This window comes from Dasypus novemcinctus, chromosome 9 (assembly GCF_030445035.2).
Source record: "Dasypus novemcinctus isolate mDasNov1 chromosome 9, mDasNov1.1.hap2, whole genome shotgun sequence".
Taxonomy (NCBI): domain Eukaryota; kingdom Metazoa; phylum Chordata; class Mammalia; order Cingulata; family Dasypodidae; genus Dasypus; species Dasypus novemcinctus.
In genome coordinates, this window is record NC_080681.1 from 14,957,977 (window position 1) to 15,175,842 (window position 217,866).

A 217,866-nucleotide genomic window follows, 5' to 3' on the forward strand; every position below is an offset into this window, starting at 1 on the left:
TTCCACTGACGATACCCACTCAAGCATGGTCTATTGTTGTGGCTTTAAGGTAACTTTACCTATCTCTCTGTTCTAATCCACTTAAGTATTGATATCAGAGTAATTTAAAAGGGGCAATTTTCCTTCTGGATTTTTTAGGGAAGGCTCATTGTTCATTGCTCATAAGAAACTGACAACTCTGAGCATTGTGCCTGAAAATCAGGAACTCTTTCTTTTCTTTTCTTTTTTTCTTTTTTTTGAGGCATCAGGGGACAGGGATTGAACTGGGGGCCTGATAGGTGGGAAACAGACACTCAACCACTGAGCCACACGGGCTGTCCCCAGAGTTGGTCCTTTTGTTTGTTTCGCTTGTTTCAGGTTTTTTTTTAAAGAGGTGCCGGGGACCCAAACTGGGTCCTCCCATGAGGGAGGAAGGAGCTCAACCATTTGAGCCACATCTGCTCCCAGGAACTTTTAAAACTCTGTCTTCATCCTTAACATTCCGCGCTCTCAAGGCCTGGTTTTCTTAGGGTCCCAATGCTTTCCTTCTTGCTAAAAATAGAGACTGGAGGGGCGGATGATCACTGAGCAAGGTGTTAAAAGTGTTGTTGAAGGTTGCTGCTTTTCCTGCATCTTGGTAAATGATTGCATGAGCCATTCAGACCTTTGCATTATGAGATAGGATCAAGGAAAAAGCTTCACTATATCAGATGAACGTTTCTTAAGTACCTATTATATTTTGAGGCATAGCACAGATAGCATTTTGCTATATGGCATCTGGATAAATGGAATTCTAAAGTTATTGAAATAAAGGAGCAATTTTCTTATGTTACTGTATTAGTCAGCCAAAGGGGTGCTGATGCAAAATACCAGAAATCTGTTGGCCTTTATCCAGGGTATTTATTTGGGGTAGGAGCTTACAGTTACTAGGCCGTAAAGCATACATTACTTCCCTCATCAAAGTCTATTGCCACGTGTTGGGGCAAGGTGGCTGCCAATCTCTGTCAAGAGTTCAGGCTTCTTGGGTTCCTCTCAACCAGGGGCTCTGTTTCTCTCTGGGCTCAGCCGCCGTGCTCGGTCTGTTGCCGCAAAGTTAGAAGTTCTGAACCATAGAAACTCACAACCAGCACTCCAGAAAGGTGGATGGACAGTTTTATTATGCACGGGTCCAGAGGAGAGTCAATTTCCAAATTCTGAGCCGTTTTTCAGTTTTCATAGGTTTATATAGGATTTCAGGTGGGATCAGCATAAATTTTGTTCATTGGCTAATGCATTGCTAGGTGAAATTTTGCAAGCAAGAGGGTTACAGAGGCAGAACGCAGCTGCAAGGTTGTGGCTGATTTACAGAAGTGGGGTGTGGGGGGGTGAAGTCACTCATTTGATATTTTTCTACTAGGCCGTGTTTTCACAGGCTGATTTACAGAAACGGGCAGGAGTTATTTGATATTCTCCTGCAAGGCCCTCACAGGCCAATCCACAGAAGCGGGGGCAGGAGTGACTTGTTAGATATTTTGCAAGGTTTGCTTTTTATTCCTCAACAACTCCACAAGGCCAGCTGTAGACTAGCAGGTGAATGGCTCTGTCTCTCTCCCCACCAGGCTTCTGCAGTGTCTAAGGAGCCGTTCCTGTTCCTCTGTGTTCTCCTGTATGTTCACTTCCCAAGCTCCAGTCCAACCTCCCTTCCATGTGGTGAGGGTTCTCTGTGAGTCCCTGCCCACCAAAGGGGCAGGGAGGCAATGTCCTACCGAGGTGGCCCAGTCAAAGCCTTAATCATTATTTAATCAAGTAAAAGTGAACCTCTGAATACAATATGATCTAATATGCCTGGAGGGACAGACCAGTTTACAAACATAATCCAATATCTATTTTTGGAATTCATAACAATATCAAACTGCTACAGTCACCATTAGATAAATTTGAACTTTTGAACAAAATTCCATGTTATTTGTAGGAGTAAGACTTCCATGTACATGCTCACTTTTTATGCTTACACAGAAAGCCTAGTGAACTGCCTTGAAACCCTTCGCCGTATTCTTTTAGGATAGGAGGAATATTTACTAAAACAAAGATCATTTTGCTAATTGCTTTCCATGGCCACTTTAGATAAATAACTGAAAAATTATTAGGAAAGAACATATTCAGTAACTGACCAAATCCCAAAAGAAATGTTAATACTATACTTAACTTACCTGAAGTAGGATTTTCTGAAGTAGATTTTTGGGTTATGTGAACTTACAATAAGACTCATTTTGGTGAATCTCTGTGATTTTTCTTCCATCTTTACAGCAAATTCTACTAAATGATCTAGCATATTAGAAACTTACTAACCTCATCCTAAAACACTCATTTGTGATCATGATGCTTACTGTTTTAACATCTCACATCTTACTTTTGTTCTGAAGTATTTCAATGACTTAAGAAAAATATTTTATTTTGCTTTTATTTTTGTTTTCAATATAACATCCAGATATTTACTTAATATAAATAAAAGCATACAACTTTTATTTTGAAGCTGGAAGAATGTGTTTTTCTTTACTAGGTTTAACCATTGGTACTGATATATAATTTAAGCTTTTGTTTAGGGGTCTAGATAGGAACCCTATTAAACCTCAGTAATTCTACATACATAATCCTTGAACCTGTCTGAAGGAGAAGCAGTGGTGGTGATATATATATGTTTTTTCTCCCAGAGCCTGAATGCTATGTACCACTGAAGCACAAAGCTCTTTGGCATGTGGATGTGTGTACGTGTTCTAGTAATTACAGTGGAGCTTTTAAAAACTAATCCTCTTATCCCAGCTGAGAATTAAGGAAATGACCTTCTTCCTCTGAACTCCTTGAGGCAAGATTTCCTAACTTGGATTTGTACTCAGATTTCTATTATTTGGGGAAAACCAAAATCTTCTATTCCTCTTCTTAGACATGAAATTTGAGAATCATATTAAAGGACCCACCTTAGCCTATAGGCATTTAAGTCACAAAGCACCCTGAATCATTCTGTCAAGTTAGAACCTGCATTTTCAAATAATGCCTAACCTAGTTTCTGACCCAGAGCAGGCACTCAACAAATATTTCGTGAATGAGGAGGTAGTACCTTAGATCTAAGAACATTCTTCCATTCAAGAAAGAGTTGTCCTTTCTGAACAGTTCACTGCTATAGCAGAAGATCTAATCTTAAACAGAGGGGCTGAGTGTAGAAGGAAGAGTGATACTTTGGGTATTAAGATTGTAGGGTAGGGCAGCGGACTTGGCCCAGTGGTTAGGGCGTCCATCTACCACATGGGAGGTCCGCCGTTCAAACCCCGGGCCTCCTTGACCCATGTGCAGCTGGCCCATGCGCAGCTGGCCCATGTGCAGCGTGTGCGCAAGGAGTGCCCTGCCATGCAGGGGTGTCCCCCACGTAGGGGTGTCCCCCGCGTAGGGGAGCCCCACACGCAAGGAGTGCGCCCGGTAAGGAGAGCCGCCCAGCGCGAAAGAAAGTGCAGCCTGCCCAGGAATGGTGCCGCACACACGGAGAGCTGACACAACAAGATGATGCAACAAAAAGAAACACAGATTCCCGTGCCACTGAAGACAACAGAAGCAGACAAAGAAGACGACGCAGCAAATAGACACAGAGAACAGACAACCGCGGTGCGGGGGAAGGGGAGAGAAATAAATAAATAAATCTTAAAAAAAAAAAGATTGTAGGGTAAAACGATATTACATTAGGAAGCAAATATATAGTCAATGCATTTATTAGTGTACAAGTGATAAGGTGTACTAGATGTTGTGTATTTCACTGCCTGGTCCTTCCTTATCCCCATAGCCCTTTTCCAGAAATATAATAGTTTTGAATTTGCTCCTAACAACGCTGATAACTATTTCTTAAAAATTTAGATGCAAATAGCACTATGCAATAGAGTAGGGGGGATATAAGCATGAATAAAACCTCTTATCCCTCCTGCTTGGTCAGAATATGGTCCATTTTCTTCAAGTTAAAATCTCCAGTTGATACACAGTGAGGTACAGTGGGAAAAGGTTTTAAGCATCAGGATGGTTCAAGTCCTGGTTCTGCTTCTTGTCAGCTGTGTGACCTTGGGCAAATTCTTCCCATTACTCTCTAAAATGGGAATAGTCATCAGGCATTTTAAGGGAGATTTATGATGCTTTCATGAGAACATAGAGCAAAGCACTTCATTTTGTGTGCTTAATGAATGGTAAAACCTATCTAGTACCAGGTTCTTCATTTCTTCTAGCATCCTGCATATAGGAGGTACTCAAATGGGTATCAGATTGTCCCTGATTAGTAACTTCTTCTCAATCTAGTTGAAGATTTAAAATATTTAAATAGCACTGATTCTTGCAACTGCTAATATTTGATTTAGAGGTGTGTTCTTAGATGAATTTTTAAAAAAATTTAAACATTCTTTAAAGTTTTTCCGTTTCTGTTTTCAAAAGACCTGGTGTAACATTAAGTTGTGTTTATTATGTATTTGCTCATCACTTAAACACTGAGATGGTTCATAATGAAGATTTTTTTCTACTGGTCAGTCAAGAGATAGATAATTGAGGTTTCCCAGTTCAGCTTTTGTGGGTAAATTGCTTTTCCAGAATTTGTAAAAGTTTTTCTTAGATTCTTTTTCTCAGGCTATCTCTTATCTTGAACTGTACCAAATTCTCCCTTTTCAGAAATGTTTTTGATCTTTATTCTTACCAGTCTCAATTTTACCCATTTTCCACCCTTTGGGAGGCCCAACTCACTTTTAATCCTTTGTGACAACCGAGGTTCTTACACGTTTGTATCACTGCATTATTCTTCAGCTCCAAATGGTGGGTTATAAACGATGAATGCGTAATCCAGCTCGGTTACGCACTCATGTATATTTATTTGTTGACTACTACTGCACCAGTGGGGTGGAAAGTAGTGAGGTTTCTGCTGCCATGGTATTTCAAACCAAAAGGAATGGACCAAAAAATGTAACCATTTTTAAATGTTAAGAAACTGAGAAGTGACTCATGGCAGATCAGCATCATAAAATGAGAAATCAGGAAGGGGATAAATAAGATTTCGGGGAGGAAGTGGGACTTGGGAAAGCGAATTTATTTACTGAGCTTTTATTAAATGATCCGAGAGAAGTGTTAAGAGTCAATTCTAATGCACAGACAACTTCTCGATTCCGAGAGCACAACCTCCGCGCTATTTCGGGACGCGGAGTCACCCGCTGGCTATAGGTCTGCTCCCGACTGCCTGCCTCTCCCTCAGTCGCCGCGCCCACACTGCCCTCGGAGTCGCGCTGGTCCAGAACCCGACCCTCCGCGGGTCCTCCGCTCTCCCAGGGCTTGGGCCGCCCCCGCCCGACCCGGGTTTGGCCCGCCCGGCGGACTCTCCTTTCGGCTCAGGCACGGGACTGGCCGCCCCGCACGGCGGGGTCCTGCGGCGCCTCGGCAAGCGACGCGATTGGCTGCAGCTCGTGGCTGGAGCTCGGCCCCAGCCCGGCTTGACAACCGCAGTCTGCTAGAGGCTGAGCCGAGCGGAGCTGGCCGGGGTGGGGCAGTCGGGAGGAAGGACAGACTGACTGATGGATTGACGAGCGGGCGGCAGGAGGGAGCACCAGCACCAACCCCAGACCGCCGCTCTCCCGCTCCCGCCCCAGCCCGGAGCCAACCGTTTTGGGGCCTCGGTCGCCGACCTCCCAGCCGCTTTCTGTTCGGCTGCTTCTCGGGGCTCGTCCCGGAGCTTTCAGGTGAGTGACTCCGGGAGGCGGAGGCGGCGAAGGGCCGCGCTGCACCTCGAGTTGCCATGGTCACCCGTCGCCACCTGTCACCCACCTGACAGGGCTCCGACCCACGCTGCCCCGAGAGCGGCGTTCGCGGCCCCGTGGAAGGGTCTTGAGTAGGCTGGAGGCTGACTGGGTGGGGTCTGGGGTCTGGGGAGAGGCCTCGGCGCCGCCGGCTGAGGACCTGGGAACTGCCGGGCTGGGATTTGAGGCCGCCGCTCCCGGACCACACCTTCCCCTCAGGACCAGCTCGGCTCTGGGGGCAGAGAGACCCCCCTCGGTCTGATACTGCCCGTCCCGGAGCAGTCAGCGAGCTCAGGGTTCATGCCCACCTCGCTGCTGCCGAGAGGCGGCGGGGAAAGGGGCCTGACTGCGTTGATTCTTCCTTCCTCGCCCCTGGCCGAGGCGGTGCGAGAACTGAGTAGCGCGCCCCAGTCCCTTCCTGGGGGCATTCCTTGGCCGGAGAAGGGAAGGGAGGGGGGGGAGAGGGGGGGCGCAGAGCAGAGCGGGCCTCGGCAGCCCCATGGGGGCCGGGTTTGGCCTTTCGGAAGACATTGTTCAGTGGGAGCAGGCCCTTGGGGGGTCTCGGTAGGGTCCAGGATAGGCGCAGTGACCGGATTTGGAGTGGAGGTTGTGCTGCTGGTGCTTGCGTAGAGAAGATAGGCGGTTACAGAACTCATAGGGTTAAGCCGTATCCTTATCCTGGGGAGAAAGATTGGGGTTCTAGCTCTCGGGGCGAGGCCTTTGGCAGAAGGGGCGGGGGCGGCGGCAGTCAGCGGTGGCATTTGACCAGAGGCTTTTTCTTCTCAGTACCTAGACGTTCAGTTAGTGACCACGCATTGTATCGGAGGGGAGCGTTTTTCGCAACTTGGTTCCCTCTGCATAATGAAAGAAGGCTTTGTTCCTCCCCGATTCATAGGTTGTGATGGTTGTGATCCTAACACCTATTTCCCTCCCTTTGTTGTAGACTTCAAAGAATGCTTCAAGAAGTTAATGGTATGAAAATTAACATGTAGGTTTTTAATACGCTGTAAATCTTTTAAAACATAAATCTAAGTAGAATTTTTTGTTTCCAATATTGGCCTGCGTGAACAGGATTGAAATTTTACTAGAATGGAGAAATGCCCAAAAGCCCATTTTCATTTGTGTGGTATATTTTCGAGACCTCATTTAGGAGAAAGATGTAATGAATGATTTTACCTTAGGTTTTGGGGGGTAGGTTGCTTCCAACAGGGAAGAAAAAATATTACATGGTGATGAAATAGACAAGTAAGTCATAGCAGTATATTGTTAGGTAACAAAACACTTGAATTTGAATGCCTTTACAAATATGTATTTTTTTTTTGGGGGGTGTGAAGGGATTTTAGCTTGTGTTTATCTCCCACCCTCCCACTTCCAAGTGCTACCTTCCCTTCTATAAAAGCCAGTATTAGGAATGTATCATGTAAACAGGGACAGTGTCCTATGTTATTACTTACATAATTGTGTTCAGCCTCTTTTTCTGCTTGTGAAATCGAGTTTATCAGTTTCTTATTGAATGGGTATAACATGTGATATGCTTGATATATGCTGCAGCTTGAGAAACACTTCAAAATAAATTCTCAAGATGTGCAGTTTTCCTTAGTAGATTAGTAAAATGGAAATCAGATTGCCTGGATTTAAGCTTTCTTTTGTTACTGATTATAATCTTGGAAGAGTTACTTACCCTACCATTGACTCTGATATAATTTGTAAAATGGGGCTGATACCTGCTATTGTTTGAGTCTGTGAATGGGCCCTGAAGTTGAATAAAATTAATGCTTTTGAAAGCACTTTGTGGGGGTAGAGGGGAAATTAAGGCATCTGTTGATTACCTTTTAATAGATTACTTAAAAAAAAAAACTGACATGATTTATTTAACCAATCCATTATTGCAGGACATTTAGACTGTTGCTAAACTTTCACTGTTTTCAATAGCAAACATTTTTACACACGCGCACACACATTTGAACATAAATAATTGGGCACATTCTTTAAGATCAGAGATGAATTGTGGTTAAGATCTGGGATTTTAAAGTCAGAGTCTCAGGAAATGGAATTTTAGTCCTTTCAAAGGCTCCTGCACTTGTGATTCTCAACATGGAATTTCACCTCTTTTAAAGATTCTGAAGTTTACAGAGCAGATGTAGCTCAGTGGTTGAGCACTTCCATTGCATGTACAAAGTCCCAGTTTCAATCCGTGGTACCTCCAAAAAGGCTCTTACTCCTGTGAATCTCAGTGTGGATTATCAGAATCACCTGAGAGCTTGTGAAAATGTTGATTCCTGGCACATCCTAGATTTATTTAGTGAGACCTCTGTGATGAGAGCTGAGGTTTCTGCATTTTCAAACAAGCACCCCATAATTGTGATGCACACTTGGTGATCTCTAATGCCTCTTCCAACTTTTTCTTTTTCCTGAAATCTGTGGACAAATAGACACAGTAGTGCATTAGTCGTATCACCTACAATAACCTGCTGGTAGGGGCGAAAGGAATAGCAAGATGGGAAAGAGGTCTGTGAATGACATGGGGAGTCACCTTCTCTGTCATGCTCCCAAATGTTTGTTGCTTAGACGCTAATTCTTTTTAGCCTGTCACCCTAAATCAGTATGAGTACTTCCTCAAAGAATTTCTAACAAATTAAAATGGACATATTAAAGCCAGGCTTTTCTTTATATACACAGTGGTAATTCTAAGGGATGATTAGAAGAGGGTCAGGAAAGGCTGCATCAGGATTATGATGAAAATAACAGTAATGACTAAAATTTGTTTGCAATTTATTATGCATTAGGCCCTTTCTAAGTATTTTATATATATTATTTTATTAATCCTCACAGTGGTCCTAAGAAATAGCTATTCTTCCATTCTGCAAATGAGGAGACAAAGGCTTAGGTTAAGTGAACCAAGGTTTCACAATTCAGAAACACTTATGCCTGCATAGAAATACAAGATTTGAGTTCGGAAGCCATGCTTTCAATCCCTTCCTATCAGGAGGCAATATAATTTCACTTCTGTAGAAAGCTATGGTAAGTGGTAAGATCTACCGCGTATGGCATGCTCTCTTCATGCCAATTGCTACATCTATTAACATTTGATTTGTATTGTGGTTTTTGTTGTTTTGCCTGGTTTTGTTGTTTTACAGAACAATCATGCATAAAATACAAAGTTCCCATACTCCACTCTATTATTGGTAACTCCCATCCGAGTGGTACATTTATTACAATTGATGAAAGCACATTTTTTAAACTGTACTATAAGGATAATTGAAATTTTCTGCATAATCAATCTATTTAACAGTTCTAGGTCCAGGGTCTGATTTCTTACAATGACCTTAAAGGGCTCATGGGAACTATTGAGGTGCGGCTCTACTCCTTGGCAAAGGTTTTTGGTAACAAGAAAAAAAAGGGTGTTTCCTCCCTGTATATGGGTCAGTGCTGCTTTCTTGCTGTCAGCAGGATGTTCTTATATTATCAGAAAGAAGGCTATGGCAGGTAACTCTGACAAGAGTTACATTTGGTTCTAAATAATCCTCAGTGGGGATCATTGGTTCTTGAATAATCAAGAAATATCTTAATTAATTCACTTTGAACTGTAGTTTTCAAATTGGAGTATTTGAATTCTTAGAGATATGTGCCAAGAGATCAGCGTGTGGTCACATAAAATGGCATACACTTTTGGAGTACCATCAATTCGACTTGAAGACTTTGGTAGGAAATTTAAAATTTTTATATTAAAACACAAAGAGATAGTATGGAGAATGCAATAAATCGCACTAATTTCCAAGGTAAAATTCAAAGACTTCAAAGAAATTCCATGTTTAAAGGCTTCTGTTTCTTTTGTCCTAAAGGAGAAAAGTTTAAGCATTGCCTTAGACTTATTCAGCTGATGAATGGCAAATTTCTATAGCATGGGAAATAAATGGACTGATATTAGGTTAAGATTACTTGAATTCTAATTATCCTTTCTTGTTTTACCTCTGTAAAAGTCAGATTGTTATGGAAAGGTCATAGGCTGTAGGCCAGGTTGTAGTATTCTTAGCTCTTATTTGCTAAATGACCTTAGGCAAATATCTAATTTCTCTGAGCATCTGTTTAATCATCTGTAAAATGGAGAGTTGTTAGAATTAAACAAGATAATGTATGGAAGTATTTAGGGCAGGCGCTGGCAAATAGATACACAATAAAGGTTAGTGCCTTTTTCCTTACCATTTCTGCATATTAGGATAATAATAATCCTATCCACTCATCTTTAGCAGGAAACCTCATTACACCTCTGAATTCATCTTAGTGAAGAAACAAACTAAGCAGGGTCTCATGCCAGAACCTGCCTTCTTGTATTCTTATCATTGAAGTGTTGGAGGCTGATTTGGGAGTTTTGCTTGATTTGAATTCGGAGGGAAGACTTAAGTAATAAAACTTTTTTTCCCTTTCCACTAAGCTTATATGGATGCTTTAAGATTAGTACTACATGAAAAAGGATATAAAATTTTTATATTATTTATACTTGATACATTTAGTTCAAATATTGTTTTTTCTATGGCAGGCACCATGTTTTGTGACTTTTAAAAGTGTTGAAAAAGAAGGGAGGTGACTGGTGAGAGTAGCAGGTACGAGAAGTGATGGGCAGGGAAACTCTCCCTCATAGTAGCCAAGAACTGCTGACCTCCTTTCAGGACTGTCCTCATGTGCCTCAGTTTCCTTGGATGTAACATGAGGGCGCTAATGGTTTACACCTTTCAATCCAGTTAGTCTCCTTGACTTCGCAGCCACTGTTCTTAGCCTTTATCCTACCTTATGGGGTTGTCCTCTTCCCTTTCTCTCACTGTTTCTTTTTCTCCCTTAACTTTTTTTTAAAAAAAGATTTATTTATTTAATCCACCCCCTCCCCCGGTTTGTCTGTTCTCTGTGTCTATTTGCTGCGTCTTGTTTCTTTGTCCGCTTCTTTTGTCGTCAGCAGCACGGGAAGTGTGGGTGGCGCGGTTCCTGGGCAGGCTGCACTTTCTTTCACTTTCTTTCACGCTGGGCAGCTCTCCTTACGCATGGGGCTCCCTTAAGCGGGGGACATCCCTGCGTGGCAGGGCACTCCTTGCGCGCATCAGCACTGCTCATGGGCCAGCTCCACTCGGGTCAAGGAGGCCCGGGGTTTGAACTGCAGACCTCCCATGTGGTAGACGGACGCCCTAACCACTGGGCCAAGTCCATTTCCCTCCCTTAACTTTTTATTTGCATCCTCTTGATAAGGGCCTGTCTGATTTGTTTGTTTTCCCAGAGAGAGAAAAGATTTTCCCTTGAAGCAGAGAGCTAATGCCTCCGTCTTAATCCATAAATACTGAAGTTCAGGACCCAGGTTGTGCTGAGAAATGCTAAGCATTAAGATGTTAGCCCTGCAGATTCAGGCATTGTCACTTGTTTTCTGTGTGACCTTGGACAAGTTATTCTGAGCCTCAGTTTCTCCATCTGTAAAATGGGGATAAACAACTTACCTCATCTTAGCCCTCAAGCTTGGTATTTGCAGAAGGCCTGAGACTTGGAGAGCTGACCTCCTCCACCAGGCACATTCCACTTGAGAGGCAGCACCAGATGGTGGTGGGTTTCACCCAGGGAGCCACACAGCCCATGGTTCAATGCCCCTTGCAACTGAGTTGCATTCAGCAAGAGACTCCATCTCTCCGATCCCCCGTTGCTTTTCTAAAAATGGGGATAATGTGATGAAAGTCTTCATAGGGTTTTATGTGAGTATGAAGTGAGATCTTCCCACATGCCTGGTACAGAGCAAACGCTTGGTAAGTATCAGCTATTCCAGTTATTTTTTGTGAAAGGCACCTAGTCATTGCTGATTTGTTATCTACAAGAGAGTATTACAGCTGCAGGTTCTTCCAACCTTGAGATAGTGGCACCAATGCCCTTGTGTAGGTCTTGTTCTTTTTTTAAAATTTTATTGTGGTAAAACACATGTATCATAAAAATTCCCCATTTTAACCACTTTTAACTGTACACTTCAGAGATATTAATTACATTGACAATGTCATGCTACCATCACTGCCATCTATTACCAAGACTTCTTTTTCACCCCAAACAGAAACTCTGTTCCTATTAAGCAAAAACTCCCCATTCCCTCCTCCCCCTAGCCCCTGGTAACCTGTCTCTTTGAATTTGCTTATTCTGGTTATTTCGTATCAGTGAGAGCATATGGTATTTATCCTTTTTTGTCTAGCTTATTTTACTCAATATGATGTTTTCAAGGATCATCCATGTTGTAAACATATGTCAGAGCTTCATTCCTTTTTTATGGCTGAATAATAGTCTATTGTATGACTATACCACATTTTGTTTATCCATTCATCTGTTGATGGAGTTGAGTTGTTTCCATCTTTTAACTGTTGTGAATAGTGCTGCTATGAACACTGGTGTACAAATACCTAAGTCTCTGTTTTCAGTTCTTGTAGTTATGTATCTAGAAATGGGGTTGCTGAGTTATATGGTAATTCTATGTTCAGCTTTCTAAAGAATCACCAAACTGTTTTCCATAGCACTTGTGCCATTAAATAGTCCCACTAGCAATGTACAAGATTTCCTATTTCTCTGCATTCTTGTTCTTATATTGGTATTTTTTTTGGTGTGTGTGGTATTTTTGTGTGTGTGAGTGTTTTTTAATAGCTATCCTAATGAGTGTTAAGTGGTATCTCATGGTGGCTTTGATTTGCATTTCCCCACTGACTGCTGAAATTGAGCATCTGTCTTTTTGAGGTTGAGTTGTAAGAGTTCTTTATATTCCTGGATATTAAACCCTTATCAGATACATGGTTTTTGATTATTTTCTCCCATTCTCTGTGTCGGTTGTCTTTTCATTTTCTTGATAATGTCCTTTGATTTGCAAATGTTTTTAATTTTAGTGAGGTCCAGTTTATTTTTTCTTTTGTTGTGTGTGCTTTTGGTGTTAGATGTAAGAAATCATTGCAAAATCCAAGATTGTGATGGTTTTCCCCTATTTTTTCTTGTAAGAGTTTTATAGTATTAGCTTTTTTTTTTGAGTAGAACAGTGAATTATTTTTTCCCTTTATTTTTAAAGAAGCGTTAGATTACATAAATGTTACATTGAATATATAGGAGATTCTCATATACCCCATCCTACCCCCTCCCTACGGTATTAGCTCTTATGTTTAGATCTTTGATCCATTTGATGCAGGGGTCCACTTTCATTGTTTTGCATGTAGATATCCAGTTTTCCCAGTACCATTTGTTGAAGAGATTATCTTTCCCAAATGAATGATCTTTGTCCCTTGTCAAAAATCTTTCGGCCAGGGAGCGAATATAGCTCAACTGATTGAGCTGCAGCTGGGTTCAATCCCCTGTACCTCCTAAAAACAAACAAAAGAACAAATGGAAAAACCAACTCTCCTTGGGGACCAGATGTAGTTCAGTGGTTTGAGTGCCTGCTTCCCATGTACGAGGTCCCCCAGTACCTCCTAAAAAAAAAAAGAATGGAGCCTTGTATAAAATCTTTGAGAAAATGATATATAACTGAGCTGAAATGAAAGCCTAAATGGCCATTTTTGGTTTAATTTTTTTACATTATTTTGAAAAATTAAAAATAGAATTAGGCTTTTTTTCCCCCCAACTTTAAGAAAGTGAGATTCTGGGAAGTGCAAAAACAGTATTTCATAGACTAGAAGATAATGTAGGGAAACGGACTTTGGCCCAGTGGTTAGGGCGTCCGTCTACCATATGGGAGGTCCGCGGTTCAAACCCCGGGCCTCCTTGACCCGTGTGGAGCTGGCCATGCGCAGCGCTGATGCGCGCAAGGAGTGCCCTGCCACGCAAGGGTGTCCCCCGCGTGGGGGAGCCCCACGCGCAAGGAGTGTGCCCGTGAGGAAAGCCGCCCAGCGTGAAAAGAAAGAGCAGCCTGCCCAGGAATGGTGCCGCCCACACTTCCCGTGCCGCTGACGACAACAGAAGCGGACAAAGAAACAAGACGCAGCAAATAGACACCGAGAACAGACAACCAGGGGAGGGGGGGAAATTAAATAAATAAATCTTTAAAAAAAAAAAAAAAAAGAAGATAATGTAAAGCAACTTTAGGTTCATTCATGTAAAGTATCCATATCATGGGAAGTGTTGGTTTCACTGCATAGAGTTGCTGACCAGACCACACCTGGAGTATTGTATTCAATTTTTATTCTATTTTGTGTATTCTATTTAGAGGGAGATTAACACATGTTCAGAGGAGGATGACCAGAATGGTAGGGAATCTAGAAACTGTGTTTTTTGCTAGAAGATACCGGGGATTTGAGCCCTGGACCTTGTACATGCAAAGCAGGCGGTCAGCCACTGAGCTACATATTGAAAGCTGTGTTTAGGAGGAAGAGACATGATTATTGTCTGATTAAAATGAAAATTTTTCACATAACAGACTTCTATTATGCTGCCCTTGAAGGCAAACTAAGTGAAAGTCATAAGAAAATAGATTTCAATTAAATATCAGAAAAAAACTTTTTATACTTGTAAAAAAATTGAAGAGGTTCTATATTATCTATTACTGTTTAACAAATTACTCCAAATTTAGTGACTTAAAACAACATATATTATCTCATAGTTTCTGGGGGTCAGGAATTAGGGCATGGCTTAGCTGGGTGCCTCTGACTCAAGGTCTTTCACCAGGTTCCAGCCAAACTCTCATAGGGGCTGTCATCTCACCTGAAGACTCAACTGGTGAATGATCTGATTGCAAGTGTAGTGACTTGGGCCTCTGTTCTTGTGAGTTGTTGGACTGAGTTTCAGTCCCTTACTGGCTGCTGATTGGAGGCCCCCCCGCCCCCAAGTTCCTTGCCACTTGTATTTCTGCACAAGACTGCCACATGACGCAGTAGTTGGCTTCCCTTAGAGTGAGTGGACTGAGAGAGCTCACGCCATCACTCAAGATGGATGCTGTAGTCTCTTTATAACAATCTTGGACGCGATATCCCATCACTTCCACTGTATTCTATTGGGCAGAAGTGAGTCACTAAATCCAGCTCAACTCAAGGGATGGGGACTATACAAGAATGTGAACACTATAAAACTCATTGGTAACCATTTTAGAGACTGCTTTCCACAGGTGCCTGAGGGGGTGGAGGATATAGACATTTTCTGTTATTGGAGGCATTTACGTAGGTTGGCAGACTGTCCATGATAATTAGTTGGACTAAGGTGCCTTCCAACTCAGTTCTGTGTTAAATATATAAATACTAATGAAGTAGAAAAGCTAAGGATGAAAACTTGGTGGGTAATTCTATAGTATATAATCTAGTGTATTTCTTTTAATAGTAAATGTTAACATAATTTTGGTGTTTTTAATACTTTTAAAATAATTTCCTTGTTTCTGAATGTTGACCTACTGATTTAAAACCCATTTTTTAATATTTCAATTTTTAAAGCACACACAAATACCCTAAGTTGTGCACTTCTATCTGAAAACAAAAAAGTAAGTGTGGGAGTAAGAAAAGAATAGGAGCGAAATTTTAAATCTGTTTTATAATACATGTTTTTGGTATCTTGATTTTAGATGTGACATTAGGAATCTATACTAGTGGCCATATCATATAATAAAAAGTGAAATTGTGTTCTTAGATGAAATCATTTTTAACACAGAATACAGATATGACAAAGAAGGAATACCAAATGCATTTATTTATTATTTTATTTACGCCCCCTTTGCCCCTTGCTTGCTCTCCGTGTCCATTCGCTGTGCGTTCTTCTGTGTCTGCTTGTCTCCCTTTGTTGTGTCATCTTGCTGCGTCAGCTCTTTGTGGGCATGGGCTGTCAGCTTATGTGTGACAGCTTGCCTTCACTAGGAGGCCCTGGGAAATGAACCCAGGGCCTTCCATATGGTAGATGGGAGCCCAATTGGTTGTGCCACATCCACTTCCCACTATATGCATTTAAATGAATATATTTTACTTCAGCCTTAGTTGATATAGCATTAATTTGTGATTGGCGTTTTAAATTTTTATTACAAAGATTAAATTAAAAATGTCCTGCATTTCTTATTTATATGTACTTATAGGTTTGTAATAGACAGCCAAGGGGGTGCTGATGCAAAATACCAGAAATTGGTTGGTTTTTATAAAGGGTATTTTTATTTGGGGTAGGAGCTTACAGATACCAGGCCATGAAGCATAAGTTACTTTCCTCAACTAAGTCTATTTTCACGTGTTGAAGCAAGATGGCTGCCAGCATCTGAGGGTTCAGGCTTCCTGGGTTCCTCTCTTCCAGGGTCTTGCTTCTTTTTCCTCTGTGTGCCTACTTCCTGGAGCTCTAGCTTAAGGCTTCAACATCAAACATCCTCAACTCTGTCCTTTGCCATGCCTTTTATCTGTGAGTCTCCACAAGGGGTAGGGACTCAATGCCCTAATGACGTGGCCCAGTCAAAGCCCTAATCATAACTTAATCACACCCAGGTACAGACTAGATTACAAACATAATCCAATATCTGTTTTTGGAATTCATAACCATATCAAACTGCCTGCTACATGGTTGAAACTCTGCTTAATAGCATTTGAATTTTCAAAATGAGCTGCTGCGATGATTTAGGGGAATAAACTGTTTAAAGGTCCTTTAATTCTCTGTATAATTAATGCCTAAAACTTTGGGCTGGAAATCAGGAGTCCCTGAATTCTCAGCTTTGCCTAACGTCTAATAATTGTGTAAGCAAGTGGTGGCACTGTTGCTGCAAATCAGTAGGGTTCATATCTTGAATTGTTTTAAATAATGTATTTGCTTTGTTCTGTCCATACTTATCAGCTAGGCTTCTCTCAAGTTCAGTGCCAAATTTCTGAGCTTTCTGACTAGAAGAATGTTTTAGTCTGAGACCAGAGGAAACAGAAGAGGTCTAGACTATGGGTCTTATTTAGATTCACTGAACCATACTGTAAGCAAGTGAGCTAAAAACAGATATTATTTAAGAATAAAATGAAATTCTGCTCTTTACCTTTTTTTTTTATTAAGGAGGTACCAGGGACTGAACCTGGGAACTGGTTCATGGAAGTAGGTGCTCAACCACTGAGCTATACCAGCTCTGCTACATTTTTTTTTAAAGATTTATTTATTTCTCTTCCCTTCCCTCACACCGCCCCCCCCCCCACTGTTGTGTGCTCCTCTGTGTCCACCTGCATTCCCTGCGGCACCAGGAATCCGTGTCTCTCCTTGGCTGCGTCATCCTGCTGTGCCAGCTCTCAGCGCGCAGGGCACCACCCCTGGTCAGGCTGTGCTGCTTTTCTCACCCTGGGCGGCTCAATGCGAGGCGTACTCCTTGTGCGTGCACCCCCTCCCCCGTCCTCCCCTTCCCCCTCGTCCTCCCCTTCCCCCTCGTCCTCCCCTTCCCCCCCCCCGTCCTCCCCTTCCCCCCCTCCTCCCCTCCCTCCCACCAGCATGGCATAGCACTCCCTGCTAGCAGCACTACACGTGGGCCAGCCCACTACATGGGCCAGGCCCTGGATTTGAACCCCAGACCTCCCATATGGCAGGCGGATACTCCATCAGCTGAGCCATCTTGGCTTCCCCATTTGTTTTTAAGATCTAAAATTCTTAACCCTTAAAATAACACCTAAATTTTGCTTTTAGGTGTGTTCCAAAAACTAAATTACATTTATTAAAGAACTGATATACTGTTAAAATATGGATTTACAATTTATCCAGATTTCCTTGTATTTGGTTTGGTTTTTCAGAATACTGTAAAAACTAAAGTTTGCTTTAAACTTGAAAGTTAAACCTCGAGAGTTCTTAGATCTATGTTTTCTTCCCTCCTCCCTCTCTGTCTGTCTTTCTCTATGTCCGTCTGTCTCTGTACTCACTCACTTTCACAGTTAGAAATTTTAATTTTAATTTCTATAAAACTTAGGATATGAATTGATGAGGGGAATGGGAGGAGGAAAAAATTCCTTGTCTGGTTACCAAGACAAGCTAGCCCAGATGTTTTAGTAACTAATGTACAATTGATATAAAAGTGATATGTGTATATGTGTGTATGTGTGTGTATATAGCCTTTGCCCCCTGTTAAATAGATTCGTTTTGTTTTAGGAATGAATGCACAATTGATTTAAAAGTGTGTATATATATATTGCCTTTTCCTTTGCCCCATTAATAGTTTCCTTTGGTTCCTTTTAAAGATTTCCTGGTTGTATTAACATGGATACTGATAACAGGATTTTTGTTCTGACATCCCTCTGAAGGAGGCATTCATCGGCTAGTGAGATATTTGTTTAGCCTTAATGTAAATACTTCACTGGTAAACTGGGGAGAAATTGCCTATCTCGTAGGGTTATTGTAAGGATCAATTAATATATGTAAAGATCCTAGACTAGTACCCAATAGTTTTTACATTGTACAAATAGCAGTTAATCCTATCTTTGGAATTCTACTCTATTTGGTACCTTGATATTGGACTCTTTGAGATCTAATCCTATAAATTGTTTTGTTTTTGTTTTTTTCGCATTTTTATAGTTTCTTTCTCTTTAAAATTAAAAATTGTGTTCAAACAGGAAATGCATGGATATACATACAAGTAATCCATGAATGTATATTGGTTGTAAACCATTCAGAGCATATAACTTGTAAAGAGTGAAATAAAATTCTTACTTCAACCCCTTTCCCTGCTTAGATCTCTGCTCGGTCAATCCCATTCCTGTCTTCAGAGGTAACCACAGTTAATAGTGTGGTATCCTTTAGACCTTTCTTTCTTTAGTGTACTTATTTAGGCACAGAAATATGACATACCCCCCTTTTTAAAAAATAAATGGGCGTATTTATATTCATCCATTCATTCAACAAATAACTAGATTCACATCACTTTATTAGTGTTCTATAGTATGACTTCACCATAATTTAACTATTCTGTTATCGATGCACATTTTATTTCTAATTTTTCATATTACAAACATTTTTTATGTGTATCTTTAATGTCCATTTACAAGTATTTTTGCAAGCTAAGATCCTAGAAGTAAAATTGGGATGGTGAGCCAAATGGTATATATATTTACAGTTGTCATGCATAAAAATTTAATGTTGTGAAATTCCCTCTCAAAAAGTCTGTCCCAATTCTCAACAATAGTATTTAAAAAGGGCATTTAGTCACACCTCTTGCCAGCTCTAGATAATATCAGGCCTTTTTAATTGTTGCAAAACTGGTAGGTCATAAATGGCATTGTGTTTTAATACCAGTAGCAAGGTTGAACATCTCATAAATTTATTGTCTATTTGCAGTTTTTCTTCTGTAAATTGTCTGTTTGCTTTTTTTGCCTATTTTTAAACTAGATTGTGTGTTTTTTTGGGAATTGATTTGCAGATGCTCTTTATATGTTCTAGGTGGTAACTAATTCTTTGGATATATTTTAAATATTTAATTCGGATTTGTTCCTTGTCCTTTAACTTTCTTTATGGCCATTTCTATTGAATGGAAGATTTACATTTAAAAATGTTAGGGTCAAATCTAACAACTTTTTCCTTTATAGTTTTAAGTGAACTAAACAGTCTGGGTCAAAAATAGTTTTGGTTTATCTTGTAAATTTTTAGTACTTCAGCAGTTAAATATGTTTTAAAAATATTTGTGGGTTTGAATATGAAAAGTATACACATACTTTAATCTCATATAGAAAAATTGAAATATTTGAATCAATCTGAAAAAGAGGTCTTGAATTATAGAAAAAATACAAACTACTCCATTTGAAAATGTTATTACTATAATTCCATACATTGGGTTATTTATTCCTTCCAATAGCAATGGAAAGGAACATAAAGCTTCATTAACAGCAGAAATTCAGGATCATAGATTCTTAACACAAAAGGCAAGTAATTTGCATATGGAAATTAGTTACGTTTCATGTTTTTTAATAATTTCTTATTTTTTGAATAGGTAATATTTGCACATGGTACAAAATTCAAAAGATGCAAAAGGGTATATAGTGAAAAATCTTCCCATTTCTATTCAATCGTCTAGTTGTCCTCTTGGACACAACCATTATTACCATTTTCTTTTGTGTTTTTTTTTTCCCTAGAGATATTTTATGCATATATATATATAATTTATGTTAATTGATTTCTTTTCTTTTTATAGCTATATAAAGCTGCACCTGCTTTAAACATAATTTGTTTTTCTTAGGCCAAAAATCGTTCACAGCTCCAGAAGGGAAATTAGAATAATTTATGAAAAGAGAACAGCTGTCAACAATAAGAAGGGACACATGCTATATCCAAGTTACAAATGTTAGCTGACTAACAGACATGACAGAGGTTTGCAGTTAAAAGGGCTTTTCTTTTGTTTGTTTGCTTAAATAATCTAAACAAATTATTTTCTTCTCTCTTATTAAACTGACATAGACTAAGACTTCTGATTATCCCAGACTTGGTATTTTGCCTCCAAGAATAAATAGTTCCTATTAATGAAATGTGAGTTAAAGCAAATTTTAAAACTTGAGGGGAATTCATAGAAGCCAGACTAACCTTTTTATTTTATATATGAAGAAACTGAGGCCCATAGAGGTTCAGTGACTTGCATCATCACATTTATATTCCAGAAGGACAAGACATTTGCAATTAAATGACTTAGTGACAACATAAGTTTTTGGAATGCTATCTCATAAAAAGATAGTTAGAAAATTGTTCTTTTTTTTTTTTTCCCTTAAGAAAAAGGAATTGTCCTATGTCATAGTTTGGTATTTTACTGAAAACTTGATAGTACTTTATCTTCTTACCTGCATTTTTACCCATGAACTGGAATTGTAAAGCATTATTACTCTGTGTTAGCTACTTTGTAATATTTGGAAGATTAAAGAGAATGGTTCTTATTGTGTGGATGGAGTTAGGGATTAATGGAACCTTTCTTACGTACTTTTTTCATAACTATAAAATTTATAATGGCTGTGCCCTAATTTCCTTAACCTTATACTTCTGTGTCATTCTTAGACTCATTTGTTTTTCTTCCTTCCTCATCAGTAATTCTTCAGATTAATAATCTCTTTGTAAAGGAATACTTAAATCATATATTTATATTTGGATAGGAAGCCATCACTGATATTTTTTCATAACTTTTCTGTATCTATGTGTGGAAATATACATAGACGTGAATATATTTATATAACCATTATTTCTTTTTTTCTTGTCTATTGTTAACATTTTACTTTTAATTTCTTGCCATTTAATACATCTGCCTAATCTTGTATCACTAAGATAGTAATTAGTAGGAGTCCATATAGATACCCCATCTGGAATTTTGTTTCTGTATTATTAATTGTATTTAAGTACTAAATATTAACTGCCAGCTATTTTCCAGATATCCTTATTTTAAAAAGAAAACTCCTGTTTCTTTACCTCACCTAATGAAGATTTTGGATATTAATAAAAATTTTTTTTGATAAAGGAAATTCTATAGAGTTGTTTTCATGATTATGTTGTTTTTTTTTTTAACCATTAAATCTGCCATGTAATGTGGAAATTCTGAGATGCTCTGGCTTTATTTTTGTTTGTTTTTCATTTTACTTTTTTATTTTCAGTGACCTAAACCTTACTGCTGGCCCTGCATAAATTCTGCCTGGTGAATAAGTATTTATTCACATTTACCACAGTCTGGCAGGTCTATCTCAGATGCTGTCAGAGATGGTAGGATCAGAGCTCTTTCTTTTTAGATAGGTTTTAAACAGTTGGACAAAGTCTTGTATTCTGTACTGTTGTAGAGATATTTCTTCACTGATTTTCACCTCTCTAGTTAATTCAGCTAATATTTATTGAGCAGATAATATATACTGCTCTTCATATATTTTGCACCTCATTTTGAAAGATAATTTTAGTAGTTACTAAGCTGGTTTAAATCTTACTATTTAGAGCTTTTTTTTTTTTTTTTAAGGAGGTACTGGTAATTGAACCCAGGTCCTCATATGTGGGAAGCAGATGCTCAACCACTTAATCTACACATCCACTCCCCTTTAGGGCTTTTTCTCAGGAGGGTGGGGAAAGCATTTATTATTGAGTCCTACTCTGAGTTAGAGAAAGGTCAAGCTTTTCAGTGACAAATAGTTTAAGGAGATTAAAAATGTTCAAGAATTATGTGTTTTTATATGTTATCTTTAAAAATACATATATAGTGTATGCCATTTTAAAATTGTATGGCTAGGATTTGGGGAACCTCTATTAATGTTTTAGTAACATAAGGGGATTTAGAAAAGAGTAATTCTAAGATTCAGTCATCAAACAAATGCCTGTGTTTCTATTGTATCCAGCAACTGTGAGGCTTACAAGAATTAAAATTCTGAATTGGGTGATTAAAATACCATACCCTATCTTCTGGGAATTTCACAGTGCAATATTAAAACCTGTCTTTTTAAATTAATTTTTAAAAAGAAAACCTGAACCAATTCTAGGTTAATTAGGGATATAGTTCCTGGTACCTATTCAAATTTTAAACATAAATCAGTATAAAATATGTATTTGTGAGAATGCGTTTCTTCTTTTAGGATTTATTGACCAGAATGGCTGTAGCATTAAATGTGAAGTTAGAATTTAAAGTGGGACTACTATCACAGATACCTTTCTAGAGTGGTTTAATATTTTGGCTAATATTTAGACAGAATGTTGTATAACATGAGACCTATGAAATGTTTACTGTTACTGGGTTTACTGAACTTGGCATTAGAAAATTATAGTCTCAATTCTGCAACCAAGTTGTGTATGATTTGTACACAGTGGCGTAAATGAAGTGCCCTCCTATTACTTGGAGATGGAGAAGAATAAAACTATTTTTCTGAGAGTTAAATTAGAAAGCAATTCTTTTGATATTAAGGTTTAATATGAATATTAGAGGAATGCTAATCAGTGTGCTCTAGGAATAATTTCAGGGAGACAGATCTGAAATGTGATTGGAATTCACTGTGTGGAAACCTCTTTAATTTTATTGTAGCTTCTTTTGAACAAACTATGAACAGTGGGAGGTGGTCAGCTTAGAAGATAGCAAAGCACGAAGAAATGGGTGGCTGGCTTGTTGGGAGAGAAGTTTGTGATTTGTATTTCCTGAGGCAGATATATCCTTGTTGTGGAGCTAGGTATATGGGATTAGTTTAATCTGATGTCATTAAATGTCTGAGTCATATAATTATCTTCCCCTGCTCTGATTCCTTGTTTATCCTACTACCTTCTTTAAGAAAGAAAATGCTGACGTGAGCATTCTAGTCTGCTAGACAGTTGCATTTCCTGGTATAAAGAAATAAATTGACAAAGAAAGTACACAAAATTTTTAAATGGTGCATGTGCCTACCTTTATGTGTTTGTATTTCTGTGAACTTGGTTAAAGTAAATTGCTTCTGTGAAAAGATACGCTCATAGTCTGTTTCTGAACTGTGAAGGCTGAGAACTAGACCTTGAATTGTGAACATACCAAGATAAATGCCTTGCAGCTTGTCCACTAGCATGATAGACTTTTGCATTGCTCTGATCCTTAACATTTGAAAGCTATAATAATTTAGGCTTTTAACTCTTGTGGCCTCATCTGTAAAATGAGGATGTTGAATTAATGATCTTCAGAGTCCCTCCCAGGTCTAGGTCTTTATGAATTCATAGTTTATATGCTCTATTTTTTCATTGCAGACTTACAGGTTAGAGGTAGAAGGAATTTTATAGAGTGTTGAAATCATTGATGTTTAGGTACTAATATGGCTTAACTTGCACATTTTAATGAGCCTTAATTTGTTTGGCTCCAAAATACAGGGTTATCACTTAGTTACTCCTGCTGGACTATAAGCTTCTTAAGGACAGGGCCAATGTCTCCTGTATATTTGACTCCAGTGTATAGGATAGTGCCTATCACAGAGAAAAGGCGGTAAGTACTTATTGAATAAATTGGACATAGCTAGCATTTAGGACATAGCTAAACATGGTTTGGGTATCAATCACGTTGTACAAAATTTATTAGAGGAGTTGTGGGTTTACAGAACAAGCATGCATAAAATACAGCATTCCCAAATACCACCGTATTATTAACACTTTGCATTGGTGTGGAACATTTGTTATGATTGAGGATAGCACATTTTTATAATTGTCCTATTAATTATAGTCCATGGTCTAATTTAGGGTTCACTGTATAGTTTAATTCTATGGATTAAAAAAAATTTATTCTGTTACTGTATATACAACTTAACATTTCCCCTTTTAATCATATTTGTATGTATGTTTCAGTGCTATTAATTATCTTCACAATGTTATGCTACCATCATCATAATCCATCATTCCATATAGGAACCTTGCACATTTTAAGGCTTAACTTCTCCTTCTCTATCCCTACCGTGTCCTATAGTAACTTTATTCTAGATTCTGACCCTCTGAGTTTTCTTATTCTAATTATTTCAAATCAGTGATGTCACGCAATATTCGTTTGGCTTATTTTACTCAACATGTCTTCTGGGGTCATCCATGTTGTTGGATGTATCAGGACTTCATTCCTTTTTATGGCTGGATAATAGTCCATTGTATGTATATAACACATTTTATTTATCTGTGTATCGATTGTAGACTCTTGGGTTGCTTCTGTTTTTTGGCAGTTGAGCATAATGTCGCTATGAACATCAGTGTGCAAGTATGTTTGAGTCCCTGCTTTCAGTTCTTTTGGGTATATAGCTAGTAGTGGGATTACTTGGTCATATGGTAGTTCTATACTTAGCTTTCTGAGGAACCACCAAATTGTCTTCCGTAGTGCCTGCACCATTTTACATTGCCACCAGCAATGAATGTGTGTTCCTATTTCTTTGCATACTCTCCTACACTTGTTATTTCCTATTTTTTAATAGCAGCCATTCTAATGGGCATGAAATGGTATCTCAGTGCGGTTTTGATTTTCATTTTCCTAATAACTAATGATGTTGAATATCTTTTCTATGTGCTTTCTGGTTATTTGTGTATCTTCTTTGGAGAGAAGTCTATTTAAGTCTTTTGCCCATTTTTAAATTGGGTTGTTTGTCTTTTTGTTGAGTTGAAAGATTTCTTTATATAATCTGGATTTTAAATACTTATTGGATATGTGGTTTCCAAATATTTTCTCCCATTGTCATTTTGTCATTTTACTTTTGTGATAGAGTCCTTTGATGTACGAAAGTTTTTAATTTTGAAGGGGTCCCATTTATCTATTTGTGGTTGTTGTTGCTTGTACTTTGGGTGTGAAGTCTAAGAAACGATAGCCTTACACAAGGTCCTGAAGATGCTTTCCTATGTTTTCATTCTTTCTTTCTTTTTTTTTTTTTTACGAACGGAGATCCAGTTTTCCCAGCAGCATTTGTTGAGCATATTCGTTCCCAGTTTGCCCACTTGTTAAAAATCAGTCAGGGTTGACTTCTGAGCTCTTAATTCAATTCCATTGGTCTATTTGCCTTTCGTTGTGCCAGTAGCATATTGTTTTGATTAATGTGCCTTTGCAATAAGTGGTTTGTTTTTTTTTTGTAGTAAGTTTTAAGGTCCGGATACTAATGACTTTTATTTTATTTTTTATTTTTTTAAAGATTTATTTTTTATTTATTTCTCTCCCCTTCCTTCCCCCCGCCCCCCGCCCCTGTTGTCTGCTCTCTGTGTCCATTTGCTGTGTGTTCCTCTGTGACCGCTTCTATCCTTATCAGCACCGAGGATCTGTATTTCTTTTTGTTGCGTCATCTTGTTGAATCAGCTCTCTGCGTATGTGGCGCCATTCCTGGGCAGGCTGCACTTTCTTTTGTGCTGGTGGCTCCTTACGGGGCGCACTCCTTGTGCGTGGGGCTCCCCTACGCACGGGACACCCCTGCGTGGCAGGGCACTCCTTGCGCGCATCAGCACTGCGCATGGGCCAGCTCCACATGGGTCAAGGAGGCCCGGGGTTTGAACTGCGGACCTCCCTTGTGGTAGGCCAAGTCCACTTCCCATGACTTTTAAAAGTACTTTTTATTTTGGAAACTTTCAAATATATGTAAGAGTAGACAACAATATAGATAGTAAACCCCCATTGTTTTAGTTTCCCAGGTGCTAGAACAAATACCATACAGTGAGTTGGTTTAAACAACAGGAATTTATTGGCTCACTGTTTTGAGGCTAGCAGAGGTCCAATACTGAGGTGGCAGCAAGGTGATGCTTCTTCCTGGTAGACTGTGGTGTTCTGGGTCTGGCTGCTGGTAGTCCTTGGCTCTCTGGCTTTTCTGTTACATTGCTGTGCACGCGGCGGCATCTTCTCCTTTCTCTTCTGGTTCAATTGACTTCTAATTTCTTGCTCTTTCTGTGGGTTTTCTTCTCATGTCCAATTTCTTTTGCTTGTATGGACTTGAGCCATATCAGATTAAGGCCTACCCTCATTCAGTTTGGTCACATCCTAACTAATAACATCTTAAGAGGTTCTATTTACGAATGGTTTCAGACCACAGGACCAGGGGTTGGAACCTGAACATGCCTTTAGTGGGAGACACGAGTCAAGCCCCAATACCTCATTTACCTACCATCCTGCTTCAATGATCATCATCATTCAGGTTTCATCTTTACCTCTTTTTTTTCGATTATTTCATCTTTACCCTCCTATTATTTTTTAAAAATCACAGATTTTATATAATTTCATCTGTAATGAAAGAATGACTTGTGTTTGAAAGTATTAAATTCATTTTATCGCAAAACACCTGTATTAAAAATCTCCAAGAAACCTGTTATATATAGTTTCTAGGCGGTTGACTTAGAAATAAAACCATAGGACTAACTTCTTTGTGGTTGTTGTCTTTAATGTTTAGGTTGTCACCATGACTGCTGAAGAAACAGTGAATGTAAAAGAGGTTGAAATCATTAAGTTAATTTTGGACTTTCTGAATTCAAAGAAGCTTCACATTAGTATGTTGGCCCTTGAGAAGGAAAGTGGAGTCATAAATGGCCTATTTTCAGATGATATGCTTTTCTTGAGGTATGATTTCATTAATACTATCAGGTTTGTAACTCCCTCAAAGTGTTAAATATTAATAAGGTAATTATATGCAATATACTTACAACTTTGTAATTATGAAAAGGCTATATAAATATAATTTTAAAAACTTTGTTTTTATAATGGAACATCTAGCAAAAAAATATTTTAAGTAGAATATTTTTAGCAGTAAGATCGAGGCCCATGTGAAAAACAAGGCCCATGTAAAAAAAAAAAACAACTCCATTGTGGCTATGACATCCTAAAAGATATTTGCTTTTCAAATCACCAACGCCTGAAAGATAAGGAAAATATTTCTGAAATTCTGTTTTTTGGCCATAGAAATGAAAACATACTCATTATAGAATATATTCATTATAAAAAATTTGAAAATAAATTATGTAATAAATTATACAGAATAAAGAAAAAATCATCCTGACTCAGATATGCTACTGAGCACAATAGCAACAATTCTTTTGTATCTATAGTTTCCTACTTTATTCATTAATATCATAAGATTTCTCCATATAATCATAAATTTACAAACACTTAAAATTTTTTAACTTCATTTCCTATTGGTTCTCCTATTTTTAGACAATTAAATTGTTTCCACATTTTCATAAATATAATGCTGTACTGGGAAACTTTTATACATGAAAATTTTTCTGTGTTTTAGATTACTTCCTTAGGACAGATTCTTAGATGTGAAATTGCAGGGCCAAAGAGAATTACTGTGTTTGCCAAAACGGAAAGCTAAATATATCCTAACTTGAATTGGATGGAAAAAGAAAAACTCAAATTTCCAAGCAGAAATGTATCCTATGCTTGTATGATAGAAACTATTCTTGATAAGAAGAACAGATTCTTAGACATATGGCATTTTGTGTCTTGGAAGGTATTCCTAAATCATGAGAAAAAGAAAAGAACTTTTTTAAAGCTTTATTATGTTAAGGGAGTTTATTTAAACTTGTAACACTTCCCTATATTTTATGTTATGAATATTATCCAGCCACAGGAAGCTTAGTTAATGATGTAGTCAGGAACCAGTACTGAGGAACTATTCTTTTGGTCCTAACTTTTAAGCACTGCTACTTTTGGAATTTAGTAGTTGCTCTCAAATGCCCACCTCCAGAAGCCTGTTGGTTTGTAATGAAGTTTTACTGTTCAAAGGTAAATGCAAAGAATTAAGAATACTAAATTTATAATTAAACTAAATGTAATTCATTTTGAAGAGTTGGCCTTGGAAATTGTGTCCCTCCTACTTTTTAAATTAAAATGTCATTTTATAAAATGATTATGATAGTATATTGTAATTGTTTATTAATATTCCTTCTTTGCAAAATAAAGTTGGCAACCCTATGTATTAATAGATCCTTCTACCCCTCCCCCCTTTTAAACAAAAGATGTAGAATTCATGATTTAGAATAAGATCTCTCACCCTTGGCACTACTGACATTTTGGGCCAGGTAGCTTTGTTGTGGGGTTTGCCCTGTGCATTGTAGGATGTTTAACAGCATCCTTGGCTTCTACCCTGTAGGTGCCAGTAGTACTCCTCCAGTTGTAACAACCAAAAATGTCTCCAGACATTGCAAATTATTCCTTTGGGGACAAAATTATCTTTTGTTGAAAACCAGTGATTTAAAGAGAGTGGAACATAACCACAGACTGGCTCTTAATTTGTTATGTCTTTAAAACTGTAAGATGAATAGGTAAAGAAAGGAATGTTGTAACTTCAATCTAATAACAAATCTGCATATTTCTTTACATAGGCAGCTAATTCTTGATGGCCAGTGGGATGAAGTTCTTCAGTTCATTCAGCCGCTAGAATGTATGGAAAAATTTGACAAAAAAAGGTAAGAGTTCATCTGAAGTTTTTAGTGTCTTATCATTGGTAGAAGCTTAGCAAAATGAAACAATAAGTGGAAATTTTGAAACATGGCAGCTTTATCTAGAAATATGGGAGTTTCTAGGAAACTCCCATTGAGTTGGAGCACTTCTAGAGAACAAGTTGAATGTACGTCAGTTGAAGAATCTAATATTTAAACCTACTTAGTCAACAGTGTCAGTATACAAAACATCACAAAGGCCATATCTGAAACAGCTGGTTCTTCTTAATAAATAATACCAAAACTTTAAAAATGGCATTCCATTTTTTTTTATTTTTAAGTTAGGCCAGTAGAAAGAATTTATTTAGGAAAGTAAAGAACAGAGCTTGCTGAGAAATGGGAGAGAAAGACAGAAATACATAACCAAGATTTGGTGCAAGTTCTTCTAGGCAGAGAGAGCCTCCATTATCTTTTTTTTTTTTTTTTTTTTAAAGATTTATTTATTTATTTAATTCCCCCCCCCCCTCCCCTGGTTGTCTGTTCTTGGTGTCTATTTGCTGCGTCTTGTTTCTTTGTCCGCTTCTGTTGTCGTCAGCGGCGCGGGAAGTGTGGGCGGCGCCATTCCTGGGCAGGCTGCACTTTCTTTTTCACGCTGGGCGGCTTTCCTCACGGTGCACTCCTTGCGCGTGGGGCTCCCGCACACGGGGGACACCCTTGCGTGGCACGGCACTCCTTGTGCGCATCAGCGCTGCGCATGGCCAGCTCCACACGGGTCAAGGAGGCCCGGGGTTTGAACCGCGGACCTCCCATATGGTAGACGGACGCCCTAACCACTGGGCCAAAGTCCGTTTCCTCCATTATCTTTTGACCTCTATTATTTCTGATGAGGTCAGCTCTCATTTGTATCCTAATTTTCCTGTATATAATTTTTTTTCCTGTTTTCAGGATTTTCTTTTTACTGTTGGTGAAGCAGTTTGATATGGTTATGAATTCCAAAAATAGATATTGGATTATGTTTGTAATCTGATCTGTACCTGGGCATGATTAAGTTATGATTAGAGCTTTGATTGGGCCATATCATTAGGGCCTTGAGTCCCTGCCTCTTGGTGGCTGGGAACTCACAGATAAAAGGCATAGCAAAGGACAGAGTTTTTGATGTTAGAGTTTGATACTGAAGCCTTAAGCTGGAGCCCCAGGAAGTAAGCTCACAGAAGAAAGAGAAGCAAGCCCCAGAAGAGAGGAACCCTGAGCCCTGAGCCCAGGAAGAAGCAAGTCCTGGGAAGAGAGGAACCCTGAACCCAGAGAAAAGCAAGACCCTGGAAGGGAGGAAATCAGGAAGCCTGAACCCTCACAGATGTCGGCAGCCATCTTACTCCAACATATGAAAATAGACTTTGGTGAGGGAAGTAATTTATGCTTTATGGCCTGGTATCTATAAGCTTCTACCCCAAATAAATACCCTTTATAAAAACGAACCAATTTCTGGTATTTTGCATTAGTACCCCTTTGGCTGACTAAAACAGTTGGTTTTTCACAGTTTGATTATGATGTGCCTAAATGTGGTTTCTTTGTATTTTTCCTGCTTGGATTTACTGAGATTTTTGGATCTGGAAGTTCATGTTTATCATCAAATTTGTGAAGTTTTTGGCCATATTTTCTTCAATTTATTTTCTGCCCTTTTTGGATCTTTATTTATACTGTGTTAGTCTGATATTGACTCAGGACTGATGCTCTGTTCATTTATTTTATTGTTAGAAAAGTTATAGGTTTACAGAAGAATCATGTGTAAGATACATAAAGAGTTCTCATATACCACCCTATTATTAACACCTTGTATTAGTGTGGTACATTTGTTAAAATTCATGAAAGAACATTTTTATAGTTGTGTTACTAATTGTAGTCCATTGTTTTGTTTTGTTTTTTAATTTTTTATTTCTCTCCCCTTCCCCCCCCCAAGTTGTCTGCTCTCTGTGTCCTTTCACTGTGTGTTCTTCTGTGACCCCTTCTATCCTTATCAGCGGCACCAGGAATCTGTGTTTCTTTTTCTTGCTTCATCTTGCCGTGTCAGCTCTCCGTGTGTGCGGCGCCATTCCTGGGCAGGCTGCACTTTCTTTTGCTCTGGATGGCTCTCCTTACAGGGTGCACTCCTTGCGCGTGAGGCTTCCCTATGCGGGAGACACCCCTGTGTGGCATGGCACTCCTTGCGTGCATCAGCACTGTGCATGGACCAGCTCCACACAGGTCATGGAGGCCTGGGGTTTGAACTGCCGACCTCCCATGTGGTAGACGGATGCCCTATCCATTGGGCCAAGTCTGCTTCCCTATAGTCCATTGTTTACAATAGAGTTCACTGTGTTGTTCTGTTCATTTAAAAAAATAACATTTTTTTCTCTGCATTACTGAGACTGGATTATTTCTATTGATTTAATGTTCTTTGACCCTTCTGCCATTAGCAGACTGCTGATAAACAATGAATTTTTCATTTCATATGATATAGTAATTTTTAGTTCCAGAATTTTCTTTTGGTTCTCTTATAATTTCCATTTTTTCTCCTGAAGTATTCCCCATCTGTTCGTTCATTGTGATCATATATATTTTTAAGTTATTGAACACATTTATAGGAACTGCTTTATAGTTGTAATTTGCTAATTCCAATATCTAAGCATCTCAGGCTCAGTTTCTATTGACTGCCTTTTCTCTTAACTATGAGTCATGTTTTTCTGTTCCTTTACATGTCTAGTCATTTTTAAACTGCACATTGTGGGCCTATTGTAGAGACTTTGGATTCTGTTATCTTCATCTGAAAAGTGTTGATTTTTACTTTATAAGGTAGTTAAGTTGGTTGAACTCAAAATGCAAACTCTGTCTCCCTCCTAATGTATACGAGCTGAAGTCTGTTCAGTACTTAAGCCTTCATTCTGTTGTTTTCACTGGTCCCTTTGGAGTTTCCCTGGCATCTTCTCAGTTCAGAGGTCAGCCAAGGATTTAGGTAGATTTTATACAGTAGATTCTGGTATATTTCTCTCTGTGGCTTTCACACTTTTTTGCTGACTCTTCAAGCTAGTAAAACTTCAACTTTCTGGTTGACTTATGGCTTACACTGTGGGGACTGGGGAGTGCTCTCAGCTGGAAAGCCTTATACGTTGAATCTCATCTCCTGAAGTTCAACTCCCCTTTAGTTTTTGCCAGCTTTTGATGGCTCTCCAGTGCTTTCAAATAGTTGCATTTTTCATTTTACCAAGTTTTATAATGTTTATCTGCAGGAAGGTCAGCCAGGTACAAGTTACTCTACCATCACCAGAAGTGGAACCTCATGCTATGTTTTAATTCTCCATTCATACCATACTATTGAAACTTCTTTGCTTTTATACATTCTTTATTTATCTGGACTATTCTTCCTTTTGCTGTCTCTTGCCTTTACTTAGCATATTCCTGATCATCTTCAAAGAGCACGTTCTTACATAAGCGTTTCTTTTTACTTCCCACAGCTTTTGGTAGAATAGATTTTTTATTCCTTTGAGACCTTGCTGAACCTTACACAGATTTTATACCATTTATTAGACTACCTTCTTCTGTATGGCAGGGATTATTTTTTTAATAGCACACATATTTGCTGCTACAAAAATTGTTGAAAGAATGACTAAAAGTTCAGTATTCTTTTCTTCAACCCTTAGAAACATTTTTGCTTTAAAGTGCTGAAGGCATCAAAATATTTTTGGTTTGTAGGTCAGCTAGACTCTTTGTTCTCCCTTCCTCCTACCTTAAAAATTCCTGTTAAAAAGCTTTGGGTCTAGAGTTGTTTTGTGACTTCTTAAAGATGTTATCCATTTCCTTCTATCCTTTCAGCTTGGCTTTTATTAGAACTTTCTTATGTTTAAAAGAAAGGGCATGGTTTATTTTGGAAAAATAAAACATTTTGAAAATATAAAGGACTTTTCTTTCCTGTTAGTTGACATTTGACTTCTTCCACAAAACTTAATTTTTGTTTAGAATTAATATTGGAAATAGAAATCTTTCCATTGAGTGATAAATTGTAATTGCTTGTTACTGAAATTATTTGAATTATGGTTTTAAAGTAATAAGAAGCTTAGTAAAATATTTTAAAAATTTTCTGAAAGCAAAATACACTGACTTAAAAATCCATTTGACTTTTTAGACATTGGAAAATTAACTTTTAAAAAATGTTTTAAAAAAATTAATGCATGGGAGGGGCTTCACCTGGGGCATACTTCCAAGGCATATGAATGTGTTCAAGTTTCCATGGGGTGGAGAGCCACACAAAAACTGAAAGATGTCGAATTCCTATCCTGGGGAGCTCTGCTACATTCTCTAATGGGGCAGCAAGAATCCCCTGAGTACAGGGGTAGTGCCTAGCGAAGGAGGAGGGACCATTGTGCTGGGCCTTTGATATTGATGATTGTACTTATAAACCTTTTCTTTTGAAATTCAAAGTAGTCTCTATGTTGCCTAAGTGTTACCTCCCAAGGGCCTCCTTGTTGCTCAAATGTGACCTCTCTCCAAGCCAAACTCAGCATATAAATGCACTACTCTTCCCCCCCTCCAGCATGGGACATGACTCCCAGTGATGAGACTCCCTGGCACTGAGGGATTATTACCAAGTGCCAACTAGCAGTGCACCTGGAAAAGATCTTGACCAAAAAGGGAAAGGGTAAATACAAATGAGTTTTTATGTCTAAGAGACTTCACAGTGAGTTGGGAGGTCATTTCAGAGGCTACACTTATGCACATCTCAGCAGGATCTCATTGATTGCCACAGTAAATATTACCAAATTCAAATAGTGGGGCTCCTGAGGGCTCTAGAGACATTCAGACACTGTAGGCAGGGCAGACAGCTCAGGAGTTTGGCCCTCTGCCAGTGGGCCTTACTTTGAAATTTATGCTCCCCAGTGTGACAAAGTTGGACTCATTTGTGGTTTCCCTACACATAGCTCTTCTGCCTCTTCTATTTGAACTTACAGTTGCTACCATACTTGGTAGGTGTATGTCCAAGAGACTTAAATCTTTGGTCCATCCATGTGCATTTGGGCCCTGAATCTCAGCAGAATTGCAACATATGCTCTCCAGTTCATTGGACTCACCCAGGACAATTAACAAGGAGATGATGATGGACAACGCCCATTCCAAGGAACAGAGAGAATCTGCAGTTGTAAGCAAGATAGTTCCATCCATCTGCCCAATGGGATCTAAGCCTACTCTCAATTTTGGGGCAGAGTGGGTATCACCACCCCCAAATCCTCAAGATTGGGGAATGAACAGTGGACTAAAGTAGACTATTATTCTACTCTAAACGTATTGTTATTCTAGCAATGGAAGGACTTTTATCATTGATATGGAGGCAGTGGCCACCAGAGGTTCTGAGGGAAGGGAGAAGGAAAAATAGTTATAGTATGGGGGCATTTTCAGGACAGTAATTGGAATTGTCCTACATGATGTTGCAATGATGGATGCAGGCCATTATATATTTTGTCATAACGTACAGTGTTCGGTGTGACAGAGTGTAAACTATAATGTAAACTGTGGTCCATGGTTAGTGGCAGTGCTTCAATGTGTGTTCATCAGTTGTAACAAATGTACCACACCGATGATGGATGTTGTTGATGTGGGAAAGTGTGGGAGGGGTAGGAAGTGGGGCATATGGGAATACCCTATATTTTTTATGTAACATTTATGTAATCTAAAGTATCTTTAAAAAAATGTAATTGGAAAAAGAAAAAAGAATTAATTAGTCCCTTAAAAACAAATTTGGTCTCCTTTTGTTTTAGGAACTTGAGTTTCATTTCCAGTCTTTGACATTGGCATTATTCAGCTTTTTAATCATATTTAATGTTTTATATTTTGTTTTTCACAGGTTTCGCTATATTATCCTGAAACAGAAGTTTTTAGAAGCTTTGTGTGTTAACAATGCAATGTCAGCGGAAGATGAACCGCAGCATGTAAGATTTTTATTCCTGAAGGTTTGCGCCATAGTCTTGTTTTCAGTCATAAATATCTTTTCGCAACAACACAGATTAGCCTCACGAATTTTCAAGGTTTTTATAAGCTGGGATTAGGCAATATTGGTTATTTTACAGATGTGTAGTACTTTAAATCTAAAGTGCTACCAAACTTGTTCAGTAATTTAAGTCAAGATGATATATGAATGAATGACTAGCTGGTTGGATATTATGTGACCCCTTCATAGATTTAGGTAAACAGGAGATGTTTGGCTTTATGTCTCTTCATCATTGCTTTTTTTCTTATCCCAGAAGGAGATTATATTTCCTGACCACCTTTTGATCTGTTTTCAGTGTTTTCTTTGATACAGAAGGTAGTCTTTCCATAAAATGTTTGTTTTTTTGAAAAGTTATATTTAGTGATCTTAAACTTTTTTTGGTTAGATAGTTACTTTTAAACTTTTAATATTTGCATTAGGTTACATCCAAAGCCAGGGAAATTTTTATTAAATGCCTTTAAGTGTCCACTGAAGTAAACCAAAAATATATTACAATGGGAACTTTCACATATAATAGAGAAATGTTTGTGGGATAATGATGTCCAAAAATGAAAATAGAACTGGATTGTGACTCAGGTGACCTAATTTTATTCTATCTTTGTCACTAACCAATAAATTATTTTGGTTAAATCCACACCTTAAATTTTCCCATATGTAAAATGTGGAGGTATTTTATATAAAATAAGGAGGACTAAGGAGCTCTAAGGATCTTTATAGCATTAAATGCTTATAGTTCTAAAGTAATATTCTCTAAGAAATTATTATAATTAAGCTTTCTCTTGTTTCGTTTCTTTACTGTTTTTGTCGTAAGTGACCTGTAGATATTACCTTCTCTTATTTTTTATTTTTTAAGTATTTATTTTGTTTATTTCTCCCCACCTCCCTTGTTGTTTGCACTTGCTGTGTCTGTTCATCTTCCTTGTTTCTTTTTTGAGAAGGCACTGGGAGCCAAACCTGGGACTTCTGATGTGGGAGGGAGGTGCCTAATCACTTGAGCCACCTCTGCTCCCCGCTTTGCTGTGTCTCATTTGTTTCTCCTCCCCATTTCTCTTGTTACTTTATCTTGTTGTGTCACCCTTTCATGTTAGCTTGCCATGCCTGCCTGTCAGTTCAGCTTGCTGTCTTCTTTAGGAGGCACCAGGAACCTCTGCTCCCCGCTTTTTTGTGTCTCATTATGTTCCCTCTTCTTGTGTCTCTTGTTGTGTCAGCTTGCTGCATCTGCCTGTTGCACAAGTTGTCGTTAGGAGGCACCAAGGTCCGAACCAGTGACCTCCCATGTGGTAGGTGGGAGCCCAGTCACCTGAGCCATATCTGCTTCACCCCCTTCTCTTGATTTGATTTCTTTGCCCACATGAATTTGTCCTAAGGCAAGTTTTGGGCCAAGAGAATGGCTCCTTTGCCTTTGAGTAAGCCGGAGTAATAGAAAACTTTATGAACATTTGATGGCTGGCATGCTTCAGTTTCTATCTAGAAAACTCAATTATTTTTATCCTTAAATAAATATATTTTTTGGAGACTTCTGGGAAAATGGAGGATTAGACACAGGACTCATTTTTCTCCCAGAAAACATAGCTATAGGACAGGCAGAAATGATATGAAAAAATATTGTAGGGTTTGGGGCACCAGGGGAAGGCTGGACACCACCCAGAATAGAGAGAGGCAAAGAAAAAGAATCTCAACTAGAAAACTCAGTGAGTAAAAGCTGTAGCTGCAACTGCTGGCGCCCATCCCCACACACTCAGAGCAGACAGCTTTGAATCTTCTGGCCTCTGACTGGAGGCTACACACAGAGCGGGGTGCAGGGTTCTGCCTCCCCAGGAAAGGGGAGAGAAAGAGACTGAGCCTAAATTGATTCATCTTTTGGTCAACATATTTGGTCTACTCTGTTCCATTAGCCATTCCAGGCTGTATAGGGCCATGAAAATGTTTGCCCTGGGAGCTGGCAGGGACAAAAGAGATCCAATTCTCACAAACACCCTCCCCACTGACTGGGGCTGGTTGTTGAAGATTCAGAGGGAAGTCGAATTATTTCCTCCTCAGGTAAAGTGAGTGGGCTGCCGGCAAAATTTGGAGACAGCCTCTGAAAAAGTTTGATTTGGGAGGCTCTGAATAGTCCTGAGGCATGATCCTCTGTCATATTGTTGCAGTTGGTGTTGCAGGGAACTGAGAGGGCTGCTGAAAACACCATCTGCTGGCAGACCAAGGAAATTGCATCTGAGAAAATTAAAAGTAAATAAATATGAGAGGCTTTCTCCGGCCTATACAACCTTCCTTCCCAAGACCTTTGGAAGTGGGTCTGCAATCCATTACTGGGTCCATGGTCCATATCTGAGTAACTAAACAGGAACAATCCTAAAGAGCTAGAACAGGGAAGTGGATTTGGCCCAACGGATAGGGCGTCCGCCTACCACATGGTAGGTCCAAGGTTCAAACCCAGGGCCTCCTGACCCGTGTGGTGAGCTGGCCCATGCACAGTGCTGATGTGTGCAAGGAGTGCCATGCCACACAGAGGTGTCCGCTGCATAGGGGAGCTCCACGTGCAAGGAGTGCGCCCAGTAAGGAGAGCTGCCCGGTGCAAAAAAAGTGCAGCCTGCCCAGGAACGGCGCCGCACACATGGAGAGCTGATACAGCAAGATGACACTACAGAAAAATGAGACACAGATTCTGGGTGCTGCTGGCACAAGTGGACATAGAAGAACACACGGTGAATGGACACAGAGCAGACAACTGGGGGGGGGAGTGGTGGGGAAGGGGAGAGAAATAAATAAAAAATAAACCTTAAAAAAAAAAAAAAGCCTAGCTCTGTCCAGCAGATATATCTTACTAAAAAATGAAAAAGAGAGAGCTAGAATGGGTTGAACCAAGAATCAAAGATGGGCAATAACACACAGACTCCTGCCACTAAATCCCTAAGCAAGAGAGATAAATTAAGCATCAGAGTAAACTCACCATCATAATCTGATGCCTAGATATCAGCAAAGAATTATGTCTTACTAAGAAAAAGGAAGAAATGGCCCAAGCAAAGGAATATATCAAAGCCCCAGGTGAGATGTAGGATTTGGACAACTAATCAGTGAGGTTCATATAAATCCTCTAAATCAAATTAACAAATTCAAAGACAATATGACTAAAGAGATAAAGACATTAAGAGGACACTGGATGAAGAATTTGAAAATTTATAGAAAAATAACAGTTTATGGGAATGAAAGACATAATAGGTGAAATAAAAAAAAACACATTAGAGGCATATAACAGCACACTCAAAGTGATAGAGGAAAGGATAAGTGTTGCAGAAGACAGGACAGCTGAAATTGAAGACAGAGAAAAGAATGGAAAAAATGGAGCAGGGTCTCAGGGAAAATGATAACGTGAAGCACAACAACATATGTGTCGTGGGAGTTCTAGAAGGAAAAGAGAAGGGAAAAGGGGAAGATAGAATATTTAAGGAAATAATGGCTGAACATTTCCCAACTCTCAAGAAAGAAATTAATTTCCATGTCCAAGAAGCACAGCATACCTTAAACAGAATAAATCAGAATAGACCTACTCCATGACACATACTCCTCAGAATGCCAAACACCAAAGATAAAAAGAAAATTCAAAGACCATCAAGAGAGAATCAAACCGTCACATACAAGGATGCCCAGTAAGATTTAGTGCAGATTTCTCATCAGAAACCATGGAGTGAGTAGGCAGTGGTATGATACAATTAGAATACTGAAAGAGAAAAATTGCCAGCCAAGAATTCTGTATCCAGAAAAATTGTCCTTCAAATATGAAGGAGAGTTTAAAATATTTACAAATTATAAAATATTTACAAATTATAAAATACTTACAAATAAGAGAATTGTTAAATAAATAAATAATTAATTAAAAGGGAGCCTTAAAGCCTGAAAGAAAAAGGCAGATAGAAAGGCTTGAAGGAGAGTGTAAAAGTCCAGACTGGCAGAAAGGATAACCAAAAGAGTAGAAAGATGAAAATAAGATATGACATATGGGAAAACGGACTTTGGCCCAGTGGTTAGGGCGTCCGTCTACCACATGGGAGGTCCGCGGTTCAAGCCCCGGGCCTCCTTGACCCGTGTGGAGCTGGCCCATGCGCAGTGCTGATGCGCGCAAGGAGTGCCATGCCACATAGGGGTGTCCCCCGCGTAGGGGAGCCCCACGTGCAAGGAGTGCACCCATAAGGAGAGCCGCCCAGCGCAAAGGAGGAGCACCCTGCCGAGGAATGGCGACGCCCACACTTCCCGTGCTGCTGACGACAACAGTAGCGGACAAAAGAAACAAGACGCAGCAAAAAGACACAGAAAACAGACAACCGGGGGTGGGGAGGGGAATTAAATAAATAAAAATAAATCTTAAAAAAAAAAAAAGATATGACATATGAAAGTCAAAGAATAAAATGGTGGAAATAAATAAATAAATACATAATTTACTGTAATGTAATTGAATGCTAATGGATTGAACTCTCCAATGAAAAGATACAGACTGGCAGAATGGATAAAAAAATACTTGTACCATCTATATGCTGCCACAAGAGACTCATCTTAGAGCTGGGGAAACAAATTGACTGAAAATGAAAGGTTAGAAAAAGATATTGCAGACGAACAGTATCCAAAAAAGAGCAGGGATAGCTATACTAATATTGGACAAAGCAGACTTTAAATGCTAAAAATTATGAGATGCAGAAGGCTATTATATATTTATAAAAGGGACAGTTTACAGGAAGAAGTTAAAGTTGTAAATATCTAGGCATGTAACAAGGTACCCCAAAATACATGAAGCAAACTCTGGGAAAACCAAAGGGAGAAATAGACATCTCCACAATAATCACTGGAGACTTCAACGCTTTACTCACATCATTACATACAACAACTAGACAGATGATAACAAGGAAACAGAGAACCTGAAAATATGATAAATGAGCTAGACCTAAAAGACATACACAGAATGTTGCACCCAAACTCAGCAGGTTATACATTCTTCTCAAGTGTTCATTGCTCTTTCTCCAGGATAGACTACATGTTGTGTCACAAGGCAGGTCTCAATAAATTAAAAAAAGATTACAATTATACAAAGAACCTTCTTAGATGATAATGGAATGAAACTGGAAATCAATAATACATGAGAAAGAGGAGAATTTGCAAATGTGTGGAGGGTAAACAACACATTCCTGAACAATCAGTGGGCCAAAGAAGAAATTGTAAGAGAAATTAGTAAATATATTGAGACAAATGAAAATGAGAACACAACTTATCAAAACTTATGGGATACAGCGAAGGCAGTCCTGAAAGGGAAATTTATAGCCTTAAACTCCCATACTAAAACAAAGTAGGGGGAAACGGACTTTGGCCCAGTGGTTAGGGCGTCCGTCTACCACATGGGAGGTCCGCGGTTCAAGCCCCGGACCTCCTTGACCCGTGTGGAGCTGGCCCACGCGCAGTGCTGATGCGCGCAAGGAGTGCCGTGCCTGCCACGCAGGGGTGTCCCCTGCGTAGGGGAGCCCCACGCGCAAGGAGTGCGCCCCGTAAGGAGAGCCGCCCAGCGCGAAGGAGGGAGCAGCCTGCCGAGGAATGGCGCCGCCCACACTTCCCGTGCCGCTGACGACAACAGAAGCGGACAGAGAAACAAGACACAGCAAAAAGACACAGAAAACAGACAACCGGGGGAGGGGAGGGGAATTAAATAAATAAAAAATAAATCTTTAAAACAAAAACAAAAAACAAAGTAGGTGCTAAAGTCAAAGACCTGACTGAACATCTGGAAAAACTAGAAAAAAAAAAACAGTAAACCAATCCCAAAGCAAGCAGAAAGAAAGAATAATAAAAATTAAGCAGAAATAAATGAAATTGAGAACAAAAAAAGCAGTAGAGAAAATCAACAAAACTAAAACCTGGTTCCTTGAGAAGATCAATAAAATTGAGAAACCCTTACCTAAACCAACAAAGTAAAAAAGAGAGAAGATGCAATTAAATAAAATCAGAAATGAAAGGGGAGATTTTACGGCTGATCCACAGAAATAAAAAGGATTGTAAGAGGAGATTATGAGAAACTGTATGCCAACAAATTAGACAACATAGATGAAACAGAAAAATTCCTGGAAATGCATAAAAAAGTATAAGAACTCAAAAAACCAATCACATTTAAAGAGACTGAATCAGTCATCAAAAATCTCCCAACAGGGGAGTGGGTGTAGCTCAGTGGCTGAGTGCCTGCTTCCCATGTATAAAATCCTGGGTTCAATCCCCACTACCTCCTAAAAAATAAATAAAAACATCTCCCAACAAAGAAAATCTAGGACCAGATGGTTTCACAGGTGAATTCTCTAATGAACATAGATGAAAAATTCTCAACAAAATACTTGCAGTCGAATCTAACAGTATATTAAAAGAATTAGACCAAGTGGGATTTGTTCCTGGTATGCAAGGTGGTTCAACACAAAAAAATCAATTAATGTAATATACCACATTAATAAACTGAAGGGATAAAAACACATGATCATCTTGATTGATGCAGAAAAGGTATTAGACAAAATCCAGCATCTTTTTTGATAAAAATACTTTAAAAGATAGGAATACAAGAAAATGTAGGAAACACCTTCAGCATCTTCTGGTAGTTGGTGGTTTCTTGGATCTTATACCCAAAGCACACGGAACAAAAGAAAACATAGATAAATGGGACTTCCTCAAAAAGTTGGGGGGAAAAAAATTGAATATAGATTTGCTACATGACCTGGCAATACCACTACTGGGTATATACCCAGAAGAACTGAGGGCAGTGACATGCATAGACATCTGCACACCAATGGTCATAGCAGTGTTATTCACAATTGCCTAATGATGGAAACAGCCCAGGTGTCCCGTCAGCTGATGAATGGATAGACAAATTGTGGTGTATACACATGATGGAATATTATGCAGCTGTAAGAAGAAGTGAAGTTGTGAAGGATATAACAACATGGATAAACTGTAGTGCAGTGAGACTTCATTTGAAATATGAATATGGGTAATATTGCATATATAAGACATTTTCTTTGAAACTGAACAAATGTACTTTAATATAAGATGTTATATATCAGGCAAAAATATAAACAAAGCAAAATATGGACAGTAGCATATAGTAATATATTAATAACCTTCCATTAAGAGTTAAAAGAAAGAAATATACTAAGTGAAAGAAACTAGACAAAAGGTACTACATATTGTTTGACTCCATCTTTTAAAATACAAATACAAATAAATTAAGCAAACAGAATAGCAGCTATGTACAAAAGGGAAAACATAGATTGAGAGGTGATTATTATGGGTTAGAGCTTTTTTGTGTTGGTATGGTTTTTGTTTATTATAATTATTGGAATAATGCTTTAATAACAGTCTTGAAGTGATGAATGCACAATGTACAAATACCATTGATTGTACACTTTGAATAGATTATACACTTTGGATGGGTAATACACTATGAGTGGATTGTATGCTTTATAAATATATATCAATAAAATTGATTAAAAAATAATACTAAAAAAGAATTGGAGAAGTCCATGTAAAAATTTTGAGTATTGGATAATGTAATTGCCTTTGTGAGTAGGAAGCTTGAGAGTCATCAATTAAAGGTGGGATAAAAGTTTCATTGCTGCATGAACACCACTCTCAGGGCTACCTTTGGAAGATAATGTGTATATATTGAAATAAACTCAGAGGCTCCACTCACCTTCCAGGGCTCTGCCTGGGCTTCAAGCCTCTGCACTGGGACCAATACTCAGGATACCCACATGAGGGGGCCACCGGAGGCATGGGCCCTCCCTCAGGGGAATTGTGGCCCCTACATCCCTGCCTCCTAATCACTTGCAGGATGCCAGCACCTCTCCCTTATCAGAGAAAGAGGAGTTAAAACAAAGAGCAGAAATCAGCAATGTGCGTGATCCTCTTTGCTCTCATCACCATCCTCAACCTCCAAGAGGTCCAAGAGTGTCAGTGAAGTTCCCATTACCACTCTCTCTGCTAGGCCACATCCGCTGCCTGTTAACCTCAAGAAGTGGAATATCACCAATGGCTACGTGATGCTGCTCTCTAGGTGCCACCAGTGCATGATGAATGTCACCAGCTCCAGTTAACTACTGGCTACAATGCTGGCTTTGAGATTGAGCAGCCAACTGCAGCATCTGTATGAATAAAGTGCCACCACGAACTACTCAGCTGATGTGGGCAGTAAGACCACTTTCCTTATGATTCCGTGTGCTGTGAAGGCCCTAGGAGTTTGTCTTTGGGACCACAGAAATTGTGTTTGTCTTCTGCCACACCAGCCTCCCTTCCTGCCTGCCATCTCCGGCCAGCCTGGTGTGCAGTCTCAGCCTGACCTGCCTAGAGGGTCTGTTCCTCCAGCATGTATTGCTCTGAGGATGTGGTCATACCTTCTTGCCTCCCTCTGGTCAAGTTTCCTAGAAGATTTCTCTTCGTGTCCAGCTCGTAGTATGGATCTTAGCTTGAGTCATTTCCAACAAGCTCCGGTGTGACCTCTTGTCTCCAGGAGGGCTTCCTCCCAAGAGGCTTTGCCTTAAGAACATGCTTACCCTTTCATACCTGAGGGGCCTCTTCAGGAGAGCATCCTTCTACCAAATCTTTTACTCTGAAGGCAAATTTCGCTCAGAATACCATTCTCTGACTAGCCTGTTCTGGAGAGCTCTCCTCTCAGCATGCCTTGCTCTGAGGTAACAAAGGCTCCCAGTATGCAATGCCTCTAAGATTGCACAGGCATTTTATTTTGGGAGCTGTTTTAACTGGTCTTGCTTATTTTTAATTTGGTTACCAGTTGCTCCTTGCTCGTATAAATGAATTTAGTTGATTTGTGGTGTTGACCTTGCATCCTGTAACTTGATAGACTGACCTTTTGGGTCTAGGAGATGTTTTATAGATTCCTTGGGATTTTTTTTACATAGACAGTCGTGCTGTTTGCAGATAGAGGCAGTTTTATTTTTTACTTTCTGGTCTGGATGCCTTTTATTTCTTTTTCATGCCTTGTATCACTGGCTGGGATTTCCAGAATGGTGTTGAATAGAAATGGTAGGAGTGGACATCCTTGACTTGTTCCTGGTCTTAAGGAAAAGCATCCCGTATTCACCATTGAGTATGTTAGCTGTGCGTTTTCTGTAGCTCCCCTTTGTCAGGTTGAGGAAGTTCCCTTTTCTTCCTAGTTTGCTGAGAGATATTTTGTTGCGATTGGATATTGAACTTGGATAAATACTTTTTCTGCTTCAAAAATGTGTATTTTTTAAAATGTCCAATCTTTAACTCTGAACTAGAACACTATCTTTATAGATAAAAGTTTAATGTGTTAACCAAATTTTTTAAAACATTTTTTTATTAGATAAGTTGTAAGCTTACCAAACAATCATGGATAATGTGCAGAATTCCCCTATATCATTCCTCCACCAACACCTTGCATTATTGTGGAACATTTGTTATAGATTGTGAAAGAACATCATCAAATTATTACTATTAGATTAGTGCAAAAGGAATTGCAGCTTTGAGCCATGAATTTTAAATAGTTATAACTAGGCTCAAACATATCTTTTAAAATTAAAATAGGAACCATTACAATCAACATACTTTTGCCAATGAGAAATAAGTTTGTTTATTCCTGTAGTGTAAAAATCCATACTTCGGGATTTGACAAAGTCTTGGAAAGCATTTTCTCCTCCTGCTGGTTGTGGAAGCGTTTTCCCCTACAAAAAGTTCTGAGATGCTTGAACAAGTGGTAGTCAGTTGGCAAGAGGTCAGGTGAATATGGTGGATGAGGCAAAACTTCGTAGCCCAATTCGTTCAACTTTTGAAGCATTAATTGTGTGACATGCAGTTGGTGTTGTCATGAGAAGAATTGGGCCCTTTCTATTGACCAGTGCTGGCTGCAGGCATTGCAGGTTTTGGTGCATCTCATCGATTAGCTGAGCATACTTCTCAGATGTTATGGTTTCAGTGGGATTCAGAAATCTGTAGTGGATCAGCCTGGCAGTAGACCACCAAACAGTGACCAAGACCTTTTTTTGGTGCAAGATTAGCTTAGGGAAGTGCTTTGGATCTTCTTGGTCCAACCACTGAGCTGGTCATTACTGGTTGTAGTATAAAATCCACTTTTCGTTGCATATCACAATCCCATCGAGAAATGGTTTCTTTTGGTTACATAGAATAAGAGAAGATGGCACTTCAAAATGATGATTTTTTAAATTTTCGATCAGCTCATGAGGCACCCACTTATCTAATTTTTTCACCTTTCCAGTTTGCTTCAATTACTGACCAAACATAGAATGGTCAATGTTTAGTTCTTTGGCAATTTCTCATGTGGTTTTAAGAGGATCAACTTTGATGATTGCTTTCAATTTGTTGTTGTCAACTTCCGACGGCCAGCCACTACACTCCTCATCTTCAAGGTTCTCGTCTCCTTTGGAAAACTTCTTGAACCACACACTGCACTGTACATTTGTTAGCAGTTCCTGGGCCAAGTGTGTTGCTCATGTTGTGAGTTGTCTCCACTGCTTTATGACCCATTTTGAACTCAAAAAAGCAAATCACTCAAATTTTTCTTTTGTCCAATATCATTTCCATCGTCTAAAATAAATGTAAAATAAACAGCAAGTAATAAGTCATTAGCAAAAAAACATAAAGCGAGAAATGTACATTAAAATGATGTATTACAGGGAAGCAGCTGTGGCTCAATCAGATGAGCTCTCGTCTACCATATGGGAGGCCCTTGGTTCCCGTCCTGGGGCCTCCTTGTGAGGGCAGGCTCGCCCACACACTGTGTAGTGCTGTCCAGCCTGCAGGCACCACGGCGCACCGACTCAAGGTGATGCAACAAAAAGAAGGGAGACTAGCGAGAACACAGAAGAGCCCTCAGCGAATGGAGACAGAGAGTGGACAGCAAGCAAAAAGCCGCACAGGGGGGAGGGAAATAAAAGACAGAAGACTGTACAGCAAATGGACACAGAACAGACAGCATGCAAAAAGCCACAAGGGGAGGGGGGGAAATGATGTATTACATAACCACATTTATTTAAAAATGTATTACAATATCAAAGGGCAAATTTCAACAATGCAAAATCACAATTACTTTTGCACCACACTAATACTATGGTCCATATATGTTTCCATACATCCCCTAATTTAACACCATGTATTAGCATTGTAAATTTGTGTTAACCAAAGTTTTTGATCTTTTTATTATAGTACTGATAATATTTTGGTTTCTGGCTTGAAAATTATTACAAATCTTATAAAATTAGATGAGTATTTTGTGGTGCTAGAGTTTTCCTTCTGTAGTTTAATAGTTTATGAAAGTTTATCTTTGTATGTGAATAAAAGAATGTCTTATTGTTTTGATATCTCACCGCATCTGTTTTTATACTGTTCATTTATATTTTTCTTACAGCTGGAATTTACCATGCAAGAAGCTGTGCAATGTTTACATGCCCTAGAAGAGTACTGTCCTTCTAAAGATGACTATAGCAAGCTCTGTTTGCTTTTGACTTTGCCTCGTCTGACCAATCATGCCGAATTTAAGGACTGGAACCCCAGCACTGCACGAGTTCACTGTTTTGAAGAGGCTTGTGTTATGGTTGCAGAATTCATCCCTGCTGATAGGAAGCTTAGTGAGGCTGGTTTTAAAGCAAGTAACAATCGTTTATTTCAGCTTGTAATGAAGGGCCTACTTTATGAATGTTGTGTAGAATTTTGTCAGAGTAAAGCAACTGGAGAAGAAATTACAGAAAGTGAAGTACTTCTTGGCATTGACCTCTTATGTGGTAATGGTTGTGATGATTTGGATCTGAGCTTGTTATCTTGGCTTCAGAATCTTCCATCTTCTGTCTTCTCTTGTGCTTTTGAACAGAAAATGCTTAATATTCATGTTGACAAGCTTCTGAAGCCTACAAAAGCTGCATATGCTGATCTTTTGACTCCTCTTATCAGTAAACTTTCTCCCTATCCATCATCACCAATGAGAAGGCCTCAATCAGCTGATGCCTATATGACCCGCTCTCTGAATCCTGCTTTAGATGGTCTAACTTGTGGACTAACCAGTCACGATAAAAGAATCTCAGACCTTGGGAACAAAACTTCTCCAATGTCTCACTCCTTTGCTAACTTCCATTACCCAGGAGTACAAAATCTTAGTAGAAGTCTTATGCTTGAGAACACAGAATGTCACAGTATTTATGAAGAATCCCCCGAGCGGTAAGTATTTACTCATAAAAATTAGGAAATCTCCACAACCTAATTGTGGTGTATGGGTGTGTGTATTTAAGTTCAAGTCCTAATTGTATTAAGTTAGTCCTTGTTTTAGTTTGCTAAGCTGCTGAAAGCAGATACCATAAAATAAGTTAGCTTTAACAGTGGCAGTTTATTAGCTTACAAGCTTACAGTTTTAAGGCTGTGAGTATGTCCAAATCAAGACATCATCAAGGCTATGCTTTCTTCCCAAAGACTGGCTGCCAATGATCCTTGACTCCTCTGCCACATGGCAAGGTACATGGCGGTGTCTGCTGGTCTCTCCCTTCTCTTCCAGGTTTCATTGCTTTCAGCTTCTAGCTTCCATGGTGTTCTCTCTATTCATCCCTTTTATAAAGGACTCCAGTAAGAAGATTAAGACCCACCCATGCCACGCCTTAATTGAACTAACCTCGTGAAAACCTACTTGGTTTAGTTAGGTTTATGCTCATAGGAATGGATTAGCTCTATTTTTATTTTTGGATTAACTTTAACTTTAACAAGAACATTATTTTCTGGGATACTTGTTCCAAACCACCACTTCTTGAAAGTTAAAGCAATTTCCAAGTAACTTTGGAAAGTGCTTTTAAAATTTTGGTAATTTAAATTATAAGGGAAGACCTTTATTTTTATATCTTATGTTATTCTTTTGCTGGTTATAAAGGCAACACATGCATTGAAGAAAATTTGGAAAATATAGAGGAGAATTAGAATGAAAATTGAAATTTCATACTTTTCTATGAATACATTTTTTTCAGTTGGGATATGCTGTATATATTTTCATGTAAATGCTTTTTTCAGTTGATAAATCATGAATATTTCCCCATATTCTTATTTCTTGAGATGAGTGTTTAATAATGAGTTGCAGTATGTCATTTTATGACTGTACCATAATTTTAGCCAATTTCTTATTGTAGGGCATCAGGTTGTTTCCAGCTTTTTCTCCTGCAAGTAGTACTGTAGTGAACAGCTGTACACACAAACATCTCTGATGATTTCCACTTATCTTTCTTTAGTAATTCTTTATATACATGGAGGAAATAAGTGTTGAAGCTGCCACTCAGTTTTTTCTTAACCCAGGCATGAAATAATGACTTCCCGATTAGCAGTTCTTAATTTCAGGGGTTAGGAAAGTTTCTGCCTTGCTTTACCAGAAGACCCATTAGACATATGACTGGTTTCCTATAATCCAGAGTTTGTACTATGAAATATTACTACTGACTACAATAAATTTATTTCATGAAAGAGCACAAAAACCAAACCTTTTCATATCCACATAGGATAATGGGATGTACTCTGTGCTGGGAAGGAGCACTGGACTTGGAATTAGTATTTCTAATTAAAGCAAGAGGAGCTCTGTAGTAAAGGTATAAGAAATACAGTATAAATATATAGAGAAGCATTTTCTAAGTTGCTACTAGTTTGTAAAGGAGGTAGTTTGTGCTTCTTTAATGTTCTTTAAAGAGAGGAGTAGTTGTCTAGGGTGAATTAAGTAAGAGACTTTCAGAAGGCTAGGTAGGGAATAGTAGGTGACTTCTTAAGGTACCTTACTGCTGCTTATTTAATTTTTGAAAGCTAGAGATGATAGTAGTGATGAAAAGATATGAATATAATTTTATACAGCAGCATCCTGTAATTTAAATTAGAAGGGAATAGGGAGTCTTTAACACTGGTAGATATTATCTTAAACCTTTCTCAGACTTGCCAGTCTCTGGAGAAAACCCCATTTTATGGGTTACTAGACTTCAATTTAGAGGAACTGCTGGTGTTTCTCTGTTTCCATAAGATGACAAGAACTTTTTTGTTAGTATTTGAAAAGCCATGTTTGATTTGGCCTTGTGCAGTAGTAGGATTGTCTGTACGGAGAAAAAAGACTCACAAAAATCTGGCCAAATCTGACTGTACATGTAATGTTGCCTAGATAAAGAAAGTAGTAGAAGTTGAGGAATGACTGGGTACAGATGGCAAGAAGTAGAGTAAAAGTTATTAGACCATTATAGAATAAGCAGAGAGGTAAAATGTAACATGTCAAAAAGTAACAAATACTTATGTTACCAGTTGAGCAGTAGCAATAATCCAGAAAACATCTGAAATTGGACAATTTGTGAGTCAAGGCAGTGTGGAATAATGAAAAAAACATGGTCTTTGGAGTCAGACTTTGGTTTGAACGATAGTTTTGTCATTTACTAGCTGTGACCTTGGGAAAGTTACTTAATCTCTCTGATCTCAGTTGCCTATAAAATAGGATAATGGTGTTGACTTGCAAAATAAGATACAGCTCCTGGCAAGTATGTGATTGGTGCTGAATAAATGTAAATTTCTCACTTTCAGAGCTCATACTGTTTGTTGGTAAGGACAGTGTGTCAAAGAGCTGCTAATAAGAAAAGTGCTATGGGAGAACTGTGTTGTGAATGTATAAAAATTTACTTTGCTTGTATTATAAATACTATAGGTGTAATTTAGAAATGATTGGGAAGCTCACCTAGATCTATTATGTTAAAGATATCACATGAGGAGTTGCCTACTTTTTTGACAACAGTGTTCTTTTAAAAAATAGTTGACTGTCTACTGTGTACTTACACCATACTATATACTTGGGATACAGTGGTTAAGTTAAATAGTGAACAAAAAGATAAAACACAAAGCGTTTATAAAGGTGTGTGCATTGTTTTGTAAGGATATCTTTTCACTTAAACAGAAATAAAACAAAAAAGAAAAATCAATTAAATATGAAAGTTTTGGCTGTAATATTCTCAAATTATCACAGATGGGCTAGCATTGAATTTGGAGTCTGGAGATCAGGGTTCAAGTCCTATCTATTTATCAGCTATGCAGTTGTGGGAAAATCACTTGTCATTTGATTCTATTTCCTCATCTGTGAAATGGGGATAATAACTTATTTCACAGGTTACTGTACAAGTTAAATGAGATAATGCATATGGAAATACTATATAAATTCAAAGGTCAATCAAAAATTACTTTATGATGATGGTCACTTTTTTCTATCTCTATGCAGTTAATTCTTACAAATTCTATTTTTATGGACATACAAGGGGGCTTCTTATGTCAACAGTAGTATATAGCATAATCTGGTAGCTGAAAAATCTTTCTTTATGTAGGTCTTCCTACTTTGTCCTCTGGATGTGGGTGTATGTATGTATGTTTAGGAACTCAGGAGTTGTATATTGTGAATCTCATTTCTAACTAATATTCCTAGTCATCTCATTCATTCAACAAGCATGTGAGTGTCTGTTTTATGCTAGGCCCTGGAGATACAATGGTGAGTATGATCTGTTTCCTACCCTTTAAAGTTTCTATTTTACTGGAGGCTATAGCCAAATAAACAAACAGTGGTTGTAGTACACTGTGTTAAATGCTGTAATAGGCATGATAGATGAAATGTGCTGAGGTAGCATGTAGGAGGTGTGCCTTACTTAGATTTGGGGGAGGGGGATCAAGGAAGGCTTGCCAGAAGTGAAGGATGACTAAAAGAGTTGGCTTAGAAAATGGGAAAAAGGGGGCTAGGAGAGATGTGTTTCAGACAGAATGATATGTTCGGAGGTGCTGAAGTGTGAGAGAGAACTAGGACACCAGTTCCTTCCTTAACATTCCTTAAATGTTGCAGTGTGTAAAGACAGATACAAATTCATTCCTAGGCCATAGTTCATTAAGATTAAAATTTTTTTTGATATTTAGTAAAAATACAATTGTCTATATACTTAATCTCTGAATTCACTGTTGCTTTCTTATATGGGAAATGAGGGTTTTAGCAAAGCAAAAGTTTATTTATTTTAAAAGTTAAGTTGCCAAATCTCAAAAATCAGTTCAGCTATCAAATCACATTTACATTAAATGTATAATTGAAATAAGAGAATTATTTATAAAGAGCTCACTTTCATTCATTTTGTGTATTTATGTTATCTGCCAGGGTATTTTGCTAAATAATTTTTTGGGCCCTGTTTGTTTTATTCAAATCTTATAAAGATCTCAATGAAATCTAGCAGTAATCATGGATAGATTATTTATTTGGGATTATGATTTGAATAAAACAGTCTGTTCTCCTTTCTCCCATAACTTTTTCTGCTTTAGGGTATATTTCATGTCCTTTTTTTTTTTCTTTAAAGATTTATTATGCTTATTTTTTTCTCCCCACCCCCTTGTTGTTTGCATTTGCTGTGTTCGTTTGTTGTGTGCTGGTTTTCTTTTTAGGAGGCACTGGGAACTGAACCCAGGACCTCCGATGTGGGAGGAAGGTACGTAATCACCTGTACCACCTCCGCTCCCTGATTTGTTGTGTCTCTCATTACATTTTCTTCATGTCTCTTGTTGCATCATCTTGTTGCGTCAGCTTGCTGTGCCTGCCTGTGGCATTAGCTTGCTGTCTTGCTCGTCTTTTTGCGCTGGAAAATGAACCCAGGACCTCCCATGTGGTAGGTGGGAGCTCAATCACTTGAGCCACATCCGCTTCCCATGCTCTTTTTTTTTTGGTGGATAATTTAGTAAATACAGGAAAGTATAAAAGAGAAAAAGTCAAACTCTAGAATGTGACACTATACTCATTGCCTTTACTTCAGTAATTTATTAAAAATTTTGAGTACCTACTATGTGCAAGGATTAGGCTAGGCATTGGGGAGTGAGTGGTGAATAGTATGGATACAGTCTTTGTCCTTGTGTTTATGTAATGAAAGAGAAAGACATTAAACAACAAATCATACAGTTATCTAATGACAATTGTGTGCTTTACTCTCGAGATCAGAGAACTTGCCTCAGTTTAGAGATCTGAGAAGATTTGCCCAAGAAAGTGATGCGTAAACTAAATAATGAGAAAGAGTTAGTGAGGCAAAGGAGAATGAGGGGAATAGAAAAACATTCCAAGAAGAATAAACAGGCTTTGTAAGTCCCACAGGCAGGAAGGAGAGAGCCCTGAGACCAAGGAAAGGAAATTAACTCTGTGTGGCTGGAGTTTGGGGAGTGAGGGAGAGAAAATAGCGCCAGAGGAACCTGGAAGGGAGAGCAGGGGTACATCATGCAGTGCCTTTTCCCAGGCCTCTTAGAATCAAGTCCAACTTTGAAAAGTTTTTTTTTAATGATTCACTTAAAACCAGCGAGTGTAGCAAGAGAAGAAAAGAGACTTTAGAAGTGAACTGTGAGTAACTAAGGTTGGGCAAGGACTGATGAACCAGCAAGTAGACTAAGAAGAATTCTTTTTTGTTTCTATTGAACCTCCTTTTTTGGAAGTTATGTCTAATTTCCAATTCCACTTGTCTCTTCTAAATACTAATTCTACTTAGCCTCTGTATAACATAGAATGTACTATTTTTAAAGGAATTTAGAGATCGAATTCCTCATTTTATTCTCAACTCATATGGTTCATCCTAGTACAGACTTTGGCTTGCCTAAGCCATTGCAAGACACTGGTCTTGATTTTTAGTTCACTGTTATACCAGTGTACCTCTCTGCAGCATTTGACATTGATGACCTAATCCTTGAGATTCTTTTCTCTATTGTCTTTGTGACTTTCTCTTCTCTGGATTCTTATAGGTTCTCTTGACAGTACTCCTTTTAATTCCTCTTCACTGGCTCATATTTTCCCATTTATCCTTAAATAAAGACATTTTCCAGGGTTTTGTCCTTGACTTCCTTCTTTTCTTGTACAGTTTTATCCATTCACAAGGCTCCTAATTAGCGCTCTGCTCTGTGAATCATAACTATATTTTGATATGGATTACATGCAGAAACCACCTCCTTAAAGGCAGAGATCATTTTACTTGTTCCCATGATGCTTTGTATCAATAGGTAATATGTATATCTGTTTGGCATTCATCATCTTTGCATGATGCTAAGTGTTAAAAATTTTGATCAAAGTACTATGAAAAATAGAAATTGCCAATGTTTTTGAAGAATATTAAGAACAACCTAACATAAGATCTCAAGCTTACGAGTGAGGATACATGAAAAATATTGGTGAGCGTATACGGCTCAACCAGTTGAGCACCTGCTTCCCACATGGGAGGTCCTAGGTTCGGTTCCCAATGCCTCCTTAAAACAAAGACAAACAACAAGCAAACAAACAAAAAAACCAACTCAGGGGAGCTGATGTGGCTCCATGTTTGAGCACCAGCTTCCCACTTATGAGGTCCCAGTTTCAATCTCCAGCCCCGTACCTAAAAAAAAAGATATTTGGGAAAATGTTTAGGTTAATGTTTAGGTTTGTGCAGATAGACAAAAAAAGCCTTTTAATAAAATCCCAAAGTTCGTAAAAAGAATTTAGACATCAGGTCATCCAACCTATCATTCAGTATATAGATGAATCTGAGACACAGAAAATGTGAGTTTCCCAAGTTCACACAACTGATTTTTGATTGAAGCCCCTACCCTCCTTGTATTATAATTCAGTGCTCCTCTATTATAAGCACATTCTATTTTTTAAAACTCTATGTGATGCACTTAAGAAAGAAAAATGAAAAATCTATTTTTGTGCATTTGACAAAAACTTAGGCTTTTCTTCATTTATAAAAATCAAGATTCTTCTAATAAAAATATATTCTCCTTGAAGAGAGGACAGCAGCCCTGGTTCTAGAAATTGGAATGCTGATTTAAATCCAGCCCAGCAGTAACTGGAAGTTATAATAATGAACTCTGTGAACAGAGAGGTGCTAGCTTTGAACAGTCTTCTCATATAGAAAACACAGTATATTTGGGAGATACGGACATATCTCTAGGTCTGCTTCTGAATCAGTTCTAGATGGCCTTTGCTGGACAACATTGAGATGTTATTGGGGCTCTGTATGAGGAAGTTTGTTATCACAGTCCCTCTTAGCACCTTATCTTGAAGGATAAATGAAACCTTTTTTTCCAGTTGCCTTTTTTTGGGCATCATTCAGTTACTTTTTTTTCAAGATTTATTTTTATTTACTTCTCCCCACCCACTCATTGTTTTGCACTTGCTGTTTCTGTTCATCTTCCTTGTTTCCTTAGGAGGAGTCGGGAACTGAACCTGGGACCTCTGATGTGGGAGATACTTAATTGCTTGAGCCACCTTCACGCCCTCCTTTGTTGTGTCTCTCATTGTTTTCCTCGTGTCTCTTGTGTCATCTTGTTGTGTCAGCTTGCCACACCCACCCATCGCACCAGCTCGCTGTCTTCTTTAGGAGGCACCAGGAGCCAAACCATGAGCCTCCCATATGGTAGGTGGGAACCCAGTTGCTTGAGTCACATCTGCTTCCCCATTTGGTAACTTTTTTTTTTTTTTTAGGGTACTGGGGGCTAGGGATTGGACCTGGGACCTTGTATGTGGGAAGCCAGTGCTCAACCTGCACCACATCAGCTTCTCTGAGTTGGTTTTTTTGTTTGTTTTGCATGTTGTTCTGTTTTTGTTTTTCAGGAGGCACCAGGAACTGAACCTGGCACCTCATGTGTGGGAGGTGGGCGTTTAACTGCTTGAGCCAAATCCACTCCCTTATTTGTTACTTTTGATGCTTCAGTGTTATAAATTTAAAGACTGACAACCGAAATTCATGGTAGAAGTATGCTTTTTTTTTGTATTGTTCCATGAAAATAAGAGGGTACAACCTAAGTTTTTGCATAGTTTAACTAGTCAAAAAGACTATTCCACTTCAGGGTCTGGAAGTAGACTTTATAAAGTATTCTCTTAGACTTTCACCTTAAAACAACAAAAACAGTCACTTGGGATGAATAAAACTAGTTAGACAAGTTTGTAGATCTTTTTGGTGCTGAGCTATGACACAAGTCTTATAGATTGTGAAATAGAGATAGTTGGAACTAATGTACAGAACTATTTAAACTTGCAGTTAAATTCTGTGAAGTTTCAGTTATCTAAAATATACTTAGACAAATATGAAAAAAAAAAATTTTTCCCTCATCTCCTCCTCTGCCTTTTGGTTTCTTTTTTTTTTTTTTTTGTACCTTTGAAGTGATACACCTGTTGAGGCACAGCGGCCTATCAGCAGTGAAATCCTGGGCCAGAGTTCAGTTTCAGAAAAAGAGCCTGCAAATGGAGCACAAAATCCAGGACCAGTTAAGCAAGAAAAAAATGAGGTAATGTTTACTGGAGTAGTCTTTCATTCTCTGTATAAGAAATAATAGCATTTGCTTATATGGAATTTTAAAATAATTTTTCTGATATTTGGGAGTAGGAGAGATAATACCTGTAATTTCTTATCCCAGGCTCATTTTCTCCTTCTCCCTAATGGGTATATAGTATTTTTAGTCACTGTGTATTTTGGGACATTTTTTACAGGTGAATTTATTAACAGTCTCAAATACCACAGTTGACATTTCAGTACTCAAATAATTGAATGTGGCTAGTTTACATTTTAAAAGATGTATGCTATATATTTTACTAATAAGGTTTAATAAATAAGAAATTAAGACATTTAAAATATAGAATAATACTTTTAACTAGACCTTCAGTGTTCCAGATTTTTATTTTTATTTTTTGGTGTTTTTGAAAGGAAATTGTACTGTGAAGCAGGGTGTAAATTTTATTTTATATATACGCTACTTAGAAAGGGTATTTAGGTTGTTTTAATAAGTTGACTATATTTTTGTTGTTAATTAAATATTGAGAATGAAGTAGAAAAGTTACTATAAAAAGTACATAAGAAGGAGCAGAAGTGGCTCAAGCAATAGGGTGCCCACCTCCCACATGGGAGGTCCTGGGTTTGGTTCTCAGTGCCTCCTAAAGAAGATGAGCCTCCTCCCAGTGCCTCCTAAAGAAGACAAGTGCTGCCAGCCACCGCGAGCCAAAGTGGCTCAAGCAGTTGGGCTCTAGCCTCCCATATTGGGGGGTCCTAGATTCAGTTCCCAGTGCCTCCTGAGGAAGATGAGCAGACAGAGGAGGGATAAAAATATTGGTAAATAAATAAAATTGTAAAATGTATATGTTTAAAAACAATAAAGCTATTAAAAAATAAGTACATATGGAGGCGTAACTCACTCTGTAGTACACCTGTGGTCCATGCCTTGGACCATGTACTTCTCTTGTTTTCTTGTTTCTTAATAAATTCTTTATTCCCTTGCCTAAAAGCAAAACAAAACAAAAAAAATGGGTAATTTTATCTTCAGTTATTATAATTAGTTATGAAGTGGAGGAGGATTGCTACTTGTAATTGAAAAAGGAAGACAGTTTTAGCTTTTGATAGCTCTTCAAGTCTCTTGGTTCAGCTTATTGTCGATTTTAGAGATTATTGATTTGTTTCAGGGTAACCCCAGTACACATGATCCATGCAACGTAACTAGACCCCAGCTTGAAAGGGAAGCTTTTCTTTGCCAATACTGGAATTCACTAAATGTCTTAGTCCTGTATGTTTTGGTGCTATACAGTTCTTTTAGAAGGGTGTAGTAGGAAATGTTGAGAGTGCTGACTTTAACTTCCATTTGTTCTGCTTTCCTGTGAAAGGACATATGAAATCTGAATTAAAGTATTGTTTTTAAGAGAAATTTTATTTTTCTCTCTAGAGTAACCTATTAAACTTTTTATGTGCTAAAATTAAACGTGTTAGAAAAGATTAATGTTGTGTTTATTTAATATTAATGCAGTCTTGCAGTAAGTTTTTTTTTAAAGAAATGTAGCAAATTTGTATTGGTCTTTATCTACATTCATATTTTCTGACCAGGTCCCCATTATGGTCACTATAATTTGTATTATTATTGTGGGCTAGTCAAGGAACTAGGATGGCCATTCAGTTTGGTCCGTCTATTGCTCTGGAATAAAGCAAATTAACTGATCTATTTGAGTATTAAGACTCTATGTTATTTTTCATAGAGCAATATATTAAATATTTTATAATGTTATATTTAGCCTTTACATATTTTATTTATATGTATAGAAGTTATTGTTGAATGAGGACATGTATTCTATTATTGTCTGCTAAAATAGATTATTTTATTCTCATATTTTAAAGCTTCGAGATTCCACAGAACAATTTCAAGAATATTATAGGCAAAGATTACGCTACCAACAGCATTTAGAACAGAAGGAGCAACAGCGACAGATATACCAACAGATGTTGCTTGAAGGAGGTGTGAACCAGGAGGACGGTCCTGATCAGCAGCAGAATCTTACTGAGCAATTCCTTAATAGGTTGGTCTTTTAGTCCCTTTTTAAAATAAAAATTATTTAAAGGCTTTTAAATCTTGTAATTATTGGTATTTTCTATGTTCAGTTTACAATTTTAAGGCTTTTTTATTTCTAAGTGTTTCAAGTAATGTGGAGTTACAGAATCTCTTCCAAACACAGCATTCTGAGTGCTCATCTAGTTTTGTCTTTGTCTCTTTAAATGTCCTTTTTGCATCTCAGCAATTAGAGCAGAAGAGGTTGGTTGTTCAGCACACAGGTCGGAAGCAGACGTGCCGAGTAGGTTCAACTCTGTCCCAGAGTAACTGAAGAGTCTTGGGGAAGTTACTTAGCCTCTTTTTGCCTGTTTCCTCATCTACCTCACAAGGTTCCCATGAATATTAAAATGATTTAATCTATGTAAAGTGTTTAGAACAGGACCTGGCACCTAGTGAGCACTATGCTAAGTGTTAACTGTTAAACCTACAGATTCTTTTGGATTCAATATATTAAAATGACTCTTTCTTATAATTTGTGCCAAAACAATATGAGCTTATATTGTTTTCAGTTATATGAGGAATGGCTATAAGGTAATGTAGTTTTTTAAAAAACCAATAAACCAAATATGTGTATTTAAATAATCAAGGGTTGTTGGGCAATTAAGTGAGTTAATATATATGTAAAAGCACTTAGTTCCTGGTATGTCAGGAGTGTATAATATTGGCTATCATCATGATTATTATTAGGCATCTGCAGTGGTGCCTGTTACTTCTTCAGTTGGTTCAGTAATTTTACAAGTGATCTGCTTAACACTCTGAGGGTTGTATGAGTCAGTAAACCTGAGTTTAATTAATGAGTCATTAATCCCATCTTCGAACTTTCACATAAGAAGCCTTTGTAGTGGTCTGAAGAGTCTAAGTAGACTTCTGACAACCCTTTCAATTTGAGGATTGTTGATGGTTTTCTTATCATCTCTAACCAAGTCAGCAGCTTGTCAAAATAATCCTAATTTGATGAATTGCCATTTCTAGTTGTTTGCATGTCTTCTTTATATCCATAAAAGTCATGCTTGTGATTTGACTTCCTGACCAACTTATTTTTCTGTTAAAGCAGATCCTATAGTCAGTCAGGAAATGAAGTGGCACCATCACCACCACCACCCTCCACTAGTGGTAGTGGCTGTGCGTCCTCAGAACAAAAAGGTTAAACTACTCAAGATGGTTTTCCTTCCTTTAACGATAATCATAAATACAGTTTAAATTCTTATAATTTAGAATCGGTTTAGAGCTTATTTATTGTTAAACAGCTATTCTCAATTTCTTTAGAAATCTGAGCTTAAAATGACTGTAAAAGTTTAGTATATTATAAAAATCCTTAAGATAACCAGGTCTATAAAGATGAATAGATTTTTACCCTAAGCTTTTGTATATTAGTTTCATATAAATTCTCAGTGGTTCTCTTAGCATTTTCTTATCTCTTCTAGTTTTCTAACCCTTTAATACTTTTATTTGGTTCTTTTTTCAGAACCTTAGTTTTACATATCTGAACCAGTACCAGCACTTTATTTTATTTTATTTTTTTTAAAGATTATTTATTTAATTTCCCCCCCTCCCCTGGTTGTCTGTTCTTGGTGTCTATTTGCTGCGTCTTGTTTCTTTGTCCGCTTCTGTTGTCGTCAGCGGCACGGGAAGTGTGGGCGGTGCCATTCCTGGGCAGGCTGCTCTTTCTTTTCACGCTGGGCGGCTTTCCTCACGGGCGCACTCCTTGCGCGTGGGGCTCCCCCACGCGGGGGACACCCTTGCGTGGCACGGCACTCCTTGCGCGCATCAGCGCTGCGCATGGCCAGCTCCACACGGGTCAAGGAGGCCTGGGGTTTGAACCGAGGACCTCCCATATGGTAGACGGACGCCCTAACCACTAGGCCAAAGTCCGTTTCCCAGTACCAGCACTTTAAAGCACCTGACTAATACCAAGAATAAACTGAGTTATGCTATATAATGATCTTAGAGAAAAGTCAACTACAGCATGATAAGATATTTATTATTAACAGTACTTATCACTACTTATACATGTTGATCTTTTGTTTTTACTGATACTATTAATTACCAGCACTGATACAGTACTTATGTGTCTATTCTGTCCCATCCCCTTACGAACCTTTTAGTAAAAAAAAAATTATATTAGCTTTTTTTGTTTTTAGGAGGTACCAGGGATTGAATTCAGGACTTTGTACATGGGAAGCAGGTGCTCATTCACTGAGCTACATCTGCCCCACAGTGAGAGTTGTTTTTTTTTGGTTGTTTGGTTTTTAGGAGGTTACAGAGATCGAACCCTGGACCTTGTACATGGGAAGCAGGCACTCAATCACTTGAGCTACTCACCTGTATTAGCATTTTAAAGACTCTTTATATTTAACTCAGCATTTCCCAAACTTATTGGACTTTAGATCGTTTTCTTATGGGGACCTTTTCACAGAGTTAATGTATCACAGAACATAATTTGGAAAATGGTGCCTAATTAAAATTTTAACTGATAAATATTAATGATAAATATTATGTAATTCCTTTAAAAATATATCACTTCTTTTTAAAAGACTTTTTCCAAACCCTAAAAACACATGTATACACATGCACAATAATATTCAAATGTATGAAAATTAGAAAATACATAGAACAGAAACTACTTAGATCCTACCACCCAGATAATCAGTATTCACATTTTGGTTTTTAGAAGGCTGTATTTTATTGTGCTTAAAAGGCCAGGCTCTCAAATCAGACACACTTGGCTATGTCCCTTTTTAGTCATATGACCTTGGACAAAATATATAACCTCAGTGAACCTTGGTTTCTTCACTGCTCATACATGTAAATACCTGGATAACCCTCCTCACTGTTTTTAGGTATTTAGGTCTATGTTCTATTTTGAGATCATTTTTGTATGGGATATGAATTATAGATTGAAGTTAATTTTTTCGTCTGTGGATATTTATTGTTCCACGACCATTTATTGAAAAAATTATTCTTTCTCCACTGAAATTGACTTTGACCTTTGTCAAAACCAATTGACCACATATGTGGGAATCTGTTTCTGAACTCTGTATCATAGAGTCTGTTTCTAGACTCTCTATTCTATTCCATTGATCAAATTGTCTATCTTGATGCTAGTACCACACTGTCTTGATAACTGAAGATTTATAATAAGTTTTGATGTCAGGTAATATAAGTCCTCCATCTTTGTTCTTTTTCAGAGTTGTTTTGGTTATTCTAGATTATTTGTCTTTCCATATGTATTTTATAATCGGCTTGTCAGTTTCTACCAAAAAGTCCGCTGGGATTTTGATTGCAATTGCTTTGAATCTATAGATCAATTTGGAAGGAATTGACATCTTTATTAAGTTTTTTGCTCTATGAGCAAGGCATAGCTCTCCATTTGTTAAGGTCTTTTTAAATTTCTCTCAGTACTGTTTTATAGACTTTTTAGGTTCTTGCACATCTTTTGTCAGATTTATCCAAATTTCATATTTTATGCTATTGCAATTGGTATAGTTTTTTCATTTCAATTTCAAAATTTTTTGGCTATTAAATAGAAATGTAATGAATTTTGTATATTGATCTTGTATTCTGCAACCTTGCTGAAGCTATTATTAGTTCTAATAACTTTTTGTAGATTCTATTTGATTTTTTACATAGACAAATAAGTGTCTACAAATGAAGACAGTTTTACTTCTTCCTTTCCAATGTAATTTCTTTTTCTTGTCTTTTGGCACTAGCTAGTACTTCCAGAACTGACCTTTTTAAAGTTCAGGAAGTTCCCTTCTGTTCCTAGTTTGCCGAGAGTTTTTATCAGGAATGGATATTGGATTTTGTCAACTGCTTTTGAGATGATTACATGGCTTTTCTTTTTTTCTTTTTTTTAGTCTATTAGTATGGTGAATTATATTTTTCAAATGTTAAACTTATCTTGTATTTCTGGGATATACCCCTCCCCATGTCATAATGATATTATTTGTTTTACATATTATTGCATTCAATTTGCTACCATTTTATTGGGAATTTTTGCATCTATGTTCATGAGGAATATTGGTTTCTAGTTTTTTTGTAACGTCTTACTATGGCTTAATGTCAGAATATTGCTGGCCTTATAGAATGTGCTGGGAAGTATTATCTCCTATTCTGTTTTCTGGAAGACTTTGTGTAGAATTGCTATTATTTCATCTTTAAATGTTCAGTACAATTCACCAGTGAAGTCAACAGCATCTGGTGTTTGCTTTGTGGGAAAGTTTAACTTACATATTCAATTTCTTTTAGTAGCTATATGTAAGCAAAAAAAGTCAAAACAGATAAAATGTGTTAGTATATTTTAACCAGTATATTCAATACATTATCATTCAAAATGTAATAAAAAATTATTGAGATAGTTTACATTCTTTTTTTGTTCTAAGTCTTTGAAATCCAGTGTGCACTTTACATTTACAGCACATCTGAATTTGGAGTAGCCACATTACGAGTGCTCAGTAGCTCTATGTGGTTAGTGGCTATTGGGCAGCACAAAACTAGATCCATTTTCACCTCTGGGCTCTTGTATATACTCCCCCCTCCCCCCACTTAGACTTTTTTTTTTTTAATTTTAAAGAAGTTTAGATTACATAAATATTACATAAAAATTATAGGGGATCCCCATACTTCCCTCCATTAACAATGTCTTTCATTAGTGTGGTCCATTTGTTAAAACTGATGAACACAATATTGAAGCACTGCTCCTAACCATGGTCTGTAGTTTACATTATAGTTTATTCTTTTTTGACAAAATGTGTAATGGCTTGTATCTGTCATTGCAATATCATAGAAAACAATTCTAATGTCCCAAAAATGCCCCATGTTACACCTATTCCTCCCTCTTCTTACCCTCAGAACGTCTGGTGACCTCTGTGTTATATCAGTGTTACAAGTTTTTCCTTTATTAGAATAATGATAAGTCTACTTTAGTCCATAGTTGCATTCCCCCCTTATGTTTGTTCATTCCTCGATCTTGAGGATTTGGGGATGGTAAAGCGTACTCTGCTTCCAATTAAGAAGGGGCTTCGAACCCATGAGGCTGATGGATGGAATCGTCTTGCTTACAGTTGTAGACACTCTATGTTTTTTGGGATGGATTTTGTCCATCATCATCCTTTTTTTGGTTGTCCTTGGTGAGTCCAATGAACTGGACAGTAGGTGTTGGCTGCAACTCTGCTGAGATACAGGGCTCAACCAGCATATGAATAGCCATAAGATTCTGGGGCATATATTTAACAAGTATAGTGCTAATTATAGGTTCAACTAACAGGGACAGGGGAGCAGATAAGGCTCAAGAGGTTGAGTGCCTGCTTCCCACATGTGAGGTCTCGGGTTCAGTCACTCGTGCCTCCTAAAAACAAAAAAGCAGCAAGCAAACAAATGAAAAAAACCAGCTCAGGGGAGCTGATGTGGCTCAATGGTTGAGCACTGGCTTGCCACATACAAGGTCTGGGGTTCAGTCCCCAGCTCCAGTACATTAAAAAAGGGGGTGTAGAAAAACCACACATAGGAAAATAATGAGGCTAACTCTGATACATTGGAAATAAGTTATCATATCTTCCAAGGTAAGGCCCACTGACAGAGTGCCGATTTCCTGGGGTTGTCTGCCCTGCTTCTAGCGTCTAGATGTTTCTAGAGCCGTAAGGACTCCCTCCCCACCCCCACCCCCCTTCCTGCTTGAGGCACTGTTTACTGTGACAGTCAGTGAGATCCTTCTGAGATGTGCATAAGCATACATAAGCATAACCTCTGGAATGACCTCCCCATTCACTTTTAAGTCTTTTAGTTGTAAAAACTTATTTCTATAGATTACTCTTAAAGTGTCCCAGTGAACTCTATGTCTTACCTTTCCTTCTTTAGATCTCTCCATAAAAGTCACCTTTTTAGTGAGACCCTTCCTGATCTCTTTTTAAAAATTACTTCCCACTATTCCTTTTTGCAGCTTCATTTTTCTCCACAGCACTTTCACCATCTGAAATTCTGTATATTTTGCTTATTTGTTTATTGTTTGTTTCCCATTAGAATGTAATTTCCATGGCAAAGATTTTGTATGTTTTGCTCTGCTTGATCACTCTAGAGCCTAGATCAGAGACTGGCAAGTAGTATTTATAGAATGGATGAATGAATGATAATAGGAATACTACTTGACTTTTATTTCATCATGTCCTGCTATAGTCATCCATTTCCTAGTTGACCTGATGTTACTAGAGGCAGATGGAATGAAAATGGCTTGTTTTGTTGGTGAGAAGTTTTGGTAGTTGTGAGGTTGTTTTTGACAATTTGGGAAATTAGGTTTAAATTTAAAATTTGGCCAAAGTTGTACTGGGATAGAAACAGATTTTTTTTTATTTTTTTATGAAAAAAGGTGCTTTTAAAAAGTTGGTGATACCCATTGATTTAGTTTCCTAGGCTGCTTAAAAGCAAGTACCATCAAATGGGTTGGGTTAAACAATATGAATTTATTTGTTCATGATTTTGAGGCCAGGAAAATGTCCAAGTCAAGGCATTGTAAAAGTGATGCTTTCTTCTCGAAAACTGGCTACCAGTGATCCTTGGGTCATTTCGTTACATGGCAAGGCACATCGCGGTGTCTGCTGATCTCTTCCTTCTTTTCTAGGTTTCGCTGATTTCTGCTTCTTGCTTCCATGGCACTTTCTCTCTGTCGGAATTCCTTTCTCTTAGAAGGGACTTTAGTAACAGTAGTAAGAGCCATCCTGACTGAGGTGGGGCACACCTTAACTGAATGAAGTAACTGCACCAAAAGTTCTTACTTAAAATGGGTTCACACCCACAGGAATGGATTAGATTTAAGAACATGTTTTTCTGGGTTACATAAAATTCCAAACCACCACACCCATTATGCTTATTTCCTTTACACAGTGTTGTATTATAGGAAAATTTGGAACTTCTTTCAGTATTTTGGTTATGTCTTAAGCTGACAATGTTATTTTTTTTATTCTTATGTCTAAACTATTTATTAGTCTGGTTTTACAATGCCAGCATTTTAGCTGTTAAAACCCTTCAACTAAAACAGTTAAAATCTTAATGTTATATGGTATTTGAAACATCAAAATGAGTTGCTTTTAAAATGGGCAAGATAATATGAAGTACTCTTATTTGCAGAGGATTCACTAAAATTTTCAATTATATTTTTATGCTTGCTTAACATCTAGGAACCAATTACGTTTATTCATTAACTGGTAGGATCTCTTCTGTCTGCCCCCTTCAAATCTATTCTCTTTGCCTTTTGGTTGATGTTTGGGTTCAACCAATAGGAACACCAGCAAGAGATCAAAGGACAGAAAAGAATGAGTTTATTCCCCCAGCGTCTTAATTTACAAAATGTATGGAGGAAGCTTACATATTGATTATATCTTTTTTTTTTTGCTTTTATTTATTTTTTTAAAAAGATTTTTTTAAAATTTATGTTAATAGATCACAAGGAATGTTACATAAACTGATTATATCTTGTCACATGAGTTCTATTTTAATATATTTACTACTAAAAAAATATTCATATGAAGTTGTCTTAATCAAAATTTCACTCACTTTCTACCCCTTCTTTTGGACCATAGGTCTTGTGATAAAATTGTCTAGCCACTGCCAGATAATTTGTGATAAAATAGCCAAGCACTATAGGATAGCTTCAGTGACTTATGAACAGTAAACAACATGTCAACTGTGGAATAAATAAGTATTGAATTAACTTGAGGATATGAGCAAGATGCTTTTAAAAATATATTTTCCAAGTTTATAGTAACTTCTTTGAAATACACACGCATATATGGAAATACAGTACTCTTGCTATCTCTCAAATTAAGTAACTCTCACAGGGCCCACACCCTATTTTTAGGTAACATTCCTTGTAGAAATTTTTCTTATTTTCATTAAAAACAAAACCAAAAAAGCCAACAATGCATAATTAAGCAAAAAATGTAGATTTAGTTTCCCCACATCCTCAAAGTTCGCTAGTAAATTTGACAGAAACTGTATTCACTGAAGAGATATTTTTCTTGAAGCTTTAACCAATTAAAACAATTAAAAAATTTCTTATTAGTGATGGGAAATCTATTTTTGTGTAAAATAAAGGTCTTTTTCATTTTGTTCTTAAAGGACTCCTTGTAAAAGTTCTTGATAAAGCCACTAACAGATACATTCCAAATTAACAGGAGGTTTTAACACTGCTCACAACTGATATTATTTGCAGTTTCAACTCAGGAGAACTTGAAACTATTTTATTGAGAACCTATTATAAAACAAACCAAAAATATTAACACTGACAACAAAAATCACTGACTCCTGGTTTAGAAGATGACTGTCACTTTTGCCAGGTACCCAAGTCCCCAGAGAGTAAAACTTAAGGAAGGAGAATCAACTTTAGACCTTATTCCACAGGATTTCAATTTCTAAAGTACCAAAATAGAACTTATTTCACCTATAGATAGGTTCCAAAGAATGGAAAGTAATAAAATGCATCTTCATTGCATGTGAAATGAGTATATTCTATATAGACTAATTATAATATAAAATTTTAGTTTAAAAAAATTAAAGCATGATCACCTAAGAATGGAATTTTTCTGGGACTGCCTAATAGTTATGCTTAGCTCATACTGTGTTAATATCATGCATATATGCATATATATGTGAAACTACTAAAACTTTAGTTTGATAGCCAGTAGACAACATGGTCCCACATTTATGTATATTAAAAACAGACATAAACAAAACCTGTACTAAAAAAAAATAGCCCAGATTACTTATCACTCTGAAACACTAATCTTAAAAGACATTACCGCCTAGGACCCCCCCTTCCTTTACCAAGGCCACAAGCTCTTCCTCTACTTCTGCCTGCAACAGCTTCCCTTTTCCTGGATTTCACCTCAGGTTCTACATCCACAGGTAGTATACCCAGAGGCAAACTGTCTGGCAGAATATTGAATTATTTCCTTGAATGCTCAGTGTTTCCAGCTGTACAGGTTCTCTCTTCTTCAGCTTCATTTTCATAGCTTTAAGATGTGTGTTCATGCTGACATCCAGACCTGTGATGGTTCCATGGGCCTGTGTTCCATTCTTCAGTTCAGTGGTTACAGTTTCATGACTTAATTTCATCAAAAATCTCATGAGCTTCATCCTAATGGTGCTGTCACCCTTTTGGTCCGATAGCACACAAAATCAAACAATCAAGGACCAATGGACTGGGAGTATGAATGGCCAGAAACGCTTACTCCTGGCATCCACTGATGATGGTAATTTTTGCATACTCAAATTTGCCATGGAGAATATATTATGTGTGTATGTATTTACCTTCTCAAACTTTTAATCCTCTATAAACTAAGGATGTAGTTAAGTTTTTCTTTAAAATAATTGCATTATTTTCTCTAACAGGTCCATTCAAAAGCTTGGTGAATTAAATATTGGAATGGATAGTCTTGGTAATGAGGTGTCATCGCTCAGTCAGCAATGTAACGGGAGTAAAAGCAACGGATCTAATAGTTCTTCTGTGACTAGTTTTGCTACACCACCCCAAGACTCTAGCCAGAGATTAACACATGATGTTCCAAATATTCACACAAGCACTCCTCGTAATTCTGGATCAACAAATCACATACCTTTTCTTGAGGAATCACCTTGTGGAAACCAAATGTAAGTGCTTGAATTTGTAAAACCTGGAAATATTAACTTCATACTTATGAATAGAAATATAGAAAATTGAACTTTTCTTGGGAGCCTTACAAATAAAAGTTTTTAGACCTTACTACCTACCAAATTTTTTTTCTAATCTGCCTTCATTTATATTCTCTTCTATCAACTTCTGACTTTCATAATATTCTTCATTTTTCTTCTCTCTTTTGTTCTGCTTCCTCATCACCACCAAGGCAATTCTATTTTGTATAAGCCATCTTGCTCAGAGATCGGCTTTAGGCTTTATCTTCTCCCTGATTTTATTTGTCCTTGCCATGTGCACCTTTCAACAAACATCTTTAAACTCATAGACTTTCAGGGCCCAAGAAGATGTTTATAGTAGAATGATTAGAGCAGGAATCATAGTAGAATGATTAGAGCAGGACAGCGTTGGCAGCTCTGGCAGTTACAGTAGTTGAAGGCTTTTTGCATATTTATATTTTTACTAATGAGGGAAAATTTTTATCTTGCTGTCATTAATAAACAAGAGGTAATTTATGCAATAGGAGTAGTTAAGGAGCTTTTTCCTTCCTCTATTTTTAACATAAAACACCTTTTAGGGAAAAAAGCACCACCTTTGAGGGTGGTTAATTTAACAATGTATAATTGCTTTTGACACTTGGATACTTACAGGGATTAGTCTTATAATTAGTATTTTTAAAACTCTAGTTTTACTTCAGAGCATAAGTTTATCTAATTTCTGCTTCTTTATTGTAGTTCTGATAACACTGGTTTTGTGTACCCTCAAAAATAGAACTTAAATTTATAAATTCAGTTTTTATTTTAATCAGAGTAATATAAATATATAGTTTAAAAAGTCAAGTAGCACTTTGAGGCCTAAATTAAAACAGCATCTCCTGCCTTACCCCATCTTTGTCCATGATTTCTATTTCCCAGAGGCCTGCATTTTCAACCCATTTTGGCTGTCTTTTGCTATATATACCTCTACGTTTCTGAATAACATGCTTCTATTACTATTTTTAGTATCCATTGATTTCCCTACCTAATTAGGTTGAGCTACCCTACTTCCCACCCAAAGTACTCATTTTGTCTACTCCTTCTTTCCAATGTAGTTATATATAAATTTTTTTTTTTTTGAGGGACTGGGGATTGAACTTGGGACCTCATATATGGGAAGCCAGCTCTCAACCACTGAGTCACATTGGCTTCCCTGAGTTTTTTTTTTTTTTTTTTTTCATTTATTTTTGTTTTTATAGGAGACTGCAGGAACCGTACCTGGACCTCCCATGTGGGATGTGGGCACTTAGCCACTTGAGCCACATCTGCTCTCTGTAAATTTTTGTTTAGATTGGAATTCAGTGTTAACGTTACTATGGCTGTGTAAATGTTATTTACAATTGAGTCATGTAGTATAATATGATTACATATCCTTTTTGTAAAACTTTTGTTTTTCCTGGAGACAATGGCTTTTTTTTTTAATAGCTTCATTTTGATGTGCATGGGTGTGCATGCATGCTTAGTTTTCTTTGTATCTATCACTAAACTTAATCTGAAAATGCTTTGACACTCATTATAGTCAAATATATCAGGTGATTTCTCTTTTCCATTTTTTTTCCCCTGGGAGAAATCCCTCATGGATCATTCTTGCTTCACTTTGGATTCTTTGTTTCTAAGCTATTTTATACAGGTCTAGAGAGTCCTGGGACTTCCCTTCACCATCCTCCTAAGAATTTCTTTTGCCTCTTTCCTGTATTGGATCTCCTATTTTCAAGATCCCATGTAGTTTCCTGAAAAGGGGTACATCAGAGGTGAAGTTTCTGAGACCTTGCATGTCTAAAAATGAGTATTTATATTTCACACTTGATTCATCAGTGTAGCTTGGTTTAGAAGTCTAGGATGAAAATCATTCCTCAGTTACAAAGGCATTGCTACAAGATCTTCTAGCTTCAGTGTTTCATATTAAGAGGTTTAATGCTATTTTGAATCCTGATGCTTTGTATCAGTCTGCTGTTTTTTATTCTACGGAATTTTGTAGGATCTTTTCTTCTGTAATATTCTAAAATTTCATGATGATATACCTCAAAGTGGGCCTTTATGCTGTTGTTTTGCTGGGTGCTTTGGGGACCCTAACATGCTAGAAACTTAAATTCTGGGACATATAAAAAATATGATTTATTTAGTAATTTCTCAACTATTTTCTATTGACTTACATTTTTTTCTGCTATTGTCTTTTTATTTTTGGAGAGGTCTTTTCTAAATTTTTTTTTCCTCTTTTTAAAATAGATTTTGTTCTTGTTTCCTAAATTCATTATGTCCTCTTATATTGCTAAAGATTTTAACTGCATCTTTTGCTTTTTTTTTAACCAATTTTATTGATCCATTTTAATAAAGCATACAATCCATCCAAAACATACAACCCATCCAGAATTTACAGTGGTCTTTGGTATAATCACACAGTTGTGCATTCATCACTTCAATCAGTATTAGGATATTTTCATTATTCCAATAATAATAATAACAAAAAACAGACAAAAAAAGGTCTACCTATTAATAATCACCTTTTAATGATATATTGCTTTTTGTTCCTGAATGCATTTCTTCTTCCAACTTTTTTTTCTGTTTGTTTCAGTCCTGGGCTTTTATATAGGGATCTTGTCTTCAAGTAACTGAAAATCTTTGGCTCTGTAAAGAGTGAGGCATTAATAAAAAGGTGATTGGAAGGAAGGTCTCTGTTTGTGGGTAGATCTACCTACCTGTTGACCTCATAAGAGAGTGCTCAGGTGGAAATATTGTTTTATTGAGGGCTCTCAACTGCCAGTATCTGTTAGTCTCATAACTGTAATAAAAATAGTAATAGAAACATGTCTCCCGTCTTCTGCCTGGGACAGGATTTAAGCATAGCAGCCAGAGTTCTCGAACTAAACAGTGAAGAGTGCTTGACGTCTCAATATAAAGTATGTGACTTTGACTCAGTCTTCTTTCTAGATGGCTTCTCACCTCCTCAGAGTCACTGAGTTCAGACCCTCTTAATAAACCTCTCTAGAGAGTAAACTTTGAGGGCAGTGAGGGTCATTTTATTCGCAAAATAAAAATAAAAATTAAAAAAGATGTAAATGATAGTTTATTTTGTTTTGATAATCAGAGTAAATTTATTTGATTTCTACTCACACAGCTCATCAGGACATTCGGTCATTAAGCCACCTTTTGGAGATTCTTCAGGGAATCTATCAAGGTCAAGAGGGGAAGAGGTAATACTTTGGGAGAGGAGATTTCATTGTTTTTATATAGTTGTAAATTTTGCTAAGGAATTCTTGATTCAAGGAAAGAACCATTTTTAAAAATCATTATTTTTAATGCTGGTATTCATCTCAAAGTAGTTGAACTCTCACTGAGCGAAGGGAAAGTGTTGCCTCAGAAAGCATGTTTGGGAGTGTTCGATGTCAGAGTGAGATAATTGGGACGCGGAGACCAGCGATTGCAGGCAAGGATTTATTGCGAAAATCCAACAGGAAGGGGACTGAAGATAGAAACTTCAGCCTGTCCCTGGCAGAGGCAGTTATGAATTTATGTAGTACATCTAAAGGCGAGACCATGCTTAGTTAATGGGAGTGATTTTGGGCTTGGGCAAGACCCGAGGGCCTATAGGGATGGCTAGGGGGCGGTGGGCTAGGGTCACTGAATACTAGGGGTGCGGGAGGGGTTGGTGGGGTCATGTAGCTTGTCTATTCTTGAGAGGAAATGACATATAGGCTCAGGATGGGGGGCTATTCTGTCACAGGATGTGTCTCCTTCTGAGCAAAAGGCTGGTTGGCCTTCCACAGTGGGGTAGGTTAATAATAAACTTGCAGCTTCTGCAAGTGGTGGCTGTTATGGGGGCTAGGGACTGGGCCTACTCCTGTCAGGGAGTATTTGTATCACTGGCCCAGTAGTGACCTTGGCTCATGAATTGGGGCTAGGCACTGCTCTCTGAATCCTATGTTAACTTTTTTTTCAGTTATTATTGGTGTTCTCTGTGGGTTTCTTATCACTACTTTGTTTTTTGTTTGTTTGTTTTTTGCTTTGGAACCAGATATTCTTTCCTAATTAGTATATAGGTTCATTCTGTCTTATTTTTTTCTACTTCAGATTTTAACCCCATAAACAGAGGCATTATCTCAAGTGTTTATAGGGCCAAACAGGTTAACATAATGAATAAGGTCCACCATTTTCATGATAATATATAGAAATATTTGTCCCTTGCACAAAGAGATTTGCAGGCCCAATGTTTCTAGTTCTTTTAATTTTAAAGAAAAGCTGGAAATATAGATTTTTATATGATACCTCCCATTTTATAAATGGCAACAGATTAAAAACTTTTTTTTTATGTATTAGAGAAGACTAAATAAAATCGATATATTTGGCCACTTCTGCTATAAACCAACTCTTGGTAATTATTAATTATTAACATGCTATAGGCTACTTAATCAATTGGTTCTTTCCATCCCTTTTTCCTCGTATCTATACTTGTTCTATTTGTTTGACAAACAGGTTGCATTTCTTGTTTATGGATTAATAGAAAATGAAGCATTTCTAGCCAAATTCATATAAATAACCTTTCCATTCCGTTATATTACATAAGACAAACATAGTGGGATACATCATGTTTGCCCTCCACCCCTCAATGAGAATGTACTGCAGTAATACATAAGAGCTTGGGTAGGGAGAGGCAATAGTCTCTTCATTGGTATAGTCAGTATGGATCCTAGAACTCTCCTGATACAACCAGAGCTAAAGTGATTTGCCTTTGTTGTATGTACTTGACATTCATTCTTCCCAAAGATAGGATTTGGTTGGGTCTGTTTACCATACCCAAGCTGGAAGTCCAGGTTCCCTGTCTACTCAGTCTATCAAAAGACACAGCCCCTCTAAAAAACAACAACAATATACCAATATTAGAAGTCATCAAAGCTTTTATACATAACTGCTTAACTTGCCTTCTTAGAATAGGGCTGTGGACAGACAGGGTTCACCGTTTAAAATAAAAATGAAGTTCAAAATAAAGATTAAAATAATTTTTGTGGTTTTAACAGGGTATTTACAATTTGAAATAATGGTTACTGGTGATAATGGTAAACTTAAAAAAAATCTAAGTGGATTAAATAATAGTCCTCTATACTTCCTGCTTTTAGAAACATAAACAATGCTCTGTTGTTTTGCTAAAACTTCTGTATACATGGGCTATTTTTTTTTTGACAGTTAAAGAGAATGTAATATGGTAATGCACATTTTTCTTATATTTTGTCATAGTAAGCAAATAAAAACTTGAATGTCTATGAGCTGAGTTTGGTTTAGCAATGAGTAGTACAAAGTAGAAATAATAATTGGGATTACTTTGGATTTGCCACTTAAAAAGAATATATGATACAGGTAGTGAACATAAAGTGTTCAAACAGGAATAATACAGTTCAAATGAATTTTAAATGGGATAAAAATGAATTCTTTCAAATTAATTCTTTTCATAGGATGACTTTCTTATTCATTCTTTCTATAGGATGACAAATCACCAAAAAAGCAGTTTGTTTGTATTAATACTCTAGAAGATACACAAGCTGTTAGAGCAGTAGCTTTTCATCCAGGTGGTGGTTTATATGCTGTTGGTTCAAATTCAAAAACTCTGAGAGTATGTGCCTATCCAGAAGTAATTGATCCAAGGTAAGCATAGATGGTTTGTAATGCCATTTTTGCCTTAGTTTTTAATTTAGCCATTATTGGTCCCTTTTTAAGAATTGCATTCAGTAGTGTTTCAATTCATATTTCCTTCCCCTTTATTAAGCCTTTTACTTCTATTTTCAATTCTTATGAAATATTCTTAAAAGTCTTTGATTATCTTTATAATTTTTTTCATAAAATGTTTGTGATTAGACAAGTGTTCATTCAATACTCCCTTATTTCCTTGGCTCTTGAATTTGTTTTTTTCTCTGAAAGTTCCCTTATATTCTAGTTAAATAAAATTTTTAAAAATGCTAGCTATAGACTTTGAGAAAATAAAAAGTTTTTATTATAGGTTTGGACAACCATTAGGTTGAATGATATGAAATTGCTATTTGACCATTTTTGACCTATGAAAATTAAAATTTCATTTCATCAACTAAGATGATTTTTTAAAAAAGATTTTTATTTATTTCTCCCCTTCCCCACCCCCCCCACAGTTGCCTGCTCTCTGTGTCCATACACTGTGTGTTCTTCTATGTCTGCTTGTGTCAGCGGCACCTGGAATCAGTGTCTTCTTTGTTGCATCATCTTGATGCACCAGCTCTCCATGTGGGCAGTGCCATTCCTGGGCAGGCTGCTCTTTTTCTGCGCTGGGTGGCTCTCCTTACGGGACATACTGTTTGCACGTGGGGTAAAAAAAATTTCAATCATACAAAAAAGTGGAGAGACTAACATTGAAATTCAATAGATTTTGTCACATTAGCTTTATTCATTCTTTTTTTTTTAGTTAGCTAAAGTATTTTAAAATTGGGGAGCAGATGTAGCTCAGTGGTTGAGTGCCTGCCTCCCATGTATGAACTCCTGGGTTCAATCCCCAGCACCTCCTAAAAAAACAGTATTTTAAAATAAATCCTAGGTGTCATGTCATTTAACCATTTTATCCTTCAAGATGCATCACCGAAAATATATGTACCTCTCTTACATACACTTGATGTTATCATTACACCTAATAAAAAGACCTCCTTGACCCGTGTGGAGCTGGCCTGCGTGCCATGCTGATGGGTGCAGGAGTGCCATGCCATGCAGGAGTGTCCCCTGTGTAGGGGAGCTCCATGCACAAGGAGTACGCCCTGTAAGGAGACCCACCCAGTGCGAAAGAAAGTGCAGCCTGCCCAGGAATGGCGCCGCACACATGAGAGCTGATGCAGCAAGGTGATGTAACAAAAAGAGACACAGATTCCCAGTGCTGCTAAGAATAGAAGTGGACACAGAAGAACACACAGCAAATGGACACAGAGAGTAGACAATGGGGGGTGGGGGAAAGGGGAGAGAAATTTAAAAAAAAAGCTATTATACCACAAAACCAGTGTTTGACTCCCCCATCATAGGCCAGACTCTTGAGGAGCATGGCATTTAGGACCTTCAAGCCAAGCCTCTAGTTCCTCACCAGCCATGTGTGCCTCACTCAGTCTCCTGAACATACCTCCTGCTTTATCCCCGCTAGACTACAAACTCTTTCTTGTGCCACACACTAAGCCGATGCTTTCTCTACTATGTCTTCACTGAAGCTCTTCTCTTGCCTTCATCTTTTTCTGTAAAAATTCTCCCTCACCTTTAATGCCCACTTGCTTTCTTTTATACAGGTAGTCATGACAACATCTACCCTGCCAGACTTTAAATTCTGGATATAAATTTTGTCTCCTTTATTTTTTAATCCATCCTTCATATCTCCCCTGCCTCAAGAACATTGCTTTTATGTTTAATAAATGTTTATTGAACTTTCTGAATTTCAAAGCACTCTTAGCTCTTTTTAATTATTATTTTCATTTTGTTCTGAGTTAAAATCCATGAAAAATATATGAAATGGGAATTTTTTTAAGTCACATAGCCTGTCCCTAGGTGGTTTGAAATGAGATTTAGCATGATAATGGTTTAAAATCCTACATTTTGGATGTTAAAAATGCTTTAAATTTATTTCTTCTACGATTTTAAAAACTTATTAACCTTTTTGATAATCTGTTCTCTTCCTCCCTCAACAACAATCATAATATAGAACTTGATATTAATTAATTTTAGCAAGCAAGAAATTGAAGTATCTTTCTATAATTTTTCTTTTTAGTGCACATGACAGTCCTAAGCAGCCTGTGGTACGTTTTAAAAGGAATAAACATCATAAGGGCTCCATTTACTGTGTGGCCTGGAGTCCCTGTGGACAGTTGCTAGCAACAGGATCAAATGACAAATACGTCAAAGTACTGCCCTTCAATGCAGAGACTTGTAATGCAACAGGTAGGGGCCAAATATGGAGGCAGTAGCTTCCCATGCTGTATCTCTGATATTATATCGCTGTACTGTTTTTAATGAAATACAAGTATATAGCTTTACGAAATTTTTTTTTTTTTACATTCTAACTGCTTAGTTACATTCATGAAACATTATTCTTTTTAGTCAGTTTCCTACAGGTGGCCCTGTGGTATCTAAGCCTTAGAAAATTATTGTTGTCAGAAAAGTAACTACCAGAATTGTATTAATGGAGATTTTCTAGAGAGTATCTCCCCTTTCTTTTTCATTGGATAAAAGACATAAGGTAACTAAATATAGCTCTATTTTAGGGATGATGATAACTGAATCAGTATTTTGCTTTCTTGAAGTTCTTTGCTTAGCAAAAGTGAAATTGATCATAATATCCATCCCTGAAAAATAATATAAAACATATCACTACCCTATTATTCTTGCTCAGTTTTGAGACAGTTTAGGAATCTCAAATTATCACAGTAAGTTGAGCAGCATCTTTTTTTAAAATTCTTATTGCTGTTTCAGGACCGGATCTGGAATTTAGTATGCATGATGGGACAATTAGAGACTTGGCATTTATGGAAGGTCCAGAAAGCGGTGGAGCTATTTTGATAAGTGCCGGAGCAGGGGATTGTAATATTTATACAACTGATTGTCAAAGAGGACAGGGCCTCCATGCTCTGAGTGGACACACTGGTATGTAATTTCAGTCCCATATGCTGCTTTTCATTTCATTTAAACCTGTGCTTTTTTCCCCTCCATGTTTTCATATTAATGGGTATATTTGCTCAAATGGGATTTCTTCAAGGCAGGACTTTTCTTTTTATTTAGTAAATACCAGGGATTGAACCCAGGACCTTGTACATGGGAAGCAGGCACTCAACCACTGAGCTATACCTGCTCCCCATGGAACATTTTTATTTCAAAAATTTAAGGGAAGTGGGTGTGGTTCAAGTAATAGGGTCTCCACCTACCATATGGAAGGACCCAGGTTCAATCCCTGAGGCCTCCTCGTGAAAAAAAAAGAAGAGAAAGTGTGTCTGCATGGCCAGCCAGTGCCCACACAGTGAGCCAAATGCCTGTGCTGCAAGCCAAGTGCCCATATGGTGAGCCAAGTGCCTGTGTGGTGAGCTGAGTGCCCATGTGAGTGCCTGCACGGCGAGCCACGTGCCTGTGTGGTGAGCCGAGTGCCCATTTGAGTGCCTGCACGGCGAGCCACGTGCCTGTGTGGTGAGCCAAGTGCCTGTGCTGCAAGCCAAATGCCCATGTGGTGAGCCAAGTGCCTGTGCTGCAAGCCAAATGCCCATGTGGTGAGCCAAGTGCCCATGTGGTGAGCTGAGTGCACATGTGAGTGCCCGCACGGTGAGCCACGTGCCTGTGTGGTGAGCTGAGTGCCCATGTGGTGAGCCAAGTGCCTGTGTGGTGAGCCAAGTGCCTGTGCTGCAAGCCAAGTGCCCATGTGGTGAGCCAAGTGCCCATGTGGTGAGCTGAGTGCACATGTGAGTACCTGCACGGTGAGCCACGTGCCTGTGTGGTGAGCCAAGTGCCTGTGTGGTGAGCCAAGTGCCTGTGCTGCAAGCCAAGTGCCCATGTGGTGAGCCAAGTGCCCATGTGGTGAGCTGAGTGCACATGTGAGTGCCCGCACGGTGAGCCACGTGCCTGTGTGGTGAGCTGAGTGCCCATGTGGTGAGCCAAGTGCCTGTGTGGTGAGCCAAGTGCTTGCATGAGTGCCCGTGTGGCTAGCCGAGTGCCTATGCGACAAGCGGAGTGCCTGCACAGTGAGCCAGTGCCCACACAAGTGAGTCACACAGCAAGATGATGACACAGCAAAAGAGAGGAAGGTGAAGCACAGAGACTAGGAACTGAAGTAGTGCAGCTGACAGGGAGCCTCTCTCCACATCAGAGGTTCCCAGGATCAAATCCTTGTGAATCCTAGAGGAAAAAGACGAGCAGAGAAGACAGAAAGAAAAACAGATACAGAAGATCACACAACAAATGGACACAGGCAGCAAAACCAGCAGGGTCAGGGAGAGGGAGGGGAAGAAAAAAATTAGATTGCAAACTTTGAATAACACAGAAATGATAGCTAATATTGCTATTTTCTTATATGCTAAATCCTTTACTTATGTACATAATATCTCATTTTAATCCTAGAACAACCCTGTGAAATAGGGAGTTTTTTTGTTTTTTTAAAGATTTATTTATTTATTTAATTTCTCTCCCCGTCCCCACCCCACCCCCAGTGTCTGCTCTCTGTGTCCATTTGCTGTATATGTTCATCTGTGTCCGCTTGTATTCTTGTCAGCAGCATCGGGAATTTTCTCTTTTTGTTGCGTCATCTTGCTACATTAGCTCTCTGTGTGTGCGGCACCACTCCTAGGCAGGCTGCACATTTTTTCGCGTGGGTCAGCTCTCCTTACCAGGCACAGTCCTTGCATGTGGGACTCCCCTACGCAGGGGACATCCCTGCGTGACACGACACTCCTTGCATGCATCAGCACTGCGCATGGACCAGCTCACCACATGGGTCAGGAGGCCCTGGGTTTGAACCCTTAACCTCCCATGTGGTAGGTGGATGCTCTATCAGTTGAGCCAAATCCGCTTCCCTGAAATAGGGAGTTTTAGCCCTATTTTAAACATGAAGAAAATGAGGCTGAAAGAGTATAATGACTTACCCAATAACATATGGCTAGTAAGTTGCAGAACTAAGATTTGACCCCAGGTTTCTTTATCCCAAAGCTAGTTCCCTAGCCCCACAATCCTATATTTCCTCCATAGAAAATTTGCCAAAATTTTAAGTTATAATAATTTTTCAGTTCCAATTATGTCCTGAAACACTGAAAGAGCCAATTGTGGGAAATGGATGTAGCTCAGGTGATAGGGCCTCTGCCTACCACATGGGAGGACCTGGGTTTGATCCCTGGGGACTCCTAGTGAAAAAGAAGAGAAAGTGTTACTATCTGGTGAGCCAGTGCCTGTGTAGTGAGCTGAATGCCCACGTGGGTGCCGGTGCAGTGAGCTAAGTGCCTGCACGAGTGGCTGTGCAGCGAGCCAGTGCCTGTGTGACAAGCTCAGTGCCTGCACAGCAAGCTGAGTGCAACAAAAGAGAGATGAAGGGGAGAGTCAAGGTGAAGTGCAGCAGAGACCAGGAACTGAGATGGCTCAATTGACAGGGAACCTCTCTCCACATCAGAGGTCCCCAGGATGGAATCCCGATGAATCCCAGGGGAGAAAGAAAGAAGAGAAGACAAAAAGAGAAATAGATACAGAAGATCACACAGTGAATGGATACAGACAGCAAAAACAGCAGGGTGGGGGTGGGGGCGGGGGAGAGGGAGGGGGGAAATAAAAAAAAAGAGCCAATTGTACTAGCATAATCACCAAAGAAAGATTGTTCAGTATAGTTTTGATGATGTACATTTTACTGAATTTTAATTTTTGAAAATTGCCAGTCTTTTTGATAAACATGGAAAATCTCTGTCATGGGTATATTTGATTAACCAGAGCACCACATGCCCAATAATGAGTACTGTATTAGTCAGCCAAAGGGGTTGATGCAAATACCAGAAATTGATTGGTTTTTATAAAGGGTATTTATTTGGGGTAGGAGCTTACAGATACCAGACCATAAAGCATAAGTTACTTCCCTCACCAAAGTCAATTTTTACGTGTTGGAGCAAGATGGCTGCTGACATCTGTGAGGGTTCAGGCTTCCTGGGTTCCTCCCTTCCAGGGTCTTGCTTCTCTCTGGATTCAGGGTTCCTCTCTTCCCAGGGCTTGCTTTTTCCTGGGCTCAGCGTTCTCTCTTCCTGGGGCTGGCTTCTGTTTCCTCTGTGAGCTTACTTCCTGGGGCTCAAGGCTCCAGCTCAAGGCTTCAGCATTAAACTCCAACATCAAAACTCCAACATCAAAAACCCTCAGCTCTGTCCTTTACCATGTCTTTTATCTGTGAGTTCCCACCCACCAAAGGGCAGGGACTCAACACCCAATTGACATGGCTCAGTCAAAACCCTAATCATAATTTAATCATGTCCAGGTACAGATGAGTTCACAAATATAATCCAATATCTATTTTTGGAATTCATAGCTGTATCAAACTGCTACAAGCTCTTAGCTTTGAATGTGTTACGGAAATGTTCTATTCACAGCACTACCTGAATATATTCTTTTATAGGGCATATTTTAGCACTTTATACCTGGAGTGGCTGGATGATTGCATCTGGTTCCCAAGATAAGACGGTTAGATTCTGGGATCTACGAGTACCAAGCTGTGTTCGTGTTGTCGGCACTACATTCCATGGAACTGGTAGGTTTTTCTGGAATTTAAAAGAATTTATATGAGAAAGAAACCTTTAAAATTATATTAGTTCATTGAAAATAGGAACACTAGTAAAAATAAATACTTGGTATTTTATTGATTTTTATCAATTCTTTCAAAATACTTTAATTTGTTACCTTATTTATAAAAATAATATTCAACTTGGGAAACCAAGGCCCAGGGATATTGTCATGTGCCAGATTATGCAGTTGGTAGTAATAGGGCCATTTTAGAACCTAGACCTTTAAAAAATATTTTTTAAAATACATGCACATAGGGAAGTGGATGTGACTCAAGCGATTGGAATCCCATCTACCATATAGGGTGCTCTGGGTTCGGTTCCCAGGGCCTCCTGGTGAAGGCAAGCTGGCCCACACCGCGAGCTGACACAAGAAAGAGACACAGACAGACAATGACAGACAAAACAAACCAGGGAGCTGAGGGGGCTCAAGCAACTGAATGCCTCTCCCACGTTGGAGGCCCCAGGATTGGTTCTCGGTGCCTCCTGAAAAGAAGACCAGCAGACACAGAAGAACGTGCAGTGAATGGACACAGACAGCAGAGAGTGAGCACAGGCAGCAAGGAGGGGTGGAATAAATAAAATGAATCTTTAAAAAATAAAATGCATGCACATGGTAAAACTTCAAATTGTACAACGGGGTATAGTGTTTTCTTCCACTCCTATTTCTTGGCCTCTTTCTCTAAGGGACCAGTGTCTTATTTTTATTCTTCCGGAAGTATTTGTAAATATATGACCAAAAAGTTTGTATATATAATAATCTTCCTTCTCCTTTAAACACATTTGCACACATACACACACACACAATTGGTAGTACCAATACACACCTCACTTTTTAAACTTAACAATATATCTTAAATTGTTCTATGTAAACCCCAGGTGTATTAGTTTGCCAGGGCTGCTAAAATGAAGCACTATACAGATTGATTGGCTTATACAACAGGAATTTGTTATCTCAGTTTTGGAGGCCAGGAGTTTGTAGTGTTTTCTGGGTGGTGGCTTGCCAACAGACCATAACTCAGTTTCTGCCTCTGTCACATGACCACCTGTCTCTGTCAGTCTCCTACTCACTCCTACGATTGTGTCAAAGTTTCCTCTGTCTTTTGCTATTTATTTCCATACTTCTAAATCATGTGTACATAATGATACTTTTTAGGATTATTTATTGCTTTCCCACCATAGAAGATGAAAAATTTAATGTTTTCATGTCCGTTTCAAATTTCCACCTTCCCTCATCCACATACATACTTCCTATCCTTTGAATATAATTTTATAAATTTTGTTTAGATCACTATTCATTGTTTACAGTGTTTTAACCATTTAAATCCTATTTGTACTTTATTATTTTTTTTCTTACACATCTTTTTGTTTTCCTTGTTTTTAATGTATTTTTTTACTTCATTTGTTTAGTTTTTATGTATTTATCTCCAAACTCTTCTCTAGCTGTCTAAATTATTTCCAGCCCCTTTTGTCTCCCTTTCATGTACTTCAGTTTTTGGTCATATCTTCTCTTTTGCAACATTAATCTCATTAATCTCTCCTCTACTGGATGATGCCGATGTATATATAAAAATTTTATAGAATTAGCAATGCCAAAAGGTTCCTCTTTTGAATTCCTTACCCCCTTCCTAGCTCCCACTGGCATCTTTTTCTTTTTTTAAAGATTTATTTTATTTCTCTCTCCTATGCTCTCCCCACCCCCACCCCAGTTGTCTATTCTCTATGTCCATTTGCTGCATTTGTTGCATGTTCTGTCTTTGTCCACTTCTGTTGTTGTCAGCAGCACGGGAAGCTGTGTTTCTTTTTGTTGTGTCATCTTGTTGTGTCAGCTCTCCATGTGTGTGGTGCCATTCCTGGGTAGGCTGCGCTTTCTTTTGCGCTGGGCGGCTTTCCTTACGGGGCGCACTCCTTGCGTGTGGGGCTCCCCTATGCAGGGACACTCCTACGCAGGGACACCCCTGCACAGCATGACACTCCTTGCGCGCATCAGCACTGCGCATGGGCCAGCTGCAGACGGGTCAAGGAGGCCTGGGGTTTGAACCCCGGACCTCCCATGTGGTAGATGGATGCCCTAACCAGTGGGCCAAGTTCGCTTCCTCCCACTCCCATCTTTATGCTCCCATTCTCATCCAGATATCTTGAAAGTCTTGCCTATACACACTTTCTGATTTCCTCACCTTCAGTCTTCAGCCTACTCTAATGTGACTCTTGCCTACCACTCTACCAAAAGCTGCCTCTTGCAGGATCACCAACAATCTTCATGCTGCCCAATCACTTTTATATCCTCATTTTTCTTTAACTTTCAGTGGCCTGCAATACAATTGACCTCTTTTCTTTTGGGCTTTCTACTCTTTTCTTACTTTTCTGGATAATTCTTCCTTTGCTGGATCTTTCTCAATCTGCTCAACCTCTCAATTTTGGCATTCCCCTTGGGCTCAGTGCTGGATTTTTGCCTCCTTTCTTTTATTAGGTGATTACATCCATTCCCCTGGCTTTAAATATAGCTCATATGCTGACATACCTTAAAATTTTATCTCTAGCCCAAACCATTTTTGCATGCCAGGCTCATATTTCTAACCACCTACTTGTCATGTCTCCTTTTGGATGTCTTAAAACAAAATACCGATTTATGATTTCAAGATAGCCCCTAGAGGGAAGTGAACTTGGCCCAGTGGTTAGGGCATCCGGTGTACCACATGGGAGATCCGTGGTTCAAACCCCGTGCCTCCTTGACCCGTGTGGAGCTGGCCCATGCGCAGTGCTGATGCGGGAAAGGAGTGCCGTGCTGCGCAGGGGTGTCCCCCGCGTAGGGGAGCCTCACGCGCAAGGAGTGCGCCCTGTAAGGAGAGCCGCCCAGCGCGAAAGAAAGTGCAGCCTGCCCAGGAATGGTGCTGCACACACAGAGAGCTGACACAAGATGACGCAAGATTCCCGTGCTGCTGACAACAACAGAAGAGGACAAAGAAGGTGATGCGGCAAATAGACACAGAGAACAGACCACCGGGACAAGGGTGGGGGGAGAAATAAATAAATCTTTAAAAAAAAAAAAAAGACAGCCCTAGACTGGCTTACCTCACTAAGTGGCACCACCCACTCATTTTCCATGCCTGAAACCCAGGAGTCTTCCTTGACTCCTATCCCTCCTTTCCCCCCTACATCCAGTCCACCAGCAAATCTGGTTATTTTGGCCTATAAAAAAATCTATCTTAAATCCATCTACTTCTTTTTATCTTTATACTCTTCTAGTCTCCTCTTAGAACACTTGCTTCTTTCCTTTCAGTTCCTGGAATATTCTAAGCTCTTCCCACCTCCAGCGAATTCACATGTTATTTATTTAGCCTGAAATGTCTTCTTTCTCTTGTCTTCTCATGGTTAGGTCCTTCTCATCTTTAGGTCTTGGCTTCAATACCACCTTGTCAGAGAGGCCTTCTTGTACTGTTCTAAGTGGGATCTCACCATTATTTTATATCACGGAACCCCATTTATTTCCCTCATAGCTCATCACTTTTTAAAACTATGTTTACTTGTTTATTGTTCATCTCCTCAATAGATTTTACATTTCACAAAGACAGAAATCATAATTTGTCTTATTTAGCTAGATTTAGCACCTACTGGTAGTGCCTGGCCCAAGGGAGTAGTGACAATAACTTTGTTGAATAAATTAATGTGGATTTCTGTTGGTATCATAAACTTTGAATAAGTAAATCTAAACTCATATTTCTCCTGTGAATCAGTTCTTCTTTCCTTTTTCCCTATTTTTGATAAGTTAATTCATATAGATATAAAATCTGGGACTCATTTTTCACTTCCTACCTAGGCAGTTAATTACCAATAGTGTTAATCCTTTAGTTACTCTTTTTTTTCCCCTGAAATCTGTCTTCTCATTCAGGCCCTTATTCTCTAATTAGTCTATTAATTTTATCTCCCAGTGTCCAGCCTCCCTTTTATTATCTTTCCATTTTAGTCTGATGCACATTTTCACAAGATTAATATACCCAGAACATTGCTTGGATCATGTAAATTCCCTTGCTTAGGAACCTGCCATGATGTTTCACTGTCTACAAGCAAGTTCATACTTCTCAGTTTGGGACTCAAGGTGCTTTATGGTTTGTCCCTAACTTGCCTTGTATGTCCCAGCTTTTAAATTGTTAACTCATTAAACCAAGTAACCCCTGCCAAACTGAGCCTACCTACCTTTAAACACATTTTTTATACATTTTCTTTAAAGCTTTTTCTCATGTAATTCCTTCCTGACCATAATAGCCCTCTTCTTTATCACAATTTCAAGAAAGGGCTATTTTAAATTATTAATGTGTGTGTACATATTATGTACACATATATATGCACACACATACACTTATTTATACTGTTCATTGTTCTTCAAAATCTAACTTTGTCCTTTTTTTCCTGTGAAGCCTTTCCAGGCCACTTTGGTCTGGGGCAGTGTTTCTTAAAAAAATTTTTTTTTCATTATTGCTTCCTAAGGAGAAAAATTATTATTTTTTCCTAACAAGAGAAATTAAGTATAAGGGATAAGGTTTTTTGGATAGGGTTGAGCTTTGGAAGGTCACAAATCATTGCAGTGGTATTTTTTGGACCTGTGACCCATTTTTTGCTACGTTGGGGTCAATATTGCCCACACAGAGATTGCATCTCCTAGAGTTATGGCTCTGGCCTTTGAACTCATCCTTGAATTAAGTTCCTGCTGGCGGTAAATCATGGCATGCTAAAACCTATTTTGTTGTTTAATTTCTTATTCCCCAAACTAGACTCTTTAAACAAGGTATCAGAATATTTCTGGACATTTACCTAGCAGTGAAAACACTGGATTAGAAAAAGTGGTTTCTCCAGCACAGCTCATCTATTGCAGTATAGGTGTCCCAGGGGATTCTCCCAAACTACAAAAAATGAACTTTCTCATTCTTCGCAGAATCTTGCTTCATATGTTACCCCTAAAAGAGACTCAGGTATTTATTGGGTGACTCTTAATTTGCATTTTTCCATAACTGAAGTATTGATAAGCCACATTAAGTTATTAATGTATGATTCAGTGAATGTGATTAGCTATATTGCAATTTATCTATACTGAGTTTTCCATATTGAAACTTTTATCTCCTCTCCCACAGGCAGTGCAGTAGCATCTGTAGCTGTAGATCCCAGTGGCCGTCTCTTAGCCACAGGTCAAGAAGATTCTAGCTGCATGTTGTATGACATAAGAGGAGGAAGAATGGTACAAAGTTATCATCCTCATTCCAGTGATGTTCGCTCTGTTCGTTTCTCCCCTGGAGCGCACTACTTGCTTACAGGATCTTATGATATGAAAATAAAGGTGACAGACCTGCAAGGTAATTTAAAGATCAACCTCTATCCTTTTTTGTTAAACAGTATGATTGACTTATCTAACATTTTTCACATTTTAGTTTTACATTTACTGAGCAGATTATTAGGATTGTATTAAGATGAGCTGTAGCAAATTATGAACTAAATGGGATTAGCAGTCTTATTTTTATTGCTAAATATTTTTAAAAATATTTAAAGAATCAGCATTTTTTACAGTGAATCATTCTATCAAGAGTTAAATGGGCAAGCGGATGTGGCTCGAGTGATAGAGCTTCCACCTACCATATGGGAGGACCTGGGTTTGCTCCCTGGGGCCTCCTGGTGAAAATAAAAAGAGAAAGCGTGCCCATGCAGCAAGCCAGTGCCAGTGCAAGTGCCTGCATGGTGAGCTAGTGCCTGCAGGAGTGCCCACGTGAATGCCCGCGTGGTGAGCCAGTGCCCCGTGCAAGTGAGTCACGCAGCAAGATGATGATGCATCAAAAGAAAGACAAGGGGAGAGGCAAGGTGAAGCACAGCAGAGACCAGGAACTGAGGTGGCACAATTGACAGGGAACCTCTCTCCCCATCAGAGGTCTCCAGGATTGAATCCCAGTGAATCCTAGAGGAGAGAAAATGAGATGACAACACAGACAGCAAAAAAAATCAGCAGGGCGAGGGGAGGGGGAGGGGGGAAATAAATAAATAATCTTTTTAGAAAGATTTAGAAATCTTTTTAGAAAAAGAGTTAAATGATGGTAGATATTAAAATATGCATATATATATATATATATATATATATATATATATATATATATATGCTTCTACTTAAAGCACATTGGTGTTGTGCAATCTGCCTAATTGTGTCTTCAGTATCTAGGTTTACTTTGAAATATTTTTAAATATTTATTTTGTACTAACTAGGGCTAGACAGAGAGATGAACAAGACAGCCAACTCCCTCCTTTACGGAGCTTACATTTTAGAAGTCAGTAAACAATAAACCAGTAAACAATGTGACTTTAGTTAATAACAAGTACAAGAAAGAAAATGAGCAAGGTAGAAGATATTGACTCAAGTAGATAATCTGGGAAGGCTATTTTATATTTTAGATAGGACAGTTACAGCAGGAAGCAAGGTAGAATGGGAACAGAAGAAATCTGAAGGCTGGTTTCTGGGATTCACCAAATTTTAATTCAGGAAGAGAAGGGAAGGCAGCACAGGAGACTGAGGTGGAGGGGCACTGATGTCAGGCAGCCAAGTTAAGAGCGTTTCAAGGAGAGAGTGGTTAGCTGGGTCAAGTACTACTGTGTTTATAGTAATATTATTAGGTATTTAGTAATTTATCCTTTGTAAATCTTTCTACTTATATTAATGTAGTTTAGGAGTTTTTGTACTGTGATGTTAAAAAGTAACAGATGTCTGTAAAATCTATTGACAGACTTATTTTGTATTGTAAATCAACATCTTTTTTCTTTTTTAATTTAGGGGACCTCACTAAGCAGCTGCCTATCATGGTGGTAGGGGAACACAAGGACAAAGTGATTCAGTGCAGATGGCACACCCAGGATCTTTCCTTCCTGTCATCCTCTGCAGACAGAACTGTAACCCTTTGGACTTACAATGGATAGAGTACACCTGAAGTCAATCTATGCAGTGAAAGCACAGGGATTTAAGACTACTGAGTTGTGAAAATTACCAATTAGAAGAACATAGACTGACCAGGAAAGTGACTTAGCACGAGGAGGACCCTTATTACCGTGTGTCCTACTGATAAGGGGTGTTGGGTGCTGGTGTTCTGCAGTGCTTTCAGTCTTCCATGTGAGCTCGTGCTGCTGTGACCTGCTGTATGTAGTCTCGTTGCCAAAGTCTGCGGAAGAGCTCTTACGTTGTCAGTGTGCACTCCAAGTGAAGGTGAACAGTGTGTTTACGGTTTAGTATTAAATGCATTCCTTGGTCTTTGCCTAAATAAGTTTTCTATACACATTAATATTGAACTATACTTTAAGCATACTATTATATGTAATGCAACCATGTCCTAAACAGATTCAACATATGTGTTCAGAAATTACTTTTGTTCTCACAATCCCATGATATTGTATCACTTGTCATCTAGAGGTCAGAATTTTATATCTCTCTCAAAATTCACATGGTTGTTTTTGCTAAGGACCATTATGGAGTTTAAAGATGGATAGAAAACTGCTTCTTAGTTCATTAGGTAATATAGGCCTTTTCTTTTTTCTTAAACCAGGGATATGATTACTATTTTGTTACATTATAGGCTATAAGGCAAAACATGTTTGCTTCAGAAACTTGTTAATTTCAATTTTTTGAATGTAAGAAGCTATCTCCCTTCTAAATTGTACTGTAAAAGCAAGCAGAGCAGCTGCAGATAAGTGATGCAACACTTGATGGTTCAGTAAATTTACCAGATAGCATTTTTTCCTCTTAAAAGAAAACACAACCATTAAAAACTTTGCCATAGACCATAGCATGGCCTGAAATGCTATGTCTGCATGATAATTTAAAATGGAAAATTTAAACTTTGCACTCCAAAAGCTTATTTGAATTTTTTTCTTGCACTGTTTTATGTAATGCAGAATAATGATTTTTGTTCTACAGCATTGTAGATCCTAACATTTATGTATCTTTATTTTCATATTGTACAGTGATTTTACTTTAAATTATTAAATAGGCTATTTTATTTATTTTCAATGCAGTTGAGTTGGTTCTAATTATTGAACTGTCTGTGCACTGTATGTAGCAAGCCTTTTTAATCTATTGTATACAAGTGGAAAGGGTATTAGAAGTGTAACTGTGCTCTAATTTCAATAAAGACCTCTTTGACACCTGTTTTAGTTTCCCTGGCTGCTAAAAACAATAGATTGGCTTAACAGCAGGAATTTATTGGCTCACGGTTTTGAGGCAAGGAGAAGACTAAAATCGAGACATCAGCAAGGCAATACTTTCTCCCCAAAGCCTGGCATTCCGGGGCTGGCTACCAGCCACACATTCTTTAGTAAAGGGTTGTTCAGTTAAACCGTTACGTGGAAGCATGTTTTCTGGAGAATCATTTCCCTCCCCACTGCAGAAGCTCAGGCAGGTTCTGACAGAACTCCTTCTGGCCCTAGTCTCGGAGCATACTAATGAATAGGCTGAGACAATTTCAAATCATCAATTGCTGGTTTCCTTGTGCTGAAGAGTTCAGTTCTCAGCTTATCTCTTTCCTTTCACATTTTACTCTAAGCTGTAAGGAGAAGCTAGGTTGCACCTTTTGCACTTAGCTTAGGAATCTCCTCAGCTAAATATCCAAGTTCATTGCTCACAAATTCTACTTTCAAACCAACATCAAAGCCATTGATTGTACTCTGGATGAATTGTATGAGGTGTGACTAAAAGAATCTCAGCAGGTGTTCACTGGCTATTAGAAAACATTTTAGAGGAGATTTAGCTCACGGTATTCTCTTCTCTGGTGTCTAATGAAATAGAAAAATAAGTTTTTAAAAACATGCACAAAATTTTGCCTAGTTCTCTCTACTTTATAAGAAGGATCACCTTTCTTCCAATTTCCAGTGAACACATTCATAATTTCCTTCTAAGTCAACATCAGAGGTTAATTTAGTGTCCATAATTCTACCAATGGTCTCTTCAAAGCAATCTCAGTATTTTCTATATAGCACCTCACAGTTTTTCTGCATCTACCCATTACCCCAATTCCAAGGCCATTTCCACATCTTCAGGTATTTGTCATAGCAGCAACCCACTCTCTATACTCTGTACCAATAACTTTTAGTTTCCTGGCTAGAACAAATACCATACAATAAATTGGCTCAATAACAGGAATTTATTGGCTTACGTTTTGAGATTAGAAGTCTGAAATCAAGGCATCAGCAATGTGAGGTTTTCTCCCCAAAGACTGTGGCATTATGGAATTCTTGGTCCTTGGCTTTTCTATCACATGGCAATGCATATGGTAGCATCTTCTCCCAGTTTCTGGTTGCTCCCCGTGGCTTCTTTTTTGTGTCCACTCACCTTTGCTATAAGGACATCAGCCATATTGATTTAAGGCCCATTCTTACTCAGTTTGGGCACACCTTAACTAATAACATCCTCAAAGGTCCTGTTTACAAATGGGTTCACACCCACAGGACAGGGGTTGGGACCTGAATGTGCCTTTTCTGGGGGACATGATTCAATCCCCAACCACACCGAAAACTATTCCCGTTTCTCAGTATCTATGGTTTTCAACTTAGAGTATTATTTTTCAAATTTACTTGGAGATTCTCTAGTCCTCATAATTTTTTTAAAGATTTTTAAATTTATTTCTCTCCCCTTCGCCCCCCCCAATTGTCTGCTCTCTGTGTCCATTCACTATGTGTTCTTCTTTGACCATTTCTATCCTTAGCAGCAGCACCAGGAATCTGTGTTTCTTTTTGCTGCATCATCTTGCTGTGTCAGCTCTCCATGTGTGCGGAGCCATTCCTGGGCAGGCTGCACTGTCTTTCATGCTGGGCATCTCTCCATATGGGATGCACTCCTTGTGTGTGGGGCTCCCCTATGTGGGGGACACCCCTGTGTGGCACGGCACTCCTTGTGTGCATCAGCACTGCGCATGGGCCAGCTCCACACAGGTCAAGGAGGCCCCGGGGTTTGAACCGCGGACCTCCCATGTGGTAGACTTGGCCCTATCCATTGGGCTAAGTCTGCTTCCCCTCATGATTTCTTATGTTTCTTCCTAAAGTTCTTCCAACTTCCTTTTTAACCCTTGGCAAATGCATAACTTTGACATGCCTTCTATTTCTTTTATCCAAAATTCAGGGAAATTTTCTATCCTGAATAGATTGTAAAAGTTGATTAATAAAAATCTGGAAACATGTATAAATTCAAATTCTAAGACTAAAGATATGTTGAATTGAGTGCCTTAGAGAGAAATGAAATCTAGTCCGCTTATGGGTGTGCAATAGGTAGTTTTCCTGCATGGCAGGCACACAGAAGGGAATTCTAAAAATTAGGCACAATCTCTTCTGGCTTACTTTCATTCCTAATTTCACTTTCTAGCAGGTTTTTAGGGTTAAGTTTAAACCAGAAGAAAGGACAATTTCTTGATATATGAAGGAACGTCCCCCATAGACATAACAGAGATGAGTTTAATGATTTTCGACCAGTTATATTAAGCAAAGCCCTTTGCACTCTGAACATTCCTAACATTCAGGCTAACACTCATACATCAGCAGTTGGACGGTTCTGGGAGAAAAAATCAGGACCTCGTAAAAACCTTCAACAACCGATATATTATAAAAAAGCTTTTAGATAATACATAGTACCCTGCTATGGTAAAAGTAGGGGGGCAAAGATATGCTCTTGTCATTACAGAAAACGAAAGACAAATTTGGCTGCCAGCTCGACAGATTAAACCACAAACAGAAGAGAAGGAAGAGAGTTATGATTCCTTTTCTCCTGATAGCGTTGATGGTACCTCTTAAGTTATGAAAATGAAAACCAAACCTATTGGGCTTACATTCCTAACCCACCTTTGATGCAAGCTTTGACATGGAGAAATCCCTCATTCCCTGTATTCTTGAATAAAACATATGTGTTTCTTGAGCCTATAGATGATAGACTACCCTTAAAGCCTGATGAAGAAGGGAGGAAAATACATATAATCTTACCCTTCCTTTTAATTATAAACCATTGTGTATAAGAAAAAGTCCTCCCTGTATGCAAACACAAAATCGTACTATGGTTACTATGAGAGCTAATGGTACTAAATTATTAATAACGGTATTTCCATCATACAAGTCTTTTTTGACCGAAACACAAAATTATAATTGTCCACCCCGAGAACCTGGAGAAAAAGAAAGATGGCAAGACTGCCATATAAGAAGAGGCTCTGTCATTTTAAATAATTCCTATGGAATAGTTTGGGATAGTGCTCCTATAGAAACTCCCAATTATAGCAGCAGCAGATTTGCTTGGTATGAACTTAACAAAAAGAGTCAAATAGTAATATGCAGAATCCCTTTTCATAGTTTGCAAAAGAACGAACCATATTAACTAACAAATTTATTAGGTAAAAATACCAAAGAAAATGGATACCGGTCCCTTGGGTTAATAACACTTATAACCATAATATACAAAAAAATTTGTGGAAAATATTTCTCAGAATTGCCCCTATTTACAAATAGTTGGGGAATATAAATAAGACAGAACAGTATTTAACACTAATCAAACATATCATCTTAAAGCCTGTGTTAGAAATTCATTTGTTTTCATAACTGGTAAAATAACTATTAAAAATAACTTATTGTTTAATAAAAACGGTGCCTTGTATACTTGTCTATCAAAAAGTGTGTTGCAGGATGGAGAAACAATAACGATAGCAAAAAAAAAGGCATTTGGATACCTGTAAGAATAACGCAGGTCTGGCAGTCCTCCCCTGAAAGCCAGTTGCTGCTTCACATGGCACAAAAATTTCTGAAGTGAACAAAACATTTTATTAGACTTCTTATTGTCAGCATCTTGAGACCAATTGAAATTATTACTGCAGCTGCTACTGTAGCCATAGCCTTATATAAAACAGTACGAACACAACAATATGTACATGATTAGCATAAAAATGCTAGTGACTTGTGGCATAGTCAAGAACATATTAACGAGCAGTTAAATAATCAAATAAATAATTTAGAATCAGCTGTTTTGCATACTGGAAATCAAGTATGTAATTTAAATTTGTTAAAAAATGAAATGTGATTGGAATAAAAGCAACTTTTGTATTACTTCTCTTGCTTATAATGCTTTTAATACAGAATGGCAAAAAATTAAAAATCATTTGTTAAGCCAGAAAAGTAATATTTCTCTAAAAATAATCAAATTACAAAGGAAAATATTTTAAAAATCTCAATCAAATTCATGTAGCAAATAATAAAAATATTTTCTCAGATATGATTTCACATATTACAAAATTTAATCCAGTCAGTTGGTAAAATCACAGCATTTCCTGTCAGCTTTAAAAATAGGGCTTATCATATTTGTTCTGTTGCTCATGATTTTCGCCTGCGCCGAACAGTGCTTCAAAAGAAAATTGCAAAGCGTAACAGCCATGGAACAAGCTAATAATTTACTGCTAACAAAGCACTTCAATAACTTCCCATAATCAAAAATCTTAGCTAGTAGTCAATGATGGGTAAAACTCTGAAAGAGGGCAACCTAAAACAAGCAGTCACCTCAACTAAAACAAGAGGGGGGAAATGTTGGAAACAAAGACAATGATCTCATATGGAAAAACATGCTGTTTCCCTGGTAATGCTTGCAATGTAAGAAGTTCAGCAGTTGGGAGTGTTGGAAAAAAACACTCAAGCAGGACGAAGCTGGGCTACAAAAATGATGAACACATATTCTTGGTAGTTACATAAAACACCTAGACTTTGTACTCCGAGGTAAAACCTTTTAGTTTCTTTAGATGGATATCTTGAGACAATAGTCGATTGAATTCTGTAGGTTATAGGTAATAGTAATGCTTAACTATATGTAGCTGCTTGTTAGCACTTATGCTGGGGTATATATAGAAGCCCGTCTGAGGCGATACATTTGTCTAATAAGTCTTTACTCACAGATTCCCTGATGCCTTCTCTATTTTCATTCCTAATACCCTTCGGGCCCTAGTCTCCCACAGATACAGACCAGCTTACTGCACAATAAGTTCATCAAGTATTCCAGCCTCATTACTGTCAGGGATAAAACTTAAAATCCTCCTAGATATGAGTTATAGAATTCATTTCTCTTCCTGCATTAGATGATAAGCAGCAGAAATTACCTTACTTATTTCAATAAATAGCTAACTATTTATGTCCTTTTCTGGTGCCTTCCACACTGTCTTCTGGCGTGTAGCAATGGAGGTGAAGAGATTCTTGGAGGCTCCCGTAAAACGAGGGGACTGAAATATCGTTCTCTGAACACTTGCTCTGCTTGGGGTGAGAACAAGGCAAGGCAGTTTCTGAAGTATCCTCCAGCGAGAGCTTCAGAAGTGTTATTTGAGTTTTATCTTTTAAATGTTTAAATATTCTTTTAAAATTGTAATAAGCAACATGCACTCAACTATATCGAATTACATACTAAATTTTAACATATTTTAATGTGTTGCCAGTTAACTTACTATTGTATACTCCCCTGAATAAAACTTCTCGTCATCTCCTCTTTGAAGAATTTCCTGAAATTGCCAGACCAGCAGTTAAGGACAAAACAAAACAAACACGACGTAATATGCCCCACTGCCCCACTGTGTGCAATCGACCTTCGCCTCCGCTTCCCCCCAGAACTCTCTTGGACATCCATTATCACCTTTGAAAAAAAAAAAAGCTCAAAATAGATTTCCGGCTCTCACTGCAAATGTTACACATTCGAACTTATAAAATAAATGAATAATAAAAAAGTACGCTTCGTATCCATTCGATCCCTTCGGATTCCGCGTAATGCTTTTTCGCAGAGGAGACTAGACCACGCCCACTCCTGAGCGCCCCCGCAGAGGTTGGCCCCGCCCCCCCAGCGGAGCCAATCAACCGCGCGCCCGCTTAGGCCGCTCAGTCGCGGGCCGAGCCAGTCGATGCGGGGGCGCGCGCGGCCCGGGGCGGGCTTCGGCGCTCGGCGGCGGGGCCGGGTGCTCGCCATCTTCTCCTGCCGTGGTGGGCCGCGTTCTCGCTGGAGAGGCAGCCCGGCGACCCGGGGCGTGAGTCCGCGCGGTCGGGCGTATTCGTGCGGCGGGCGGGACTGCGGTGCGGGCCCGGGAGACCCCGCGGGCGGGCGGTGCAGACCTGAGGGGGGCCGCGCGCTCCCGGGCGGGGGCCGTGCTCGCGCCTATGCGGCGACTTCTCCGCTCTTCCCTCGCGGGACCCGCGAGCAGCGCCCTCCTCATCCCCCGGGCCGGTGGGCCGCCTTGTCTCGGGTCGTGACACGGGTGCTGGGGCGGTGCACTGGGGCGGTGCATGGCTCAAAGAGCGGCCCGGGGAAAAGGGGCAGGCCGGCGCCAAGCGGGACCCGGGGGGACGTTGGATTTCGCGGGCTGCGGTTATCTCTGAAACTCCAAACATAAGTAGAACAAAAGCAAAAAAGCTCGAGTTTAGTTGTAATTAAAAATTTTAAACCCCAAATCTAATCTGAGTGTAAGAAGTTTAGAAATGGCATCAACTCGTGCATTTATCACCGGGTGGTGAAACCAAGTCAAGTTTTCTCCAGCAGAGCGGTCTTTAGAAGATCGTCATCCTCATCAGATGGGGACTGGTTAGGAATGCCGCTTACCGGGCCCCATTCCCCGACCTCAGAGTCAGGAACGGGGGGTGGGCGGGCGAGCAGTGGCCTTCTCGAGTCCTGCGGGTGGTTCGGGTGCGTACTCGAGTCTGAGAGCCAGGACTCCGGGAACCTGCATGTGTACACGTGAACTGAATCGTGGGCCCCTGACTTCCATGCCAAGGTCCATCTGGGTTAATACACAATTTGAATTTATTATATGTTAGTCTTGTCTTTCCCATGAGACGTGTAAATTCGTTGAACTCAAAGACTTTTCCATTCTGCGCTTTCCCCTAAGCTGCAGGCAGTCCACCTGGAGAGCTCCTTCTTTCCTGGTAGCTCTCCCTAGCTCTCATTCCCGCTTTGTAAACACGTGGATCCAGCAGTTCCTCCTGTCCACCCTCTCTAAAATCCCATCCTCTCTGAGTAGCCCCTCAGCTGCCAATAGCACCATGCCCTGGATAGGTAGATTAGGTAGGGGGATGTGCCCTGAAACGAGTCTGGGCTCTCTCATTTACTAGCTGAATGACACTAGGGCAAGTTACTAGTTTTCCTAATCTATGAAATGACAATAACAATAGGTGTACATCACGGAGTTTTTTGTGATGATTAAATGAATTAATGTATTTAACAGTGCTTGGCACCCGGTAAGTATTCAAGCATCAGCTGTTATTAGTAGCTAAGCCAGAGGCAGGTGAAAATAGTATAAAACAGTGGTAAAAATAGTAGGAACCTGGGGGAGAAAGACTAGTATATGTTGACATGTAGTAAGATGATCTAGGTGCTGTCATTCAACTAAACCAACATAGGTTGGGTACTTTTTCTTGAAACTTTGCTGTTGAGTGTGGTCTGTGGGCCAGTGTCTCTGGTATTAACAGGAGCTTGTTAGAAATGCAGAATCTCAGACCTACATAATCTGCTTTTTAAAATGAGATTCCCCAGCAGGTTTAAATGCAGCTTTGTTGGAGGAAGCTTGAGATCAGTTGTGTGATTTCTCAAGGAGTTCAGCCTCACATCAGCGACCATGGGCAATTGGCAGGAGGGCTTGGCTCTCCAACTGACTCTTCTCTTCTGCCTCACCCCACTGCCCTTCCATCCTTTCTGCGTTGCTACTCTCTAGCCCTGGGTAATGCCCAGCCTACCTTTCCTTTGCTCTGGATCTGCTGATCATGATCTGCTGATCATGCTCTGGATCTGCTGATCATAGTTGCCAGTAGCATGACTTTTGGGGGTCATAGTCTAAACTCAGCTGCGTCACAGGCTTCTCACCCATCTCTTTTTGTGTTAGCCCCTTATGAGGGAGTATTTCAAATCCTAACACCCAACACCCTTCCCCCCGCCACACAGTGACACCTCTGGCTTTCAAGCAGAGTATTTTGCTGATGTGAATTCTGGTTCTCTTTTTACTTTAAAACTTTTTTTCTCATCCCTCTGCAGTCATTTCTCTTTAGAAGAAGTGTACAACCTTGTTGCCTGTGAAATGCCTCTTCTACAGGAGAGCCTTACTTCATACACTCCCATCTTCTTGCAAGCTCTACTCAGGTCATCCTCCTCAATTTTCATTTTCATTTTCTCCTCTTGGACTTGCTTCCACTTCTTAGTCACTACTTTCTCCCACTCCCTAGTCACCCACTACTTCTTCCTTTTTTTTTAAAGATTTTTTTTTAAAAATCTATTTCTTCCTCCGCCCCCCCCCCCCCCCCCCCCCCCCCCGTTGTCTGCTGTGTCCATTCGCTGTGTGTTCTTCTGTGACCACTTCTATCCTTATCAGCGGCACCGGGAATTTGTTTCTTTTTGTTGCATCATCTTGCTGCATCAGCTCTCTGTGTGTGCAGAGTCACTCCTGGGCAGGCTGCACTTTCTTTTCGCGCTGGGCGGCTCTCCTTATGGGGCTCCCTTCCTGCGCATGAGGCTCCCCTACACGGGGGACACCCCTGTGTGGCAGGGCACTCCTTGAGCGCATCAGCACTGCGCATGGGCCAGCTCCACAGGGGTCAAGGAGGCCCGGGGTTTGAATGGGGACCTCCCATGTGGTAGACGGACGCCCTATCCATTGGGCCAAGTCTGCTTCCCTACCCACTACTTCTTTTTTTTTTTAAAGATTTATTTATTTATTTCTCTCTCCTCCCCCCCCCCACCCCGGTTGTCTGTTCTCTATGTCTGTTTGCTGCGTCTTCTTTGTCCACTTCTGTTGTCAGCGGCACGGGAATCTCTGTTTCTTTTTGTTGTGTCATCTTGTGGCAGCTCTCCATGTGTGTGGCACCATTCCTGGGCAGGCTTCACTTTCTTTTCCCGCTGGGCGGCTCTCCTTATGGGGCTCCCTCCCTGCGCATGAGGCTCCCCTACACGGGGGACACCCCTGCGTGTTAGGGCACTCCTTGCGCGCATCAGCACTGCGCATGGGTCAGCTCCACACGGGTCAAGGAGGCCCGGGGTTTGAATCGTGGACCTCCCATGTGGTAGACGGACGCCCTAACCACTGGGCCAAGTCTGACGCCCCCACTACTTCTTAACCACTTAGAATTAGGCTTCTCCCTGTCACCATTCTGAGGAAGTCAGTTTACAAATGACAATTTAATAAATCCGATGCTTTTTATTATTTTTCCCCCAGACTTTATTTTCAACACATTGCATTTTTTTGGCTCTTACTGCTCTGATTGTTCTTAACTCTCATCTCTTGTATTTGATTCTTCCGTAGGCTTTATTCCATAGTTTAACTGTGTTTTTCCTCAATAAAGTATCCAGTTATCCAGTATTTCAAACTTTCTCCACCATGTCATGGGGGATCTTAGGTTGCTTTTCTCATTGATAGTTTTATCCACTATTTTGGTTTTCCATTTTTTTAAACACAAAAAGTTTTGTGTGTGTGTATAAATCAATGCTTTATTAAATTCATCAATGTTTTGGTCAATTCCTGTGCTCATCATTGCTTCTTACATTCACACCTTCCTTCATTGTCGTCAGTCTTTAATATATTGAGAGTTTATGGATTGTAGACATCCTTAGTCTTTTTATGTCTGAAGACTTCTTACTTGGTCCTTTCTAGAAAACCTTTTATGAAATATGAAATGTAGCATGCTGCAGTCAGCTCACAATAGGTTGCCTCCAAGGGAATGCAACGCAGAACTTTACAAAATAAAGGCCAGAGAGAGACACACAAGAGAGGAGATAAAGATGAGACCAGGGAACTCACAGCTTCTGGAACTGAGAGCCTCGACCCTAGTTTCCACATCATATTTATTAGGAACTCCAAAGCAGCTGTTCCTCATCAGCACGGCAACGTTTACAGTAATTGGGGGCAAGTGCAACAAATAGGAAACGGGTATGCCAGTTTCCCACAACAGTAACATACAGAGAAGTAAGCAAAATAAAAATGTTCAGTTTCACAAGTTATTAAAAAGTGGACAGTCACGTAACTACCCTCCAGGTTAAGAAGGTAGAACTTGGCCTGAACCCCAGGAGCCCCTTGTGCCCTTGTCTTGTTCTTGGTCTCAGGAGGGAAAAGTTTCAATAATTCACCAATAAGTAGAATGCTGGCTATAGTAGAGTGTCTGTCTGATAAAGTTTTCTTTTATTCCTGGATTGCTAAAGAGTTTTTTTGTTTGTTTGTTTTTTAGATAGTTGATGGGTTTGTTTTGTTTGATCTTGTATATTGATTTTTTTGCGCATTTTCTCATTCTTAGAGGTTTTTCGGTTTGTTAGTCTTTTCTAAGAAACAACGGTTGGCTTTATCTTCTCTATTATGTTTTCTAATTTGTCAATTTTGACAGTATTTTTATATTGAATCCTTTGGGTAATTCTTTCTCAGCCCTGAGATCATTTTCTCACTATCTGCTCTGTTCCTTTCTAAATATGCGAGAGATATCCTTTGCATATCTCCAGAGCCTGGTCCCTGTACAGCTCTTTCCTCTCTGGTACTCCAGCTCCCCAAACTTTCCACATCTCTTCAACTCAGGGCATCTTCTGGGTTCCCCCTCCCTTGCTCCCGCTTAGAAACTCTCTTAAGTCTCTCTTAAGCTACAGCAAGGATTCCCCTCATTTGTTTCCCATCTTTTAGGGACCACTGTCCTTTGTTATCTGGTCTCCTTTGCCTCAAAAACTGTTATTCCATAGGTTTTTTTCCTACCATTTTGTTGTTGTTCAGATGGGAGGGTAAATCTGGGAGTCAGGGGAGTGCTTTGGAAGTTGGATATTTTGTCATCGGGACCCAAAATCTGGACCTGAATTCTTCCTTTAACTACTCCTGTGCTCCTTTTGTTTTAAAAAGAAATAGAGGCAACAAGTTTTGGTGCTCACTGTGGGTGTGAATAACTCGGCGTGTGCAGCAACAAAAGACAAGGATTATGAGGAGGAGGAGGAAAAGGAGGTTATAAGGACGGGTACTGGAATAGGACGAGGGGTGGGGGGAGACCACGAGGACCGGCCGGCCGTGAGCGGACGACATAGCATCTGGCCAGGACGCATGTGCCCGCCATTAGGGTCGGCGCACGCCGAGCCTTGCCAGCGAAACGGGCCTGTGATGCCCCTGTACCCCTCGCCCGAGGGAGAGGAGTAGTTGGGGAGAAGTAAGGAGAGGAAGACAAGAAGCTATAGGCGTGCAGTCTGGAGTAGGTGGAGAAACCTGTGGCAGCGGGGTTGTGTCCCCCCACTCATAAGACGGAAGGTTCGTGCGTCTAGTGAGGTTGGCGACATCAGTAGTGAAAGAGGGGGCGGAGGTGGTTACGTTCGAGGCGAGGAGCCTTTTTTGTTGCCAGAGGGAGAGGGTCCAATTGAAGGGCTGGTGACTCGGGTTGGCAGCGGCTGGGAGAGCGAGGGAAGCCAGGACGAAGAGAACGGCTGCGAGGCTGTGTAGAGGCATCATCTGACGGTGCGGCATCTGTGGAGAAAACTCCTCGCTCTCCACACTTGGCGAGCGGGCAGCATGAGGGGGGTAAGGAGAGCGGGGTAAGGGTCTGAAACGTTTTAAGAAGGGGCGTTCCTTGATGATGGCTGGTGCTGGATCCGGGTGAACGGGGTGACCTCTGGGCCGTATCCACTGTCAATGTTATCTCTCACCGAAGGCATAGGGTGCTGATCGTTCGGTGGAACTAATGGGTCAGTGGCAGGCCGGATGCAGCGCCCAGGAACCCAGAGCGGCTGTGGCTCAGAATCTGGAAAGACGCAAGCAAAGCCCCTCCCCTGTGCTAGGAGGGGAGCTGGATCTTGCCAATGATTTGTGGCAGGGTCTTTCCAATGGACGAGGGGAACTTGCGAGGGCTGCCACATGGGTCCCCAGTGTTTATGGGTGGGGGAGAGTCCATGGTCATCGAAGGTTAGGAGATTGTGATGAACGAGGCAGGCAGTCACGACGTCGGCGGGGGCCTTGTGGGGAGAGGAGGCCCTTTCTTTTTGAATGAGTAGCTTGAGCTGTTGGTGAGTGCGCTCGACGATTCCTTGCCCCTGTGGATTGTATGGAATGCCAAAATGATGCGTGATGTGATACATCTGCACGAAGCTGGCGAAGGCGGCACTGTGATATGCTGGTCCGTTGTCTGTCTTGAGATCCCATGGAATTCCCATGAACAAAATAGCTTGGCGAAGCGCCTGGACGCAGTGTTTAGCACTTTCTCCCGCAAGAGGGACTGCATAGCACAGATGCGAAAAGGTGTCAATTGCTACATGAAGATATTTGAGGCGGCCAAAGGCGCTGACATGAGTGACATCTAATTGCCACCTTGAGTTGGGGCGGAGGCCGCGGGGGTTAACACCCTGAGGCTGCAAAGGCCCAAGTGGCAACAATGGCGCGCAAGTCCGGCACGTGCTCACAAGGTGTTTGCAAGTTTCAGTGGGAAGGTCTGGGAAGAGCTTCCGGATGGACCGCGCGGAGAAGTGGAATTGGGAATGCAGGAGCTTGGCTTGATTAACAAAGTCTCCAAGCCGCGGCCCGTCGGCAGGGTTTTCATGTAGGAGGACCGGGTTTACCTGGCGGCTTGACACAGAAGCATCAGCGAGGTCATTCCCTTGAGCCAGCGGTCCTGGTAGGCCAGAGTGGCTTCTGATATGAGCAATGAACCAGGGCTGCTGCCTCGCCTCAAGCAGTCGCTGTACGAAGGCGAGCGCCCGATTGATGTTTGAGTCACCTGGTAGGAAAGTAGCAAGCCGGAGGCTGCGACACACCTGAAGAGTGTATAGGCTGTCAGTAAAGATGTTGAGAGGCTGGTCTGGGTGGAGATTGAGGACTGCAGCGACAGCTAGAAGCTCGCCCACTTGAACAGAAGAGTCATTTGCGAACAGCAGTTGCCGTGGCTCAGGATTCTCAGGAGTGTATATGATGGCAGCAAACGCCGTTTTTGAGGCATCTGTGAAGGCAGTGATAGCAGAAGGGATCGGGTTCCGTGCGGGCAATGGACGGAACGGGTTGGAAAACGCCAGTTGAGACATTCCCTGCAGCAATCGGTGATGAGGATAGTGGTTGTCAAAGGAGCCGCGAAAGAGCTCTACCAGGCTCTGCATTTGGGCATTGTTCATGATGAGGGAGGTAACTTCCTTGGCATCTAAAGGCCAAACAATAGTGTGTGGCGGGATGCCATACGTTTGTATGGAGAGAAGTACTAAGTCAGTGGCCAACGTGATCCAGGCTCTTATGAAAGGGCAGATTTTCGGGAGTTTGCTCTTTGACGTATGCAGAAAAAGGAGAGGGCCATCTTGCCACAAGAGACCTGTGGGAGTGATTGGCGTTGGCAGAACTAAAGCCAAGATTGGAAGGATGGGGGAGAACCGCTCCAGGCGACACTGTTGCAGGGCGGCACTGACTTGTTGGACGGCTTCTCGAGCCTCTGGAGTGATGATGATGCTGCGAGTGGTCGCCGTTGGAGGGCTGTCCCTTGTCTGCAAAAGCTCGAAGAGAGGCTGCATTTGCGCTGTTGTGATGGGAAGCGCCGAGCGAAGCCAATTGATTTGCCCGCAGAGCTGTTGGAGCTCAGTTAATGTCATCTTCGGAGAGAGGTGGATTTTTGGGCTTGTGGGCTGGATAAGCCGATGAAAATGAAAGCCTAAAAATTGGAAAGGAGGCTGGAGGTTTATTTTGTCAGACTGCACAGTAAGCCCGAGGCTGGAGAGGTTTGTTATTATTGCCGAGAGCAGATCATTGAGGAGCGCACTGGAGCTCGCTGCTAAAAGGAGGTCGTCCATGTAGTGGAGGATGTATGTGTGCTCCGGATTGAACTTGGAGTGCAGCGGCTCAACAGCATGGTTGACATACAGTTGGCACATAGTCGGGCTGTTGCGCATGCCTTGAGGCAATACTCGCCATTGAAATCGCTGAGCTGCGCCTTGGTTGTTGATGCGTGGAACCGTGAACGCGAATCTCAGACAGCCCCGGGGGTGAAGAGGAATAGAGAAAAAGCAGTCCTTGATGTCGATGGTTGCCGCATGAAAATGCTGGGGGACTGCGGTGGGATGCGGGCATCCTGGTTGAGGTGATCCCATTGGCTTAATATGTTTGTTGATCTCACGGAGGTCGTGGAGAAGGCGGTATTTGCTGGTGTTCTTTTTGCTAATGACAAAGACCGGTGAATTGTAGGGACTAGTGGACGGCTCTATATGCCCTGCTTGTAGCTGCTCTTTGACGAGGGCAGAGAGAGCCTGCAATTTGTGAGCTGGCAAGGGCCACTGCTCGACCCAGATGGGCTCCTCTGTGTCCCATTCCAGAGGGATAGGGTCAGGTTTTGAGATGGGAGCAGTGGCCCCTAGAAGGGGGGGGGCAGCGCAGATGAGAAGGCTTCTATGGTGATTCGGGCCTTTAGCTGGCTGAGAACATCTCTCCCCCATAAGATGGTCTGGACTGACGAAAGGACGAGTGGACGAATTTGGCCTTCGTGGCCTTCTCGGTCGCTCCAATGCAGAGGCTGGGATGTTTTCCAGGAGGCAGCGGCTCCTGTGGCGCCGATGACTTGAGGGCCGGTTTCGAGGGGCCAGTGATTGAATGCGGCGATTTCGAAGGGAACACAGGAGACTTCAGCGCCAGAATCCAGAAGCCCATCAAGCCATTGCCCATTAATCTTAAGCTCTAATGAGGGTTTCTGGCGGCGTGTGATGGGCATTGTCCACATTATGGCTTGGGAATTTTTCTGGGGGCCTCTTGGGGGTGGGGCTGAGGCCTGCCCTGATGGAAGTTTAAAGGCTGCTGGGAACCTTGGGCGGAACAGCAGTCGCGGGCCCAGTGATAACCTTTCCCACAACGCGGACACGACGTAGAAGGGCCCCTTGGCCGTCGCATCGGCGGGTCTGAGCAAGGCGCTGGGCCTGGCTGGGAGCACTCGCGGACGAAGTGGCCGGGCTGGCCGCACCGAAAGCAGACGGAAGTGGGGCTGGATGAAACAGCCATGGCAGAGGCAAAGGCAGCGGTGAGTGTTTTGACTTGTGGGTCGACGTCACGGCAAGCAAGGACCCATTCGTGCAGAGCTTTGTCGCGTATGGGAAGGATTATGGCCCGGAACGGCGCAAGGCACCCGTCAATGACTAACTCTTTGGCTAACGCAAATTGGGCATCCTCGCTGGAAATTTTCCGCTGACAAGCTTCCAGGACGCGGGCGACAAATGCTGGGAAGGTCTCATTGGCGTCCTGAAGCAGCTGCGCGAGCTTGGTGGGCTGCTTGGTGGAAACTAGAGAGAATGACCGCTGGACGAGGACCTTTACCCGGTGCCAAAACCCTGGGTCAATTTCGAGATAAGAACGAGGGTTTGCATAATTGCTGGTGCCCGTGTATGCATCGGAGGGATCGAGGACGCCGGCCTGGGCATTCTCCACGATTTGCCGGTCAACAGCCGCTTGATAATGGGCGCGCCATTCAATAAATTGACCCGGCGTCAGGATGGCACGGGCTAGTGCAATCCAGTCATATGGGAGAACGAGTTGGGTCCCTAACTCCTCAAGTAGTTGCTGCGCATAAGGGCTGCCAATCCCGTCTTCCTTTACAGCTTTGCGGAGGGTTCTGACCTCTTCCGCTGTAAAGGGTAGCCAAGTTTGGGGTCGCTGCGGCGTGGGCTGCGGATTTAGCGGATAGAGCTGAGGGGTTTGAGGAGGCGTGGCACCGGGGGCCCATGGAGCAGCCAAGGCAGGTGAAGGGCTATTGCCGTACGGCGGCGGCAAGGGATAAGCGGAACACGGGTGAGAAAATGGCGGCTTAGCGGCTTCCGGGCGACAACAAAATGGCGGCAGAACCCTTCCGGGCGCCGGCCAAGATGGCGGAGCAGCTACATCCGGCGGCGGACAAAATGGCGCGGGGCGCGCTTCCGGTTTAGCGGAAGATGGTGACCCAGCAGTTTCCGGGCCCGAACCGGATGCTGACTGGGCAGGAAGAGGCGGGTAGAGGTGGGAGGAGGAGGATACTGGCGGAGAAGAAGCCGGATGCGCGCTATCTTGGGCAGAAGTGGGGGAAGAAGGCGGAAGTCCGCCATCTTGGGGAGTGGCAGGAGTGGTTTCTGTCTGCTGCGGGGAGCTCGGGCGGGGAGGTTCGCGCTCGAGAGCAGCAGCAAGTTGGTTAGACAGAGAGTCAGTGTCGGCGGACTCATCGGGATCACAGTCTAGAGGCCGTTTGGGAGAAGCTTCATAAACGGCCTCGGTCGGGGCGCCAAGGAGACAAGCGCGAATGGCAACGAGAACGGGTAAGAGGCCTGTTGGGAAGGTGCGTTTCTCGTGCTCCATGGCGGAGGTGACTCGATCTATGAGTCGCGAATAGGTGTCCGGGCTCCAGAGTTGGCAGGTGGCGAGCCACGGATTAAAAGGGAGCAAAAGATCCCAGTACTTTTGGAGCTGCCGCAAGGAGACGCGGACTCCATTGGCATCGAGCAGGGCAGCGAGGGCCCTGACTTGCGGCGCCTGACGCAATGACAAAGAGGCGCCCATGATGGGATAGGGACGGGACGACGGCGAGGGGTCCCTTGGGGCTCGTCCGGGCGAGGGGTCCCTACCTGGAGAGGAGGACGATCACAGCAGCAGCAGCAGCAGAGAGGGGCTGGGGGAGGAGCCGCCACGTTGGGCGCCAGTTGTAGCTGAGCGAGAGGGTTTCGTCCTCGCTCAGGCCCAAGAGTCGGGGGGGCTTGCTCCTGCCGAACCACCGGCGGGGGGTGCCCCAAGAGGGAGCACCGGTTCTCCAGGCGTGGGGGACGCGCGGTTGGGGAAAAACCACGGAGACCGCTTGAGCGCAAGAACAGGTCTGCTTTATTACGGAAGTACACTTAGCTATATAGGGGTGAGTAGAGGGAGGGGCGTGATGAAGGGAGGGTTGGCTAAGGGGCGGCTGTGGACAGGCTGAAGCTGATGGATAGACCTGAGGTAAGCAGTTACTGGGGAAGAGGGCAGATTGTGGGTTGGCAATATGGGCGGGACTGGCGGGAAGGGCGGCGGGGGCTGAAAGGGGAGGAGGGGCAGAGAAAGGCGGCAACACTCCTGTCAGACTTTTGTCCCTACCTCTCTGTTAAACCTGTTGTAACAAACCCACGGGTCGTTGCCTGACTTCTCATTGCCTGACCTTTCCGCATCATTTGACAAGTTGTCAGTTTGCTTCTTCCTCTCCTTGACTTCTGGTTTCACCAGCTTTTCCTGGTGTCCTCTTTCTTACTGGTCACTCTGTGGCAGTATCTCTTGCCATCTCCCCCTGTTCTTCTTTCTGACTGCTAAGTGTTGGCAGGCCCCAGGACCTAGTCTTAGGCCCTCATAATAGATTTCTTTAGGTGCTCTTATGCAGCCCAAGGCTTTAAACCCCATCTACGTCTTGATGATCTTATATGTCTTTCTGTGGCCCCACCTCTCTCCTTAGCTCCACACTGACTCTTGGATATCTCCACTTGGACACCTAGTAGACATCTCAGAATTACTATATGCAAAACAGAACTTTTAATCTATTGGAACTTGCCATCTTCCTCCAAGCCTCCTGCAGTCTTTCCCGTTCTCCCAGTTGCTCAGGCGACAAACCTAGAAGACACCCTGAATTTTCTTTTATCTTTTCTTACATCCGATTTATCAGCAATTTCTGCAGTGTATTTCTGTGCTAGGCAGCACAAGATGCTGTAAGAAATAAATTCCCCAAATCTCAGTGACTTACCCTAAAAGGAATTTATTTTTTTGCTCACATGAAAGTCAAAAGCTGTGTCCTGCTTTATGGGTGGTCTTCCATTTGGTCATTTGGGGGCCAGGCCCCTTCCCTAGTAGTGTCTCTGTCTTCCTCTAGGGCTCAGTGTCCTCCACATTCCTTGGTGGATAGGTAAAGTTAAAGAAGAATTTTATGGGTTATATCTGATGGTGGTGTATATTCCTTCCACTCCTTAATTAAGTTCTGTTAGCCTGAATTTAATTATCACCTGGCCCCTTGGCCACACTTACTGGGGAAAGAGGCTGGAACATGGAGTCGCTGTGTGTCTAGAAAGAAGAACTATGCCATCTCTAAGCTCCTAGGAGGCCTCCCCCAAATTGCCCAACATCGTCTCAACTCTGTTCCATTGTCCTGCTTTATTATCTTCATAGGACTTATGAAGAAAATTATACTTATTTTGTCAACTTGTCCTTTTTACCTCTAGAATGTAAGCTTCTTGAAGAAGAGATGGCTTGTTTAGTTTCCTGGTATCGCTGTCACTTAAGACATTGCCTGATTTAGTAAATGTTTAACCTTTTCCCAAACTATATTCTCATTCTGAATTTCTTTTTTTAGTTCATGATGTCACCATTTTTGTTGTCAGTAGGCCTTGATTTCTTTTTTTTTTTTCTTTTTTTAAAGATTTATTTATTTATTTAATTCCCCCCCCTTCCCCTGGTTGTCTGTTCTTGGTGTCTATTTGCTGCGTCTTGTTTCTTTGTCCGCTTCTGTTGTCGTCAGCGGCAGGGGAAGTGTGGGCGGCGCCATTCCTGGGCAGGCTGCTCTTTCTTTTCACGCTGGGCGGCTCTCCTTATGGGGCGCACTCCTTGCGCGTGGGGCTCCCCCACACGGGGGACACCCTTGCGTGGCACAGCACTCCTTGCGCGCATCAGCACTGCGCATGGGCCAGCTCCACACGGGTCAAGGAGGCCCGAGGTTTGAACCGCGGACCTCCCATGTGGTAGACGGACGCCCTAACCACTGGGCCAAAGTCCGTTTCCCAGCCTTGATTTCTTGAAGTCAGGTTTGCCACCTTTCTTTTCACGTGCAGGCATTTGCTGAGGTCATGAAATAAATTTTCAAAATGTGTTGTGTGTGTGTGTGCTTTCTGTTCTCATCGCCACCACTCTCGGACCAACTACCCATCCTTTTTCTACTTTAGCCTCCTTGTTGGACTCTATATCCAGTTTTCCCCTTGGGTATGCATTCTGTGCATTTAATGCTAGTTTAATCTTTCCAAGGTGTAGCTTCCATCACTCTTTTTTAATTTTTATTTTTTATTGTGGTGAGAAGAGATTAAAAACAACAGGAGTTACTATGGCAAAGAAATATAAAATGAGTACCGCTGAAATAAGCAAAATCACAAGCAGCACAGTTTCTTGAAATTCTGAGCACCCCTGGACACCAAAAACTAACCACAAGAAAAATAACTAATAAATTGTCTTACTTAAAGTACTTTTGGAAAGCCCCAATTATTTACCAATCATTATTCTATACAAACAGCTTATATAATCTTTTTCTTTAAAAACTCTTGCTTGGGAGACCCAAGATGAAACACAATTTGGTTTGCTACTTGAATTTGTGCTCCCCAGATTTGCAGTTTTAAGACCACCAATATATGTTTTTGTTGCCTTGCAGCTCAGACTAATTTTTCAGTCAACAGCAGAAAAATATATATAACATAAAATTTGCCATTTTAACCATTTTTAAGGTTATAATTCAGTGGCATTGATTACATTTGCATTACATTGCAACTATTTCCACTCTCTTTTTTTCCACAAGTTTTCATTACTCCAGACAGAGACTCTATACCCATTAAGCAAGTAACTTCATTCCCCACTCCCTCTACCTCTGTCTCTGAATTTGCAAATTCTGGTTGTTTATTATAAGTGAAACCATATAATGTTTCTCCTTTTGTGTCTGGCTTACTTCACTCAACATGGTATCTTTAAGGTTCATCCGTGTTGTAGCATGTATCAGAACTTCATCCCTTTTATGGCTGAATTCCATTGTATAGCTATACCATATTTTGTTTATCCACTCATGTATTGATGAACTGGAGCTGTTTCCACCTTTGGCTATTATAAATAATGCTGTTATGGATATGGTGTATAAATATCTGTTCAAGTCCCTGCTTTTGATTTTTTTTTTTTTTTTAAATTCTTTTGGGTATATGCTTAGAAGTAGGGTTGCTGAGTCATATGATAGTTCTATGTTTACCTATTTGAGGAACTGCCAAGCTGTTTTTTATAGTGGCTGTACCATTTTACACTTCTAATAACAATGAGTGAGGGTCCCTATTTTTCTGTATCCTCACCAATACTTATTTTCCTTTTTTAAAAAAAATAATAACAAGTCTAATGGGTATGAAATGGTATCTTATTGGAGTTTTTTTTTGTTTTGTTTTTTTTTAAAGATTTATTTATTTAATTTCCCCCTCTCCCCTGGTTGTCTGTTCTTGGTGTCTATTTGTTGCGTCTTGTTTCTTTGTCTGCTTTTGTTTCTTTGTCCGCTTCTGTTGTCGTCAGCGGCACGGGAAGTGTGGGCGGCGCCATTCCTGGGCAGGCTGCACTTTCTTTTCACGCTGGGGGCTTTCCTCACGGGCGCACTCCTTGCGCGTGGGGCTCCCCCACGCGGGGGACACCCTTGCGTGGCCCGGCACTCCTTGCGCGCATCAGCACTGCGCATGGCCAGCTCCACACGGGTCAAGGAGGCCCGGGGTTTGAACCGCGGACCTCCCATGTGGTAGACGGACGCCCTAACCGCTGGGCCAAAGTCCGTTTCCCCTTATTGGAGTTTTGATTTGCATTTCCCTAATGGCTAATGATGTTGAATATCTTTTCATGTGCTTATTAGCCGTTTATAGATCTTTGGAGAAAAGTCTGTCCAAGTCCTTCGCTTATTCTTCCATCATACTTTTTTTTCCTTAAAGCAGTTTTATTGATATATATTCAAATACCGTATAGCCTATCCAAAGTGTAGAATCAGTGGCATTAGGATAATCACAGTATGTGCATTCATTACCACAAAAAATTTTAGAATACTTCATTACTCCAAAAAGAAAAACTCTATATCCCTAGCAGTCACCTCTCATTCCCTCTATCCATCCCCAACCCTACATAACCACTAATCTAATTCCATCTTTATAAATTGATTTGTATTTACATTTTATACAAATGGAATCATATAATATGTATGTTTGTGTCTGGTTTCTTTTACTTTGTGTAATGTCTTTTCCCCCCTGATATTAACATCTTGTAACATTAACATACAAAACATTTGTTACTTTTCAAAGAAAAATAGTCTCATATATGCAATATTACCCATACTCATATTTCACATGAAGTTTTACTCTGCTATACAGTTCCATGTTGCATTTTTTAGTGTTCCTTTTAGTCATATCCATGACCATTTTCTGATTTGTGATTTCCAAACATTTTCTCTCATTGACTAGGCTGCCTTTTCACCCTTTTGACAAAGTCCTTTGAGGTGAAAAAGTATTTAATTTTGAAGAGGTCCCATGTATCTTTTTTTTTTCTTTTGTTTTTTTGTCTTTTGGGCATAAGATCCAAAAAACCATCAGCTCTCACAAAATCATCTAGTAGTTTTATGGTCCTTGCTTTTATATTTAGGTCTCTGATCCATTTTGAGTGGCTTCTTGTATATGGAGTGAGATAGGGGTCCTTTTTCATTCCTTTGTTTATGGACATCCAGTTCTCCCAGCATCATTTGTTGAAGAGACTGTTTTGTCCAGGTAACATGGACTTGGTAGGTTTGTAAAAAACTAATTGGCCTTAGAAGTGAGGGTTAATTTCTGGATTCTCAATTCTGTTCCACTGATCAATGTTTTTGTCTTTATGCTAATACCATGCTGTTTTGACCATGGTAGTTTTGTAATATGTTTCGTGTTAGGGAGTGAAAGTCCTCCCACATTGCTCTTCTTTTCTAGGATGCTTTTGGCTATTCAGGTACACTTTCCCTTCCAAATAAATATGGTAATTGCCTTTTCTATTTCTGTAAATTAGGCTGTTGGAATTTTGATTGGTATTTCATTGACTCTGTAATTCATTTTGGGTAGGGTTGACATCTTCATGATACTTAGTCTTCCAATTCATGAACATGGAATATCTTTCCATTTGTTTGGTACTTTGAACATTATTTTATTGTTTTCTGAATATAAGTACTGTATTTCTTTGGTTAAATTGATTTCTAGTTATTTGAGTCTTTTTGTTGCTATTGTAAATGGAATTTTTTCCCCTGATTTCCTCCTCAGATTGTTCCGTACTAAATATTACTGATTTTTGTGTGTTGATCTTGTATCCTGACATTTTGCTGAACTCATTTGCTCAAGTAGCTTTGTTGTAGACATTTCATTAAAAATTTTTTTTTTCTAAATATAGGGTTATGCCATCCACAAATAGAGCTTTACTTCCTCTTTCCCTGTTCGGATGTCTTTTAATTTTCTTTTTCCTTGTCTAATTGCTCTAGCTAGAACGTCTAGCACAATACTGAATAACAGTGGTGACAGAGGGCATCCTTGTTTTGTTCCTGATCTTAGAGGGAAAGCTTTCAATCTTTCCCCATTGAATACAGTGTTGGCTGCTGGTTTTTCATATATGCCTTTATTGAGGAATTTTCCTTCTATTCCTGTCTTTTAAACAGTTTTTATCAAGAAAGGATGCTGGATTTTATCTAATGCCTTTTCTGTGTCAATCGAGATCATCATGTGACTTTTTCCTTCAGTTTGTTAATGTGGTGAGTAACAATAATGGATTTCCTTATGTTGAACCAGCCTTGCATACCAGGAATAAATCTCATTGGTTGTGATGTATAATTCATTTGGTATGCTGATGGACTCTATTTGGTAGTATATTATTGCGGCTTTTTGCATTGATGTTCATTAGAAAGATTGGTCTGTAGTTTTGTTTTTTTTTTTAGTAGTAGTATCTTTAATTGTGTTTGCTATTAGTGTGATGATGGCTTCATAAAATGTGTTGGATAATTTTCTCTAAATTTTTTGTAGGAGTTTAAACAGGATTGGTGTTAGTCTTGAAAAGCTTGGTAATATTCACCTGTGAAGCCATCTTGTCCTGGACTTTTTTCTGTTGGGAGATTTTGGATGACTGATTCAATCTCTGAGTGTGATTGGTTTGTTAAGTTCTTGTATTTCTTGTAGAGTTAGTGTAGGCTTTTGGTACACTTTTAGGAATTTGTCCATTTCATCTAGGTTGTCTAGTTTGTTGGCATATACAATTTCTTATAATATCCTCTTACAATCTTTTTTATTTCTGTGGGGTCAGTCATAATATTCCCCGTTTCATGATTTTATTTATTTGCATCTTCTCTTTTTTCTTTGTTGGTAGAGCTAGGGGATTGTCAATTTAGTTGATCTTCTCAAAGAACCAGCTTTTGGTTTGGTTGATTTTCTCTATTACTTTTTGTTTTTGGTTTCATTTATTTCTGTTCTAATCTTTAGTATATTTTTCCTTTTGCTTGCTTTGGGATGGGTTTGCTGTTCTTTTCCTAGTTCTCCAGTTGTTTATTTAGATCTTTGATTTTAGCTTGCTCCTCTTCTCTCTTTTTTTTTTTTTTTTTGGAGGTACCAGGGATTGAACCCAGAACCTCATATGTGGGAAGCTGGTGCTGAACCACTGAGCCACATCAGCTCCCCTGAGTTGGTTTTTTCATTTGTTTGCTTTTTTTGTTTTGTTTTTTTTTTTCTTTTTTAGGAGGCACTGGAAATCAAACCTGGGACCCCCATGTGGGAAGCTTGTGCTCAACTGCTTGAGCCACATCCACTCCCAATCTCCTCCCTCCCAAGATTTATGTATGTATTTTTCTTTATTTAACCCCCTTTCTTCCAGATGGTTCTCTGGTCTGTGTGTTCATTGTTTACTCGCCTTCTCCAGGAGGCACCGGGAACAGAACCCGGGACCTCCCACTTGAGAGGTGAGTGCCCATCGGTCTCAGTCACATCCACTCCTTATGGGTTGCGGCATCTGTTGGCTTGGTGCCTCTGCTTGTTGTGGCAGGGTCAGTTGTTGCAGCAGGAGCAGCGTCTGCTTGTCTTCTTTTTTTAGGAGGCTCTGGGACCCAAACCTATGACCTCCCATGTGGTAGGCAGGTGCCCAAGTGGTTGGGCCACCTCTACTTCCCTTTTTTTTCCCTCTCCCCTTCCCTGCCCTGCTGTTTTTGCTGTCTGTGTCTGTTTGCTGTGTTATCTTCTGTATCTGTTTCTCTTTTTTGTCTTCTCGTCTTTCTCCTCTAGGATTCACCGAAATTCAATCTTGGGGACCTCTGATGTGGAGAGAGGTGCCCTGTCAATTGTGCCACTTTAGTTCCTGGTCCCTGCTGCGCTTCACCTTGACTTTCCCCTTCGTCTCTCTTTTGTTGCATCATCATCTTGTTGCGTGACTCACTTACATGGGCACCGACTCACCATGCGGGCACTCAGCTCACCACGCTGGCAGTTGTGTGGGCACTTGGCTTGCCATGAGGGCACTCATGTGGGCACTTGGCTCGCTGTCCAGGCACGCTTTCTCTCCATTTTTCACCAGGAGGCCACAGGATCTAACCTGGGTCCTCCCATATGGTAGACAGAAGCTCTATCACTTGAGCCACATCCGCTTCCCTTCCCGTCTTTTTTAATAGGCAGTACCTTTACATGGTAATGAATTCAAACACTATCTGCAGTATACAGTGACAAGTAAATCTTGCACCCACCTCTGTTCTTTGATCCCTTGGTCTTCCTCCCCATTTTTTTTTTTTTTTTTTAAGGTACCGGGGCTGGGGATTGAACCCAGGATCTTGTATGTAGGTAGCCGGTGCTCAACCACTGAGCCACATCAGCTTTGCTGAGTTGGTTTTTTCCCTTTTTGTTTTCCAGGAGGCACCAGGAACTGAACCTGGGACTTCCCATGTGGAAGGAGGGTGTTCAGTAGTTTGAACCACATCTACTCCCCATAATGTGTTTTCGATCTTACCTATCATATCTTTCATTCCCATGAGCTCTTTTTTTTTTTTTTAAGATTTATTTTTTATTTACCCCCTCCCCTGGGTCTGCTCTCTGTCCATTCGCTGTGTGTTCTTCTGTGTCCGCTTGCACTCTTGTCAGCAGTACTGGGAACCTGTGTCTCTTTTTGTTGTGTCAGCTCTCCGTGTGTGTGGTGCCACACGGAGAAAGGCTGCCCCTTTTCACGCGGGATGGCTCTCCTTGAGGGGCGCAGTCTTTGCGCATGGGGCTCCCCTACACGGGGGACACCCCTGCGTGGCATGGCACTCCTTGCACACATCAGCACTGTGTGTGGGCCAGCTTACCAGATGGGTTAGGAGGCCTGGGGTTTGAACCCTGGACCTCCTATGTGGTAGGTGGTTGCTCTATCAGTAGAGCCAGATGTGCTTCCCGCCACGGGCTCTTTTATTCATGTTTTCAAATTATTCTTTGTGCTCACTCAGTGTCGTCTTGATGTCTTTTATCTCTTTAGCCATATTGTCTTTCAAGTCATTTATTTGGTTTTGAAAATTTATATGAATCTCGTTAATTAGTTGTTTCAAATCCTGTGTCTCATCTGGGGCTTTGATATATTCCTTTTCTTGTGCCATTTCTTTCATCTTCTTAGTATGGCTTTTAAGTTTTGTTGAAGTCTAGGTATCTGATTATGATGGTGAGTTTATTCTGATACTCTATTTCTCTCTTTCGTAGGGATTTAGTGGCAAATGATGGTGTTATTGCCATTCTTTGATTCTAGTTCAACATATTCTAGGTCTTTATTTTTGTTCCTGTAGTTGCTTAAATGTGGGTCCTGGACCCAGTAATAGGTTGCAGATGCACTTCCATGGGCCTTGGGAAGGAGGTTGTAAAGGCTGGAAAAAGCCTCTCACTTTTATTAATAATTCCCTCACATACTCTTTTTCGTCTGCCAGTAGAAGATGGCACTCTTCAATAAACCACTGAGTTCAAAGCCTGGTTGGAGTGTGTGTGCTGCAACACAGACCTATTGATGTGGGCTATGGGTGGGAGGCTCTTTGTCTCTTTGGAGATAACCTTAACATAAGCTGTCTGTCCTGACTTGTGGGTGTGGAAAGGTAAGAGGCTGCAGTCCTGCCCTTGGTGACCATGGCAACAACTCCAGTCCCAGGAAACACTTTAACAATGCAAAGTCTATAAACTTTAAATATTCAGGGACGACGCGAACCAAATAGGCTAAAAGCTTATCTGGAATGTATGCAGTCCATGCTAAAAGCTTACCTAGGATGTGGAAGATATATGCTAATTCAAGCCTATTGAGAACTGAAACAAAAGGACCATTTCGCCTTTCCCCTTTGTATAAAAGGGATTCAAAAATCTTGTCTGGGGCTCGGGATTGAAATAGAAAGCTCCCATAGAAAGCTCCCGAGGACATCAGTAAACCATTTTTCCTTCTCAAAATCATTCTTGAGTCCTGGCTTCTCTCTATGCAAATAATTGAACCTCTCACGTATTCTACAACACTATCAATGTGAGAGGATCCTGCCTGTAGGCTAAGAGCCTCCCAAATCAAACTTTCTCAGAGGCTGCTCTCCCACCTTTGCTGGCAGCCCCTGCCCTTTTCCCAGGTGAGGAAGTAATTCCACCCTCCTCTGCGTCCTGGTCTATAGGGAGGGTGGGATCTCTTTAGTCGCTCGCTGGCTCCCGCTGGCGTGGCCCCACCTGCCTGGATGTGCTCCTGGGACGCAGCAGGCCAAATTTGTGGGCCAAAAGCTGAACTTGCCTTAGGCGCTTCCCTCTCTCTCCCCTTTCCTCGGAAGGTGGATCCTTGTGGCCCTGTTCTGTCTGTAGCTGCTGCCGGGAGACTGGAGAATTCACAGCTCTCTGCTCAGAGGATGGAGAAACGTGCAGGCAGCTGCAGCTTCTATTCACAGACTTAACGTGGAAGTTCTTCTCCCGTGCCCCTCTCTCTGCTGAGCGGTTTCCAGTCTTCCCCTGGAAGTCCTAAACCCTAGAACTTTGTTCGCAGGCCGCTTCTGCCTGTCCTCCAGCTATTTTTCTGGGAGAGTAGAGAATCCTGTGTCTTTCTAAACTGCCATCTTCCCAGAAGTCTCTCCCATTATTCTTGAAAGCTGTTGTTAGCATATGCAGTTATTCATAATCTTCTTTCTTTAGCAGTGTCATGGCAAATCCCTGTCCTTTCTGTGTTTCGCATCCATTCTCATATTTTTCATCCTTGTGTTTACAGTTTCTGAAGCATATACTTTGCTTTTCTTCCTCTGCCTCTCTTATCTTGCACCCTTAAATACATGTTACCCATACTCAAATTCCATTTCTCATACCCTTTCCTCAGTGAAATCTTGCCAGTTTCTCCTCATCAAGATGTGCTTTCTCTATCCTTTGAACCTTTGACTTTCTGCTATGGCTTTGATCATTTGCATTTGCTGCTTAACAAACATTTATTCAGTGTCTTCCGTGTGCCACCCCACTGGGCTAGCTGTTATTAATAAAATGGGAGGTGAAGGGAGGAAGATGGAGATGTCAGTGGGAAGGAGAATTCCAGTCTGAGTAAGATGTTAACCTTGTCCTGGAGACATTCACACAGTGCTGTGGTTTTCCACCTTAGTTGCACATTGGCATCACCTGGAGAGCTTTAAAAACTGTCTCCTGGGTCCCAACCCCCAGAAATTCTGATTTAATTGCTCTGGGATGTGGCCTAAACATTGGGACTTTTAAAAGCTCCCTATGTGATTATAATGTGCAGCCAAGGTTGAGAAGCCCTCTTTCAGTGGAAATGGCAGTGAGTGGCTGATTTCATTGTGTGGTATGCTGGAATAAACAGGGCACACTGAGAGCAGAGAGAAGGGGGCTTGAAGTTAGTGACTTCTTTTATTTTTACATCTAGACTGTGAACTGTTCATGGGCAGGCTTAGGAATTCCCTTCCTGGCCCCTTATACATCATAGATGTAAGGCCAGCTGTTCAGTAGAACTTTCCATGATGAGGGAAATGTTCTTTGTCTACACTGTCCTGTCTAGTAGCCACTAGCCACATGTGTCTGGCTATTGAGCACTTGAAATATGACTAGTGCAACTAAGAAACCAAATATTTTATTTAATTTTAATTATTTTAAATAGCCACATGTGGCTACCATATTGGACAGTCTGGACTAGATTAGGTATTGAATGTTGAAATGATTTGACTTTATGCGAAGGCTTTGGTGAGACATTTTCTCGGAATGGTTTTGGAGTTGTTACCTCATTTTGAATCTTTAATTTGCACCTTTCTTGTTTCCTGTTTGTTTAAAAGAGGTTTATTTTTTTATTTAGATTTTGGGTAAAATACCTAATTTTTAACCACTTTATTGAGGTGATTCACCCATTTAAATATACAATTCAATGTTTTTTTTTTTAGTATGTTCACAGATATGTGCTAGTACCACCATAGTTAATTTTAAAGCATCTTCATCGCCTCTGAAAGAAACCCCATATCCTTTATTTTATTTTATTTTATTTATTTTTTTATTTTTTAGGAGTTACCGGGAATTGAACCTGGGACCTCATACATGGGAAACAGGCACTAAACTGAGCTACACAATCCTCCCATATCCTTTAGCTATCACTTCCTATTCCCTCCATCTCCCCATCTCTAAACAATGACAAATCTACTTTCTGTTTCTATAGATTTGCTTACTCTGGACATTTTATATAAATGGAATTATACGATGTGTGGTCTTTCATGACTTACTTCATGTACTTAGCATAATGTCTTCAGGGTTCTCCCATGTTGTAGCATGTAATCAGTATTTCATTCCTTTTTATGGCTAAGAAATATTCCATTGTGTATATATCACATTTTGTTTATCCATCAGTTGATTGATTCTACCTTTTCACTACTATGACTAAAACATTCTTGTACAAGTTTATGTGTGGTCAAATGTTTTCATTTCTCTTGATTATATACCAAGAAGTAGAATTTTTGGTTCATATAGAAAATATCGAGTTTCTTATTGTCTCAGTAAGAATACATGTGTGTATGTGTATGTTTAATAGCATTTTGGGGGAGCAGATATAGGTCAAGTGGTTGAGCACCTGCTTCCCATGTATAAGGTCCTGGGTTCAATCCCTAGTACCTCCTTAAAAAAAATACCATTTTGCTGAATATTTTTGTTTTTTGTGCTCTCCTTGATTACTTTTTGGAAATAAAGTGTAGTCTTAACACCAGTGGAAGGAGATAAAGTTTTTATTATAAGTAATTTATTTTAGAAATAATTACATTGAATTGTGTGTTTAACATTTTTTGTAGGCTTATCCAGGATGCTCTGTTCTTTGCTCCTTTGTGAATGTCTGTTGCTGATAGCTGGTCATGCTCAAGATGATGACTGGATTGACCCCACGGACATGCTTAACTATGATGCTGCTTCAGGAACAATGAGAAAAACTCCTCAGGTATTGAAAAAAACGTGTGTGCATGTATCTTCATCAGTGCTAGAGTGGAAATGTCCACTTTACTTGTCGTATTACACAGAGCTATGAGACCAGGTATCAGTGATGAGCAATCATGAGGAGTATCATCTTGATGCTTTAAACTGAAGGTTATTTCAACCCCCCCACCCCAGTTTATTTCTGTTTTTTGTTGTTTTTTTTTAAAGATTTATGTATTTAATTCCACACCCCCCTCCCCCCCGCCCGGTTGTCTGTTCTCTGTGTCTATTTGCTGCGTCTTGTTTCTTTGTCCGCTTCTGTTGTCGTCAGCGGCACGGGAAGTGTGGGTGGTGCCATTCCTGGGCTGGCTGTACTTTCTTTCACGCTGGGCGGCTCTCCTTATGGGGTGCACTCCTTGCGCGTGGGGCTCCCCTACGCGGGGACACCCCTGCGTGGCAGGGCACTCCTTGCGCGCATCAGCACTGCGCATGGGCCAGCTCCACACGGGTCAAGGAGGCCCGGGGTTTGAACCCTGGACCTCCCATGTGGTAGACTGACGCCCTAACCACTGGGCCAAGTCCGTTTCCCTATTTCTGTTTTGAATGTAAAGCCCACCAAGCAGCAGTCTAATATGATTTTAGTTCTTAGCTTTATATATGTATCTGAGACTTTTACTTTTTTTGGTGGTTCAATACAGTTAAAGAATATAATTAGGGACATGGACTTGGCTCAATGGATAGAGTGTCCACCTGCCACATGGGAGGTCTGCGGTTCAAAACCAGGACCTTGACCCTTGTGGAGCTGGCCCATGCACAGTGCTGATGCGCGCAAGGAGTGCCATGCCACGCAGGGTGTCCCTGCATAGGGGAGCCCCATGTGCAAGGAGTGCGCCCTGTGAGGAGAGCCACCCAGCGCGAAAGAAAGTGCAACCTGCCCAGGAGTGACACCGCACACACGGAGAGCTGATGCAGCAAGACAATGCAACAAAAAGAGATACAGGTTCCTGTGCCGCTCACAAGAATAGAAGCGGACACAAAAGAACACACAGCAAGTGGACACAGAGAGCAAACAACTGGGGAGGGGGGAGAGAAATAAGTACAAAATAAATCTTTAAAATACATATATATATTTATATATATAAAATTAACCAAAAGTTATTTTTACAGCTGAACTATAAAGAATAAAATCTCCCTGTTCTTTGCTTTAGGTGAACTATGATATGTCAGAGAAAAAGGATGCCAGTCCTGGCTTGTCATCTGATGATGAAATGTCAGAATGTTACCGAAGACTTGATTCTTTAACCCATAAGGTTAGATTTTTCTCAGTTATAAATTTCATGGTATTTATATCATGCAAAATTGCTCTGTTTTCTTGTCTTTGCTAACATCATTTATGTTTCTATATATTATGCAATTAAAAACTATATAGAGTATATATAGTTTTTTTCCTTTAATTACTTTAACTTGGTTTTTGTTTGTTTTGTTTTGTTTTGTTTTTGAGGTACCAGGAGCCGGGGATTGAACCCTGGACCTCATATTTGGGAAGCTGACACTTAACCACTGAGTCACATCAGCTCCCCTCTGTTGTTTTTTTTGTTTGTTTCTTTTTGTTTGTTTTTTTTTTTGCGGGGGAGGGTGGGGGAGGCACTGGGAACCCAACCTGGGACCTCCCTGCTTGAGTCACATCCTCTCCCCTCTAGCTTGTTTTTTTAAAATAATACTTTCTATTTCCTGTAATGACATTTAATTCCTATATTATAATTATTTCATTACCACACTGTAAAATTCCTGGGGCAAGGAATGGGTTTTATTCACCTCTGGTTTTCCATCAGCCCTCTCAGTGCTAGGGCATAGGATACGTGCAACAAGTGTAGCAAATGAAGGAATGGGCCTGTTACCAGCTTGTCAGCGTAAGGGTCACTCTTAGAGATAAAAGGCATTGTTGTGGTTTAGTGATGGTAGCTGTGCATTCTCTCATTTATTCATTTAGCCTGTCCTTTTATTTATGTGGCTGAAGTATTGGGGTTTTCGTGAAAAGCAGGAAGCCAGGATTGTTAAGGAGGGTGAAGTCTCCGCTCTGCTGTGGTTGTAGACAGGTGAACTGGTGGCAGTGGGCAGGGCCACGGGGACGGGAGGGTGGGTGCAGCGAGGTTGGTGGGGGTTGCAGAGGTCCAGCAATGCCTGAGACCCAGGATGAGGCAGTGGCAGGGATGGAGGGAAAAGGGGAATGCTAGCCTTTTATTAGGTGGAATAGGCAGGTTTTGGTAGGAGGGAAGGAGGGCGAGGGGAAAGGGAAGAGCTAGAGTGAGTGACGGGTTTCCAGCCTGAGAGACTGGGAGACTTTGCCAAGTGAGATCCAGATAGATCTAAATTTGTGATCTGTGAGTGCCTGCTAGTAGCTCTTATCAAATGTGACTATTGTCTAATGCGTGCTAGCAAAGAAATGCTTGGATAAATTGGTTTCCATTTAAGGGTTTTGTGGTATATTGTGGTAGTTCGGTTGCATAGTTAGAAATGCAGAATTACCTTTTAAAGAAAGTTTTCATTCCATTGTTTGTGACTTTGGTTCAAACATTGTAAATAGATAATTGATAAATGAAGTCTTGATCCCTTTTTTTTTTTTTAAAAAAAAAGAATGTTTCTTAAAGATGTTTTAAAAATAAAATAAGAGAGCAGTTGTGGCTCAGTGGTTGAGTGCCTGCTTCCCTTGTACCAGGTTCCGGGTTCAATCTCTGATACCTCCTTAAAAACTTTTAAATAAATAAATAAAAATAAAAATGTTTATTTTTTTTCCAGATGACTTTTTTTTTCTTTGCAAAGAAGTGCGTTAACAAAACAACCATTCATACCATGCAGGATTCCCGTACATTGCCCCACAACAAACACCTTACATTGTCACATTTGTTACAAATGATGAAAGAACACTGTGGTAATATTACTGCTATCTCTAGTTCATAGCTTATATTTGACATGTTTTCCCATAAACTGTCCTGTTATTCTAATTGAGTTTTTTAAATTTTTATTTTTATGGAGGTACTGGAATTGAATCCAGGACCTCATACATGCTCAGCCACTGAGTTACACCTACTCCCCACTCTGAGTTTTAGTTATACCTTTTGATCTTTCTATTAAGCCTGAGGGTTGGGGTTTATAGGCATAATGAAAATGTTGCAAAACAGACCATATTTTTTTATATTGTTTTCATAATTTGTTCTGTTACTTGGTGTATTAGTCAGCCAAAGGCATGCTGATGCAAAATACCAGAAATTAGTTGGTTTTTATAAGGGTGTTTATTTGGGGTAGAAGCTTAGTTACCAGGCCATAAGCATAAGTTGCTTCCCTCACCAAAGTCTGTGGCCCATGTTGAAGCAAGATGACTGCCCACATCTGCCAGGGTCAGCCTTCCTGGGTTCCTCTCTTCCAGGGGCTCCTTTCTCTCCAGAATCAGCACCTCTGTTTTCTCCACAAGGTCAACTGTAGACTCTGAGGCTCTCTAGGCTTTGCCTCTCTCCACAAGGCCAGCTGTAGACTAACTATCAGGTGACAGGCCCCTGTCTCTGTATCTCCCGGGCGTGATTCTCTCCAGGCTCAGCTGCTCTGCTCCTCTGTGTGTTCACTTCCTGAGCTCCTGCTCAAAAGCTCCAGCATCAAAACCCCAACTAACTCCTCTGCTCTGCTGTATAGTTTTATCTGTGAGTCCCCTCTCACCAAGGTGGCGGGACTCAAAGGCTTACCGATGTGGTGCAATCAAAGCCCTAATCATAATTTAATCATGCCCAGGTACAGACCGGTTTATAGACATAATCTAGTATCTATTTTTGGAATTCATAACCATATCAAACCACTACACATGGGTTCCTCAGACACTGTGAAGTTCTGAGGGAAGTCCACAATTTGGAAATTTTTTTTCTTTTAATAGTTAATTGACATTTTTATTATTTTTACTTGAGAAATGGTGAGTTAACAAAAGAATCATGCATACCATATAGGATTCCCACACATCGCCCCACCACCAACACCATACAGTGTTGTAACACATTTGTTATAAATAATGAAAGAACGCTATCATAGTATTAGTGCTGTTTATAGTCCACAGCTTTTATTTGGTGTGTTTTTCCCACAAACCATCCTATTATTAACACAATGTATTAGTATTGTATATTTGTGACAGTTCATGAGAGAACAGTCTCATATTTGTACTGTTAACCATAGTCTATCATTCACGTCGTTGTTCAGTGTTATACAGTCCCTGCCTTGCTCACTCCATCAAAGAGTACACTCTGTTTCATCACAGAGTTGTGCTGTCATCAGCTCAGTCCACTTTAGAACGTTTTCATTAATCCAGAAGGAAAAATCCCATACATCCTTATATCCCCCCATTATTGACACTTAGCTTTGATATTGTAAAATATTATTTGATATTGTAAAATATTGTAAAAATATTATGTTACTGTTAACTATAGTCTATATATTACATTAGTTGTATTTTCCCCATGTATTTCCGTATTCATATTCCTAATACTTCGTAATAGAAGAACATTCCTGTATTTTGTACTATTAAACACAGTCATCATCTACCACCCTAATCATTGTTACACAGTCAATAGATAATCCTCTAGCTTTCTTTCAATTGACATTCACCTCCCTAGACTGCTCCTTTCAGCCACAGTCACTTATAAAACAGCAGTGTGATTATACTCACTATAATGTGTTACCATCCACTCTCACCATTTCCCCACATTTACATTCCCCCTTATTAAACATTCTGTATACACTGAGCATCAGCTCCTCCTTCTCAATCCACATTCTCCTAGTAACCTATACTCTAAAGTTTTAGAGTTTACCCATTGTATTTATTAGTTCATATCAGTGAGACCATAAAATTTGTCCTTTTGTGCCTGCTTGTTTTATTCAACATAATGTCCTCATAAATGCCACTGTGAACATGGGTGTGCAAATGTCTGTTGACATCCTTGCTTTCAGTTCTTCTGACTGTATTCCTAGTTGTGGGATTGCCGAATCATACGGCAGTTCAACGTTTAGCTTCCTGAGGAACCACGGAACTCTTCCACTGAGGTTGTGCCAGTCGACATTCCCACTGGCAGTGAGGGAGTGTTCCTCTTTCTCTGCATCCTCTCCAGCACTTGCAGTCTTCTGTTTTTTAAATAATGGCCATTCTGTAAGGTCATGAAATAACTGTAATGAAAAAACTCATTGTATTAATGGTTTTGATGTGCATTTCCCTAATAGCTAGCTAGTGATGTTGAACATCTTTTAATGTGCTTTTTGGCCATTTATATTTCTTCTTTGGAAAAAAATGCCTGTTCAAGTCTTTTACCCATTTTTTAATTGGGTCGTTTGTCATTTTATTGTTGAGTTTTATTATCTCTTTATATATCATTGATATTAAATGCTTATCAGATATGTGATTTCCAAATATTTTCTCCCATTGAGTTGGCTGCCTTTTCACCCTTTTCACAGAATCCTTCAAGGTACAAAAGTTTAATTTTGAGGATGTCCCATTTATCTGTTTTTTTCTTTTGGGGCTCCTGCTTTGGGTGTCAGATCCAAGATTCCAGCACCTACCTCAAGGTCTTGAAGGTGTTCTACTACATTTTCTTTTAGGAAATGACTTATTTCTTCCAGTGGATTGTCCCTTTTATTAATATATAATGGCCTTCTGTATCTCTTACAACTTTTTTACACTTAAACTCTGTTTTGTCTGATATTATCATAGCTACCCCTGCTCTTTTTTGGTTACTGTTTAAGTGGAGTATCTTCTAACCTTCACTTTCAGTTAATTCGCATACTTGGGTCTAAGCTGAGTCTCTGGTGGGCAGCATATGGATGGCTCATGTTTTTTCATCCATTGTGTCATCCTGTATCTTTTGATTGGGAAGTTTAATCTGTCATGTTCAGTGATATTTCTATAAATGTATTGTTTACTTTATTCTTTGGCTTTCAGATGTCATAACTTATTTTTATCTGTCTTTTTACTGTTTTGGTTATCCTTTCTGCTAGTCTTGCCTTCTACACTCTCCTAAGCCTTTCTCTCCTATCTTTTTCTTGCAGGCTTTAAGGCTCCCTTTAATGCAAAGGAGAATTCTTTTTTATGAATTCTCTTAATTTCTGTTTATATGTGAGTATTTCAAACTCTTGGAAGTGGAGGTGGCTCACGCAATTAGGCACCTCCCTCCTACATGGGAGGCCCCAGGTTCGGTTTCTGGTCCCTCCTAAAAAGAAGATGAGCACACAGCGAACAGACAGGGAGTGCAAACAAGAGGAATTAGGGAATAAATAAATAAAAATTATTCTCTTTTAAAAAATAAACTCTCTGTCATATTTGAAGGACGATTTTGCTGGATAAAAATTCTCAGCTGGCAGTTCTTCTCTTTCAGTACCCCAATTATATCATACCTTTGTTCTTGCCTCCAAGAGAAATCTTCATTGTGTCTTACTGGGCATCCCTTTTATTTGACGGTTTGCTTTTCCCTTGCTGCTTTGAGAATTTTCACTTATTTGGTGTTTGAGATTCTGAGTAGTATGTGTCTTTGAGTAAGTCTATTTGGATTTATTCTGCTTCTGGGACACCCATGACACACATGTTTGCACGTCTCTTGCCATCATTTAGTTCCGAGCGGATTTGGCCCAATGGATGGGCATCCGCCTACCACATGGGAGGTCCAAGGTTCATACCCAGGGCCTCCTGACCTGTGCGATTAGCTGGCCCATGCACAGTGCTGATGCATGCAAGGAGTGCTGTGTTGCGTAGGGGAGCCCCACGTGTAAGGAGTGTGCCCCATAGGGAGAGCCACCCAACGTGAAAGAAGTGCAGCCTGCCCAGGAATGGCGCCACACACACGGAGAGCTGATGCAGCAAGATGATGCAACAGGGGGAGACACAGATTCCAGGTGCCGCTGACAGGAATACAGGTGGACACTGAGGAACGCACAGAGAATGGACATGGAGAGCAGACAGCTGGGGGGTGGGGGTGGGGAAGGGGAGAGAAAAAAAAAGACCGAATGCACAACACTATGATTATACTAAAAAAAAAAGCCACTGTATATGCACTTTAGATTGAAACTATGGTATATAAATATATCTCATTAAAACTGCTTAAAAAAAAAAGTTTAGTTGTTCCCAGGATTCTGCTTCAGCCCACCGAATTCACTAATCAGTAGCTGAAGTCAGTGCCACACCGTTTTCCTCCCGTTTTTATTGGGAGAGATGGAACTTCAACTCCAACCATAAAACAGCTCCCGAGGCGGCTTGCACGCCACAGGCACCGACCTACGCAACGTGGAGTGCTCTACTCACAGTTCCTCTGTGCAGATGGGTAGTCTGCTCCTTCCACACCGTCAAGGATGTTGCAGGATACTCCTCTGGTTTCCTGGGTCCTCCAAAAGGTGCTTTAGGTAGCTCTGGGTGACCACCAACCGCCCTGTTTCAGGAGCTGTCTCCAGGAGCTCCTTACTCTGACTCTATCTTGGCTCTGCCTGGATTTATTCTGATTGGGGTATGCTGTGCTTCTTGGACATGTAAATTCACTTCTTTAAAGAGAGTTGGGAAATTTTTCAGCCTTTGTGTCCTCACATACTCTTTCTGCTCCTTTCCCCTTCTGTTCTCCTTCTGGAAATCCCATAATACATCCATTGTTGTGCTTCATGTTTCATTTAACTCCTTATCCCCTGCTCAATTTTTTCCATTCTTTTCTCTCTCTTCAACTGCAGCTGTTCTGTCTTCTGCATCACTCATTCTTTTTTCTGTCATTTCAAGTCTGCTGTTGTATGCCTCTATTGTGTTCTTTATTTCACCCATTGTGTCTTTCATTCCCATAAGCTCTCTTATTTTTCTATTCAGGTTTTCAAATTCTCCTTGTGCTTGCCCAGTTTCTTTTATCTCCTTAGCCATATTATCCTTGAACTCATTGATTTAGGAGATTTGTATGAACCTCATTGATTAGTTGTCTCAAATCCTGTATTTCATCTGGGGCTTTGATATATTCCTTTGCTGGCTCCATATCTTCCATTTTTCAGTATGGTTTGTAATGTTTTGCTGATGTCTAGGCATCTGATTATGATGGTGAGTTTACTCTGCTGCTCAGATTCTCTTTTGTAGGAGTTTAGTGGAGAGGCAGTGTGCTACTGCCATTCTTTGATTCTTGGTACATCTGTTCTAGTTCTTTAGGATTGTACCTCTTAGTTGCTTAAATAGGATTGTCGACCCAGTAATGGATTGTAGATCCACTTCCAAGGGTCTTCCAGACAGAGGGTTTAAAGGCTGGAAAAAGTCTCTCTCACTTACTTTTAATTTCCTAATGTGCACTTCCTTGGTCCGCCAGCAGATGGCTCTCTTCGGCAACCCTCTCAGTTCATGTCTCGGTCAGAGTGAGTCTCTCCTGCAACATCCACGGCAACAGCAACAACGCGACAGAGGATCCTGTCTCAAGGCGATTCAGAGCAAATCAAACTTTCTCAGAGGTTGTTCTCTAACCTTTGCCGGCAGCCCTCTCCCTTTTCTCCTGTAGGAAATAATTCCACTCTCCTCTTTGTCCTCAACAGTCGGTCCCAGGCAGTAGGTCCCAGGTCCCAGGAGGGTGCTTGTGAGCGTTGGATCTCTTTAGTCCCCAGCTGGCTCCCAGGGCTAACAATGCTGCAGCCCCAACTGGCACGGAACGGCTCATGGGACACAGCAGACCAAATGCGGTGGCCGGAAGCTGACTCAGACTTAGGCTGTGCCTCTCTCTCCCCTTTCCTAGGGAGGTGGTTCCCTGTGGCCCCCCTGTCTGGAGCCACCATCCAGAGGCCAGAGAATTCAAAGCTGCTGCTCAGATGGTGGGGGAAGTGCGCCAGTGCTGCAGTTGCACCTTTACTCGCAGTCTTCCCCTCGAGGTTTTTTCCTCTGCCTCTCTCTCTTCTGGGTGGTGTCCAGCCTTCCCCTGATGTCCTAAACCGTAGAACATCTTTACCAGGCCATTTCTGCCTGTCCTCTAGCTGTTTTCCTGGGAGAAAAGTGAGTTCTATATTTCTAATCTGCCATCTTCCTGGAAGTCTGCCACATGCCTTCATGAGTGTCCTTCTGTCCTAAGTCTGTGTGCTGTTCAGTTATTGTCACGTTTACAACCTGGCCACTATGGTGATACTAGAGCTGTGTTCAGAGGGAGTCTGTTCTAATGAACATTCCTGAGTGTACTGAGGGGTTGCCGTGTGTAGTGTACTCTGAAGAAGCGTGGCTTCTGCCTTCCTGAAACATCCTATCCAGTGGTGGATGATCAGTCGTTTACACAAATAATAAAAGGCCAAAAGTAATATGTATATTCAAGAAGTTCTTTGCTATATCCTTCATCTTCTGGCTTTATCCCACCTCTTTTTTTTTTTTTTAAGGTTTATTTTATTTAGCTTTCCCCACCTTGTTGTTGTTCACTTGCTGTGTCTGTTTGTCTTCCTTGTTTCTTCAGGAGGCACTGGGAGCCAAAGCCAGGACCTCTAATGTGGGAGGGAGGTGCCTAATTGTTTGAGCCACCTCTATTCGCTGCTTTGTTGAGTCTTTCCTTATGTTTTTTCTTCTTGTGTCTCGTGTCAGCTTGCTGTGCCTGCATGTCATGCCAGTTTGCTGTCTTCTTTAGGAGGCACTGGGATCTGAACCAGCAACCTCCCATGTGGTAGGCAGAAGCCTAGTCGCCTGGCCACATCCACTTCCCCCGTCTCTGTTTATTTCTTCCTCCCCTCTCCTCTCTCCCCCGTTCTTTTTTTTTTCTCTTTCTTTAAAATTAGGAAGTGGCAGATGTCCCTGCTTGTCAATCTGTGACAAATCATCTTGTTTCTCCTTTAAGGTGACTGAAAAGAAAAACTGGCCAGGGCAGGGCTAAATGCTGGACATGCTTTCCTATTTGTTTCCTCCCTGCCCTTTGGAAAGAGACACAAGGTTTTAGTGAGCAGGCACACTCTGTATTGCAATATGGCTGAAAAATGCAAGCTTGATAGAAGTAGCCAACTCCTAACCTTAATTTTAATGGGGTTGCCCAACTAGGAATTTAAGCCTTACATTAAACTAAACTTGATGTTAACTGATAATGTTGAATTTATTATGTGATTACAGATCGATGAGTGTGAAAGGAAAAAGAGGCAAGATTATGAAAGTCAGAGCAATCCTGTTTTTAGGAGATACTTAAATAAGATTTTAATTGAAGCTGGAAAACTTGGACTTGTGAGTATTTGGTGGATACTAATCAGTGGAATAGATTTTTTTTGTTATTTATTAATTGAAATTTGTATAAAGCATCATTGAAAGCAACAGGAAATACCAAAAGCCAGTCACCCAGAGTTAAGGAGACCAGACCTGTACTTCAGTGGTTTGGTGAAGGCAATTACTGCCTTTTTCATATAGTTTGGAGAATTTACTTTTTCATCTCTGTGCACTGCTATGCCACTTAATTAAGTTGGGGGGTTGTTTTCAGTTTGTTGTTTGAACTTTACTAAACCATTTGAAACTTAATGAAGTCATGACTTGATAGAGAATTGCTGTCCTGCACCTCCTTGTTTCTAGCATTTCCACACTTTCTTAGTCATGCGATGTAATATCATTTTATGTTGAGAAAAAGAAAAGTATGTTCGAATAGATGGTTTACCCTGCTATTTACTGTGGTAAGTGCTGATATTGTTCATAGTTCAAGTTAAAATCTCATTTTTTTTAGAGTCACTCTTTTCACTTTGGGCAATCAGAACATCAAGAAAATGGATAATTTAATAACTTATTTACCATGTATAAAGCCCTTTTTGAATGCACACAGATGTTTTCCTAATGTATATGCCACCAGAGTTGGCTGGGGGCGGGGGGTGGGAGGCAGACTTTGTGTCTGTTTTGGCCACCAGAAACAGGAGAACTCTGAAAATGGAAGGCCCTTCCAGCAGCACAGGGCAGCCCGGCCGAACCTGCCAGACTGTGTTCTGCTGGTCCGGTAAGAAGGTCCCGAGAGGGGAGGCTGTGTTAGGCAGATGGATCATTCGCTCTACAACCTTAACTTGGAAGGGTAAAGGCACAGTGCTCTCCTCTGCCATGTCCTTTAACTTGAGTCTTTTAATTGTGTGGAGTGGAACAGAACCAATTTCATAGATGAGCAAACAGCTGACAAATACTTAAGGTGCAGATGCTTGGAAATATTAGTTCCTGATTTTTAAAATATATTAAGCAGTATTAATCAGTGACTGTTTTTTATGCTTACTTATCACTTAAGATATTACATTTTACTTTTTAAATATTTACTCAGTACTTTTTAATATAAAAATCTGCATTTACTCATAAAAAATAAAAGGGAATTTTATTTATATCAAGTAGTTAATGAATGTAAAATGTTGCTGAAAGTCATTTTGCTAAGCTGAACTCACACTATTAAAAATAGTTATAAATATTGTCCATGTTCATGGAAACCCATATTTTGCTGCCTTTTGAAATCCCTTTTATTTTTCTTGTCTGTACTATGTATTTTAGGCAATCTAGGAACTGTCAGCAAATGGAAAGTCATAAACTTAATAATAAAAGATATATATATTTTAGTCAACTTTACAGTATCTTACATAAAGTTTTAAAATTTTTAAAATGCTTTTTTCACATGTATTATCTATGGTTCCATGGTCTGTGAGATAGACCATATTTTATATGGATGAAATATTGCCAACTAATTATGTATTTAGTTCAAAATTAGCTTTTGTCTTAAAATGTTTCACATTAATATAATGATAAAATTCTCCTTTTCTGATGCTTGTTTTTTGGTAAACATAATTTCAGCCTGATGAGAACAAAGGTGATATGCATTATGATGCTGAGATTATCCTTAGAAGACAAACCTTGTTAGAGATACAGAAATTTCTCAATGGAGAGGAGTGGAAATCAGGAGCCTTGGATGATGCACTAAGTGATATTTTAATTAATTTTAAGTTTCATGATTTTGAAACATGGAAGTGGAGATTCGAGGATTTCTTTGGAGTGGATCCATATAATGTGTTCATGGTAAGATGGGATGACAGGGATGATTAACAGTTTCCTTTTAAAAAATTCCTTCAAAACCCCACCATGATTGTGTTGCTTAGTGCTAAATTGCTCATAATGCATTGTGAATGTGCAGTGAAATTATGCAAATGATTCTGCATATTTGAGTCCAGTTCTTTGTTTTTTTACTGAATACTAATGGTGAGGATGGCTTGGCAGTGACTCTGACTTCTGCTCTTTTCTGTTTTTGAGGTACTTCTGTGTCTGCTTTGCATCGTGGTATTAGTGGCTACCGAGCTGTGGACATACATTCGCTGGTATACCCAATTGAGACGTGTATTATTCATCAGTTTTCTCATCAGTCTGGGATGGAATTGGATGTATTTATATAAGGTATTAGGTGAAAGGTTTTTAAAATTTAAAATATTAATTGTTTATAGTAAAAGAGCACTATCACCCATGCAGTGCAATCTTGCCTCACATGTGGGTTGGGACCAGTGATTGGAGGGAGATAGTGGGGAAGAAATTAGCTGCTGCTCACCTGTGTATGGTTTTTGAGTCCTTGATCAGGTAGTAGAAAAGAAGTACAGTCCTGATTTTCACAGACCAATTCCCACTGGGTGGCATCTGGACAGCTAAGTCAAATTAGAGCTAGGTAGATACATTTTAAAAATTCTTATGTAAGTAATTTTGTAGTTACATACTTTTATTCTTTCCTAGGAGTGATATCAAAGTATCTTTTTTTTTTAAAGTTAGTTTTTTTCCTGAATGTAAAAGTGGGAGAGAATTCAGAAAAGAGAGAAAGATACAAAAATATGAATTTTAAAAAATCACCTAATAATTTTATTACCTAGGGATAATCACTGATAATATTTTGATATATTTCTGTCCAATATTTTTTCTAAATTTTAAATTACCTTACAAAATTGGTATCACATAGTATATAGAAATTTGAAAGGACCACTGTGATTCCTGTTAAAACAACAATCTTTGATGGAAATTTTCAGATCTTTATGGAAGTGAGATAAGTAGCCAAATGTTTTTAATGAATTGATTTTATTAACACAATTGTTATCATGTTTCTCGAGACTTTGCTTTATGTTAGAAACATATGGCTTCTAGAACTAATTATTTATGGATTAAACACCTAGTGTTCCAGGTGGCAGGAATGTTATTTGTTTGAGTCTTGTTAACTCAGTGCTCTCCCCTTGGGCTGATTTATAAAAGTGACATGTTATCTTTATATTGATCATTTGTGCTGGAAACTCTCCAAAGCAAACACCATTTTATCATGAACTGTAAAAGAAAATGAGAAGTAGTCATTTTTTATGTATAGCTATATTGAGGGGCATAGTGTGAATTACATTTGAGCTAATTAAAAAAAATTAGAGCAGTGGTGGGTTTACAGAAAAATCATGCATAGAGTTTGCATATTATGCCCCCCCAGGGGCTCCATCTTATTACATTCTGCATTAGTGCGGTGCCTTTTTAACAATCAGTGCTACGCTGTTATTGTAGTTATATTGTTAACTATAGCTCATAGTTTACATTGGGGTTCACTCTGTTGTACAGTATGGTAGCATTTTTGTTCTTATTTTTATTCTGATAGCACATATACAATATAAAGTTTCCCATTTTAGCTGCTTTTAAGTATACAATTCAGTGGCGTTAATTATATTCACAGTGTTGTACTACCATTACCTCCATCCGTTACCAAAACTTTTCTATTACCCCAAACAGAAACTACCCATTGAACACTAACTCCTGACCCCTCCTCTGATAGCCTGTATTCTAATTTCTATATATGAATTTACATATCCTAAATTATTTTAGATAAGTGATATTGTACAAGATTTGTTCTTTTATATCTAGATGATGTTGAGCTAATTTTTTAAAACATTTTTTTCAGTGAAAAAAAATTTCTACCTTTTCATAATTACCTTCTAAGAAGGCAGTTGTATTTCTTTATTTTCCTTATTGCACGAAAACTGTGCTTTGTTGGGAGCTGAAAGGAGCTGCTCTTTAGAAATAATATATTTTTTCTGTTAAAACTCTTTAAACCCTCTGGCTGGAGTGGACGGCGGAGGCCCGCTTGCACTAGGCGGGGGGGGGGGGGGGGGAGGCGCGGGCAGCACCCCCCCCCCCCCCGGCGCCGCCGCTCACGGTCTCCTGGCCTCGGCCAGCTAGCTTTCGCCCAGCACCAGGCCGAGGTGGCCAAGATGGAGCCGTTAAACAACGTGTGTGCCGAGAGGATGGACTGGATCGGGAGTATTTGGGGTAAGGTGCCTGTTTCCTTGGCTTTGTTTTGAATAGAATTCCTGAGAATAAAAGAACATAGTTGGGATTCCAAGGGAAATGTTAAAATGCTTTATACCAGAAGAACATGGGAGAAGAGCCTGAGGTGTAAGACCAGTAGTAGCTTTGTGTTTTGTGTAAAGTCACGGGGAAGGAACAGAAGTCATATCATGTTGTCTCCCTACATTAGACCATAAAGGATCGAGTGCTCTCTTTTGTTCACCTAGTCCCTAGCACAGTGCTACTATTAATACATTCAACGTCCTCACCAAAAGTTTGTTAAAGAAGAAGTGGCTGCATGTGTATGTGAATTAATATGCATCTTAGATTTAATCTCCTTACACTGCCTTATGAAACCTTACATTGTAGTGTTATTGTACTCCTTTTTTTTTCCTAACTAATGGGAAAATCATAGGGTAGTATTTTTCTTAAGATTGTATAAACTTTCTCACTATTTTTGGCTGCCTTTAGTCATATATCTAGCAATGGGAATGATTTAATGTTCAAAGACAACTTTTTAAGTGTAAGTCCATAAGGGCTGGCATAGAATCTCAGCAGATTCTATAAATCAGTGTGTCCTAAATTAATGTTTCTTGAAAATTGGTATGGGAACTAAACCAATTCATCTTTGCCTCCTGGTTTCAGGGGACATCTAAGTGCCTTTTCTGGCTCAGGCCAGTTTCCTGATTTAGAAAAGTCAGGTGAAAAATTTCATAACATAATTTCTAATAATACAGTAATAACATAATTTTATAATTTATACTTTATTTTGTAGGATAGGAAAGAACTGATTTTTTAAACTGAAATTTTATCAAGATAATTGTATATTCTTAGGCAATTATAAGAAATAATATAGAGAGAGCCCATGAACCCAGTTTCCCCAAATGGTAACATCTTGCAAAACTGATCATACAATATCCCAGCTCTTTGGTGTAATCCACCATCTTGTTCAGATTTCCCCAAATTTTTTTTTATTCATTTTAGTATGTAAAGAACCAATTGTAATTATTTACCTACCTTTTATAAATCTTTATAAAATATAGTTTTTTATCTACATAAGACGTATAATTTTAATAGATTGTTAAAAATAAACATGATTGTGGACATAGATGAAAATTTTTAAAAAGTCAGCATTACTAGGAATCTATTTGTAAAACTATTTAAAATTGGTGTGGGCCTAGAGAGGGAGGTGAAAACCAAAATATCTTGTGTAGGAATGAAATGCACCTTTTAAAAAAAATTTTTTATTGCTTCAGTGTTTTATTTGTTATCTTTGACTAGAATGGTGTAGAAGTTCCTGGACCCTTCAGGATGACCCATGCCAAAAATACTTTGAGCTCTTATTGGTCAACCCTATTTGGTTGGTTCCACCAACAAAGGTATAGAATACATTCTGTAAAAATTACTTATACAAAGTACATCAAAAATCCTTGGTATTTTCAGAAAAGATGATTAATGTTAGAGTCCTTATGCTAATTACAAACCTTTGTTCCAGTAAAAAAAATACTTCCATTACAGTGATTTTCACATTAAAACTGCCGTGATCACATTTTAATTTATTTATGTAAAATAATTTCAGCTTCAATGCTTGTGAATTTTGAGTTATTCTGTGGGCCTCAGTCTATTGAGGGGAAAAATGAAATTGCTTCCATCTTTTGTTTTAGGCATTGGCAGTGACATTCACCAACTTTGTCACAGAGCCATTGAAGCACATTGGAAAAGGCACTGGTGAATTTATTAAAGCACTCATGAAGGAGATTCCAGTGTTACTTCAAATTCCAGTGCTGATAATTATGGCATTAGCCATCCTGGTTAGTATATAACAATATCAACATTTGACAGAATTTACAGAGAAAAGGGAATTCTAAAATTATTTTACTGCTTAATGTTGTAAATTGGGTTAAATCATACTTAATCATGTGATTTTTTAATGATACATATTTTTTTATACTTATATATTCCTTTAAACAAGTAAATGTTTTTTTTTTTTGTTTTTTTGTTTTTTTGTTTTTTTGAGAAGGAAAAATGGTTTATTGACGGCCGGCCGGACTCAGGAGCTTTCTGTTTCATTCCCGAGCCGTAAATGATTCTTAAGTTTGTAGATATCAGCGGTGATTTAGAATAACTTCTTTTTCAAAAAATTTTTTATTTTTAAATAATTTCAAACTTAGAGTTACAAAAGTAATGCAAAATTCGTACGGAGGACTCTTAACATACCACCCACCCAGGTATCCAATTCCCCTGACTTTGAACATTTTGCCATATTTGCTGTATTAGTCTGTCTATATATCTATTAATCTGTTTTTCTAAGCATTTGAAAGTAGATTTTATACATCACACTTCTTGAACACTTAATACTTTCATGTACCTTTCTTAAGAGGAAGGATATTCACTTAACGTAACGACCTTAACTATAGTTATCAAGTTCAAGAAATTTAATGTTGTTATAAAACATTATCTTCATAATGTTATGCTGCCGTCTCCACCATCCAATACCAAAACTTCTCCTTAACCTCAAATAGAAATTCTATACCCCACTGCCTACCTTCTAGCCCGGCCCCTGGTAATTTATATTCTAGTTTCTGAGACTGTGGAATTTGCTTATTCTGTTAATTTCATATCAGCGAGATCATACAATATTTATCCTTTTGTGTCTGGCTTATTTCACTCAACATGATGTCTTCAAGGTTCACCCATGGTGTGGCATGTATCAGGACTTCATTCCTTTTGTGGCTGAGTAATATTCCATTTAATGTATATACCACAAATTGTTTATTCATTCCTCGGTCGAGAGACACTTGAGTTGCTTCCATCTTTTGGCAGTTGTGAATAATACCTCTGTGAGCATTGGTGTGCCAGTAGCTGTTCCAGACTGCTTTCAGTCCTTTTGGGTGTGCCTAGAGTGGGATTGCCGGGTCACACGGTAATTCTGTGGTTAACTTTCTGAGGAACCACCATACTGTCTTTCATGCGGCTGCATGATTTTACATTCCTCCACTGTGAGCAAGTGTTCCTATTCCTCCACATTCTCTCCGACATCTTACTTGCCGTTATTTGAAATAGTAGACATACTGGTAGGTGTGAAATGGTCAAGTAGATTTGATTTGCATTTACATAATGACTAACATTTTTTTTTTAAGATTTATTTATTTAATTCCCCCCCTCCCCCAGTTGTCTGTTCTCTGTGTCTATTTGCTGCGTCTTGTTTCTTTGTCCGCTTCTGTTGTCCTCAGCGGCACGGGAAGTGTGGGTGGCGCCATTCCTGGGCAGGCTGCTCTTTCTTTCCCACTGGGCGGCTCTCCTCACGGGCGCACTCCTTGCGCGTGGGGCTCCCCCCTGCGTGGCAGGGCACTCCTTGCGCGCATCAGCACTGCCCATGGGCCAGCTCCACACGGGTCAAGGAGGCCCGGGGCTTGAACCACGGACCTCCCATGTGGTAGACGGACGCCCTAACCACTGGGCCAAAGTCCGTTTCCCCATAATGGCTAACACTGAGCATCTTTTCATATACATTTTTTCTGTTTTGTATCTTCTTTGGAGAAATGTCTGAGTTTTTGCCCGTTTTCTAACTGGGTTGTTTGACTTTTAGTTGTTGAGTTACAGGATTTCTTCACAAGAAATACTTCTAAGTATTTTCTTCCATTGAGTAGGTTGTCTTTTCACCTTTGTGATGAAGTCCCTTGCACAAGTTTTTAATGTTGATGAGGTCCCGTTTATCTATTTTTTTCTTTCGTTGTGTGTGCTTTTGGTATAAAGTCTAAGAAACCATTGCTTTAGTCAGAAGATCCTAGAAATGCTTTCTTATGATTTCTTCTGAGAGTTTTAGAGTCCAGTTTATGTTTAGGTCTTTGATCCATTGTTAGTTAATTTTTGTATATGGTGTGAAATAGGGGTCCCCCTCTGTTCATTTGCATATGGATATTCAGTTCTCCCAGCACCTTTTATTGAAGAGACTGTTCTTTCCTAATTGAATGGACTTGGCCGCTTTGTCAAATGTCAGTAGGAGAGGGAAGCGGCTGTGGCTCAAGCAGTTGGGCTCCCGTCTACCACATGGGAGGTCCAGGCTTCGGTTCCTGGTGCCTTCTAAAGAAGACAGCGAGCTTACACAGCAGGCAGGCGTGGCAGGCAGACTCAGCAAGATGTCACAAGAAGAAAAACCTGAGAGACACAACAAAGCCGGGAGCAGGGGTTCCCAAGGCCTCCTACAGAGGACAAGCAGGATGGCCAGCTGGTGCAACAGGCAGGCACTGTGAGCTGATGCGACAAGATGACACAACAAGAGACACAAGAGGAAAAACATAACGAGACACAACAAAGCAGAGAACAGAGGTGGCTTATGTGGTTAGGCATCTCCCTCCCACATTGGAGGCCCTGGGTTCAGTTCCCAGTGCCTCCTGAAGAAGCAAAGAAGATGAACACACACAGCAAGTGCAAGCAATGAGGGGGTGAGGAGATATAGGTAAATAAAATAAATCTAATAAAATCTGAAAAAACCACAAAGTATTATTTTTAAAAAGTCAATAGCAGGAAGCAGATGCAGCTCAAGCAGTTGGGTGCCCGCCTGCCACATGGTGGGGTGTTCCGGGTTCAGTACCTGGTGCTTCCTAAGGAAGATGAGCAAGACAGCGTGCTGACACAGCGGGCTGCGTGCTGACACAGCGGGCTGCGTGGTCATCTGAGTCGATGAGGTGATGCAATGAGATAACGTGATGAGGACACGATGAGAGATACAACAAGCAGGAAGCAGAGGTGGCTCGAGCAACTGGGCACCTCCCTCCTATATGGGAGGTCCCGGGTTCAGTTTCCAGTGCCTCCTAAAAAGAAGACAAACACACACACAACAGACAGCGAGTGCGAACAATAGGGGGAGGGAAAAAAACCTTTTTTTTTAGAAAGTTAGTTGGGGAAGCGGCTATGGCTCAATCAGATGAGCTCCTGTCTACCACTTGGGAGGCCCTCGGTTTGCGTGCCAGGGCCTCCTTGTGAAGGCAGGCTCGATGCACGCTGCGGAGCGCCGCCTGACCTGCAGACGCTGCGGAGAGCCGACTCAGAAAGGTGATGCAACAAAGAGAAGGGAGATAAGCGAGAACACAGGAGAGCCTGCAGCCAATGGACATAGCAAGTCATAAGGGGTGAGGGGAGATAAAATAAATACAGACACAGAAGAACGTACAATGAATGGACACAGAGAGCAGACAGCACGCAAAAAGCTGCAAGGGGGCGGGGATTAAAATAAAGTCAGTTGGGGGGAGCAGATGCAGCTCAAGTGGTTGAGCGCCTGCTTCCCACATCGGAAGTCTCCTTTACTGCATCCTCCTTCTGTGTATAGTTGATCTTTTGTAATATACCTCTCTGACCCCTTTCTCATTTGTTGCTGTATATTTTTTAAGTACTTTTCTGTGGTTATCTTGGGTTTGTATTATACAACCTAAGTCTTTAACCTATTGATTTGAAAAGATACTGACTTTTTAAAATGGCATACATGCTCTCTGCTCCCATATCCCTCTGTTTCCTTTCTTTATTACCTCTTTATATCTTACATGTCTATTATGAGGAAATAATGACTTTTTCCTGACTCTTAGAGGAATTAACGAGTACAGTTAGCTATTGAGGACACAGTACTGCTGGGTTTTGCATTTACCCTTTTAGTGACCTTGACTGAGGAGCTTCGCTTGTTCACACTACTCCAAGCCAGTCTCTCCTGTCTTTTCCTTTGAACATCCTGTAGTAATTCTTGCAGGGCAGGCCTTTTGTTGACTAACTCTGTTTCTGTTTATCTGTGAATGTGTTCACCTCTCCCTCGTTTTTGAAGAACAGTTTTTCTAGATAAAGAATTTTTGGCTAGCAGTTTTTCTCTTTCAGTACCTTAAATATACCATACCACTGCCATCTTGCCTCCATGGTTTCTAATGAGAGACCAGCATTTAGTCTTATTGAAAATCCTTTGTATGTAACAAATCACTTTTCCCTGGCTGCCTTCAGAATTCTCTTTGGCGTCTGACATTGTAATTAGTGTCTCTTAGTTGATCTATTAGGGTTTATTCTGTTTGGAATACTTTGTGCTTCTTGGGCATGTATGTTTTTGTCTTTCATGAAAGCTGAGAAGTTTTCAGCCATTATTTCCTCAAATATTCTTTCTGGCCCTTTTCCAAACTTCTCCTTCTTCTGGGATACCCTTGATGTGTATGTTTATACATCTTATTGTCACTCAAGTCCTTGAGTGACTGCTCAATTTTTTCTATTCTCTATCTGCAAAATCTCAGGCTGAAGTAAAAAAAATCCCCCCTTCCTTTTTCAAAGAGGAAGTAATCACCTAATCTCTTGAAGTAATTCATCAAGTTTAAAGAGCAAATTTAAGAAGAGATTAGTGGTTTCTGGTTTACCAGGAAGTTTTTGCAGCCCTGAGAAGGGAAGAGCATTGGGTTTAACCCAGAACCAGAAAAGGTTGTGCAGGAGAGTGGGTGCGCCGAGAAACAGTTTGGGGATCCAGGAGCAGATATTTATTAAGAAATATTAGTCATCATTTATCCATAGTCTTTTTTAGCTTTTTTGTTGAGTTTTGGCCCTTATCCAAATAAAATAATTGTTACATAAACCAAGAAATAGAGAACACAGACATGCCTTGTGAAATTAGTTTTCATCTTTTCCCTTATACGATGGTTGTAAACATAAACATAACAGTTATCAGCAAACTGGAACCTTCCAATTTAAATTCGTAGGCTTCTGCTTACTTGCCACTGTTGTGATATAATTTAATCAGAATGTGCTTAGCTCTTTGGAATGTCTGCTTACTACTGACTGATTTCTTAAAAAGACCTATCTTGGCCTTGCATTAATCTAAAGAGGCCTTTAATGGGGAAAAAGCAGTGAAATTAACATGTTTATTTCTATAAATGCCACAAGTTTAAATTACAAAATTTTGTTAGCACTCTGAATAAAACACCTTATAATTTCATTGTAAGTCATCCATTATGTACTCAGGAAAATGTATTTCCTTTCCTTACAGAGTTTCTGCTATGGTGCTGGAAAATCAGTTGGTATGCTGAGACATTTAGGTGGTCCTGAGAGAGACCCTGCCCTGGCACTTCACTCAGGTGATAGACGACATCAGAAGGAAATTGATTATAGACTCCGTGGTGGAGCAGGTGATGCAGATTTATATTATAGGGACCAAATCGGTCCCAGTGAGCAAGGGCCTTGTGGCAAAGCAGATGAGGGTAGAAGAAATGTTTTGAGAGAGAGAGATGTTGACTTGAGATTTCAGACTGGCAACAAGAGCCCTGAAGTGCTCCGGGCATTTGATTTACCAGATTTACCAGATGCAGAGGCACGAGAGCATCCCAAGGTGGTACCCAGTGTAAGTCAGCAGCTGTTTATTTTGCTGTCTTTTCATACTAGGCCTGAATGCTTCCTACAGAACTTTTTTGGTTATGTACATTTATTCCAAAAGATTTTTACCATTCCTTGTTAATTGTATTGATGATGATGTAGGCATTCTCTTCCACTAATTTTCTGGTCAAGTCAGTCCAGTCTCTTCAGAAGTAAAGTGAGATTTAATTTTTATGTGAAACACTGTTTAACAGTAGTTTGTTAGAACAAATGGTAATTCATTTGAAATTCCGTAGGAAGCCAACAATTAAGTACGACTGAAATTTCTACATTTGAAGGGATCTGAGTGAATTCCCCACTGAAGGTCCAAATCCCTGGGTAGTCTGCCGCAGAACCTCTAGAGCAGGGCTTCTTACAGGGGCCTGTGACCTGGGATTGAAATTCAAAAAAATTCTTGTGGGGATGTGTTGGTGCAGGTGTGAAATATTTATTAAATAATAGTACAGTGTGGACTCAGTAAGAGGTCTGTGGTTTTCACCTGACTGGCAGAGGGGTCCATGGAGCAAAAAAGGTTAAGAACCCCTGTGCTAAAGGCTTAGCTGGATGGAAGAGTGGGCTGGGGAAGGGATCAAAACCTTGCCTTCCCTAATTTTTTATGCCATTGGCTGGTTAGGCTATATTTTTCACCTGCACAAGGGTGAGGATTTTTTTTTTCACCTTTATCGGTCATCTAAAGCAATATTTCCATTTCCCCTTCAGAAAATAAGTTGTATTTTCATTTGCAAAGTTTAAGTTGCAATTATAAACCTTTGAGAAATAGTTACGAACACAATAGAACCTGGGAAATTAAAGAATCCTGTCCCGTGGAGTTCCTTAAAGAATGAACGTATCTACACATACCCAGAAAAACTTCAGCTGCCCCTTCCAGCTTTAAAGTTACCTGTCACTCATCGCAAAAATCCCGCAGTGGTTCCTCATCCCATTTCAAGGCCTCTTGATGTGCGCCTCCCGCCGTGGCGCCCTCTCCTGCTCTGCCGCGGCCGCGGCGCGCCCTCTCAGCCCCGGCTCCTCACGGTTGCTTGAACTCGGGCCTCTGTACTCTGATCCCTGCCCAGGATGCTGCTGGCCCGTGTAACTAACACGTCTCCACTCACGGGCCACCTTTTTTTTTAAAATTTTTTATTTAATTGCCTTTTTTAAAATTATTATTGATTCTGTAAAAATATTACATTAAAAAAATATATACGAGGACCCCTTCAACCCCACCACCCCCACCGCACCACTCCCCCCCCAGCAACACTCATTCCTATCATCATGACACATCCATTGCACCCGGCAAGTACATCTCTGGGCACCTCTGCACCTCATGGTCAATGGTCCACATCATGGCCCATACTCTCCCCCATTCCACCCAGTGGGCCCTGTGAGGATTTACAATGTCCGGTGACTGCCCCTGAAGCACCATCCAGGGCAGCTCCATGTCCCAAAGACGCCTCCACCTCTCATCTCTCCCTGCCATTCCCCATACCCATATCAGCCACCATGTCCACTTTTACGTGCCACCTTTGAGGCCACCCTAAATTAAACTGCAGTCTGACACCTGCAGCCCACTTCCAGTGCTTCCTATCTCTGTCTCTGGTTTTTCTACATAGTTAGTCCTTAATATTATTTAACCTACTATATATTATAGTTTCTTAATTGCCTGATTCTCTCCCCAACCTGAATTTCAGTCCCAGTGTCTGTTTTGTCCCCAAACCTAGAATATTACATGTTCAATAAATATTTGTTGAATGAATTATTCTCGGCAGGCAAGCGGAGTTAGCTACACTGGTCACCCGTCTTCTTGAGTCTTCTAACAGCTGGGTCGCTAGACCGCACCATCTGAGGCACTCCATGCAGATACCGCTTAGTGAGGCTTCGTAAGGAGTATATGGTTACAGTCCAGCTTTCAGCCAGGATTTGAAAGACTCGGGCAATAGGAACTTGCTAAGCATTTGGTTAGTAAACCTTCACATTAAAATTAAATAATTAAAACAAAATATAAATTTATATTTTATAGCATAAATCACCTATTTTGGATACAAAACCAAAAGAGATGGGTGAAATCCCAAAAGAAAGCACATTCATGGAGAGCAGTGCTCAAAGCAGCCAGTCGGCTCAGCCCATCTCTGGCCAAGAGACCTCGGGGAGTGTGGAAGAATCGCCCGCAGTGGAGAAGGCCCCGCGCAGGACCGACGCCCCAAGCAGCCCAGAGGAGGGCAGCACAGCGAGGGCTGCAGCTGGCGCGTGCGGGAAGGATCTGGTCGGGAGCCCGTGTGGTTAGAGGAGCGCAGGCTCCGTGACACTGAGGTCCTCTGTGGGTTTTCTGAAGTATACTTTTCACAACTTTCTTTTCTCCACTAGTATTCAGTTATTTACTACAAAGGTGCCAACTTAAGTGTTAATATTTTTAGAAATTAGAATTAACAAATGCATGTATGTAAAGGCTTCCAGTTAATTTCATCTTCCCTTTGATAATTAAGATATATCCCACAAACTTAATTTGGAAACAGGGTCTCATAGAATTTATATTTTCAGATGAACATATATAGCAGGGATCACTGATTCTGGAAACTTAAGGAAGCCAGTTTGAATCAGGGGACACTGAAATGAAGTTTTACTCTTTCCAGGCATACATAGAAACCAACTGACCAAACTGTGACCTAGTTTAAGTCCTATAATATCTACTTTAGTTAACAGAGAATAATCTGTTATGCAATGGGTTAAAAATAGTGCTTCCAAGGTGATTAGATACTAAAATGCGACTTCTTTTAAGGAAGGCCCACTGCAGTCAGGTTCACCCTCAGTGTATCTTACTGTAGCCAGAGTCTGCGCTTCCAGCTCTGGCAGTTATTTGTCTGCAGGCCACCACTGGTCAGGGTAATGTGGTTTTCTGAATCTTACCTTCAGGTTTCTTATTCTACCTTCATCTGTCAAATCTTGCAGCACTCACTGGAAAATTGCCAGGGAAGTTAGATAGCATAGCTTGTTAAATTGGTAACCTCAGTTTTAGACAGTCAGGAGATTTTAAGTTTAGCTATATTCTCTCCTTTCCAAATGGGGTACACAGGCTTTATAAAACCTCTTTTCCTTGCCGCACAGATTCCCAGCAGTTGAGACTGTATCTTATTTATGATATACAAACCATATTGTCTTGGCATATGAGATTCTAACTTTTTAAGATGTATACACAGAATATCATGATTAAGAAAACAGGTACTTTAATGTAACTGAAAAGACAGGTGCTATAATCAACATTTTAAATTAGTTTTTATGACTAAAAAGTATTCCTCATTTTTTAGATCTTTTTTGAGCAATCTGTAAATTTTGCACATGTATGTTTCTAGCTGGGAGGCAAATTTCATATATATCCCAAGCAACTTTTGTTTTAACCATAGTCATAGAAGTTATGTTCAACTGCTTATTAAAAACAATGCCAGTAAGGAATAAAGTCTTAATATTTTCATGCAGGCATCTGTTTCAGGAAAAAGACATTCAAAACAATTGCTTACATGAAATGCAGACTGTGCCCCTTTTTGGCTCCAAGAATCATAATTTGGGCACCTGTAACAATTCAGTTTTACATGTAATATATCCCAGGTTAACAGAGTAAACATCTTTACTATATCAGAAATCATTTTTTTCCAAGAGACAGAGAAGGATTTTATATTAAAATTTATAGCACAGGAGGCATGTAACAAACAAATGAAAGGGTGCCTGCAGTTTGGAATAGTTCTGTGAACTTGAGAAGGGTTGAAGGAGAGTAGGTCCCTGGGAACTGGGCATGTTCACGCTGACGGGACTATTCCAAGCTTGATCTGATTCTGAAGAGAATGAATGCCTCAAGTGATAGATGGTTACTATGGGCTTAAGAGTTCATGCTGCTTGCAGTTTTATCTTATTTCTGTCTTTAAATCAGTCCAAAAGGAATCCTTAAATAAAAGTTCATCCGTGTATCTTTTCATTACAGATCTGGGGATGAAATCTACTTTGACAGCTAGCAAGGCGACATGCTCATGCTGTTAAATGAGGAGAGCAATTCAGGGAAGACTTTAATAAAGCAAATTGAACATATCAAGTCCAGTTCCGAGAGAGAGAAAGGTTGCTTATTGACTAGCCAGTATTTATCATTAAAATTAAAGCTTATTCTTTACAAGCTTTTAGGAAAGTCAGAATGGAGGTTGACACCTCTTAAAAGCAACTTTTAAACTGAAGATAATACTGAATGTTTATAGGATGAAAGAACCACCATATACACAAAATAAAAACTTATTTTTACTTTATTGTAGTTTGGTATATTGTCTTTGCTTATGAAATATTTTTATAAGAAAAAGCCCATGAAAACTGTTTTCAGGTTTTAAAGGATGTTATCCATGCTATCACATGTTCACACCTTTTATATATGTAGAACATTTTATGCAGATACTCACCAAATATTTTTTTTCCCCATAAGCCTTAATGTGATTACAGATCATGTAAATTAAAAGGTTTTTCTGGGGAGCAGATTTGGCTCAATGGATGAAGCGTCCGCCTACCGCATGGGAGGTCCAGGGTTCAGACCCAGGGCCTCCTGATCTGTGCGGAGCTGGCCACGCGCAGTGCTGCTGTGGGCATGGAATACCGTGCCACGTAGGGCACGCAAGGAGTGCGCCCCGTAAGGAGAGCCGCCCAGCGCGAAAAAAGTGCAGCTTGCCCAAGAGTGGCACCACACACACGGAGAACTAAGGCAGTAAGATGACGCAACAAAAAGACAGATTCCTGGTGCCACCAACAAGAATACAGGTGGACACAGAGGAACACATGGTGAATGGACACAGAGAGCAGACAACTGGGGGAGGGTGGGGAAGGGGAGAAAAATTAATAGAAAAAAATTTTTTTAAAAAGGTTTTTCTCCTTTTTTGGGGGGCCATTTAGAGAAGTAGTTCTCAATCCTTTTTGCCCATCAGAATCACCTGAAGGACTATTAGAAAGAGTGGCCCAGACCCCATCTCTGCAGAATCAGAAACACCAGGCTTGGCTGAGGGCCAGCTTGTTCCAGGTGTGGGCACTTAGTCCAGCCCCTCCTGTGTCGCATCCTGTTGTCTGTCTTTTCCTTAATTTATCATGTCTTGTTTTGTATCCCTGTAAACTACCTTACAGGTGTAGAGAGTGAGGTCTAATGACAGCTGAGTTCCTATAACCTCATTTTTTCATACTTAATTTCTGTGAGTATTTATCTGCTTTCTATTTAAAAAGTAGCCTGGTTTCTTGAAATACTCACTTTTAAAAAAAATTTAGATCCTAAGAAAGTTTGTTCTAGTAACAGTATACAACAGAAGAGACAATTTAAAATCATAAATATTTAACAGATAACCCATAACTTACTAAAAGAGGTTTATTTCTTTAAAAATACATTGAAAATAATTATCTTGGAAAAACCTGTATTTTTTTTTTTTACTGTTTTAACATTAAGTTAGTCAAGTACATTATTTTTACTGAACAGCATGATTCTCTACCACATCCATGGTTAATTATAAAAAAGTGCCATTGTCAATTATTAAGATCCTTAAAAATTATCTCAGCAAGAGAATTCTGGTCTGGGATTCATGTACAAAGTAAAGAAATCTTAATTGCTTGCTAAAAACCACAATTCCAAGCAATAATTACAAAAGTTGTTGAAGCACCTTACAAAGACCCCTCCAACCTGCAATGAGTGTCCAGAGGAACGTTAATTCATTAATACTATCCTATTAAAAATTAAAATATTTACATCATTGTAAAAACATATTAAGCTGTATTATAGTGCTATAAATTCTCCTTTTAAGGAAAAAGTAGTAAGCTGAACTTCCCCTGCAATGTTTGAAAGGAAATAAGGTTGTTTTTTTAAAAAAATCCATAGTAGTTGCTTCAAAAAAAATCCACAGTAACTAGTGGTTTGCTGGTGGTGGTTCTGAATTTTTAAATTCCAACAAGGCATTGCTTTGCAAAAGTTCTTTTAGCCCAAATTCACTGTCTCTGTTTTGATCTCTTTGTAAAAGAACTCTCTGTTCATCCATTCTCTTTGCCTGAGAGCGTAAAATAAGGCTGAAGAAGTCTTCATCTGGGACAGTTGGGCCCTTCGTGGCAGCAGGTGGGGGCGCACACCTTTGGTCATCTAACCTGGACCCCTAAAGAATTAAGAGACAGAGATTAAAACACAAATATGCAAGTAAGGAAAGCACCAAATTTCATTATGTCTGTCATTCAAAAGAAAATAGAGCTTTGAAACATTTCCTTGTTTGCCTCTTTTAGAAATTTACTTAATATTTAGACCAGAAACCCAGCAATTTTTCTTTCTTGAAAATGACAAGTCTTATGTATATATATATAGCTTCATGAGTTTATCAAGTGCATTATACTGTCATACTATTTTAATTAGTTACAAAGGAATAATCTGGAATTAGTGAAAATGTCAACAGTGTCCAAGTATGACATTTCAACACTTATTTACCAAGTCTGTAGGAAATTTTATGTAAAAAATCCCTGCAGCACTACCCTATAAAACTCTTAGGCAAGGGATCAAATTATAATCCATTGCCTGTTTTTGTAAATAGTTTCAGTGGAACCGAGCAACACTCTTTTGTTTAAGTACTGTTTGTGGCTGCTTCCCTTCTCCAATGGCAGACTAATGATAGACCATACAGCCTGCAAACCCCAAAATACTACCTGGTTCCTGTATTAGGCAGGTAACAGCCCAGACTCAATTTTTCCGTCAAGCTCTAATCTTACATCTTAGTTTTGAAATAGTCACTTAAAAGCCTACAGTTTTGAGGAAGCAGATGTAGCTTAGTGGTCGAGCACCTGCTTCCCATGTACGAGATCCTGGGTTCAATCCCCAGTATTTCCTAAAAAAAAAAAGAATTAGAGAAGTCTACAGTTTTGTTTCTGGTAATATGGCTCAAAAGTAAGAGCAAGATGTGATAGCTGGCATCTGAGTGCTCACCACACGGCCAGGCACTGTGCTAAGTACTCACATGCCTTAACCTTTTCCTCACAGTCAACTCATCCAGCACCTGGGCCTTCAGGTCCTCAGACCCCCGCTCCCCTGGTGGCCCTCAACCACACACTCCGTGGCCTGTGTCACTCTCAGTAATCGCAACATTTAAAGTCACGATGTCACATCACTTTCAAATCATTTCATCCCATGCTGACCACCACTTCCTGTTTTTCCAGACCAGGTTCTCTGCTGCTAGAATCTTGAATCCACTGGGACCACTACTGCTTTGCACTTCTCAGCTCTCATTTCTTTACTTCCCTTATGTGCTAGATCCCAAAGTCCATTATTTGGTGACTCAAAGCTCATCATTAAAATCACTCCCTGGGTTCCTATTACTTTTCCCTGGTAAATTTACTTGCAGTTCTCAAAGACAACTATTTCTACTTCTCAAATTTCCAGTAACTACAAGCCCAGTCTAATGACCCTACTTCTTACTTTGCTGAGAAAATAAAAGCAATCAGAATTCCTACTTGCTCCCACTTCCAAATTGTATGCCTTTACTCTGCTTTCCTTCTTACCTACATAAAAACTGTGTCCCATACTCTCCTGCTTCACCAGTTCGCCTTCTCTAAATGATCATTTCCATCAGTACTATCTCCCCAAATAAGAAAAAACCTACTCTTAACTCATGTCCCTCTCCAGCTAATGATCCAGTTCTCTGCCTTTAAAAGAAAAACTACTTGAATGCTTTCTATAAATTATCTCCCCTTTCTCTTTCCATTTTTTCAACCTACTGAATCCTTTGTCCTCACCATTCTCCACGTTGCCAAATTCCGTAGCTTAATCATCATCTTACCTGACCGCTTAGCACCATCTGACACAGCTTATCCCTGCTCAGGAGTTTCTTCACTTGGCTTCTACCAAACCATCCTCTCTGGGTTTTCTTCCGACCCTCTGGCTGCTTGGTGCTTTGCTGGCTCATCTTCCTCTATCCAGCTAGATGCTGGAGGGCTCAGAGCTTAGCTTTTAACTTCCCATTTCCTTCTCTACTCTTGAGGGGAATTTCATCCCAGGACTTGAATACCAGTTATATGCTGATGACCCCTACTAAATTTACTTTTCCACTGGACTCCAGATTTTTATATACAGTGCCTATTTGACATCTCCCCTTGAACGTCTAATAGGTTTCTCAATTTAACATAGCTAAAACAACTCTTGATCCCTACCCCACCACACAAACTTGCTTTTCCTCTAGTCTTTTCCATTGGTATACGGCACCATAATTCACCTTGTTACGTGCACCAAGAAGGTAGGAGTTAGCTTTGATTCTCCTTTCCATATATGCTTCATCCAATTTAATAATTCTTGCCAACAGTAACTTCAAAAGATACCCCTATTTTGACTTCTCATCACATCACTACTATCATCCTAGTCCAGTGTCTCTTGCCCAGATTACTCTTTCAGCTTCCTAACTGGTTTTCCTGCTAACCCCTAAGCACTACACTTTTCCAGCAGCAGCCAGGATGATCTTTTAAAAGGTAAAAAGGGTTATGTCTCTTGCTCAATGTCTTCCTGTCGTGTTTGTAACACAGATCCTCACCGTGGCCTCCCCAGCCTGTATGATCGACGATCCCCTCCCCCTCACTCCATACCAGGCACTGGCAGCCTTGCCATTCCTTACAGCTGCTAAGTTTCTATATCCAAGAGGAACTTGCTGTCTCCTATGCATGAATGCTCTTTCACTAGACAGTTGCATGGTGGAATCATTCACCTCACTCAGGTTTCTGTTCAAATGTCAGTCCAGAACTGTCCTCCCTCGCCAGCCCATCTAAAACAGACCCCCCATCCTACTTTTCTTCATAGCAAGTGATCACCACCCGACTTATACGTGTATATATATGCTTGTTCACTGTCTCTCCCACTAAAATGTAGGCTCATTTAAAAAGCAAATGAAGCTCTAATGCCTAGAATAATGCCTGGAACATAACAGGTGTTAAATAATTTTTTTGTTGAATAAATTTTTTTAATTGAGTGACAGGAAGGTACTGCCAGTCATCATCTCATCTTTTTATGAATGAGGAAACTGAGGCACACAAAACTAAGATCAGTTAGATGAAATGTCTGTTTAGTTGAAAACCAGCCCTGTTATTCTCACAGTATTGTACAAGCCATCTAAGATAGTCTTTAACCACTTTGGTTAATTATTATTAAAAGAGCTAAAATATGAAAGCTGTATCTCAGTATCTCCATGTCTCCCAAATGGTGCACTGTCAAGAGAGGGTCTCAGCTAGACTCTCTCCATATAATCGCTGGTCACTTCTGCTACCTCCTAAAAGAGGAAAGGAGGGCTGGTTCCTCTCTAGGTTTCCTTCCTATATCCTACACAGTCTTCACTCCACCAGAGCTCAGACAGGATCATCAGCAACATCTTACCTCACCAGCAAAACGAGCACAAGAAAAAGAAAAGCTCTTAACAGGTGATCTACAGTGTCTGATGGCCCCAAATATTGATTACCTTTCTAATATAAAATGTATTCTTTTTAACCTTAATAACGATGAGTTATAATAATTCTAAAACAAAATAGCATCTGAGCTACATACAGAATGGAAAAACAAAAAATGTGGACCTACTTGACATTTTACAAGGATATCAAAGAAGTCATCATCAGGCTCTTTGTTGTCATTAGTCATCAGGTGATCAAGTACTGACTGGCTAGTGTTTTGTGTCATACGAAGCCCTGGCAGATTACTGAAACTAGCTCTCTGATCATCCAGACGGCGGCTCTGTGAGCTGGCAAGAAGATCCAAAAACTCATCCGTATTGGGAGATACCACAGAAACAGATGGTGCTATGAAGAAATTTTCAAAAAGAAATCCATTATTATAAAAATATTTGATCATATTTGTCAAATATATACATTTCCCTTCTACCTTGTTCAGCCCCAACATGCACTCTGCCTTGCTGTAGCTCTGTCAAGGATAGTTGCTGATAGGCTGGGCCTTAATTAGATGGGTGTGGTTTTTATGAGAGCAAGGGAACAAAGAACCCCAGAATACTTCTAATGATCTACTTGGAGGTTCCTCGGATTTGACTATATTTCCCTTTATGGCCAAAGTGTAATTTTACCAGATACAAGGTTACATTTGTAAAGGTGAATAACCACCACTTCTTATATAATTTCCCAAACCAATGTGAATGGGACAGTGTTCTTTCATTCCATGCTCTGGGCAGGAACCATTTAGTTAACTAAACTTAGAGGTAAGTGCTGCTGGCAAATCTTGGTCTGTGGTGAGGAAGTCTTTTGGTAGCTTAAATAGAAAAACTTAAGCAACCTGTTTTAGACCTTTCTAAAAGCTCAGAAAGGCCTTAGCCTGTCTTTAGCCAAAAGTTCCTTTTCAGTCTATCTTGACTTTTCTTTTTAAATCCCAGATAGGAAGTATTTACATTTTACATACAATTAAAAGGAAGGTATAATTATGGCATCACCTTCTATGTTTCTTTACACAGTATCTTTATTTCTTAAAACTGATTTTTTCCCCCCAACCCCAAAGAAACTAGGGGGGCAGTATGATAGAGTTAGCAGAGAGCACACTGGACTAGGACAGACATACTCAGGGGAACGGAAACACAACCTTGCTTTGATCTGCACCAATACTAGCCAGCCAATAAACCTGGATTCAAGCTCATTTATTATTATCTCCTATGATGAGAAACTAAGTACTTAGAGATAAATCACAAGATCATCAAAGGGAACTATTAAAATTGGGGGAGAGGCATAGATGACTTACTTTTTAGTACCATTTTGGAGGGAGTGCAAGAAGTTGCTGTTGAAACTGCTCGGCAGTTCTTTTCTTCTAAGCAACACCTCTGATCGTCCATCCTATTGCTTTGAAATCGGCTTAATAAATCAAAGAACCCTTCATCTCCAATAGTATCTGCACTGATTTTCTAAAATATGGAGGGGAAATATAGTAAATTTAAATTTAAATGTTCCAGTATTATCCTGAGATCCACAGAACAACATCAGATCTACTCAAATACAAAAGGTAAAGGATGAAGATTAAAAATAAAAAATTGACAGACACAGCAGCATAGAGAGAAACACCCAGAAACTGGGTGTGAGAAAGCCACGTGAGCAAGACACTGAAAGTCATGAACCCAAGAGAGAAAAAGCCAGAGGAGCAGAGAGAAAGCTTGAGGAAGCCAGAAGCTGAAGAGCCAGGGAGAGGGAGAGACAGCATTCTTCACCCTAGTGCCCTGCCCTGTGACAGGGGTCCAGGATTTCCAAAAACTTGTCTTTGGGGAGAAAAGCATCACCAGATGAATCCTTAATTTGCTGGTCTTTATTTCTTTATGCCACATTGATTGACTGTCTAGTGTCCTTTACTTTATGTCTAAAGAACTCCCTTTAGTATTGCTTGTAAAGCAGGTCTAGTGATGATGAACTCCCTCAATTCTTTTTTATCTGGAAATATCTTAATCTCTCCATTTTTGAAAGACAATCTAGACAGATGAAAATTACTGGATTGGCAATTGTTTTCTTTCAACACTTAACAATTCATCCCACTGCCTTCTTGCCTCCATAAATTTTATGAGAAATTGGCACTTAATCATATCAACTCCCTTATATATAAAAAAATAAATAAGTGACATTCTATTTTCAAAAAGAATACTACAGGGAAGCGGCTGTGGTTCCGTTGGATGGGCTCCCGTCTACCATGTGGGAGGCCCTCGGTTCGCGTCCTGGGCCTCCTTGTGGAGGCAGGCTTGCCCGCACGCTGTGGAGCGCCACCAGGCCTGCTGGCACCGTGGAGAGCCAACGCAGCAAGGTGACGCAACAACAAAAAAGTGAGACAAGTGAGAACACAGAAGAGCCTGCAGCGAATGGACACAGAGAAACAGACAGTAAGCAAGCTACAAGGTGGGAGGGGAAATAAAAATAAATAAATACAGACACAGAAGAACATACAGCAAATGGACACAGAGCAGACAGCACACAAAAAGCTGTAAGGGGGGATAAAGAAAAAAAAATACTATTAAATGTTAATAAAAAGGAGAAATATAATTTCAGCTAACAAAAGGCATTTCTGTTATTTTAGTTTTTAATTCATGTATTTCTAAGGGTAAAGAAACTTGCCTCAGACTCACTACAAATAATGAATCATTTATTATACAAATATTAGCAATATAAGCATGTACCTCATGCTTAAAAGTTCAGTTCTAAGCTTCTCCAACAAAATTTAAATAAACTGATCCTTGTAAAAACTGCTAAACTAAGAAAGTAAATATATTTTCGCAGTCTAGTGATTTCCAAGGCCTTTTATTATATAAGATTTGAAAATCCTGAAAAACAGATTCCAAATAATTGAATTCCGGGGAAAACCTGTTATACTTTATTTGGAAGACTTCAAATCTGAGATGATGAATTCAATCTTTAATATAAGTAATTCATTTTTATAATGATCTAAGTATTATATATATAAACATACATATAAAATTCTTAGAAGGAATAGAGGAAACTTCACAGCATTGTGATATTTTGGTTGGCTCCTGAAGAATGAATAGGCTTTTGCAGAGTAATCTCATACTGATTAATATGCAACTGTAGGAGAGCAGATGTGGCTCAAGTGGTTAAGCACCTACTTCCCGTATGGGAGGTCCTGGGTTTGGTTCCCTGTGCCTTCAAAGACAAAAACAAAAAAACAACAACAAACAAACAAAAGAAAAAACCAACTTGGGAGCCAATGTGGCTCAGTGGTTGAGCACTGGATTCCAGTATACAAAGTCCTAGGTTTAATCCCAGCCCCCAAGACCTCAAAAAAAAAAAAAAATATATATATATATATATATATTACAAAGGTTTGTTGTGTGAAAGAGATTGTGACAGTTCGGCATGATTGGACTAACTAAATAGAAGAGTAGGACTAGGGGAAGATATGGGGAAGAAGCCTTTGGTATGCAATGCTAGTGAATTTAGACTTATGTGAAATAAGAGGAGCATTGGCAATAGTCAATTTTAAGCCATTGTTTTCAGAAGCAGAACTGGCCCTTTCAATGGATTGGCAGGGTTAAGGGCAGGGAGATCAGTTTAGGTGCCTATTCCAGTAGCCAGGTAAAAGGTGAAGTACTAGGCTTAGGAAATGGGGGAAGTGGACTTGGCCCAGTGGTTAGGGCGTCAGTCTACCACATGGGAGGTCCACGGTTCACACCTCCGGCCTCCTTGACCCGTGTGGAGCTGACCCATGCGCAGTGCTGATGTGCGCAAGGAGTGCCCTGCCACGCAGGGGTGTCCCCTGCATAGGGGAACCCCACACGCAAGGCGTGCGCCCCGTAAGGAGAGCCGCCCAGTGTGAAAAAAAGTGCAGCCTGCCCAGGAATGGCGCTGCACACACAGAGAGCTGACACAATAAGATGACGCAACAAAAAGAAACGCAGATTCCCAGTGCTGCTGCTAAGGACAGAAGCGGTCACAGAAGAACACACAGCAAATAGACACAGAGAGGAGACAACTGAGGGATGGGGGGAAGGGAAGAGAAATAAATAAAATAAATAAATCTCAAAAAAAAAAATAATGGGAACAGAGACCTAAAGGGACTTGATGATCGACTGTAGGTGGCTGTCAGGGAGAGGGAGTCTAGAATGACTGAAATAAGAAAAATAGGAGGAGAAGCAGGTTATCAGAAGGGGTTCAGAGAGCACAGTTTTTAACACGTTGCGTCTAAAGTTTAGGACTAATAAGGATGCACGTAAGCTGCAGTTGAAGCCAGGGAGCAAACAGAGGACATAAAGTAGAACTGAGGATGGAACCACCAACATTTAGGAAATTGCCAGAGACAGCAAGAGGGGCTAAGAGGAACAATACAGGAGGACACATTTTCTTGGAAACCATCGAAAAGAAAATTTTGAGGCAGGGCTAGAGGTGGGCATGAAATAATTTAAAAAAACAGGTCATTGGGAAGCAGACATGGCTCAAATGATAGAGCATCTGTCTACCATATGGAGGGTCCAGGGTTGGATCCCCAGGGCCTCCTGACCCATGTGGTAAGCTGGCCCATGCACAAGGAGTGCTGTGTCATGTAGGGGCACCCCCACCTAGGGGTGCCCCATGTGCAAAGAGCATGCCCACAAGGAGAGCTGCCCTGTGTAAAGAAAGTGCAACCACCCAGGAGTGGTACTGCACACATGGAGAGCTGACAAAGCAAGATGATGCTACAAAAAAGGAGACGCAGTTTCCCAGTGCCACTGGATAATGCAAGCGGATGCAGAAGAATACACAGTGAATGGACACAGAAAGCAGACAAGGGGGGGGGTAAAATAAATCTTTAAAAAAATTACAAAAACCTAAAACAGGTCATCAGTGTTTGCTTGGTTGCTGAAGCCATCTGAGCTCTGTGGCTATTCCAGTTTGCCCAGTTCTGTCCATTCCTCTCTAGCTGGAGCTTGTATCAGTTAATTAAAAAAACTTAAGTACTTCATCTCTAAATGCATTAATCACCAACAAAAAGATATTTTTCTAGGGACAAAAAAAAAGTCTCTAATTCAAAATCCTGAAAACCAAAACGGTAGGGCTCCAGAAGCATGTATGTCTTCAATTATGCTAAGTGACCTTAGTTAAGCCCTCAGACTTCAAAGGGGTGCCTGCTTTGAATTCTAGCTCTGCTCTAGGTCACCAAAAATATTCCTAAGCCTTTTATTACACCCTGTAATTTTCCCTTTTGTTAGTCATATATGACCCAGAAAACTTGTATAAGAAACCACTGATTATAAATTAAAGGCACAACACTACAGGGATACAGATATAAACAGAATGCTAACAAGGGACCAAGGGAAATAGGTCTCATTAAAAAAAGACTAAAGCAATTTTTTCAAAGGCTCTCAAAACTTGAAAAACAGGACTGATAATATGAAGTACCTTCTTCGTAATTTATTTTGATGCTTTTATCCAAGACCAGGATATAGGGTAATGAGATTTCTCGAATACTAATCAGAAACACATGATATTTTAATGTTAGGGTATTTTAAGTTATATTTAATAATCTGATTTCTGTGCTAGGAAAACATTTTTCATCAAAATAGTTTTCAATTCTATTACTATAGTTTCAATATGAAAAATTAGAAATTGATGCTAGCACTCTACATTCTAAATTAGTATTTAAAAATCCTGGGAAGCAGATGTGGCTCAAGCAGCTGAATGCCTCTTTCCCACATGGGAGGTCCTCAGTTTGGTTCCTGGTGCCTCCTAAACACAAAAAAAACAAACGAGCAAACAAACGAAAAAAACAACTTAGGGGACCCAATGTGGCTCATTGGTCAAGCACTGGCTTCCCAAATACAAGGTCCCAGGTTCAAACACTGGCCCTTGTACCTCAAGAAAAAAAAAAATCCTTGAACATCCTAATTTGTTTGTTCTCACTTCTAATTTGAAAGAACAGTTTTATTGGGAAACACTGCATTCAAAGAAAATAAATGGTAGTGTTTTTGCAAACAATAGTGACTTGAAACAAAAGAATTATTGTCTTAACAGTGAAGTAACTCATCAATGAGTGGAGTAACTACTGCTTCTAGCTTTGAAGAAGACAGAAAAGATGGGGAAATATAAGAATTCTTTGAATAGCTAAGATCTTTTATATCAAATGTCAAATATAAATTGTAAAATTATGAAAAAATTCAGTACGCACAATAAAACTAAACTGAGGTACTTAAAACACAATGCTCAAAACTCATGTAAAGCATACCCTCTGAGAATTTGGAATTCGATGGTCAATGGAATTACTTGCATCTTGAAGAACTTTAGTGGAGGAATTAGGCTTGTATTTTTTCCCCTTCAGTCTGTTGACAAAGAGTAGTTTTGCAGAAGGTTTGGCAATAAGAGGTTTCTGTTTAGCAAGAATTTCACTGTTCCAGTTCTGAACCTACAAGATTATAAACACAAATGGTAAGCAGGACATGAAAAAACACAAAGCTCTCCCTGGTTTCCTATCTTAAGCTGCCATCTCCACATATTTACTGTGTGTGGGGAGCTGGGAGAGGCTCATCTCTTAATAAACTTTTTTTTAAAGATTTATTTTATTTACTTATCCCCCTCCACCACCACTTGCTTGCTGTCTGCTCTGTGTATACTTGCTGCACGTTCCTCCGTGTCTGCTTGTCTCCCTTTGTTGCATCATCCTGCTGCGCCAGCTCTCTGCGGGCACGGGCCGTCAGCTCCACGCAGGTGCAGGCCACCTTGCCTTCACAAGGAGGTCCTGGGATGCGAACCCAAGGCTTCCTATATGGTAGACGGGAGCCCAATCGGTTGAACTACATCCGCTTCCCTCTTAATAAACTTTTTCCAATATATTTCACTATTTTCAAGAGGTGGTACCAAATGTGTACTATGGGTTTCTCAATATCAAAACATTATAATGGTGGCCTACGAATAAGAACCTAGGAGTAAGAAAACAAAGTTTGCCAAAACCCCGTTAAAGAAAAAAATTTGATCTGAAAAGTCAAAATTTTATTCCGGTTGTGTATAAAACTTTGAACCATAAACATTGACATCTAAAACTTACAGCACTAGTAATTTTTCTTTTGATAAAACTATACTTCCTTTTCACTAATACCATACTAAATTTTCAATAGTAAAAAATTTAATCAGCAATTTCTATAGGTTTAGATCTTGTTTAAATATATATGACAACCTCTAAATGACAAACTGAAAATAAATATTGAATGCAAGGGAAAAACATTCAATACGCATAGTAGTTCCTTCACATTTACAGCTTTAATATTCAATCTTAAGGGAAGCGGATTTGGCCCGAAGGATAGGGCGTCTGCCTACCACATGGAAGGTACAAGGTTCAAACCCCGGGCCTCCTGACCTGTGTGGAGCTGGCCCATGCGCAGTGCTGATGTGCACAAGGAGTGCCCTGACACGCGGGGGTGTCCCCTGCGTAGGGGAGCCCCACGTGCAAGGAGTGTGCCCTGTAGGAGAGTTGCCCAGCGCAAAAAAAGTACACTGCCCAGGAATGGCATCGCACACATGGAGAGCTGACGCAGCAAGATGACGCAACAAAGCAAGACACAAATTCCGGGTGCCACTGACACAAGTGGACACAGAAGAACACACAGCGAATGGACATAGAGAGCAGACAACCAGAGGTGGGGGGAAGAAAGGAAAGGAGAGAAATAAAAAAATAAATATTAAAAAAAAAAATTCAATCTTAAGTGTTTGCAAGTAACTCTAAAGAGCCAAGTTATGTAGGAACTGATAATTTTGGCCAGGCATATATTTTCATAGGTGAGACTGATATACAGTCAAATGCATACATTTTGTGTGTATATACTGTATAATTAGAAGTCATATAACCCCAAGTCACAGTCAAGATATAGAACATTTCTATCAATCCAGAAAATTCCCCCAGGGAGCAGAGAATGGAATAACCCATATCTCAAGGCTACTGTACAGGAGTGAGACATGTAACTAGTATATGAACCAAGCCAGCAGTCCAAAACCTGTATCTACATTACATTGCAGTTTTTTTTTTCCTCTATTCCTTTTCTCATACAGGTTATAAATGGAAATTATGTGATAGAGTGGATTTCAGAAACAAAATTGCACCTAAATTCCAAGTCGAAATGTGAAAAGTTAGAAGTATTTCCTATATAGTTATTTGGACTTCTCTACATTAACACTGAAAACAAGACAGTGGAGCAATGTCTTCAGAATTATAAAGGAAATTATTTCCAACCCAGAATTCTACAGTCAGCAAAATTACAATCAAGTGTGGAAGTAGGAAAAAGACATTTTCAGTCATGCAAGTTCTTAAAAGTTTCCTCTCATTAGTCTTTCCCAAGAAGCATCTTAATTCAGAAATCTGTCTTTTTCTTTATATATATACTAACGTTGTTGCGAATAATGAAATAATGGACTTTTGATGACTTTATTACGAGTATAAAAACCAAAACAAAGAACTAATTCCATTCAAACACTTAAATTAGAGATAAGTGTTACCATTTTTTGGCTCTTAAGATTAGTGTTCCACCTGTTCAGCTTCTTATGGAATTTACTGTTAGGATCACTACACAAGTTAGACAGAAGGTAGCAAATTAATTAGACTTACTGTTAGTAGCTCCTACAAAAAGGAAAGGAAACTTAAACTGGCTTAAAAGTTTTTTTTTGACTGATTGTGGATTTAACAGATTCATATTTGAGAACCACTGACAAGAGCTGGATATTTGGGGGGAAATCGCAAATTCCTTTAGCAGCTAACCAGAGTTTTTAAAACAACTCTGAATGTTTGGAATTTAAAAACAATCTTGGATGTAAGTCTAAGACAATTAGATGCTGGTCTTATGAAGATTATTTACACAAAAAAGTGTCATTATTTAACAATCACATGCCAATCACTATAGCGATGAGAGAATATTTAATAACATGGAGAAATGTTTCTCATGTACTACTAAATAGTATCTACATTATGACAGCATTGATATAAAAATACCAAATGAAGAATACAAATACTAACTGTAGTTACCAGTAGGAGGTGGGATTACTGATGATTTTAATTTCCTTGTTAGAATTTGCTAACGTTACTGTAATGGCCATATTATATAAAAAGTATTTTAAAAAAATATATCACAAAGGGAAGTGGCTGTGGCTTTCAGTTGGACTGCTGTCTACCATATGGGAGGCCCTGGGTTTGCCACCTGGGACCTCCTTGTGAGGGCAGAGAGCTGTCCCGCCCGCAAGCCCTGCGGAGAGCCGACACAGCAAGGTGACGCAACAAAAGAGAGGGAGACAAGCAAAAAAAAACACAGAAGAGTGTGCAGCGAATGGACACAAAGTGCAAACATCAAGCAAGCCACAAGGGAGGGGAATAAAAACACACATACACACACACACCACAAAGGAACAAGTACCTATTTTAACAATGTAAAATTAAATAAAGACAAGTAGAAGAAAGGAGCCTAAGTGAATTGGCACATGTGGTTCACCTGATTTACTTTCAATAAACTTTCTCCAATTATAAAGTCCTTTTCTCTGTCACCAAAGAAAATAGCCTAGAAAAGATGCATCTTTAGTAGTTTCTTTGTCAAAAGATGAAATGCTTTCCAAAGGCAGCTAGAAAAAGTACTATTCTTTTGATCACAAATATTTGCTATTTTCAGCAATTACTGGCTTGCTATATATAGCTTGGTAAAATCTTAACTCTGACTTCGGAAAAATGTTGCTCCGTTATTTCACTGAAATTTTAAAATGCTTCCTGATCCTTTTTCTGACCTCTTGATCTTTTTTTTTTTTTTTAAAAAAGGTAATACATACACATATCCTTCCAGAAATGTTGTATGTATCTTCAAGGATACATATGCATAAATCTTTTTCTTAAACAGCAATGCATTCTATACATTCTTTTTGCACTGTACTTTTTCATTCCTAGTTTTTTTAAAGGCAAATTTTCAAATGATATCTGTATAGGACAATGCTTATTTTAAATTAAATTAAAAGTTACCAAAATATAACACTTCACAAAATTTAAAACATAAAAACTGCCAACCTTTTCTGGTGTTAGCTTCATAAGTTCCATGTTTTCCATACTGTGTCGGCGTCCTAACTTGGGGCGTGCACCTTCATAAACAACAACAAAAATTAATTCAAATTAATCGGGAAGCTCTTAAGATTACAAATTCAGCATCACCACATTATTTCAGTTCTAAATACTGATACACAAGCCCACATGGAAGAAGGAAACGTGTAAAGCAGAAACAAACTGAATTCTTTCTGAATTCTTTTTCTTCTAATTTGGAGTTTTTAAGAATAATTTTCCATACCAGCTACATAAAAATAGAATGCTCACTCCCTCTAAAATGCTTTGATTTAAGGATATTACATTTTGGTTAGAAACTAGGATTGGTTACGAACATTATCCCATAATTTAGAAGGGCATTTTATCATTACTGGTTTTAAACTACACAGTCTCAGAAAAAAAAACTGTAGAGTGGTTTAAGTAACTAAAAACATAAGGAGTTCTGGAAAGAAGGCATCGCAGTAGGCAGGCAGCGCTCAGCTCTCTTACAAAAACAACGGAGAAAGGGCCTAGCTGTCCAAGGGACCTACTTTGGGGGTCAGCAGACCAGGACAGTGCTATGCAACTCCCAGAAGGGCAACAGACAAAGATGAAGAACCCAAAACAATAAACATGAGTTACTAAACCCCTGCAGGAAGGGTTCCCCATTCCACACCCTCAAGATATGAAGCCTGGATAAAACCCGACTCATGGGAGCCAACTGAGAGGGGAACGTATCTCTTCCTCCCTGTCAAATGACACAAGGAGAGAAGGAGGGTGAGTCGGAGAGCTTCTCTTCAGTAATTTAGCCAGCAGAGCCAACTCTGAATCTCAGCTCTGGCCAGACCAGAAACAGAGGAAAGTGGAGGTTGAAAGAAACACCTCCATTGGTAAGGTTTGCTGACAAGCACCATGTGCTGGCTGGCCAGGAAAATGCAAAGAGAAAAACTGCTTTTAGGTCTCTTTTGCGCATCCCTGGGAGAAATCTGCTCCCCATCAGTGGATTCCTGGTCTGATTTTGATAACTTAAGCTGAGCAATTATAAAGACTTAGTTGAGGGAAGAGAATGAGGCTCAGTAACTGATAGCGCATCCATCTCCCATAAAGGAGGTTCAGGGTTCAAACCCAGAGCCTCCTGACCCGTGTGGTGAGCTGGCCCACGTGCAGCACTGATGAGCACAAGGAGTGCCCTGCCACACAGGGGTGTCCCCTGCGTAGGGGAGCCCCACGCACAAGGAGTGCGCCCCACAAGGAGAGCCGCCCTGTGCAAAAAAAAGCACAGCCTCCCCAGGAATGATGCCACACACACGGAGAGCTGATGCAGCAAGATGATGCAAAAAGAGATACAGATTCCCGGTGTCACTGACAAGAATGAAAGTGGACACAGAAGAACATACAGTGGATGGACATAGACAGTAGACAATGGAGGGGAAGGAAGGGGAGAGAAATAAATCTTAAAAAAAAAAAAAGACTTAGTTGAACCAAAAATCAAAGAAAAGCTGCAGGGGGAAAACTATGCAAGAGAGAAATTGACCATCAAAGTACAATCAGAGTAAATTTGCCAATATATTCAGAAGCATAGACATCAGCAAAAAAGTTGCAAGCCATACTAGGAAACAGGAAGAGATGGCCCAGCCAAAGGAACAAACCAAATAGCCTGATGAGATACAGGATTTAAAACAACTAATCAATGATAACCACAGATACCTTTTTTTTTCCTCTCCTCTTTCCCCCCACCCGTGTCTATTTGCTGCGTTGTCTTCTTTATCCGCTTCTGTTGTTGTCAGCAGCATAGGAATCTGTGTTTCTTTTTGTTGCATCATCTTATTGTATCAGCTCTCCGTGCGGGCGATGCCATTCTTTAGGCAGGCTGCACTTTCTTTCGCGCTGGGCGGCTCTCCTTACGGGGCGCACTCCTTGTGCGTGGGGCTCCCCTACACGGTGGACACCCCTGTGTGGCACGGCATTCCTTGAGCCCAACAGCACCACGCATGGGCCAGCTCCATACGAGTCAAGGAGGCCCAGGGTTTGAACCGCAGACCTCCCACATGGTAGACAGACGCCCTAACCACTGGGCCAAGGCCGCTTCCCAGATATCTTCTTAATTAACTCAAAGGACTGAGAGAAAATATGACCAAAGAGATAAAAGGATATAACAAGACACTGGCTGAGCATAAAGAACAATTTAAAAGCCTGCAAAGAAAAGTAACAAAGCTTATGGGAATGAAAGACAAGATAGATAAGATAAAAAACACATAAGAGGCACTTAACAGCAGATTTGAATTGCTCAAAGACAGAATTACTGATTTTCAGGGGAACAACTGAACTGGAAAAGACAGAACAAAAAGAATGGAAAAAATGGAACAGGGTCTCAGAATTGAATGACAATGTGAAATGCACAAACGTGTTATCAGTGTCTCAGAGAGAGAACAGAAAGGGGCAGAAAGACTATCTGATGAAATAATGATGGAAAACTTCCCAACTCTTATAAAAGACATAAATATCAATATCTAAGGAAAGGAACCCCAAACAGAATAAATCTGAAAAGACCTACATTAAGACATCTACTATTCAAATGACAAATATCAGAGATAGAGGATTATGAAAGCAGCAAGAAAAAAGCAAAGCATCACATACAAGGGAACCTCAGTAAGATAAAGGTTTAATATTCATGATATATAAAGAGATACTACAATTCAACAACAAAAAAAAGACAAGCAACTCAATTTAAAAATGGGCAAAAGACTTGAATAGACATTTGTCCAAAGAAAAAATACAAATCTGTAGATAAAGCATGTCTCATTTCTTATTTCTCATCAGGAATGTTTTGGCTGTTCTCAGATCTGTTTTTTTTCATATACATGTATGAATTACTCCATCAATTTCCACATAAGAACTATTGTGATCCGCTAGGGTGTACAATGAATGTATTTCAATTTGGGGAAAAATGGCATTTTTACCATACTTAGTGTTCCAACCTGAGCATGGTTTATCATCCATCAGTTACTGAGAGATGTGTTCAAATCTCCCATTGTGATTATGGATTTTCCCATTTCTCCTTTTAGTTTGGTCAAGTTTGCCTATGTAGGCTGATTCTTTGTTATTAGGCTTACTGGACACATAAAAATTTAAGCTTTTATCTTTCTAGTGAATTGTACTGTTAGCCATTGTGAAGTGACCTTCATCTCTACTACGATTTTTTGCCTTAAAGTACATTTTATCTGACATTAATACAGCTATAGCAACTTTGGTGTGGTTTTCCTTTTATTTTCAGGCTTCCTATACCCTTATATTTTAGATATTTCTTTTGTAATAGTATGTAGTTGGATTTTATTCTTTTTCCAATCTGATTTGATTAGAACATGTACATATAATCTAATTACTGATATTATTTGGATTTTTCTCCTTTAATCTGTTTACTGGTGAATTACATTAATTGCTTTTCAAACTTGAATTCACTTGAATTCCCCTCCCTCTCTCCCTTCCTTTCTTTTTTAATACATTATTGAATTTGGTTTGGTAATATTTTGTTTAGGATTTTTGCATCTGTGTTCACAAGTAAGACTGGCCTGTAATAATAACTTTTCTTGAGTTGTCCTTGTCTGTTGTGGGTATCAAGCTTAAACTGTTCTCTGAAAGACTGTTAAATTTACTCCTTTTCTCAGTAATCTATAAAATTGTGTGTTGGAACAAATTTTCTTTTTTTTTTTAAAGATTTCTTTTTATTTATTTAATTCCCCTCCCCTCCCCCGCTTGTCTGTTTTCTGTGTCTTTTTGCTGCGTCTTGTTTCTTTGTCCGCTTCTGTTGTCGTCAGTGGCACGGGAAGTGTGGGCGGCGCCATTCCTGGGCAGGCTGCTCCCTCCTTCGCGCTGGGCGGCTTTCCTTATGGGTGCACTCCTTGCGCGTGGGGCTCCCCTACGCGGGGGACACCCCTGTGTAGCACGGCACTCCTTGCGCGCATCAGCGCTGCACATGGACCAGCTCCACACGGGTCAAGGAGGCCCGGGGCTTGAACCGCGGACCTCCCATGTGGTAGACGGACGCCCTAACCACTGGGCCAAAGTCCGTTTCCCCAAATTTTCTTGAAGTTTGGTAGATCTCACATAAAACCATTTAGGCCAGATATTTTCTTAGTCTAAAGATTTTAAATTGTTGATTCAATTTCTTTATGGTTTTAGGGATTAGGGATATCATTTAGATTTCATTATACCATTAGGTTTTGCTTTATTTTTTTTTTCTTGATTCAGTTTTGGTAAATTGCTTTTCTGGAACTTGTCCATTTCTCCTGGGTTTTTAAATGTATTATCATGATATTCAGAATAATCTCAAGGATCTTTTTAAATCTCTACTGTATTTTTAGAAGATCCCCCCCCCTTTTTTTTTTCTTGAACAATCTTGCTGGAAATTTAAGTGTTGTTTTTTTTTTCCCCCAGGAGATGCTGGGATTGAACCCAGGACCTTGTACATCAGTTGCTCAACCACTGAGCTACACTGGACCTGCTAGTTGTCTTTTTAAATAATTAAATTTTGGCTTTTTAAAATCCTCTCTATTGAATCTGTTTTAATTTCATTCAATTCTGCTCTTTATTACTTTTCCTTTTTTAATTTTATAATTGTTTTATCTCTATTATTTTTTTCACTTTCTTTGAGTTCACTTTTTTTTCTTAAGCTAGAAATTAAGCTCACTTTTCAGACTTTCTCTTCTTTTTTATATTTATACTGCAATATAAATTTTGGTCTAAGTATCAATTTAAGTTGCATTCCACAAGTTTTGATATATATTATTTCATTATTCTTCAGTCAATCCTAAATTATTATTTTTTAAAGATTTTTATTTATTTCTCTCCCCCCCCCCAATTGTCTGCTCTGTGTCCATTCGCTGTGTTCTTCTGTGTCTACTAGTATTCTTATCAGCAGCACCAGGAATCTGTGTCTCTTTCTGTTGTGTCATCTTGCTGCATCAAATCTGTGTGTGTGCAGCGCCATTCCTGGGCAGGCTGCACTTTCTTTCGCGCTCGGTGGCTCTCCTTACGGGGCACACTCCTTGCACGTGGGGCTCCCCTACACGGGGAACACCCCTGCGTAGCATAGCACGGCCCATGGGCCAGCTCCCCACACGGATCAGGAGGCCCTGGGTTTGAACCTTGGACCTCCCATGTGGTAGGCGGATGCCCTATCTGTTGGGCCAAATCCACTTCCCAGGGCTATTATTCTATATTCCCTTTAACTCAGGGGTTTTCACACTTTTTAATTGTGACCTACATTAAAAAGCATATTTTGGTTTGCAACCCTGAACACACAAAACACAAATGTGTAACAAAAGCGTCACAAAACAATACTTCTTATCAAGTATCGTTGATACTGTATGAGATTGTTATATATTTAGATATATATACATATGTGTTTAGATATATATACATATGTGTGTGTATATTTAAAAGCAGTTGCAATGCACAAAATGAATTTACAACTCATTAATACACAAATGCACAGGTTGAAAAATACTACATTCAGGGACTGGATGTAACTCAAGTGGCTGAGCACCTGCTTCCCACATCTAAGGACCTGGGTTTTATTTCCAATACCTCCTAAAAAACAAAAACAAACAACAAACAAACAAAAAGGCAACAAAAAGAGAAATACTACATTAGACAAAACCCATTGGTCAAATCTCTACATTATTTGATCTCTGACTCTTGGTTTTTATCAATAATAAGAGATATGTTCAAATCATGTTACAATATAGGTAATCAGATAAGATATAAACTATAGGGTCAGCCTGACTAGGTTTAACTCCCATCTCGACTATTTACTATATATAGGTAATTCTGGGCAATTTCCTTAACCTCTCTGTGCCTCCACTTCCCTATCTGTCCATTGAGGATAAAAGAAGCCTACCTCACAGAGTTGTTAGGATTAAATGAGTTAAAACATGTAAAGTACTTAAACCAATACCTAGCACACACAGTAAGCACTCAATAAATGTTAGCTTTTTTTTTTCTTTCAAATTTGCCTGATCTTTGTGTTATTCTTGTTTCCAATTCCCTCTGCTATTTCTGTAACAATTACAGTAATTTTATATTTATATCTGATCATTCTAATATCTGAGGTTCCCAGTGGTCTGTTCGTTTTTCTTCTTTCCTTATTCACGTTGTCTTGTTTCTTTACACATCTGGTAAATTTTTTTGTTGTGAGCCCTATGGTCCTGGTTCAAGAATGCTCTCCTTCAGAAAATAATTGACCTTACTTCTGCTAAGTCTCTTGGACTAGTAACTCAAAATCACTTTATTGGATTGAGGTTTCTTACACTGTGCAGGGAGTATGAATCAAAATGAAAACTAGTATGATATGCAAGCTATGAATTCAGATTCTTAGGGAAATCTTTTTCTCTACCCTGATCAACACCAGAAACAGACATATTTCCTTACAGCTTCTTTAGCCAGCAGACTTTTCCTGGCACTGGGGATACCACACTGGACAAAAGAGACACATACACACACAAAACCCAAACAACCCAAAACAAACAAAACCACCCCACTTCCTCATGAAGCCAGACTGAACAAGGCCAGTGAAGAGGAATGGTAGGAGATGAGCTTAGAGAGGTAGGCTGGGTCCAAATTACACAGGGCCTTTTTTTTAAGATTTATTTTGCATTTATTCCCCCCCCCCCCACCCACCTCATTGTTTGCGCTTGCTCTGTCTGTTCACTGTGTGCTAGTCTTCTTTTTGGAGGCATCAGAAGTGAACCCAGGACTTCCCATGTAGGAGGAAGGCACTAATCACTTGAGCCACCTCTGTTCCCTTTGCTGAGTCTGTCATTGTGTTTTCCTCCTTGTGTCTCTTTACTGCATCATCTAGTGGCATCAGCTCACTGTGCCAACCCCATCATGTCAACTCGCTGTCTTGCTTGTCTTCTTTAGGAGGCACTGTGAACCAAACCGGGGACCTCCCAAGTGGTAAGTGGGTGCTCAATTGCTTGACCACATCCACTTCCTTACATAGGGCCTTTTAAGCATGGTGAGGATTGAGAAGTCAGTTTCTTGTATGCTGGGAAGTCGATGGAGGGTTTTGAAGAGAAGAAGGACATGCTTTACAGCTTAAAGGCGCACTCTGGCTGTTGTGTGGAAGTCAGTGAGAGGGATCAGGAATGGGAGCAAGGGCAACAGCTGGCAAGCGAGCACTCTACTGCGAAATGCTGGCAGCTTATACTAAGGTTGTTCACATGTAGATTATTTTCTGAAGATATATATTTTGGTATATATTTTGAAGATAAGGTTTCTGATAGGCCAGATAGATAAGTGAGAAGAAGAACGGGAACAAGGATGAACCCTGGGTGTTTGGCCTAAACACTTAGGTGAAGGGTGTACTATTTTCTGAGATAAGGCAGATTTGGAAGAGGAACTTTTTTGGGAAAAACCATCAAAGAGTTCCAATTTGGACATAAGTTTTAGATGCCAATTAGACATTCAAATGGAAATGGGCAGTTAAATGTATTGAGTTTGGAGCTCAAGAGAGAAATCATGGCTAGAAATAAGAATCTGAAAACCAATTTCTAAAGAAAGTTTACTGGACTTTCTGATTAAAAAGAAGAGAAAATAATCCTAAGAGATTTCACCTTAGAAAAAGAAAAGGGGGAAAAAGAGCTAAACAAAAATCACTTTATTTCAAGTGGTTTTTCAGGTGGTTTCTAAAACCACTTGAAATAAAAACGTTGACCAAAATAAGCTGATGCTTTAACTTGGGTCATCTTCACTTTTATAAATCTCTTTATGAGTCTAGAAAAACAGAATTTAAATGCATTTTTTATAAAAGAAAATAATTATACCTTCACCATTCCTAAGTTCATAATAAAAGCTATACTATAAAATAGTATAGTCTATATAAATTAACAGGACTGTATAAAATAAAAAAGGTATAAAAAGTTGAACTTCCTGTTACACATTCTCTCTGAATATGGTAAGCATGTGTGATCATTTAAATTCAAATCTTAAGGATAAAGAAATTGGGTTTTAGAAAACCTATTACTTACCATGCAAACTGTTATCAACTTCACTATTCTCAGACATTATGGAATGATTTGTGCTGTAGCTCAGACCAAGAACCATCTGAAGATCTGAGAGATTCAGTCGTGCTGTTAGTTCACCACTTCTATCCCCAACCTACAACCACAAGTGTTTGTATTTTATAGTAGTATTTAAAACACAAAGAATTGTGATTATTTGAAAATACTGTGAGCCTAAGATTGGAATAAACTATAGAGAAATGAAAATATTTATTTTAGAGTTATAGAACTATAAATACAATGGATTTTCTCATTAACAGTTGGTTTTTTTTAAGAATATAGAAAGCAAAGGGAAGTTTCTAAAATATGGCATAGCAGTTAACTACATTCTATCAATTCTTTAGCTCTCTAAATATAGGATTAAACAATAACCTAGGTTATCACATTACACATTAACTTAGGATCACATGAATGAAATTTCCTTAGAATATTTTATTTCTATACCATAATAATAATAATAATAATAATGATGATGATGATGATGATGAATAAGTACCACACATTATGCTAGGTACTTTGATTTACATTATCCCTAAATCCTTGTAACAATTTGCAAGGTAGGTATTGTTCCCATTTTAGAGATGAGAAAAATGAGGCTCAGGTAGCCAGCATGTGGCATAAACATAACAAGAACAAGTCCTTGGTTCTAGAAACTGTATTTCCCCTTCTTATCCATGCACTTCCCCATGTAAGGGACGGAGGTCAGGAAGGGGCTTATTTTAGTAATGTCCACCCATTACCCCATGCCCAAACTTACTTTCCTTTGTTCCTATATCAAAGCCAATGCAAACATTTCCCTGATCTATATCTCAGATGCTTTGTACAGTTCTTATGCCAAGAGAATAATATATAATCAAATTATTCAGCCATATAGGAGCAATCAGCAGAAATAAAAGGGTGTTCCCACCACTGCTTTGTAAGTGATAAAAGCACAGATAGCAATTTCTTAGTTTCATACCTCTCTTGAAATTTCCAAGTGCTTTTCAGCAAAATGCATTGCTTGATCATGATTTCCTAGTGCTGTGTATGCATTTCCTAAGCTCCAACATGCTCTTCCTTCACCAATTCTACAACATAATTTAAAACTAACATGCAGTTACCTGAAAAGAGGTCTATGTGCAGGATAAAAGCTACCTTGCAAATAATTAAAGATTTAAATAAACAACGCTTTGGATTTAATCTTTCATAGAAAGACTATCCTATCTTGATGCATATTAAAATAGCCAGATAATACTAAACTCAGAGTCAAGTATTAAAACATTGAAAACATTCTTTCAAAAACAAAATGCATGATAAAATTATAAAATCTCAAGAACAGGTTTTCTTAGACCAACTACCCCATTTTCTTTCTATGACAACCCTACCAAGTAATCATTCAGTCTAAGTCTGAATACCACCAGGGAGAAAGTTAAGTGAATGATGTTATGAGGCAGCATACTTCAATTCTTAACAAAAATTCTTGTAAATTCATTTAAAGAACTCTTTCTTGCACTAAGATAAAAATCTGTCTCCCTAAAGCAAACATCATAGACTAAAGGCCTGCCCAGATGTGCTGTTATTTCATACAGTTCAGAAAACAACTAAATTACCACCAACATTTAAATTTGTAAGATTTCAAATAATATAAGTCAGGATTTCCAGCTTCTCTTGAAAAAAAAAAGGGATGATTTGGTCATAATGGGCTCTCATTCCTGCCCAGCAACCATTAGCATGGTCTGAGTAGCAGGTGTCCCCTTACACTGGGCATTATCTCTAAGTTCACCACAATTCCCACTCAGATCTAGTCAGAAGGACCCTTGGACACAGCTGAGTTTGTGACTTATTCAATGATCCTGGTTCAATGACATTCAGAACCAGTGTAGTACTCTATCACATACTAGCCCATTAAAAGATAATATACAAAGGATATTATTGAACAGAGGAAATTCCTTAAAATGTGATCAAAAATAAAACAAAGGAAACAAAAAGAAAAGAAACTTTAATTAAAAAGAAACAAAGGAAAAAATCTAGGGACTAATAACGTATCTATATTTTGCTAAAACTATACTGAAAAGGTTTATAATTTACCGATCATTTAGCTCTTGAGCAATTGCTAGGTGCTTCAGATGATAATCAATGGCCTTTTCATAGTCCTGAAGTAATGTACATGTGTTTCCAAGACTGTAACAAGACTGTGCTTCTACAGCTCTGTCTTTAAGCTGTCGAGCCAAAAGCAGTGTCTTCCTGAGGGAAGAAATTAATTCATACATAACTTTCACTTTTATTTTTGATGATAATAATCATAAAAACTCACTTTCCCTTTCTGCTTTCTGCTACTTTTAAAGTAAATGTGTCTTAGAGCCTAATATACTGTACCTTATTACTTTTAGACAAAACAAAAAGACATATTTGAAACACAAAAAGCAAATTCAGACTTTTAGAATAAATATGAGGCTTAATAATTCACAGGATAAAAGGAGATTAAGTGTCTTTAAAGATTAAAATGGTATTTTTAACATTTAAAAAAAGGTGCCCCAATTGTATTAGTGATCACTTAAAGAAACTTTTGTCCATATAACCTCTTTTCAATCATACTGTTTTTGTTACATTTTGCCAACATTTAAAATACTTAGTTCAAATTTTTATATGTCACCATTCATGAACAAACTGAACAATTTTAAACATTAACCAAATTCTACCTTACACATGTGGCACTATCAATGAGAAGCTGTTGCAGCAGTAATAAAGAACTAGATTGTCAAGGGTTAAAATCCCAACTTTGCCAGTTACTATCTACGTGTTCTGGGGCAAGTCTCTCAACCTCTCTGTGTATCAGTTTCCTTGTCTGTAAAACAGGGAAAATACCTCACAAGGTTTTTGTGAGGTAATTAAATGAATTAGTATATATAAAGTGCTTAAAATAGCGTATTGCTCAGAGCAGATGCTATTAAAAGTTCAATATTGCCGTAGTTGTTATCAGTACTTAAATCTGCAGGTACTTTGGAGTCACTATATTTATGACTCTTTCCCATTATTTCTGCCATACAGTATAAATATTTCATATAATTTATACCAGTATGATAACGTGGCAGATTGTTTTTTTTTAAGCAAATGAACCTGAAATGCATATTTAACGATAATACCTTCAAAGCAGTCCACCTTGGGAGGCTGTATACTTATTCTAATGGTGCTTGTCCTTCCAAACATTTTTGGAAGGTTTTTAGAATTGCCTTCAGTTCCTATGGCATGATCCTTTTCTGGCATGCCATTATTCTTTGAGAGTATAGTAAATTTGTAAATGGTCAGAAATCTTTTTGGAACCAAATTCAATGACTAAAGTAGGTTTCTTAAACTACTATTTTGTATCCTGAAGGAAATACTCTATAATATTAAGTGAATAGGCTTCTTGTACAGTACTGAAAAGAATTCCAGAGGAGAGTTCCAAAAGTATTTCTAACCAATATTTTTGGAATATATGTAAAACTCTTGAGTTCTAAGTCTGTTCATTAGAGGAGGAGGGTGGAAAGAGGAGAGAAAGGAAGGGGGAAAAGTAAGTTTCATGACTTTATACTCATGCTGCCTTAGTCAATAGCTACCATTCACTTTATAATAGAACTTTTCAGTATTTAATCCATTTAATAATTAAGACTTTTCTATGCCCTTTGACTTTGAAATATAAGAAACTCCTATATCCATATATACATAATATATACACACACACACACAAACTCCTTATATAGTGATGTATTTTTTTTTGATTTGGGAGAATATTTCATAGCTAACTAAACAACCAACAAATATTAACCATTAATTGATATTTAAAGCAGGGTGGGACGTCATTCTATTTTACAGAAGGACCTAAGCAATTTTACATTTTAAAAAATATGACAACTATCCAGGAACTCTCTCAAAGTGTACTCTTTAAGAATAAAATACAAATCAGTCACTGTGTCTTTGGTTTAGTTAAAGTGGCTTCTGTGTGAGATTTTTATGGGCCCGCTAACCCTACTAATTTGGGGAAACTCCAAACAATCTATAAAACACTGACAAGGCAACCTGAAATAGTCTAATCTTGGCTATCAAATCTGTTTCAATCCCACTGATAAACTAGAAAGACCCTGCTGCAGAAGAAGTTGGAATTGCCAATGCCTCAGGTAAGTGTGTGAGACCTCAGCTTATAGTAAGAGCCTAAGTTGGGCAGAAAGAGTGGGATGGTGGGGAAAATTTCAGTGATCACTGGTGTAGACAAGGGCATATTTTTTATTATCAGATTTTCTTTTGGCTTCTTTTCAAGCCATAACTGGGTGAAAAAAACATATATATACATACATACACATCACATATGCTGAACGGGTTTAAAAGACTTTAACCTACTACATGCATCTCAGCTACAATAATATAGATTGAGCACTGTGTGCCAAGTACAGTGCTAAGTGAATGCTTAATATATACTTTCATTTAATCCTCATAAGAGTCCCCAAAGCAACATATTAATATCTTACATTACAGATGAGGAAGCTGCAGCTTAAACGTCCAAAGTTCTGCTGTTGGTATGCAGCAAAACCAAGTTTTAAACCCAGAGCCTATGATGTAATAGGATTGCATAACTAGGCAATTTACATATATCTACCAAAATATTAGACTAACTTGTAGTAATCAGAGGCAGTTTCAAATTCACCAAGAAATATATATGCATTTCCAAGGTTGCTATATGCTCTTCTTTCAGCCGCTTTATCTCCAAATTCTTTTGCAATAAGGAGACGCTGAAACAGAAAATTCTAATTAGATACAGCTATAACAGAAACAAACTGAAGAATAATCTAATCACTGTTCAAAACTTTATTGGAGAAAATGACCTAGCGCCCAGGTTTTCATTATACCTGTTCATGAGCTATTACTGCATCCCTGAAGTTGCCAAGGAGGTAATGTGTATTTCCAAGATTTCCAAAGGCACGTCCTTGAGCTGCTCGGTCACCCAAAGCAGTGACTAATGATAGATTTTCCCTAAGGGACAACAAAAAGGTGTGAAAAAATAAGTGTGGAAAAAATGATCTGATTTACAAACCTATTAACAATTTTTTCATCAGAAAAAAATTAAAATATGCTTACAGCCATAACGTACCACATTTTAAAGATGCACATACAACAAAGAGTGATTATAGGAAATAGCTAAGAAGACTTTATTGAACCATTTAGGTAGGTTTTTGCCCAGATTCAAGGACAGATTTAATCTTGGAACCCCCATAACTAAGAAACTCTATGAAATTCTACTGGTAAGAGACTATATGAGTTCCAAATAACTTAGATTAATAACCATTGATAATTCTTATTTTAGCCACTAAGTGGCACTGGTCTGCAGTTTAAATGAAAGCTTTCATAGAGAGGCGATTTTTTCTAAAACAACACTAACATTTTAGCAACTGATTTGACAGTTTGTTTTTATTTGCTAGCCCATAATTTAAAAACCTTTGCACAACTTAAAAAGTTATTCCTGGATAAAGACAGTATAGCAGAGCCACAGCTAAGGTGGGCGTGCATAACTGCATCAGTGCTACTCACTCATAATAATCCACAGCTGCCTGCAGAGCACTTCTCACTTCTTCTGGAAATTCTCCTGCATCTGGAGGACCTGGGCAGCCAAGACTTTTCCCTTTGGCATGATATACATTTCCAAGATTGTAAAGTGCTCTTGCTTCTCCCACCTAAATGTGGACATCCACAGAGTTTACATTTTGGAATCAGAAATCAGTTATTTGAATGTTTATCATATATATTTGTAATATCCTTGATATAATGGTCAAGAGAAAGAAATTTTCACACTATACAAAACCAAATGATAACTTTTTTTTTAGAGTATACCTTTTTTAACAAATCAATTATATTGATACATATTAATAAAGCATACAATTCATCCAAAGTGTACAATCAATGGTAATTTGTATAATCACTTCAATCCAAATGACCACTTATGACAGAAGGACTTCTATTTCCTTTTTTTTCTTTATATAAAAATTTTTATGTTTTCTTCTTTCTACAAATATTTTCTTTTTTGGCATTAACTTTCAAATAATCTATAAAATAATTAAATATTATTAAAACACCAAGCAAGTTCAATGAAAACATTTGGCCTACCCTCTAATATTTCCTTGTTACCTTGTCATTAAGCTCTCTGGAAATATCTAGGTGTCGTTGACAACAAACTATAGCTTCCTCAAAATTCCCAAGAACTTTTAAAGTGTTTCCCAGGTTACCACTAGCTTTGGCTTCCCCCAGTTGGTCTCCAATTGTCCTAGGGGAAAAAAGAAAAAAAGCAGATGGTAGTAAAATATAATGCAGATAAAGTCAGTTTCCTAGAGGATAACTGACACGTTTTAGGCAAGAAAAACCCATTAAATTTGAAGCCTACATTAAATAAAAATTTAAACTGACATTTTTGTATCTAAACTTAATTTTCACTTATTTAATTACACTCTAGGGTCATTTCATTACTGTTCATTCATTTAATTAAACTCTGTGTTCAGCCTAATGATGAGTTTTTAAAAAATGATACTACTGAGCTAGAACTCATTAAATGTATTAAGTTGATTTTAAAAGGTAATTAAGTTGGGGAGGAAGAGTATTAAATTACCTTGCAAGAGTTAAATCATGATGATGGTATTCTAATGCTTTTGCATAATCATGCAAGTAGAAGTAAGCATTGCCCAGCTGGCTGTAAATAGCACTAAGTGTTTTTAGGTCTTCAGTTCCAACTTGAACTGCAGCTTCAAAGAATGACACACCAGCGCGGCAATCTCCTGATTTACACAGGCGTTCCCCTTCCAAGGCCAGTTCTAGGCAAGAAGCTTCCATTCTACAAAATATATAGGACGGACATTTACAACATAATATTATAATTGCATCCCAGTTTTTTAACTTCCAGGAATTTAAACGTGAAGTAATGTGGCCATCCTCGCTCATAACAGCTGCCTCTTGAATTGAAGTATATATATTCATTATTAAGAACAAAACAGCAAGCAATTATTTGTAACAAAAGCTAATTTGCCTATTCATATTTTGCTGGGCCTTAGAAGTCTGTTATACAGGATAGCTAAATATCTTGACATGGGGCTTATTTTAACAGGTCCACTCAGAGCAAACCACTTTTTCTGAGTTGTGGCAGACTCGAAAGTTTGGAGGAAAAAAAGGGTGTCTGGATGATGAGGTCCTGTGATTAATGCTCTCCTTTATCTGAATGATCTACTCAGCTGTCCATCAAGCCCTCCCACCATTCATCCATCCGTATGTCTCTCTCTCTCACACACACACACATTCCTTCCTTTTCTTTCCACTGTCTGACCACCTCTACCTTAGAAAAATAGAAGAGCATAATATCTTGATCTACAAGGCACACTTTTGTAAGAGAACTAAGTGTCAAGAAACTCTAACTTAGAAAGCAGTCATTTAAAGATTTTCAGAAATTCTAATTCTCAAAGTCTGTGCCTGAATTGTAAAAGCCAGAGTCACAGTGAAAATATCAGGGCAAAAAAAAAATAAACCTGATACTTGAAGTTCCAATACTAGGCATTAGTAGGGACCCATCACTGAAGATGCCATTCTGTTTCTTCTCAAACATCTTTTTGATTTCTGTCAAGTCTATGGAGTACCCAAATATTTGCTTAGTTTATCTAAATAATTTGGCAAACTGCCTTTAAATTGGCATATCTTTAGCTTGCTAATTAGATAATGTACCACCAGTAGTAACACATCACCCTTTGAAAAACTGATTTAGCTCATCAAGAATTTTAATTTTGGGAGAAGCACTAAATTACTCCTTACTAGAGTTAGCTCTGAGTGACTCTAACAGAGCAATGTGACTTAAACCTGGCCACACAATAGAAGAATTCATGTGGCATACTTTAAAAATTCCCAATGCTCAGTCCCTACTCTCAGGGGGGTGAGGTGAGGTCACTGGTAATTTTTTGAACCTGGGACCTCATACATACAAAGCAGGTACTCAACCACTGAGCTACACCCGTTCTCACTGGTAATTTTTAACGCAATTCTAATGTACAAGCTAAGACTGAGAATTACTGCTTTAACAGGAAATGTCAATTAAACCACCACTTGCTCTAAATTAATTCAAATATGATTACATCTTTATTAGAGAAATTGTAGGTTTAAAGAAAAATCATGCATAAAATACAGTTTCTATTATACTACTATATGATTAACACCTTACATTAGTGTGGTACATTTGTTACAATTCAGGAAAGAATATTTTTACAGTTGTACTATTAACTATAGTCCACCATTTACAACAGGGTCCATTGTTTGTACTTCACAGTCTTGTGGGTTTTTAAAAATTTTATTCTAACATATATACAACCTAAAATTTTCCCTTTTAACCACATTCAAATATATAATTCGTGTTGTTAATTATGTTCACAATGTAATGCTACCTGTATGTTTATTCTATCGTGTATCTAGTAGTAGGTTAACTAACATGTCTCGTCAGGTGCTGTCTTTCAGTCTAAAAATGCCATGATTTCTTAGAGCCATAAATTAAAATGGAATTGTAAAAGTGGAAAATAAATCTGAAGACACTAAAAGCTCTGGACTAAGTAATATTTAAAAAGCCAATTGCTAATTCAAAGGTTCAAAGCAGACTTCTGAGTTAGAAGAAGCAGATTTATGTAGTCATCTCTAATAGGCATTTTCCAAGTTTTGCATCCAGGCATCTTTGTTTTATAACTCAAGTGACTCTGTCACAATTAAACTACTAATTTCAGCTTCACCTTATGGGTCTATGTCAAATAATGCAAGTAAACCTATATTTAACATTTTGCTTCAAAGTGAGGCGAACCAGATAAATGAGGAAAGATCTAAAGTATGTGGAGAGATAAATCAGAACCTCAAATTACCATATTTATATTACTTTATATGTCATTTCACAATGTGTAAAGCCTCTGTCTTACACAAGTAAAAACTACTTTTAGAACTGTTATTTTTGAAAATGAGAGATATGAAAAAATTACAGTATCTCCAAGATGTTATCAGATTACTGACATACTCTGTGTGTGAACAGAAAATAAATAAGTTAAAATGGGAATTTATTAAAGGGTTATTTTGCTTAATGACATAATTGAATTAGTGAAAGCAATGAATTTCTGAGACATCTATGGAAAAAAGTTGGATGGCATATTTATATATAAAATACATGCTTTTCTATTAAATTTTTAAATCTAGGGATTATTCCAATTTTATAAAAACATTATACATGTAGCAATTTCACTGCTAGGAAATGATCCGTAGAATAAACTTATGCAAGTTCAAAAGATGGATGTAAAAGATGTTCACTGCAGCAAAAAATTTCAAACTTAAATGCCCATCAATAGAGTATCAGTTAAAAAAAATTACATGCCAGCATACAGTGAAATCCTAATGATGGCACATGACTTCCCTTAGGAGAGGAACAGAAATAACCACACATTGCAGGACCACCAGTTCAGGACAGTTGGGCTGCTGACCAGGAGGTCAGGGATAAGGCAGAGCAGGTCATTCATATATAAAACATTTAAAAACTGGAAGTTTTTAAGAGCAACTGCCTATATTCATATAACGTAGAAAAGCATCTTCAATTAAATATCTTCACTACAAATCTGTGACTTTATGGATTTAAATTTATACATTATACTGAAACCATCTAACCACATGATGGCACATCTAACAAAATTTAGATATAGGCCAAATTATGTCACAAATTATGTCACATCTTTAAAAAGGCATTTTCCGGGACATGGATGTGGTTCAACTGACAGAGCATCCACCTACTATATAGGAGGTCCAGGGTTCAATACCCAGGGCCTCTTGGCCCATGTGGTGAGCTGGCCCACACGCAGGGCTGCTGCGCGCAAGGAGTACGGTGCCATGCAGGGGCGCTCCCTGTGTAGGGGAGCCCCACGTGCAAGAAGTGTGCCCTGCAAGGAGAGCTGCCCCACGTAAAAAAGGCACAGACCACCCAGGAGTGGCACTGCACACATGGAGAGCTGATGCAGCAAGATGATGCAACAAAAAGAGACACAGATTCCCAGTGCTGCCTGACAAGAATGCAAGCGGACACAGAAGAACTCACAGCAAATGGACACAGAGCAGACAATGCGGAATAAACAAAATAAATTTAAAAAAAAAAAAGGCATTTTACATAAAGCTCATTAGAAATAGTGACAGCAAACTGGAACCCTGATGGCTACACAGCTGTCCTCCAAGTCAAAAAGCGAGATAGCACTCCATGAGAAACTACATTAGAAAAGTTATTTAAGAAACTAATGCCCCAAATAAAGTCCAGAACTCTCTGGTTTATGATTAATTTTGAGCTGTATTATGGCTCTGGTGTATTTTGTTAGAAAAGACATCAGTATTTGTGGTACTTTAATCAAACATAAGTAATAGGAAAACTGTTAGTAGCTAGTCAGGGCAGGTTAGTTTATAAATTTTTTAGAAGGTCATTAAATAGAAACAGAGAAAGTAATTTCAAATCCTCTCTGTCTCTGTTACAGAATAGAATTGCTTCATTTGTTTACCAGTTGGCTTGAAAACAAAGAACATACCCAGACTTAGAAGATAAACAGGGAATATATCTCCTTTAAAATACATCCCATACACACTATTTCTTTTATTCTTCCTAATGGCCTGCCTGTCTAGTTATATAATCAAGGAACGTGCTTTTCCAATAACACAGCACACTACTATCCTTTACTGAAATGTTTTCATTTTTGCTAATAATAGACTGAACATTTTCCTCATTTTCTGCACCAACTCATGCCACGTCAATTTATTTTTTCAACTTTTCTTCCACACTAGATTTTGAACTTTACTACTTTTTACCTTAATTTTGGTTTCTTGTGTTTATCAGTGACTGCAACAGAGGACTTCACTGTAGACCACTTGAAAAAAATTTAATAATATTTAATATTCCAAACCATATTCTCTCCTCAAACGGCTTACATATTATTTAGGAATAGATGAGCAGATTCAGGGCTGAAGGTTTGAAACAAGAGACTGCTCTCTATCTTCCACAGGTGTGGACTCTCTTGTTACAGACCCTTGCTCTGCCTTCTGTGTCCTACTTGGGCATAGACCTTTTTCATCACCAGTCCTAGACATGATAAACTATTTTTGTCCATCTAATTTATACATCCAGTTCTTCCAGTTTATTTTTTAAAAGAAAGAGTAGCACAAAATTATCTTGATTTAAAATCCGTATGGTAACTTAATTTTAAGTGATTTTAATATAGGTCAAATTTAATTCTCAAAACAATTCTCCAACGTAGTATTATTACAGAAGGGAAACTGGTGCTCAGATGGTTTAAGTGACCTACTTAAGGTCATACAATGGCAGAGCCAAGAAATAAAATCCTGTCTCTCTCTGTTTTCCAAATCCAAAGCTCTTTTTACCACTTCAATTACCTCAAACTATTCTTCAGGAAAGATTAATAATACCTATATCTATCTACCAAAGGAAAGACCTTGACACCAAACTTGCATTCCTTTACAGCTTATGTTCAACAGTCTAATTTTTACCATATGTAAAATATTGAAATGTTTACTGTTCATAATAAGTATGAACAAGCACATTTTCCAAAGAAATACAGAACTAGAGAAACTACTATAATGAATCCATCTTCCAACTTCAAAAATTATCAATATAAAACATATTATCAATGTTTCATCTCTAGTCTCCCTTCACTCCAACTCAAGATATTTTGAAGCATATTCCAGACAGCATGATTCCATTTGCAAATATTTCAGTGTATAGCTCTAAAAAGAATCTTTTTTTAAAAAAGTCACTATAGCATTATCATACCTAAAATATTAACAATTCCATAAAATCAATCATCTAATTTTTAAGGAGCTTTAGAAACTAACTCCATTTTACTATCAGTCTACATTTTTCTCTACCTTCCCGGATAGGAAAATTTATCTTATTATATTATCCCAGCTACTGTAAAATATTTTACAAAGATTCTAAAATTCCTCAGAAAGTTCCTTAGTATCCAAAGAAAATATTCCATTTCAAAATTACAAACTCACTGTGGCATAAAACTCCTCTAGGTACAAACAAGATCCTCCCCTATCAAAAGACCAGATTGTTAAAACATTATATGCTAAATATTTATCAGAGTAGAAGAGTAATTTATATTAGGCCTCCTAACACAAAGGATACAAACATTTATGCCAATTTATACAGCAATTCAGTCAATATACAGAATTCTGATTTAAGAATGCTGATGAAGTCAGGGATTTATCTGGCATATCCTTCAAAGATAACAATGGAATTTTTAGGTTTCCCTTGGTGAAGTCCTATAACAATGCCATGTTTGATCTGAGCTGTGTCATGGAAAAAGGAGAAATCTAAGACCCTCCTACAGGCAGAGGTACAATTCAGTCCTTCTTAAATGCTCTTACAGAATGAGGAAGCATACCATTCTTCAAAAAAAGATAAGTATCTCATTAAGTTCATTTGACGGTTATATATGAGTGCAATGTACAAAAGACATTCTATCAAATGTGGACTATGTGCCAGGCAGGCTAGGCATTACGGCTGCCCTAAGGGAGCCAACGGTCACAGAAGGAAAGGGAGGAAGAGACGGCTGTATAAACAGAGACTTTGAATTTTAATATGTCAGGTGCTAAGAAAGAGATATGTATAAGATACTATGTGAGCAGGGGTGGCAGGAGAGGGGTATAGAGTTTAGAAATGGTTTCCAGGAATTGATATTCTTTGAGCTGAATCTTTTTTTTTTTTTTTTAATTTTTTTATTTTTTATTGACTTTGTAATAATATTACATTAAAAATATATATGTGAGGTCCCATTCAACCCCACCCCCCCACCCCCCCTCTCCCCCCCCCCAACAACACTCGTTCCCATCATCATGACACATCCATTGGATTTGGTAAGTACATCTTTGGGCACCTCTGCACCTCATATACATTGGTTCACATCATGGCCCATACTCTCCTCTATTCCATCAAGTAGGCCCTGTGAGGATTTACAATGTCCGGTGATTACCTCTGAAGCACCATCCAGGGCAGCTCCATGTCCCGAAGACGCCTCCACCTCTCATCTCTTCCTGCCTTTCCCCATACCCTTTGTCCATTATGTCCACTTTTCCCAATCCAATGCCACCTCTTCTATGTGGACACTGGATTGGTTGTGTCCATTGCACCTTTATGTCAAGAGGAGGCTCAGATTCCACCTGGATGCTGGATGCAATCCTCCCATTTTCAGTTGTAATCACTCTAGGCTCCATGGTGTGGTGGTTGTCCTTCTTCACCTCCATCTTAGCTGAGTGTGGTAAGTCCAATAAATCAGATTGTAGGTGCTGGAGTCTGTTGAGGCTCAGGATCTGGCTATCACATTGTCAGTCCAGAGATTCAAATCCCCTAAATATATCTTAAACCCCAACATTAACTGCACCTCCAGCACATTATCATGAAAGTCTTATGAAGGGAGATCCCATCTGAGTCCAGATTCATCACACATAAACACCATTTCCAAAGAGGGGCCATCTGCCCTGGTAGTTAACCCCATCGGCCATGACCATAACTCCCATGGGTCTCTTTAGCCATGAACCAATATCTGGGGGTTGTATCTGCTTTATCTGTCTCTCTGACTCTGCTCAGTTGTGCATGAGGGCAAACCTTCTGCCAGCCTCCAGACTCTTTTTTAGAAACTCGTAGCCATATAAACTCATTTCTCCTTTCCATTTCCCCCTTACTTTAGGTCAAACAGCATTTTAAAGTCATGGTATTTTATGTAGACATGGATATTCTGCTGATCCGCATTGAACCTTCCGTATAAGGTCATTTTCCAGTTGCATCATCAGTTGGTAGTTGATAGTGGTCCCTCGTTGCCAGGGAGGCTCATCCCCGGGTGTCATGTCCCACGCTGGGGGGAAGGCATTGCATTTACATGCTGAGTTTGGCTTCGAGACTGGCCACATTTGAGTAACATGAAGGCTGACAGAAGGAAATTCCCAGGCACAAAGTTGCTCTAGGCCTTGTTCTTATTTTGGGTTTATCAGCTCACAAGCATAGTCATTAGTATCAGGGTGAGCTGAATCTTAAATATTGAAAATGAGCTAAACAAAGAATGTAGGAAGAGCACTCAAGGCGATGGGTGTAGCATGCGCAAAGGCACTGAGACATGAAACAACATGATGCGTGCAGGGAACCTGAGCTCAAAGTGCAATGTTAGGGCTGGCAGAAAGTGAGAATGAACAGATAGAGGCCAGATCATGGAAGATTTTATGTGCTATTTTAAGCTTGGCTCCGCCCTACAGGGGATTAGGAGCCACTGTGAGGCATTAAGTAGAAGTTACAGGGTTAGCTCTGTGTTTTAGGCAAATTAAAAAGGTGGATTTCAAAAGAATAACAATGGAGAATGGAGGTAGTAAAAAAGCGATAGCAGAGGTCTAGAGGGAAGGTGGTGGGAGTCTGAGCTACAATAGTGGAGGGAGCATTCACATGAGAAAATGGACCTGAGAAACTAGGAGGAAACACTGGCAGGACTTGGTGCTGAATACAGTGTGTACACAATAAATCCCAGGTGTCTGGAAATATGTTCAAAAGGGCTGTTAATTTATGAAATATGTTCTAAAGGGATGAAATGTTTAAATACATTTCATATACTAAAACCTCGCTTTAATTATGTTGATTGTCTTCTGTTCTCTTTTATTTGAAACTTTTAAGTTTGGAATAGAAATGCCATCACCTTACCAATGTAAACTTACTTGGCACCATGTCTTTTCATGAATATTTATTCCACGGGATGAAAAATCTCCTTACCATCTCCTAAACACGTGTTAAGACATGTAACCCCAACTCTAACCCCAACCCTAACCCTAAGACATGTAAGATACTTTAGAAGTTTTGAATTCTATTCATTGCTATGAAGTTTTAATATTTAACTTGTAATTAATGTTCTGATAAAGAAATCTATTAGTATCTCGTCACCTTACTAAATAATTGTGTCCCATTTCAATATTTATGTTTGTATTTATTTTGTGGTTTAGTTCACTGCCCATAACAAGTATTAAATGATAATGGAGATGCAGATATCCTTGCTTTATTGCTAATTTTTATTGGAAACATCACTATTTTTTTTCTCTCCCCTTCTCCACCTTATCCCCCCATTGTCTGCTCTCTTCCATTCACTGTGTGTTCTTCTGTGTCCACTCGTATTCTTGTCAGCGGCGCCGGGAATCTGTCTCTTTTTGTTGCATCATCTTGCTGTGTTGGCTCTACGTATGTGCGGCGCCACTCCTGGGCAGGCTGCACTTTCTTCACGCTGGGCGGCTCTCCTTACGGGGCACACTCCTTGCACATGGGGCTCCCCTACACGGGGGACATCCCTGCGTGGCACGGCACTCCTTGTGCGCATCAGCACTGTGCAAGGGCCAGCTCATCACACCAGTCAGGAAGCCCTTTGGTTTGAACCCTGGACCTCCTATACGGTAGGTGGATGCTCTATCAACTGAGTCAAATCTGCTTCCCAGAAATGTTATCACTAGAGCGCAGGACATCCGGCTTCCTAGCAGGCACTTTCGTGTAGTGCATGACAAGAGAGAAAATTCAAAATGGGACATGTTGAGAAGGGCAAGGAGATTTTTGTTCAGAAAGGGGGACAAGCACAAGACTGGGCCAAATCTGCATGGTCTCTTTGGGCAGAAGACAGGTCAGGTGGATTCTCTTATACAGATGTCAACAAGAACAGAGGCATCACTTGGGGAGAGGAGACACTAATGGTGTATTTGGAAAATCCCAAGAAATACATCTCTGGAACAAAAATGATCTCTGCTAGCATTAAGAGGAAGGCAGAAAGGGCAGACTTGACAGCTTATCTCAAAAAGCTAATAATGAGTAATAGTTGGGCACTGTGTTATTACAAAACAAAAACGTCTTGTGACTTTTTTACATGTACCATATTTAAATTGAACTCATACACCAGAATTCAGAACATGCAAGGCTGACAGGATATTTTCCTGGACAGTCCTGAGTTAAATAAGACATTGGCTTATAGTTAAATGAATGTGATCAAGATTTTTGAATTCTGATAGTTAATTCTGGTTCAGCACATACTATCACTTTTTCCCCCTTCTAAAGATATAAATGAACTTAAAGCTAGGTTGAATTTGTAGTGTTTTACTTTTCACAAAGATGGTGAGTGCCAACTTACAACTCATAAGAGAATGGTTTTATATTTAGATTTATATAACTGGTTTTATGAATATATTTAAATACTAGGGAAATCCCTTCACTGTCTCATAGAGCAAGACTCGCCTGTGTTTCAAATGTTGTTCATTGGCCTGTTTAAAGGCAGGTGCTGAAAATAAGGTAGCTATGTCCACTTTACGCTTTTGGTCTTAACTGTCAATCTAATTAAAATTCCCTGTATCTGAAATGTTGCCTTTCAATTAACAAAAGGCATTTTGGTATGGTTTATGTATGCTACCAAATAAAGAATGCTGAACATTTTTCACATTTTATAGATAATCCATAAGGTTGGATGTTTTTAAACGTCAGTGTGACAAAATATACTAGCAAGTTAAATTTTGCTTTTAAATTCTTTACTATGTAAACCACTAAATTGTAATTCAGGGTTGTCTTTAAGCTGCTATTCAAAACCATGTAAAATTGTACAGCCATTGGGAAAAAAATTTTTATCATGAAACATTAAACTAGCTGTTGGTTTTTTTATGTTTAGAAAGTATCAAACTTGACTTTACATCTATTTCTTTAAAGGGCTCATTTATAAAGATCACCACTTAAAAATTATAACAAAAGTTAGGACATTCACCACATTGTAAAAATCTATGCCTTTACCCACAATGATTTTGAAATAATATTCCTTTTAACATTTGCATTACAGAGTGTTATAAAAAGTTTCAAGAAGTTACAAAGTATAAAGGAAGTACTCACAAAAACTCTTCCAGAGAACATCAATTAACAAATCAAAATATATAATGAGTCTCTACTACCATTTTCATGTAGATAGGATATAGAAAATTTTAACCACCACAACTAAAAGAAAATACGGTTTTGTAGGAGATTCTAATCATGAGTAGGATTTTTTGAATATTTTCAAATTTAAATCTGAAATGGTCAGAGTTAAATACATGCTTAGATAAGAATTAAAAATCACCTATTGAAAAAGCAATAGTCTTACCTGTAACGAACATGAAAAGAATGGTCTTCCCTCATGCTTATCAAATTTTCCTCCATCGAGTCATATTATAAGCTGAGTAAAATATGAAATTATTTCATTTGTCCCAATCCACTTGTTTATAATGTAGAATTGTTTCCAGAACATTGTCCAGTTAGTACATTAATGACTTGGTGTTAATACATCCTAAACTCCTGCTTCTTCTTTATTAATAATGAAAGGAGGTCAATGCCAGACAGCATAAAGTTTCAAAGTATGTCCCAAATCCTTGCATCTCTGGCCCTCTCAGCAGCACTGCAGCAACATTTCTGCAAAAGGAATACAAGATGCTTTGCTTGAAGTCCTATTTTCAAAGAATAACCTACAGTAACCCTAAGCTTTACCTAATCACAGCACTAACTCCAAAGACTGCTGTCATGCCAATCATTTGAAAGAAAACAGCAGAGGGTTTAAATGTCTCCATGAGCTTCTAAATAAGGATGTAAACATATAAGAGAGATTTGTTTGAGAACTGAACTTTAAATTTTGAACTGCCTTAAAGTGCAATATTTTTATGTAATATTTTCTATAATAAACAATCATAAGAGTGATATGTATCATATTAGTATCTAAAAACAAAATTATAAAACTTCAAGCTTTTTTAAAAAACAGCTATAAATAAAATGAAAATTCTATAATTATGTGAACAGTTAATTCTAAACTCTGTGAATTTATTACTTCAAAGAAGATCAATGCTGATAATTAGGTTGTAGTTGTATTTATTTACTCTCAAAGTAGGTTCTACTTAACGTATGTTTTAGATCTTTAAAATGTTTTTATTATCACTGAGTAGATACAGAAAAGATTTGAGGGAAACGGACTTTGGCCCAGTGGTTAGGGCGTCCGTCTACCACACGTCTACCTACTCCTTGACCCGTGTGGAGCTGGCCCATGCGCAGTGCTGATGCGCGCAAGGAGTGCTGCGCCACGCAGGGTGTCCCCCGCGTAGGGGAGCCCCACGCGCAAGGAGTGCACCCATAAGAAGAGCCGCCCAGCGCGAAGGAGGGAGCAGCCTGCCGAGGAATGGCGCCGCCCACACTTCCCGTGCCGCTGACGACAACAGAAGCGGACAAAGAAACAATAAACAAGACGCAGCAAAAAGACACAGAAAACAGACAAGCGGGGGAGGGGAGGGGAATTAAATAAATAAAAATAAATCTTTAAAAAAAAAAAAAGATTTGAGAAATATGTATGGCAAAAGGAATAATCATTCCACAACAAAGCTGCTACAGCTAATAAAACAAACCAGCAAAGAGTGGGGAACAAGATCAACATGCAAACATCAGTAGTGTTACTATTCTATATTCTAGTAATGAACAACCTGAAAAGGAAATCAAGAAAAAAAATTCCATTTACAATAGCAACTAAAAGAATCAAATATCTAGGAATAAATTTAACCAAGGATGTAAACGACTGGTATATAGAAAACTAAATAAATGGAACAACATTCTGTGCCCACGGATTGGAAGACTAAACATTAATGTCAATTTTACCCAAAACATTTACAGGTTCAACACAATCCCAATAAAAATTCCAACAGTATTCTTTGCAGAATGGAAAAGCCAATCATCAAATTTATAAGTGAGTGTAACAGGCCCTACATAGCAAAACTCATCTTCAAAAAGAATGAAGTTGGAGGATTCATAGTTCCTAATTTTAAAACTTCTTACAGGAAAGAAGATCAGCATGCAAATATCAGTAATGTTTCTATACATTAATATTGAACAATTTGAGGAGCAAATCAGGAAAAAATTCCATTTACAATAGCAACAAAAAGAATCAAATACCTGGGAATCAATTCAACCAAAGATGTACAGAAAATTACAAAACAAAGCTAAAAGATATCAATGAAGACTTAAACAAATGGAAACACATTCCATGTTCATGAATTTGAAACTAAACATCATAAAGATGTCAATCTTACCCAAACTAATTTATAAATTCAATGCAGTACCAAACAAAATTCTAACAGCCTACTTTACAGAAATAGAAAAAGCAATTGCCAAATTCATTTAGAAGAGAAAATGCACCCAAATAGCCAAATATAGTCCAAAAAAGTACAGCGATGTGGGAACTTTCACAGCCTGACCTTAAAACATTACAAAGCTACAGTGGTCAAAACAGGACAGTATCGGCCTAAAGACGGACACATTGATCAGTGGAACAGAATTTAGAGTCCAGAAATAAATTCTTACTTCTATAGCCAACTGGTTTTTGACAAACCTACAAGTCCATGTTGATGGGACAGTCTCTTCAACAAATGGTGCTGGGAGAACTGGATATCCATAACCAAAAGAATGAAAGAGGACCCCTATCTCACTCCCTATACAAGAATCCACTCAGATAGGATCAAAGACCTAAATATAAAAGCCAGGACCATAAAACCAATAGAAGAAAATGTAGAGAAACATCTTCAAGATCTTCTGGTAGTTGGTGGTTTCTTGGATCTTACACTCAAAATACGAGCAACAAAAGAAAATAAGAATAGATAAATGGAACCTCCTCAAAATTAAACATTTTGCACCTCAAAGAACTTTGTCAAAAGGATGAAAAGGAGCCTACTCAATGAGAGAAAATATTTGGAAGTCACGTATCTGATACTGGTTTAATAGCCATCATATATAAAGAGATGCTACAACTCAACACAGAAAAAAAGACAAACGGCCCAATTTAAAAAATGGGCAAAAGACTTAAACAGACATTAGTCCAAAGAAGATATACAAATGGCAAAAAACACATGAAAAAATGTTCAACATCATTATAGATTAGGGAAATGCAGATCAAAATTACAAAGAAATATCATTTCACACCTATCAGAATGGTCACTATTAAAAACACAGAAAACTACAAGTGCTGGAGAGGATGTGAAGAGATAGGAACACTTATTCACTCTTGGTGGGAATGGAGAATGGTATAGCCACTGTGGAGGACTCTTTGGCAGTTCCTAAAGAAGTTAAATATAGATTTGCCAAATGGGTGAACAATACATTACTTGATATATGCCCAGAAGAACTGAGAGCAGTGACATGAACAGAAATCTGCACACCGATGCTCACAGTGGAGTTAACCACGACTGCCAGAAGACGGAAACCTTGGTGTCCATCAACCGATGAATGGAAAAAACAAACTGTGGCATATACACAAGATGGACTATTACACAACTATAAGAAGAAATGAAGTTGTGAGGCATATGACAATATAGATGAACCTGGAGGACTTTTATGTTGAGTGAAGCAAGTCAGATTCAAAAAGACAAATATGATTGTGCTACTATGAACTAAATATATTGTGTAAACTCATGGAGTTAAATAACTAGAATATGGGTCACCAGAAAATAGAATGAGGCTAGAGAATGGAAAGCTGAGTGTTAACCTGTCCAGAACTGGCAAAAAGGTTGTGTGTTTATCTTTGGAAATGAATAGAAAAAAATGAAAGCAAAACAAAATGTTTGTAACTAGCAGTGCTATTGTATGGGTATGACAGTGGTTGAAAGGGAAAATCTACAGTCATGTATATAGCTAAAAGGAAAGCTAAAAAGTGTAACATGGAACTGTATAGCACAGTGAAACCTCATGTGAAATATGAATATAGGTAATACTGCATATATAAGATTGTTTTTCTTTGAAACTGAACAAATGTATGCTAATCTTACAAGATGTTAATAGCAGGTTAAAAAAACACAAAACATTATGCTAGGCGAAAGAAACCAGACGCAAAGTACTACATATTGTATGATTCCATTTATATAAAATGTAAACATAAATCAATTTATAAAGATGGAATTAGATTAGTGGTTATGTAGGGCTAGGGAAGGCATGCTAAGGGGTATGGAGTTTTTCTTTTTTGGAGTAATGAAATAATTCTAAAATTTTTTGTGGTGATCAACGCACAAAATTGTGATTATACTAAAAGCCAATGATTAAACACTTTACATAGATTGCATAGTATGTAAATATATCTCAATAAAACTGCCTAATAAATAACTGTGCAAGAATAGCAGCCATCTCATAGAGATATCTTATAGAGATAGAGGTGAAGAATTTTGTTTTATTATTATTGAAATAATGAAAATGCTCTAATAATGATTGAAGTGGTGAATGCACAACTATATGATTATACCAAATATCGCTAATTGTACACTTTAGATGAACTGTATGCTTTATTAATATGTATAAATAAAATTGATCTGCTAAAAAAAATGAGCAAAAGACTTGCTTAACATCATCAGCCATTAGCAAAATGCAAATCAAAACTACAGTAAGATACCATTTCACACCCACGAGAATGACTATTATTTTAAAAATGGAAAATAAGTATTCAAGAGAATGTGGAGAAACAGGAACACGAATTCATTGTTGATGGAATGTAAAATGGCACAGCCACTGTAGAAAACACTTTGGCAGTTGCTCAGAAAGTTAACTATAAAATTACCATATGACCTAGTAAGTAATCCCACTTCCAGGGATATACCCAAAAGAATTGAAAGCAGGGACTTGAATGATATTTGCATACTGCTGTTCGTATTGGCATTATTGACAACTGCCAAAAGATGAAAGCAATCCAAGTGTCCATCAACTAAAGAATGTATAAACATAGGTGGAATATTACTCGGCAGTGGAAAGGAATGAAGTTTTGATTCATGGGGCAACACGAATGAACCTTAAATCATCATGTTGACTGAAATAAGTCAAACACAAAAGGACATATTCTGCACGATCTCATTGACATGAAATAATTAGAATAAACAAATTCACAGTCAGAAACTAGAATACAGGTAGCCAGGGGTTGGGGTGGGTAGGGAATGGGGATGCTTAATGGATACAGATTGTGAATCTGTGTTTGGGGTGATGGAAAGGTTAATGGATGACAGTGATGACAGCACAACACTGTGAATGTAATTAACAGCACTGAATTATATATTTGAACACAGCTAAAGGGAGAAATTTTAGGTTGTACATATGCTAACAGAATTACAAAAAAACACACAGGACTATAAAACAAACAGTGAATCCTAATGTAAACTATGGACTACAGTTAAAAGTATAACTATAATAACATTGTTTCATCAATTGTAACAAAGGTACCATACTAATACAAATTGTTCAGAATGGGGAAAACTGTGTACATGGGGGGGGCATAATATAGGAATTCTGTATTTTCTGCATGATTTTTCTGTAAATGTTCAACTTCTCTAATAAGAAAAAACTTTTTAAAAAAGGACAACAGCATAATGAACATTTATATAATACCGCCCAATTTAATATAAGAACATTATCACTATCTTTGCTGTCTCCTGGATGCCCCAACCTAACCTATCACAATCTTTTCCCTCTAAGGTGATCTCAAAGGGAAGTTTGATTATTATTCCTTTGCTTCTAACTTGACCACAAATGTCTGTATACCCCTAAATAATATATTGTTTAGTTTTATTTTTATATAAATGAACTAACACTTTTTTTCCATATCTTTCTTCTGCTCAACACTGAGATTTATCTCATGTTGTTGCATGTAGTTAAAATTCATTTGCTTTTACCACTGTATCTTATTCCACTGTACACCAAATATATTTTTCATTTTGCTGTTAATGGGCATTTAGATTGCTCCTAGTTTTTTGCTATTATTAGAAGTACTGCTGTAGACATGGGAATTAAGAATGCCATAGATGGTTAAACAGAAGAGCAGATTAGCTAAAGAGAGGAGTGAACTAGAAAAATATCTGAAGAAATTATCCAGACTATACACGAACAGAAGATAGAAATGGAAACTTAAGAGCAGTTTAGAGAAAAGAAGGACAAAATGAAAGGATCTAAGAAAATGAAAGGTCTAATGTGAGCACTGGAAGGAAAAATAGAGAAGGCAAAATCTTCAGTGATAGAAGAATTTTCAGAATGAAAGAAAGACATGAATCAGAATGAAGGCATACCCTAAATCTTGAAGAGGATAAATAAAAATTAATCCATACTCAAACATATTACAGAGAAACTATAGAACATCAGACATAGATGATCATCTTTAAGGTTATTTGACAGACTAATAAGGAAAAGATATCGATGTTTGCATACAGTCTGGGATATATATATAACAAATTAAATCTAATAAATTAATAGACTCTGGACTCTCAGTGTTATAAAGAGTACTACAGGTTAGTAAGTCCACATGTTATTATATACAACATTCCCAGAAAGGTCATAAGGTAGCTAATCCTAATTCTGAATAGTTCTATTAGAAAAGTAACACATGCATTGAGCAGTATTTCTATTGCTACCCATTCGTCCTCATTCCTCCTTCTGCTACCATAAACATTAAAGCCTAATTCCTCTTCCACTTACCCTCCTTTTAATCATTTCAACTACAACATAAACTACTCTAACATCTACTGCTCTGCTAATTAAGTACAGTTAGAGGTCAAAAGACTAGAGCAGATGTTAGAAGAACAGAGTCACAAAAACTTGTAAGAGGGAGAAAGGCTAAGGACAAGCCTTGGGAATCACAACAAAGCTTCCTGTCGGAAATGAGGTTTTCACATTAATAACCATTTTAGTGTCTAAGAAACACAAAACATTATTCCTCTTAGTCCTTCCCTTGGCCAATAAAGGAAGCAATGTATTGAGAAAGGATGAAAAGACAGCAGCCATTCATCCAACAAATCTTTCTCCTTTGTTCAGAATTCCATTGTGCCTTTTTCTTTAATAAAAACATTACTAAAGGGAATTATTAGTGTAGAGAGTCACAGCAACAGCTCCAAAGAGGATCTATATTATACAACAGATAAACTGTTAACCAAGCTGCCTTCCAGAATTCACTCTGAGGCTTAGGCTGCTATTTATAAAATGAGGCAGGAGAGGTAGGTAGTATGCTAGAATTTTATATTGCTCTCAGAAATTATGAGATCATCATGAAATTCCAAGTTTTACCAATCATTTTGAAATGTTAATCTCATTAAAATTTAATTCTGTGGTTAAATTAACAAATATAATGAAGTTGTAGAATATCTTACTTAAGACTACCTAGAGAACAATATTAAAAATAATTAAATGAGACAGAGAGAATGCAATTTGCCATTTTACTAAGGATAATTTATAATATGGTCTTACTATTCTCAAAAGAAGAATATCTAAAAAAACCTCACTCTTGCATTACAATCTCCATAACAGTTAAATAGCATTTCTTTTCATAAAACTATTCACTGAATAAACAAGCAATTCTTTTTTTTTAAATTTATTTTATTTATTTTTTTAACGATTTATTTATTTCTCTCCCCTTTCCTCCCCCCCCCAGTTGTCTGTTCTCTGTGTCTATTTGCTGCATGTTCTTCTTTGTCCGCTTCTGTTGTTGTCAGTGGCACTATTTTATTTACTTATTCCCCGCCCTTCTCGTTGTTTTGTGTTTGTGCTTGCTGTCTGCTCTCTGTGTCTCCTCATCTTCTCTAGGAGGTACTGGGAACTGAACCTGGGACCTCCCATGTACAAGAGCGGCACTCAATGGCTAAACAAGCAATTCTCGACTCAATGATTCCTGTCGCAAGAACTATCTTAACCAATTTATTAACAACATGTTCATTTATGCTCCGTGAATGAACTTGTGAACATGGAGTTAACAAATGCACTTTACATATAACAAATAGCTTATATATTACTAGTCTCACAAAATAACATTTGTAACAAATATTAAATTATGAACTTGTTATTTAGGATAAGAAAATTTAACAAGTCTGGGAACTATTACAGAACGGAAAATAAAGATTTGACAGAATAGAGGAAGTCATCAAGTTTAACCTCCTACCTCCATTAAGACATATAAAGTAATAATTTGCAAGGAACACATCTCTCTTTTAATACCTCTCTCAGGTTTTAACAAACAGTTGCTCCAAAAACCTCACTGCTAATTAAATGGCTGACTCATAGAATCTTTTGGTCTGACCACAGAGAAATAAAGAGAAAACAAACATTTTTTTCCATATCCCAGAAAGAGGAAGCATATAGAAATAAAACGAGTGCCTAACTTTGGTTGCCTCACATTTAATGACCTGATTAGAAATTCAAAACAGGCAGACTCCGTTACATGGCTAAGTGGCCTTCTAGGCACTGTCCAAGGTATGCAGTCAGAGCAAAAAAGAAAAGCTGGCTCTTTCAGCAATCCTGGCCGTTTTATTCCATTGTCAATAAAAGGTTTGCCAATTTTGGGGGGAAATGGGCAAAAGTTACATTTACATCTCTTGTCCTTTCAACTTATCTCAAATATTTGTTCCTGGCTACAATTTAAAAGCCAAGAATTTTTTACCTGTTCCTTTCATTCAATTATCTATATAACACCCATCAGCCAATAAAAACACCTTTGAGCCAATAAAAAATATAATTTAGTTTTCTTACCTCCAGGTTAGATAATCTAAATTTTTTAAACTTCTCTTGTTCTAATAATTCCCTTTAATGTGTAACATTCAACTTTTCCAAATTTCTTCAGTTGTAAAGTTTTAAGTCAGAAACAGTAGCCCTGTATCAATTTGGGAACAGAAAAATATTGAGGAACAATCAAGAACATATTTTAAATTAAGTTTAGTAATGTTAAAATCCATGGTATGAGTTAAAGAAACAAATACACATCACAGTAATTATGAGGATAATGAAGCAGAATGCCAAAACATATACATCTAGAATAAACTCAAATAACTACCCTAGGTAAACTCGTTATTTTCTCTCAAATTATGTAACTGTAACTAGAAATGAATTTATTTTCAGGACTAAATGTGGCTTTTCACCTAACCCAATCTTCTATTTCTGAGTACATTTAATCTAAAATATAAAGTGGAAACAAGACAGAGTAATGATGGCAAGTATAAGAAATAAAGCATGCAAAACCAAGAATAGGAAAGTTAAGAATGGGAAGTTAAAAATAAGAGAACATGGAGGAGAGGACGTGGCTCAAGCAATTGAGTGCCTGCCTCCCACATGGGAGGTCTGGGGTTCAGTTCCAGATGCCCCCTAAAGAAGACAAACAACAAACAAACGATGAGCAGATATTGAGCAAAAACAGCAAGCAAACAATGAGCAAAAACAAGCACGCAAGGAGCAGATGTAGCTCAACCAGTTGAGCACCTGCCTCCCACACAGAAGGCCCAGGTTTAATTCCCAGTGCCACCTAAGGGGGGGGGGAGACAACAAGCAAAAACAATGAGCAAACAGTGGAGGAGGGGGTGGATAAAGTACATTAAAAAAAATAAGAGAACACAACAAAAGTATAAGAAAAGATGAAGAGTTTGGTAAACAAAGCTCAACAGAAGATAAAGTATGGAGCTTGATTTTAGTGTGGCAGGTGTTGAGTCAATTAAAAGTGAGAAAAATTATTTAGGCATCATACTATAGTATTGATTTGCGAAAACACGGTCTATAGCAAGGGAAGCCAGGCCTAAGAATGGCTAGGCAATTGATCAAGTAATCCGGCTAAGAGTACCTAAAGAAATATGAAAATAATGACCATTGACTAATGCAATAGGCAAAGGTCAAGAAGTAGTAAACTGGGAAATGGACTTTGGCCCAGTGGTTAGGGCGTCCGTCTACCACATGGGAGGCCCACGGTTCAAACCCCCGACCTCCTTGACCCGTGTGGAGCTGGCCATGCGCAGTGCTGATGTGCACAAAGGAGTGCCCCGCATGCAAGGAGTGCGCCCGTGAGGAAAGTCGCCCAGCGTGAAAGAAAGTGCAGCCTGCCCAGGAATGGCGCCGCCCACACTTCCCGTGCCGCTGACGACAACAGAAGCGGACAAAGAAACAAGACGCAGCAAATAGACACCAAGAACAGACAACCAGGGGAGGGGGGGAAATTAAATAAATAAATAAATCTTTAAAAAAAAAAAAAGAAGTAGTAAACAGCTTTCAAGATTTCCAATCTTGAGGACAGGTGAACACAGTAGCACATCTTAGTATATTACACTTGTACCTGGCAAAGTGCTATATTCACAAATAGTAGCTGAAAAATAGAGATATTAAGCTAGAGATAATTTAAAATTGGATAAAATTTGATAATTGGAGAAGGGCCTGGGGGGGCGGGGAGTAGAAATGAGTGACTGATATTCCAGAATTTCTGTACCTCTTTAAAATTTAAAAATGTATATATACCAAATACATAAGTAAACAAGTTCATTAAAATAAACCAGCACTTTTCTCCCTCTTTGTTTTACTTTTTATCAAACTGGAATCCAGAGTTTATAAATAATGGTAATTTTCCCTCATAAGACAATTAAAAATACAGTCTTAAGCCAATAGTAAAATTAATAACCTTTTTAAAAAGTTTCAATTAGACAATTACATAAGAAAAATGTTTCTAGTTAATTATTTATAAGTATATAATATTAGATACATGAAAGCATTAAAAAATCAAGGTCCTATAAGATGCAATGATGACTTCTAAAAAAAAGACGTTCGAAATTTTAATCACCTCGTCATACTTTGAATGCTTTCCAAATGACTATCCAGATTATGAGACGAGGAGATTAGAAGAAAACATCTGCAACCCAAAAATATTGACAATTCGCACTAAGCCCAATTTCAAGCAAAAAACTAAATATGTGTATTAGTTCTTGCCCATGCCCACCTGTAATCTTGTTTATATATACATAATTAATTTCTTTATTACTCTTTTAGGACCTATATACATTACTGGGCAACTAATAGGATCTCAAAGTAAACTAAAGATAAATAAAACTCTTATGAAGGTATTACTATACTAGAAAAAAAAGAAACATATTAGTAAATAATGGGAGTACATAACTTTGAGAAAAACTGGTTGCCAAGTCACCAGAAAACATGACTCAACAATTTATTACTCCCAATGTTGGTTAGCCATCAACTTAAATCAATACATATATGTAACAATTTAAAAACTCAATAGAGAAGTAGAAAATAAGTGGTCCTTGCTACTGAGCATTGTTTGTTAGTAAGGGAATATATGAGGGCTTTCCTTTTTTAATTCTATTAATTATTAAAAATTCAAACAGTTTTCTCTTTTAAAATGTTAAATCAAGCAAAGCTGTATCCTTCAGAGTAGAAGAGTACTATAGAAAAACTACACAACAGCATGACATTAAATCAGCACTTTAAAAAGGCAAAATTGGTTTCAAACACTTTGTTAAGCAGATATAAATCCCAAATGCAAAAGGATTAAAAGTGCCTTAAAAGGGCTCTTGGAGAAGAGGAATATAGAACACTTTGGAGGAAACTGTATGAAATATGGCTCTGTCCTCTCCTATCACCATTCTGTGGAAAAGTAAATATTTCTATTCAATTCAATAATATTATGGGATGATATGGGAAGAATAAGTTAATTCTAACTAAAAAGGATGAGGGAAAATTTTTTGGAAGTTGAAGGAAATCTGTATTGCACCTTGAAGGATGCACAGCTCATAAGCCAATGGATTCCAGTAGGGAAACTGGTCCAAGCAAAAGCAAGGGGTAGGGGATGGAGTGGGGGGAGGGCGGGAAAGCAAATGTGGTGCAAGCAGTTGAGCTCCTGCTTCCCACACGGGAGGTCCTGGGTTCAGTTTCTGATGTCTCCCAGGACACAAATAATAAGCAAAACAAATAAAAAAATAATTCAAGGCGCCGATGTGGCTCAGTGGTTGAGCACCAGCTTCCCACATACAAGGTCCCTGGCTGGCCTCCAGTACCTTTAAAAAAAAAATAAAGAGCAAGGTGGTGGGACTGAAAAGAATGTGTGCCAAGACAGCACACGGGGTTAGAAGTACTGAAAGAAGTCTGAGAAGGTAGCACAGTACCAAACTGTGAGGGACTCTGATGTGTCTGAAGCACACATGTGGCCTTATGTTTAAACAATGGGGAGACTTGTAAGTTTTTTCAAAGAATGAACAGCTAAGTTGGATCTGTGTTAGGAAGATAAACCGGCAGCAACGTGTAAAGAAAGCAGAATGGAGAGACAGAAACAAATGCAAAGAAACTGCAAAAAATCCAAAAACAACTATTGATAGGAAGTTTTCTCTTGTCATCTTGTAAGTAGGATTTTGTCCCCACAAGTGGAATCCAGGGCAATGAGCATATAGCATATGCGTTGGGATCAGGTCATGGTTTGAATCCCAGCACAGTAACCTATTAGTTATATAATCTTAAACTAGTTACTTACTCTTAGAATTGGTTTGGGCATAATAAATACCCAAGATCTCTGTTGTAGTGATTAGAGATATGATTTATAAAGCCCCTAATCCAGTTCCTGGCTCTGGTACTTAACAAAAGCAGATGAAACATAGTAGTAGTAATGACAGGTATTGTTATTATTATAAAATAAAAGAGGAATTTAAATCTGTCAAGCTTTCAATTTTAACATTCCAGAGCTAACCACCAAAATTTCATCTTTTAGATACATCTTAGAAATACTCTATGCTAAGAACAAGGCCATTTTAAAAACTACTATAGCCAAGCATTGTTGGCTTGATCCTAATTGTCTAGTACTAAGTCTCAGATTTATATTAAAATATAATATTTGAAGCAATGCACGCCTGATTTAATTAAGGAAGAAAATACAACTAAATTGTTTACCTAGCCAAGGAGGGTTTGAAAGAAATGTCTCTACAACAGTACCACACTTTTTACTTTGTAACAAGTCCTTAAAAACAAAAGCCTGGGTAAGAATTTATCAATATCAGAATCTAAGGTCAGGTGTAAAGAAGAATAGGTATGAAACTGTCCCTCTTCCCCTGAGCCCACAGACCCCTTACACAAATGCATGTGGACAACAGCGACCTTCCCTTATCCTCCCTATCTGCTTCTAGACCACCAACCAAAGTTGCTTCTGAACAATGAGAACCCAAGCAAAAGTAGCATTTACCAGAGGTATCACACAGACGCTTCTCGGGCTGGAAATCCTTGGTGCACCCTTCTAAAGTGGCAGCTTGAAAGTTCACCTGAGTTGGTGTGTTAATTTCCCACACATACCACGAAGGACTCCAATACATGCCCGACTGAAAGGAAAGCCGAGGACCTACTTCGTTTAAGTCTACGGAAAGATTAAATTATGCATTGAGGCAAATAAAATTGCCATCCTTACTCGTTTTCTTTGGTAGAGTTCAAACGATACTAGTTAGAAATTATTTAACCGGGTACCATTAAAACATAATGGGGGAGCGGGGGGGAGGGGGGAGCTCAGGGGTTGAGCGCCTGCTTCCCATGCCCGAGGTCCGGGGTTCAATCCCCAATACCTCCCGCACCCCCCCAAAAAAAACCATAATGGAAATATATAATGTCCACTTTTTACTGTTTGAAGCTATTCTACAGGTTTTTAGGAAAGGGCTTTCGTAAGACTTTATATACTCCCTGAACCTTTTTGTAGCGACTACAAATTCCTCCAGTAAATCGACAGGTTGGTGCCGAAAACTTCACGAATTTAAGTATGACAAACGCAGGTATTTGGTTTAGGTATCGAACGCGCTGACTAAAAAGGAATGCAGTCTGCTTCGAACTTAATTCCACAGGGGTTCGGGTTTTTACTATTTACACTCAGAATACGCGAGACGTCACCGTATCCTAATACTGTTTTTATGTAAAAGAAAGACACTTTCTATTTCCAATTATTAAATGTACAAAATAAATAAATATTTTTTTAAAAAAAAAAGCTACCAGGGAATGAAAGTCTCAGGCTCTACTCGCATTCTAAAACCTGCAACGCGCTAGCACCTCCGCCTCCCCGCGCCGAGCTCGGGGTTTCCCGAGCCGGGTCTGGCCCCGACGCCCCGGCCGCCCGCCCGCAGGTCCCGGCAACCCCGGGGTCCTCCCCGACCGCCGCGGCCGCCCGAACAAAGAAGGTCGCCCGGGACCCCTGGACACAGCCCCGCCACGCACGCGCGCGCACGCGCGGACCCTCCCTCGCGCTTGCCCCCGACGGGCGCCCCCAGACGCCGCACAGGCTCCACTCACCTCCGGCGGGCGGCCCGGTGGCGCGCGCGCGGCGACGCCGCAGCAGCCGCAGCCTCGGGCGTCGCGCGGGCGGCCGCGGCCCCTCCCCCCGGCGGGTCTGCGCGTCGCGGGCGCCGGGCGAAGCACGGACACGGCGGCAGGCGGGCGCGCGCCCCCCGCGCCCGGCGCGTCACGTGGGCCAGAGCGCCAGGGGCTCTCCCCGGCTTCCCGGCGTCCCACCGCCACCCAGCAACGCCGCCGAGCCGCCCCCTCGCAGCGGCTCCCCGCCTCTGCGCTTGCGCGCTGCTCCCGTCGCTCCCATTCAAAACGACACCGCCCCGCGTCTTTCGGACGGGCCAATGGCTGGCGGCGGGGGGCGGGGCGCTCGCCGCCCGCTGCCTCCGGGGCTTGGCACCGTGCGCGGCGGAGGGGACCGCGAAGGACTTGGTCCTCCGCTGCTGCGGCCCCCGTCCTGCAGACTTCTAAAACCTGTTTCACACAGAAACCACCACCAAATAAATATATGTCCCGAAAGAGTTCTTTAGAGAACGTCTGCTCTAGACCCCTTTAAAAGATGTACCTCCTCCCCTTCAGCCTTGGTCCCGCCCTGGAGACTGACGATCCCGAATGGCATCTGCGGGATGTGTAAGAAAAAGAGGGCTCTGTGAGAGGAACAGAGGCACCCGTGTGGAAGTCTGGACAAGCAGCTTCAGTTCTGGAGGCTGTGTCACAATTTTTGGCGTTTCCAGCTGTTAAAGAGCAAACTTAGGTTGGCTGCAGAACCTCTGGTTCCCAGGAAAATTTGGTGTCAGGTGTCGCACAATTTCAGGCAGCTATATTCCAAATAGACTGGGAAGAATACATTTTTTAAATTTCCATTTACTTCCCTTCCACATTAACAACAACAACGAAAAAGTTTCAGTTTATTCCCCCTCTACAGTTTGCTTGGGCTAGAGAAGCTGATGGATTTAACTAATTTTTCAAATTAGATTCTTTCTCCACGGAAATGAAATTCGAGGGTTTGTACAGGCTTAAGGATCTGTTAAAGAAAAGCCCAGTTTCAGAAGTCTCTCTCCGAGTGAGGACCATAACCAGTGACCCAAAAAGCATTTCTCTAGTTGGGAAGGTGTTACAGCAAATTGGTTCAAGTATTTCTGCCACTTACCGGCTGGTTGATCTTAAAGGCGTTACGTACCCTCTTTAGCCTTAGTTTCCTCAGCTGTAAAACACAGATAAAAAATCCTCTTCTAATAAAGGTTGTTGTGATGCTTCGGTGAGGTAAGGCTTATTAAGTGGTTAATATAGTGCCTGACACATAGAAACTGCTCAATAAATGGCACCTATTATCGTTGTTATCAACAACTATCTTTAATATCAGGTTATTATAAACAACAAAATTAGTTGGCTATGCTTTTTCAGAGTTAGGTATTTTAATGTCTTCACACTTATAAATTTCTTTTTGAGTATTGATGTGAGAGCCACAAAGGAAGTAGAAATTCAGTATGTCCAAAGTCAATCATTATTTCCCTCCCTGCAAATCTTGTCTAACACATGACTTTGCTATCCCTTATAGTTATCTCCATCTTCCCAGTTACTCAAGTTATTTTTATTTTTAATTTTTTTTTTTTACGAGGTACTGGGTCCAGGGATTGAAACCCAGACCTTGTATGTGGGAAGCTGGCACTCAACCACTGAGGCACATGGACTCCCCAGAGTTCATTTTTACATTTGTTTGCTTGTTATTTGTTTTTTGTTGTTGTTGATTTTAGAAGGCACTGGGATCCAAACCTGGGACCTCCCATGTGGGAAGCAGGTGCTCAACGGCTTGAGCCACATCCGCTCCCCTGTGCTATCTTTAAAAAGGTATAAATCAGATTCTGTCACTGTCCTACTTGAAAACCTTTCATGACTTCTGATTTCATTTAAAATAAAATCAAATTCCCTACCATGGCCAAAGCTCTAAGTCATCCCATCCCTGCCCACCTCTCCACTTTCCTTTATATTTATACCTCTTCTCCTGGCTCACTTCCTTCCAAATACACAGGACATTCCTCAAGCCCTAGAACAGACTAAACCTCATCCTGGGAGTTCCCTTTGCCTAGGTTTTTCCTCAGACTCTTTAAATGGCCAGCTTCTTATTATGCTTCAATTTTCAGCTTATTCATTACAATATTCAGCAAGTACTTATCGAAGGCCTACTATGTGTCGGAACTGTTCCAGGTGAACAAGACACCACAGCCACAACTCTCGCGGAGCTCAATAAAAATAAGTAACAACAATATCAGGTTGCTATAGGTGCCAAGCGAAGACTTAAAAGTAGGGAGATGTGAAAGTGAGTGACTGAATGATTAGATTTGAATCACAGGAAGGAGCCTGCCTTCCAGCAAAGTTTCGGGAAGAGCACAGAAGGCAAAATGAAGTTAATGCAAAGTCCTTACGGAAAGGACTAAGTTTGTGGGTTTGAGAACCTGGAAAAATGCCACTGTGGCTGCAGTGAAATGAGGGAGAGGAGAACACACAAGCTCTTCATCACACCAGATTGTGTGGGAATGAGTTTGAACTTGATTTTCTAAATGTTATAGAAAGCTGGTGGAAGATTTTAAGCATGGGAATAATTCTTCTGACTTAAATTTATATTTTTTAAAAAGCTCTCTGGTACAAATCTGAAATTTGAAGCATTCTTTAAGACAACTAGCTCAGACTTGTCATAAAAGTCAATGTCATAAAAAAGAAACAAACCACAAAAAGGTTTATGAATACCTTGATGGTGTCCTGGACAAGGAAAGGGGGGGGGAGGAGTATACTATAAAAGACATTTTAGGGACAATTAGGGAAATTTGAATATAGAGTGTATATTAGATGTTATGGAATTATTGTTAATTTTCTTAAATGTGAAAATGGAATTATGGTTATGTAAGAAAATGTCTATTCATAAGAAATGCCGGTTGAAACATTCAAGGGTAAAGAACCATGATTTCTGCAATTTATATTGAAATGGTGAGGGAAAACGGCAAAGAGAAAGAAAAATTGCTTAGGGCAAAGCCTATTACATAATAAGTGCTAGCTAAGTTTTTGCTATTACTATTATTTTTATTATTTAATCATCACAACAACCCCATGAACCCTACTAACATCATTCCCATTTTATAGTATCTTGGGTTTATTTTCCTAGAAGCAGAGCCTGAGACAGGGATCGATTCAGATCCACAGGATTTATTGAGGAAGGGCTCTTCAGGAAGAACCAGTAAGGAAGATTGTGAAGCAGGACAGGGAACAAGAAGGGGCCGAGCAATGATGGACTTGAGGATATCCCAGCCTTGGTCTGATCCATAGCCCCTACTTTAGACAAGGGTGTTGGCTTTTTGCATTCCTATATCAGAATGGGGTGGGTTACAACTGTGCAGGTGAGGAGGCTCCCTCTAGCTCAAACTCCTCAGAGCAAGGGCCAGCTGTGAGCCCTAGCAGGCAACCTCTCAGCCGCTGGGAGATGGGTGTCCTGGCCAGTAAATGGCATCTGAACAAGGCACCTAAACAGCATCCACCACAGCTAGCAAGTTGCAGAGCCAGTCTGTCTCAATGTTGTCACAACTGGGGGCTAATTCTCTGGCATGATTTATGCTCCAGATTCTAAGGCCCTCCCTCTATGGACCAGACCAAGGATTTCCTTTGAAACCCTCTCTACACTGTCTTTTGTAAAGTCAAAAGTAAAATGATAAATAGAAACATATGTGTCTGGCAAAGGATTAATACTAAATAGTTATCTAAAGAGCTCTTATAATGAAAACAATGCAATTGGGGGTAAAAAGGAAAAGGACAAGGATCTATCAGCACTTTACAGTGCACTGCAAATGACCACAATGAACTCACAAAGGAACTACAGCTTCACAACTATTCTAGTAAACGCAAATTAAAACAATGGGATGCCTTTTTTTGCCTACCGGAGTGCAGATGACACCCAGTGTTGGTAAGGTTGTGACAAAACTAGTCCTCTGGCATGACAGAACATTATTTATGTATTATGACCCCAACTATAAAGCATGTTTAAGAAACTCTGGACAGAACTATGCCAAAGTATTCTGACTCTACACTTTTCTTTACTTTCAGACTTTCTACAATAAGAAGAAAAACAAAGTGATTTTTTTTAAAGTTTAAAACTAGAGAAAAAAATTACTGTGGGTTTGTATATTCCCCATTATGTGTGCCTCTCTCTGTCTCTTCTAGTGACTTTCTATAAAAAATAGTTATAAAAGGGATTAGATGCTTTTGAGGAGAGGGAGGGTGATAGAGAGGTTAGGACTGGGAGGGGTGGAGGGAATCTATCCTCCCCTAGGTGACCGACAATTCCAGTTTGCCTGGGAAAGAGGAGGTTCCTTGGATGCAGGCCTTGCCTTTTTAAAACCAGGACAGAAGCTGGTAACCATGCCAACTCCTTAGGACTTGTGGAACAAAGAAGGTGGGTTTGAGAAGCCTGTCTGAGACAGAGAAGCAAGGAGACAGCCCTGTGTTCTTTTACACAGGGGTCTTAACCTTTTTTGTTCCACAAACCCCTTTGCCAGTCAGGTGAAAACCACAGACCCTTTACTAAGTCCACACTATACTGTGTATTATTTAATAAATATCTCACACTCGAACCAACACGTCCCCACAAGAATAATGTTTTTCTGAATTTCAATTCAAGCTCATGGACCCCTTGTTAAGGACCCCTGCTTTACAGGGTTAATGCTTGGCGGGTCGGGTGTGCTAACAGCAGATTTGGAAGCTCCCTGTTAGCCAAGAGGTTCAAGTCCTTGTCATTTGTGTTGTCATGTGAAAAAGTAGTTAGTTGTTACAAATATGTTGTGCAATGAAATTTACTCATCCCCCTATTGTTCAAAAGAAAGCATATACTGGGGAGCAGATATAGCTCAAGTGTTTGAGCATGCCTCTTCCCATGTACGAGGTCCTGGGTTCAATCCCCAGTACCTCCTAAAAACAAACAAAAAACCAACCCTCATTGGGGAGCAAATGTAGTTGGCACCTGCTTCCCTAAAAAAAAATCATGCAGTTGGGTGGATTCCTTAGAAAGGAAGAAAGACTCTCTTATGAGTACACCGCAGTCTTCCATGAGTCTGAAGATAATACCCACGGTTTTATGACTCTATTATCAGTCTTAATTATGGGGTTGTAAATGTGCCTAGAGGTTCCCGTTGACAGGTAAATCACATGAATTAAATAGTTGCCATTTGGAACACTTTCTACCTTGCAGGCTGGACTCGTCTCAGACAGGGGTCACTGACCCTTCGTCAATGTGACCTTTGCAAGACCCTGGTCTCAGAGACATTAAAGACTAAACTTTTTTAGAGGTGGGTCTCACTTCCCAGTTAGCCTGATTTCCTCTCTAGAAACCAGGTGTAGTCATCCTACAGATACTTGCTCGCAGGCTGGAGGGTCTGTGCAGAAAAGGGCAGATCTATTAAGAATATTTTGGCCACACTACCATGTCAGCATCTATGAATTTTAGTCACTCCCTCTACTCACAACCATTACCATGCTCTGATTGCAGGTGTTCTTTGAAATATTTTTGAAAAATATTTAAAATATTTGTGTTTTCAGAATCCCTTCAATTTATTTGAGAGGCTGATAGATGGTCCCTCTATCTAGCTATATGTGAAGGCCTTTTCAGTCCAACTTCCTCAATAAAACTTCTGCCCTTACATGCTTTCCCTTAGAGCAGGGGTTCTTAACAAGGCGTTTGTGAGCTTGAATTGAAATTCAAAAAGACATTGTTCTATGGGGATGTGTTGGTGCGGGTGTGATGTATTTATTAAATAATACGCAGGGTAGTGTGGGCTTAGTAAGGGGTCCATGGTTTTCACCTGACTGGCCAAGGGGTCCGTGGAACAAAAGAGGTTAAGAGCCCCTACAGTAGTTGAAGAGGAGGAAGGAGAGAAGGAAAAAAGATCTGACATGTATTATTAAGCACCCGTCCTGTATCAGACACTGAGCAAGACACTTTACTTCTCTCATTTAATCCCCATAAACAGCTTTTATCCCTATTTTGTGGCTGAGGAAACCACAGTTCAGATCACTTAGATAACCTGTTCAAGGAGCAGGGCTAAGAGCCAAACTCTGATTTCTCTGAATTTTTAAAACTTGTGCCCTTTTCACTCTACTCAGCAGGCAAACAGGTCTTCTTTCCTTCCTCCCTACCCTCTGCCCTCTCTTTCCTTCCTTCCACCAGTATTTTATAATTCTGATAAATGCTGTCAACGAAAAACACTGAGTGTGATGAACATTTGTGTCAGGGGAACCCAACCAGAGGAGATGAGGGAAGATTCTGGAGGAAGTGACATGCTGAAGGATGAGTAAGAAATAACTAGGTTGAAAGGCAGAGGCAGGGTGGGGCAGACACTTGAGGCAGATGGACAGACCAAGGAACCGGCTGAGGTGGGAAAGAGGCAGAGCATATAAGGAGCAAAAGAACTGAGGTACAGAGAGCAAGGGGGTTATGGGGGTGTCGAAGAGAGCCAGGGCTTGTAGCCGAGGGAAAGGGGCTCTGGTCCTCATTCCTCAGTTGCGCTCACACTCACCTGAAGCTCTAAGGAAGAGGATAATTTTCAGTCTTTCCAGAGCAGTGTTTCTTAGTGAGGCATTTTGGACGAATCATTCCTCTTGGTCAGGACTGTTCTGGGCCCGGCCTCCATTCTGGTCTCCAGGTCCTAAACGCCAGCAGCACCCCATCCCCACTCATGGGCACTGTGATAACCCAACCCCCCCTTTCTGAACTCCCCTGGGGGTGGTACTTCCCCATATTGAGAACTGCTCTAGTCGGGGCTGCAGAAGTGTCAGTGTCACCAATTTTGTGACCAAGCTTTATCCCCTCATCCAGCCACGTGCAAACTCTTTCAATGGATGCCATTCCCCAACCTCATCCTCTATCCTCATGTCTATCCCCATGACACACTGGGAGCATTCCCAACTCCGTGAAATAAATATTTGTTGAATCCCTGCTATATTCCAGGGTTGGGAGTACAGATGTCTTCGGACATAATCCTGTACCAGACAGACAGAGGCAGAGATGCAACAATTCATTGTAATGCAGTGGGGAAAGCGCACCAGAGGAGGCTTCTGCAGGGGACGGCAGAGGCAGCAGATGTCCTCTCCTGGCCAAGGAGGACAGGGAGAAACGGCCTTCCAGACAGAGAGAACGGCTGTGTTCAAAGACTAACACCAGGTGAGCTATAAACAGCTTGGTGTTGAAGCATGAATTTCAAGTCAGGGTGTGGTGGGAAGACAGGCTGGAGAGGGAGGCAGCAGCAATTCACAAAGCCTTATATGCCATTCCCAGGTGCTTAGACAGTATGCAAAATAAACCTCAAATATGTTATATTTGTAAATCTTCAATCACTCTGAATGATAATATGACAATAAGGAATTTGAGAACTTTCTCTATAGCGCTATGTAAAGTTACTTCAAGTTTCTTCCTGACTCTGTAATCTCATTTATGAATTCCTGTGTGACTTGAAGGATTTTAAAGTTTGTTTTCTTTTTTTTTAGGTACTGGGAACCGGGGATAAAGCCCGGGACCTCACATGTTTTTTGTTTTGTTTTATTTTGTTTTTTTTAAATTATACACTAAGTCCAAGTGTTATTTATGCAAGGTGGTTCAATCAATGTGATACACCATATTAACAAAATGAAGGAAAAATGACATGATGATCTTGATCAACAGAGAAATGGCATTAGATAAAATCCAGCATCCTTTCTTTTTTTTTTTTTTTTTGCCTTTTTTTCCTGAGTTGGATTTTCATTTGTTTTGCTTGTTGTTTGTTTTTGTTTTTTCAGGTGGTACTGGGAACTGAACCAGGGACCTCCCACGTGGGAGGTGGGCACTCAACCACTTTAGCTACATCTACTTCCCATTTTTTTAAACAATTTTATTAAACTATAACTGACATGCAATAAACAGCACAAATTTAAAGTGCACAATTTGTTATTTTCTGGCATATGTATACAGCTTGTTGAAACCATCACTACAAACAATACATCCATCACCCTTAAAATTTTCTCCATGCCCCTTGGGAATCCTTCCCTCCCAACTCTTGCTTTCCAATCCCAGGACAACCACTGATTTGCTTTCTGTTATAGACTAATTTGAATTATCTAGAATTTTATTTAAATGGAATCATAGGATGGGAGTGGTTATAGCTCAGCGGTGGAGTGCCTGCTTCCCATGTTCCAGGTCCTGGGTTCAACCGCTGGTACTGAAAGATTTAAAAATTTTTGGGAGTGGTTATAAATGGAATCATAGGATATGTATTCTTTTGGGTGGGAGATCTCGTTTCTTTTATTAGCATAATTATTTTGAGAGTCATCATGTTCCACGTATTGGTAATTATTTTAAATTTTTTTTCTCTAAAGACTTATTTTTTATTTATTTCTCTCCCCTTCCCCTGCCCCCTTGTCTGCTCTCTGTGTCCATTCACTGTGTGTTCTTCTGTGCACTTGCATTCTTGTCAGCGGCACTGGGAATCTGTGTCTCTTTTTGTTGTGTCATCTTGCTGCATTAGCTCTCCGTGTGTGCAGAGCCACTCCCGGGCAGGCTGCTCTTTTTTCGCAGGGGGCGGCTCTCATTACAGGGCACACTCCTTGCATGTGGGGCTCCCTTATGTGGGGGACACTCCTGTGTGGCACGGCACTCCTTGTGCGCATCAGCACTGTGTGTGGGCCAGCTCACCACACAGGTCAGGAGGCCCTGGGTTTAAACCCTGGACCTCCCTTGTGGTAGGTGGACCCTCTATCAGTTGAACCAAATCCGCTTCCCTTAAATTTTTTTTAACTTTCTACTTTTGAGGGATACCCTTCCTACAGTATTTACCATAAAATTACACTTGCTCTATGGGATGACCAAAATCCATATTAGGAGGGACGTTGGTAATAGAGCCCTTACCTGGGGCCGCCAGAGATACTGTTTGGAATGAAATGAAGAGCCAGAGATCCCAGGTTTCTAAGAATCTCTCCAAAAGATAAAAGGTGACCAACTGTATAAAAAATTATAACTCTGGTGAGTCTGGCTACTTCTGTTTCTTCTTCTACTTTGTGAAAGGGTGTCTAACAGGAGGGAAATCAAGTTGGCTTTGGAATCAATCGATCTATCCTAATCTCTCTGAGCCCAGAGGGGATGATTGTACTTACCTTTTGGGGGCTGTAGAGAGAGCTGATGAGATAATATACACAATAGTAGCACATAATAGGCCCTCAATAAATACTCATCATTGCTTCCCTCCTAATATCTGATTCCAAGGTACTAAATCCTCTCTACTAGTGATTTGTGTAATTTTGGCTGAATTGCTTCCTCTGCTTTTAACTTCTTCCATGATGTTAGATGGAGAGACACTTATTAAGTCCCAGAGAGTATTTAATCAGAGTTTGTAAAGTGGCTTGATACTCTTGGTTTAAAAAAGTGTTATTTAGATGCAAAGTGCTGTTATCTTTGGGGCAGGTAATTATTTCCTGTTCTAAATTGGTTGGCATTGTTTTGAGATTCCACCTCTGAAATGATTACATTGCTTGAGAAGGTAAAGAAATACCTCATCTGGGCGTTGTGAGTCTTAATTATTTAATGTTTATTAGAGCCTACTCAAGCCTATCATAAAGGGCTAAATGTTTTATTTTGTATGGATGTCATTTCCGGTATTTTAATATAGGAGCTAATGTTGTCCAATGAAAGTTGGTATTTTGGCCTGGCCTTGGAATATGTAATATTTTCTTCATCTGCATGTTGGGGGGCATCTAATTGACTAATTTTTGAAAGAGCTTTGGTTTTTTTTTTAGTAAGAAAAGGATTAGGAAAATGTTGATAGGTATTTTTCTACAAGGGCACAATTTATAGCAGATTTACATTTCAAATCCTAATTTTACATAAAACTGTACAGATTGACTTAAAAAGCTAAAATTTTGAAATACTGAGAGAGATTTGTATAAAAGTTAATAATTACTTTTAAAAGCTATTTACTATGTGCCCTGTTCTAAATTCTTTACATGCGTTAAAGCCAAAATAGGCATAATCCAGTTCCAACATGCCACATTTATTTACAGGGCATTACTCTCTGCATAAATTTCTAAATATGTAACCGGTTCATCAGGATTTCCATATTGGGGTAAGGGTTAAGGAGGGTTTATAGAATATAAGGATATACTAATAGCTACCATTTATTAGACATATACTACATGCCAGACCCTGCTAAGTACTTTAATGCACCATCTTATTTTATCCCCTACAGCAGCCCTTTGAGTTAAAGTTGTCATCACCATTTTATGAATAGGAAAATAAGTCTCAGGGAAGTTAGGTAACTTGCCCACACTTGTGAAGCTGGGAGGTGGCAGAACCCGGATTCAAACCCTTGTCCCCTGTTCCCTGTCCCCAGAGCATGAGGACATATGCAATACCCCCACTCCTTCTAGTAGGGGTGCTCTCCCTATGTAAGCCATTTGCTCTTTCTGCTCCCCAGAACACTCATTCACATTCCAGCTCAATGTTTGATGAGCCTAGTGTTTTCATTTCATTTTTTTCTTTACACAAAAGAGGCTAAGAATCAATCTTATTTACACTCTGAGATACATGTTAATTGATGTCAAGAAATGGTTAAAGATTATTCTCCCTCCCTGTATTAGTCAACCAAAGGAGTCCTGATGCAAAGTACTAGAAATCTGTTGGCTTTTATAAAGGGTATTTATTTGGGGTAGAAGCTTACAGTCACAAGGCCATAAAGCGTTAAATTACTTCCTTCACCAAAGTCTGTTGCCATGTGTTGGAGAAAGATGACTGCCAGTCTTTTCGAGGGTTCAGTCTTCCTCTCCCTCCTAAGGCCCCATGGTCCCAGCTCTTCCATTCTCAGCTGTAGGCTGGCATAAGGCTTGTTTCTCTCCCTGGGGCTCGTTTCTTTCTGGGCTTTCTCAGCTGTTCAGCTGCAAACTATCAGGCGAATGGTTCAGCTTTCTCCCCAGGGCTCCAGTGTCTAAAACTAAACTCTCTGTGTTCTCCATCTCCATGTATTCACTTCCCTGTCTTTGTTTGAGCATTTGTTTATATAACCCACAAAGTGGGAGGGGGGAGGGTAGCAGGGGGTAGGGACTCAAACCGAGTCATCCTAATGATGTGGTCAAATAAAAGCCCTAATCTTGATTTAATAAAGTAAAAGTGAAACCTCTGAATCTAATATAGTCTAATCCGCCCAGAGGAACAGACCAGTTTACAAACACAATCCAATGTCTATTTTTGGAATTCATAAACAATATCAAACTGCTACACTCCCCAAAGTAAGGGAATCCAGCCTTCAGGAGAGAGGGGTCTCCTCCAAGTATAAATGTAATAACTGTGTGCAGGGCCTGGAAGATACCCCTTAGGTGCCTCCCCTGAAAAACACACATGTACATGCATGTGTGCCCAAATGCTGACACCTGCCAAGGTCAGACTAGAGGCAGGGATGAAAGCACAGATTTCCTGTACCCAGTTCAAAACATTAGAGCATCCCTCCATTTACTAGCACCACACAAAGGACTTTTTCTATGGATACAGCACAAAATGTGCATAAGAAGGCTGAATTTTGGGCCACCGTACATCCCCAAGGCAGACCAACAGTTGACCAGCAGATGTCCATATCTTCCCATCAGGCAGAGAAGGACACATTCCACCTGAGACCTGAGTGAATCGATTCTCCCCTGTGTGATGCACTAATTCTCCCCAGAGGGAACTGGTTCCTGTGTTGAGGTTGTACAACTACGGCGTGTGCTCATAAGTTCTCAATTAATGTTAGGTGGTGACGATTACATTTAAAACAGAACAGCATTCTCCTGTTTATTTGTTTGCTTCCTTGTTCTGCCTGAGGAAGTGTAACACCGTGGTCAAGAGATGCTTTGACGTCAGAAGGAGCTGCTGCAGATGAGAGCTCTGCCCCTCACCTTCTGTGTGGCCGTGGCCCTTTTCGCGTGGCCTTCCCTCATCTGTAAAATGGAGATGATAAAGGGGGCTATAACTATTATTCTTACTTTCTGCCTTGCATCAATATTAATAAAGCTCTTCTGGCTAAAGGAGGAATGTGAGAGAGTTTCAATGTTTGGAGGCAATTTTGTGGAGTGGACTAACATCTTGGAATAATTGAACCACAAATGCACATTTGCCTTCTTTTAGTTTGTCCCTTCTACCTTCTTGGTGGCACCCTTGTATTTAACTACATATATTTAAGGGAGCTCTAAATGAAAAGGGCTATTTCCTTTCATTTTAGGTCCATAAATTAGTCCAGCCATGAAGTTTGTCGAAGAGTTTAAGAGTTTGGCCTCAATACTGTTATATTAGTCTCATATTAAAATCAAACCTGAGGGATGCCACCCCCTTTAAGACGGCCAAATGAGACACTTCAGAAGTCAAAATAGAAGCTTTGAACAACCAGAAAGAACTGGCAGAAACATCTTTTTCAAAGCTCCAGAAAACAGCTAAAGAACTCCAGTAGTAACAGGGTGAGCGCCGAATCAAGAAAAAGTGGTCGATTCTTGCAGCGCCCTGGCTGGTGTCCCCCTGTCCCTCACTGCCTGGTGCAGAGCTGGCCTGCATTCCCAGTTGCAGACCCCTGGTCCTGGTTCCAGAGAGAGCAGAGTAAACCCTCATGCACATACCAGGGACCATGTATACCTGGCTCAGTCTGTCTGGTGGTGGCCTAAGAGACTCACTGTTCCAGAACTTGCCCTATGGTATTCCCTTACAGAAAGAATGGTCTGGGAGAGCAGTCAAATGGTGCTGTCAAGGGCAAGGGATTGCTGGCTGTGGAGCATACAGTGTAGAGCCCAGGACAGTGAGGAAACTGTTTCCTAGGAAAGAGGGGACATTTGGAACTGTGTAAATTGGGGAATTCACTGGTGCACATGCACATGCCCAAGACAAGACTTATGCAGAAAAGATAAGGGAGTCCCCGACACTTTGGCCACCAGCTGTTCTCTAACCTTGTTGTATGGACAAGCCCTGGCAGAAAAGCACTTGCACCGGTCAGTCTGCAAACACTGGGAAAAGTGTTTCTTTTTTTCCTTCTTCTTTTTCTTTTCTTTTTGTTCTTGGCAATCAAGGAAAGCTCTGTCATAATACTAGCTGGATATAAGACTAAGGAATAGAAGCCTCTGAGTCTAAATTTCAGCAATAACACACTAAATATCAAAATGTCCAGGCTTCAACAAGACTACAAAACATACAAAGGAACAGGAAGTGATGGCCCAGGCAAAGGAGCAGATTAAAACATTAGAAACCATCATTATCCTCAGAAGGATCACACCTGGGACATCCTAGACAAAGAGTTTTTTAAAAATGGCACTAAATATGGTCAAAGAGCCAAAGGAAAATATGGACCATAAGCTAAAGGAAATCAGGAAAATGAAAGACAGACACTGTTTTAGTTTGCTGAAAGCTGCTGGGAGCAATATACCAGAAATGGGTTGACTTTTATAATGGGAATTTATTAAGTTAAAAGCTCACAGTTCTGAGGCCATAGAACTGTCCAAATCAGCGCATCACTGAAAGACACTGTCTCAGGAAGTTGCAGCTGTGAGTGAGCAGGCACAAGGCACCTTAATCTAAAGACGCTTTCTCTCTCTTTGAGCTCAGCATGGATGATCAGGCACACGGCAGGGCATACCATAGCTCTGTTGTTCTCTGCCTTTTCCTCTAGGCTTACTTTTTCCCATTCTCAGCTGTGGATGATAAGGCATACAGCTCATCTCTCCTCTCCTCTCTGGGCCTCATCTCTTTCAGCCTCTTGGCTTTTTCCATGCCTCTGTGTTCTGCTGATCCCAGCCTCTCACCTCCAGAGCCTCTCAGCCTCTCAGGGTTTCTCTGTCTCTGCAGCTTTTTTCTGTGTCTGTGGTTTTTTAGTCCTCTATTTATAAAGGACTCTATTAAGAGGATTAAGACCAACCCTGAGTCATGCCCTACTGAAGTGATCTAATCAAAAGGAAGGTCCCTTATCTGAATCTAATGGGGAAAAAAGGCCCATCTGCAATAGGCTTACATGCACAGGAATAGATGAGCTCTAAGGACATGATCTTCTGGGGTCCACCCAGCTTCAAACTGTCACAGACACAAAACGAATATCAATAGGGAAGCAGATGTGGCTCAATCAGTTGGGAGCCCGTCAACTACATGGGAGGTCCCAGGTTTGGGTCCCAGTGTCTCCTAAAAAAGAAGATGAGGAGAAGCCACCTCTGCTGCAATGAGCAGATGCTGCAACCCACGGGGAGTGAGTGTGATTCAGGCCACTGGGCACCCACCTCTCATGTGGGAGGTGCCAGGTTTGGTTCCTGGTGCCTCCTGGAGAAGTCAAGCAAACAATGAGCAGACAGATGGGGAAAGGGGGGACAAATAAAGAAAAATAAAGTAAATCTTCAAGAAAAAAAAGGAATTTCAATAGAGAGATGGAAATTATGAAAAGGAACCAGAGCTGAAGACCACAGTAACAGATAAAAAAATTCCCTAGAGGATTTCGACAGCAGGTAAGTGTTGGAAGAAAAAGAAAAAATCAGAGATCTTGAAGATAAGGGGATTGAAATCACAGTCTAAGGAGGACAAAGAAGAAAGAAAGAAGAAAAGTGAACAGAGCCTGAGGAACCTGTGGGACACTTTCAAGTGTACCAATATATGCATTGTGGAAGACCCAGAAGGAGGAGAAAGAGATAAAGGAACAGAGATAAGAGTCAAAGAAAAAAAATGGCTGAAAACTACACAAATTTAATCAAAGATATGAATATACACATCCAAGACACTCAACAAACTGCAAACAGGATAAACCCAAATAGACCCACACTGTGGCACATTATAATTAAACTGTTGAATGCCAAAGATAAAGAAAGACTCTTAAAGCCACAAGAGAGTAGCAATGTGTCATATGCAAAGAAGCCTCAATAAAATTAAGCGCTGGCTTCTCATCACAAACCATGGAGGCAAGAAGGCAGTAGGATGAAATATTTAAAGTGCTGAAAGGAAAATAATTGCCAACCAATAATTCTATATCTGTCAGAACAGTCTTTCAAAAATGAGGGAGGAATTAAGACATTCCCAGATAAACTAAAGCTGAGGGATTGTCACCACAAGAGTGGCCCTATAAGAGATGCTAAATAGAGTTCTATAGGTTGAAAGGAAAGGACAATAGACAATAGATCAAAGCCTCATGAGAAATAAAGATCTCCTATGCCCACATGCAGTGCTGATGCACGCAAGGAGTGCCGTGCCATGCAGGCGTGTCCCTCGCATAGAGGAGCCCTTGCGCAAGGAGTGTGGCCCTGCAAGGAGAGCTGCCCCACGTGTAAACAGCACAGCATGCCCAGGGGTGGCGCTGCACACATGGAGAGCTGACACAGCAAGATGATGCAACAAAAAAAGAAACAGATTCCCAGTGCTACTAACAAGAATACAAGCGGATACAGAAGAATACACAGTGAATGGACACAGAGAGCAGACAATGGGGGGGGGGCAGGGAAGAGAAATTAAAATTAAAAATTAAAAAAAAAGATCTCCCATGAGGATAAAAATGTAGATAAGTATAAATGCCAGAACTATTGTATTTTTGGTTTGTAACTCTACTCTTTACTTTCTATAGGATCCAAAAGGCAACTTCATAAAATGTAATGATAAATCAGTGATTTTGGGCTCATAATGTATAAACATAATTTGTGACAAGAACTTCATAAAGGTGGGGGGAATGGAGGGATATAAGAACATAGTTTGTGTATACTATGGAAGTTAAACTGACATCAAAGCAAAGGAGATTGTTACAGATTTAGAATGTTATATTTAAGTCCCATGTAACTACCAAGAAAATATTGGAGAATATGCACGCCCATTGAGATAGAAAGTAGAGTACAGGTTGCAAGGGTAGAAGGGAGGAGGAATGGGAACTAGTGCATAATGGAGTTTCTGTTTGGGGAGATGGCACCACAAGAGAGGGAATGTGATTAATCCCACTGAATGGTATGCTTGGGAGAGGTTGAGATGGGAGAGTTCATGATGTATATATGTTCCCACAATTAAAGAAAGAGTAACTAAAGAGAAAATGACAATTAAATGCAATATATATGTGGCAGTTTGAGATTATTTATGAATCCCAAAAAAGAGAAAGATTATGTTTGTAAACTAATCCATTCCTCTGGGTGTGATACCCTTTGAATGCATTAGATTCAGCTGGCATGTCTTGGCTAAATTACCAGTTAAGATTAGGGCTTTGATTCAACCACATCAATAGGGCATAACTCAATCGAGTCCCTACCTTCTTGGTGGGCTGGTGTAAATGGACACTCACTCAAGAAGACACACAGAAGAGGAGAGAACGCTGTCATGTTCAATCCTGGGACCCTAGAGAGAGATGTGCCATTATCCTGATATTTCACAGCTAAAGAGAACAGAGCAGCTGAGCAGCTGAGAAGGCCTGGAAACAATGAGCCCTATGTGAGAGATCGATATAGACCAGGCAGAGATTACCTGCCATCTTGCTTCAACACGAAGCAACTGACTTTGGTGAGAATGCATCCTTGAGTTGGACTCTTTAGGGCCTTGTAACTGTAAGCTTTTACCCCTGATAAATATCCTTTATAAAAGCCAACCGATTTCTGGTACTTTGCATCAGCACCCCTTTGGCTGAATAATACAACACAGTCCTGGATGGTATCTAAGGGGCAGCAATTAATCACAAAAGACAAAGGGAGTTTGGCTACCATAATAGACAGCAAAGTCAAAGCAGTAATTAGAATAGTCTGATTTTTCAGAGCTCTATGGCTATGCCTAATAGATCATGGGGCACCTAGAAGTAAAATATACGAGCTGTCTATTAAATTCTTGCTTAAACTGTATAGGCAGAAGAGTTCTAGGTCAAGTGAAGAAAATTCTAACTTAACTCACAAAAACAGAGTCATAGCCCCTCAACCAATTCCAAAACATGATACTACTTGGATAAAGGGAAAGCAGGGTCCCTTTGGGGAAGGACCTTGTTGCACAGCCAGAAATTTATACTATTAATCTTCCTCCCAGCCTTCCCCAAAGGTATCTACAGACTTTAACAGGGTAACTGTGCATTGGTGGAAAGGAAATTATCAGCCATTTCAGGGATTATTACACACCTGCTTGGAAGTGACATTAATTTCAGGAGACACAAAATGTCGCTGTGGTCTACCAGTCAGAGTAGGGGGTCATGGATGTCAGATCGATGGAGTTTCAGCTCAGGTCTGTCTCACAGTGGGTCCAGTGGGTTCCCAGTCCTCTTCTGTGGTTATTTCTCTGGTTCCAGAATGCATAATTGGAATAGACTTACTCAGCGACTGGTAGAATACCCACATAAGTTCTCTGACTTGTGGGGTGAGGACTACTAAAGTAGGAAAGGCCAAGAAGAAGCCACTAGAACTACTTCTTCCAGCAAAATAGTAAATAAGAAGTAGTACTGCATTCCTGGAGGGAATACAGAGATTTTAGTGCCACCAAGGACTTGAAGGAAGCAGAAAGGGTAGTGAGTACCACTACATCTTCAGTCAGTTCTCCTATTTGGCCAGTGCAGAAAACAGATGGATCTTTAAGGATGACAGCAGATTATCCTAAATTTCTCCCGGTGGTGACTCTAATTGCAGCTGCTGTTCCAGATGTGGTATCATTGCTTGAGCCAATCAACATGTCCCCTGTGGTACCTGATATGCAGCTAATCGTCTGGCAAAGGTTTTTTCTCAATTGCCATTAGTAAGGACCACTGGAAATAGTTTGCTTTCAGCTGGCAAGGCAAGCAATATAACCTCAGTGCCCGGCCTCAGGGGTATCTCAACTGTCCAGCCCTATGTCATAATCTTGTCCGAAGGGACCTTGATTGTCTCTCCCTTCTACAAGACATCACACTGTTTCATTATATTGATGGTATCATGTGGATTAGACCTAGTGAGCAAGAAGTAGCAATAACTCTAGATTTATTGCTAAAGCAATTGCATGTCAGAGGATGGGAGATAAATCCAACAAAAAGTCAGGGTCCTTCCATCTCAGCAAAATTTCTAGGTTCCCAGTGGTATGGGGCATGTCAAGATATCCCTTCTAAGGTGAAGGATAAGCTTTGGCATCTGGCCCCACCTACAACCAAAAAAGAGGCATAGTGCCTGGTTGGCCTCTTTGGATTTGGGAGACAACATATTCCTCGTTTGGGTGTGCTATTCCAGCCCATTTACTAAATGACCTGAAAAGCTGCTAGTTTTGAGAAGGGACCAGAACAAGAGGAGGCATTGTGACAGGACCAGGTTACTACGCAAGCTGCTATGCCACTTGGGCCACATGATTCAGCAGATTCAATGGTGCTGGAGTTTCAGTGGCATACAGGGGTGCTGTTTGGAGCCTTGGGCAGGCCCTCATAGGAGAATTATAACACAGATCTGGGGATTTTGGAGTTAAACCCATCCTCTGCAGATAACTACTCTCTTTTTGAAAAACTGCATTTGACTTGCTACAGAGCCTTAGTAGAGCCTGAGTATTTAACCATGGACCACCAAGTTACCATGAAAAGTGAGTTGCCTGTCATGAGCTGGGTGTTATCTGACCTGCCAAGGCATAAAGTTGGGTATGCAAAGCAGCACTCCCTCATAAAGTGGTGTATATGAGATAGGGCTCAAGCAGGCACTGAAGTCACAAGCAGGTTACATGAGGAAGTGGCCCAATATCCATGGCCCCTACTCCTGTGATGTTACCTTCTTTTTCCCAGCCCAGAGCTTTGGCCTCTTGGGAAGTTTCTTACAATCAGTTGACTGAGAAAGAGACACTCAGGCCTGGTTTACAGACGGTTCTGCATGATATGCAGGTACCACCTGAACGTGGGTAGCTGCAGCACTGCAGCCTCTTTCTGGGACATCCTGAAGGACAGTGGTGAAAGGAAATCCTCCCAGTGGGCAAAACTTCAAGCAGGGCACCTGTTTGTTCATTTCGTTTAGAAGGAAAAATGGCTGGAGATGCATTTGTACTCTGATTCATGGGCTGTGGCCAATGGTGTGGCTGGATTATCAGGGACTTGGAAGGAGCATGGTTGGAAAATTGTGACAAAGAGGTCTGGGGAAAGGCATGTGGATAGATCTTTCTGAGGGGGAGAAAAAACATGAAGATATTTGTGTCTCATGTGAATGTTCAGCAAACGGTGACTTCAGCAGAGGAATATTTTAATAATCAAGTGGACAAGATGACCTGTTCTGTGAATACCAGTCAGCTTCTTTCCCCAGCCACTCCTTACATTGCCCAAAGGGCTCATGAACAAAGTGGTAGGAGCAGAGTTTATGCACCAGCTCAGCACGTGCAATTCCACTCACCAAGGCCCGCCTGGCTACAGTTACTGCTGAATGCCCAATCTGTCAGCCACAGAAACCAACACACAGTCTATGAGGTGATCAGCTGGCTACCTGGTGATTACAATAGACCACTTCCACCATTTTGCTCTAACTGGAATAGACACGTACTTGAGATACGAGTTTGCCTTCCCTGCACACAGTATTTCTGCCAAAACTACCACCCATGGACTTACAGAATGCCTTATCCACTGTTATGGTATTCCACGCAGCATTGCTTCTGATCAAGGAACCCACTTCATGAGAAATAAAGTCTGGGAAGGGGCACATGCCCATGGAATTCACTGGTCTTACCATGTTCCCCATCATCCTGAAGCAGCTGGATTGATTGAATGGTGGCATGGCCTTTGGAAGACCCAATTTTGGCACCAACTAGGTGGCAATACCTGGGGCAATGTTCTCCAGGAGACTGTGTATGCTTTAAATCAGTGTCCACTCTATGATGCTGTTTGTCCAGGATTCATAGGTCCAGGAATCAAGGGGTGGAGATGGTAGTGGTACCACTCAGTAATATCCCAAGTAACCCACTAGAAAAATTTTTGCTTCCTATCCCTCCAACCTTAAGCTCTTCTGGTCTAAGGCTTTAGTTCCTGAAGGAGTGCTTCCGCCAGGAGACACAACAGTGATTCCATTGAACTGGAAGTTATGACTGCCACCTGGCCACTTTGGATACCTCATGCTTCTGAATCAATGGTCAATGAAGGGCATTACTGCACTAGCAGAGGTGATTGATCATTACTGTCAAGGGGAAATAGGACTACACAATGGAAGTAAAGAAGAGTTTGTCTGGAATACAGGAGATCCCCAGGGGTCTCTTAGTACTACCATGCCCTGTGCTTAAAGTCAGTGGAAAATTGCAACAACCCAGTCCAGGCAGAACTAATAATGAACCAGAACTTTAAGGAATGAAGTTTTGGGTCACCCCACCAGGCAAAGAACCACAGCCAGCTGAGGTGCTTGCTGAGAGACAAGGGAATATAAAATGGGTAGATGAAGAAGGTAGTTATAAATATAAGCTAGGACCACATGACCTGTTACAGAGATGAGGAGTATAATGGTTATATTTCTTCCTTGTTTTGTTATGAATATGCTTGTGTATATACATAAAGCAAATATCTTTATTTTCTTCCCTATTTGCTTCCTTACTCATTTAACATAAGGTGCATTAACTCTGCATCAAAGTGTTTAAGCATAGGATATCCAGTTTATAAGTCATTATTCAAGGACTGACACCATCTTTTGGGCAAGTGTGTTAGTGTGTTTACAACTGTATGCAGGACAGTTGAGTATCCTTAGGTAAAAATGTGACTCTAAGTGTTTTTATTTAGAGATTAAGTATGGTTTAAGGAGGTCAAGTAAGCACTGGCCTGCAGGTTAGTGTGAGGGTATTTCATGGACTTAAATAATCTGTAAGTTGATTGCCTCTATAGCTAATTACATCTAAAATCAACTGAGGAGCTTGCCTTCAGCAATAAGAGGCATCTTGTCCAGTCAGTTGAAGAACTTAAAATGAGAAGTGATGATTTCAGCAGTCAGAAGAGAGAATTTCCATTTCTACTTCAGCCGCCAGCTTCTCCTGGGGAATTCATCAAAAACCTTTCATTGGAGTTCCCAGCTTGCAGCCTGCCCTATGGAATTTGAACTTGCTTATCCCCACAGTTGTGTGAGCCAATTCCTATAATAAATCTCATAATATTTTATATATATCACCTGCCAGATCTGTTTCCCTGGAGAACCCTGACTAATACACTACCCTATTATTAACACTCTGCATTAGTGATTTACTGAATGTTAATTCAGAAGTATCTTCAAATACTAATGGCTTACTTACTTTCTTTATAAACCATTTATTTTTGTATCATCTAATTATAATAATGATGCATATTACATATAAAAAACTTTTCTGAACTATTTATTTGCTCATTTAAACATTTGTATGTCTGTCTCCCAACACCCTCAGCAATGCAGTTGGTTAACTTTTGTGATATTTGTTAATCAAATAGGTGAACAAGAGTAGCTCAGTGCCATTTTAATTTACATTGCGCATGGGGAGCAGGTGTAGCTCATTGGTTGAGCTCCTGCTTCCCATCTACGAGGTCCCGGGTTCAATCTCCAGTGCCTCTTAAAAAAATTTTACATTGCTCTAAGGGAGGTGATCTTTTTATATGCTGAGATGATCATCTTTTCCTATTTTAAATGTCACGTGTGTTTCCTTTCTTGT

The 217,866-nt window shown here is 39.6% G+C and overlaps 3 protein-coding genes and 1 long non-coding RNA gene across 16 annotated transcripts; 2 read left to right on the plus strand and 2 right to left on the minus strand.

The window, feature by feature from the left end:
• Nucleotides 1-5,023: 5,023 nt before the first annotated feature.
• WDR47 (WD repeat domain 47) lies at nt 5,024-87,024 on the plus strand. Of its 4 annotated transcripts, none has more exons than XM_058303091.1 (16): nt 5,710-5,854; nt 6,706-6,734; nt 26,501-26,667; nt 28,434-28,517; nt 34,360-34,444; nt 45,923-46,725; nt 54,693-54,816; nt 56,685-56,863; nt 66,277-66,534; nt 69,707-69,782; nt 72,065-72,225; nt 74,345-74,514; nt 75,046-75,216; nt 78,695-78,826; nt 83,984-84,202; nt 85,660-87,024. In XM_058303091.1, exons 2-16 carry the CDS (start codon nt 6,732-6,734, stop codon nt 85,800-85,802), a joined length of 2,775 nt encoding a protein of 924 aa, XP_058159074.1. In that variant the 5' UTR covers nt 5,710-5,854; nt 6,706-6,731; the 3' UTR covers nt 85,803-87,024. The 4 variants fall into 4 exon arrangements, with proteins under 4 accessions (XP_004449033.1, XP_058159074.1, XP_058159075.1 ...); XM_058303092.1 differs by having other exon boundaries at nt 5,714-5,854; nt 6,658-6,734; XM_058303090.2 differs by having other exon boundaries at nt 5,819-6,146.
• LOC131279696 (uncharacterized) lies at nt 41,532-92,686 on the minus strand. 4 transcript variants are annotated; one of them, XR_011649606.1, is made up of 8 exons: nt 92,509-92,686; nt 92,324-92,377; nt 90,575-90,645; nt 88,028-88,208; nt 78,717-78,836; nt 55,718-55,800; nt 52,843-52,922; nt 41,532-45,102 (listed from the first exon to the last, which is right to left on the minus strand). It is a non-coding gene; the product is annotated as an uncharacterized lncRNA (long non-coding RNA). The 4 variants fall into 4 exon arrangements; XR_011649607.1 differs by lacking the exons at nt 41,532-45,102; nt 52,843-52,922; nt 55,718-55,800 and adding an exon at nt 54,635-54,766 and having other exon boundaries at nt 92,509-92,674; XR_009187100.2 differs by lacking the exons at nt 41,532-45,102; nt 52,843-52,922; nt 55,718-55,800 and having other exon boundaries at nt 78,095-78,836; nt 92,509-92,674.
• A 69-nt stretch (nt 92,687-92,755) lies between these two features.
• Nucleotides 92,756-141,882, plus strand: CLCC1 (chloride channel CLIC like 1). 4 transcript variants are annotated; one of them, XM_058303098.2, is made up of 12 exons: nt 92,756-92,893; nt 115,833-115,975; nt 117,159-117,260; nt 126,050-126,157; nt 127,736-127,957; nt 128,189-128,329; nt 130,120-130,213; nt 131,513-131,610; nt 131,896-132,042; nt 137,238-137,588; nt 139,620-139,916; nt 141,570-141,707. In XM_058303098.2, the coding sequence occupies exons 2-11, from the start codon at nt 115,844-115,846 to the stop codon at nt 139,881-139,883; spliced, it is 1,659 nt and encodes a 552-aa protein (XP_058159081.1). In that variant the 5' UTR covers nt 92,756-92,893; nt 115,833-115,843; the 3' UTR covers nt 139,884-139,916; nt 141,570-141,707. The 4 variants fall into 4 exon arrangements, with proteins under 4 accessions (XP_058159081.1, XP_058159082.1, XP_058159079.1 ...); XM_058303099.2 differs by having other exon boundaries at nt 139,620-139,909; nt 141,570-141,705; XM_058303097.1 differs by adding an exon at nt 109,224-109,316 and having other exon boundaries at nt 92,766-92,893; nt 139,620-141,882.
• Nucleotides 141,862-196,402, minus strand: GPSM2 (G protein signaling modulator 2). 4 transcript variants are annotated; one of them, XM_058303095.1, is made up of 17 exons: nt 196,302-196,394; nt 195,217-195,384; nt 190,755-190,875; nt 182,350-182,654; nt 171,771-171,992; nt 171,296-171,431; nt 170,702-170,844; nt 170,023-170,146; nt 169,790-169,905; nt 167,231-167,386; nt 166,122-166,230; nt 165,131-165,260; nt 157,092-157,162; nt 153,291-153,467; nt 148,344-148,503; nt 147,186-147,403; nt 141,862-143,745 (listed from the first exon to the last, which is right to left on the minus strand). In XM_058303095.1, exons 4-17 carry the CDS (start codon nt 182,403-182,405, stop codon nt 143,506-143,508), a joined length of 2,058 nt encoding a protein of 685 aa, XP_058159078.1. In that variant the 5' UTR covers nt 182,406-182,654; nt 190,755-190,875; nt 195,217-195,384; nt 196,302-196,394; the 3' UTR covers nt 141,862-143,505. The 4 variants fall into 4 exon arrangements, with proteins under 4 accessions (XP_058159078.1, XP_058159076.1, XP_004449037.2 ...); XM_058303093.2 differs by lacking the exon at nt 195,217-195,384 and having other exon boundaries at nt 196,302-196,364; XM_004448980.4 differs by lacking the exons at nt 190,755-190,875; nt 195,217-195,384 and having other exon boundaries at nt 196,302-196,402.
• Nucleotides 196,403-217,866: the final 21,464 nt, after the last annotated feature.

Bases quoted from the DNA above. Each gene is read 5' to 3' on its own strand.
- WDR47 (XM_058303091.1), top strand. The intron at 66,535-69,706 runs GTAAGTGCTTGA...CTACTCACACAG, and splicing joins TCACCTTGTGGAAACCAAAT to CTCATCAGGACATTCGGTCA. The intron at 69,783-72,064 runs GTAATACTTTGG...TTCTTTCTATAG, and splicing joins CAAGGTCAAGAGGGGAAGAG to GATGACAAATCACCAAAAAA.
- GPSM2 (XM_004448980.4), bottom strand. From the start codon at position 182,405: ATGGAGGAAAATTTGATAAGCATGAGGGAAGACCATTCTTTTCATGTT. The intron at 165,261-166,121 runs GTATGAAACTAA...TTGTGGTTGTAG, and splicing joins ACTTGGAAATTTCAAGAGAG to GTTGGGGATAGAAGTGGTGA. The intron at 153,468-157,091 runs GTTGGCAGTTTT...ATAATCTTGTAG, and splicing joins TGAAGCTAACACCAGAAAAG to GTTCAGAACTGGAACAGTGA.
- CLCC1 (XM_058303096.1), top strand. From the start codon at position 115,844: ATGCTCTGTTCTTTGCTCCTTTGTGAATGTCTGTTGCTGATAGCTGGT. The intron at 128,330-130,119 runs GTATTAGGTGAA...GGCCTCGGCCAG, and splicing joins ATTGGATGTATTTATATAAG to CTAGCTTTCGCCCAGCACCA. The intron at 132,043-137,237 runs GTTAGTATATAA...CTTTCCTTACAG, and splicing joins TTATGGCATTAGCCATCCTG to AGTTTCTGCTATGGTGCTGG.